The following is a 288,358-nucleotide window of genomic DNA, read 5'->3' as shown; positions in this document are numbered from 1 at the left end:
CAGCTGACGTTAGCATTACAGAACTGGTTCATTCTGCATCCAGGGTTTTGTCCAGTCCTCCGATTAGCACTTGACTACTTCACAATTTCTTCCTATGAGAGCCAGAACCTCCTGAAAAGGATACTGCTTCCCAAACATTGTTCCTTGTTTGTGTAGGACAAAATGTTTGCTTATGCTGATCACATGCACACTTACTACATCTCTTCTTAACAGCAGTAAAGAGGATAGACTTTCAGCAAATACAGTTTGTACTGATATGGATAAAGGAAAGATTGTTTGCTTCACTTCTTTCTTCTTTAAATAAAGAAGCAATTTCAAGATGAAACTGACCCAATCATTATCAGAACTTTTCAATTAGTAAATAAACAGAATTGTGTGTGTGTTTGTAGCAGTCACTTGCAATTACTTGGGGATAATCTAGACTTTAAAATGTATTAGTTAATGTAACTCTCATTGTGGGAGACAAGATTATTTAATCCTTTGAATCGCAATTTATTGCAGACTTCACACATTAATAAAAATGCCCAACAGTTCTGGTACAGGTTGATAAAAGATAAGGGATAAAGTGCTTGGGACCAAAAGTGCTTTAGATTTTGGAATGCCCGCATTTGCATATACATACACAACGAGATATATTAGAGATGGGACCCAAATGTGAACACAAATTAATTTATGTTTCATTTAAATGTTATACACATAACCTCAAGGTGAATACAATATTTTAAATAATTTTGTGAATAAAACCGAACCACCAGAATGCAAAGGTGACACTATTTCAGCCACGCAAACAGACAATTTTGAATTTTGTAATATTTCAGGGATAAGAAATCCTCCACTTGTATTTTACAACATAAAAGGTAAAGGTAAAGGTAAAGGTAAAGGTAAAGACGGCTTTACACATGGACCTCACTAGACGGTCAACACCGAAATCAGATTGACTACATCCTTTGCAGCCAAAGGTGGCGGACATCCATCCAGTCGGTGAAAACAAGACCTGGGGCTGACTGTAGCTCAGATCACGAACTTCTTATTGCCCAATTTAGAATAAAACTAAAGAGATCAGGGAAAATACACAAACCAGTTAGATATGATCTCACTAACATTCCTAGCGAATATACAGTGGAAGTGAAGAACAGATTTGAAGGACTAGATTTAGTAAACAGAGTCCCAGAAGAACTATGGACAGAAGTCCGAGACATTGTTCAGGAGGCGGCAACAAAGTACGTCCCAAAGAAAAAGAAAACCAAGAAGGCAAAATGGTTGTCTGCTGAGACACTGGAAGTAGCCCAAGAAAGGAGGAAAGCAAAAGGAAACAGGGATAAGGGGAGATATGCCCAGTTAAATGCACAATTCCAGAGGTTAGCCAGAAGAGACAAGGAACTATTTTTAAATAAGCAATGCATGGAAGTGGAAGAAGACAACAGAATAGGAAGGACAAGAGACCTCTTCCAGAAAATTAGAAACATTGGAGGTAAATTTCAGGCAAAAATTGGTATGATAAGAAACAAAGATGGCAGGGACCTAACAGAAGCTGAAGAGATCAAGAGAAGGTGGCGAGACTATACAGAAGATCTGTATAGGAAGGATAATAATATTGAGGATAGTTTTGATGGTGTGGTGAATGAATTAGAACCAGACATCCTGAGGAGTGAGGTTGAATGGGCCTTAAGAAGCATTGCTAACAACAAGGCAGCAGGAGACGACGGGATCCCAGCTGAACTGTTTAAAATCTTAAAAAATGATGCTGTCAAGGTGATGCATGCCATTTGCCAGCAAATATGGAAAACACAAGAATGGCCATCAGACTGGAAAAAATCAACTTATATCCCCATACCAAAAAAGGGAAATGCGAAAGACTGCTCAAACTTCCGTACAGTGGCCCTTATTTCTCATGCCAGTAAGGTAATGCTCAAGATCCTGCAAGGAAGACTCCAGCAATACATGGAGCGAGAGTTGCCAGATGTTCAAGCTGGGTTTAGAAAAGGTAGAGGAACGAGAGACCAAATTGCCAATATCCGCTGGATAATGGAGAAAGGCAGGGAGTTTCAGAAAAACATCTACTTCTGCTTCATTGACTATTCTAAAGCCTTTGACTGTGTGGATCATAATAAATTGTGGCAAGTTCTTAGTGGGATGGGCATCCCAAGCCACCTTGTCTCTCTCCTGAGGAATCTGTACAAGGACCAAGTAGCAACAGTCAGAACTGACCATGGAACAACAGACTGGTTCAAGATTGGGAAAGGCGTACGGCAAGGCTGCATCCTCTCACCCAACCTTTTTAACTTGTATGCAGAACACATCATGCGATGTGCGGGGCTGGATGAATGCAAAGCTGGGGTGAAAATTGCTGGAAGAAACATTAACAACCTCAGATATGCAGATGACACCACTCTGATGGCCGAAAGCGAGGAGGAGCTGAGGAGCCTTCTAATCAAGGTGAAAGAAGAAAGCGCAAAAGCCGGGTTGCAGCTAAACGTCAAAAAAACCAAGATCATGGCAACAAAAATGATTGACAACTGGAAAATAGAGGGAGAAACCGTGGAGGCCGTGACAGACTTTGTATTTCTAGGTGCAAAGATTACTGCAGATGCAGACTGTGGCCAGGAAATCAGAAGACGCTTACTTCTTGGGAGGAGAGCAATGTCCAATCTCGATAAAATAATAAAGAGTAGAGACATCAGACTGGCAACAAAGATCCGCCTAGTCAAAGCCATGGTATTCCCTGTAGTAACCTACGGATGTGAGAGCTGGACCTTAGGGAAGGCTGAGCGAAGGAAGATTGATGCTTTTGAGCTGTGGTGTTGGAGGAAAGTTCTGAGAGTGCCTTGGACTGCGAGAAGATCCAACCAGTCCATCCTCCAGGAAATAAAGCCCGACTGCTCACTGGAGGGAAAGATACTGGAGACAAAGTTGAAGTACTTTGGCCACATCATGAGGAGACAGGAAAACCTAGAGAAGACAGTTATGCTGGGGAAAGTGGAAGGCAAAAGGAAGAGGGGCCGACCAAGGGCAAGATGGATGGATGGCATCCTTGAAGTGACTGGACTGACCTTGAGGGAGCTGGGGGTGGTAACGGCCGACAGGGAGCTCTGGCGTGGGCTGGTCCATGAGGTCACGAAGAGTCGGAGACGACTGAACGAATGAACAACAACAAAGGTAAAGGTTTCCCTGACATTGAGTCTAGTTATGTCTGACTCTGAGGGGTGGTGCTCATTTCCATTTCTAAGCTAAAGAGCTGGCGTTGTCCGTAGATGTCTCCAAGGTCATGTGGCTGGCATGACTGTATGGAGTGCTGTTACCTTCCCACAGAAGCGGTATCTATTGATCTACTCACATTTGCATGTTTTTGAACTGCTAGGTTGGCAGAAGCTGGAGCTAACAGCGGGACCTCACCCCGCTCCCCAGATTCTAACTGCCAACCATTCGGTCAGCAAGTTCAACAGTTTAATGGTTTAACCCACTGAGCCACCAGGAGGGCCTATATTTTACAACATTTTACAACATATTCCTCAGAAAAGTTTCAGCCTATGGCCATGTTGTACTAAACTGTTTAAAATGATTTATTGTATGCCTCCCCAATATCCTTAGATACAAAGTGAGATTTAAATATTTTAATGAACGAATTATCAGACGAAAATGAACTAGGAAAAAAATGTCCTATATATGTATGTTACATCAAAAATTTGATGGCAGCTATTCAAATGTTCTCGTTCATGGAAACAAATTTGTTTTTTAGCTGGAATGTTTGGAAATTGTAGAATACACTTGATTTTGCACTCACAAATATTCCCAAGGACATGGGGATTTTTACACCCTGCAAATTGTGAGGAAGGAACTGGCAAAACCATCTCTGAGTATTCATGATTCAAAAAAACCCTATGAAATTTATGCAGCTGTAATAATTTTTTTTTTGGTCATGTCAGGAGCGACTTGAGAAACTGCAAGTCACTTCTGGTGTGATGTTGACAGGTGACTTCAAGGCACACACATACAATGTGTTGGCATCTCATTGGGGCCATAAAATATCCAGGATTAAGGCACTGATAATAAATATAGAGAATAAGTGTTGCTATTGGCTGCTATATTTGTTGTGGCAAATTTTCCCAAACAGATCACATTTTTGTTGGTAGAGATCATTCTGTGGCAATTCTCCAAACTAACGTTCTATGCCAACCCAGACAATATTTTTCCCTTTAAAATCGAGGATACATCAGAACAACAAATATCCTCAAGACTCTGTGTTTCTATAATTGTAATTTGCACAGTGTTCCCTAACCATTCCTCCTCTTCACTGTTTGGGACATGGGAGGAAACAGACCTTCCTCGGAGTGTTATTAAGATTTTCAGAACTCTCCTTTTAAAAAAGAGCTTGGTGCAAATGTGTTGAGTTGAGCTGCCCACTAATTCGCCAAATTATCTACATTTTCTTGAGAGCTGAATGATGATTGGCCCATTTGCCTATGAGGCTTATAGTTTTTTTTACAGGGATCAAAATCAGTTTGGATCTGAATATGACACAAAGAGAATATAAGTATTTCTGTGTGACAGCTTTCATTCCTTTCCAGTAGTCTGAAAGAGCTCATTGACAGTGAAGGGATTTTTTTAAAAAAAAAATCAGCGTGGAGAACGGTTAAATATCTTTGAAGTCTATCTTACCATCTTCAGCATGACTGTCATGTGAAAGTGGAAGTAGACCACTTAAAAAGATTTAATTTTATTTTGAGAAAGCTAAGGTTCTATCTGCTGAATTTATACAGAAATTTAAGAAATCTGATAAATTTTTATACAAATAAACTGAGCAGAATTTTCAACCAGTTGCATCAATTAAATTTTGAGATATCATGGTTCTTATTTATGATTTGACCATGTTGTGTCTTGCTGTTATGCTGCTGATGAAGGTCTATTTTTAAAACCCCTGCTTCCACTGGCCTAAGCTTTTCACAATGCAAATACTGGTCTATCATATGAAAGGCTGACTGGTGGCATTCACATTAATGAAATGATATATTTATCCACTTTGGGGTTAAATCTACATTATAAGAAGATCTCCAAGGCATCAGACTCACTGCCACTGGTCAGATGGCACTTTGTTTCCAGATTTCTTACCCTGCCCCTGCCCCTTTAGCTATGCAATTGACTCTTTGGACACATAACCTCCATTCATGGGAACAGCCAACCTATGAATCTATGGTAATAAGAACAAACTATAAGGCCACATTTGCCAAAGGGGCTACACTGGCCCAAGAACCTCAACATTGAATAGTTGCCATATGTAAAGCTGCCTTGAGTCCCCTTTGGGGTAGAGAAAGGCAGGATACAAATAGAGTAAATAAATAAATATTCAAATAAATGTCTTGGACCATGATCCATTTGCCATGTTTTGGGGCTACTCACTTGGGCATTTATTGAACAACAGATACAGTAGGTCTACTGTAGTTGAAGCCAATGGAAGTTAATTGTTTTTTTCAATGGAGGTCTCAAGTTTGGCCATGGGGCACTGCATACAAACCATGGACCACACTTTCCCAAATGCTGTAATGCAAGGATGACCATCAACTTCATGAATGTTTATGGATTTCCAGAGGCAACCATCTGCCAATAGGAGGAAACTCTTTACTAGATACAGAAAATCAGGTTTAGTCTGATCCAGGAAAGATATTCTTATGTCTGTATAGGAATACTGGAAATTATATGTAGGTAATAAAGAGAATGGCTTGCTGCATTTCTTGTCAAGTTCAGAGCTACATTAAGTCATTCCTGCTACTTGTTTGTACAACCCCTGATAAGCTTGAACTACTCAGAAAACCCAAGAGGAGTCAGGAGCCCTGTAGCCTTTCACTTCATTTAGTAACAGAGAATGTTTATGAGTCAATGCAGAAGAAAAACAACATGCTTTCTCATGCCTTCGGAGACCTCCTGTCATACATTCCAATCATATGCTGTTTTTATTGCATTCACTATATCAGACACGGTCAGCAAATATTATGAATGTGCATATTATTCTAAAGTTTTAGCACAGTAGCAGTAAGGGTACCTGTATATATTATATTGTTCTTGGATTTTTATTGCATGCTTAGATTACAATCACATTTGTTCTCCTTCTTCCAAATCCCACATGCATTACTGTATTTTGATGGCTTTGTTTTTTCAGCTGCTCTTTTCTTTTCTTTTTTCCCTGGGTGTAGAAAAACACTCTAGTAGGTACCCTAATGTACCACATCACCATGATCAAGAAGATTGCTCACTTTCTGACCATCACCCTGTTGTCAGGTGCCATAGAAACCACTCTGCCTCTCTGCTTCTCTGGCATTTAGAACAAGTTTTAATGCTGCCTTGCACAACATTGCCTGATTCTAGCAAAGATGCCATGCAAAAATCAACCCAGACGTAAATGTAGGAGAAAGTGAAATTGACAGATCTATCTACCCTTACTACTGCAATCCTTGTGGATCCCAAAGGAAAAGTGCTGTGAGAATGTGGAAGTCATTGGACCCATGTAAGGTCCTAGCAGGAACCAGGCACATTCTACATAATGTTCCCTTCCCAAAATCAAAAACAAACATGATAAATACATACCACAGCACTACTTGACCATATAATTTTAAAATCAATCAAATGCCTACCTAAATAATGTCTTAACCTGGAGCTGGAAAGGGAGGGGGGGTAATTTGACCTTCCATGGAAGAGATTTCTTCAGTCTGGTAGCAGCTACTAAGAAGGCTTCTCTCCTATGTCCTCACCAAATAAGTGTTTGATGGCAGTGGAACTGAGAGAAAGCCCTCCCTTGGGGATCCTGAAACTCAGGCTGATTCATATGGGGAGATGCTGTATTTTCAATAATCTGCATCCAATTGTGTAAGGCCAGTATTTTGAATTCTGCCCAGAAGTGGAACCAGAAAAACATTTTGAGTAGTGGGGTTATGTGCTCCCTGTAATTTGACACATGGCTATCCAGGGCTCTCAGGAGAATTTTAGACAGCTAGATGTGACTGAAGGGTCATCCCCTCAGCAGGAGGATGTGGCAGTTCACTGCATCTTCCTACCAAGAGGAGGATTTGGCACACAGCTACCAAGGACTCTCAGGAGTCCTCATACTGAAAGGACACCAAGACACGCAGCTTCTGAGAGCTCCGGAGACCTTTGAGCATCCACACGTCTCTGCCTCGACCCTCCTCTCAGCATGGGGACATAGCAAACTGCCACGTTCTCATGCTGATATGACAGGGAGACAGAAGAGGGCCAGAAGAAAGAGACCAAGGGGCTGCATTTGACCCGCAGACCTGGGTTTGCCCATACCTGGTCTATACAGTCCTCTTCATTGGTTTATGCTAGACGTTTCTTCTTCCCAATTAATCGAGAAGGTACTGTTGGATATCTTTTATGTATTTGCATACTAAAGATGACTAGTTGAGCTGAATCCTATTGGTTGTTTAAGTTAGAGTAGCCTTGAGAGGAATTACATATGTGTTGGCTTAATATTCAACAACAGATACAGTAGTGTAGTTGATCTAGCCAACATGGTGTACTGATTTCAGGATTGGACTACAACTTTGGAGACCAGAGTTTGATACCCACTAAACTATGGAAACCAGGTCGGTGACCCTAGACAGTTCAGACTCACAGCCCCAGAGAAAAGCAAACACAAATCCACTCTAAATAAGTCTTGCCAAGAAACCTTGTGAAAGATTCATCTCAGTGTTGCTATAAGTCAGAAATGCCTTGAAGTCATGCAACAACAGTAGACTGTAGTTGGTACTATTAAGAGTATTATGAGAATGCCTTCATTACCTTCATTAAACTCATTTAAGTACATTTAGAGATTCTAGGATTTTAAGCTCAGATATGGGAATCTCTTTCCCATAAAATACTGATGTGTGTGCCAGGAGAAACACAGGAGAAATGGATACTTTAAGACTCGTTTTTTAAATATATATATTTTCAAACATAAATGGAGAAATATAATTTCAGATGAAATTGCTAATTACTCACTTTGGTATAGGTTTGAGTTGTGGAGCACTTCAGATAAGCCTGTTGAATGTAATGATGCCAGCTGCATCCTAAAGCTAATAGCTTTGTTTTCCCATTAGAACTTAATACACTATTCTCTGTCTGTTCAGCCTCAAAAAAATTGTGAAAGGAGAGAGATATTATTTCAAAATGGAGGCAGGCATGTGTGTTATGAACAAAAAGTAGTTTCACAAGATGGAGTTCATCTTGAAGCAGTCACAAGAAGAAACTGCTTGTATTGCCTATGCCAAATTACTAGATGCTATCTTGACGTCGCCACTTTTAGAGGTTGGGATTAGTCAAATAGAGGATCCAAGATCAGAATTTTTTGTGCAAGTTTTTTTTCTTTTGCATCTCCCCCAAGATGAAAAGGGATACAATAAATACATGGTGAATACCTTCATTGAATAAAAGGTTCTAGTTAATACCTGTGCAGCTCATGCAATACTAGTTCCTGGTATTGTATTCCAACTTCTGTTTACCAGTCAGCAATAGTAGTAGTTGTTGTTGTTAGTGGTGTATGTCTTAAAGGTGTTCTGCCTTATGGTGACCCTAAAGCAAACCTATAATAGGGTTTTCTGAGGCCGAAGTGGTGACTTGCCCAGGGTCACCCAGTGGATTTTCATGGTAAATTGGGATGCAACCCTGCTCTCCAGAGTCATAGTCCAACACTCAAACCACAGTGTTGGTTATATAGTTCAACCCAATGGACTAGCCAGACTAAGATTAATGCAAAGTAAAATCCTTTGGTGCTGATTCAACCAGCAGTTCCAGTTTATATTAAGGGTACATATCACCAGAAATATATTTTCATTAGCTAGCTTTCTGCCTGGTTTCAGTTCTTTTCCAACCTGCTTTAGCTCTGTATGGAGTTATAACAGCTATAATAATTTTCACCTTGTATCTGAAGAGACATTTAAGCACCAATTTTCTCTCTCAGTACTGAGAAAGACATGTAAACAATGTTATACAACAGTAATGAAACACTGAAGTCACAGTGAAGAGTTTGAAAAGAAGAATGACTATTCCTTGATGGAAAAATTGTGCCGTCATACCAAACTAGATGCAAATATTTTATTTTTATTTATTTGATGCACTTATTAACCGCCATTCTCAGCCCATAAGGGCGACTCATGGCGGTGTACAGTACACATAAAAGACAATTACAAAAGCCATTTCAACAACATATAAACAATACAACAAATTACAGACTACACTAAAAATCCGCTTCGTCTCTTAGTGGAATCATAGCCAATCTCATATTCCTTGTTCCATTCCAGTTCTCATTACCGTATTGTTTTGTTGTTTAGCACTTAATTAAATGCCCTCTCGAACAGCCATGTCTTAAGGCTTCTCCGAAAGGCCTCACTCAGGCAAACCAAAATGAAAAGCACATTTGAGGGGCTCAGATTATGAGAGGTCTCTGTATACCAAGAGAAATGTCAGCAAAATCCAAACCTGTTAAAATTTCTGATATATTATATGAGTAAAATTTATTAATTTTAAAATAACATTGTGAGGTGTCTAAAACTTGGTGTAGTTTAGGGCCTCAGCATATCTTAACCCAAACCTATTTGAGTTAATGCATCTACTTGGAAGTTGACTCTTCAGGCATTCGATACTGGTGATATATGGTAGCTCTCCTCTGAATGATTTTGAGAGTGATTAGTGCATTAAGTGAGCACACAAGTCAGTTCATGATGGGTGGTTCCACATTGACTACTTGTGATCAGCATGAGATATAGAGCTGCCATTGAATCACAAACTGAGGTCTAAGTTCAAGGTTTCTGGGGCTAGATTTCCAGCTGGACCTCCACTACCTAAAACTGTGACTATGACCAAATACTATGAAATTATCTGATCTTGGGGCCCAGCATACCATATCATTGTCCCGAATGATCCAGAAATTCCTAGAATGGTATCCTGTCTAGGGATTTCCTAGGTCCTCCAGGGGTGACTTTGTGTTGATTTCTGAGGAAGCATAGAATAGAATTGCCTGGAGGACCTTGCAAATTCTCAGAGAGAACATTTCCACTTGGACATGGGTAAATGAAACTGTGGATATGGGTTCCGCAGTTATGGAGGTCTTACTGTAGTTATTTACAGAAAAGTATGCCTGAGGGCTGAGAAGGGCGGTATACAAATATAGTAAATAAATAAATAAATAAATACTCTGGTACTTCATAGTCACCGATCCTTCTGGAGCATCCAATTAGTGCTGAAAGTTTTCTCCATTTTTGGTAACACAGGCATGCTATAACATTGTTTTCAATATTGTAGTCATTTGTAATGAATTTTTGGGTGTTACATTTGAAAAAAAACCCAATAATGCAACACATTACTTTTAGAAAATCATTTTCTTAAAACGAATTCAGCTATTATTTGCTTAAGTGTGGACACTGATATTCCAGTGTGATCCATTGTAGTGCTTTTGAATGGATTTTTATGTTTCTCGTCAATGAATTAAAATCTGTTAGAAGTCTTTAAGCCCTTTCTGACTTACTCAGTCACATATTACTGAATGAAACATCAAAGTAAGCTGTAAAAATGTATGGATTGGAACTAATCTGATGCCATTTTTGGATTTAGAATGCCAAGTTCATCTAAAACAATTTTAAAAAAAGTTTTTTGACACTCATTTTTGCAGGCTTGTGATTTATTTTCCAAAGGATCTCCTTTTAAGGTGCCTTTGCCTTTTATTCTTCTCTGGTTGGAGAGGGAAGGGAAAAAGTGCAGCAGAACTATGATGTTGTACATCTATTCCTTTGCCACCTTGTCTCAGGAAGAGCATCCAATATAAGAGATCTGGTAAAACATGACTTTTCTTCTCCTTCGCTACTGCCCTGTAAAAAATTGTTAAGAATTAGAAAGTTCCACATCAAGTTTTAATATGCAATATAATTTTCCACTTTATACAGAAAGAATATGAAAACATTTCCTCTGTTTTGCTTTCCTTTGCTTTCAACTTACTCACAGGATGGAAGTATGACTAGCATTTTGTGTTATAACTATGGAGGCTTTTGTCACCCAAAGCGGACACTCTTATACTGAGCACTTACTCTTTATTTTAATGTTTCTTCCCACTAGATCAGCTGATGAAGAAAAATGTATGCACTTTGTAATGACCCTAAAAGTGAATAGCAATTAGTTAGGGTTTTTAATCTATTGAATGTTTCAGTTGTCACAGGTTTTAAAATTTTTTAATCAGATACGTTTGATGATTATGTTTATTTTTATGCTGTGTAATGTTGTTCGCCGCTTTGAGTCCTGATCTGGGAGAAAAGTGAGGTAGAAATAAATAAATAGTAATCTATCCATCTATCTATCTATCTATCTATCTATCTATCTATCTATCATAAAAGTGAATAATGTGTGTATGTGGCGGAGGTGTTCACTTACACAGACAGCCTCCCGCCACCACAAACAGGGCATAGTTCCAAGTGCTGAGAAGCCTCGAAAGGCACTCCCTCAACTAACATAGTAGGTTGTAGTGAGCACCATGAACATGTAGCCCAAACCCTGCCAATGTCCTCCCCAAACACCATAATACCCACCACCCAAGGAATGCTTTCATTTGGGGACATTTTCATCCTAGATTTGACATGTTTCCGCCACCACAGGCAGGCATCCCAAGGCTCCCTGTGTGGAATTGACATGACTCTGACCCCTGCCTCTCTTTAACCCTTTCCTTCCCTGTCCTATGGCACACAGAAAACATAGAGGAATTGATCATGGCAGGGTTTGGGGATGAATCTGTGAGTTGGACTTCACCTTTATTCAAAGAACACTGAGCCCTGCCAATGACAGATCTGGACCAAACTTGGCACACAGACCTACCAGGGGCAACTGTGCATACTGGCAGGGTTTAGGAGTGATTGTTCTGGGAGTCTGGGAGTTGTAGTTCACCATTTTCCAAAGAACACTGAATCTAGACAATGATGGATCTGGACCAAACCTGGCACAAACTGTGCACACTGGCTGGGTTTGGGGGGTGATTGACCTGGGAATATGGGAGTGGTAGTTCACCCTTATCCAGAGAGTACTGAACCCAGCTGATATCAGAACTGGACCAAACTTGGCACACAGAACCAACATGTCCAACTTTGAAAAATGGCAGGGTTTAGGAAGGACTGACCCGCCATTCTGGGAATTGTAGATCGCCCACATCCTTAAGCATTTTCCAATGGAAACATTCATAAAAAAACAAAAGCAGAGACTAGCTTTTTTCTAATAAATAGTGTTATACATTACCCAACTGATATTTCCAAACTTGAAAAACAAACAATGCCTTTCTCAAATAACACGGGCACCACCGGGTCCCCAAGCTAGTATAATAATAAAAAGTGGTGGAGGAGGAAACTTAATAAGGAAATGCCATTTCACTAGTAGCCTTGTGCCACATTAAACATGTTGTTTTCCTTTTACTGCAGTGATATCTGATAATGTCTGAATTAAATATCTGGCCATCTGTTTCCTCTGACAACCCTTATTTCATGCTCCTAGAAGCATCACACATCCACTATTTTTGGACTGAATGCACATTGCCCATACATATTTACCTTTTCCTCCCAAGAGATGAAAAGAGTCAATAATCTTCATCGCTTTGGCTCAAAGCAACTGCAAGGAAGAATTCTCCAGACACATTTTTCCTGTCCTCCATTGACTGGAAATACTATATTTAAAAGCTGTCAGATTTCACTTCTCTTTAAATCTTTAGTCATTTTCATCACTTTTTTCATGCCTTTTCTTATTCATAACAGAAGCTGCTGAAGCGTCTCATGGTTCTGTCTAGAAAAATTGAATTATTACTTTTCACTTGAAGGAGATAATGTTGCTCTTGGTACAAAAATAGACAGCTATTTAAAAAGAATTTTTAGGGAGGAAAAATCCTCAGTGACTCTTTTTAAAGAGGCTTACGTTCAGGCAATTAATTTTAGACAAATTGAAAAATCTGAAGTATAGACAAAAAGGGGCTTATTTTTGTTGAACATTTTTATTTCCTCTAGAAATCACACATGCATACACACAGTTTTGGAAATATTCCAAGAAATGGGTTTCAAAATTGGGGAAAGTATGCCCTACTGTGCAGACAGGACATAATCTTTCCAAGATGAAGTTGGTGAATATAAGCAAAGACTTGCTGGTTCTGACCAAAGCTCTGCCTAAACTCACAAGTGGCCAATTTATAGGAGGTCTAGAAGCAAGATATGAGGATGCTCCAGCTGTTGTTCCTCATAGATATATACTTTATTTATTTATTTCATGTCAAAAGCATTGCATAAATAAATATAAAACTGATAAAATAGAGGGAGCACAAGCAGCTAAATAATTTTAGACCAAAAATGGGCTGCCGCATTGTCTGTAGCTTTAAACAATTCTTCCTCAATGCATGAGGCAGGGCACTGTGGGCAAGCATACAGATGCAGAGTTGTTTGTTCTGCTCCACAGTCGCACAAGGTGGAGGATTCTTTTAGGTAGTGCCATTTTGCCAGGTTGTCTTTTAATATCAATTAAAATGTTTCCTAAGCTGTAAATTTATGTATACTAGAAGCCATTTCCCAATGCCACATATTACAGAAGAAATATAGGCTATAATAAAAGGAATGGATGAATAAAGAGGTAGATAGATAACTAGATAAATATTGGAAATGCCATCATTTTTCAATTGACTTTAACCATTTGCAGGTGCTCAGACTTCTTGCTCATGAAGACAAGTGACAAGCAATCTCCGCAACCATTCTTGATTGGAGGACTTTTTCTGTAGAAATTTAACAACATTTAGGGCTCTTTCACAGTATACATTTATAGCACCATGATTTCTCTTTTACTACAATGGCTGCATCCTCTGGCATCCTTAAATTTGTAGTTTAGTATGGCACTACATCTTTATGGCTATGAATTCTAAATAAACCTCTTTAATCTGCAGTCACAAGATTCCACAGGATGGAACCACAGGCATTAAAATGGAATCATGGCATAATAATGGTGTATTATGGAAGGCTCCTTAGATGCATTTTCACCCTCTTCCAGGATGAGTCCAATGTAGATGCCTCTCCCCATTCTTACAGTTATCTATGGACTGGGCACCAGAGAGAAAGGGGAGAGAAGCCCACAACTCTACAGAACAAATAAGGAGTGATCAAGAACTATATGCAGATTCAACAGATATATATGCATATGAAAATGGAACTGGACAGGGGGAGTGTGTCCCTGTTAGTTCTGCTGGACCTCTCAGCGGCCTTCGATACCGTCGATCACGGTATCCTTCTGGGACGCCTCATAGACATGGGTCTCGGGGGTACTGCCTTGCAGTGGCTCCAGTCATTTCTTGAGGGACGGTCCCAGAAGGTGTTACTGGGTGACACCTGTTCGGCCACACAACCATTGTCGTGTGGAGTCCCACAGGGTTTGATTCTGTCCCCAATGTTATTTAACATCTACATGAAGCCGCTGGGGGAGATCATTCGGAGTTTCGGACTGAGATGTTATCTCTACGCAGATGATGTCCAGATCTGTCACTCCTTTTCACCTGTCACCAAGGAGGCTGTCCAGACCTTGAATCGGTGTCTGGCTGCTGTGTTGGACTGGATGAGAACTAACAAATTTAAATTGAATCCAGACAAGACAGAGGTCCTACTGGTCAGTCGTAAGGCCGAACAGGGTATAGGGTTACAGCCTGTGCTGGATGGGGTTACACTTCCCCTGAAGATGCAGGTTCGCAGCTTGGGAGTGATCCTTGACTCATCGCTGAGCCTGGAACCCCAGGTCTCAGCGGTGGCCGGGAGAGCTTTTGCGCAATTAAAACTTGTGCACCAGTTGCGCCCGTACCTCGGGAAGTCTGATCTGGCCACCGTGGTCCATGCTCTTGTTACATCCCGAATAGACTACTGCAACGTGCTCTACGTGGGGTTGCCCTTGAAGACTGTTCGGAAACTTCAACTAGTCCAGCGAGCGGCAGCCAGATTGCTCACCGGAGCGACATACAGGGAGCATACCACCCCCCTGCTGTGCCAGCTCCACTGGCTGCCAATTCAGTTCCGAGCACAATTCAAGGTGCTGGTTTTGACCTACAAAACCCTGTACGGTTACGGTCCAGTGTATCTGTCCGAATGTATCTCCCTCTACATCCCACCCCAGAGTCTGAGATCATCTGGGGAGGCCCTGCTCTCGACCCCACCACAGTCACAAGTGAGGCTGGTGGGGTCAAGGAGCAGGGCTTTCTCAGTGGTGGCCCCTCACTTTGGAATTCACTCCCGGGGGAAATCAGGGCATCACCATCCCTCCTCGCCTTCAGGAGAAGGGTGAAGATGTGGTTATGGGACCAGGCCTTTGGGCACTCTGGCAATTAAATCAGACAATCAGGCGAGTATGTCCAACAGGATTGATGAAGTGGAACATAAAACTAGATCTATGAGTTAGCGAACGCTGACCATGTAAGAGGAGAAATTGGGTTGGCATTGGTTTTTATTGATTTTATTGATTTTATGGTTATAATGCATGAATTGTTGTTAACTGTGAATTGATGTAATTTTGTGTATGATTGTTTTATGATGCAGGCATCGAATTGTGCCTTTGCCTTGTAAGCCGCCCTGAGTCCCCTTCGGGGTGAGAAGGGCGGGGTAAAAGAACCCCAAATAAATAAATAAATAAATAAATAAAATACCCTGAGGACAAGCACTGTTGTGCTTCTTGCTGTTCTGCATCATCACTAATACTGGAGGGAACTTTAAATTGATTTTGTAGCTTCAAACTCATAGACTGATTCCTAGTCCTTCTACTTCTCTGGGTTACTTTCCTCCAAGTGTCTGCCTCCTGTGTTTGTAATGTGACCTCTTCCTCAGATAATCCCCCTGTGTGTTTCTCTGCTTTGCTGTATTCAAGAAAACCTGTTCCTCCCTGATATATTGGAATGTGGATACATGGGCTTCAAGCTATTGGACCTTCTCTTCCAAGATGGCCACCAGCTTGCACTTGCTGCAGTCAGCCCCCTATATCCATGGATACTGCACCCATAGATTTAACTATCTACAGCTTGAACATATTTTTTAAAAAATCCAAAAAACAAACCTTGTATTTTACAATTGTATAACATCGCACACAATAATAATAATAATAATAATAATAATAATAATAATACTTTATTTATACCCCGCTATCATCTCCCCAAGGGACTCGGTGCGGCTTACATGAGGCCGGGCCCACTATACATCAGCAAAAAAAGTAACAACAGCAGTAATACAAAACAATAAAATAAAGCTCATAAACAAAAAATAGGTAGTAAACATCGACAATAACACAATAACATTTAAAAACCAATGGCTGGGCCAAATGTAATAGTTAAAATTTTAAAAATAATGCTGGACAAGACCAAGTGAAATATAACTAGGATAGAATTACAGAAAAGAATGGGGTGTACAGACAGTTCTAGATCACTAATAAGGTGCAATTAGGGACCTATTGCTGGGAGTTTCCTCTTTGAGCATCCACTGATTTTGGTTTCCACAGGAGGCCCTGGAACCAATCCCCAGTGAATTCCAATTTGCCTGCAGTGTAAACTGTGAAACAAAAGTGTTTATCTAGAAAGATATTGAATGCCAAAAACCTTTTAAGGAAACATCGATTTAGCTGTTATTAAGCTTCAGAATAGCTGAATCCCCTATTATTTTGGTTTATGGTCTTTTGCTGTTTTGATTACTTTTCCAGCAAATATCTCCCCTGCTCTTGCTGTGTACAATCCAACATTTTAAGACAGATTCTCAAGATAGTATCTTTGTGGCCATTTCACTGAAATGAGTAGAAAAAAAATTAAAGATAAGGAAACACACAGGTCTTGTAACACTTTAAAGACTTGTACATTTTGTACAATGTGTAAGCTTTTTTTTTTTTTTGGATACGAAATCTGATGCTACATTTACTGCAACAGACAATGAAGGCTAGCCCTCTGTAAGCTAAAAAATAGCCTCCCCCAGTAATTGGACTTAGGTTTTGCCTATACACACACTCTCTCTCTCTCTCTCTCACACACACACACACCCATTACAAACCAGAAAACACAGATATTAGAATTAAAAATAAAATAAAATAGTAAATCTATTGAAACAAAAGAAAATATACAGAGATAAATAATTCATGCATTTCCTAAATTTTTGATGATGTGATGATATTTTTTTTTGTTGTGTTCTAATTGAAAACCCTTTTGCTGGCTCTTTTAAACACAACCATGCTAGAAAGCTTAATGGCTCAAGGGATTACTAATGGATCACATAGCCATTCTGTTCTAGGTCACTGGTTCAAGATATAGATTGATCTTTTTGTGACTAAAATACTATTAAAGGGCAATTTTTCTTTCTTTATCCATTGATACCTACACTATCTTGTATCAGAACTATTAGAGAGATGGGTCAAAACTAAGAAAATGAAGTTCAACAGTGACAAATGCAAGATACTCCACTTTGGCAGGAAAAACGAAATGCAAAGATACAAAATGGGGGACGCCTCGCTCGAGAGCAGTACGTGTGAAAAAGATGCGGAGTCCTCGTGGACAACAAGTTAAACATGAGCCAACAATGTGATGTGGCGGCAAAAAAAGCCAATGGGATTTTGGACTGCATCAATAAGAGCATAGTGTCTAGATCTAGGGAAGTAATGCTACCCCTTTATTCCGCTTTGGTTAGACCACACCTGGAATATTGTGTCCAATTCTGGGCACCACAATTCAAGAGAGATATTGACAAGCTGGAATGTGTCCAGAGGAGGACGACTAAAATGATCAAGGGTTTGGAGAACAAGACCTATGAGGAGCGGCTTAAGGAGCTGGGCATGTTTAGCCTGAAGAAGAGAAGGCTGAGAGGAGATATGATAGCCATGTATAAATATGTGATAGGAAGCCACAGGGAGGAGGGAGCAAGCTTGTTTTCTGCTTCCCTGGAGACTAGGACGCGAAACAATGGCTTCAAACTACAAGAAAGGAGATTCCCTATGAACATGAGGAAGAACTTCCTGACTGTGAGAGCCGTTCAGCAGTGGAACTCTCTGCCCCGGAGTGTGGTGGAGGCTCCTTCTTTGAAAGCTTTTAAACAGAGGCTGGATGGCCATCTGTCGGGGTGATTTGAATGCAATATTCCTGCTTCTTGGCAGGGGGTTGGACTGGATGGCCCATGAGGTCTCTTCCAACTCTTTGATTCTATGATTCTATTCTATCTGAGACTGATAAGGATAAAAGCCTATTGTAGTGAACCAAGTCTCGACTGCCAGGAAGATGGGAAGACTTACTAAGACTTATGATCGCAATTTTAAATATTGTGGAAATACAAAAAACTGCTGTGTAGCATAACACCAAAGGCTCATTATTCTTGATAGATGTTCCTTCCATGTTTCATCTCAATGTATTGTCCTTATCCCAAAGAGAATGGTATTGAGAGAGCCACTCAGGATTCAGTTCACTTCTACACTATGTGGAAGGCTATAAAGAGGAAGATTTTATTAAAGTTCATTAATGAACTCCTTTTACCTCCCCTTCACAGCTAAATAGAATTGCACTAATTTGCCATAAATCTGTCTCCTTCTATTAAAGAACCACATAGTTAAATGGTCCAGTCAAACCAAATTTCCAAATTTCTGATGCAGATTATGCATTCCATCTAGAGTTTACCTATAATTATTTTTCTGATCGTATTTTCAGACATTTTAATTATATGATACTTTGCATTCTAATATTTTGCAACTGACAGAAAGAGAAAACTTGAAGTGTTTCCCTTTTTTCACCAACTCCATCTTCTAAACCAGAAAGACTCCTTGTCCAGTGACCATCACTAGAAGTTAGCATTGTCCACCATCAATACTAACTTCTAATGATGCCAACAATGCCAACAATGGCCATCATTAGAAGTTAGCATTGTCCGCAGGGAACCCTGGTGGCACAACAGGTTAAACCCTTGTGCCGGCAGGACTGAAGACTGACAGATCACAGGTTCAAATCCGGGGAGAGTGCGGATGAGCTCCTTCTGTCAGCTCTGGCTCCCCATGTGGGGACATGAGAGAAGCCTCCCACAGGGATGGTAAAACATCAAAAACATCCAGGAGTCCCCTGGACAATGTTCTTAAGGACAGCCAATTCTCTCACACCAGAAGCGACTTCAGTTTCTCAAGTCACTCCTGACATGAAAAAAAAAGCATTGTCCATCCTCCACTTGGGACAGAGAAGGACTCAAAGCCAACCCCAGAACTCCACCAGGACGGTCTCATCTTTGGCAGGTGTTGGCGTCCATGAGAACACAGTGGCAAACCCACTTAGATTTCCATCTGGTGATTTAAAAAACCTATCCAAGATGCTGAACCTTCCCACAAAAGAGATCCAGCATCATTTAAAGTTCCTTTAGTAACCCAGAAGAACTACATAATTTAACTGGAACGGAAGCCACTTGTTGCCACTGACTGTGCAGTGCCACCATCAGAGCTGTCCACCTTCTGCCAGACATGTTTGCCTATAGCATTCTATCATAGAATCATCAAACATAGAATCATAAAGTTGGAAGAGACCACATGGGCCATCTAGTCCAACCCCCTGCCATGAAGGAAAAGCACAAAGGACACCTGACAGATGGTCATTCAGCCTCTGTTTATCATAGGGAGGCTAACAGCTGTTCAATACAGTCCAGAGCTAAAGCACCATGCCTGGACATCTTTTTTTAATTGTCCAGGGACACAGTATAACGATTCCTCCCCACTTCTGTGTCCCCTAAAGCTTTTCTAGGCCATCCAAAAAGGCTATGCTATTCTATTTTAAGAAAAGGTTGCCTGCCAGGCAAAGATGGGAACTGACTTTGATCTCCTCTCCCACTTACCTTGCTTTGGTCAGCCCTTTGAAGAGTAGTTTTATCCTTGCCTTGATCTGAGAGCTGCTGTTTATAAGCAACCTCTTCCCTTTCTAAAACAACCATAGGGGCCTGGTGCTGTTGCTACAAATGTCCCCTCACCATTAGAAACCAAAAAGCTGTAGTAAGATTAAAAGAATCATACATAAAAAAGCAAAGTTCACTCCAGCTCTGCTCCCAAAATACATCAAAAGATTCATGTTTTTTTCTCTGTATTTTTAGCTCATATTGACTTCAAAGTGGAGATTTTTTTTCTACTAAGGGGTGCTCCTGGGCAAAACCAACAAAATTTCAGACTGTAAGCAAGTTGAAGATGACATCGTTATGAAGGTGCCCTGAGAAAACAGCCAATGCAGCAAATTGATGCCTGCTCAAAAGCTTATTCTGAAACCGCCCTTGGAGGCATACCCTAATTGACAGATTTTCGAAGCAGAATTCAAACGTTATCTAAAGTGTGTGTAGCCTTCCCTTCCCATCAGCACCCACATTTCAGAGTTCTTTATCTTGGCAACCATGCATTTAGCATAAGAGGCAATAGCAAAAAGAACCTTGTGCATATATAGCTGTAGGCATGGTAGTTTCCATGGAAGCTAGAACCTTAATATAGCAGGGTTCCACCTCTCATGGAAACTTTCCCATATATAGGCTTATGCATAAAGGTTTCTTCACTTCAAAGAATCAGCTGAACAAAGCACTCAGTTGGAGGAGTAGAATATGTGACTGCCAAGGATTAAAAAATAGGTCTGGTTCTTTGTTCCTATGTCCAAATCAGTATTCTTAATGCAGCCTAATTAGATCATATCATGAGAAGACATGACTCACTAGAAAGGACAATAATTCTTGGTAAGACAAAAGGTTTTAGGAAAAGACCACTCATTCAAGGAAGGCTCTGACCCTGCAAAGCCTGAGGACTGTGGGACTTAGAGATCCGCCATTCATAGTGTCACCATAAGGCCATCTGTCAGGGGTACTTAGATTCTGCTTTTCCTGCATAGCAGGGGATGGACTAGAGGGCCCAAATCTATGATTCGATAATTCTATGGAGTCAACTTGATGGCAGTTAACAATAACAAAAAATAGATCTACATGCATCCAATTGGTTATGTAATTATGGGTGCAATTCAATATCTGAGATCACCGTGCAGCCCTTGTGTTCCTGAAATCTATGACTGGGTCTGAAGGCATCAGGTGGAAGAGATACCTACATTGTATCTCCTTGCTATTCACTGTGAATGGCTAAAGTGTGATTCAGTGGTCTTGTGCAATAAGCATTCAGTTCCTGGGGCTTCCTTTCCTTTGCTGATCAGAGCAATTAGAGATTTCTTCTTGACTCTCTGCCTGTGGTTCGTTTTTGCATATTCCAATATTTCCCCATGTCTGATTGAGGACAAAAGTTTCTTCTTTGAGTAAGCTTTGAATTCTTTTCCCAGGGGTGTTGGGTGTTTAGTGTGGGTGGGCATTCTGCCCAGGGAGGTATGTGAGTACTGTGTTGTGTAGTAGACCCTCTTTTAGCTACTTTGTGAAAAGCAGGGAGAGGATTAAAATTCTGTTGATCCTTGCCTAGGAATATGAAGGAGCACAACCATTCCTAGCTATACCGCAGAGGCCTATGGATTACAGCCTTGTACTGTTATTGTGTATGAGGTGTGCATAAGAGAGATTCTGAGTCTGTGGTTCTCATCAACTTGAGTACTGACAGTCTCCAAGTTAGGTTCTGTAGGTTTGTTCTTAAGCTGAATTTGTATGCAAGTCAGAACAGGTACACTTTTTAGGTGTTACTCCAGCCATATGTATCTATTTATTTAGCTATCTCTGTCTGTCTGTCTGTCTGTCTATCTGTCTATCTATCTATCTATCTATCTATCTATCTATCTATCTACCTATCTATCTTTGCATAGCATAGGGAAGGATAACACTATTGTTTTGCTGTCTGTGCCCTCTTCAGAGGATTTAATCTCACATTCCATCCCAGTTATAATTGGATTTTGAAAAGTTTGACTTGTTGCAGACACAAGGATTGGTGCTAAAGCTTCATTGGAGACACCTTTCCCCCATGTTAACTCTTTCAGGAGTGATTTTTCCCTCCTTAGGAGTAGATTTCTGTCACTTTCTGTTGTCTCATCCCTGTTCTTAACTGAGTTGTTAGTTAAGAATGTGTGAATGTGTGTAATTTTGGACTTCTTGTATGTGGCTTATTTATGTGCAGCTAGCATAGGTGTGCCATCACCAATACCAAGTCTGATTGTGGACCCTGGTGTTGTTTCCATAATTGCTTTAGTCATGCTAGTAATTTTGCTTTCTTCCCATCTTCTAAATTTTGTGCGTAAAATATGGTGCCCATTTCACTCAACTTGACATATATGTAGTTAATTAAGTAAATTCTGAGAGTGACTTGGACCGCTGTAGAAACTGTATTAACTTGCCATGTTTTAAACCTCTACCAAGTAAACCATTTACTATTTTACCATCACATGTAGTAGGAAACGATGTTTCGGTGTAGGAAGCCCTATTTATGTTGGTTTTCTTCTCTGCAGAATAATTTCCCACAAAATGCAGGATATACAAATACGTGGAGAAAATTATGCAAAATTCTAACTGGTCCATTTGTTTTGCTGCCAAGGTTTCCCAGCTGTTGGGAAACCCAATTTTAGAGTATGGAATAAACAATGAAGAATGTTCTTTTTTAAACTAATGCCATAAGGAAGGCTGAGTGAAGGAAAATATACACTCTTGAACTGTGGTGTTGGAGGAAAATTCTGAGAGTGGCTTGGACTGCGAGAAGATCAAACCAGTCCATACTCCAGGAAATAATGCCCGACTGCTCACTGGGAGGAAGAATATTAGAGGCAAAGATGAAGTACTTTGTTCACATAATAAGAAGACAGGAAAGCTTGGAGAAGACATTGATGCTGGGGAAAAAGGAAGGAAAAAGGAAGAGAGGACAATCAAGGGCAAGATGGATGCATGTTCTCCTTGAAGTGACTGGCTTGACCTTGAAGGAGCTGGGGGTGGCCATGGCTGACAGGTAGCTCTGGCATGGGCTGGTCCATGAGGTCATGAAGAGTCGGAAGCCACTGAAAGGATAAAGAACAACAACACCTAATACCAAGTCACCACTTACTCTTTCTCTTTTTTCCTCCACACACACAAAAAAAGGCTCAACATGGTCAGGTTTTCATTATAAAGAGATGGCTTCTCTAGGTCATTTTAAATTTCTGTTATCCCACTCTGCCACATTCTCCAAGTTTTACAAAAAAGTGCTTTTGCATCCTGCATTTCAAATGTGTTTTGAAAGTTGGCATCAGCTATCCTATTAATAATGGAATTAGAACATTTGCTCTTTTTTTCTAATCGTTTTCCTAATAATACCTGATGTTGAATTTGCTTTAATTTATTGCTGCAAACCATGAGTGTGCTTCCAGTGACCTTTTTGCTATTATCCCTTGAGGATGTGCCAGCCTGTAAGTATAGCAATGTGTAGGAGAAGAACTTCCCTCTGTAGCATAACCTTTCTGCATCTTACCCATGTTATACCTCAGAGATTTCCCTGCGGTGGTCTTGCTGTCAAATTTAATTAACCAGGTGATCCTTTCTGTCTTTCACTTTCTTCTAGCGCTTCAGCCTATTAATGTATCATCTGCCAGCTTCTAAAGAAGGGTTTTAATGTGGTTCTTATTGTGTTTTCTTTAAATAATATTATTTAAAGGAATCAGGTAATTACCACTAAGGTTCTGGAAGGAATAAAAAGATGCTAACAATAACAATATTACATTATTGAATTAACTTGAAGTTTGAAGGCTATATTTAACATTCAAGATATTGGGATCCTGGAGAAATGCCAACTTTTAAGAATGAATTGGCTACTGTGCCCTGTTATTTAACAAGCCAACATTGTCAATCGACTTGGTTTAATCAATTCAGCCTCCCACTGGAGCTCTCCTCAGCTATTTCTTTCTTGTGTGTACAGAGCAATATCACTTCATCCAATAATCACACCACATTCTTTGGAACAGAAAAAGGCCACAACTTTATTGGTTACAGCTGCAATATAGTTGGCTCTCTATATAGAGTCCAGACTCAGGCACAATCAAATCACCACTGACAAATGGCTATCCAGTCTATTTGTATGAGTCTACTTGGAGGGCTTGTTATAGATTGTGCCAACATCTTTCTCCAGGTGGGTTTGAATAAGAATTTGGTAGTAATACGCTTAAGAGATCTGAATCAGCTTTAAGTTCTATGTTGAAGGGTCATTGAGACAAACTGCCTGCATCTCATTCACATGCACAGATTTTTTAAAAGAGGGGGTGCTCTACTTAATAGTCAATCACTCCCTTCATGATATCTGCATATGGTTTTGGTTTCTATTTACTTTGTTCATAGGGTCATTGAATTGATGACTCTATCACAGTGTTTCTCAACCTGGGGCTTGGGACCCATGGGAGGTTGTAAAGGGGTGTCAGAGAGATTGCCAAAGACCATCAGAAAACACAGTATTTTCTGTTGGTCATGGGGGTTCTGTGTGGGAAGTCTGGCCCAATTCTATCATTGGTGGAGTTCAGAATGCTCTTTGATTGTAGGTGAACTATAAATCCCAGCATTACAGGAGAAAAAGTGGCACAGATTGCCCTTACTGTGAAGAGTCCCTTCCCACCCTATGTGGAGCTATTTCTAAATTTTGAGTCACTGACGGTATATTTTTCATTGTCCGAAGCTTTGTCATGCCATTACTGGGAAGGTTGATCTGGCCTCCCTCATTAGGTGCAAAGGATGATTGGCAGATCAGAAACTCTGGTGGGTTTCTAATCTAATCCCGATTAGATTACTGCAACGCACTCTACGTGGGGTTGCCTTCGAAGACTGCTCGGAAACTCCAACTAGTCCAGCGAGAGGCAGCCAGATTGCTCACCGGGGCGTCATACAGGGAGCATACCACCCCCCTGTTATGTCAGCTCCACTGGCTGCCAATCCAGTTCCGAGCACAATTCAAAGTGCTGGTTTTGACCTATAAAACCCTATACGGTTCCGGCCCAGTGTATCTGTCCGAACGGATTTCCCTCTACGTCCCACCCCGGAGCCTAAGATCTTCTGGGGAGGCCCTGCTCTCGACCCCGCCTCTATCACAGGTGAGATTGGCGGGGACGAGGAGCAGGGCCTTCTCAGCGGTGGCCCCCCGCCTATGGAACTCTCTCCCCGGGGAAATCAGATCTGCAACTACGCTCCTTTCCTTCAGGAAAAAACTAAAAACATGGATCTGGGACCAGGCATTTGGACAAGCGGGTAAATAAAGAAGAACTCCACTGATGGCTAGGAAATGACTAACGGATTGGTTATATGGAACTCTGGAATCGAAACGCTGATTATAAGAATGACTTTTATATGATGTTTATATGATGTTTATATGATGTTTATACAATGTCTTAGGTACCAGTGCGGATGTTTTATTATGATAATCGTTTTAATTGCATTTGTATATCGTTCTTTTATATTTTTGTATACTCTGTATTATTATGTATAGGCATCGAATTCTGCCTTTTTTGTAAGCCGCCCTGAGTCCCCCCTCGGGGGTTGAGAAGGGCGGGGTAAAAGCACCAGTAATAATAATAATAAAGTGCGAGGGAGGAACCAGATCAGGCATGAAGGCTTCCCTCCTCACAAATGCAGAAAAGGCAGCATCAATGTTTTGTTATCTTAAGGTACTACTGTATCAGCTGACTTAAAAAAGGAACAGATGAAAACTTCCAATCTGATAGTGTCATGTACTGAAATTCATCTTTGATCAGTGCTTTCTTGGTATTTTGTTACATTATGCCTAACATCAAAACCATTGCAGAAACACAGCCATAAATTTTTCATCATTTGGAGAGAACCGAGACACAAGAAAACAATTTATTCCTGAGCTCTAAAATGAATGTAAACAGAGGAAGTGGAGAGGATACGGCAGTGTGTCTTTTTCCATTTTCTGTCTGCCTGCCTGGCTCAATTTTCTCTGCTGTCTTCAGCATTTCAGTAACCCCTGCTATTAAAGGGCATTCTTGAACAGAAAAATAAGATGGCATTCAAGGATTATTTAATGTTTACTCTGCTTGAAAGGATTCAAAAAGGGCAATCAAATATAACCTCCTGCTTGTCTTTTTCTCCATTTCTCTCAAATCCAATACTCTGCCTAGTGCAAACTAAAGTTAAATCTAAAATAACAACTTTTTGAATGAATAGACTAGACAGATGACACAACTGAAACATTATCAATGAATAATGTGTTATAGGCAATCACAACAATGATTTTTCTAAGTGCTAATATTTTTACTGAGGACATTAATGCATTATCCTAAAAGTTCTTAACTGAATCACATAAGAAGTGCCAGGAGCATTATTTTACCCTGGTACCAATGTTTGTGAAGGAGAAGTTAACAGATGTTGCTAACATGTTTTTATTTTCTAGTGGCAGCTAAAATATGGTTAAAGCATTTTAATTAATCCATGGCTAAACATATGTCATCTAGACATATGTCATCTAGTAGTCACCATGCTCGCCCACAGAAAAACATTTATTTAAAAACCATTCATTCCAAACAGTCTATTGTTTGAGCTGTGGTGTTGGAGGAAAGTGCTGAGAGTGCCTTGGACTGCGAGAAGATCCAACCAGTCCATCCTCCAGGAAATAAAGCCCGACTGCTCACTGGAGGGAAAGATACTAGAGACAAAGTTGAAGTACTTTGGCCACATCATGAGGAGACAGGAAAGCCTAGAGAAGACAATTATGCTGGGGAAAGTGGAAGGCAAAAGGAAGAGGGGCTGACCAAGGGCAAGATGGATGGATGGCATCCTTGAAGTGACTGGACTGACCTTGAAGGAGCTGGGGGTGGTAACGGCCGACAGGGAGCTCTGGCGTGGGCTGGTCCATGAGGTCACGAAGAGTCGGAGATGACTGAACGAGTGAACAACATGGCTAAAGGAACTTGTTTTGGCCCTCGAGATAGAAAGCTTACCTCTTGGGATAATCAAGGGGAGGGTTCTCCTCTGAAATGTCATACATTTCCAAACATGCTACTAAAAGGCCTGTCCTTCTACAGCAGTGATTCCCAACCTTTTTTTTTTAACAAGGACCCCTTTGACCAGGGATCACTCTCCAACATTAGTACCAAAAGGGTTACAAATCAGTTTTTGGTCAACTTTAGATTTGGTTTGGTTATTTGGGGTGCTGATTCAGGAAATTGCATTTGGATAGACCATATCAGCTCTAGTTTTTGATACAGAACATATGTCATCTAGTAGTCACCATGCTCGCCCACAGAAAAACATTTATTTAAAAACCATTCATTCCAAACAGTCTATTGGAATAAGAAAAAAGTATTTGCCTGCTGATGAATGGACAGCAAGGAGAGTACAGTACCAATCTCTCCACCATAGGAACAGAGTTCTTGCACTTAGGAGCAGCTGTGGATTCTGGCTCATCTTGACTTACATGTTCCCCTGTCTTTATTGTGGTATATATAATGTAGATAGCATGGCTGCTACTTCTCTGCTTGGCATATTTCTTCATCAATTTGTGTTTAAGTGTGTATGTTTGGGTTTGGGTGAAAAGTCATGAGTCTTGACATGAAGAAATGACACAAGAAACCACTGAATGAAGAAAGGAAAATGTATATCCTCCCTGCATCATCATCAATACAACTATCTGCCACCTACTTCTTTTTCTGTTTCTAAACTTCCTCTTCCATGGCTCCTAGTCCTTGTCTTGCACTGTCTGATTGGCTGATGCTTACCCCCAAATTTGCTCCCTTTCTTGCTGCCTACCTGCTTCCGCCGCTATTCACTTTCTAAATCTTGCCCCCATTCTTATATCCCTTTATTCTATAGCCCTCCCACCATCACCTTAGCATTCTGACACATGCCAGAAAAGATCTGGACACAACTTCATTTTAACTTTGATTTTAAATTATGGAGATAATTAGGAATGATGTTTGGGGTTAATTAGTTGAAGAGGAATGGTTTGCATTCTGCTGCTGGAATTGTATAGTTATTGGGAAACTAATTGAAATTTGCCTACGGCTTGATTTTGAATTAGTGTTTTGTTTTGATTCAAAAGCTCTCTCTTTTTAGGTTTCTTGTGTACACATATGTGTGTATATGGGATATGGGGGGAGGGGAGAGTGGTTCATAGGGGAAAAACAATAACATATTTTCAATTGTATGAAACCACTGCTAGTCAAGAGTAGCTGAATAAGAATGGGTTTTGTATAAAATGTGGCAGAGAGCAAATTAATTGGAGAAATTATTTTAGTGGGTGGAATTTGGAAGAGGAATTGATTGGCTGGCTTTTTAAATGGATTCTAGTAATTATTTCTAAACTCTCTTAGGCATATGCAAATCCAGTGTCCAAATCTAGCCTATGCAAATTATATGCAGATCTGTATCCTATCACATAGGACACACGTCTTCTAAGCACCTAACCATGCTCTTTTATGAAGTACTAATTTGCTACATCCACATTTCATCTTCTGCACCAACTCAGAACAGGTAAGTGAGAGAATCATTTTAATAGTGTAAGATTGTTGTATTCCTGTTTTGCTGTAAAAGTGTCCTGCAACCTCCTGCCCATGGCTTGGCAAGTTGCATGTTTTATAGACCTACAGTTCCACAACAAGTATATTTTTAGACAGCTATTTAGAATCCCATGTCAGGCAACATTAAATTAATGTTTCCGTATTTCTATTATGACACATTTTTGCTTTTCAAGATGACTGCTAAGCATGTTCATGAGCTTCATTTGACAAGGAAATACATCTCAACATTATTATTTCTTTGGCACAGATATTTCCCCCCAGTTCTGTAGGAGATAATTAATACTACTAACATTAATCTTGTTCAAAGACAAATTGGCTCTTCCTACACTACAGATGCCACCCTCTGTAACTTGTGACAAGGCCAAAGAAATGTGTCTGCAAGTGGGCACATAGACAACGTCCACATCAACATAACTCCTTCCACCAAGATTTAGCACTTCTGATTTCTCCAGAGAAGTATTTCCCCTGGAAGCACAAGAATAGCATCCACAAGATTGACTTGGCTATGTGGCCCCACAAAGGACATACTGCAGTTTTGATATGTTGTGGTAAAGAAGGCTATAGTAAAATTAGGAATACCTGGGGCAGGGGGAAACAAAAAAATCCCACCACTGCCACCAGTGTAAAATAATTAGCTGCTGACCATAGGTTAAATAGATCAATGACCGATGTTATTGGTAGGTATGACTGCCACCACCTCAGTTTGATTGGTCTGAGGACCCAAAAGGTGTGAGTGTGTAGTAGGTAAGGTGTTTTTGCCCTGGGTTTTTCTATTGCTTCTTAACTGGCTGACTGGACTTTAAAAGTGCTTGACAAACTGAAGCTGACACCAGTTAAAAGTGAACTAGAAAAGGTTTATTGAACTTTAAACAAATATCTACCCATAGAATGAGTGGTACAGAAACTTGATTCAGTTGTTAAACAGTTAGTTCTACTGACCATAAAGCTTTTAAAACTGTGAGTTTCCTTAAACACACTGTTCTAATCTTAGAAACAGTATCTCTTAGAGAACAGACTCCGATCTGTCTCACACACAGGGCAATAAGATATCTTAAACTTCTCCTAAGTTTAATAAGACAAAACTCTCTCTTTTACTGGTCCTCTCAACACAGTAAAACCCTAGCCTTTGTCTCAACCTTATTCCCTAACCTTAAGGCTCACTTTTAAAACTCTTCTTCCCTGTCAGAACTCTGTTTTAGCTTCCTCTCCTAAAATCCCATCCCTCTGTGTCTGATGTCAAGACACTTCTCTCTCTGTCACAAGCTGACAGCTTCTTTCCCTCTCTCAACTGACTCCTCCCCTAATTGCTCTACCCAATCAGGAGTCAGCTTGACTCCTCCTCCTGCTGCTGCCTGTCTTTCCAGATGAAAGCTACTGATATTCAGGCTTCGGCCTGGTCGCCTAAAAGGTAGATTTCACTACAAAGGCTTTCTGTGAGAACCAACTTTGTGGTTTCCAGCACTTTTTCTAGCAGGTCAAATGTTTGTAGCAGGTCAAATGTTTGTGGTGTTGGGCATTTCTATGAACTACTCTGTGGTGAGCTCTTTATGGATCATTGCACTTTCTTTGCCTGGTTTCCATCCCTACTTCTTATAACACAAGGATGGTCAAACTTTTTTGCCTTGGGGCTGCGTTGTGGGCCCAGCCGGGAGAGCCAGGTCAGGGGGGCATGCTGGGTGGGGGGCTCCTGCAATACATACTGTGGGACAAAAAGTTTCTTCAGCAGTAAAATGTAGTTGATTGGTTAGAATAATCTTTTATTAGGCTATGAGCCACTGAGAGCCTGAATGCAATGGCTAAATCTCCACCTTTTAGAGGTGGGAGGGGCGTTGAGATGAGAAGGAAGAATCCATTCATAATGACAAACTGGGGTCAGATTTTTTTTGTATTTGATTTGATTTACATCCCATTCTCCCCTGGAATGGGTGTTGTACTTCTCCTTTTTAAATTGTGGTTTTTTTTGCATTTTTATGTTTTAGTTTATTTTAAAACATTTGAATAGTATTTCAGATCATTTTGTTGCAGGCCCCCTTGTGTATGACTGGTAGGAGAAAGACCTCAATGACAAGATGCCCTTATATGTAAGAATTCAGTCCTTCAGATCGCCTGGATCCAGCACAAAAAATGTTTTAATACCAACATGTGGTTGAAAAAAAGGAAGAGTACAACCATGTGTTTTACAGATTTGGATGCCAATATTTCACTTCATAAATATTGCCTGTGTTATAGAAGTGGCTTTGGAAATGGAGCAGTTAGATTCATGATTTCCTAGCTTGGCAAGTGTAACCTCAACAGAACCAGAAGCTTAGGAGAATGAATGAAAGTCATTTCTTTCTGGGTCAGTTATAAATGTATTATTCATTCTCTCTGTGTGGTATTCTTTCTGTCAGGGAAAAAACGACTCTGGAGTTGGAATGAGATGACAAGAAAATCATAGAGAGACTCAGATGCACTCCAGAGAGCACACAGAGATGTTTTATGCAGAAGATATTTAAATCACAGCTGCATCTGACTGGAGCACAAGGAGGGACTGCTCCTCTTTTGCATTATGTAGGCAGATATGATATTCTTCAGAGCAAGGGAACAGTTTCTAGCTTTCTGCTGTTGGATTGTGACTTTGTGAGTATTTCTGGCTTTCAAAAGACAGTATGAGTCGTAAAGGCCCACATAACATATTTTGTGAAAACTCCAACATTTATTTCTGCTGATGTCTGAATCAAATGATAGTGAAGGGATTCTCAGTTTTACTTAATATACTGTTATGCACCATGCAAAGCATTTCCCATCCATCTCTTTGTGCTTAATTAGGTATGGTAAACCTCAGTCGGAGTGAGGGGGAATAAACTGGGCTGTGCATCAGGAAATCCAGTTGGCAGACTTTCATGTTTTAAAGGAGCTTTTCTGATTTCATGCTGTGTCTGAAAATGCAGGCTGCTGAAAGGAGGAAATCTGGGCTCTGATAAAACTATTGTTGAGCATGAGAAGTCAGTAATCTCCTTTATTTGATTATCAGTCTGTACAGTGCCTAACTTAACAATGTGGCAGATTTTATTGAGCAGTGGTATGAATAGGTACCAGCCATGACAATGGCAAAAAGGTTCAGAAAAGGGATAAAGAATGGTAAACGACAATGACAAAAATAGCTGCCAGCAGTGGTGTGTCTGTGATATTTCTAAAAAGAGGATGAGTTCCACAACTGAATAAAATAAAACAGCAGGTTGAGAAATTAAACACTGTACCCTTGCAAGAGAATTTAGAAGTTTCTTACACTTTATATTAAGTTAATTTATCCCACCATATTGCTAATTAGATTTCTTTCAGTCATGCTTGCAATGTCTCACGTATTTAATCTTCAGTAGTTAGTACCTGATTCTATTTTCACTGCCTTTCGCTTAGTTATATTGTACAGGCAGTACCTGAGTTGCAGGTACTTGACTTACAAACGTCTCATACTTACAAATGGGAGTGAGACAACAGGAAGTGAGAGAAATCTACCCCTTGGAAGGGAAATTCACCCCTAAAAGAATTATAATGGGGAAAAGGTGTTTTTACTTAAGCTTTCTTACCAACCCTTCTTTCCACAAGAAGCCAATTTTTTTCAATAACCACTAAACCGCCGAGCTACTGAACTTGCAGACCAAAAGGTTGCTGGTTCCAATCCAGAGAGCGGGGTGAGTTTCCGCTGTCAGGCTCAGCTTCTGTCAACCTAGAAGTCGGAAAACAGTAGATCAATAGGTACTGCTCTGGCGGGAAGGTAACGGTGCTGCATGTAGTCATGCTGGCCACATGACCTAGGAGGTGTCTATGGACAACACTGGCTCTTCGGCTTAGAAATGGAGATGAGCATCATCCCCCAGAGTCGGACATGACTATTATTATTATTATTATTATTATTATTAAACTTTATTTGTACCCCGCTAGCATCTCCCGAAGGACTCAATGCGGCTTACAAAGGCCAAGGCCTCAATACACAACATAACAATACACCTAAAGCAAATTAAAACAATTAAAGCCGTATTAAAACAACACAACCACAAGCAATAAACAATACATCAAACAGGATAAAGCTAGGCCGGGCCAGAGTAAAGGGTACAGGATTAAAAAGTGCTGATGTGACAGGTAGTATATAAGGCTTATAGGGCAAGTGCAGTGTGCAGCAATCTTAATTCTAATAAAGTGCTTCTGGGACTTGGTATTGGAGATTTCCTAATCGGGAAAGGCACAGCCAGGTCTTCAAGTTCTTTCTGAAGACTGCCAATGTAGGGGCCTGTTTAAGATCTTTGGGGAGAGTGTTCCAGAGACGGGGGGCCACCACGGAAAAGGCCCTGTATCGTGTCCCCACCAACCGTGCTTGCGACGCAGGCGGGATCACGAGCAGGGCCTCTCCAGATGAGCGTAGTGAACGTGTGACTAGACTTAACATTAGGAGAAAGCTTTACCTTTTATGTTATCCAAAGCATGCATGCATATGGATATGGATATGGCTGGTGTTTCACCAAAATTTACCTGTTCTTACAAACAAATTCAATTTAAGAATAAACCTACAGAACCTATCTTGTTCATAACTTGGAGACTGCTTTTACTGGCCAGAACATTTAAAATGACAGCCAAGATCCAAAGAAGCCTCTGTGTACTCTAAACAACTTTCTGTAGGAAATGAAACTTCTGCTATGATTTTCTTTTCCAGCTGCAGATTCACAAACCACATCTCCTGACTTTCAGGAATTATGTTTAGGGAGGAAAACTTCAGAAGACTGGATGGGCACATTCCTTTGCTTATTAAAATGTTTAAAACATCTCTTCATCCTTACCACAGGATGTAATGATGGCTGCCAACTTGGAGGGTTTTGAAAGGGAATTGGACAAATTCAATGCCAATTACAAGTCATGGTCAATTTTGCCATGTTTGCCTCTGTACATCTATTTCTGGAAAACACAACCACAATGATGCTATTACAATTTTGTCCACTTTTGAGCTTCTGTAGATAGCTGCTTGGCCACAGTGTGAGCATTACCCTGACCTTTGATCTGAATCATCATAGCTCTTTTGATGTTCTTAGCTATTGCAGGGCAGCAAATCAATTTAGTAGAAAACAATAAAACCATGCAGTTCATTATAGGTAGAAGCAGATTTTATTGCTACTTTCTACCCATAATCCACAAACATCACAACAATCTGAGGATAATCACTCATGCCATACTTAGTTTGAGAGTTTTAAGAGATTTGTTAGCTATGACATGTAATTGTAGGTTTTCAGAATATAGTGGCGGCAGAATTGTATCAGGCTGGGAATTTGGAAGACCTGCAGTATTCCATGACATTAATCTGTCCTGACATTAGTTTAAGTAGTTTGGCAATGGAACATTCATCTGACAGCTTGTGGAATAGATCTGGGCCCTAAAAGAATGCTCTCCTCACTGGTGGCCATTTTAGGACACCAGTCATGAGAACATAATAAGACCTATTTTCAAGCCAATCAAAAGTCCCTCTAGTCTTGAATTCATGTTCCTACAGTGGCCAACAATAACAAGAACACCACAAGCAAGGTGGGAGGGTCATTTCACCTTCCAGTCCATGCTTTTCAGCAATCAGTTTTGTAAAGCACACTTCGTCTGATGCTGGTAGTGATACAGAGCCATCATCAATGCAGGCTATTTGATCGATTTGTCTTCCATAAATTTGTTCAGGCTCTTCTTACAAGTTTCCAAATTTGTTGCTCACATTTACACCTTGTAATAATGAATTCCATGGTTTCACTATGTCTTGTTTAGCTTTTACAGGCTAAACAGTTCCCATCAGTTGTTGAAAGCTGAAATCCACATCAGGACACTAAAATATACCCACCCAGTATAGAGTATGTAAATACTTAGGTGATCCCTTGTACTCCAAAGATGATGGTCCTCCAAATGTAGTGTTTTGGTGGTGGGTCCATAGGTGGCTGTGGAGCCCTATTCATGATCCACATGTTCTCCCGCAGCGAGGACATCAGTTTCCAGGTGGAAGGTGGTCCCGGTCAGGGTTTGCTTGATGCTCCTTCCTCTTGGCATGCTTCACCCTTTCACCGTCCATTCATGCCTCTTCAAATTCTGTAGCACTGCTGGTCATAGCTGGCCTCCAGCTAGAGTGCTCAAGGACCAGAGCTTCCCAGTTCTCGATGTTTATGCCACAGTTTACAAGGTTGGCTTTAAGCCCATCTTTAAATCTCTTTTCTTGTCCACTCACATTATGTTTCCCACTCTTAAGTTGGAAGTATAGTAACTGCTTTGGGAGACAGTGATCTGGCATTAGGAAATGTGGCCAGTCCAGCGGAGTTGATGGTGCAGAAGCATTGCTTCAATGCTGGTGGTCTTTGCTTCTTCCAACTTGCTGACATTTGTCCGCCTATCTTCCCAAGAGATTTGCAGGATTTTTCGGAGGCAACGCTGATGGTATGTAAATACACATATTTATATAGTATATTTCAATGAATCTGTGAGTTCAGGAGTATCCTGGAAGTAAAGCTCACGTGGCTACCAATTTATTGTGGTGGCCAAATTCTCTTGAGAAAACCGGTACTTCTGGCCCAGAGGTCCCACAAATGTGGACTTTGTACCTTGCTGGATCTGGGCCCATTCAAAAATGTGTGCAAAGGTCTGAAGTCAACAATTCATACCTGAAACTGTGGTATAGCCTTAGAGTAAGCAATTGTTTTTGCCCAGCATCTGCACACAGTGTGGACATTTTCCACAGTCTAACATTGTTTCCACTGGGTGATTGTGAATACTGATGTCGTCATTAAAGAACTGTGTGTTTACACAGACTCAGCAGGTGTAGATGGCTCCAGCACCTGCCACACCAATGTTCTCTCAGCCTCCTTTTTAAGAACAGCTCATGAAAGTGAGCAATTTTCCAGACACACAGAGAAAATCACCACCTCCGGATTGTATGTCTTAAAAGAAGGCAAATTCCTACATCGCTCCAGTCTTTTTCATAAGTGGAGGTTAATAGTGCCAACAGCTGTAGTTGAGCATGGCCTCTAATAGGTGTGACACACACACATCTATTCAGGTTCCTATTGTAACACAGCTTCCTTTGCTTTTGGACTTTGGCTTAGCTGCAGAAAACCTTCTGTGTATATGGGTGAATGTGGGTATGTGAACTGCTTATAACCAGAGTTTTCCCGATTATGCTTTCAACTGCTTTGGAAGGAAACTTTGTTGATGTGGTTACTAGCAATCTTGCATTGCAATTCGTGGCAGAACTCTTGTGTTTGCTTGTGGCATGGCTGACTAGACAGTCGGTAGCTACATCAGGCCCTATGTTGCTGCCCTATGTTTTGGCTAGGTTGCTGAGAATGAATTGCAATCAATGGGTAATTGAAGTCCAGAGAAAATGCAAGTTACAGCTACATGTCCTGATGGCAACTAAGATAAATTCTGCTTGGAAAGTATATGCCAAGAATGAAGGGAAGTGGGGGGCAGTTTTTTAAGCCCTTTGAGTGAAAGCAGGACATTTCCTGATTTTAACAGCAAGTTGGCAAAAACCAGCTGTAAATTAATGTTACTTTGAAACAGAGAAGTTATTTTAAAGATGTATGCAGTTCATACTTGTCCCTTCATTCCTGCTTAAATCTTCCACATGCTCTTTCTTCACAAGAAAGCTGGAAGGATATTGAGAAGCTTGATTGCCATCCAAGCTTATCTGCTTTGAAGTGGGTTATATGAGTCTACACTGCCATATAATCCAGTTCAAAGCAGATAATCTGGATTTTATATGACTGTGTAGATCCAGCCTCAGTCAAAAAGAGGGAAAACAAAAGGATTTTATTGCATTGCTAACCCCAAGCAGAATAGATCTAGTGAATGACTCGCTGAATTGTAAATGAACACTTATGGAAATACATTAGGAGCCCAAGGTTGAAGTCTTGTGCTAGCAGGACTACAGACCAACAGGGCAGAGGTTTGAACCCAGGGAGAGTGTGGATGAACTTCCTCTGTCAACTCCGGCTCCCCATGCAGGGACATAGGAGAAGTCTCCCAGAAGGATGGTAAAACAAAACATCTGGGAAACATCCTTGCAGATGGCCAATTCTCTCACACCAGAAGCGGTGTTTCTCAAGTCGCTCCTGACATGAAAAAAGCAAATATATTGATTCTACAATATAAATTAAATTGGGATTAATAATTACATTTAAGACAGGTGCTTGGAATGAGTTATGGTAGTGACTTTCACAGAGCAAACTAGTTTGAAATCTGCCAGTCAGAATTTCTCGCTATGGCAGATGGAGCTACCAAACATTCTGCGAGGATGGGAAGCCCCCCTGCCCCCCACCCCCCACATGCAATGCAATGTTACTTCACAAAAAAGTTTTGCTTGATTTCAGAAGATGGGTATGAATCAATATCTGACCTTGTACAATAACAAGGAATGTGACTAATAAGAGCAGAAATACAGAAGTTAGTTCCCAGTATACTTAGTCAAAGGTGAATTTAAACAGCTTGATTGCAAATGTGTTTTTTTAGTAGACAAATAAGCCAAATTTATTTTATAGACAAATAAGCCAAATTAATGAATGTAGATATGATTAATATGTCAGTAGTTCAAAATGCTAGTTGATCAAGTTTTATGTAACACATTATTCAGTCCTTGGAAGTATCTGTTTCCTGCATTAAGGCCCCTTCCACGCAGCTGTATAAAATCCAAATTGAACTGGATTATATGGCAATGTGGACTCAGATAATCCACTTCAATGCAGATATTGTAGATTATCTGCCTTGATATTTTGAGCTATATGGCAGTGTGGAAGGGCCCTTAGTATGATTGTAAGACTAGATTTGGAAGTCATCTACATGGGCATTAAAACCTGAACTCACCCTAAGTTGGCTTCTAGCTGTTTCCATAACATTTCTCAACTTCTGGTGAGTATCAGGAGTTAAAATCCATCTTTGCCCCGCTTTATGTTGTCAGGGGACACTCTATAGTTTGCTTGAACTTCTGGAGTATCCCACAGATTCAGGGAAGCATGGACAGCAGGATTAGGTTTAATTTGAACTGGTCAAGTGTTCACACAAGGCAATGTCACCATCACCTTTTCTCTGAATTCATTTTCAAATCCCATGAAGTTATGCTGCCTCGCCCTGTATTCCCTAATATCTTGATCAATCCAAACTGAGATATGAAGCCGTTTGTTTGGTTCAAAACACATATGAGTATAGTGAAGCTGGTGGGCTATATAAAGCCCAGATCCCATTTTTCTAGTCTCCAGACTTCTACACACACAGACGACTATAGTCCCCTAAAAATAGCACCAATTGCACCTGAAGAAATTTCCAACCATTTGGTCTCTTTTTTGAATCACAACTAATTTTGGGCCCTGATTCTTCAAAACTGGACACAATCACAAAATGTTTCAACTCACCCCCATAGGGATCGGGGTGGCTCCCAACCCTAGAATATGCCTTTTTTTCTTTTAAAAACAACCTTTGGTATAAGGAAGAAGCGTATAAAAGATCAATTCTGCATTTGACAACTGTTATCTGAAAGGCATACCTTGTCACTGTTTTCTCTCTCTCTCGTGTAAGTAAATTGCAGCCAGTTGTGCAAAGCTTTGATTAACTTGCACAGTATGATGTAAATAAAGCTTTTTCCACAAGCAGATCAGATTTGGAACTGTTCTATAAACCATCATTAAAAAAACCTCCAACTCTGATGTGATGAATAAGCCAATAAATTAAGATGCATTTTTAAAATTAACAAGACAAGCATCCATCTTAGAAACAGAAGAGAGATGAAGAACAGCTAAATCTCTCTCTGTCTCTGTTCATGTGTCAGTCATTTCAGTAATAATGCTGTGGAAAAAGCTGATGTCCATTTTATCAGTATTCTCCCTCTCTTTTTTTTGTCTCCATATCTTCTGCTCCATCAGGTATCCAGAAATCCTCCCAAATTCATCAGTTAATTCATTGTAGTATATGTTGTAAAGAGAAATGTATGTAACTGTCTGGAGTTTCCATATCCTTGATATACAATAATTTGCTATGATCAGCTCTTCTCTATCTTATTATATTGTATTAATGTGTTCATTGCACCTCAACAACTACCATAAATAGAAATGGTAACAAGGGAAAGACCACTCTTACTCACTCTGTAATTTAAATTCATTCACTTGGCAACTCAGCACAATTTTCATTAAAGACTCCTCTTCCATATCTACATTTCAGATCTCTATTAAAACCCTGTCCTGGGTGCACTCTTGAGATTCACTGGCCTATATGTGTATAAATGAAATGTTGAAATGTCACTGGTGTAGCAACAGCAGAATGCTGAATGGCAACACAGGCCCACTACATAAAGATATGCCACAGTTTGTTTGTCTGCTAGGTTGGCATCTCCACATTATCCATGCAGGCATTTCCAGAGACTTGGGTTCATCAGCATTTTCAGAAAGCTTGATATGAAAAGCAACCCTAGATATTCATTACACCAGGGGTTGAAATCATATGACCTTCTGAATGTTGTCAGACAGCAACTCTCAGTGTCTGAAATAGTCCACTGCTGAAAAATACTAGAACCTGAAATTCAACAACATCAGGAAGACTGCATAAAACCCAGCATCAAACTAACTGCTTAAGTATGTTTTTGTTTATGTCACATGCACAGCACTTAAATGCTAGGATAATTTTCTATATAGAAAACTCTGTAGGTGCCAATAATTCTGATTTGCTTGTATTTATTTCTCGCCTGCCAAACAGAAACTTCATCAGGAAGAACAACATCATAGCGAGCAAAATGCAGAAAACATACTTGTGCCTGATGCTCCTAGACGTAATGCATGATTTAAATAGTCTTTGCCTGCACTGTTTAACATGTTTTCATATACATTTTTTCTTCAAAATTAGAAGTGGACATTTGGCCACTTTAAAAAATTCACTGTCTATGTGGCCAACAGGGACAGATCATTGACTGCCCAGACGCGCCAAAGTTGCTCGTTCTGACGTAATGGAGAGATTTCCTCTTCTTGCTAAATGATCTGGAAGTTCATTTATTTGTGTGAGAGTAGATTACATAAAGATGATTGGTGACATACACAGACTATGCTTCTGGCCTTAGAAACAAGGAGAATGCCATTCATAGAGGCTACAAAATCAACTTGTTGTGTGCTTTTTCAGATTTTTTTTTTCTTGGTGAGATATATTCAGAGTGTTTTCTTCCTTTGAGCCTAAGAGAGTATGACTTGTCCAAAGTTATCCAGTGGGCTTCTATGGAAGAGCAGGCATTTGAATTATGATCACCCAGGGTCCTTCAACACAGCCATATAACCCAGAATATCAAGACAGAAAATCCCACAGTAATGTGGGATTTTATTCAGATGTGTGGAAGGGGACCTAGAGTATTATTGCTCCAACACTCAAACCACTACATCACATTGACACACAAGGAAGTTAGTATGAAAAGAAAGGTAGACTCTACAGCACATGCACATACCTATTTTTCCTCGAGTCTAATGTGCTATTGAGTCTAATGTGCAACTCAATTTTCAAAACCTTGAAACCAAGAAAAATATTTGCTGTTGAATGAAATGTGCAACAGCAAAACATGCATTCTGTATAATTTGATCACAAAGGATGCACATTACAGTAGCTGCCTCCTTAGATCTCCTTGTTTTAAAAACAAAAGTATTAGAACACCAAAGCTTCCAGAAATGGAAAATAAAACCTTGGGGCGCATCCATGCTGTAGAATGAATCCCCTTTAATTGCTTTGGTTCAATGCTATGGCATCTTTAGGGGCAGTAGTTTTACAGGGTCTTGAGTCTTCTCTGCCAAATAATGTGAATGCCTCATCAAACTACAAATCTCAGGATCCTATAGCATGGAGCCATGATGTCCCTCAAATAGGAGCTCCAGGTGCAGCTCCTGAAACAGCTTCCCCTTTTGCTTTGGCTCAGCATTAAGTGCCATTGTTTCAGTATATAAGAGTGGGTTGGTTCCCTTATTGTAGGTAGAAAGCTATAGTAAGCCAACTACAGTTTCTGTCCCATGAAGAAGGAGTAGGGTTGCCAGAAAACTGGAAACCTCTCATATCACTTTAATTGTTGTGTAGAAGAGCTGTGGTTGTTACTTGGTAGTGTGACAAGAAGTATTTGCTGAAATTCTCGCTTTTATGTATCCTATAGAGGAAGCATCTCCAATTTTCACTCTGGTAGTTATAGGCAGGAAACTTTCTTTGGACCTAGGAAAGGTGATGGGGGAGGATACACAAACACACACACACACACACACAGATACATTCACACAGATATACTGATACAAAATATATAATCACTGTGTTATGAATAGTCCCAGTCTTGCTTTGTTTTGCTTGGGTCTTTTCAGAGCAGCTAATCTAGTAGATCAATAGCAGCAACATTATAAATAAGCAGGAAATTTTCCTCTTGAGGCATTAATGGCAGGACACATCTTTCTCATTTCCTGCAGCTTTTATAACAATCATAGGGCTTTGCTATGAAGCTTTTTGTGTACCTAAGGCTACATGTCCAATATGTGAAATATGACAATTGCAGTAGGATTATGACAATGTGTGTCACATCTGTTGAATGTCCAACAAGATTAAGGCAGATCACAAGAATCGCCTCTTTAATTATGTGATGATTTCTTAATATTTGCACCTCAAATATCATAATTCCAACCATTTAACCCAAATGTCACAGCTTTTACAGGCTGTGTGACATTCGGAGTACAGTTGACCCCTCAGATCAATGGATTTAACCACCCATGGATTCAACCATCCATGGATTTAAAATGTTTCTTTCAAAATACCCAAAGGCAAACAATGATTTTGTCCTTTTTTTTTAAACTGGGGGCTCCCTTTTACTACACCATTGTATATGACAGAACTTGAGCATCCACAGATTTTGGTATTCACAGTCAGGTGGAAGTCTTGGACCTAAACCCTAGCAGATACTAAAGCCCTACTATAATACATTTTGTTAAAGTTCAAAATCATTGCTACAGCATAAGTGATACAACAAACTCCATAAACTATCTTGCTCATTTAATTTCTAAAAAGCATTAAAAATAATGCTCCGTAGGAAGTTTATGGGTGTTATTCCAAACACATTATAATATGGCTGGTTTTGCTGTTCTGCTGCCCCCTTGTGTCTATTGCATTCAATCATCTGTAACCCTTCAGCCACTTTACTGTGGTGTAAATTTCATGGACCACAATGATACATACTTCAGAGTATATATGTATATACTGTTATGACCTCATTATACGGATGCCCCCCCCCCCACCGGTGTTGGTGCCGGAGAAAGTGTCACCAAAATGGTGCTGAAGTGTTCTGGCTCCATTGGAGACACAGGAGACATTTTGTGTTAGGAGGGAAGCATCCTGCGATCCTTCCACTCTAGTTGGGGGAAGTCCAGCAACGTTGTGTGATGGTTAGCATGTCCATCTGTTGCTGGACCATCCTTTTAGCATCCTAGGATGCTAATAAAGGTAAGTGTGATGGGTCCTTAGCCACTCTGTCATATACGACTTCATCACACACACCCTGTCTTCTGGATGGAGCCCCACATCAACCCTGTTATACTGATAAACGTGGACGTCTACAGACGTCACAAAAAATTCCTGGAACAATTCCATCAGCGTTGCCTCCGAAAAATCTATTTGAAAGACAGGTGAACAAATGTCAGCATGCTGGAAGAAGTAAAGACCACAAGCATTGAAGTGATGTTCCTATGCCATTAACTCCGCTGGACTGGCCATGTTGTCCAAATGCCTGATAACCATCTCCCAAAGCAGTAACTCAAGAACGGAATGTTGATGGACAGGAAAGGAGATTTAAAGATGGGTTTAAAGCTAACCTTAAAAACTGTGGCATAGACCGAGAACTGGGAAGCCTTGGTCCTTGAGTCACCTGTGACCAGCAGTGCTGTGGAATTCAAAGAGGCATGAATGTAGGGTGAAAGGGAGTAATGTGCCAAGAGGAAGGCATGTCAAGCCAACCTGGATCAGGACCGCCTTCCACCTGGAAACCAATGCCCTAACTGTGGAAGAACATGCAGGTCAAGAATAGGGCCCCACAGTCACCTATATATCCATTACCAAGACATTACACTTGGAAGACAATCATTCTTGTACAATGAGGGATCGCCTAAGGAAGGAGTCACTGTGTTATATATGACTTCAGCACACTCACCCTGTCTTCTGGATGGAGCCTCACACCAGCCATCACACAGCATCATGTAACTTCAGGTGGAGACCCCACCCCCAACCAGGGCGAAAGTATCACCGGAAGCTTCCCCCACAACACAGAAGTTTTCCCATGTTGTGCTGGCTCCAATTGAGCCAGCATGGATCCTCTGCAGAAGATGACTCTTTCCCTGTATGGTAGGGAAATTGTCGCTGAGTGGGGGCTGTGTGTGGGGCAACAGATTTGCCCCATTGCCCCTCTCTTTTCTCTCCAAAGCCAGACAAAGTGAGATGCTTCATCTGGCTTTTCTGGTGAGATCCATAGTTTGATACTAAAGATGGATCATAAAACTTGCTTTTTTGAAGAAGGAGAAAACAGGCATTCGAGCTTATTTGTGGTGGTTACACACTCCTTACATTGCTCTAGAGCTTGGAAGCAATGGTCTACAAGCAATCGAGTTATACTACTACCCCCTTGTCCATAGATTCTATATCCAAGATTTCCCCCTCTATTAAGTGACTGTTTTTAGATACTTTCAAAGTCATTTTGGGCTTTATAGATGCGTTAGAGATGGAGATTTATAAAGTGTTATGCTGTTCTCTCATCCGTCCTCACATTTCTTTTGCCTCAAAAGAGTTACAGAAAGTCATGGAAGAGTAATCAGCAGAGCAACAAGCAGTATAAGGTGTTGATTTCTCAATGTTATATTTCACAAACACTAAAATGCATAAATGAAAGATTTGTAAAAAGTAATTTTTCAAGGTCAGGGCTCTACCACAGAAGGCTTTACAAAACTAAGAACAAGACTAAGAAATTAAGGACAACAAGAAAACACTAATAGCCTTGACCCCAAAAACCCTCCCAAAGCAGAGAATGGGGAGGGGGGTATTTTCCAGTAATGTCGACTCTTCTAAAGACAGTATGCCTCCAACTAGATTTAAATTGCTTTTAGTAGATGATTTTAAATGCTTGTAAATGAAATTTTCCCCAGCATAAACATCACCTACATTTTAGAGACATTTTTAAAAAAATGATGACATCCTCATCATTATGCTATGTTGTGCCATAATGTGTTGCAAAATTATACCCTTTTGCCTTAATTTGTATTCTGGGAGTCTTACAAATATCTCTAACTGTATCAATTTTGGCATTAAACATAATGAGCTTGGTCTAGACTTGTATTTAAATCATACAAAGGTATGATTTAAAGGAGCAGACAAACTGAAGTTGATGTGACTTTCGTTAGTTGAGAGTAAGTCTGGATTTAATTTACTGTTTCTCATAATTTGGTTTGCACATTTATGATGTACCTACTCATAAATATGGCATGTGAAACGAAATCATTCAAAGCAGATTAACATATCTGAAGCAAATTACATTACTATATTGATACTGGGCAGCAGCAGATTGCAGCCAACCTTGAATTGTTTCTAGGCATGACATTTCATTATTAAATTTTTGCCTTGGATTTTTATATAGTTCAAACAATAATGCTCTAGACAATTCATTATTGAATCCTTTTTTCATACTTTGGAGCACTTTTGTGTTAGACATTGGCAGATTGCGAAAGGAACAAATAAAATGTTGATGATGACATTTTCAAGGATTTCTTTTACTTCATTATAGCTACGAGTGTTTTTTTTTTTAAAAAAATATTTCATGTTATCTACTATTTTATAAAAAATAGCTTTCAGGTATAAACTTTCAAACAATTTTCCTAATTTGTTCTAGAATTATCTTGCTACACAACTTTGCCTGCCTGCCCGCCCGCCCGCCCGCCTATCTATCTATCTATCTATCTATCTATCTATCTATCTATCTATCCATCCATCCATCCATCCATTTAATTTATATTCCATTTTTCTCTTTTAACAGAATGCAAGGTAGAATTGGATTTTTTAAAAACCAAACATAATTTAGAAAATGTTTGTTCAAACAGCAATTTACTTTCTACCCTTGTTGATTTCACTTTCTCCAAAAATGGGGTTAGTATGGCTGACACATTATGAATAGCTAAGCACTCAACGCTGATGGCCTATATATGGTCAGGTCACCAAAGGTGTTCTAATTTTAGATCTATTCCTAATGAGTTAGATATATATATTAAGTGATATATAGTCTGCAATATAGAAATTCTTGGTCTGTCATTTGAGCTGATATATAAATTCCACATTCAGCCCATTTCTGCTATAAAAGAGATTATCTCACAATTCTAGTTGGTAAGAGATCAAACTTCAGACCATTCTGGTTAAAGAAACTACAAGGGCGCCTAATAATAATAATTTATTTATATTCTGCCCTATCACACTGAGGAGACTCGGGTTGGATTCCAGAATATACAAACGGAAAGGCAAACATTCAATGCCTAGAAACAACGGAACACAGATAAAGGTAAAGGCTTCCCTTTCTGTCTCTCTGGCTCTGGGGGTGCTGCTCATCTCCATATCTAAGCCAAAGAGCCTGTCCCAGGTTCCTTCCAAATACAGAGACACCTCTTAGGTCCTTAGACACCTCTTAGGTCATGTGACTGGCATAACTGCATGGATATTGTATGTCAGCTTGGGATTGTGTCTACTGATCAGGGTACTCTGGATGATGAGAGTGACAATGAGGTTCATGTATCAAATGATCAGGATGCTGTGGATGCAGGGAATGACAATGTGATTCATGTTCAAAGTGGATCTTCTGATGGGAATGTTCCTGAAGGGAATGGGGATCATGGTTTGTTCCCTGGGCCTGTATTGCTACAAGAGGATTCTCAAGGCCTTCAACCTGGGAAAGGCTCGGTGCCTGGTCTGGTGCAGAAGTTAATGAGCCCTTGAACAGAAGAAGCAAAGACAAACAAATCAGGCTCTCGGGTGCTCAGCCAGATTGCAGCAGAGGCTGAGAAAAAAATCCTTTCTTGGCTGCTTAGGAAATACAGTAGAGATAGTAGGAATAAAAGTGTCAAGTACAGAATCTATTGCCAGACGAAGCATCATTGGATTTAGGTCAAGTTCTCTTCCCAAGTTCCTGGACGTTTTGCCTTGGATTGATTCATGTTTAAGTGTCTTGATTGATTTATGCTCGAGTGCCTCAGTGTTTATTGCCTTGGAAATTCCAGTATATATTTTCATTGATTCTTTTGGACTATTCTGGATTATCTGTTCCTATCTACCTTCCTACCTAATTAGATTTACCTTTTACTTTTTACTGCTACTGCTTTTATTTTCTTCAATAAACTGCTTGGTGTTTGAAGCCAGAGGGAATCCTATCCTGGGGTGCAACAACAGAGCACTGTTTACCTTCCCAACGAGGTGGTATCTATTGATCTACTCACAATTGCATGTTTTCAAACTGCTAGGTTGGCAAAAGAAGGGGCAAACTATGGGAGCTCACCCCATCCCGTGGATTTGAACCACCACCCTTCCGGTCAGCAAGTTCAGCAGCTCAGCAGTTTAACCTGTTGCATGGCCCATGGCCCACCTTCTGCTTTTTCTTTAATGGTCAGAATCTAAGGTGATCAGGACAGAAAAGAGGTTGTTTTGAGTACGATGGTTTCATGAAGATAGCCCAGGTTCCTTCCAAATACAGAGACCTTGACTTTATAACAGTTTTTCCTATCTTTCATTTTGGAGATTACCAACTTTAACCATACAGTAAGGCTAGAAATCCTAATTCCATTTTCCACTTGGCTTTCTGCATGTGCAGCCTTTGAGTCTATCATCATGAAAGGAAGATGATAAATATTGATTTATCTGTTGTTTGTGGAACACACAGATGTCACCTGTTAGTAGAGCAGCTGTTCTGTTCTGACAAGGGCTGATCTCAGGTTGTCATTCATGATCTAGCCTGAAGGGAAATGTTTTGTTCCAAGTGATGATAAACTTTATTCTGTTACCGTGGTTTCAGGATTTAGCTGTGACTTTGACTTTTCTTTAGGGAAAAGAATTAACAGTGCTCAAGAGAAGCAAATTAAATTTAGTTAACTTATTGGTATTATACACAGTGGGATCTTCCAGAACAGGGAGCAGTATTGTGGTAAAGGCATATGATGTTCTACAACCAAGCAAATCACGTCTCTTAAAGCCAAGCAAATGAAGTGCTTCATTTCTATGGACAGCTGGTGCTTAAACACATTTGTAATGTGACGACGACCATATATTTTGTAAACATAAAAATGTGAATGAGCCATCACAAATTAAAAAGAAATAGGGCTTGTGCCAAGTCTCTTCACAAACAATGCTTTGCGGCTCACTAATGTTCTGGGTAATCAATCTAGTAGGGAATCAAGTCATGATGTCAGTATATGTCTACACCTATAATATATACCTATAATATATACCTATAATGACTGCCCAAGTCATCTCAGATTCTGAACAATCTAAGGTTGTTGTTTTTTAAATAATTTTTTAAATCTAAACTATAATTTGCAAGCTGAGAATTCAATACATAGCATTTAAGGTACAGGTTCAAAAGGCTCCAGTTCTGAAATCCTCAAATTATGTTCACATATGGTTGCAAATCAGCTGGTTAATCACTAGCAGCAAAAAATCACTACCGATCAAAAGGTGGCAATTCCGAAGCCTACGTCAGGGTTGAGCTCCCAACTGTTAATAGCCCAGCTTACTGTTCACCTAAGCAGTTTGCAAACAGCTTTGCTGTGAGTAGAGAAATTATGATATCATAAAAATGCTGGAGATCAAAGAGAAAGGAGGAAATACTTCGATCAAAAGGGCTTGGCATCATAGTGAATGAACCGACAGCTCCCCCTGTGGCCGGAATCGAGCAACCTCCAGGATCCGAAGTTGGAAAAAACTGTTGAATGACCTCCATCTGTCTGTATGTCTTGTATATCTTAAAACATAGCATTGAATGTTTGCTATGTATGTGTGCATTGTAATCTACCCTGAGTCCCCTTTGGGGTGAGAAGGGCGGAATATAAATACTGTAAATACATACATATTGATTGCAATTCACCCAAAATTTGGTCTGTTTTTTCAGCCTGAGTTACTTTTTGCAGACCAGCAGAGCTGAGGAGGTTTTGTTTTAATATGTACTCCATGTCTTGTGAAGACCACAGCAGATTTTTTTTTAAAAAAACAGCTGTTCCACAAAGTTTAATATAAAATGCAAATATGCCCCCTTCCAGCAGGCCTTGTATCCCAGAATCTCATTTGAGGTTTTCTGCTTTAAACTGGATTATATGAATCTGCACTGCCAGATAATCTGGGATAAACAGAAAACCTAGGATCAGATCTTGGGATAAAGGGCCTGTCCAGAAGGGCCCTAAGATGCTATATATGTTACAGATGTAAACCATTCCAACCATCTCTCTTGATTACTCATCACACTAGAGAAAAAATCCACTTAAAATCTTGCAGAATTCTGGGGTTTGTAGTTTAGGGAGGAGCTTTAACAGACTCACTAAACTACAAACCCCAGAATTCTGCAGGAGGCAGAAACCCGATTTTAAGTGGATTTCCCCCTTCTATCCTTGTTTAGATAGCGGGTTCTTTAATGTTCTTGTATATAGGTCAAACTTAAGCTTTGGTGTGTCTTCCAGAGTTTAGTAGTTGTGGTAGCCTTCATAAGTACTACATGCCTTTGTGTGGTGGATCTCTGGCCCCATCTACACTGCCATATGCAGTTTCTGAATGCAGTTTAACTGCATTGAACTGGATTATATGAGTCTACACTGCCATATAATGGCGTTCAATGCAGTTAAACAGCATTCTGAAACTGCATTATATGGAAGTGTAGATGGGGCCTCACTTTAATTGCAGGACTTGACCCCCTCTCCCAAATCCCCATTTAAAGATATATATGGGTGATTCTTTCCACACCCCTCCAATGTGATTCAAAAACACTGCAAAACAAGTGATTCCCTCCACCCTCAAATGCCCACTAAAAACAAGAGGGGATCCTGAAAATAAGCTGAAATGTCTCTTCTGGATATCTCAAGTAAGGGCTGCTGGTGTGACCCAATGGGAGGACATGGGAATAAGCACTGGATTCTTTGACCTTTTTTCAAGATTTATATATCCTACTGGGAAAAAATAATTTCCTATTTTCTATCTTGTAGCTGATTTTAAAATGATCTGAAGATAGATTAGCTCACATTTACAGTTTCCATTATTGTTAACAGATTCACAGCATGCAGTGCCAATATACTCATTTTAAAAAGTAATTTAACACGTAGACATAGTGTAATTACACTAGAGAGCTTTGAGTTATATGGCTATGTGGAGTATATTCCACTCAGAACCCATTAAAATGTGTAGAGAAGACTGAAGTGCAATCTGCCAGAGTTTACAAATGTTTTATGACACCATATACAGATTTCCTTTCTGCCTCAGTGAGCAGCAAAGCAAGAATAAAACCTTGCTATGTCTTATATGCGACGATATGAGAGGAGCTTTCTTCAAGAGGTGGAACTGGCAGATGGGATCGCCCTAGATGCGGAGCGCTGTGCGCATGTCTGTGTATGTGGTTACTCCAGTTAAAATTGATGGTCGGGATTTTGTCAAATCTTTGGATTGTTGCACACTGTAAACCAGGGAAGGTTAACATGAGCAGAAATTAAGCTCTTTCTGCATGACCAACATTCAACTTACTTCTATATTTGTTTTTAATGTATGCATAAAACTGAAAAACCTGATTTGAATTGATAGGTGGACACAAAGGGGAGCATTGCTCCGATAGCCTTCCCAGTTACTGACAGATAGATGTCTATCAGTCCTACTTACTCATTCAATGACATAGATTCTATTGCTTATACAATAGAGTCTCGTTTATTTGTTTATTTATTTATTTACCTTCTCAACCCGAAAGCGACTCAGGGTGTTTCACAGTTGGCAACATTTGATGCCACAAGTAAAGCAATCATGAAATACTGTTAAAAAGCATAAAATATAAAAATATAAAAAACAATACAAAGTCATAAAAACATTGTCATGAGCGTCTCGTTAAAATTGTTATTCAACTGCATCGCCAGGTCGTTCCATGATTTCGCATAATTATGCTGGATTAGCAAAGGCCTGCTCAAAACCAGATTTTAATCTTTCTTTGAAAAGTTAGAAGGGAGGGGGCCAATCTTATATCCCTGGGAAGGGCGTTCCATAGGCAAGGGGCCACCACTGAGAAGGCCCTGTCTCTCATCCCCGCCAAACGCATGTGTGTGGAAGGTGGGACCAAGAGCAGGACCTCCCCAGAAGATCTTAGTGTCCTAGATGATTCATAAGGAGAGATGCGTTCAAATAGGTAAGCTGGTCCGAAACTGTTTAGGGCTTTATAGGCTAAATCCAGCACTTTGAATTGTGCCCGGAAGCAAAGTGGCAGCCAATGGAGCTGGCACAACAGAGGAGTTGTGTGCTCCCTGAGCACTGCTCCTGTTAACAACCTGACTGCCTGCCGCACATTGGACCATTTGAAGCTTACAAACAGTCTTCAAAGGCAACCCCATGTACAGTACATTGCAGTAGTCTATACAGGATGTAACATAACACCAACAGGTTGGCAGAATATTGGATAAGTGAAAATATTGGATAGTAAGGAGGGATTAAGGAAAGCCTATTAAATGTCAAATAACATTATGATTTTACAAAATAAGCACCAAAACATGTTTTACAACAAATCGACAGAAAAAGCAGTTCAATGCATGGTAATGTTATGTTGTAATTACTGTTTTTACAAATTTAGCACCAGAACATCACAATGTATTGAAACAGCTGTGGATCCGGGCATATGGCAGACAGCATTGGATAATACAGAACGTTGGATGAGTGAAGGTTGGATAAGCGAGACTCTACTGTATATGCAAAGAATGAGGCAGCTCAATACATGCCACATGGGATTATACATTTGCAGTGAGGTAAGAATTGAAGTAGGATAATGGAAACGTGCTTTTAAATGCATAGGTTGAGTCTACTGAATTTTATGAAGGAGAGGGAACGGAGATTCATTATGAAATCCTTCATTACAAATCTCCGTGACATGCCACAGCTCTCTTTTCAAACTAGTAATGGGATTGAATGAGGCTGTAAATCAAAACCCTCTGTTTACCAGGCAGCATAATAGATGAGACATCATATCAACATGGAGCTAAAAGCTGGAGACTTGCATTTTATATTGAAATATATTATCATAAAAATTCTGTAGAAACAAAAACATACTGGTTCGTTTCAGAGCAGTAATATTAACAGCGGCTGAATACCTTTCAAAAACAAGGAGGCCAACACAATAAATTGAATCAATAAGTTGCATAAAGGAACTTAAGAAGCTATTCATGTGGTGAATGTTTCACTAGCCTCCTAGATGTGGAAGATGGATGAAAAACTGTTGTTATTTTTATACCAATATTCTGGGATTTTTTTGTGCTGGCTGTAGAGGGAGGGACTCTTTTGACTGACCACATGATTGCTGTGGTAGATGTGAAGGTTGGAAAGTTGTTTATGCATTACACTAATGTAGATTATTATAGGAAGTGCTCAATATTTGTTTCAGAGGCAGAATGAAGCTGGCCTTTTCTTTTACAGGTTTTCTCTCAACAATGGATGTATGGAAGTTAACCCAGTTTATGCTCAGACACCAGACTAAATCAACTCAGGTATGGAAATTATGATGCCCTGTTTCAGAGCTTCATGTTGAGGGTCCCACCACTGTAGTGGCCGTTCTTGAATTTAAGTGACTAAGTTCAACAGGAACAATCCTTACACTAAATTTTATGATTACAACTTAAGTGAACAGATTTTAAAACTAGTATATGAAAACTCCATGTAATTAATTGTCACTGTTCCATAAAGGAGAACCCCTTTTTGTTCCATGGGAATGAAAGAATCTGTATAAGGGAGGACCACATTGTTGCCATTAGTTAATGACGTGAGAGCAATGAGTGCAGCAATACTGGTGACATAACACGAGAAATACCAAAATTAGATAAAGCAGCTAAAGACAGGTATAAAAGCTATTTTATTAACCACTTCTGAAATGCTATCAAATTTGAGCAATATTTTACAAATCTTAAGATTTTTATTAGCAGCCAAACCATACTTCAAAAAAAAAAAGACAAGAAAAAAAGAAAAGAAAAATGCCTAACCTCAGCGAAAAATAAACCTTGAACAAAAATAATATCTTATATATCCAATGGAACCAAAGGAAAACATCCAAAGTCCAGCAGACAATAAAAAATCCCACAAAACTCACATAAATATACAGATTTTAAACATAATTACATTTCAGAAATAGGGTGAAACAAGGGCTTGTTTACCACCCTTGGTTTGGATAACATCTTTATTATTTTATTGTTTTTCTGGTTTCAGCAGTACTGCTGGTGAAGTAAAGTACAAATCAGAAAGCTCAGCAGAATTCTGGCTCTATGATTGATAAGGAATCGAAAGTCACATTTTCTCATTTTCCACCTGCACTTCAACTCCATTTCACAGAAAGTCCAACTAGTAAGGCTACCTGGCTTTAAGTTAATGAAATTTAAATGGCTTAAGTTATTCTTAAATAAATGGATAAGACCATTTTATTGTTGTCATTTAGTTGGGAAAAAAACTTGAAACATTAAATATTCCCAGTGTAAAAATATCTGTGCTATTAAAAAACACACACAAATTACTTTTGGCTAGAAAAATGAGACAACAATGAAGGATGGCTGACAGTGCTGTTGTTTAAAACAATGTGCTGTGTACACATTGGTGACTTCCAAAATTTTCTTAAAAGTTCCTTAGATCTGGAAAGGGCAGCACATACAAATGCATGATGAAGAAGAAATATTGGAAATATTCCCATACTCTTCTTTTTGCAAAGCAATTGAGAATGAATAGTTTCTCTTGGCCGGTAGGAAGAGACCTTGGCAGGGACGGGATACAGGGCCTCCTTCTATTGGGACACCGGCAAAGCAACATTCATTGGGACCTGAGGAGGCTGAGAGGCAGGAGACACTGTGCTGATGGGCTGCTGAGGGACAGAAGCCGAGTCCATTTTGCTGATATGTATGAAACGCAGGCGAAGCTTCAAAGCAGGCCTCAGATTGCAGATAATTTTCTCAACCTTTCATTGAAACCAAGAGAAAAATGGAAAAAAATAACATATCTCAAACATCTCTCTCCCCCCCCCCCCCCCCCATTTTTAAATTTTATTTTCTTCCACATTTGTATTGCAGGCATTATGTGTTTTGGTCACTGTAAAATGTTATACAGTATTACAATCTTCTCTGTTGGTTTCCCGTTTTCTGTAGGAGACAATAGTATTTTGAACATGTATAACATCTTCCAAGACAACAATGCTAAGTTGAACCCTCTAGCGCAGGCATGGGCAAACTTCGGCTGTCCAGGTGTTTGGGGCTTCAACTCCCACAACCGGAAGGCCGAAGTTTGCCTATGCCAGTTTTAGTGAAATGTGGTTTGTAGATATTTCTAATGTAGAAGTACCCCTGCTGAAAGCTTACTTGAAGCCCTCAATCCATAGCTGTGTGTCTTTCTTGTTTTAAATATAGTTCATCCCAAAAATCTTTGAAGGTTCAGGGATGAACATGTACAACATAATAAAAGTAAAGATACAGCACTCGAATTCTATAAAAAAAAAATTCAAGACCAACACTTAGGTAACAGAAATTGCTGTGAAGCTCCTATTCTTTGCTGCTAAGACTCATAACCTATGCAATACTAGGAATTTGCCCCCCAGTTTGAATTGGGAGACAAACTCCCAAGAATTCCAAAATTAGTATTTTTTAAAAAATTAAACAATTTTTGAATTAATATAACTCTAGTTTTATATAAATTCCCCTGGTGGTGCAGCAGGTTAAAGCACTGAATTGCTGAACTTGCTGACTGAAAGGTTGGTGGTTTGAATCCGGGGAGCAGGGTGAGCTCCCACTGTTAGGCCCAGCTTCTGCCAACTTAGTGGTTTGAAAACATGCAAATGTGAGTAGATCAATAGGTACTGCTTCAGCAGGAAGGTAATGGCGCTTCATGCAGCCATGGCGGCAACATGACCTTGGGGGTGTCTACGGACAACGCCAACTGTTTGATTTAGAAATTGAGATGAGCACCACCCCCCAGAGTCGGGCACAACTAGACATAATGTCAAAGGGAAACCTTTACCTTTTAGTTTTATAGTGTTATTTTTTAGTCATGCTTTGTATGATGTGTGCCTTGTGTTTTAAGGATTTGTGGTTGCACAGTAAAGATTTATAAAGACCAGGCCTACTAATAATGTTTGATAAGACGTTGCAGTTTTGCTTTTCTGCGTTTAAACTAAGCACAGAAAAACAAAGAGAAACAATATAATGCTGCCTCTAGGGGAAAAAAATGCTGAAGACAGCTTACAGCTGTTTCCAAACCAATACCTACTGACGTTTTGTCAGTGTTCAGATGACCAGCAATATCCTGCCAGATTTCCTCAGGTTTCTATATTCTAAAACAGCTTAACTGGTTGTGTATAAAAGCAACTGTAGGCAGTGGCCTGACCTATATGATAATTACTGCAAATCTTAGTTCAAATAATCAGTTCCCAGAATTTGTAGATCAAAGTAAATCCATATAATTACATTTAAAGGGTGAAAATTCACACCAGCTTCAAAATCAACTAGTCCATTAAGTTATGTGGTGTGTTATACTTTTGTCTAACCTTGAACTTTTGTTTTAAAACTTTTTTAAAAAAACAGGACTTAAAAAAACCTTTTAGTCAATCTCACACTATTTATAGAAAACCTTATTTGTTTTTCCACTTTCTGAAGTGGAAAAACAAATATCTATGTTGTATACAATTTATCTGAAGTGCAAAATTATTACTCACTTGATCTTTCACACTGTCTCCAGTAAACATATACTTCACGTGATACAGAAAATCGCATATAGGATCCATGTAGTTGAGATGTGTATTGCACTGGTCCACTTCCAAAAGCATTTCATAAAAGGCTACTCCAATCTATTGCGACCGAATTGACACAAACACAACACACATGAAAAATTGTGCCATTTTTCTAGTGGCTGCAACCATATTTATTGTCTCCACATTAATTTCCCAATGAAGTGAAAAACTACAAAGAGAACAGGTACTATAAAACATCTGGACTTACACATCCTATTGTATTTCAGACATACTGTCTTGGAAGAGCCAGGAGACATTACTGTCTTTTCTTGGATCTTTCTGAGCTGCGCTCTCCCATTTTTGAAGGGACGGGAGTCCCCCCCCCCCCTTTTAAGGCCATATTGGGTCTAGAAGAGGCCTTTAAATTAGTGGTTCTCAACCCGTGGGTCCCCAAGTGTTTTGGTATACAATTCCCAAATATCCCAGCCAGTTTACCAGCTGTTAGGATTTCTGGGAGCTGAAGGTCAAAACATCTGGGGACCCATAGATTGAAAACCACTGCTTTAAACGAACAATGACACCCTCCAAATGGTTACAGAAGTCACTGCTGTTTTTAGATTGCCCTTTTTATGCACAGTCAGCATTTGCAGTGAAGACATATTGGAAGTCCTTTGAAGTCAAGCCATATGTAGCCTGCACTTTACTTACCCCACCTCTTATATTCCAAGGACAGTTTATAAACTGGGTTTTCAGAATAATATATACATATTAATTTTGTTACGGGGAGTGTTGTGTATTGTTCTGAATGAACAGTATTGTAAAATGTTTGCGTACAAAGAAGAAATCACATTGTCATCCTAATATTCACATATCATATTGACTCAGTAAGAAATACAGAGAGGCTTGAGGAAGAGAATTAATAAGCTACATAACTGACTTTGGATATATTTCTTATGCTAGAATATATCTAATGTATTGGCATCCCATGCTTTGTTGAAGACCCAAAGGGATATATTCCATTCCATCATGGAGACCCACGATAGCTGGTCATATATATCACTCACTCACAAAATCAACTCAGAAAAGAGAACTTCAGACTTCAAAAATCCCGTGTGATGATAATAACCTCTCCTTCTATGAGGAGAACTTTTAGGAATTAAGGACTTTTCACTTTTCAAAGAGAACAGAACTATAGCAGAGAATAAGTTAAATGAGCATTATCATTTTCTTGTTTTTTGCCTGGCTAAGAGCCTGAGCTAAAAATGCACAGATGTTCTCTCCTGCTTTCAAAGCCACAACTAGGTGTTAAACTAAATTTAGCTCCTTATGGCATACGCATAATTAATTTTATGACACCCAAAGGGCTCTGAATAGTTTATTTTTAAACACTTTTCTTGTATTTGAGAAGACAAGCTGTGAATACTGGAAATTAATGTGCTTTGCTTTCTGTGTTGATATGACATATTTATATGGGGTGGTGCCAAATTGAGGCCCTGGGAGAAAAAGACAGTCTCTTTCCAGAAATAAATTAGGTTCCGCTATTAAAAAGCAGCAACAGGTGATAACAAAGAAAAATCCCATGAAAGTATTATGAGGTAATTGATGTGATATATGGACTATTGGCCTTATCTTCTTGACAGGGATACAATGGAAATTCACAGTGATACTCGTTTTTCTGAAAATAGTCTTGTATTTAAAGGTCTGGGAAAAGAAAAAAAAATGAAAATAAACAGAAGAAGGAAAAATACAAAATTCTTTTGGCAGGGCTCTTTTCTTCAGAAAATAAGTATTTATCTTCAAAAAGGAAGGATTTAAAGGGTTGTGGCCTTACACCGTTGCTTACAGACCCCACAGGGACCACCCCTGGAATAACTTACCTCAAGCATGCACCTTGTCCTCTCCTGCTGGAAGCGTTGTAAGAATGGACCAACAAGGTGATACACATAGAGTAACTGGAATTCAGTCTTCACAATTGGGATCAAAACCTCAGTAAGAAACCTGTAGTATTTCAGAAAGTGTAGTAAGCACATTCAATACAAATAAACAAAAGCTAATAAAATGTGTCTTGTTTCACCATCTAAGTGAAGCTAAATTGTGGCAATGTTACTGATGACAAATTCAAGCAGTTATTTAACCCAGAGTATAAGTTGTGGTTAGAGTATATTTATATTTCACACACAAATAGCATATATTCTTTAGCTATAAGCAATAGATGAAGAACCGCAAAGTACACATATGACACCTACTTTGGAATGAGAGAAAGCTGCCCAATGCTTGAATGGTGCCAGACAGCATGAGCCAACGCCAATGTGTAGCTACAGCACATTTCTGAGTAGGATTGATGGCAAGCTGTGAAGTCGAACAGCTGGAATGGGTAGCCAACCCATTCGGTCTCAGAAGTCAAGCTAGGGCTGTTGACGACACTCACAATCCGTTCATGGAGGACTATCCAGTAGGGCTCCTTGAAAGGAAAAAAAAATCACCCCCCCCCCCCCCCAAGGTTTAGGATGATTGCAGGTGGGACATCCAGCTACATCATTGCAAATGATTTGTTCAAGTGTAATGACAGAACAATTTAATATTTACTAGTGAACGCAATCATGTTCATCGTTTATCTTAATGTTTTAACATTAGTGATTTCTTTTTTAAAATTAGCATTTAATGTGTTAGTAGTAATGCTAGTTTCCGAGCGTTAAAAGATATGGAAAACAGCAACCACTGGAAGGAACTAGACACATTGTAACAAGTGCTGTGCTGTATTATTAAAGAAAAGAAAATGACGCACACATTATTATTGATCCCTAGAGTCATGTATCAAAGGTGTTGTAGGTCTAAAAGAAGCCTGTATGTCTCTTAAAAATAATGATGGTGTGGAGTGAGGTTGAACCGATTCTGTTTAGTGCCACTGGAGTGTAAAACTCTGATGGTGCATTACTGCTGAGCCTCCACTGTTGCTTCTCAAAGAATCTCAGCTGAAGGTTCCTATGTTGGTGGCGGTGGTGGGGATCTTTATTTCTCCTGACCCTAAAACTCCAAATGGATGCTACCTGAGAATCTTCCTCCCTTACCATGGCAGCTAACTGGTCCAGGGGTACATTTTGGCATGGGGTGTGGGAGTGTACTGAGCAAAGGAGATGTTGGATACCTACCCCTGCAAGGACAAAAACCATTGGTTATCTCAGTGTGTGTGGAACCCACAGGATTATGGCTGGTATTGCTCAAAATGCAGAAAGGTGGTTTTTCATTTATCTAGAAAGTTCTTTATTCTTAACATCCCAAACACTTCATTTGGGTACATTAACCTAAAAAAAATGTAGTATAAACACTAAGAACTGGGGAGCCCTTGCACTGGCGAATTGTAACTGGAGGTCAGTTACCAATTGTGCTATGGATTTTGAAGAGGCACAAATACAGGGCAAAACAATGCTGAGAAGAATGCGCTTCAACAAAATCTTGTTGTGATTGCCTTTCATCTGGAAATTTACATCCTCATATAGATCCAGAGTAAGTCTTCACATTCACAGTCATTTATGGATCCACCACCAAGACTGGAACATAATCATACTGGCCATAAAGTGATCATCTATGACATTGGTTCTCAACATGTGGGTCTCCAGATATTTTGGTCTTCAACTCCCAGAAATCCTAACAGCTGGTAAACTGACTGAGATTTCTGGGAGTTGTAGGCCAAAACATCTGGGGACCCACAGGTTCAGAACCACTGTTCTATGATAATGATCATTCAGTTAAAAATAAGTAAATTAATAAATTTATTAAGAATGAATTCTGTTTGAATTTTTATTTTTTTGGTATTCATTGTAGGCTCACCTTTTCTTATTTTAAAACATTTAAAAAGAATTCAAAACTTACAGGCAACGCAGTGATAATCAATCCAATTGCATTCATCCATGCTGTGATATTGTCCCTGGGCACTAAAGGTTGGCTAGTATGGGATTGAAGAGACAAAGAAACAGAACACTTGTATCAGGCAGATGAAAACACATTAGTGAAATATGGGAATCTTGATGAGAAATATGGCAAATGTGTCTGTTTGGACTATTAAAAAACATTTCCCCAAACTTTAAATGTTGAGGTTTTCTCCAAGGAAGCATTCCACCTACCTCTTCAGCACGACATTCAGCAAGGCATTGCCAACTTCTTTTCCTGAAACAGCCAAGGCCATGAGTTCAACACAGGTAACATGGAGTGCATGAGCAGCAGGGTTAGGAAACTCATTGAATCTCCAGTCACAGTTTGGGAACGGACTTGGTGATTTCCCAGCCATCGGTGAACACAATTAAGGCAACAAACTGTCATTTAAACCAAGAAGCAGCCATCAAGACAAGGGCAAAGAAAATTCAGTCCATCAGCCACATTTGGATCCCGGAGCAGATTTCATTTCCCTTAATTTGTTTTTTCAAACTTATAAAAACCTTTTTTTATGGAGATTTTTTTTCAAAACACTATTGAATTTTTAAAAACTCCTTCACTTAAAAACTCCTGCATCCTGGAGGTGGTGATACAAGGACTCCAGTGTCCAGGATGGATTTGAGTTCCCCGATCTCTGGAAGCTGCTCACCTCCACACTACAAGATGTGAATCTCAGGACTGTCCTAAGACATGTATGTCTGTTCCAGATCTTTCCTGATACATTCATTTTCTCATCATCTCTCAAAGTCAAATATATTGCCATTTTTCCTTCCTGAATGCCTTCTCTGGGGAAATGTCCTCTGTCAGAGGATAGAGCGTTGTGCGAGAAGCTATTTTTCTGCAGATACAAATGCAGAATGTTTTTGAATTGTTTTTGCCTCTGCAGAAACAACTCAACCCGGAGAACCCCTTACCACAGACACCTGCAGAACTCCTTGCCATAGGAAGAGTCACTCTCAGGTTGAACCCTATACTGTGGTGCCAGTTCCTTCATGGAAATGGGGCACCGGGACAATCCCCCAGTAAGAGCTGCTGACTCAGTACAAACTTTTTTGACTTTCAATCAATTAATCACCATTAATTTTACTATTGTATACAAACAAGGAAAAGTGGCCACTGACTGTGCCACAAAAACTGTCCAGGACACAAATGCAATCAGGTCTGAATATATCAGGGGAGGCAGAGTCCAAGGATAATAGGGTGGCTGAAAGCATAAAGGCACCAGATCCTGTCTGATCTTGGAAGGTAAGAAAGGTTAGCCTTGATTCGTACTTGGAGAACACCAATGAATAAGAGGTGCTGTAGACTTTATTTCAAAGGAAGGATCTGGCAAAACCACCTCTGAATATTCCTTAAATGTAAAACCCTATGAAATTCATGGGGCCACAATAAGTCAACAGGCAAATCCAAAGACAGTGGATTTATAAGTTGCTTACCTGTAACTGTAGTTTCCTGAGTAGTCACCTGTGAATTCGTACATTTGATATTTATGCGCCTGCGCAGTAAAGCCTTCGGAACCTTCTAGAAAGAAAAATAACAATTTAGACCCCAGCTAGGCCCGCCCACCCTCTCCCCGAGTATAAGTAGTCCGTGGGCGGGACTAGCCAGCAGTTCTCTTCCGCCGCAAAGCAGCCAGAAGGCGTGGCATGTACTCGAGGGGAGGATGGGCGGGCATGTACGAATTCACAGGTGACTACTCAGGAAACTACAGTTACAGGTAAGCAACTTATAATTTCCTGTCGTAGTCACTGTGAATCGTACATTTGATAGATTAGCGAGCTACTAACCAAGGACGGTGGGCATCATGCCACAGCCGAAAACAATACCGCTCTGCCAAATTGAGCATCACGCCTGGATACAACATCCAATTTATAGTGTGTCACAAAGGACAGCGGTGAAGACCATATTGCTGCTCGGCAGATGGCATCCAGAGGGACTCCCTTCCAAAACGCCGCAGACGTCGCCACAGCCCTCGTTGAATGACCTCTAAGAGGACGGGGCAGATCCTTGCCCGCCAGCCGATAACAGAGTTCAATTGCAGACACAATCCAGGACAAAAGTCTCTGAGATGAGACGGGCATACCCAAGACATCCGAACGATATTTAACAAACAACCTGGGAGTCTTCCTAAATGGGGCCGTCCTGTCTACATAAAAGGCTAAGGCCCTGCGAATGTCCAACAAATGTAAGTTTTTCTCCAGAGAGGTGGTAGGGTTCTGGAAAAATGAGGGAAGTATCAGGTCTTGAGAAATGTGGAACTTCGTAGACACTTTGGGCAGGAAAGCTATATCGGTCCGCAAGACTGCCTTGTCTTTGTGAAATTTAAGGTACGGCGGGTCCGCCCTCAAGGCACAAAGTTCGCTAGCTCTCCTGGCCGAAGTTATGGCGATTAAAAAGGCCGTTTTCCATGATAAGCAAAACAAGCTGGCTGTTGCTAAAGGCTCAAAGGGGGCCTTCATTAGCGACCCGAGCACCAGCTCCAAGCTCCAAGAAGGGGCAACTGGAGCTACTGGGGGCCTCGTATTCATGAGCCCTCTTAAAAACGTCTTCACAAGGGGATCTAGAAAGCAAGAGGGGAGGCCAAACTTTCTACGAAACCATGAAATAGCGGCCAGGTAACATTTTAATGACGGGTAGGATAACCCTACATCCAATAATGACACTAGAAAATCTAACACTAAAGAGATGGGGGCAGTGTCAGGATTTGACCCCCGTCCTCTTGCATAGGAGGAGAATCTCGACCATTTGTACAAGTAAGACCGCCTTGTAGATGGTCTGTGGGCCGCTTCGATAATCCGAAGCACTGGATGAGACAAATCAGAAAACGGGACTAAGGACCGGGGAGGATCCGCCAGGCAGTCAGTCTCAGTCTGTGTACCTCTGGGTACAACACCTGGCCTCCCTGCGATGTTAGGAGGTCCGTCCTGTCCGACAGGCGGGTGAACACTCCCCTCGCCAACAGGCGTAGGGGCGAAAACCACGGCTGCCTCGGCCACCAAGGGGTCACTAGTATGCAATGTGCGTTCTCTGCCTGGATCTTCGCCACTACCCTCAACAAGAGCGGGAAGGGAGGGAACGCATAGGTCCTGAAGCCCGTCCAAGTCTGGACGAAGGCGTCTCCTAGACACCTCCCTGAGACGACGCATGTTCCCGTGCGCAGAAGAGGGGGCACTTCGAATTGGACCTTGTCGCGAAAAGGTCCAGCTCTGGGGTTCCCCATGCTCGGAAGAGCCTGTGCACCTCCTCTTGGTTCAGGGACCATTCGTGATGTGTCAGCGGGTTCCGACTCAGAGAGTCTGCTAGCAAGTTGAACTCTCCTGGCACATGGGTCACGAGAAGGTGAATCCCTCTGTCTATGCACCATTCCCAGATTTGTAACGAAAGGGCCAGAAGGGTGTGAGAGTGTGTGCCTCCCTGTTTGTTCAGGTAGTACATCACCGTGGTGTTGTCGGTGAGGACGTGTACTACCTGACCTGTGACCACCCTTTCGAAGGCCCTCAGGGCTCTGTCGACGGCGAGGAGCTCTAGCGCGTTTATGTGAAGAGCGCTTTCTTCTTCTCCCCACCTGCCATGAGCGACGAGGCCTTGAGAGTGGGCGCCCCAGCCCGTCAAAGAGGAGTCTGTGGTGACCGTCCTTGTGGCGCGAGGGGCGTAGAAGGGCAGCCCCGCACAAGCCCAGTCCGCGTCCATCCAGCACCGGAGCGAGGAGCGGACCCATGACGGTGGGGAAAGTCGCATGGCCGGGTTGTCCACCAACGGGTTGAACTGGGAGAGGAACCAGGACTGGAGTGGCCGCATACGCAACCTGGAATAGCGGATGACTGACGTGGTTGAGGCCATGTGTCCCAATAGCACCTGGAAATGCTTGGCCGACATGTCGGGTGCCGAGATGGTCAGGCTGATCAGGTTGCGCAGGTTGGCGAAGCGGTCCCCGGGCAGGAAGGCTCTCTCGGCGACGGAGTCTAGCAGGGCCCCGATGAATTGAATGCGTTGTGACGGCACCAGCACTGACTTCTCCTGGTTGAGGACGAGGCCCAGCGACTGGAGAAGAGACAAAACCATGGACACGTGTTTTTGAAGCACGTAACGGGATCTGCCCACTATTAACCAGTCGTCAATATACGGGTAAACTGTCACGCCCCTAGTCCTCAGATGGGCAGCCACCACCGCCATGCATTTTGTAAAAACCCTTGGAGCAGCGGAAAGGCCAAAGGGAAGAACGTTAAAACAATAAGTTTGGCCCTCCACTCTAAAGGAGAGAAATCTGCGATGGTGCTGGGCAATGGAGATGTGGAAATACGCATCCCTAAGGTCCACAGTCGCAAACCAGACCCCCCTGGACAAGAGAGGGGTTATGGAAGCAAGAGTCACCATCCGAAATCTCTTTTGCTTAACATGTTTATTTAATGCTCTCAAGTCAAGGATTGGGCGCATTCCACCTCCACGTTTGATAATCAGAAAATATCTTGAAAAGAAACAGAACGGAACAGCAGAGGGGTCCACCAACGAGATGGCCCCTTTCTTTAGTAACATCCCAATCTCTTCCATAAGTTGAGGGGAGGAAGCGGTGTCTCTTAACTGACCCACCCTAGGGATGTCTTCAAACTCAATAACATAACCATCAGACACGATAGACAACACCCAGGCATCTGTCGTAATGCTTGCCCATTCAGAATGGAAGGGAGCAAGTCTATCTCTGAAAAAGGGGGATGGTCCAACGGGGACCTCAGAACCCAACTCGGTGGAACAGTGTGGAGGGGACATCTCAGACCCTGATTCTTCCTGGGGTGGTAAAGGACATGGTACACCAGACCCCCGACTCACTATGGAAGCGTCAAAGGCGCTTCTTGGAGGCGCCCGAGGGCTTAGACTTGCCCTGAAATGATTGCGCCCTACCCTTTTGAAAATAAGGGGTTCGACGAGCACCCTGGAACCTGGAATTCCCCGAAAACCTATTCCTTACAGGCCCCGAAAAGGAGCTATTAAAGGGTTTGCGATAAGGGGTCGAGGACTGCTGCCACTTGGCCCTTGGCTGATTGTACGGCTGCCATGTATAACCGAATTTGTAGGCGGATTGCCTAACGTCCTGCTTTTGTTTTAGGTTGTCGTCTGTATTGGGGTTGAAGAGGCCCTCCTCATGAAAGGGGAGGTCCTCAGCTAGGGCTTTCCCCTCCTCGGAGAGGTTAGAGGCTCTTAACCAGGCATGCCGCCTTATAGACGTGGCCGTGGCGAACAAATTGCCCGCTGTCTCGGCCATATGCTTGGCGAAGTCCTTCTGTAGTTTCGACAGCGCCAGGGCCTCGCCCTGCAGTGCCTTGGGGAGGCGCTGTTGCTCTACCGGCATGGAATCAATGTGTTCCAACATCCGGTTCCATAAGAATGATTGGTATCCGCTCATATACGTTGCTTAATGAGCCATACGCGTAAATAAACTAGCTGCAAAATAGGCCTTTTTCCCAAATGTGTCCAGTTTCCTTCCCTCTCTATCTGGGGGGGTGGTCACCGAGTTCTTTGGCCGTTTGGACTTGGTGACTTCTGCCACCACCGTGTTAGCCTTAAGGGGCGCTAAAGCCCACTTGGCTGCAGTCATATCAATTTTATACAAAGCATCTAACCGTCTAGGGACAGCAGGTACAGCAGACGGGGCCATGTCCACAACCTTCGCTAGCTTCAAGAGGTAAGGCAACATGGGGAGGGCAGAGGACGAGGCCACATTCTGTTCCTCCGACGGGAACATCGGGTCCTCGACATGTTCAGGGGGCTTAGGGGCAGGAATGTCTAAAGCCCTTATCATTCTCTCCACCAGAGCCGCAAATTTATGGAAATCGGCAGGTAACACAACAGAGGTATCCTCACCCCCCAAGTTTTGAGCCACTTCAGGTGGCTCTGAACCAGAATCGCTGTCCCTTTGTTCAATGTCATCCTGGCCCGAAGTCACTGGTAAGTCCACTGGAACCGCCCCCAAGGGTGTCATAGCGGTAACGTCCAGTTCAGCTGGGCGAGCGGTGGCTGGAGTAGCTGGGGCCCTTACAGCCGGAGAGCCACACAAGTTCAAACCAGCCCCGTTTGCAGCAAGCACCATTGTCCCAGGGCCAAGCGGTTGGGAGCCCCCTGCCGGCATTCCGCCCTCAGCCGGGCCAGCGCCCCCCCGAGGGGTCAAGGCAGGGCCCGCTGAAGTGGCCTGAGAAGATCGGACCCCCGCAGGTGAAGAGCCTTCTCTCAAGCCATTTCCCCCTTGCCCCGGTATCGGAAGGGGCAGGGGAGGAGGAGCCGTTGCCACTGAGAGGGGAACCGGGGCCGGCACAAAGACGAGTTGGCCCGAAGGGGCCATTTGCCAAAAGCCCTGCGGGGCTGCCGACCTCGAGTCAAAGCGTCTCCGGGATCGGTGGGAACGCCTTCTGCGTCTGGGGGAGGGTGAAGAGGAGGAGGACGACGAGGTCGAAGAGGAGGAGGAAGAGGAGGAGGAAGACCTGGACCGCCTGCTGCTCCTTGTGGAAGCTCGATGCCGCCGGCGTCGGGAGCCTCTGCTCCTCCTCGAGGGAGATCTGGAGCACCTGGGGCGCTTGCTGGGGCGGCGGGATCCTCGGCCGTCCCGTTGCTGAATCCGGGCGGCATCCGACCCTGATGGTCCGGCTGGTAACACCATCTGAGCTGGGAAACCAGCTGGCCCCTCCCCAGAGGCTTGTAAAAGTTCGGCAGCCGCCGGCCTCGGGGGAGAAATCCCCGTATTCGTCTCGGCATCGGGGGGAGGAGGGCCATTGAAGATGCCTCCAAACGCGCCGCTGCCAGAAGGCACCGCCTCCAGGGGCGGAGTTGTGGGCGGAGCTACGGAGGGCGGCCTCTCCTCTCTCTGGCTCGCCTCCCCGCCTCCCCCGATCCCGGAGGGAGACAACACAGGCATCACAGGAGTCAACAGAGTCTCTGGGAGGAGGCTCTCCGGCCTCGAGAGGGACGCCCAAACAGGAGTAGAATCCATCAGCTCCACACTCAAGGTAGGTTCTGCCACCAGCCGGCCCGGCTGCTCGTGTTGCTCCGCCATTACAGGGGGAGGAGCTGAGGCGACAGAGGACGAAACGGCGCTTCCCGCCCTTTTAGATGCCGCTTTTTTGCTCAGTACTGGGCGGCGGCCATCTTGTGCGGCCTTGTCTTTAGGCTTTTTAGCCTTCTTTTTGGCCAAATCTCCGGCCCGATCCAAAAAGGGCAAGGTCGCCACCGCCACGGGTGCCTGCTGCGCCGATGGAGCGGGCGGGAGCAGAGCCCTCTCATAAAGAGCAGCTTTAAGACGCAGCTCTCGGCTCTTCCTGGTCTGCGGCGTGAAGGCCATGCAGACCGTACAGGACTGGGTGAGGTGACCCTCCCCCAGGCACGTTAGACACAATGCATGCCCATCCGTATTAGGATATAAGTTGGGGCAGTTGGAGCACCGCTTGAATGAAGTGGTCGCCATTAGATCCTAGCGGAATAGCTAGATAGAGCTCCAAGGCAATCGAAGTCAACAGTCCGGGTCAATCAACGGCAAACAGGGTCCACAATCACAATCCAATACCTTAGTCAAAAAACAGTCCGTATTCAAAAGTCCAGTAAAGTCACACAGAGAAGCTCGCACAGAGAAAGAAGGTTCTCAGGCTACCAACAGGAGCGCGGAAAAGAGAACTGCTGGCTAGTCCCGCCCACGGACTACTTATACTCGGGGAGAGGGTGGGCGGGCCTAGCTGGGGTCTAAATTGTTATTTTTCTTTCTAGAAGGTTCCGAAGGCTTTACTGCGCAGGCGCATAAATATCAAATGTACGATTCACAGTGACTACGACAGGAAACCTACTTTGAATCTCAGCAGTATAAAAGAAGCACTTCCATATAATCCACATCAAATAGAGCAGTATAATATAAATTCTGAGTATGCTTCTTCAATTAAAGAATTATTTTCCTCCTTCTTAGTAAGCTTTAAGAATGCAGTTAGTTAACTTGTAAATAACTATTATATATAGGATGAGCTGTTAGTTGCATACTTCTAAACATTCCCAAGTTGTAATTATAGACTTTCTATTGTTTTGCAGTAGAAATTTTGCTCCTGAAGAGAGTACAGGAGATATTACAATATTACATCAGTTACTACAGGTTGGCATCTCTTACCAGAATTCCAAAATCCAAAAAATTCTAAAGAAAGATAGCTTTCTAATGGCTCAATGTATACAAACTTTGTTTCACACACCAAATTATTGTATAAAATTATTGTCAGATTATGTGTACAAAGTGTTTCTGAATCCTAAATGAGTCTTGTGTTTAGACTTGGTCCCATTTCCAAGATGGGACCATGTCTTATGCTCGTATAGGAAAATACAGGTATATCAAAAGCAATCAATCAATCTGAAATCCAAACACCTCTAATCCCAAGCAACAAATGGTTGAGAAAGGTTTCCCCTGACATTAAGTCTAGCCATGTCCAACTCTGGGGGGTGGTACTCATTTCCATTTCTAAGCCAAAGAGCTGGCATTGTCTGCAGACAAGGCCATGTGGCCGGCATGACTGCATGGAGTGCCGTTACCTTCCCACCAAGGCGGTACCTACTGACCTACTAACACTTGCATGTTTTCAAACTGCTGGGTTGGCAGAAGCTGAGACTAACAGTGGGAGCTCACCCTCCTCCCCAGATTCGAACTGCCAACCTTTCGGTCAGCAAATTCAGCAGTTCAGCGGTTTATCCCGCTGTGCCACCAGGGGGCCAAATGGTTATCCTGAGGTATTTTTGATACATACACCTTCAGATCTTTTTTAAAAAAAGGATATTATCAACCAGCCTTGCAATCAGTTTGCAGTAATAAATATCATCAGGTATCCATGGGTTGTCTTCTCGTGCATTCATAGCACATTTCAGGTATGTTTCACTCAAACACCACCCCTGCGGACGGTTATCCTTCAGGGAGCCAATGATGGCATGAACAAGCTTCCTTTTGAGACTGGGGCGTTCCCGGAGATGTCCCTCATAGTAGTGAAGAGTGTTGTACAGATAGGTTACTGGACGATCTGCCAAGAGATAAATGGATATATATGGACCCATGCTGATGGCGTTAGTATTCATCATAAACAGTCCACAACCACATAGCTTATCTCTCTTTATGCCAGTTCAGATGCAGGAGTCATGCAATCTTCAGCTATTTTATTTGTTAAGTTCTCTTTTCCTTCCTCAGTCTTTTTAATCATGTTTTGCCAGCATTAAAACTCTTTTGGGTCTCTTCCTTCCTTGTTTCATATTGCTTCTAAAACATTAACACTCACTTCTCAACTATTTCTTTCCAACTTTCTATTAATATAGTCTCTATTTTTCCCGTCTCAACTTAATCCTCAATCTTTATGTTTCCAAAAACAAAAAAGCACTTCTTCCCTTCTTCCTCCCATTCTGTATCTCTTGGCTACAGAAAGCTAAAAGCATGTAAGGCCACAGGAAAGAATATTATGTGTTTGTGGATTCCTCTCCTACATTGCCCAGAGATATTAGGTTTTTAAGCCAGGCAGTGGAGATACTGTGCCAAGATCCCAAATTTATGTGCTGTACATATTTTGTAAATTTAACGTTTCTCATATTTTGAAAATCAGCCAGCATTTTCTTTCAATTAGTCTAATTGAGTAGCTATGGGAGGAACAAAGACATTCAAGAATTCAATATGAAACCTGCCCTTTGCATATGTTCTGTAATGACTGCAATGATAAAGAATAGAAACTTAGTATTTTTTAATGGAAAGAGCTTTTCCGGAAACTGAGATCATTCCAGCATTATAATAAAAATCAGAAGCAGGGGTGCGAATGTGCTCGAATGCCTATTATGTCACCAGTTAAAATTTCAGGACAGTTAAATACATTAGTCCTTGAATGTGTGACAAATTAAGGAAAAGCCTCATCTAGACTCATTCCAAAATTTTGTGTGCATACTTTGTTTATGGGATAAGAAAACACGCTACAGTGCTAAGCCAAAACAGCTGAAGTAGCAGATCTGGCCAAAACATTTCTGATTTAACTTCTTATTTTCTTCCTAATGAACATTAGAGTGGTACCGTATATACTCGGGTACAAGCCTAGTTTTTCAGCCCTGTTTTAAGGATAGACCATGCCCTTTGGCTTATACTTGAGTCAAAGTTATTGATTATTTTACTCTGTTATTATTATTTTATTTTACTCTATTTATTATTATTATTATTACATTTATTATTTTACTGTATTATTACTGCTATTATTACATTTCCATTATTTTACTCTTTATTATTATTGGAAGGATATGCACGCACATTTACATTGAAGGTTAAAATAATGGTTTAATCAGAGTTGGACAGTCTTATTTTAAATTAGTTTTATTAGTTAATTAGTTAAAAACATTTAACCTACTAATGCCTCAATTAATGTAATTGTATTGGTATCTATTTTTATTTTGAAATTGACCAGTAGCTTCTGAATCTTCCACCCTCGGCTTATACTCGAGTCAATACGTTTTCCGAGTTTTTTGTGGTAAAATTAGGTGCCTTGGCTTATATTCGCATTGGCGTATATTAGAGTATATATAGGTATTTGGAACCGAAACATTCATCTCAATCCCCTTTTCAAATAATAATATTCTGTTTTTTTGCAATTAACATCCAAAGTTTTCACGTAGTCTCCTTCTTGAGGACAATTCTACAAAAATATTTCCATTAAAAGCGAGAGCCTAATGTATGTCTACCTATAGACAATTCTGTCTAGTTCAATATTCCTTGGAAACTGTATACAGAATTGCAACCAAAGACCTTAGGACAATAATATGCAGAACCAGCTGAGAAATAACAGCTATCCTCTGGCTTCTGTTGGCAGTGCTTCTGAACAGTTCTGTGAATAATTTCAAGGCAGTTTCAAGGCAGAATTTGAGCAAGATTCTGATTTAAACAGATTGATGCATTAACTGATTATATATGATAAGACATACTTTTCTGTTATTGATCTAAACAACTACAAATGCACCACAAGAAGGTCTACCCTGATAATCTTAGAATCTGACTGCCTTTGTTTATTTTTCATGTATCTTCTGCTTTGCAGCTGGTGAAATCCTCAGAAATAAACCCAGCAAAGAATTCATTTTGCGATTATACTATTTAGAATAAATACTGTCGCCACAGCACGATTTGTACTGATCTCAAATTCAAGCTGTTTGATCATATAATTGGGTTTCAGTCTCCACCAATGGAAGGTTGGTGCTTCTTTCTTAATCCTTTTTCTTCAGCGCTGAAGGAGGCCTATGTGCATGTTATTAGCATCCTGCCAAGCATGATAAGTACACAGGTTTATCTTAACTGCTGAGACACTAATCTTTCTGTCTCTCTTTAAATACTGCAATGACAGGCACCTCATAATGGGCACATGCTATTTAGTGAATAGGACATTTGAGCAAAGGGGGGGGATGTTAAATTCTGTCAAATAAGTGATCTTGCAGCAAATGGGAAAAAAGGTGATTGAGGAAGTTACCATGAAATTTGTATAAACCTCCTAGATGATCCAGTAGAGTCTCTAGTGATTTGGACACTGGAAGGAGTTCCAGGAATCTGTGAATCACGATGTCGAACACTGGCAGGAAACGGAGGCACACATTCCCAAAGTAGATTGGCAAATACTGGGATTGGGTTTGAACAGGAGGATTGACTTGCTCTGCTAAACCTTCAAAATATAGCTTTTCGGGATACTTCTGGAAATAGAAGTTTTTAAAACAGTAAATAATTCAGCTTACTTTAGTAAAGTTTCAAAGCCCAGGTTTTGTTCTCAGTCGAAATGCGCTGAATGTAAATACCGAAACAATGCAGTAGTACATATGATTGCACTTTATGCTATTTCAACGCACTGCCAGCGGCTGAGCTGCATTTCCATTCTCAATATAAACACTATAATATTGTGCTAAAAAACTTATAAATATCTGGCGGATGGGAATCTGAGCTTTTCTAACTGGGAAAAGTAATATTTTCTGACCTGCTGAAATCTATGCAACTAAACAAAGGAGTGAATCTAAACCAAGCATTCACCTCCACCAGTTTTACCACACTTGTACAAGCTTCCAAGTATGGACTTGTTCCAGGTGTTAAAAGGATAACCTCAAAAACCTGTCACTTCTACCCCATATTCCTAAGTACAGACAATGTTGTACTAGGGCAGGCATGGGCAAACTTTCTAACTTGGGGGCCGCATGCTGGAAGGGAAGGAGGAAGGAAACAGAGAAGGAAGGAAGAAAGGGAGGAAGAGAAGGATGGATGGAAAAAAGGGAAGGATAAAGGAAAGAGAGAAGGAAGGAAAGACAAAAGGGATGGAAGGAAGGAGAAAGAGGAAGAGAGGGATGGAAGAGGAGAGACTAGAAGGAGAAAGAACAAGGGAAAGGAGGGAGGGAAGGAGAAAAGAAAAAGAGAAGGAAGGAAGGAAGGACAAAGCAGGGGGAAGGGGGGAAGGAGGGAAGGGAAGGAAGGAAAGAGAGAAAGAAGGAATGACAAAAGGGTGGAAGGGAATGGAGGGAGGGAGAAAGAGGGAGGGAAGGAAGGGAGGGAGGGAGGAAAGAGAAGGAATGGAGGGAGGGAGGGAGAGAGGGAAGGAAGGGCGAAAGGGTGAAAGGGAAGGAGAAAGAGGGAGCGAAGGAGGAAGGAAAGAGAGAAGGAAGGATAGGATGGCGAGAGAGAAGGGTCTGAGAAAAGAGCCCAAGGGGCTGCATCCAGCCCCTGAGCTTAGGTTTACCCCTTTCCTGTACTAAGGGAACACAAAACTCCACCAATGTAGCTATGCCAGTGGATGGAAGTTGTGGCTATTCCTCCTTTTCTAGATATGAAAGAAAAGCTAAAGACACCTTTTGCATCTGCCACTGACAGGATACAGGAGTACAACTGGGACAGCTCCTGGGTGCATCCCCACAGGGGAAAGAAGCTGTGCTCAAAATTATCTGGCTGACAGTCCACACTTGGAGCAAAGGCATTATGCAAAAAAGGTACAGGATACTGCCTTCTGAAATGTTTAAAAAAGCATTTTCTTTGGTGGCACCTGGTATTATGCCATATATAACTGCATTTCAGTTCCCGTGTGCTTGCCTACAAACAAGACCTGTCAGTTTCAAACCATACTAACTGTCTACTTTTAATATTGAAATAACACTATTCTTTCTCAACAATTTTACATGAATCTGTTTAATATTAATTTTCTTGGATAAGTCACGCTACCAAGCAACAAAATACCTTGTGGTAGCTCATGTGTTTTGTATGCCAGTCATTCTGCAGCCAATGCTCTGGAGAGTTCTCTTTCACAAAATCGCTGACTCTGTTTCTGAAATCGTTTGGTTTTAGTAAAAGCAACTGGATGATGAAGTAGCACACCTGGGCTTCGTTGCCTTCATGGCTACGCATTGCCTGAAATGAATATAAATAAAGGCAATCAAAGAGTACTGAACAAATATTCAGGATAACGTCTTTTGATACATTAGCAGAACAATTTTGGCTGGTTTGAATTTGGGACCCATTTAAGAAAAGAAAATGAAATTTTCTGAAATTTTCCCCAAACCAACCAAATTTTGTTTTTTAAATTGGTAAACCAGGATCTGGTAGGCACAATCTCTTCCTAAGTGCCTGTGAGACGTTAAAATTCCATCCTATATAGTTTTTTTCGCTGTTTTTAGTGGTAGTAAAAGGGATGCATGGAGATTTAGATCTGGATTCTGACACAAGTTCAATGAGATGGTCTAAAAATCAGTCAAAGTTGAATTGGGCTACATTGTGAAATAATAGAGAAGTGTATGAATTCCATCACACAACACTAGCACTTGCAGAAGAAGCGGAAAAACTGTATTTTATTATTGGAATTATTTTAATGGAGCAATATTTTATGCGTTCTTACCAAACACAATATGAGACGATCCAATGTCACGATGTTGTATTTCCACACCATGTCATTGAGAATCTCAATACACTTGTTAAGCTGTTGGCCTCCAGCTGACGTGGAAAATTCATAGACCAAGAAATCTGCAAATGTCCTAATGTGAGCAACTAGGGCTCTGGCCCCAATTCTTTCCAGCACTCTAAGAATAAAGAGAGAGAAATGCAATAGCAGCAGGTACAAAAATAACATAATACCATAGAGGACAAAATGTAGATGATCTACTTTTGTTCCTAAGCTTAAAGAAGTGAGAGTTCCACTAATTACAGAACGTTGACGTGTAAAATGCAGAAAAACAGAACAGATAAAACTCAAAATCAACACAACAGTTATTTAAGACTCTACCATTTTAAATGGATTTTAATTCTGAGTTGCTAAGCCTGTAGTAGTGAATATTGTACTGCTTTGCTGTGAGATCATGGATAATGTAGTCTGGTTTTCAGTATCGTGTAGCACTCTACTTGATATGGTCTGCAACTACTAAAAGTTGTTGCTGCTGCTGCTGTGTACCTTCATATAATTTCTAACTTATGGTGACCTAGGGCAAATCTATCACAGGATTTTTTGGAGCTGAGAGTGTGCTTCCAGGATAAGCAGGGAACTGAACTCTCCTCTCCAGACTCATAATCCAGTGGTGTAATCATGACATCACATTGGGTCTCATATTGATACATCTCTAGAAAATCCCGGTATCTGGCAAATCATATCAAAAAGCAACTCTGGCATAAATTGGTATGTTTATGGGGGACATTTTGTGCTGTGGCAGAAATAAGTCATCATGATCAGCTGAAAATACTGGCAGTTTCAGGAGAATTGACAAACGGTTAAGGGAGTTGTAGTTCACCCAACTAGTATACATATCCCCCATGACCAACGTAAAATACTGGTGGCTTTTTTTTGGAGGGGGGGGGGTGGTGGTGGCTCAGAATGATGAGAGTTGTAGTTCACCCTGTGAATCCTACCAAAAATGCATCTGTACCAAACTTGGCACATACACCCATCGTGAGCAACTTTAGCTGCTGGTGGGGTTTGGGGGAATAATAAAGGATGATGGGAGTTGTAATTAATCACATACCATCTAACACCACTTAAATTTTAGGACTTACCTATAACCAATTTGGTTAATGTGATCAGTCTCTAGAAGCATCTTCCAAAGGAGGCAAAGGAAAAGGGGAGGAGAGCCCTGCATGGAGAAGTGGGTGATGATGTCATTTTCGATAGTCATCGATTTCCACTTTCGGTATTCCTCTTCTACATTCTTCTTCAGGTTAAAGCGGCTCTCTTGAGGCACATTATTCTGTTTAAAGAATGCCTGAAATACAGTAATATCAGTAGCAGTGTCAGGGAGAAGACATCTAATGTTTCTTACTGAAATAAATAAGCAGTTGGAGACTGTTCTGATTTCATAATTCAACCACTGCAAAGAAGGATATTAAAACCCAATGAGGATTACTTGTATCATGTGAAGATGGAACAGAATATAAGCGGTTAGATGTCACTAACAACATTGATTTTTTTTTTTTACAATCAGTTTTTAAATAACCAGCCACTTATTGCAGGTCTCAGCTATTCCAGTATGGATTGGAGAAGATCAAACATTTTCTGTTTTCAAAATATAGGAAAACATCTATAGTCTCAGATGCTTCAACATCCCAAAATAGGTTTATACGCAGCAGGCAAACATCCAACAAGATCCCCTATGTGCCATTTCAACCCTTTCAAAGGTCCATTTGCTTTTGGGATGTTTTTCCATCTCTTGAGCTCATTTTTCCTTAATACCCAATCTGAAGAGTTTGCTTATTTTTTATGAAATGTAAAAGATGCCTAAAATAATAAATATCCTATCTTTTTCAAAGAAATTGTTCTTTTTTCCTCTCCCTAAACTAATGGTTCCCAACCTTTTTTTTTTTTTTAATCAGGGACCACTTGAACAGGGACCTCTTTGACCAGGGACCACTCTCCAAAATTAGTACTAAAAGGGTTACAAATCAGTTTTTTGGAAAACTTTAAATTCAGTCTGGTTATTTGGGGTGCTGATTCAGAAAATTGCATTGAATAGACAAAACATATGCCACCCAGTAGTTGTCATCTGCTCACCCACAGAAAACCATATTTAATAATCTAGAGCTGATGTGATAGTAGTAATCTTTCATGGGTAGTCAGCCTCTCCCCTCCTGACATCCCTGTTTCCTAAGAACTATAAGAGGGTTTCGCAAGACCAGTCACTCTTGTCGTGTGGTTTCGAGGCAACAGTGCAGTAATGGTGAGGCTGCAGACCATATTTTCATTCTTGCGGACCTCTGGTGGTCCACGGACCACAGGTTGGGAACCACTGCCCTAGACAATCGACTTTTACAAAGACCTTTAATGCTTGCAGGATTCCTTTCCTTTGCTAAAATCTAGGCAGTTATCTTCTGGTAAAGATTAAAAATACCATCATGTGGTGGGTCCACATTTAAAAGTGAAAGACCTGATCACCACTTGGATTAACTTGTGGATTTGAATATCATCCTGTTACCGATTTCCTGTCTTCAAGTTGGGAGTATCAAAATGTATGTAAAAAGCGCATTCTGCAAGAGAATACTCTGAAATATGCCAATTTAGATTGGAATGTTCATTTATTTTTTTCTAAGTCTAAGATTCACACTGAACTGAGAAAAAAAAACAGATTGACAAACCTTAAACTGACACAGACCACCACAACAGACAGGAAACATAGTGAACGGTCTGTTCCCATAAGGCACAATTCTTTAACACATGAATTTTCTGAAAAATATTACCTGCAGAGGAGCTGGAAAACAGCTCAAGGTGTGTGAAGCCCAATTATGGGGAGTGAAGTTCATGATAGTCTGTAGTATATCCTTGCACCAAGTCCCTTGTATGGAATCTGATCCTGTAAAAAAATCTAAATAGATATATACATGCAGGTTATTATGTATTTTAAGAACTTTTTTTTTGCATCTACTGATAGAATCTATTACATTCCTGTTGTTATTAACAATTTACTTTTCCACTGATTTCCACATTTCTCTAGATGTAATTCCTGTAATTCTCCAGAGAGTTTCTGTAGGAAGATGAATTGCACCTACAGAATCCATGTAAAATATAACTATTGAAATTCTATAGGATATTCTAGTTAGAGCTACAAACTTTCAACAGTGTATTATTTACATACTTCATGCTACAGCAATTAACTGACACAAGAAGTTATTGTGGACTACTATCAGAAAATATGTTTCTAGCATATTTTTCCTCATATTTTATAGCTCATTTTGTATCTTACATTCTGATTTGGAGAGTTTAAATGGAAAAAAAAGATTCAATCTAAACATTAGGAAGAACTTTCTAACTGTATGATCTGTTCAGCAGTGGAACTCACTGCCTCAGAGTGTGATGGGGGCTCCTTCTTTGGAGGTTTTAAAACAGATGCTGAATGGCCATCTGTTGGGGCTGCTTTGATTCTGTATTCATGCATGGCAGGGGGTTGGACTGGATGGCCCTAGTGGTGTCTTCCAACTATGATTCTAAGATTATTAAATATATATATATTTGTGAAGAGTCAGTTCAAACATTTCCTGACAGAATAACAAGGAAAATAAGTCAGCTTAATAAACTACGGTTTGCAGTTGGCCTATTTTCCATGAACCACAGTCAAGAATAGTAATCACTTGTCCAAATTCAGATACAAAAAGTTGCAATTAGTCAAAAGCAGAGGTGAACACTTCAGATTTTTTTTGTGTTTGACACTATGGGATAGCTGCAGCTCATTCTTGTGAATTAGACTGTGATGTAATATTGCCTTACAATTATGATTCTATGGACTGCTTCTAGTTCAGTGGTTCTCAACCTGTGGGTCCCCAGGTGTTTTGGCCTACAACTCCCAGAAATCCCAGCCAGTTTAGTTGAAGGCCAAAACATCCGGTGACGCACAGGTTGAGAACCACTGTTCTAGATAAAATATAATTAAAAGATGGAGTTTGCTTTTATCCAGTTTCAAATATCTAAAGTGGGGGGCTGGCTCTGAATGTAAGCTTTGTGGATACAAGATCATACTGTTGATATAAAACCATATATCTAGCTATCAATAGATAACATATGGAGAAGCTAAAGTATTAATCTTATTTAACAATGAAGGGAAAGCATGCATCATTTGGAAAATTTGAGACCTGTAAGTATTTATTAATACACACTACTCTATAAAAACCAAGAACTTGTGTTATCCTTTCATATACTCCTACCCATTCCTGCTTAGCATTTGCAAAACATGCAACACTGATTGTAACAACACTGACAGTTACCTGTGACATGCGTTGCTCTTGCCAGTGTCAAAATGAGGGCTCTGTTGAGTTCCTCTGATTCTGCGGAAAGGACTGTTTTGGGCTCATTAAGGAAGCGTGTGAATTGTGGCTGAACTTCAGAGCTGCCCAAGGCAGTAATTAACCGAAGAGCTGTGCTTTCAACACTTTAAAGAGAATGCATTAGTTTTGTTTTAGTGAGAAACAACATTTCTTATGATACCTTCAGGAAATTGAAGTCGCAAACATCTTGCCTTAAGTTTCATTACTGAAAACGTTTCAAGATGAAAAGGCACATTTATGCATGATTCCAGTTTTTTGTTATGGTTTACATGAATTCACTCTTAAATATCATAATCAAATACATTTCCATTTATTCACATTAGAAGCTCAAACTAACGGAAATGGATGTCCAAATCAGGACCCGCTTATATTAAACAGGATAGAGCAGGGGTCCTCAAACTACGGCCCGCAGGCCACTTTCGGCCCGCCAAGGGCACTTACCTGGCCCACGGAGGAGGAGCGCCCCCCTCACAGTGCCCCTCCCTTGGCTGGCTCACGCTATCCGTCAGGCCCGATGGGCAGCGTGAGCCAGCCAAGGGCAGCTGCTCCGCACGGCCTATTCGTGCGTAAAGCACCTCGCGAGGTGCTTTATGCGAAAGTAGGCCGCGTGGTGCTGCTCCTCCCTTGGCAGGCTAATGCTACTCATCGGGCCCGATGGGCAGCGTGAGCCAGCCAAGGGCAGCTGCTCCACGCGGCCTACTCGCGTGTAAAACACCTCAACCTGACCAAGGGGCGTGGCTTCCCAAATGGCCTCATACATGCTGTCTGCCTCCTTGATATGCTACGCCTGTGCTGTCAGGCACATTACAATCAGTGTTGCATTATATTTGAGTAAATACGATATTTGTGAGAAACAAAACTTACCACAGATGAAGCTGGTTCTGATTGGTCTGTGGCACAGCAGCTAAGGAATGAAGATTACTGAGTAACTGGACTCTGTAATGAGGCTGGATGTGGTGCATGCGGTAGCTGAACATCTCCAGCAAGGTGTGCAAGATTCCCCAAGCATGAGACTTAAAAACCGTGGGCAGGAGTTGACCTTGGGGGGGGGGGGGGGGAGAACAGTGCTGTCAAGCTATTTTTCTTACAAACATTAATGTGCCTTTATAAACCTGGCAAAATACAGGCATGTTTTCTTTTCTAAAAAATGATATTGTTCACAGGAGTAAAATCTTTACAGAGGAGGACCTGGACTTCCAATGAATATATTAATATTCAGTAAAACATACAGCAGAACTCTGCTACAGCTATTTTAGACAGCAGCTTAAGAGAAAACATTCTTCTCTAAAACATAGCTGTAAGCAATAGCAAAATGCTTAAGGACAAATCTTGGTCTTAATGTCTCAGTAAGTTGGAAACAATGGCAGAAACAATATTCTTTCCAATTGATTTTGGGCTTAGTTTTTCAGTGATACCATTGTCATATATGAATAATAAATTAAATCATTGGGTAGGTTGCAAGTGGACAATGGTTATGAACGCACACACACACAACAAGTTGTAATAAAATATAAAATAAAATATAAAATAATAAATATCCAAAGCTGGTACAAGTGTTGAAATATACATTTTTATTATGCACTTCCTCAAGGGTACAAACGCACCAAAATGTTTTGTTGTTTTTGATTTGGTATCATTCACAGGAAATCCTTTGAGGTTTTATTTTATTTTATTAACTTGATTTATACCCCCCCCCCCCTTTCTCCCTTTGGGGCCTCTTAAGTGGCTAAAGGTGAATTGTTTTGATATATTTATTTAGATTTTGGGTTCAACTATAACTCCCAACTGAAACTTAATGTCTCTCAGCACATCAAAAAACAAGGTCTCTTACTGATAAAACCTTTGATGCCCAAGGATTCAATTTCCATGTAAACCAGCAAGCGGCTATACGTTTCCACAAGAGCTGGAGCCAAGGCCAAGCTGGATTTTGCATGGGCCAGTTTGATCACTCTGGTAGCGATACTGTGGATAAGGCTGGGGAAGAAAGAGGAAAGAGAAATGTGGTATTTTCAAAATCGTACACATGAAATTAGTCCTCTAACAAACTTTTACATTGACACACATAGAGAGACACTTCGGTCACTTGCAGTTATTGGTCCAGACAGTACCTCATCTTGGCATGAACTGTAAGTGAATCCAAGAGGTTCATTGGCAATGGTGTGATGGATCCTGAAGCCATGCAATTAGTTCCTGGAAGAGGAGTCCTCATGTTGCCATTTCCATAAATGGTTTCTACCAGGACACCCATGGGTAATGTGAAGCACTCAGAATTAGTGGAATAAGCATTGCACAACAGGGCAATCTTGTAGTCATTCATCTGAAGGCTTTTGTTCCTTAAGCTCTGTTGAAGGAATCTATAACCAAAGAAAGTTAAATAGAAGAAATTATCTCAGACACAACTGATGTTCAAGAAGTTTACATCTGATAATGAAATCATGTTGGGATCATATCTGATTGTTTAAAATAGAAAGCTACCTTTTTTCAGAGGAAATCATTGCCTCTGCTGCATACTCCAAAGATTAAGAAAAAAACTGGGCTTTTTTCATGTGCTCTTAGCCTAATGAGGTTGCTTATAATCTTTTTACTCCCTGTTTTCCTTTGAGCACAGCCATTTTCCTGCTTTTATACAACACATTAAAATAATAAGAATTTAATATAGTTCTTCTGGGTGGTTTAATTTTTTTCACAAAAACTTACAAAGTACACTGTACAGCAAACAACTAGGAATTGCTAGTCTAGCATAAATCCCAAGAGTATAATTTATTTATTTATTTATTTATTTCCTGCATTTATTAACCGCCGCTCTCAGCCCTAGGGCGACTCGTGGCGGTGTACAGCACATAAAAGACACTTTACAATGAGCCAAGACAACAAAACTAACATATTACTAGTACACAACATCTAATTATACTAAAATAATCCGCTCCGTCTTATCATGGAATTGTAATCAATCTCATAGTCGTAATCCATTCCGGTTGTCATTTCCAGTAACATAGCACTCAGTTGAATGCCATCTCGAAAAGCCATGTCTTCAGGCCCTTACGAAAGGCCATAAGGGAGGGCGCCTGTCTGATGTCAGCAGGGAGGGAGTTCCACAGCCGGGGGGCCACCACCGAGAAGGCCCTCTCTCTCGTCCCCGCCAGACGTGCCTGTGAGGCAGGCGGGATCGAGAGAAGGGCCTCCCCAGATGATCTCAAGGTCCTCGTGGGCTCATAGGCCGAGATGCGGTCCGCAAGGTAATAACATAAAGAGGGTATTAGAAATGGGAATTACTCATGGTGAAGCTTGAGAGAATGAGGAATCGGAATTTGGAGCTTAGAATTGTCACTGTGAGCCTTCCTGTTCAGATGTATCCAAATGCAGGTCATTGCAAAGGCATGGGTTGACTGGGGTTTGTTGATATCTGGCACAGGAATACACTAAGAAGAGAAGAAACATGAAATTAAGAGCTAATGATAACAGGAGCTGATGAAAACAGCTCACCTTCAGGTCTGTAGAGACAAACTGTAGCTGAAAAGCAGTAGATATTGTCAAACTGAAACCATTTTCAGTACACTAGAGTTTGGGATAGGCGTGATGGATCATGCCCATCCCATGAATAATTAGGTTGTGTTGCTCAGAGGTTTTAGGAAGGAAATTATCATTAAATGACCAAGGCCCCTTCTACACTGCCATATAAAATCCAGATTATCTGCTTTGAACTGGATTAATGTAGATTCAGATAATCCAGTTCAAAGAAAATAATGTGAATTATCTGCTTTGATAATCTAGATTATATGATAATGTAGAAGGAGCCCAAGACAATAAACTGAAGTCCTTCAACTAGCATCACTGTCTAGAGTTGTTCCTGGGGATGGTGAATAAAACTGTCAAGTCAATAAACTGAAATCCTATAGAGCACCACTGCCTAGAATTGTTTTTGGAGAAAAACCAGAACTACCAGAGCGTTCAAGTTCAGTCCTGAACAAGTGATCCATAAGGTAGCGTAGCCAATGGTTTTTGAAGCCACTAGGTGGCATCAAAAGCCAAATGTCTAGCAGAGCCAACAGGAACATACTCGTTCTAACCAGCAGTTTGTCCACAAGTGTAACCGAGGCTGGTCATCCTAAAACTTAATACTAAAGATAGACAAAAACAGATAATATATTAAGTCCCTCCTACTGTGTTAGTTTTCGTTTTCTGACTTGGGATGAATGGTGCGATTGTTGCTGTCTACATGGTTGTGAACTACCAATCAAATCGCTCTCAAAGATACATAACAACAATTTGATTGGTAGCTCCATCTGCACTGGAGTTAAGAATCTTTCTTTTATATTCTCATTTGTTTACTGACCTGCTAATTGTATTATGCAGCAAGACTTCTCTCAAATCCAGATCCTTCAACTTTTAATTTTTCTCTCAAACTTAATTTTGATTTTTTTATTAGTATAGTTGTTCTGAATGGGTGCTCTGCAGATTTCCATAATTTTTTACATTTAAAGGGACTGTCTCTTGTAAATACTGATGTGTAAGCATGCTATTTAAAACAGTCCTATGGTACATGCTTTCTCTTCCTTTGTTTCCTGCAGATTTTTGACCGATTTTTTTGTGTCATATTTAATTCTTCAGCATGTTTCATACTTTTAAAGAGTTTTTTTCCTGCACTTAAGACTGAGCCTCCATTAGAAATGATTTCTCATACTGTTTTTTTTTTTTTTGCATCTTTCATACTTTTACAGTACATTCATTGTAGTCAATCACATTGTAATCAATCTAGGCATGGATTCTGAATTCCTACTACTTTTCTAGACAGAACCTGACGAAATGAGCATTATTCAGTTTTCCTTTTAGATGAAATCTATGTTGCAACTAATAGTAAATATGTTTCATGCAAAAGACTCACTTCTTTCTCAGGGTAGAGGAGATCAAAAAGCTTCATAACAGGGAGGAAATCAGCTAATGCATTTTTCTGGATGCTTCCAGAGATGAATTGTAGTAACACCCACATTAGATGGTCTCTGCCTTTAATTAGTCCTCTTCCTGCCAACTGTAAAAAAATACATTTAATTCCTGTGTATTAATAAACATTCCCACACACTGAATGTAAAATGGATATACAGTATTGAAGACTGAAAGGCATGGTTAGTATTTCGGTAAGGTAAAGGTTTCCCTTTGACATTAAGTCTAGTCGTGTCCGACTCTGGGACTGCTGCTCATCTTAATTTCTAAGCTGAAGAGCTGGCATTGTCTGTAGATGCCTCCAAGGTCTTGTGGTCAGCATGACTGCATGGAGCGCCATTACCTTCCTGCCAAGATGGTACATATTGATCTACTCACATCTGTATGTTTTCGAACTGCTAGGTTGGCAGAAGTTGGCAGAAGCTCACCCCGCTCCCTGGATTCAAACCGCCGACCTTTCAGTCAGCAAGTTCAGCAGCTCAGCAGTTTAACCCACTGCACCACCAGGGGCCCCTTTTGGTATTTCGTATTTAACAAAAATACACTAAATCAGGAGTGGAAACATGCAGCCAATAGTTTGCATGTAACCCTGAACTATTTTCTTGTGACCTTTTAAATCCCTCTGGACAATTTTCCCCATTGTCTTCTATGCCAAAATCCACCCCCAACAATCCTGAGTAATCAACAAACTACTGCATGAAGACATCACAATAGAGCAGGTAGGTTTATATGTCATCAACATCCCACAAACATTGAAGAAAACATTAAGCTGTAAATAGATGAGAATAAAACAAGATCAAAACCAGAAAAGACGAAAATAAAATTACATCGAAATCTACATGCCTATTGGGGGAATGGTGACAAAATTTGCCCCACCAAAGCATCAGAAGTTTGGAGTTTATCTGGATTTTTTAAAAAGTTGTATTTAATCAATGCCTTCAATAATTATAAGAAAACAGAGGCCACTATCAAATTGCAGATGTTAAAGCATGGGTAGCTCTCTGAAAAGTGTCATAATACAAAAATGGTATCTAAATCGTCCACTTTAACCAAGCTATAAAACCTGCATGCTCATTATAATCACAGCAATACATCAAATTGTCACTAGCGCATCTTTCAACTGTTAGTAACCTCCTTCCTGTACATGTCCAACATTAATTGTTTTGGATTTCCCATTAAAATAACCAACACGTATTTGCCATGATCGACAAATTACACTATATAGCAGTAGGAAGGCAAATATATTAACGCACTCGCCTGCCATAGAGATACCTAGTGCTAGATTTGGGAATACAGAAAGGATGGAGACTGAAGGTTGGAGAAACTGCCAATGGTGGGGAATCTACCTTTTGATGAAGAGATAGGACCATGTGGGGGAAACTCGCAAACTGAAAAAGTACGAAGAAGATAAGCTGACTCGAAAGATGCTGCCACAGCAACTGGCTGGTTCCTCCATCATCAAATTTCTCCTCTGTCTCCGAACGCTCCATGGCATAGACCACAAGATCCACCAGCTGGTCCTCCAGCACTGGACACCGTTGTTTATGCTGCAAAGTAAAAATGAGATGCGGCATTCCAAAGACTGGCATCCATCATTTTGACTCTCCTCATTTCAGCACAGTTACATCAACGTATGTTGGGAGAAGCATGAAATGAGTTCTGAACACAAAGGTTTACAAGATAAGCCAAGGTATTAAAACTGTTTGATGTTACAGGTCACATTATTAGTATTTTTAATGAAAACATCATCGCTTTAGTGTTAGGAGTCTTATTCCACTTTCCCCATTATCTAGTTGTTTTCTGCAGCTCGTGGAGTTAACAGATACCTGAAAAGCCTACCTATGCTGTCAATTAGGATGCTCCTTACAAAGATCTCCAGATGGGTGCTTCCCCTGACTGTCCCTGTTGCAGTTGTGAAGAGACAATTACACTCCCAATGAGGGGAGTGTAATTGAATTGGAAACCAAAGAGATGCGTTCTCTGGGCCCATGTTGATGAACTCATTAAATATGGCTTACATTTCCTAAGAATGTAAGCAATTAAACTAGCAAATCTATTGACTTTGTTTTTCCTGTCCAATTGATAGGCTTCTTTCATGTGGTTTAATAGCTTCAACCGAGCATATCTGATAGTGAGAAAGTGGATTTGGAATTCCATCTGGGGTTTAAAAGTTGTGATTTTTTTTTTGCTAGTTGAAAGCGAGCCATTCTCAAACTTAATAATTTAAACTAATGATAACTAACATTGGGTTGCTGTGAGTTTTCCAGGCTGAATGGCCATGTTCCAGAGGCATTCTCTCCTGAAGTTTCGCCCAAATCTATTGCAGCCATTCTCAGAGATTGAGGGGTCTGTTGGAAACTAGGCAAGAACAAGCCATGAGAGTAAAGTCTCAGGGGAAAAGTGTTCTTATCATATATCAAGGGAACCACTGACCGCATAGGGAAGCTGATGAAGAAACACAACCTACAAACGATCTAAAACCTCCTAAGAAAATTCAACAAAGGACAAGAGGGATCTTCTCAGCAAAGATCAAGAGGGATCCTCTCACCTCTGCAGGATTCTACTGTATACCATGCAGCTGTGGACAAGTCTACATAGGGACCACTAAACACAGCATTGCCCAAACATGAATCAAGGAACATGAAAGGCACTGCAGATTAATTCAACCAGAGAAGTCAGCCATAGCAGAGCACTTGATAAACCAGCCTAGGCACAGTATATTGTTTGAGAACACAGAAATACTGGACCACTCTAACAACCACCATGTCAGACTAGAAGCCAGTGAAATCCACAAGCATGTGGACAAATTCAACAGAAAAGAGGAAACCATGAAAATGAACAAAATCTGATTACCAGTATTAAAACACCTCTAAAATCAAGACAGTAAATAAAGAGCAACACTCAAAAAGCAGAGGAATTCCAAACATGAATCAATCAGGGCCAGCTAACACCTCCAATCAAACGATTCCTCCAGGCAGCAACCAGCTAGGATTTGAAGCTGCAAGGCCATTAAATACTAATCAAGGTGGCCATTTGCAACATTCACACTTGCCTCAAGCAGACAAGAGTTCTTTCTCTCACCCTGGACATTCCAGTTATAATAAACCTCACTTGCTTAGTTTCCAACAGACCCCTCAACCTCTGAGGATGCCTACCATAGATGCAGGGGAAACGTCAGAAGAGAATGCTTCTGGAGCATGGCCATGAAGTCCGGAAAATGCACAGCAGCCCAGCAATTCTGGCCATGAAAGCCTTTGACAACTGATAGCTAACATTAACTTGAGCCCGGGGCTTGAATAAATTAAAAGCACAAGTGGCTAAATCAAAAGCAGAAGGTAAAGCTGTTCAAGAGAAGGAGGGAAACGGTGCCTGTGTGAGTCTCATTACTATTTCTTCTTGTTTGAAAATTAACTCTTAGTATAACATGGAAGTGTAGCCATTATGTGGAGATAACGAGCCTCGTTGCAATATTACAACAGTTTCTAAACAGTGTTGCTTCTCCTTGATTTTATCTTCATCTACTGAAACAGTTGAAATGTGCATAGATCTTCTACACCAAGCATGGGCAAACCAGTCCTCCATCTATTTTGGACTACAACTCCCACAATTCTTGGGAGTCAAAGTCCAAAACACCTGGAGGGCCAAAGTTTGCCCATGCCTGTTCTACACTCAAGATTTTGGAATTTTCTGCATTTGTATCTGTATGGCATGAAGCAAAATTTTGCGAACAAAAAGCTACATTGATTCATGTACTGCACACCCTAGCACTACTATGGAAACTACCATACCATTTCTGGGCATCTGCTTTATAATGTATATTTCAAAGTTTCATATGGTGCACCTGTAACATAACACAGCCTTAATACAAAGAAAAGGTATTATTTTAAAAAGACAATACAGAAAAGGTACGGAGCAGCTCAGAATCTAATCATGAATATGCCTTGTCCCTTTCTAGAGGCAAAAAAGTGGGTATATGTGGTATGTGTACTAATTTTTTTAAAGAAAAAAAATTCATCAACCCCAAGGATTTGCAAAATGTATTTTATTGTCTCTTGTTGTGGCTTCTTCAATTAACATGGAGCTCAAATGCCCCTTTCAAATTTGAAAAAAAGAAAACAGGAAAAAATGGCTGAGAGGACCTTCTAGAGATTCTAACCTCATCCAATGTGCATTGGTTTTTGCCATGAAAAAGGGATTATGCTTTCAAATTAAGAATTTGATGCAAGAATGGCAAAACTTTGGACAAACTCAGGAACAGCACTCTCTCTTTCACATGCTCTTTGTCAGCTCAAAACTGCCAAAAGCTACAAATCTAGCTGTGCTTTCTTGAAGCATGCTTTAAAAAATGGAAGACTTCCAATCAATAGGAAAGCATTAGTTGCTTTTGACCCTGTCTTTCAAAAACACAATGCCATTATCACAGGTCAACCACGTTACAGATTTACAAGGGCAATATTAACACCACCAGTTGAGAATACTTTTTTTTTCCAAATGCAACTATTTATGAAGCAGAGCAGAATGCAACAGACAATACTACAAACTATTTCATGAATCAGCATGCAAAACTACTGTGTACAGGGCTTGAAATTCACTCTAGTTTGATAGGGAAAAGGGCAAATCTCAAAGGGCCCAGGAATGCAAGGCTATATCAGTTTGGAATCAAATTATTTCAGAGGATACAACTGTCATGTGAATTAAAAAGCCAGGATTTCATTCTATGTTTATTAATTTTTAATAGAAGAAAACAGAGAAGCTAGTTCTAGGCTTCTGTAACACTTTAATTTGACCAGGAAATGAAATCCAGGGATAGTTGTATATAGACTATATGCTTAACTGCTCCTGCACATTCTATAGTGGCCTCAACTTACTATCTCTTCTAAGGGAACAACAGGTATAAATAATAAGAGTGACAAGGAGGATAACTATCGGACACCAAGATAAACTAATCTAATTGGGAAGATGCAACAGGTGTCACAACCACAGGAATGTAATTTGCAAGGTATGAAGAGTGGTACATGCTGCTCAATTACTGGCAAAGCCACTTGCAGTGAGGGAAGATGAACCAATGAGAGAGTTTCACTCCATGGTTTGTTTAATGCAAAGGAGGGCGACTCTGAGAAGTCCTGGTGTCACACAGACATCCCAATCATATCTAACATAGCATACATCCAAATTCCTTTTCTTCTGGGTCATAAAACTGCTTCCTGCACAATCTAAGGGGCATGTGCTATTTCACCATCTTTTTACAACTCTTTTTGGTATAAGGGAGATCTTTTGAGATCCAAAGAGGCTGGTTTTGGTTTCTGATTTTGGAAAGGAGTCTCATGGGCCTTAAATAAAAATGTAATGAAACTGGCCCCAATCCCTTTAGGTTAGAGGATGAGGAGCAAACCCAACACTGAAAGCATTTTAATCCAATGCTCATAGGAGCATTTTTTTAAAATCAGGACTGAAGCATGAGAAAAAAGGGTGAGAGTCTCCTGCTTGGTGAGAGCATTCAACAATGTAATGCACTGAGGGGCTACTGGTGATACAGCATTAATTGACCCACCATGAACTGTGAGGGCTGAAAGAAGGTACATCGGCAGTGTCTTCTGAAAATATCTATGCTGGGTATGTAGTTGAATATTACATATATTATGATTAGCTAGAAGCTACCTCCCCCCCCCTCCAAGGCTGTGTCTCATACAACCATCATCATAGGCTATCACTCATGGCCGAGTATGATTGTCTTCCATGTGTAGAGTCTCGGAGGTTAGTCTGCAAATGACTGTAGAGATCTATTCTGGACACAGCAAAATTAAACAACAATATGTATCAAAGAAAAAAGATCAAGCAATTTTGATAACTAAATTCAACACAGAAGTTGCTTAGAAACACACTCCAATTCAGCCCAGTGTATTATCAGTGGCGAAGACTAGGGGAAAATATCCCATTTGATATACATAAAGATGACTCTTATCATTCATTTGTCAGGGATGCTGCAGTGAAGGTGATAATCATAAGGCTTTCTATATGTCCTTGGACTGCAATTCTTCAAAGTCATAGTTAACACAGCCAATGTTGAAGAGTGCTGTGACTTGCAGTCCAACAACATCTGATGGGTCTCGGGATTCCTATTTTGCCTTTTGCAATGCCCAACTTGTACTGACTAGGGTTTCTCTGTACTTTTCTGCATCTATGTCTACTGTTTGCCTCTCTGGATGAACTGCGAAGGAGCTTTCAAGGGTGTTAATATGGTGCTATAAATATCCCAGTATATTCATTAGTCTGGAAGGAACCAGTGCTCACATGTATAACAGCACATAGTTATACCACCACTTTATTGGAGTGCCTTTCTTATGTAGCAGCCATTAGGCAATTGAACAATCATTTAATGCTTCTTGTGGACCTTAAAGAGCACCTTCTCTTTCTTTCTTTCTTTCTTTCTTTCTTTCTTTCTTTCTTTCTTTCTTTTAATACAAGTGAAAATTACATTTCACTGGCAGGGTTTTGTTTTTCTCAGTTGCTTCTCAAGAAGAGGCTGGATTGCTGACAAATTCAACAATAAAACATAATTTCACCCCAGAAATGTTTCTGAATTAAAATGTTCTGCTCAGTTAAACTGTGTGGGGGAAACAGTCTTCATAAAAGTAATAAGTATAGGATAGAATATAGTGTTCTTGTTCTGTCACCTCTTTTTTCCCCTCTTTCAATGATAGACTGAGAAAAACATACACGGGAATGCTTCTCTCTCAGTGCCATTTCTTGCTACAAAGAGACCCCAGTTGCTGGTTTGCCTACACAATGAATAGAACTGTCAAAGAAGGAGAGAACTGCATCATTAAGTACATGGTTGGCCTCAAACATTTCTCTCGTGTGGATATTTCCAGATAAAGCCATCTCCGTGAGTTTACAGCACAAAACAAGTGACGTGGTTGACATTACTCCAAGTAAAATGCAGTAAATAGTGAACAGTTATCCTGTGCAAGTATTTGAGTTAGCCTATACAGTGAATTATTTTGTGTTGATAGCACTGTGAGGTACTAACTAGTTTGAACTTCTGGTGTACAAATGTGCAGAAACATTACTCTGTATTGTGAGGGGGGGGGGGGGCAAGTGGTGCCTGAGCCTGCTTCACCTGTATTCACAAATAAATTTATATTATTTTTGAAATTCAAATTTTTTTTTCTAGGCTCTGGATGCTTCTAGTCATCTATTATATTCTTTCTCTACCAATGTTTTTTGGAAGCATGCATGGAAGGTGGGTAGAGGAGACCATTTCATTTTGAAATGCCATTAGATGCCTGGCACAGCCTCATTAATACTGCTGGGAGGGTGACTTTGGGATAACAACATACTGGGAGGAGGGAAGTGGGCAGGTTTTCCTGGCCCCTAAACATTCTGGTGCCCTGATACATAAGGACATGCCCACTCTTAGGTACATCTACTGGACTACTGTGATCTTCCATGGTGGACTACCTCTATGTTCCAGCAGTGGCAGCAGTACAGCAGAAATGTAAGAAATGGCCGTCTTTGCAGTTCTGAAATTCCTTTGCTTAAAGACTCATTTACTATAGAAGTTACTATTTTTGGCATACAGTTAAATCATGATTTTTACTCAAGTCTTAGGGATTAAGTGGCTATGGTTTAATTTTGATCTACTAGGTTGTAGAATCCTACTAGGCGTGGGCTGGTCCATGAGGTCACGAAGAGTCGGAGACGACTGAACGAATGAACAACAACAGGTTGTAGATTTACATCTATTATTTTATCCGGGTTGGGAACTGTGTTGCAGGCCAACAACATCTTCTAGGTGTTGTTGGCCTGCAACTCTCAGCACTCTAACTAGTATTTTATTTATTTATTTATTTATCGTGTCATCTGCAACCAGAACATTGTATTACATTTCTAACAGAACAAAACAAACAAACGATCCAGAAGCTCTAACTAGTAAACCCAATGGGAGTTGAAGCCTAAAAACATCTGGAGGGGTACACAACTCCCACTACTATTTTATCGTATTTACACTGCCTGTACCATAATATAGGTTCTCTAAACATGGGGCAGTACATACACATAATAATAAATGTATCTATAAATACTGACTGCCCTGGAACCTGATAAGATTTTTTTTGTCATGTCAGGAGCAACTTGTCATAATAAATAAATAAATAAATAATAAATAAATAAATAATAATAAATAATAAATAAATAATAATAAATGTATCTATAAATACTGACTGCCCTGGAACCTGATAAGAATTTTTTTGTCATGTCAGGAGAAACTGCAAGTTGCTTCTGGTGTGAAAGAATTGGCCGTCTGCAAGGATGTTGCCCAGGAGACACCCAGATGTTTATCATCCTTGTGGGAGGCTTCTGTAATGTCCTCACATGAGGAGCTGGAGCTGATAGAGGGAGCTCATCCGCGCTTTCCCCAGATTCGAACCTGCAACCTGTTAGTCTTCCTGCCCACACAGGGGTTTAACCTACTGCGCCATCTTATCCCCTGATAAGATGGCAAGACAGGTCAGACAGCATTGAGCTTCCAGATCATTTCTCCAGTGACCAACCAATGTAGCTTTTTGATGTGCTCACATAATTCAGTGAAAGAAATTTTACATGAACTTTTAAAACTTTTGTATTCTAAATATGCTTTAACATAAAGTAACCTGGGGCTGCTGCTGGTGTTGCTGCAACAACACCGGAAGCACTCCAAGTGGCCAGATACTGGTCAAAGGACATTTAACCAGCTACCAAACTCACAAGTTGTGTATTTTTCTGTTTGTTTGCTTTGTTATGTTAGAAATGTAATATAATGGACTGACTGCTCTGACACGACAAATAAACCTGGGGCTGGAAACATTTTCTAGAGAGGAATTATGCCCCCCCCCCCCCAGATACAAAAAGAGATCAAAGAGAATAGGGGGAGAAAAGGGGGAGTTAAATAGGAGACATTGCTTCATTGCTCTCCAGTGCAAGTAAGTTCTTATTTCATCTACTCAGCTATATTCATGTCCTATTTTTAGCAATAGCAATGTAAGCAGATCACCTGGATACGGCACATGTGTACGGAGTTGTACACACTCAGGCCCCGGAGCAAATAGGCCCAAGTCAAATGCACATTGTCGCATGGGGTGAGATGGACAAACATGGCATTAACGCTAATTTCAATTTAATCATTCATGAGTTACATATGCGGTGCCATATGAATTCCATTTTTATGGAGTTGTAACTGCCAGATATTGCAGTGCACAAACAACTTTTGCAAGATATTAAACCCAAACAGACCTACATCCTTTGAGAACTGAGCATTTGATATAATTTGCACCACCCACCCTAAATTCCCACCAAGCAATATCACACACAATCCCTTCATGCTTTTTCACTGACACATGAACAAAAAATTCACAAACTGTTGCTATTATGGCAGCACACCTATGATTCATAGTTTGCCAGCATTTCCATTAAAAACCATGAATTCCAAAGTTTTGTAACTTGGCCATGAAGTTTTGCTGGGAGTTGAAAAGGTAACCTCAGACAGAACTCAGTTGGAAGTCAGACTCTCTCTTGAGACTTTTGCAAGATAGGTAGCAATATTTTAGTAAAGGAATTGAACAGTATTTCTTTAAAATTAAAAAGCTTTGTAGATATTTCTGTTTTGCTCACAACTATATTTACGGATACCTCATGAATATGAAGAAAGTATATTGGAGTACTCTGGTCAGCCAATGGGTTCAAAGCTGCCAACTTCCTGCTCACTGGTTGGCAGCAACCTCTCCCCCCCCCCCCCCAAGGTCAGAGTGGCCCAGATGTGGTTTCCACTCCAGTTGAGTAACTTAATATATAGGCCGGGAGCAAAGTGAGCTCTTATCAGTTTGCTCCAACTTTTTCCCATCTACCCTCCCCATGTTTTGTGTGGTATTTGTATAATTCTTCTATTGATCACAACTTTAAGGGGAGGTTGGCATTGGTTGTGGATCATGGTTTGGGTGACAAGTATAGTCCAGGCATTGGTTTTCTAGGGGGTCCCATCCAGGGAATCAGAGGTGTGGTCTGGAAATTCTTGCCCAGTGGGAGGCAGATGTTCTCCACACTGCCTGGGCTGCCCCTGGTGTGGGGCAGCCCAGTGGGAACTTCTAATTGATCAACAGGCATGTTGGTCAACCTTTGCCCACAGCTGTAATTTAAAAAAAGTGGTGCCATTATTTCCCAAGTTATGGTGCATGTCTGGTTCTTCAGTTTGGTATGCAGAGTGTGTGTTTCAACCTGAACGTTCAACTTACTGAATTGTCCTTTTCATTTTATTTTCTCAAAAGTCATTTCTATTTTTTTTTTTAAAAAAAGCTCTCAACTGGGCATTAAATAGTGTTTACAGATAGAATGCACAGAGATATAGCACAGTATAGAGTACTACAGACAAAGATGTAACAAATGCATAAAAACTCCCATTCCCCTGAAGGGCCTACAACAGCTGTGCATGTGCTGAAAAAAATATGGAAGAACAATGTTTTGACAACCCCACATTGAACCCAAATATTTGGTGGGAACCTGGTAGTGCTCACGCGGGTAACCTCAAGGCTGGACATCAGCAATGCACTTTATAGTAGGCAACATCTGTACCAAGTTCGGAAACTCGAATTAGTTCAAAACACGGCAGCCAGACTAGCGAAAGAAACATCTAGGAGTAAGCATATTACATCCATGTTAAAGTCACTCCATTAGCTGCCAATTAGTTTCCGGACAAAGAACAAAGCGTTCGCTTTGACCTTTAAAATCATACATGGTTTGAGTCCAGGTTACTTATAGGATCGCTTTCTCTCACATAATCAGACCCTCAGGAGATGGAGGTCTTCTGCGGGGTGGTTACTCCAACCAGTCAGAATCTGATTGGCAACTACTCGGAGGACCTTTTCACTGGCCACCCCAAGGAACAACCTACTGGAACAGCTGTCAGCACTGAAAATACAACTGAAGACATAGGTCTTCCAGCACACTGACCCTGTCAGTTTGAACTCTGAATTTTAAATGCACATCTTGAGTTTACTACATTTTAATCTCTGTTTTGTTTATTTTAATATATGTATTTCACATTTTAATGTGTGTATTTTATATGATGTTTTATGATGTTTTTACCTGTGTTGTGCCTTGCTTTGAACCACAGAGAGAGGCAGGTAAGAAATATAACAACAACAACAAGTCACATATTTTGCCATCTTTTTGGTCTTTTCTAGACTTTTGTTAAAAAGACTGCTATTTAATAGTCAGGGAAGTGAAGAAACACAATGCCACAGCAGTATGTTAGCATGTCTTCCAACTCTGAGACTGAATCCATGCTTTCTATTATATGTGCAATACCAAGCGAAGCTCTGTCCATTTAGCAATAAATATTGAATGATTTGCACAGGATATATTGGTTCAAGGCTTCAGGACTTACACTTATGAATACCCAGATGTGCAAAGAGGGATGTCTGCTTATCACTGTTTTTTTGCAAAGCAAACATCAATGCACTTACAGCCATAAAATGCAAATAAGCTCTAATCCAATACGATACTTTCTCCATTCTAATTGGTTGGATCATTTTATTATTTTATACTTAAGAAAATATATCTTCCACAATAAAAGATTTTGTGGCCACTCTAATGTAACATGGAGCTACAGCCTTAATTGACTTCTTTACTCAGTACAAGGCAGAGGATGCGATATAGACACATGGCATCTGCCTTGTTTCATTGAAGGGAAGAGGAAAATGCCAGTGAGTAACTCTGATGTATTTACAAGGGGTCTACATCAGGTTACTGAATTAGGGTATTCACAGAGCCATGATTTGCTGAAAAATTGTGTATGTGAGAGGTATGTGCCCATTGGTACCTTCTTCTGGAAATCAGCCCCTTGTGTTCAAACAGCTCTGACAGTCATGAATGGCTCTGCATTGTGGTCAGAATGTTTAAAATGTATATTACAAAAGTGGGATGCTATTTTGTTATATCACTGCAAAGAGAGCCGGTGTGAGGCTCTTATTGACGATGGGAGTGGAGATTTCTTCTAGAATGAACTCCTTCAGCATCAAGCAAACATTATGGTCAAGTACAATCTCTGAAATAAAGAGTTTTTATAAAATGAAAACACTGACACAACCTTCACTATAGTATTGCAAACACCAACGCTATTGTACTTCGAATAAATATCACTTTAATTCAAAAGAGAGCAAGGAGGCCAATATTTAAATATACAAGTAGACAAAAGTGAATAGAAAGTGGGTTTGTTTCAATTTAATTTTGTATTTCTTTCTTTTCACCTATTTTTTATTTGGCCCATTTGCAGATACTGAAAAGGGAAGCTTATTATGGAAACTGAGGCTGACCTTTCCTAGTCAAGCTGACTTTTCATTTATGAATTCAAGCATGCTAAAATTTGACAGAAGGGATTTTCTTTCTGATTTTAATAGAAACTATTTCTTAAAGGCAAGGGCATTTTATAATCTGGACAAAAATATAGCATGTTTGGTACGTGGCTTAAGCCAACTACTGAACTGGCTATTAATGTCCTATTTAAACTACATTGCATTCTCAAAAACTCAGATTTCGATAGAACTTGGACCCTATATTAGCAAGTGACTGTCCCACCAATTTCAAGCCCTGGCCAGACACGTATTCTCGAACTGGAATCAGTGGCTACAAAGCAGCCAGCGTATCGTTAGTCACAATACAACAGTAAGGTTGTGAACATACCTGAGCAATGTTCAAGGTCTAGAGCATTGGAGGATGGGCAGGACAAGACAGGACAGAACAAAAATAAAGGAAGAAAAAAAGAAAAGACAAAACAGTGACTATGAGGCCAGCCTCAAGTTACCCCAAGTCAGACCAGGCCCTCCCACATGGTAAGGCAAAAAGAAAAAGTCACTGAACATTAAACCATTCATTACCACTGACGGTAATGAAAACATGCCAAGGCATCCAACAGACAAGTTCTAGAGACCATCTAAGCAGTACATCTACCACCAGTGTCACAACCAAAAAAAAAAAAAAAAGGTGAAAAAAAAGTGTTTCTACTACAAGTAAAAAATTGTCTGCTGCAAGTTAGAATCTGTCGAGGGTATATTTGAGGCTGGCCTTATAGGGGAAAAAAGCAATGCCAAAAATATTATTTTTTTTAATCTCTACTAATTTAGAAACCTTAAGCAATCTGTAAATAACAGAATAATCATGCCCAATTCACCTAAAGCGGTAATATTGAAGGAAGGAGGGAACAATCATGATCTGCACCTCAACTGTTTTGCTTAGTTAGCTATAGCAAAGAAAAAGAGAAAAGAAAAGTGCAGGTTCTATGCAAAGCACAAAGCATTATAGCACCATACAGTACCTGCTTGTTTAGACCTAGCATATTGCAGACCATATCTCTGGAATAGGGTTGCTCCAACACATACCGCAACAAAGCAGTCTGGGGCTCAAACAGATCCTTGAAAACAAAACAAAACAAAACAGGAAACAAATACCAACCTATTGACACAGAACAGAGTCACTCTCAAAGTAAAGCGTTCACCTTGACAAACACTGAAACTTGATTTCTTTCCCTTCTCGCACTTTTCAGATGGCAAGAGGTGGACTAGCGGTTTGACTCAAGAGTAAACTTTAACTTAGGCTAACATTCTCATTTTATTTTAAAACTTGTTTCACAACACTGAATTTTTACCTATTGATAAAATACTTGGCAACATTTTGACTCTGAAGGCATTGAATTTTTCACATAACAGTCTACTGTTGGAACTCTACCACCATGCTGCACAAGTTTATAGTCCTCATCAAGGACTTAAGATAGCCAGATGAGTTAGCTGGCAGGGAAAGCCTTTCTTCCATTGCCTTCTTGGTCTGTCCCCATCACTCTACTCTCTTCTCTTCTCCACTGCTTGCTAGACTGATGCTTCTGAGGGTCATGCCTCTTTCTATACAAAGCATCTGAGCACAAGGCCTTGAGTCCTCCGTTTTCTTCTTTTGTGAGCATGGAGAGAGACAAGATGTCTGAAGAGTTAGATAGTTAGATCCTGATTTACTTTCCTATAACTTAAAGCTTGACTCTGCTCCTGTACTGCTGAAGCTCATTTGCGCTACTGCTATGCTCAAGAAGCTTCAGATGTGCTAAACCGCTGTTATTGCTGGTGTTGCTTTTCTTTAGAAATGCTTTTTCTTTTTTGAAATTACACAACACCTATTACCTCACATATCCTTAACTTTGTCACTACTATACAATGCAAGATCCATATCTTGCATTGTATTCATCATGGTCTGGGATGCATGACATGAGTAAACCCAATAACTCTAGAAACCCTGGTTGCAAGTGTAGATTGCTCTATTGCTCCCAAGGAATACCAAGAGCATTTAAGTGGTGCAAACTGCTTTGCTCCATGATTTGCTTGGTATGCAGGTGGTCAGATGATACCAGACAGCCTTCATCATGGTCTGCTTTGTTGTTTACCTTCATGTCACTTCCAACTTATGGCGATCCTAAGGGAACCATATCATGGGGTTTTCTGGAGCTGAAAGCAACTCGGCCAAGGTTTTTTCCCCCCGTCCCCAATCGTGTCAGAAGAGATTTGAGAAACTGCAAGTCACTTCTGGTGTGAGAGAATTTGCCATCTGCAGAGAAATTGCCCAGGGGATGCCTGGATATGATACTATCCTGTGGGAGGTTTCTCACATGTCCCCGAATGGAAAGCTGGAGCTGACAGGCTCTCACCCTATCTTGCGGATTCGAACCACCAACCTTCAGATCAGTAGTTCAGCTGGCACAAGGGTTTAATACATTGCACCACTACGGCTCTGTGACCAAGGTCACCCAGGCAGATGGCTTCCATGTCCAAATGGGGAATGTGCTATGTTTTTAACTGATTATTTAAATGTATTTATATGTTACTGTTTTATTATTTTAATGCATATTGTATTTTGTATTTTATATGTTTTATGTCTCAATGCGGCACTGAATTATTGCCAAATTGGAATCTGCTCCGAGTCCTCTTTGGGGTTGAGATAAAGCGGGGTAAAATACAGTAAATAAATAATAATTGAACCCTGGTCTCCAGAGTCATAGTCCAACGTTCAAGCCACTACACCACATTGGTTTATCTCTCAATAAAGCAGATGGCCAAAACATGAATACATTAATTAGTTTTATTGATGCAGAAAAATATCTGAGTGGAGGGACTACATCCCATCTTCATTAACGAGATTGCACCACCCAAGCCCACACTAACACCAGTAAACTTATTTAAGCTTATTGAAACCATGAAATGCAAAATTATAGTTATTTCTCATAGCCTATAACATGAAGTGGGGGTGGTTGAGCAACTTGACAAGCATGCTGCTCCTAACGGTCAAGCCAGGGTTCCCTGGGTTTTCATGTCATGTGACCATTTTCTCACTTTTCACCATAAAAAGTTATACTTGTGATGCTTCATTGGAATGAAGTAAAAGTAAATGGCTGCATCTAATGTGGTTGTATCCTTGCCTTGGCCATGGAGACAGTGCACAAAGGATCTATACATTTTCAGACTGACAAACACAGCGAACGTGGAGACGTTGAAGTCAGCACAGCCAACTTGCCCAATACACCTTTCCCTTTGGGTTTGAGGAATAAATATTGCATCCCTTTATAACAACCCATAGCTATCAATGTTTGAAAGTGATGCAACTTACTATTTTCTGAAAAAAGCCCAGAAACATTAAAAACAAGAGGCCCATTCAAAATTCAGAAAGTAGAAGTAATTGCTTATAAAAGAGAAATCATCCTGAGAAGCTATTTTCTTTTAAAGGATTGTCTACTCTAAGTACATCTGTCTTCAGAAGATTCCCCTTTCTGTCAAGCTTTGTTGATAGGTTTACTAGCTACAAAAACAATGTTAAGGATTCTCACACTGCACAAGGAAGTTCTGGAAGCAGCTGATGGAGATGGAGAACAGCTTACAGTCTAGGAAGTGCTCATATTTACCAGCCAACTGTCACATGCACATCTACCTTATCATATGGCAAAAGGCCTTTCAGTGGGAAGCGAAGAGTTGTGGGATCCAGCTTCCATGAGTTGCAAATCGCACCAGAGTTATTTACTACAGGAAGAAGACTACACCGACCTACAGGTGTTAGAACCAAAGAGAGAAGAAGTAATTCACAAAGTGCATTACTCCCCAAATCTGTAAGGATTAAAAGGCCATATATATTAAATCATCTTTTCATAAACATACATAACTTCGCACGGGAATTAGTAAACAAGTAGTGTTCCGCAGCCATTCCTGATGGGCTTGACTTCCAAATCTCGTAGGCCTAAATTCAATTTAGTTCTAACTGAACCAATGTAAATTGAGTAAGTAAAATTCATGGAAGTTCTACTGATTCCAACTGAGACTTACAACTGGGTTTAGGTTCTTATAAGCAAGATGTCATGAGTTAAATATGCACCAAATTTCAGTTTTTAAGCCAATTTTATAGCTACCTACACGATACATATTTATTCCTTGAAATACCCTTACCAGGGTACACTATATTTTATTGTTGTGTGCCTTTAGTCATTTCTGACCTATGATTACACTAAGGTAAACTTATCACTGGGATTTCTTGGAGAGATTTCTTCAGAGGGAAGTTGCTTTTGACTTCCTTTGAGGCTGAACAGTGTGACTTGCTCAACATCACAGACTGGGTTTCCATGGGTGAGTGGAGATTTGAGGCCTGGCTTCCAGAGTCCAATTCCAATATCCAAACCCCTACATCATGCTGGCTCCCAAATATATTACATGAACATATGCCTTATTGGAATACTTACCACAAATGGAATTTATTCTTGCTGTAGGTCTGAAGGAATCCACAAAATCTGATACTAGGTTGCCCAACAACTTTAAATAAAATAAAAATAAAATATCCAGTTGAATAAAATTCACTCATCAAGTAAATTCAAATGTAAACAGTTGTGAATTAAAAATGTTGTTTTTGATTTTCCAACAAGTGCAATGGAAATAGTCTAGCAGCTGGAAACTGGCCTTGATGGGAAAGTTAATACAATTACTTAAGGTCATGTTCTCACGGTAAGACAATTCTCATTCCTTTCAAAAATTAACAAAGATATAGCTATAGTTACAGCTGTAAAAGGCAGCTCAGATGGGAAACAGAACCTTCTCTGGGTAATAAAAAGAGCTGGTATGCCTCTTAAAGGAACAATACATTCCCTGTATCTATGGGGGATACATTCCTGGACTTTGTGCAAATGCACAAAACTGAGGATAATAGGGAATCTGAATTCTGGCCCAAGAATATCACAGAGTGGCATTGGTGGATCTAGAACATGCCTTGAAAGGATATTTTTGTTGGACGTAGATAAAAGAAACCACAGATACCAGTCCTGCAAATACAGGAGTTACTATGTACTTAAATTATAAAGCTGCTTTGACTAGTGTGAGTTTCATAAAACTGTTTATGTGTGGGTGTCATGTTAAAAGTAACAAAAACAGGCTCCAATTAACATTAAAGTGAATGCTTGCAAGTTCCAAGTTTATAAAAAGCATACTGACACATTACAACAGTTGTTCTCAGATATTTTGGCCTTCAACTCCCAGAAATCCTAACAACTGGTAAACTGACTGGGATTTCTGGGAGTTGTAGGGCAAAACAGCTGAGGACCCACAGGTTGAGAACCACTGCATTACAAGGTTACAAGGTTAAAAGCATATTACAGACTACTGATTTCTTGTATTCTTCTGCTCTTGAGGACTCTACTTTGCAGTCCATTAAAAAAAAACAGTACTACCTTTTATTGTTTTATATTCAAATCTTACCCAATGCGGAAGTTTTCCTTCAGGATACAACTTTCGTATCTCTGTAACTGCAAAATATGCAGGCAATAAACATGCATTCCTTTCTAAAATATAGGCAACAACCTACGCAAGAAACAAAACAAAAACAAAAGAAGTGTTGAAAAATACAAACTGACAGGTCAGACAGAATTTCTAGCATATAAAGATCATATTTGGAGACCCAACCAGCCTCCTATATCTTTTTCTAGGATATCCCTCATGTTTTCAATTGTTTATTCTTGTCAAACATGGAATAGTTCCTGGTCATGGTTGGTCTTGAGCAAACATACTGGTAACATGACTCTTCTGTGAGGTGCAGAGTGTGGGAGATGCCAATCTTGGTCCCCACCCTCCCCCTTTTGTGCTTTCCTTGATATCTTTATTTTGTTATTTGTTGACTCAATTTGGCTTTAAGGCGTGTGAACTAAGCACCTGAGTTTGTAATTAGAAGAAAGATGGAAAGGATGCAAGTGATATCTTGTACTGCAAACACAGGTGAAATTAGGTAATTTGTCTACAATGCTTCAGTTAACTGGAGTTTCAATTTAAAAATTCTGTTGATAAAAGAGTCTTGTCCTCTAGAATGCTAAAATGGCACAGCAGAAACAACGACAGCTTTTTAGACTGAAGAAAGAATGTTCTGATCAGGTGCATTATGAACTGACAAGAGAGTCAAATTAAATATTTTCATCCGCTGCAATGGATTTTTCTTTAAAAGGGCAGGGTATTTTGGGTAATGCATTAATGAGCCTTTAGGAAGATTTTATATAGGATAAGTGCTATAAAAGCATAAAATACTGCACTTTGCATGTTACAAACAGTTACTTTCATTAGCACCAGGAAACAAAGTCAGGGTTAGCCACATGGGCATTTTGTATTGTGCCAGATAAACTTAACTTTTTCAGCTGTCTTTGGAGATAAATCTAAAATATAAACTTCAAAAGCTCCTCTCAGACATAATTACACTAAGAACATGCAGATTTGTCTAACGTAATCTATTTTTCTATCACAGACTGTACCATTTTACAAGCTTACCTCTCTTGCTGCTAGAAGCTGCTGCACAACAGCAGAGCTGACCGTGTTAGGGATAGTTAGGATTTTCTCTAGTATACCTTTCAAAAGGTCTCGCACACCCTACAAATATTCAGAGAAAATCACAGAGAAAAGTTTTTTTAAATTGTACATTTGAAGATTAAAACATACATATCGATATTTTCACTAAGTCTGTATTCTGAATTGTATTTTAACGCTTTAAATGCCACATATGAGATTGACGCTATAGCATTTTTGTTGTGAATTCACAGCAGCTAGTTTTAACTACAGATGGGCTACATTTTAAAAATTGTGTTATCTTATTTTTATGTGTGTTGATCGTGGTTGTCTTTATAATTTTTCTGTGATACTGTTTTATACTCATGTACCATTTATATTATGCTGCATCTTGGAGTGCCTTCTAAGACACCCCGAGTCCCTTTTTGGAGATGGTGGATAATAATAATAATAATAATAATCACCCAATGACTTAGCAGCTCTCCCTGCTTCCTCTAAATTATTATTAGAAGTATTATTTGTTTCCCAGGCCCTGCTTGGGAGGACTATGTGCAGGTATCTATGCAATGATCTCCTCTGGATTGGGTTCAGAGCTTTGTACACAAGAATCCCATCAGTTGTATATTCCATTCAGCACCTGGTTCGACAAATGGGAATGTGTATGCAGTACAGCACACCAAAAACTGGAGTGCAGCTTCCACCTTTTTTAAGATGGTGATGAAAAGGTCTACTCCATGTCCACCATTTTTGATATCATGTAACTATTATAGGAATAGAGACATGAAAGCAAATAAACTTTCAGAAGTATATTTGAGTCATCTACTAATTATAATACTGGGAACCAGAAACTGCAGAATAAAACATGCATTCAATTCATGGAATTCACAGGTAACCTTAAACAAATTAATTTCTCTATATATCCATCATGCTATTACCATATGTCATTAATGAAATCCTACATCATACAACTCTGAAATAAAACCAAGATACAGAACCATTTCTTAAGCTACTGGGTAAATCAGACATTTACTTTTTATGAAGCAATGAAAACTATACAGAGCTTGCCGCAAAATCTGCTCACAGGCAGGAGAAAGCACAAAAATATTGCAAGATTGAGATTTTTAAGAGCATTACCTTGTAATCTACACCGCCAATTATTTTCTGGACCAGTTTAAATGTTAAAGACCATAGCTGTGTCCTTTCCCATTCAAGGTTGTCAGAATTCAGTAGGGACTCGCAGACCATCCTAAAGAAATTAGAGGCAAAACTGAGTGATGTATTTTCTAAGGACAACTTTGAAGTAGCTGATCCATTATAAGCAGCTGTCTACTACAGTACTCCAGTGTCTGGAAAAAGAGACATACCTGGGGGGCAGAAGCCCAGTCTCCACTGCCATGGCTAGACAGTCATACAGAAAGGAAATCCTTTTAGGGCTATGCTGGCTATGTATGAACCTTACAATCCACTGGATGCATTGTTCATGAGACTCCTGTAAAAGAAAGGATTATCAGGAATTGTGCACTTTCTTTGTCATTAATTGCTAAAGATAATTGACAAAATGATAAAAGTGATAAAATCTCCAACTCAACTACCTTCCATATTCTCCCATTTTTGTAATACGAGGTTAAGTATTCTTTTGATGCAACTATTGAAAGTAATAAAGTTCAGTACAGTCAACTACTATGAATCTGACCAAGAAACCAAGATGGCAGAAAACAGAACAGGTTCGTAGCCATTGCTATGCAGTCGTTAACATCTGTTGCCATTGGATATTGTGAAAACTAGTGCAGTGCTTAATAAAACTGACTTGCATTTCTGCCTTCTGTGGTCTGGGCTTGTATCCTAACGGTAGTCATTGCTGAAACCCTATATGCAAGAAGAAGTTAAGAACAGCAGCTTACATTGGGGAAAAAGAAGAGACGACTTTAAGTTCTTAAAGTCTTGCTTTTATTTATTACTAGGGAACTTTCTTTATTACTAGGGAGCCTGTGCTTTTATTTATTAGTAGGGAACTTTCTCAGATCCCTCGTAATAAGGTGTTCTATATCTGCCAGATACTTTTATAGATACCTACAAGAGATCTACACTAGATACTGTCAGATTATAAAGTGCTCGGGGCTCTGATTTTTGGGTGCTTTGGAAAACATTCTCAGCTATACTTACTTGGGAAAGATTGCTCCAGAACTGTCGAAAGGCTCCCAAACAACTGATTAATTTGGTTCTCTCATCTTCAGGCGTGTCCATAAACATGCTATTACAAATAAAGCCACTGTTATTTGTAAAACATACTATGACCAGCAAATACAACTGAATGTTTACAACTGTACAAGAAAACAGCAGTACTACACTTACCCAGGAGAAGAGCAAACCACAGACCACCTATTACAATGCAGTCTGAGCCCTGCCACATGCACAATGGAGGACCTTCTTAAAGCAACATCAGAGGCACTCCAAGTGGTCAGCCACTGGTCAAAGGACATTTAATATAATACCAAGTTTTAAACTTTGTGCTTTCAAAATACATTACAACTGTACCCTTGGTTTGCTACTAATACAATAAATAAATAAATAAATAAATAAACTTACCCAGGAAAAGCCTCTTCTATGACCTCTGTTTTCTACACAGAGAAAAACAGATAAACAAAAATTATATGATTTGTACTGATAAGAGCACACTAGCTGTCCTATGTTCAATCACCCCAATTGGAAAACAAAGTTGTCCAGGAAATCAAAACATAATTCTAAAGATGAAAATGACTTACAAGATTAATGAAAGACTCAAAAATAAAGTTTAACAAAGAGATATGTGTTTATATGCCTTCAAATCACCTGCTGACCTATGGTAACACCATTAATTTCACAGGATTTTTATAGGAAAGAAACTCAGATATGGTTTTGCCAATTCCTTCCTCTGAAATATAAACACACTCCTTTCCAGCCAAAAGCAGGACCCAAAGTGGATGAAAATAAAAAATCATACACATGTAAAATGCTATAAAAATGCCAAGTGTCTATAAAGATGGTAATGGAAGTAAGGATCGTCCTGTGCATCTTGAAACATTACTAATGAAATGCACAACAACATGCATTAATACCCATTAGTAGTACAAGGAGTCTGACTCCCACTCTTAGGCTATATCTACACTGTAGAATGAATGCACTTTAATCATCATGGCTCAGTGCTATGGAAACCTGGGATCTACACTAGCAGTCTTTGGCAGAGAAGGCAAAAGACCTTGTAAAACTACAACTCTCATGTTTCCATAGCTTTCAGCCATAGCAGTTAAACTGATGTCAAACTGTATTCATTCTACCATGTAGATAAACCCTTAGTGGTTGATAGCTGAAGTTTGTAGCTTTCCAATCTGATCTATTCAGAAGTGTATTCACTAGTAAATTCAGTCTGCTGTCATGGAGAAGTGAATGTAAGTGTGAATTAGATGGTCAAAAAGAAGTTTCTCTTCAGATCGTATAAATCTTTTACCTTTTACTTCAAAAGATCCTTCCACAAAGAATCTGGAGCCTCAATTTGAAGTTGGCTTTGCATTCCATGTTGCTTGGGAAAGTTAAATCAGTATTTGCTCTTTTGACATAATACCTTTTGGTTCCTTGTTTGTTACGGATTTCTCTAGTCACTTCTGTGGACAGGAGAGCCCAGCAAGGGCAATCAGGAAGTACATAAACGCAAAGGTGGTCTTAGCCATACACCTTGTCTCTCTCACACAGAAGATCATCACATCAACAAAAGAAATAAGACAACAAAGGGGCTGCTTATGACATTACATTTTAAATCTCCTGTCTTAAAAATACAAAGTGGCTGGATGAGTCTAGCATTTTGGATTCCAGCTCTGTGCAAAATGTTGACATGGGTGGAGTAAATTCATCACTGACTGTAAACACAAAGTCATATTATAATTCTGAATGATCTGGAGTTAAATAAAATATATATGACGAAATACAGGTTTTTCCTGTATTTTCAGGTGATTTTATAGTTGTCCGGAATTAAATGTTGACTCATAATTTGGAACAAGTTTCTAAATTGCACTGTTCTGCATTGTACTTTTTTCCCTTTTCCAAGATGCTTTCTTGTTTCCCTGAAGAGATTCTTCCCTTCTCTTTATATTTAAAGTGTCATGATGTATTGTTATTGCCGTTATTGCTTGCTTAACTTATTGATTTGCTATGTTTTCTACTGTTGTGTTGTTTTACTGTATTGTGTTTTGAGGCTTCGGCCTGCGTAAGCCGCATCGAGTCCTCCGGGAGATGCTAGCGGGGTATAAATAAAGTTAATAATAATAATAATTAATAATAATTACAAGCACAAGTTCAAGAACAGTTGAGTTCAATGAAACGTATTCCATAGTAAAAGAGCTAGTAATAAATAGCAGGTCAGATATGATCCCTAGCTTCTACAAACTCCTTTTCTACAAACTCCTTTTCTTCCAAAGCATTTTTTTGTGATCTCACATCCAATATATTTGCTTCCTCACATCTAGAATCATAGAATCAAAGAGTTGGAAGAGACCTCATAGGCCATCCAGTCCATCCCCCTGCCAAGAAGCAGTAATACTGCATTTAAATCACCCCTAACAGATGGCCATCCAGCCTCTGTTTAAAAGCTTCCAAAGAAGGAGCCTCCACCACACTCTGGGGCAGAGAGTTCCACTGCTGAATGGCTCTCACAGCCAGGAAGTTCTTCCTAATGTTCAGGTGAACATTAGGAAGAACTTCCTGACTGTGAGAGCCGTTCAGCAGTGGAATCTCCTTTCTTGTAATTTGAAGCCATTGTTCCATGTCCTAGTCTCCAGGGAAGCAGAAAACAAACTTGCTCCCTGCTTCGTATGAGACGAACACAAAACCAAACTTTGAAGCATCTTAAACCACTTTATTGAAGCACAGGGTTTCACAGAATTGAATCCAAATTATCTAATATATGAAGTTTTGCATTCTGTTAACAGGAATATGTGTGTGTGTGTACACACACGAAAAGATTCTTAGGGCACTTTCAGACAGTCCATATTACAAGAGGGATCCCCTCACTTCTGCAGGAGTCTACCGTATACCATGCTGCTGTGGACAAGTCTACATACGGACCACCAAACGCAGCAATGCCCAAACACGAGTCAAGGAACATGAAAGGCACTGCAGACTACTTCAACCAGAGAAGTCAGCCATAGCAACCTGGACACAGCATATTATTCGAGAACACAGAAATGCTGGACCACTCTCACAACCACCATGTCAGACTACACAGAGAAGCCATTGTAATCCACAAGCATGTGGCCAATTTCAACAGAAATGAGGAAAACATGAAAATGAACAAAATCTGACTACCAGTATTAAAAAAATTCTAAAATTACAACACCAAAACAACAGAGGGAAAACAATCAGGGACATCTATTCATCTCTCAACAAAAGATTGCCCCAGGCACTGCTAGGCCATCAAATGCTAATCAATTTGGTCAGTTGAAACATTCACACCTAGCACCAACAGACAAGAGTCCTTTGTCCCACCTGGTCATTCCAGATATATAAACCCATTTTCCTAGTTCCAACAAACCTCCCTACCTCTGAGGATGCTTGCCATAGATGCAGGCGAAACGTCAGGAGAGAATGCCTCTAGAACATGGCCATATAGCCCGAAAAAACCTACAACAACACAGTCCATATTATCTCAGGATCTGATCCTAGGTTTTCTGCTTTAAACTGGATTACGTGAGTCCACATTGCCAGATAACCTGGGATGTAGGGCCTGTCTGGAAGAGCCCTCAGGCATTGCAAGGGTGGCCTCCCCCAGGGCCAGGAGGATGAGGAACAACAGGTTAGGGGCGAGAGAGGCCTGTGGCCCATAGGCAGCCCTTGTGGCAAGCCACACGTGAACTGCCTAAGCATCCTGGGCTTATCCAGAAATCGGAAAGACTCCAAAAATCTGACACTCTCTCTCTCCGCATGGGTGGCTGAGAGAGTGACACCTTGGCTGTCTAATCGAATGGGTTTCTTTCAGATGCCACTGGACGACACCGCCCATCTCTTTGGGGCGAAGGGGAGCTGCAGACCAAACCCCACCAGGAAGGCATCAAATCGTCCTCCCTCCCTCGCACTCCTCCCTCCCCGGAGCAGGAGAAGGCGGCGCTCACCACCACTTCCTCGAAGATGCTCTGCAGCTGGGTCTCCATCGGGACCGCCATGCTGAGCGGAAAACGACCCCCGCCTCTCGCTGGCAGGAGCCTCACCGCAGCCACCGGCCCCCACCCCGGAAGGGATCCCCTTCCACATCCGGGTCTCCTTAGAGAGAGGAGGCGGTGTCTCCTCGGCGCTTTGCAAAGCGAAGCCCTTCTAGGAAGCAGAACGGAGGGAGTTCGGTAGCGACCCCTGCAGGAGGAACGAGTTAGTGCAAGCCTATGGGTTACATTGAATCAATGAATTAATGAATGAATGGGGCTTGGCCATAGCTCAAGGCAATGGGAGCAGGCTCATAATAAATTGTGGCAAGTTCTTGGTGGTATGGGGATACCAAGACACCTTGTCCGCCTCCTGAGAAATCTGTATAATAATAATAATAATAATAATACTTTATTTGTACCCCGCTACCATCTCCCCAAGGGACTCGGTGCAGCTTACATGAGACCGAGCCCACAATACAACAATAAAAACAATAGCAACAGTAATACAAAACAATAATAAACTCATAAGCAGAAAATAAGCAATAAACATTAACAATAACACAATGACATTTAAAAACCTATGGCTGGGCCAAATGTAATAATTAAAAATTTAAAAATAATGCTGGGCATGACCAGGTGACATATAACTAGGATAGAAATTTTGGAGAGGGATGAAACATGCAGACAATCCTAGATCACTAATAAAGTGCGTTTAGGGACATATTGCTGGGAGTTTCCTTATTCTGGGAAGGCACACTGAAACAACCACGTTTTCAGGCTCCTCCTAAAGACTGCCAGAGTTGGGGCATGCCTGATGTCCTTGGAGAGTGAGTTCCAGAGTCAAGGGGCCACCACTGAGAAGGCCCTCTCCCTCGTCCCCACCAATCGCGCTTGTGATGGAGGTGGGAGCACGAGCAGGGCCTCTCCAGATGATTGAAGAGATCGTGTGGGTTTGTACACAGAGATGCGGTCACGCAGGTAGGCGGGTCCCAAACTGTTTAGGGCTTTGTAGGTAAGCACCTACACCTTGAATTGGGACCAGAAAATGAACGGCAGCCAATGGAGCTCCTTAAACAGAAGAGTTGACCACTCCCTGTAAGGAGCACCAGTTAACAACCTGGCCGCCGCTTGTTGGACCAATTGAAATTTCCGGGCCATTTTCAAGGGTAGCCCCACGTAGAGTGCATTGTAGTAGTCCAATCTGGAGGTGACTAAGACATGGACCACCCTGGCCAGATCCGCCTTCACGAGGTATGGTCACAGTTGGGGCACGTATAACTTATTGTCGAAGGGTTTCATGGCTAGAATTACTGGGTTGTTGCAGGTTTTTCGGGCTATATAGACACTAGCTGTGCCCTGCCACGCGTTGCTGTGGCCTATAGTAAAACTTATCAAAGTTGAGGTAGATATCTGGACTATTATGAAAGAGAGGTACCTACCTATTCCTTCCCCCTTTTCCTCCCCCTTTCCTTTCTTCCTTCTCTACCTCTTTCTTTCTTTCACTACTTGGTTTCATCCTTCTCTCTGTCCTTCATTCCCTCCCCCTCCTTCCTTTGCCTTTCTTCCCTCCCTGTTTGCTTCCTTCTTTCACTTTTTATTTCCTTTTATTTTACCACCATCATAACAATAACAATAATGCAATGCATTGCCTCTGGGACTTGACACCTCTCCCATTCCTCCAGGGTCTCATAGGAACAATAGCATAATAATAATAATAATAATAATAATAATAATAATAATAATAGAAATAACAACCTTTACCCGCCACGTGTTGCTGTGGCCAATCTTCCCTCTTTCTCTCCTTCTTTCCCTCCTTCCTTCCTTCCTTCCCTCCCATCTTTCCTTCTCCTCTTCTTTCTCTATCTCTTTCCTTCCTTCCCCCTTTTTCTTTCTTTTCTGCTGTCTCTCTTTTCTTTCCTTCCATCTTTCCTTTTCTTTCCTTTTCTTCTTCCTTCTTTCTCTAACTTTCCTTCCTTCCCCCTTTTTCTTTACCTCCCTTTCTCTTTCTTCCTTCTTTCCTTCCTTCCTGTCTTTCCTAGATTTTGACAGGGCGGGAAGGGGCGGGGTGGGGTTTGGAGGTGGTGTGAAGTAAAAGGAGGTAAGATTGGGGTGGGGGAGTGATGGAGCGTGGGGTTGTGTGTGTGTGTGCAGCGGCGGGGGGAGTGATGGAGCATGGGGTTGCGTGTGTGTGTGTGGCGGTGGGGGGGAGTGATGGAGCGTGGGGTTGTGTGTGTGTGCGGCGGCGGGGGGAGTGGGGTTGTGTGTGTGTGTGTGGCGGCGGGGGTAGTGATGGAGCGTGGGGTTGCGTGTGTGTGTGCGGCGGCGGGGGGAGTGGGGTTGTGTGTGTGTGTGTGCGGCAGCGGGGGAAGTGATGGAGTGTGGGGTTGCGTGTGTGTGTGTGGCGGTGGGGGGAGTGGGGTTGCGTGTGTGCGTGTGCGGCGGCGGGGGGAGTGATGGAGTGTGGGGTTGTGTGTGTATGTGCGGCAGGGGTGTGTGTGTGTGCGGGAAGCGGCGCAGCGGGGCTTGGAGTGGGCATGGTTTCCACAGAGGGAACGTTGGCCGGAAGGGCATGTGCGCGCGCCAGGGAACTTGCGGCTGGGCGCCAATGCGCATGCTCAGTTGTTTTGCCGTTTTGTGAGTGTGTTGTTGTGTTGTTTTTCATTTAGAGTAGATACGTTTATACCTTGTGGGTTGTGTTATGGGCATGGGAATTTTGGTTAAGTTTCGTTGGGGTTTTTTTGAGTTTTTTTTTTGCCGTTTTGAGTGTGTTGTTGTGTTGTTTTTCATTTTGAGTAATATGTTTGGGTTGTGTTATGAGCATGGGCATTTTGGTTAAGTTTCATTGGTTTTTTTAGAGTTTTATCCATTCCTCGTTGGATGCCCCTAACAAATTTATATATATAGATGTTCTAGAACAGGGGTCGTCAAACTTTTTAAACAGAGGGCCAGGTCACAATTCCTCATACTGTTGAAGAGCCGGATTATAATTTGGAAAAAAAAATGAATGAATTCCTATGCACACTGCACATATCTTATTTGTAGTACAAAAAACACTTAAAACAATACAACAATTAAAACGAAGAACATTTTTAACAAATATAAACTTAGTATTTCAATGGGAAGTGTGGACCTGCTTTTGGCTGATGAGATAGGATTGTTGTTATTGTGTGCTTTCAAGTCGTTTAAGATTTAGGTTGACCCTGAGTGAGGCCGGGGTAAATGACCTTGGAGGGCTGTATCCGGGCCCCGGTCCTTAGTTTGAGACCCCTGTTCTAGAAGCACTCTCTCCTGACGTTTCACCTGCATCTATGGCAAGCATCCTCAGAGGTTGTGAGGTCTTGTGAAATCTACGGCAAGCATCCTCACAACCTCTGAGGATGCTTGCCATAGATGCAGGTGAAACGTCAGGAGAAAATGCTTCTAGAACATGGCCATATAATCTGAAAAACCTATAACAACCCAATCTGTATAACAATCAAGTAGTAATGAGCCCGAGCGCAGCGGGGAGCCCCACCTTCACATTGGTGTGAGCTGCAGCGGAGAGTTCCGCAGTTCCTGGACCAAGCTTTTGGGACCAACAGATGAAATGTGCCCCAGCGGCTAGCTCAAACCCAGGAATGCTTGCAGTATTCATCTTGCTTTCCCCTTCCCTTTACTTTGTATCCTTTCCCTAATAAAAGTACTTGAAACTTGCAACTTTTTATCTTTCCGCATGCTACTTTTGTATCCTTTCTTGACTCAAACAAATAACATTGCAATAGACGTTTTTTTTGGGCTCCGGAGGACCGTGAGCCCGCGGGGGGCGCCTCCGGGCGCTCCCCGGACCCCGAATCTGCGTTCGCCTAGACCACGGATACGGAAACCGCCATTTCAGACCTCCTTATCCACAAAAATACTTAAAATGGCGGATCGCCGCCGTTCCAATTTTATATTTTTCTACAACTAATTCTAAGACTAACTGCCATTTCCCTTTTCTCGTTTTGGGCTCCTTCACCCGGGGAAAAATTAGTTTTGTTTTAAGTATTTTATCTTGCAGAGAAACAGCTGATTGTCAATTTGGCTGGGTTTTCCGCTCCTCCGCAGCAGTGCTCGCTCCCAATTCAATCCAGCAGCTTGGGACCCACGGCGGTCGCCCGTAGGAGCCCCGGAGAGGGGGCCAGGCATGGGTCCCGGGCTCCGACCAGGGAGATACAGTTTCCCAAAGGACATTGCCCCACCAATCACAGTTTGGAAATCCTCTTCGGACTCTTTTGCCCTCACTTATTGACTTTCTGCCTTATTGTCTTGGACTGTTTCCCTGCCATGCTTTTGGACACAAACCTTAGACCGGGCTTGCCTGGAGGGACAAGCAGCCTCAGCCTACGTGCGCCTTCACCAAGAAGACTATGATTCCTACAAAAATAAAATACATTTATTATTATTTTTAATAAACTTTGCTGGGATGGGGATGGGAATTTATTTGTGAGATGTATGAAGTATATAAGATGTATATAGTGGAATATCATATGAAATGTATCCTGATTCCCCTTCCCGCCTTTCCCTCTGAACTTCGCCCCAAATCCAATCATAAGACCAGGAAACTCATTGTTTCCCTTGTCTGCCACCCCGCCGATGGGAACAAAGGCTCAATAACAGCTGGCGGATGCCCCCTGGGCACTCCATTTCCACTGAGCTGTCAAACTTCATCCCGCCTCCTGGCTGCTGATTGGACCATCGTCGGAGGCGCTAGGAAGACGCCGATTGGCCCCCCAGAGGCGGCCGAGCTCGCTGATTGGACAGGAGGCGGGACGTACAGCCAAGCCTCCTCCCAGCTGTTCCGCGGCCGGCCAATCAGGGTGAAGCCGGCCGGCAGAGGGCGGGCGGGATTTTCAAAAATATTTTCTTTGTCTGTATGCTATAAAAATGCCTGGAACTTCTGTGAATGTATGCTTGTATGTGAATGATCACTGCAATCACATCCTTTTCAGCTGAATCGCAGAAATAAACGCTTCGGTCACTGAACCTCTTCAGCCTCTGGTGAGATTAATTTTTAGTATTTTTTGCTCTTTGGATTGGCTTTCGCTGGCTGCTCACCGAGGACAAAGACCCCTTTAGCGGTCTTCAGGGACCTCTCCCTTTGGGAGGCCCGCTAAAAAGAGCTCGATATCATTAACAGTCAGAACAGATCACGGAACAACCGACTGGTTCAAGATTAGGAAAGGAGTACAGCAAGACTGTATACTCTCACCCAACCTATTCAACTTGTATGCAAAACACATCATGCAATGTGCGGGGGTTGACCAATCCAAGGCTGGAGTTAAAATTGATAGAAGAAATTTTAACAAACTTAGATATTCAAATGATACCACTTTAATGGCCGAAAACGAGGAGGAGCCGAGGAGCCTTCTAATCAATGTGAAAGAAGAAAGTGCAAAAGCTGGGTTGCAGCTAAACATCCCAAAAACCCCAAGATTATGGCAACCAGACTGATTGATAACTGGCAAATAGAGGTAGAAAACATGGAGGCAGTGACAGACTTTGTATTTCTAGGTGCAAAGATTACTGCAGACGCAGACTGCAGCCAGGAAATAATAAGACGTTTACTTATTGGGAGGAGAGCAATGACCAATCTAGATAAAATAGCGGAGACATCACATTGGCAACAAAAATCCACATAGTTAAAGCAATGGTATTCCCTGTAGTAACCTATGGATGCAAGAACTGGATCATAAGAAAGGCTGAGCGAAGGAAGATAGATGCTTTTGAACTGTGGTGCTAAAGAAAAATTCTGAGAGAGCCATGGACTGCAAGAAGATCCATCCAGTCCATACTTCAGGAAATAAAGCCCAACTGCTCATTGGAGGGAAGGATAGTAGAGGGAAAGATGAAGTACTTTGGCCACATCATGAGAAGAAAGGAAAACTTAGAGAAGACAATGATGCTGGGGAAAATGGTGGGAAAAAGGAAGAGGGGCTGACAAAGGGCAAAATGCATGAATGTCATCCTTTTTTTTTTTCCAAATAATTTTTATTAAACATTTTATAAATCAACACAGGGAAAGAGGGGGAACAATAACAAGAGGATAGGAAAGAAGGAAGGGTAGCACAAAAACACAACAGAAAAAAAAACACCTAAACTAATCTAAAATGACTTCCACTCCAACCTCAGGATCTTCTCACTCTACTTCTCCAACCTACTTATCTATTCTTATCCTCTAATACTTTTATCTTTAAGTTTCTTTTCGTAGTCATAGAAAAGGGTCCAGTCTGTTCTCTTTAGCGATTTTCCAGTATTTCTTCTCATCAAAAAAGTTAATTCATCCATGTCTCTTATTTCTTTAACTTTCTCCAACCATTCTTCGATGGTCGGTGTTTGATCATTCTTCCAGTATTTGGCAAAAACAATCCTTGCCGCTGTAGTGTAGTATGTAAATAATTTGTCTTCATTCTCATCCAGTTTAAAATCCAAATCTGTAAATCCCAATAAGTAATATTCAGGTTTCTTTTTGAACCTCTTCTTCAACATCTTTTGTGTTTCCTCATGGATAGAAGCCCAGAACTTAGTTGTATCCTTACAGGTCCACCACATATGGTAGAATGTACCTGTTTGTTCCCCACATTTCCAACATTTATCTGAGACATTTTGATACATATGGCTGAGTTTATTCGGTGTCAAATACCATCTATAAAACATTTTATACCAATTTTCTTTCAGGTCCATGGCATACATATATTTCAACTTTTTGTTCCATATTTGCTCCCATTCTCTAAACTGAATGGGTCGTCTTAAGTTTTCGGCCCACTTAATCATACATGTTTTCACCTGTTCAGTTTCCGTTTGCCATTGGACTAATTTATTATAGAGTATTGTCACTGTTTTCTTTTGTATTTTTAATACTTTATCCCATGTGTTTTCTTCCCAGTCAAAACCAATTTTTTGATCTTGTTTGAAATATTCTTTAATTTGTAAGTAATGTAACCAAGTTATATTGCCATAAGAGTTCTTGAGTTGTTCAAAAGATTTAATCTCCATTTTCCCTTTTACCAGGATGTCCTTATATCTTGGCCAAACCCTCCATCCTAACAATCTTCTTTGATGTGCCTCCATTGCTGAGACCCATAGTGGTGTGTTTTTATAAAAGAGGGCTTTGTACCTCAGCCATGTCCTCAGTAGGGAGGCTCGCACAAAATGATTACCGAAGTTTTTTTCTTTTAGTTCTCTGTTATACCAAACATATGCGTGCCATCCTACTCTCAGGTCATGACCTTCTAAATTTAAACATTTTTCTTTGTCTAACATCATCCAGTCTCTTATCCATGACAGAGCACATGCCTCATGATAAGTCTTCAAATCAGGAAATCCCAACCCTCCTCTAGATTTTTTATCTATCAGGTTTATATAGTTTATTCTTGGCCTTTTTCCTTTCCAGACAAATTTCAATAAGTCCTTCTTCCATTTTTTGAATAGGGTTTGATTTCTTATTATCGGAATATTTTGAAATAGAAATATAAGTTTTGGTAAAACATTCATCTTTATTAAAGATATCCGGCCAAGAAGTGATAGGTTTAAAGAATTCCATTTTTGTACATCTTTTTGAATTTTCTTCCAAACTATTTCGTAATTATTCTTCAGAAGTTGACCATTTCTCGCTGTAATCCAGACTCCGAGGTATCTAATTTTCTTAACACTCTCTATCCCCACTTGTTGTATCTTTACTTGTTTCTCCTTTTCCACATTCTTAAATAAGAGTTTTGTTTTCTTCATATTCATTTTAAAACCTGCCACTTTTCCAAATTGTTCTATTTTGGTTATCCAATTTTGTAAATTTTTCTCCGGGTCCTCAATTGTTCCTAATAAATCGTCCGCAAACGCTCGTATCTTATATTCAAATTTTCCAATTTTCGCTCCTTTTATCTTTTCATCTTCTCTGATTTTCTTCATTAGGATCTCCACTGCCATTATGAAAATCAATGGGGATAGTGGGCACCCTTGCCTGGTACCCTTTGCTATTTCAAATTCTTGTGTCATTTGGCCATTTATTTTCACTTTGGCTTTTTGGAATTCGTAGATCGCATTAATTGCATTCTTAAATTTTTCCCCCATGTCCAATTCTTGTATTAGTATTTTGAAGAAATCCCAATTCAAATTATCAAAAGCTTTCTCTGCATCTATTGATAGAATGGCGAATTCTTTTTGATGGTTCATCTCATAATATTCCAAAAGATCTAGGACGTTGCGTATGTTTTCTTTCATGTGTCTATTTGGCAGAAAACCTGTTTGCTCTTCTCCAATCCATTTGTTTAAAAATAATTTTAATCTTGTGGCCATGATGTTTGCAAATATTTTATAATCCGTGTTTAAAAGAGAAATTGGCCTATAATTTTTAATATCCGTTTCCGGGGAGCCTTCTTTGTGTATCACTGTGATCTCCGCTTCCTTCCAAGAATCTGGTACCTTCTGATATTTCATCGCTTCATTTGTAATAACTTTAAGTGTTGGTAGTAGCTGTTGTTTAAAGGATTTATAAAATCCCGCCGTAAACCCATCAGGTCCAGGGGCCTTATCTGCATCCATTTTATTAATTGCTTTTTCAATTTCTTCCTCAGATATCTCTTTATTCAGTGCTTCTCTATCTTCATCCATTATTTTATCTAGCTTCATTTGGCCTATGTACTCCATAATGTCTTCTTTCATTATATTGTCCTTTGTATATAATTGAGTATAAAATCTCCTGAACTCCTCTATGATTTCTTTATCCGTCCTCAAATCCTTATCTGCAGTTGTTATTTTAGATATATAATTTATTTGTCTTTTTTCCGGATTTGATTTGCTAACCATTTACCGGGTTTATTCGCATTTTCAAAAGTCTGTTGTTTTAAAAATTTCATTTGTCTTGACTGGAGTTCTAACTCCATATGGTTTTTCTCTTGTTTTAGTGCCAACAGCTGTCTCTCTATTTTCTTCGATGGTTTTCGTTTTAATTCCATTTCCTTGGCTGCTATTTCTGCTGCCAGTTCAGTTATTCTTTTATTCCTTTCTCTATTCTTCCTTGATCCTTGTTGTATAAAATGTCCTCTCAAAACAGCTTTAAATGCATCCCACACCACTCGTGGCTCCATTTCATCCAATTTGTTTATTTGCAAAAAGTCTTGGATTATTTTATTGTAGTATTCTTTATCTTCTTCTGTTTTTATCAGGTTCTCATTTAGTCTCCATTTTCTGAAACAATTTTTGTGGTTAATAACAATTTCTAGAGGGCAGTGGTCTGACAGATCTCGTGGTAGTATATTGATCTCCTTAACTTTTGCGGAGAGATTCCTAGTTATCCAAGCCATGTCTATCCTCGACCAAGATTGATGTCTATTCGAGAAGAAGGTATAGTCTTTTTTTTCTTTATTTCTGTTTCTCCATATATCTTCTAAATCAAATTCTTTCTGAAGGTCTGTAAATTTTTGTGGAAGTTTGCCTTCCTTAGACTTTCTAGTCTTCAAACTTTTGTCCATTTGGGAATCCATTACCCCATTAAAATCTCCTACCAGAATCAATTCATCAAATTCCACTTCTTTCAATTTAACATTTAAAAATTCAACAAATTTTGTCTTTGGACCGTTAGGCGCGTAGATGTTACAAATCAAAATTTTAGAATCTCCAATTATCATCTTTACTGCAACACATCTTCCTTCTAAATCTCTAAAAGCCAGTTCTGATTCTATTGTTTCCTTTACATATGTAACTACTCCTCTCTTCTTTTTCTTGTATGACGAATGATATTCTTTTCCTAATTTTTTGTTCGGGAGGTGTGCTGTATGTTTATCACAGATGTGTGTCTCCTGGAGGGCTATTACGTCATAACTAGATTTCTTCAAACTATTCCAGACTTTCTTACGTTTTTGGGGGGAGTTCAATCCATTAATATTGTTAGAAAAACATTTTATTTGTCGCTCCATCTTGTTATTCGTTCTGATCTAATCCCAGTCCTATGTCGCCTAAAGCCGTTTCCGCTGTTCCAGTTGTTGGTTGTTCCATACTCTGTCCTTCTTTTCCTTCTTTTTTTGTGGTGTCATTCTCTGTGGTTTTGGATCTTTCGAGAAGTAACTATAATCCTTTGGTGATTTATATCTTGCTTTTTTAGCTTTAATTCCTTTTCTGGGGGTGGATAATCTTCTTTCTTCAGCTCCTTCTGTTTCTTCTTCTTCTTCTTCTTCTTCTTCTTCTTCTTCTTCTTCTTCTTCCCCCCCTTCTCCCATCTCTTCTTCTCCCTCCTTTTGACTCATAAGTTTATCATAAAATACCTTTGCCTTATGTTCAGATGTCAACCAGAGTCTTTCTTCATTGTAAGTCACCATTATTCCTTCTCTTCTTTCCCACCTGAATCTTATCTCCCTCTTTTTCAACTCCTCTGTTAGGAAAAAATATTTTCTTCTTCTTGCTAAAGTAATCTGCGGAAATTCCTTCAAGACCACAACTTTCTTTCCTTTATAAAGGATTGGGTTTCTATTACTATTATACAAAATGTCATCCCGTACCTTCTTTCTTGTAAACTTCACAATCACATCCCTATCCGTCTTATTTCTCCTGGAATAGAATGATGAAATCCTGTAAATTTGATCCACCTCTTGTTCCAATTCATCTACCTCACACTCCAAGCAACTTGCCAGCATTTTAATTACCATTTGTCTTATATCTTCTTTCTCCTCCTCCGCTATATTTCTGAATCTTAATTGGAAGTCCATTTGCATTTGCAGCAGTCTCTCTTGTTCTAGTTCCATTTTCTCTCTTTGTTTATCCAGTCCTTTTATCTTCTGCGCCATTTCTGATTGAGTTCCCTCAATTTTCTCTTTAGAAACTTTTAATTCCTTCACTTCCCCCTGTAATTGTGATATATCTTTTTTGATCTGGCCAAATTCTTCTTTTATTTCGGTTTTCATTGCCTTAAATTCCTCTGTCATCTTTGTAATAATTCCCTCTTGTTTCTTATAGTATTCCTCATGCTTAGTCTTGACCTCCTCCTTCAATTCCACCTTCAATGCATCTTGTTTTTCTGATATCTTTTTTATTTCTTTTAGAAGATAGTCCATTTTTGGGTTTATGTCCAAAGATCCCCTCCGGGACTCTGGTTTTCCTTGAGTTGTCATCTCGGATCCCTTCTCCCTAAAAAAAAGGAGAGAATCTACTTTCTTCTTCTGCTTCTCCCCTCTACTTTATCCTTTGTACTCGTCTACTTCTCGTCCTCGATTAATCAGGATTCGTCTGCTTCTCGTCCTAGTCTTTGATGCCCTTCGCCCTTCGTCTACTTCTCTTCCTCGTCACCGCCGTCGTCGTCTACTTCTCGTCCTCGTTTCGTCTGCTTCTCGTCCTTGTTCTGTCTCCTCCTGTCCTCTACTCCTCTTCTCTTCCAAATTTATCAAAATTTTGTTTCAGAATAAACCTTTTATTACAGATTTATTCTCAATTTTATTTCTGGCCACTCTGTATCGGACTTTCTCTATGGTTTCCAAAATGGCGTCTTCCCTCCTTCCGCCCCGTCACTTGCGTCACTTCCGCCCTTCCTTCCTTTCTTTGTTTCTGTATCGGACTTTCTCTATGGTTTCCAAAATGGCGTCTTCCCTCCTTCCGCCCCGTCACTTCCGTCACTTCCGCCCTTCCTTCCTTTCTTTGTTTCTTCCGGTTTCTCGTTCGTCCCTGCAATCAACTTTCCGGTTCGTCACTTCCTTCTCCTCCACTCAGCCTGCTTGTTTATGAAGAAGGTTGGAGCTAGACACAACAATTATGGCGTCAAGGTCGGGCACACTATCGCTTTTTCCCTTTTCTTCCCCGGGGGGGGGGGGGTGGTGGTGGGGGGAAATATCCCATCTTCTTATACTTTAAATTTAATTTAGATTTAATTTGGGTTAAATAGAGCGGCCACGTTCACTATTTGCTAATTTAGAAAATCATTCAAATTGTCCCAATTGCCAAAATATCGTATTTAATCTTAAATAGATCTTAATTCAGTCACTCTACTCCTTTAATTCCTTAATTTATCTATCGGAAAGCCAATTAATGCAATCGCTTCTTTGTTAATTTGTTAATTTCTACGACTTCTTCTTTGATTCTTTATCTTTCCATATTCTCCCCAGCTATTTCTAGCTTGGCTTTTTCTTCTTTAAAATTTGGGAACAAGTTCCCGTTACCTGAAGATGGGGTCTTTCTTGTGTCTCTCCCCAGACTGGGGCTTCTTAATTCTTCTTTCTTCTTCAATTTGTGAATGGATTGGCGGCGGTTAAACAAGCCTTGCGGCTCGATCCTTGTGGGGTGGCTCGCTTTCCCCTGTGCTGCTCGAACCCTCTCGACCTCACCTCCTTGAGGGGGGAGAGATCTCTGGGGTCTCAAGCCCACTCTGGGATTCGCGACACCTTTGCAAACTCAATCCGGCAAAGGGGGGAGCATTCAGCTCAACCCAGCCACCACAACACAGGTCCTCGTCGGGAGCTCCCTCTCGACGAGGCTATCCCGTCGCCATGTCCACCGGAATGAATGTTATCCTTGAAGTGACTGACTTGACTTTGAAGGAGCTGGGGGTGGTGACGGCCAACAGGGAGCTCTGGTTTGGGCTGGTCCATGAGGTCACAAAAAGTCGGAAGTGCCCAAACGAATAAACAACAACAACAATGGGAGCTGGACTTTGATGGCGAGGCACCCCCACTCTTTGGCAGGGGAGTCTCAATAGAAGTCAAACTCTCGGGATGCTATTACATTGAGCCATGGCTGCTCAAGTGATATTGAACTGCATTAATTCCACAGTGTAGTACAGGCCTGGGCAAACTTGGGCCCTCCAGGTGTTTTGGACTTCAACTCCCACAATTCCTAACAGCCTCAGGCTCCTTCCTTTTTAGAGTTGAATGGAGACCAATGGTCAAGCCAGGCGCTCTGTCCAGCCATTTTTCATAACATCAACAAATATGCCCAGGAGTTATAACAGGCATGGTCAAATTTCAGTCCTCCAGGTGTTTTGGCCTTCAACTCCAATAATTCCTAACAGTCTTAGGTCCCTCCCTTTACCCCCTCAGGGGAAAAGGAAAGAGCCTGATGCTGTTAGGAATTATGGGAGTTGAAGTCCAAAACATCTGGAGGGACAAAGTTTTCCCATGCCTGAGTTATGGCAATTCACCTTTTCAATAGGTCAGAGGGTCTCTGAATGTATCCAGGCAGGCTTTAAGAATTTGACAAAGGAAATGGCTTATATTTTAAATTGCACAGCTTAATTTTTTAAAAATAATTGAGATGTGTAGGCTTTAATATGATTAATAGCTTGGTTCTCTTTTAGTGTTGACTTTTTAAATTGGTGTCTTTTAAATATGTTAATGGCTTTGAATCTCAGGTGGGATATAAATAAAGATCATGATGATACTGTCACTTTTTCCTGGAGGATTTTAAGAGTCCACATGGCCTCTTGAGTGTCCCAAGGCAGAACTTTGCCTTGAAACAATTATCCAACCTTGATTTAGTACTACAGTCTGCACAACAAATGTGATGCATCAATTTGGCCATAGCTTATTATGACTTCTGGGCTACTATACATTTGACAGTTCTCCTGTTTTGATAATCCTGGGCCAAAATACGCCAAATGCACCAGATTCCATCATATCAGGGAAGCGAAGCAGGTTTACTTATTTATGATTTTATTTTCTGCATTTATATACTGCTTTTCCTCACCACTGTGGGACCCAAAGTAATGGCAAGATTCTATGTCAATCTATATACAAAATCAGATCATAATAACTAGAATGATAACATAACTATAAATTGAACTATTAAAATCATATTAAACATAGAACATAAACAGATATTTAAAACAATTAAAACATAGAATTAAAAACATCTTAATAAAACATTAAAATCACATAATACAGAATTGTAATCCAAAGCCATTCCTATTGTCAACTGCACTTACTCCTATTCATTCTTGCACTGCTGAACTTTTCTGTCTGAAGGCTTGGCCCTGTTTTTACGTTTTTTTCACTAGGGAGGGACTTCCAGAGCCATGAGGCCCCCACTGAGAAGGCCCTATCTCTTGTTCCCATCAAGCATGCCTATGAAGGAGGCGGGACTGAGAGAAGGGCTTCCCCAGAAGATCTTAATTTCTGAGATGGTTCATGGAGATATGTTCGACAGGTAAGCTGGGCCAGAACCATCTAGGGCTTTATAGGCCAAAGAAAGCACTTTGAATTGTGCTTAGTAGCAGACTGGCAGCCAGTGGAGCTGATGCAACAAGAGAGGTATCCTATCTCTCTATGCTGCTCCAGTGAGGAATCTGGCTGCCACCGACTGGACCACTTGGAGCTTCCGATCCGAAAAGTCATAGAATCATAGAATCAGAGTTGGAAGAGACCTCATGAGCCATCCAGTGCAACCCCCTGCCAAGAAGCAGGAAAATCGCATTCAAAGCACCCCTGACAGATGGCCATCCAGCCTCTGTTTAAAAGCCTCCAAAGAAGAGCCTCCATCACACTATTCCAGGACAGAGTTCCACTGCTGAATGGCTCTCACAATCAGGAAGTTCTTTCTAACATTCAGGTGGAATTTTCCTGTAGTTTGAAGCCAATGTTCTCTGTCCTAGTGTCCCGTGCATCAGAAAACAAGCCTGCTCCCTCCTCCCTATAGCTTTCTCTCACATATTTATACATGGCAATCATATCTCTTCTCAGCCTTCTCTTCTGCAGGCTAAACATGCCCAGCTCTTTAAGCTTGTTCTCCAGACCTTTGATCATTTTAGTTGTCCTCCTCTGGACACATTCCAGCTTGTCAGCATCTCCTTCAATTGTGGTGCCCAGATGTAGACACAATGTGATTCCAGATGTGGTCTGACCAAGGCAGAATAGAGGGGTAGCATGACTTCCCTGGAGCTAGACACTAGACTCCTATTGATGCAGGCCAAAATCCCATTGGCTTTTTTAGCTGCCGCATGACATTGTTGGCACAACACGTACGACTGAACCACCTCTGAACACTCCTTGCCTGACTGAACTCTATGAAATTAATGGGGTCAACAAGAGGTTGACGTGCAACTTGTAGGCACACTTACACATGCACACAGTATACATGTATACGTATGTATATTCTCAAGCCCTTGGTGGCTGCAGTATATGGCAGGCTGCAGATAGTTCTGTGACGCACAAGCATTCAATTACATACATTATCAGATATGTTGTCTGTTGTCCAGTTATTTTTATGACTTAGTCCTTACTTGATAGAAATCAGTAACCTACAAATTACTACAAAGAAAGACTTTGGATTGTAACCTTGGATAAGTCACAGCAGCAGCTCTTGTGAAATGAAGTAAAACTCAGTGGAAGCCAGTGTTAATACACATTTCTCTATTGTTAACGCTACTCAGATGAACAAGCTGCTCAGGTGAGCAGTGAAACTATCTATCCATGGACACATTACTCCTCCTCCTCCTCCTCCTCCTCCTCCTCCTCCTCCTCCTCCTCCTCACTATATTTATACCCTGCCCTTCTCACCCCGAAGGGGACTCAAAGCAGCATCGCATTAGCAATGTTAAGTGAGAAACTGTTGAGACAAATGAAAAGGTACGTATCAATCATTCAGTAATGTAAAAAGTGGCTTTGCATCACTGGTTTTACCACTGATACAGGATAGTATATTGGCCCCCAGTGGCGCAGTGGGTTAAACCGCTGAGCTGCTAAACTTGTTGACCAAAGGTTGCAGGTTCGAATCCGGGGAGTGGGGTGAGCTCCTGCTGTCAGCCCCACTTCTGCCAATCTAGCAGTCTGAAAACATGAAAATGTGAGTAGATCAATAGGTATCGCTCTGGCGGGAAGGTAACGGCGCTCCATGCAGTCATGCTGCCCACATGATCTTGGAGGTGTTTACAGACAACGCTGGCTCTTTGGCTTCGAAATGGAGATGAGCACCAACCCCAGAGTTGGACACGACTGGACATTATCAGGGGAAAACCTTTACCTTTACCTTACAGGATAGTACACAGCAGAATTCAGCAAAAGATTATTCAAAAGTAAAATTCTGCATGGTTAATTGAAGCCTACCAGTAATCACACTGCTCTTTGCATCATTCTTCTAATTAGGCCACTGCAATCTATAGTGGGGTCTTGGTATCTGCTGGGATTGGATTCCAGTACCCTTGTGTACATCAAAATCCATGGATGCTCACGTCCCCTTGTATACAAGGGCACGGTAAAATGGTGCTATGAAATGGAAGGAGGGTAAAGCAGAGTATGCCTACATATCAGTATAGGACTTGGTGTGTGGCAAAATCAAGGTTTAGCTTCTGGATTTTTTTTGGATATTATGATGTGGGTTTCACAGTTATGGGGGTATTACATTTACAGAGAGAGGGCTTTCTGGGTGGTGGCTCCCAAACACACTCATCCTCTTATAAGAAACTGCCATCTTCCAGTTTGCTCCTCCAATTTCTTTAAGTCAAATTAATTTCTGTTCTGTTTCCTATGTTGATTCTGTTATTAATAGGTTATGTTGTTCTTTTACATTAAAGCGGTTTTACATGTATTGTCGAAGGCTTTCACAGCCGGAATCACTGTGGTGTTGTGTGGATTCTGGGCTGTATGGCTGTGTTCTAGCAGCATTTTCTCCTAACATTTTGCCTGCATCTGTGGCTGGCATCTTCAGAGGATATGATGCTGGTAAAGGAAGTGGAGTATATACCTGTGGAATGTCAAGAGTGGAAGAAAGAACCAATGTCTATTAACTAAGTGTGAAGGGTGCACCTAGCAAGCTTGATTTGCAAGTGTTTGGGTGGAATCCATCCATAAGCATGTGAGTAACTAAGAAGATTGCATAGTCAGTAATGAGGGCATCTGCCTGGAAGCAGCCAGTCCTTTGTTCCCTTTGAAGTGTTTATTTTCTAGAGGCCTCCAGGCAGCAAGCAATCAATGGCTAGTGAATACCACCCAGACAAAGGACAAAACCCCAGAGTTTTACATGCTTTGGATGGTTTTCAGATAGACTTCATGTTGCCTCTAGTAAAATATGCTCACCTCTCTTGTATTGGAAGAATTATATTAAACATAATTTAACATTTATACAGAAAGGGAAATGGGAGATGTTTGTTTTAAAATATAATCCTGAACATATAACTCATTTCTAGTTGCGCTTACTTGAATTGCACAACATACTTTTAGCATTATTCACAAGTGGTGTATGTTTTGCCACCAAAGAACATTCCAATTTTCTGATTTTTCCCCCCTTGAATTTCCCTTGAAAAAAACTTTCACAGAATGGTTTTAGAAAGCATGCTCAAAAAGGCTTCCCACCCTTTGAACTTGTTGACTGAAATGTTTTATCATTTCCTCATGTGCAGTCATCAAGGACTATGCTCTCCTATATAAACGAGGATTAAGAATGATAGTCACTCAGTTTGTGCTGTGCTAAAAAGTAGTCGAAAGGGCAAAAACCAAGAAGAATGAGAAAGTAAAGGGTAGCCAGATAAACTGGATTGTTTTCTATTCGTGAGACAAGCGTGAGGGGAAACAGCCAGATGGAGCATATGAGCTTGCAAGCAGAAGAGGGGGTTAAGAGGAATGCCCTTAAGAAATATAAGATACTTTGTGCTGTAAGTATTGTTCTTTGTTTCTGTTTAACTTCGAATGCTAACGTTTCATTTATCTGCTCCAGCCTTGTTTATGTTCCATTTGACATTTGATCATCTGGAAATTTCCTGGCAGGTTTTGAAGGTAGGAGAGCATGCAAAAGCAGCAGCTTTCACTGTGCAACGGCTATTGTTAATGTTCTCAGTTTACAGTCTGCTGAATAACGGATACTGGAACTTTCAAAGCTGAAGAAAGCTGCAGATCCCTTGTTTTTCAGTGTAGGCAGTTCCGCATGTATTCGTTTTTGGCTATTCGAAGCATATGCCTGCTATGGTTGTTTTTAATGAAATGCATATTCTATGTTTCGGCTAAAAGCAGTACTCAAGGCTGTAATTTAATTCATTCAGATCCTGCTGTGTTCTGATAATGGATAACAATCTTCGAAATGCTTGCAGACTGACAGGAACAGCATGTAGGAATCAACAGCTAAAGCAGTGATTCCCAAATCCCCCCCCCCCCCCAGATGTTTTGGACTTCAGATATCAGAGTTCCAGACTACTGGCTGAGCTGACTGGGGCTGCTGGGAACTGAAATTCAAAGCACCTGGAGGACCAGGTTTGGGAACTGCTGGATATAGGTTGGTATGTTTTCCCTTGACATTAAGTCTAGTTGAGTCCAACTCTGAGGGGTGGTGCTCATCTCCATTTTTAAGCCAAAGAGCCAGCGTTGTCCGTAGACATCTCCTAGGTCATATGGCCAGCATGACTGCATGGAGCGCCATTGCCTTTCCACTGAAACAGTACCTATTGAGGGGTCCATAGTGGCGCAGCGGGTTAAACCACTAACCCGCAGATCTTGTTGACCATAAGGTTTGCGATTCAAATTGCAGGAGGGGGTGAGCTCCCATTGTTAGCTCCAGCTTCTGCCAACCTAGCAGTTCAAAAACACATAAATGTGAGTATTACTGGAGTAGAGAATTTTAAAAAGTGCCATATCAATGTAATATTGCAAATATTAATTGTTTGATTTCCTTCCCCATGCTATGTTATGTTATTTCCTACACAGCAAACCATAGTTTATTAAATCCTAAATGGCAACCAAGAGTTTACATTTGCCCCCACCCCCGCCCATCCACATTTGCAAACCATTTTTATGCCTATTTGCTATCTTAATCAAGAAGACAGGTGCAAATCATGCTAGTCCAGACTGGATTTTTTTTAAAAAAATGAAACAGAACATATGAGGATAAAAGGGAGCACGTATGTTTCATGTAATGCCAAAGCATTATTGGTATGTCCTGACCCACAGTCAATTGCACTGTTTATTGTTAAAAATTGTATGAATAGGGAAAAAGGATCTTCCCTGAAAACATCCTTCGGCTGTCAGTAGTGAGGAGGGAAGGTGATGACAATAAGCTTTGGGAAGGAGCACACAATTCACAACAATGTTCAGAAATTGAAAGGATATATATTAAAGACAAAAAGACATAATCAAGTAGACACAGCCCTAGGATTAGGCCCTAAAAAGCAGCTGGTTCAAATGAGAGATGGAATTACACTCAGACACTGGTGGACAGAACTGTATGCACTGTATGGCACATGGCTTCGGTTTAATGGCAGATTTTGACAATTCAGTCCCCTCTCATGACCCTTCCAATAGTACCACAATTTGTTTAGAACTGTCCTAAAACACACACATCTATGATGATTTTTTAAATAAAAGTAATACATTTCTAGCAGTTTTTTTTTAATTTCTGTCAGGAGGAAGTGTATTGTGAAGCCCATGAGTCTTGCCTGCTCACAATCAAGACACACTGAAATACTTTGGGTTACAACAAAGACAGATCATCACTAAAATATTGTTGGGAATATCCATTTGCTCTTCAGCTCATGTGGGAATTACAGTTAAACTCTTAGGGTACAGGAGACTCTAAAAACAGTGATAGCTGATATTATAAATTCTGTTAGTCAAAAAGCTGAGAGGCTTTGATCATGTGAATCCTGATTCCACTTCAGCACCTTCTACACTGCCAAATAATTCAGATTATCAAAGCCGATAATTTACATTATCGGAGTCTACACTGTCATATATTCCAGTTTTTTTGTTAAAAATGTAATACAAATGTCTGGTTGCTGATGACACGATAAATAAATAAATCCAGTTCAAAGCAGATAATCTGGATTTTATATGGCAGCGTGTTGTTGTTGTTTATTCATTCAGTTGCTTCCGAATATTTGTGACCTCATGGACCAGCCCACGCCAGAGTTCCCTGTCAGCCGTGGCCATCCCCAGTTCCTTCAAAATCAAGCCAGTCACTTTAAGGATACCATTCATCCGTCTTGCCTTTGGTCAATCCCTCTTCCTTTTTCCTTCCATTTTCCCCAGCACCATTGTCTTCTCCAAGTTTTCTATATCACTATCTGCACAACTGCCTCTATATTCCATAAGCAAGCCTGAAGCAAATGGTTTTTAACTGCTAATCTACTCAGCTTCTATAAATGTACAATTGAGAGATAGTCTAAAGCGATAGATTGTAAGAGTGATCCTGAAAGTTACTTTATAACTCATTAAAAGTGCCGATTAGACAAGGCTTCTAACAAATAATATCTGATCTAAAGTGTACATTTGAACAGATGTTTCTATCCTAAAATAGCATTCCAGGGTATTTTCTCTCAGGGACCTTCCACACAGCCATGTATAACCCAGAAGATCAAGGGAGAAAATTCCACACTATTTGCTTTTAACTGGGGGCCCTTCTACACAGCTAAAGAAAAGTCCACATTTTCTTCTTTGAACTGGAATATAAGGCAGTGTGAATCCGAATAACCCAGTTAAAGCAGATATTGTGGGATTTTCTGCCTTGATATTCTGGGTACTATGGCTGTGTGGAAGGGCCCTGGGTTATCTGAGTCCACACTGCCATATATTTCAGTTCTAAGAAGAAAATGTGGGATTTTATTTAGCTGTGTGGAAGGGCATGGTTAGTTTTGACAACGTGGATTACTCATTTAAAGGAAGAAGGCAGGAAGAGAATCAGTATGACACTAACTGATAATATTAGCCAATCGCTTGAAAATTTGCCCTTGGCATAAAAGAAGTAAAATTGTGCTGAATTGGATCACTGGACCCACTGTAGCTTACCATTATTAGCATTTAATGATTAAATTAACTTTTAAATATATTTAAAATGTTAGTGGAATTTAGGTAACTGAATCTTTAATGAATTGTTTTAAAGCTCTGATCCAGTTTTAAATATCGCCCCTCTTTGCTTTCTAGAATAGGTATGTTTTAAAGTTCTGCGCTTGAAAATGAACCTTCTAACCAAATCCTGTTGTTCAAGTTCATTATAGATAAAAAAGTAGTTTATTGCACTACACCCTATTTATCTGAGTTATGTGAAGAAACACATGTACGCTCTTCCAAGAGTTTTCTATTCTCACCAATAGTTTGAAAAAATTGTGTGTTGGGAAGATGCCCAATTAAAGCCCATGTTAGGTGTAGTTATTTCCAAACTTCTTGCGGCTATTACAGATGAGGGATGATGTGAGCCCAAGGCCCAATCTTGCCCATTCAAAGAGTGCAGGGTGGCAAAACTTGCAGCAGTTCACAAGGCAGGTTGAAACAAGGTGCACAGGAGCATGCACCTGGTTTTTCATCTCAAATCATATTCCAAGAAGCATCACTGAGTTTCAGGATAATTAATATGTGTCCTCCCCAAATGGCTTGTTTTGATTTCCTTGATATGTGTATTTGAACCAAGCCTGTTCAAGTGTTTACATTGGCACACCAAAACGAATACAGAAATTATACCTAATTTACGGAAAGTAGATTTTACTTCACGGAATCCTCCCTTCTAGCACAAAAGTAAACTCGATACGTAGAATACAAATATTTATTTAGTCCATTTTGTTAGAACAGCCGGACCTGCATTTGACCTATAAAGGAAGAGATGATAATCCTCATATGTAGTCATGCTCTAATTGTGTTCAATCTACATGAAAAAAGAGAGGGCACTGCCTTGCCAACTTCTTTGTGGATGTTTTCCACCCAATGCCACCTCTCTGGTAAAAAAAAAATAGGGTCCCCAAATATTCATATATACAGGAAGCTCTCTGATTCAGACTTTTAATTTGTTGAAATAATGGCAGAAGGGAGAACAAAAATCTTGATAAAATACAAACTACACTACAATTTTATCTCATTTTAATTAAGCCCAACCACCATCATAGTCTTCTAAAAACAGTAGTGGCCTAACACAAAATATGAAGGAGCTGATTGTCTTTGGCTTTCTTATCATTCAGCTATAACTGATTTATGCAAATGTTCAAGGTCATAATAAAACTTGGTGCTTACCTGATTTGAGTCCAACTGATTAAGTAGAAATTTTAGTATCTACTTATTACATCCCAATGGATTTCTAGCCTGCTTTTCTTCTCTTATACAACCCTATTCATGTGTTCCAGACCCCCATTGATTTAGTGCCATCCAGAGGAAAGCAATAATAATAATAATAATAATAATAATAATAATAATAATAATAGTAGTAGTAGTAGTAGTAATCTGGCACAAGTCAGTAACGGTGGTCCCAGTAGTGACTACCACACTGGGTATAGTGCTTAAAGACCTTGACCTGCACTTGAAAACAATTGATGCTGAAAAATTTTTCATCTGTCAGCTGCAAAAGGCCACCCTACTCGGATCTGCATGCATTATTTGCTGATACATTACACAGTTCTAGACACTTGGGAAGTGTCTGACATGTGATCCAAAACAAAAGCCAGCATAGTGACCTTGTTTGCTGTGTACTAATCTTGCTGTGTATCAAACAACAACAACAACTTTATTTCTTACCAACCTCTCCTCACAGCTTGAGGCGAGTTGCTGCTCCCTCCTCTATTGCCCCTGGATGCATCTCCGTCAATGAGAGGAATGCCCAATGGGCTTGTGTGTGTGTGTGTGTTAGTAATGCTGCCCCAAGTATCTGCCACATGAGGCAATTGCCTCTGTCTGGCCTTGCACTGAATAGATTAGTTTGCCTGCTCAGGAAAGGTAATTTCTATTCTCCCTCATGCAATTCTGAATTCTTAAATGTACGTAATGCCTGAGCAAAGTCTTTCTCTTCTTTCTTTCCTTCTTTCTTTCTTTCTTTCAGTTTTGAAATCTTATTTTATGTGATCACATACTGTTGCAATCAACATAAGCTGCCTTGATTTAGAAGAGAAGTTCTTAGCAGGTTCTGCAGTAGTTAGGTAGATAGGTAGAATAATCTGCAACAAAGTTCTCCTAATATTATTAAAATGTTGTTCAGTAGATATACATGATTGAGAATTTGCCTTTTAAAGAATCAATCTGTAGGCACGAGTGTAATGAAGAAGACATATTAATAGTGTGGTTCTGAAGACATTATCCTTAAAAACAGATTTTATACAAGGTTGTCTGTTTTATTATTTTATTTTGTATATTCTTAGTACTATACAGATTAGTATAATGAAGAAGACAAATTTATAGTGTGGTTCTGAAGACATTATCTTTAAAAATAGATTGTATACAAGGTTGTTTGTTTTATTATTTTATATATTCTTAGTACTATACAGAATAGTCATAATTATTTAGGAGCCAGCACAGGGTATTTTTTTTCTGTGTGAGGGTGACTAGAGAAACTGCAAGCCACTTCTGGTGTGAGACAATTGGCCGTCTCCAAAGATGTTGCCCAGGGGATGCCTAATGCTTTATCATCCTTGTGGGAGGTTTCTCTCATGTCCTCACATGGAGAGCTGGAGCTGACAGAGGGAGCTCATCCATGCTCTCCCCGGATTTGAACCTCCGACTTGTCGGTCTTCAGTCCTGCTGGCACAAGGGTTTAACCCATTGCACCACTGAGGGCTCCTTTTAGAGTATTGGTTTGAATAGGACTTTAGGAAATTGAGATTTGAATCCCCATTCAGCCATAGAAAGCCACTCTCTCAGAGGAAGGAAATGTAAACTCCCTCCGAACAAGACCTGCCAAGAAAATTCTGTGATAGTTTTTCCATATGGTTGCCATAAATCATAAATCATAAATACGAAAAATGATTTTATTTGCACCCCGCCTCCATCTCCCCGAGGGAACTCAGGGCGATTAACATGGGGCCAAGCCCAAACAATTACAATAAAACAAAATAAAATACATACAAGACACACAACAACATCAAGTAAAAATGCTTATACAATAACAGTAAAACAGTAAGATAGTAACAATAACATAATAAACAGAGTATTAAAAAACAATATAAGAATTTAGACGAAGGCGAGCTAAAACAAGTGCAAGGAGTATTTTTTTTTAAAACCCATGGGTGAGGTAGATAAATAAAATACTGTATTTAGAGAGACACTCGGGTGGGATAAACAATGAGGTTATTCTCAAGTATTTATTTATTTATCGTGTCAGTATCAACCATTCTCAACTGAGGGATGGGATAAAGTGCATCAGAAAACCAATTGACACTGAGACAGGACCTGACATGGGAATTAAATGACTTGAAGGCACAATAATGACAACAATATCTATAAAAGTAAGCTTTTTGTGTTCAGTTGTGCATTCCTGAGGGAGGAGTTGGATCCATGTCCAAATCACCTCTACTCCTACTCCCAGTACTAGTTGCATTGATATCTTGGGAGAGGAAAGATATCCCTGGTGCCCTCTTTCCACACGTCCCCAGAAAGGAAAGGAAAAAACCCCAAGGCAGGTGCCTGGGGAAAATGCATCAGGTAAGGCTGGATTGTTAGAACAGATAATGGTAAACACAGAGATGGACCCCATTATTAGCAAAAAAACAAAACAACCCCCCCCCCCACAAAAGAACCAAAAAAACAACCCACAATAATAGGAAACTTGCAAAACAAGTGTTTTAGAAATTATATAAATCTGTAGGGACCACAATACTCCTTATTTGTCTTTTGCTTATGTTCTCCAGCAGTAGAGAAATCTATGAAATATATGTCCTTTGTGATTCTTAAGATTTATGATAAGGCTTATGTAGTATTGTTGGGCTTGCCACATTGCAGACCCCACAAAACCTAGCAGCCTAATTGGAGTGTTATGCAAATTACATATATTCAACATTAATCTGGGGAATATTTTCTACCATTTTATCTCTGTTTATTCTTGGCAGGCACTACAAAATATCCAGAGAAGGATTTTTTGCTTACAGATTTTACTCTGTCATTTATTTCAAGCCAAGTTAGGAGGATCTTTCTCATAGTTGATGATGGTGTCATGTATACTGCTTTGTAGGTTATATTTAGCCCCTATGTTTATAGCCTCTGTGTTTATAGTTTCTGCTGGCATGTTATCGGATTGCACAAACCTATTAACAGAGGATAACATCTCATATCACTGAATGCATTAACTTCAGTCCACAAAAGCACATTCTGATGGTCTTTATGAAGCCACAAGATTTTAATCTGAAACAGACTTAAATAGGATCCCCTGGAAGTGGTATCCAAATACGTGGCACTATGTCCTATCTACTTTTGTTTCTTCTGAAACTGATTGCTTTGTGAAGGCTATTGAGGAGAAGTGTGGGATACACTGTCCTTGTTTCTGGCACTCCAGAAATATGCTTTACAACAGCAATTTGCTTGAAAGACGTTAAGGGCATAAGATTCTCCTTGGGCTCTTCCAGATTGGTGTAATGGAAAGTACATTCTAGTGAGAGAGTTTTATGGATTTTGCTGGGGGTTTTTTTTGTCATATTTTGTTTCCACGCATACACACACACACAAACTCATAAAGTACAGCAACAAACTCATAAAGTACACAAACTCATAAAATACAGCAACAAATTTCGCAACCTCTCAACACTTTTGTCTTGTCTGGGGGATTCCCTTGTCTATTTGCCCCAACAAAAGGCAAAATGGTTGACAGGGCACATCTAGACGGCAATTTACTGCGGGCAAAAATAGGTTAAAGTAGTCCATTTTTGCCTGCATTGCTGTCCCCATGGGTGCCCAAAAGAAGTGGACACCCGGCACTAGAAAATTATGCACCAGGAAATCTTCCCCCACCACCACCTCCTGACACTCCATTTTCTCATGCCAGGTAGATTGTAGGGAGAGGTCTCCGCTGCTAGCAGGCATCTCCAGTAAGTTTAGGAACCCAGGTGGGAGGCTGGAGGGGAAGAGATGGGCACCAGCCCACTCCTTGGGGCTCTTCAAAGCCCAAAGAAGCAGATGGATGTGGAACCTCAGAGTGGGTTTCTGTGACTGAGTGGGAATCAAACCCCAATTTCCTAAAGTCCTGTTCAAACCAATACCACACAGGCCCAGCACCTCATTAGACTTGGATCTTTCATAAAGATTCAGATCTAATGAGGTGTTTAATTAATGCGGAGTAAACCAGGGAAAGCCCGGATGTGCCCTCACGCATTTAACAGGCCTGTTTTTTTACACCTCTGGTGAAATAATGTCTTATTCTTATTCTGAAGAAAAATCCCAGAGCTAGACATCTGTTATTCCTTTTTTGCCATTATACTGCTTCCTAATGTAATATTCTTAGAATTACAGCTTTAAAATGCAGCTTGTTACTCAACTCACTGAACCAATTCATGATAAAGTGCATGCAGTACTGAACGGTTTTGCTTTTCTGGAAAAAAATGAGTGTAGTCCAATAAGCAAATAAAAGAAGCAGCTTTCTTCCAACTTGCAAGGAAAGAGTGTCTGCAGGTTCCTTTCTGCAACTTTTGTACTTTACATTAGCAAACCACCTGCTATACACTCCCATTTCCCCCCTTCAGACCAAACTGCCAACTATTAATCTTTTTATCTTCTTCCTTTTTATCTCTCCCTCACACACCTGCAGAGCTCCTAGGCCTACAAAATACAGTTTTTCACAAAATCCTGCAAAGAACAGTAAGAAATGTTAACCATTTTTAGACAGGTGTGTGACCTCTCATTCCCAGGAATTTTGCCAGTCAAATTCACAGCGATACCAATTTGTCGCCTACAGGCCCATAGCCAGGATTTTGTTTTTTTTTGGGGGGGGGGGCGCAAAAAATTTTCAGGGGGGGGTTGGGGGGTGAGTTTGGGGGGGGGGGGCTGAGTCTGTGTGAAAGAGGGTCTAGCCTAGCAAACCTTTTGTATCATTACCCCAATACCCCCATGCATATGGGATACATTGAGCATGGTGATCAGATCATGATATGAATAAACATAACAGTTTAAACAATGCACCAGTAAGGCCTTTTCGCTAACCACCATGAGAATTTTGGGGGGGGGGGGCTGAAACCCCTCAAGCCCCCCCCCCCCCCCCCCCCCGCTACATGCTTGGTCGCCTAGCCATGCCAAGTTTCTTCAGGTCTGAGTGGAACCTGAAGAAGCTTGGCATGGCTAGGTGACAAATTTCCAGATCTTTTGCCATTGTGTTGCCCTCCTTTAGATATGTTCCAGCTTTGTGTATTACTATTGTATACCAAGAAATGACTATACTAGTTTGTATAGTCTCAAACTGTGCTTTCCCTGCATTTGTGGCTCGTGGTGTGCAAGCTCCGGCCTGGGGAGCCCTGCTGCTGTGGTCTACAGGACCTCCCAGAAGTATGGAGCCTGGGGAGCCCCACTGCTGCCTCCGCCACCACCTTGCATGACAGAATGGGGTAGGACTGGATGGTCCCTGGCAGGCATATAGCCGGGGGGGGGGGGGGTTGGGGGGCTTCAGCCCCCCCCCCGAAATTCTCATGGTGGTCCTTACTGATACATTATTTAAACTGTTATGTTTATTCATATCATGATCTGATCACCATGCTCAATATATCCCATATGCATGGGGGTATTGGGGTAATGATACAAAAGGTTTGCTAGGGTAGACCCTCTTTCACTCAGACTCAGCCCCCCCCCCCCCCGCGAAACATAATCCTGGCTATGGGCCTGGTCCCTGGGGTTGCGCTTGTTGTTAGAATGATTTAGGAGAGATTTTCTCTCAAGTGGTGGAAGACATCTGTTTATCATAATCCAAAATTATCTACACCACAAATTTTGCATTTTTCTTGCAATTTTTTGGTTAGTATTTCCACATTAAACACAGGTTTAATTTTTTAAAGTGTCTCAGCAGGTGCATAGCTAGCTGTAGGAAAACTGCCTTGGAGGGGAAATAGGTTAGTCCTTATTTGTTCTTCTTGTGGGTTGTCTTCAAGTCATTTCTGACAACCTTAAAGCGAGGTGTTCTGCTTCTGTTTCTCCTTGATGCCTAGTTTGATCTTCAGCCTGTAGATTAGGACTCAACAGACTCAACAGAACAAACAGTATTTATTTATTTATTTATTTCAAGTATTTCTACCCCACCCTTCTCAACCCCCAAAGGGGGACTCAGGGCGGCTTACAAAAGGCAGTACAAAGAGAGGGGTATGCCTGGGATCTCTATCACTATTGTCTCCTAGTGACACATTGTCACTTCTGTAAGCCCAGTTGCACATTTCCTTATTCCAATGCCCAACATGTCTGAACCAGACAATTTTTGCCTGTTTAGATTATTTGTAAATGAGTTAAAACTTTCTGAATATTTTTGGAGACATAGCTGTATTTACTCTATAGAATTAATGCAGTTTGGGAAATGTAGTTTAGTATTTCTTGGGACACCAGATTATGGAGTGCTGTCCCAAAAGTTTCATATATACCCCATTTGTGACTTAGTATCCTGAATGGTATATGTGGCAGTAATTAGAGATATGACAAAAGGTAAAGGTAAAGGTTTCCCCTTGACATTAAGTCTAGTCATATCTGACTCTGTGGGTTGGTGATCATCTACATTTCTAAGCTGAAGAGTCGGTGTTGTTCATAGACGCCTCCAAAGTCATGTGGCCTGCATGACTGCATGGAGCACTTTTACCTTCCCACAGAAGCAGTACCTATTGATCTACTCACATTTGCATGTTTTCAAACTGTTGGCAGAAGCTGGGGCTAACAGTGGGAGCTCACCCCACTTCCTAGATTCAAACCACCAACCTTTTGGTCAGCAAGTTTAGCAGCCCAGTGGTTTAACCCGCTGCGCCACCAGGGGCTCCAGAGATATGATACCAATAAAATATATCCATGGTGGTAGATAGTATGTTTTGTAAACCAAAACACTATGTATCAGAACACAGACAATGTATCATTGGAATCAATGAAATAAGGAAATGTAACTTTGCTATCAACTTCTAAAGTATTTAGCTTAAAAACATGCTCTAGCTCAGTGGTTCTCAACCTGTGGGTCCCCAGGTGTTTTGGCCTACAATTCCCAGAAATCCCAGCCATTTTACCAGCTGTTAGGATTTCTGGGAGTTGAAGGCCAAAAACATCTGGGGACCCCAAGTTGAGAACCACTGCTAGCTGGTAGCTTATGTAGGCATTTCCCCTTCTAATTGTACAGGTGGATAGTTTTAGGAATAGTTCAGGCACATCATATGTATTTATATATTTTTCTAAGCAAAAACCCACTCTGAATTAGAAAGAGCAAGTCTAGTTTAAAAAGTCTGGAAGGAAGATACTGAAAGCCACCTGTGCAGTAAATACTGAATACCATGGATGTAGTGTGCAGTGGTCCTCAATCCTTTCTTCAGCATGAACTCCTTTTTAAATACCTTTTGATCCTGAAGATGACAGAATGGGGTAGGACTGGCGATGAATTTGTGATTCTTTTTGAGGAACTGATTTTTGCTGTAACTTGTATGAATTGTATTTTAATGTATTTTATATTGATTATTTATAATGTTTTTCTTATTGTATTGAATTTTATGTTGTTAGCCAGCCTGAGTCCCTCCTCGGAGGTCGAGAAGACCGGGTTATAAAAACTCTAAATAAATAAATAAATACTTAACTTAAGCTCCAAGGCACTAGACTGCATCAAATAATTATTTTAATTATCTTATGAAGGTCTTTCAAATTGGGAGAGAAGGGGATAAAATCTGTTAATGCACATACTTCTATTATGATATATCTTGATTATAGTGATTCCATATGAATTCAAAATAATAGTATAGTAAGCAGCACCTTAAAAGGGTGATGTCCTTCTTGCAGCATTGCAGGCGAAGAAGGGGGCCCGCCTTATACAAACCCAATTCAAATGCACATGCTAATTTTGGAGACTTAATTTAGTCAAAAAAAGTGCATTAAACTCGAGTAAATAGGGTACATTTCCCACCCAGCTACTCTCATAGCTGATTTCCACCTCTGATTGTTTTTATTCAAGGCAATAAGTTAAAAATGCCAAAAACAACATAGAAAATTAACATTTTGTTCCATTTCCCTTTTTTTTATTTGTTTCCATTTGTTCATTCAGATTTAACAGCAAAAATCATAACATTTCTTCAATTTTTTTTTGCAGAATCATTGTGATGATCCTGTGTGTTCACTGCCCCCCCCCCCAGGGTCTCCGGACCCCAGGTTGAGAACCACTGGTGTAGACCATTCCTTGGCAACATATTTTGAACATGCAATTTCTTTTTCTTTTTCTGTTGTGCAACAGGTTCTTTTGGCTTGTCTTGTGATTGTGGCTCTAGGACTAGGTTTGGGACTTGGACTAAAGAAACCGGTACAAGGTACATTTACAATGTCATATAGAATGGATCAAAACTGTTGAATAAATGGTATATCTCTAGCCTACTTTTCACTGAAATGGTAAATCTGGGTGTGGGCCATAATCCTCTAGGGACCCATCCAGACAGGGCCCAAAATACGAGAGCTCTCACACTTTTACTGTAGGCATGTAAACAATGCATTTTAGGAGGGGAATTGAGTATCTCTGCTGTTAACTGCCACTTTCCTTTTTTTTTGCACCTTGTATGCCTCTGATGAACATCTCTCAATAAAATAGGGGGGGGGGGGGACATGCAAAGAGGCTGGTTCTCTAGTTAATATACTCACCTTCCTGGACTCAAACTGATTCCAGGCATGGCAATCTGATCACTCACACAGCCAAACTGGTTCCTCCTAAATGGTTCTAAGATGGATTATAATGTCATGAATATGCATCCTTTTCCTGAAGTGAGGCAAATCTAGTTTAACAGGATTTCCTGCAATACTCACTGAAAGTACAGGGAGATCATTAGGAGAGCCAGGAGTCAGTTCCGGCTGAGTCTGAGGACCCTCTACACATGCATTAAAACCTGAGAGGAAGCGAGTTAAAAGGGAGAATGGCTAGATGACATTTAGCCAAAGTGCAGGAGGAATCGGGTTAAGGGCTGGAAAAATGTGTTTAAAGCAGTGATTCTCAACCTCTGTTGCCAGGTGTTTTGGCCTTCAACTCCCAGAAATCCTAACAGCTGGTAAAATACCTGGGGAACCACAGATTGAGAAAAGGGCACCCTTTAAACCCAATTCCTCCTGAGAAATATGCACCTTTCCAGACCTGTGTATCCCAGCAGGCATGGAAAACACATGCTTTCTCTCCCCCCTGCCTGTGTGGACTCCTTCAGAGCACTTGAGTTTCTGAAAAGCCTGATCAGATCATTCTGGATTAATGTGGACACCCTAGGAGGATTCCTCAGGGACAATGGAGTCAGGTGGAAACTCTTTGGAAAGTAACAGGTTTTAAAACCCTCTTTATACTCCAGATTAAAGACCTGTGTAGAAGCAGTGGCACTGTTTACATGAGCACTATGCATGTTGCTCCTGAATTTTTGCTCTGCAGCAGCCATATACTATTCATCTGCAGTGCATTTTATTGCTGATTTCAAACTTTCTGGTGAGATTTTTTAATGCACTGTATCAGGCTCAATGCTTCAATCTACTTTCTTCTGGATTTCTAGGTCTGTGTAGATGGAGCACAAAAGATCACAGGTCAAATTCTCTTTCAGCCATTGGGTGACCTTGGGCAAGTCACATATTCTCATTCTTAGATGGCAAACCCCTGTTGAAGAAAACTCGCAAAAAATCACCACAAATCAGAGTCAAATTGGAAGCTCAACATCAGCAAGCTTTTTTGTACAATTTATTACGAAGTCTCTTTATTGCAATATAGTTGGTTAAGAAAAGGATATGTACTTGTTCTGTAATTGAATTATGGCTGGTTTAAAATGTGTGATATATTATAATAGCAAGAATGAACACTAGGTTGCTCATAATTCAGAATGATCTGAAATGTTAAATCTGGGTAAAAAAAATATCTTGACCCTATTCAGAATGCTCATGTTGCTGGAGGCAAGGAGAGAAGGCAATAAAGTACATGAAAAAACTTTTATGCACATCCCATTTCCACCCAACAGTGATTGAAAATTTCAAGCAAAGTACTAGTAAAAAAACAGAAACCTAAAAAAATAAAAAAAATAGAATGTTCTGTTCATAACACTTTATGCCAAAGTAGATGAATGAAATGAAATAGTCCTTGAAATGTCAGTGTTCTTACATTACCAAATATTATGACCAAGAACACCTTGTTATTCTTGTATTCCTCTGGGTAAAAGGAAAACACCCCTTTTGAGTTCTGTCTTGACGTTTTGATGTGCTCAGAGATATGTCTTCAGATAGAAGTGACATTGTTCCTCCTAACAGCAAGGAACCCAGGCCCCATCTACACTACTATGTGATGCAGTTTGAAACCGCATTGAGTCTCCTTGTAGAGAGAAAAGGCAGGATAATGGGGCCATAGATGGGGGACACCAGCAGGACTAGAACTAAAATGGAAGCTATTGAGAAACAAGGCATGGGGTTTAATATGCTCACACAGCTTTCCTAAAGTTAAAAATTAACTGTCAGTTGAAAAACAAAAATACGTGTTGGAAAGGAGTGAAATTCCCTACCTTGACCATTGCAGTAACGTGGATCTCTAATTGTTGTGGGACTATAACTTCTTCCATTTTTAGAGCCAATGTTGAGGGTCCACAGGAGTTGTATCCCAGCAACATCTGGAGAACTTGAGTTTCCCCACTTTTGGTACACTAGCGCTATCCATTTGCTTAAAACAGGATGAAGTTCCACATATATACTTGAAACCTATATCAATGTACACCTTCCTAAGAGATCTGGAAATATTTATATAGTTAATTTTCTTTGTTTAATTTAAGTGAGCTGTAGATTCAGATGCTTTGAAAAATCAGATACAACGACTGCCGGCTGTAGCTGTGATGACAGATGTAAAGAACGTCAGGCCTGCTGCTGGGATTACGAGGAAGCCTGTGTCATACCAAGTGAGTATGGTTGTTGACTCAGACTGGATCTACACTGCCATATAATGCAGTTTCAGAATGCAGATTAACTGCATTACACTGGATTAATTAGCAGTGTAGACTCGTATAACTCAGTTCAATGCAATTAATCTACATTCTGAAACTGCATTATATGGCAGTGTAGATCCACAAGTAGATCCAGGTTCAGATGATTTCATTCTAGACTGACTCAAAGTTCTTGAAAGAGAAAGCAAGCCAAGCCATCTCAAAATGAATTAAACCATTTTATTCTGTTAAATGGTTACTTCAGTCCCCAGGTAAACCAAACAACAGCTCACTGATGTTGCATGGTAGACTCTATAAACAAACTGACTTGAACTAGTGACTTCCCTAAGATTTAGGATGAAACTACACAGGCTTATCAGCACAGTGTGCATATCAAGCTATCCATTCTTCCTGGTTATGTGGATGTTTTAGCTGCTATCACAATGGCCACCTGTGATGGCCAGGAGCTCACATACTCTATGGCTGGCTGGAAGAGACAACATGGAAGATGGAGTGATGGTCCAGCAAGACTGGGCCATGTGGGTGTGAATGTAGGATGTCCAATGCCCATGTGGCCACTTCTTAGCCATTTCTGCTCTAGATTGCCTGTGGATTAACTGACCAGTCTAAACTCACCCTGAGTTTAGTAATACCCAGAGCCTATAGAACTTCACCTTCTTCATAGTGAACAGTCCCAGGGCCCTTCCAGAAAGGCCCCAAATTGCGGGGCCTCTCGTGCTTTTTTCCAAATGCGTCCAAATGACCCCGCCGATAAAAGCAAATTAATTACTTAGATACCTGGTAAGATCTAGTGTCACACAGTCCCCAGGCCTAATCCACACAGCTCTCTCAGTTTTTTGGACTCCATGAGCACCCACTCCCCCCCCCCCAGAAAAAGCCCTTAAAAGAAGAAATAACTTACTTTTTTTTGTCGTGTCAGGAGCGACTTGAGAAACTGCAAGTTGCTTCTGGTGTGAGAGAATTGATCGTCTGCAAGGACGTTGCCCAGGGGATGCCTGGATGATTTGATGTTTTTATCATCCTTGTGGGAGGCTTCTCTCATGTCCCTGCATGAGGAGCTGGAGCTGATAGAGGGAGCTGATCCGCCTCTCCCTGGATTCGAACCTGCGACCTGTCGGTCTTCAGTCCTGCCGGCACAGGGGTTTAACCCACTGTGCCACTGGGGGTTCTAGTGATGACTTACCATGATTAAGGTACTCCTGGAGTCCTCCTGGTGTTTAGAAATGAAGTGCCTAGGCAGACGGGGGGGGGGGGGAGTGATTTTCCTCCTTGCCCCCCGCCTACTGGTGCATCATTTCTATGCACCAGGAGGATTCCAGGAGTATCTTAATGGCAGCCAGGCAAGTTATTTCTCCTTTTAAGGGCTTTTGGGGGAGGGTGGCTGGATACCCCAGTGGTAAACCCATTTTGGGGGGATCCAAATCCATGTGGATTTTAAAAACCTGCTTTGGAGCAGATTTGGCTGCTGTTGGGACGCACCCCTAAGGTTTCCATGTATTTACTGGTTCAGTTCAGATGATTATCTACATCACCGCTTGGGTCCTGATCCCAAATGCGATCCCCTTAGCCCAATGTTGGGAGGTTAGAAAAAATGGCAACAGTAAAAGTTTTCTGAACATCATCCATTTATACAAATTTGTTAACAACAACATGCAGTGTTTACAGTAGATTTCAGCTGTGTTCCAGTAAAAGGAAAATCAGCATGTTTAGCAAGCCTTGCAAATACTGTTTTATTATCAGTAAATGTTTGATTTTTGTACCTTTATATCCAGGGTAAGAATTTTTTGGGTGGAAAGGCATCATGAGTGGAAAAAAGTTTTAGAAGATATGAACAATCCTTTTGGTTATACAAGCAGCTGTTTCCCCTACCTTGATGTGCCTGAAAGCAATGCAGAATTCACTAGTTAATAGTTTCTCAATGTGTCCAAGATGAGAAATTATGTTTTCTAACTTCAGAACAAGCATAATATCCTGATTTGTTCAAAAGCTGCTTCTTTTCCACTTTGGATGCAAGGGGAAACTAGTTAATCAGTGACTTCTGATTAAATATCACACCTTCACTGAGCACTAAACATAGATTGCAGGCAGCTTGGAAATGCAGTATTAAAAGGTGCACAGTGTGAACGTGTGCAACAATGTGAATTGAAGTCTATAAACTGGGATGAACAAAATTGGGGAAGCTTCAAAATAGAGCTTGTAATACCCATTATGTGCATCCAAAAATAAAGCAAAACATTAGACATATGGCATACATTACTACCATCACTGAAGACTTTGTACCAGAAAAACTTAAGGCCACATGTGCATTCAGCATATTTGAAAAGTACACACTTCATTTTCACCAACACATGGGAAAATGTTTCTGTATGTGTTTGTGTTTTTCCACTGGGAATTCTCTTCCTAGGAAAATTCAAGATTCCCATCAGAAAAGTTTTCCAGATGTCTATCCTGTGTCATGCCCAAGTAATCACTTTATGCTTCTTTAAAGCTCAAAGCTGGTCTTGCTCTAAAGCACGCTGTGGTGAGACACGGATGCCCAGAACCCTCTGCTCCTGTTCTGAGGACTGCTTGCAGAAAAAAGATTGTTGCACAGACTACAAAAGCATTTGCAAAGGTATCCAAAAGGATTTCTTTTATATTCTCCTAAATGTGTTTCCAAAAAAAAAAAAAAAAAAAAAAAAGAGTAGTCGTTGAATTAAGTAAAATTTACTTTAAAGCTTTAGTGGGGAAATATTCTTCTTATTATTATTCTATAAGCCCCCCCCCCCCAATGGTTTATAGAAAAACCAAAAGAAATACCATTTAAAATCTGCAAATATAAAACATTAGAATAGAATTAAATATTAATGATATTAACAAGTAAACAGTTAAAATCCTTAAAAACTAATTCAAAATATATTCAAAACTTAATAGATCAGTGCAATACAAGTGAGACCTATAGGAAACTATGAATATAACTTTACCTTTTGAAAGATATACTCTTGTTGTGTCCCTATTAATCTGTTCAAAGTGGATATTGTGGATTACCTGCCTTGATATTCTAGGCTATATGGTTGTGTGGAAGGGCCCTAAATGCACTGGGAAGCCTCCTGTATCCCTAGAAATTCTCCACCCAATTTACATGTCTGCATTTAAAATATAAAATTTATATATCTGTTTTATTTTACAGGAGAAACACCTTGGCAAAATGTAGAATGTGCTTCTTTAAATGCTGCTCATTGCCCATCAGGGTAAGGATTTCAGTTAGTTTGTTTGGCATCTAAGTTATAAAAGAACATGTATTCTTTATAGTCTCCTCACACAAAGAGGCATTATAAACAACAGATGAGAAATGGCATTCTAAGCAGAAACAGCAGTGGAGAGGACCATATATGGGGAAGGCCAGCTTGCCCAAGTCAATAAAAAATTTCAGTGAATGTTGGTAGTTTACAGGATTCTTAACTGTACTGTTAGCTTCTTTTCTTCCAACATGGAATTGCCTGTATTGTGCTACCACGATAGCCTATTTTCAATAGCCAGCTCTATCACTTAGCAGAGTGAGGCAGCTACCTCAGAAAACAAATTTAGAGATGGTGAAAGGCCACCAGACTGTTGATTATTTATTTATGTTCTTTGTTAGGTTTTTATAACCAAGTATATGGAGAGCAGCTTGTGGGTTGTTCTAGTCTTTTTTTAACATCTGTGCCCAAAATAGCTTTAATTTGCCTTTTGACATGTGTGGGTAGAAACAAATGTCTTATCTGCTGCTGTAGTTATCGATGCTTCCTCTGCAAATCAGGTAAACCCTTCTTTCTATTTACGAAGCAATCCACCCACTTTCCCTGCATCTAAAATAGGATTGAAAAAGTGCATTTCATTAAGTTTCATACTCTCTCCTCTGTTTTGTATATCACCAAGCTCCTCAAGAGACTCCAAACTCTCCAACCCTAATTTTAGATGCCTTTCACCCAGAAATCATTAAAATTTTCAGTAGCAGTTTGGTCCACATTAATCCTTAACCCACTTATTGCCCCTTCATTTCACCTATGAACTTAAGCAATTTTTCTTAGGCCCCTTGCACACAGCTATACAAAATCCACATTGGCAGTGTGAACTCAAAGCAGGGCCGTCGTCAGAATTTTTTTTGGGGGGGGGGTTTGAAAATTTCAGGGGGTGGGTTTGAAACCTGCCTCTTAGCTCACGCTGAAGCAAAGAGCACAGCAGGGGGCAGAGCAGCCTTCAGTAGCCTGCAGCTCCGCCCCTGGCAACCACCTCCACCAAGTCTGGCCTCCTTAATGAGAGCATTCAACACCCCCCCCCCCTCCAACTTGGTTGCTTCGCTACATCGGCTATTGCTGCAGGTAATGACAGTGTGAATAAATTGTCAAGATTTGCTTGAGATAGTGCTTGCAGTGCTGGAGGGACTCTTAATTTTTAGCGTCTCATAGACTTAGCATGGGGATTTGGTTAACCAGTTAAAATTCATGAGTAAAGCAGGTTTTTAAAAAAATCTGAAATATTTTTGGGGGGGGGGTTGAACCCCTATCCCCCCCCCCCCCCCCGGCTACAGGCCTGACTCAAGGCCCTTCCATATAACCCAGACTATCAAGGCAGATAATCCACAATACCTGCTTTGAACTGGGTTATCTGAGTCCACGCTGGGCCCGTCCAGACAGTACCTTTATTTATCTACCATAATAAAGGAGGGGCTGCCCAGACAACTTTTGGACAGTCCCAAATTAATTCACCACAAACCAGGAAAACCATGGTTTGTGGTGAATTAATTAGACAGTAGATTTATTCTGCACCTTCTTGGAAGGCATAGAATAAACCCACTCCAAGCCTGTAATGGAAGCTGCAATATTCTGTGGTGCTTCTTGGGTGAGAAACATGTGGAGGGAAAAGTGGACAGAGAAGGAGTTGCAGCAGTAAAATAAAGAGCCTGGAAAGAGTTGAGCAGACGCATCCTCTCTCTGACCATTTTCCTATTCCAAATTACTTTTCACTGAAACTCCTTATCTTTCCACAGGTCTAAAATATGCATGTTTACAGATCATGAGCTTTGAAGTTTAAATGTAGGCATGTTATCTATGTGAGTGTTTTCAGTGTGTTTTTCAATGGATTATTGCCCCTTAACCAGAGGTTACAATCCAGTGGTCACACTTTACATAGTTAACTTGTAATTATAGCTTTAAAATAAGTTAATGAATTATGAAAAGATAAAAAAGTAGAAATATCTACACATCATAGTCTAACCTATGAACGGATCGTTTTTCTTTCTGGATTACAACACTTTGATTTCTCATTTGCTACATGACACACATTTAAATCACCTGAATATGCAACTTCTTTGGATATGCTTGTATAAACTAATGGCTGATTGATTATTTGTACTATTTAAAACCTTTATTAGTTTAACCAACAGGCATACAATTCTCTGTGAAAATTTTGAAAACCATTCTTTAAAAAGGTTAAGGTAGTTAAAAAATGTTTAAAAATTAACTCCATCCCTGATTATATAGGGGTCTTTAGAGGAATTCATAATTAAGGATTATATGAGTTTTATATTGGATAGAGGTAAGTCTGAGTTTTCAAGGAGTGATTTTTTTTCAAATAGAGAACCAACCTTTATTGCTCTTTTTGCATTGTATTTATTGTTCTCAGTGATCTCAGGGCCATTGGAGCATATAATCTGATAGCCTACACATTCTTTCTCTATATTACCTCAACACAGCATACAGATAATCTAATAGTAAACAGTGTCACTTTCTTCTCCCTCAGCCTCTGCATACTTTTAAAGCCATCTTTATCATCTGGAAAAACCTTTTTTTTCTGAATGTTTGCACAAAGAATTTTGTGCCTTTTGGTTGCCCCACCCATTAAGATGGTACCACAATAAGGACTTGGTAATTTATCTTATGGTCAACATGACTGTGTCTGTGTATATACTACTATTGAATCACAAACCTGAAAGGGACCACAGCATTAATCCAGCTCCCTGCCATGTAGGAATCTAGAACTAAAACACCCCAAGAAAAAATGGCGATCCAACTCTTGGTTAAAAAAAAAACACCAGAGAAGGAGGGCCAATTACCCTTTGAGGCTACTTATTCCTATGGCTAAACAGCTGCTATAGTAAAAAAAAAAGTTCTCCCAGTATTTAGGCAGAATCCCTTTTCTTGAAATTTGAATCCTTTGGTTCATGTCTGAGGCAGCAGTAAATAAGTTTGCTCCAGCATCAGATGAAAGACACCAGTCCTTCTGCCTCTTAAGTCTTTTCTTCTCCAAATTAAGTATATTTAGCCCCCTTAGTTATTCTATATAGGGCTTGAGTTCTGGCTGTGAAAATCTTGGCTATCATCCTGTGGACACATTCTAGTTTGTCAATGTTCTTCTTGAACCATGGTGCTCAAAACTAGATGTATTACTGTAGCTAGATGTATTACTTGGCACTGCTACCTTCCTCAGTCTGGATGATATGTTCTTGCTGATGCAACCTATAGTTGCATTGCCATTTTAGCTACCATACCAAACTGTTGACTCATGTTTATCTTGTAATATTCTAAGACTCCTAGATCCTCTTTGATGTCATCTGCAAATTTAAGAAGTATGTTTTCTGTTCCGTCATCCAAGTAATTTCTAAAGATGTATAATATCATTAGGGCCAGGACAGAACCCTAGTCTTTTCTCTTCAGGATGAAGAACAACAATGAGCAAGTTTGGATTCAATCTATCTACCAATTACAAATCTACCTAACACTACCTAGCCCACATTACACCTGCTTGCCTCTAACAATATCATGGGGGAGCATACTGAAATCAAGATATACTACATCTACTACATTTTCCTGAACTACAAACTTGTAACTCTATCCACAATTTTTTGAGAAAGCCATCTAACTAGCATCTAGCCTTATTCCTGATTGAACTGCCCTTAGTCTTATAACTTTTAAGCATACTTAGTACCGCAATAGGTTATTTTTTGTAACATTGTAATGAGTAACAATAGCCGCAATTTGGCTTTTATAAAACACTGTAACAAGTCACGGGAATGAATTGTTTTTAAAAGTTAATCTTCTAAACTTTAGGTTTTGATTATCCTATAATAGCTTGTGTTTCTTTCCAATTTACATGTGGAGTTTTCAGCAATATCTTACACCACCTGACTCATACCATATTTATTTGTGTGTTTTCTTTCAGATTTGATCGGTCGCCACTCATTCTTTTTTCCATGGATGGCTTTAGGGCGGAATACTTGGAAACATGGAGTGCTTTACTGCCAAACATTGAAAAACTCAGTAAGTAATTGTATCCCTTAGTTTAAGGGATGTGTATGAGAATTGCACACCCTAAACTACAATGGCCGGAATAATAATACCCAATTGGAGTTGTATAATAATTAAGCATATTCTGTTGCAGAAAAATGTGGAACATATACAAAGTACATGAGAGCTGCTTACCCAACCAAAACTTTCACAAATCATTACACGATAGTTACAGTAAGTAGTTGTTTTTCTGTCTACCATGGCTAACTTTGCTGTTTGTATTCCTTCCTTCCTTCCTCCCTTCCTCCCTTGTATAATTAAATAAACATATCAAGAAGAAATAATGAACAGAAAAGAATGGCCGTGTCACTCTTACTGAAATTTTATTCCAAAACCTACTTGGTAAGAAGTATAAGTAGAAATGAGTTTTTTCCATGGGTATATCAGGAGGTTCCTATGGTTGCAGTCCTCTTACTGAAAGAATGCTGTTTGCTCATTAATAGGAAGGAGAAAATCTCTCCTTCTAAGGTCTTTGGTGAAGCTCTGATCACAGGGCCCTTCCACACAGGCATATAATCCAGAATATCAAGACAGATGATCCACAATATCTGCTTTGAACTGGATTATATGAGTCCACACAGTCATATCCAGTTCAACGTGGATTTTATACAGCTGTGTGGAAGGGCTTTCAGAATGGAAGACCAGGTCCCTATGAAGCACAATGAAAGTTTCTCTGGTTACCTCTTCCCCTCAAGTTGGAACCCTGACCTCCGAAGGTTTGAAAATGCAGGGATATAGTGGTGAGAAGGGAAGGAAAAATGTGAATATATTGGACTCATATCTTAGAACAACATTCATTTTAGATCAGCACTTTTCACTTCAATTAGTCAAAAGGGTTGAAAAGGTTTAAAGTCCAATGAAAAGTGACTCCATGTTTGCTTGTATTCTGCTAGCAGTAGAGAGAGTGTCTGGGACAGAAGCACTCCATTTGTTAGGTTCTAGGTCTTTAGAACTGCAGTCTGAGTTAGGGAAATTCTCCCAAAATATCACACATTCCCTCCAGGGATGGGTAGTATGTTTCCTTATTACAAAGTATTTGTCTGAAATGCCTGTGATAGTTAAACAGAGGACTGAGATAAAGGTAAAGATAAAGGTAACAGTTTCCCCTGACATTAAGTCTAGTTGTGTCTGACTCTAGGGGGTGGTGCTCATCTCTATTTCTAAGCCGAAGAACCGTCATTGTCCATAGACAATGGTCATGTGGCCAGCATGAGCGCATGGAGCACCATTATCTTTCTGCCAAGGCAGTACCTATCGATCTACTCACATTTGCATGTTTTTGAACTGCTAGATTGGCAGAAGATGAGCTCACCCTACTTCCCGGATTCAAACCACCAACATTTTGGTCACCAAGTTCAGCAGCACAGTAGTTTAACCTGCTGCGCCATTAGGGGACTCTAGAGGACTAAAGGGAACCTATAAAGTAACTATGTATTGTACATTTTCAGTTTCCATAAACTGCGATTCAAAATCCAGAATATCATTCCAAAATCCATAATTTTCTGCATGCATGGCTGAGATAGTTACATGTTTGTTTTGTGATAGTTCCATGTATACATACTTTGTATCATATATATGGTCTGTTTAAAATTACCTTTAAGGTAATGCAAATAAGGTTTATATGCAGCAGAAAAGATATCTCGTGATGTAAATGCAAGCATTTTAAAATATGGGGAGCAACCCTGAAATACAGAACATTTCTGGTCCCAAACATTTCAGACAAGGAATACTCAGCTTGTTTAGGAAAGGAGGTCATAACTTCATTTCATGTCTATGGCCCCTTTCACACAGCTGTATAAAAACCACATTGAACTGGATTTTATGGAAGTGTGGACTTATACAATCCAGTTCAAAGCAGATACTGTGGATTATCTGTTTTGATATTCTGGGAGCCTTTCTAGACAGGCCCTATATCCCAGGATCTGATTCCAGGTTTTCTGTTTATCCCAGATTATCTGGCAGTGCAGACTCACATAATCCAGTTTGAGGCAGAAAACCTGAGATCAGATCCTGGGATATAGGGCCTGTCTGGAAGGGCCTGGGTTATATGTCTGTGTGGTAGGTCCCTGTGACATGAATCATTGTGTCTACAGTTCTATTTATAAACCTATAAATTGGCTTATTGGGAATATGTTCCATTGAACGGAGATAAACTCATAAATACATATTCTTAAGATCACACAGTTGAATTCTCACTGTCAACTGATAATGAAGATGAAATAAGTAGTGAAAGGCAGTCATGTATCAGGTACGGTGATGTAGTGTTAAATTCTGAGGTATAGTTAGTTACTCACCACGGCTGCAGCCTGAACCCAAGTAGGATCCAGAAATGCAGGTAGAAGTGGCTTAAGGAGAACCCCAACTCACAGGCAGCCCTGATAATCGATATCAACAAACAATTCCTGCAATTTTTAAGTTTTTGTAAAGCTAGCAGTTTTTAATTGGCCATAATAGCTTACAACAATATATTATGTGGATAGCAACATATTGGCTACAGATGGGTTGGGAATGGAAGATATGAGATAATCATGATATTATATTAGCAGATATGACAATGGGGCAGAAATCTAGTTTTGACTTCTTATAGCAGTACACATAACAGGTCCTAGAATACTAATGCCCTTTAAGGTTAGCATATGTGATTCACCTTACTTAAATGTCTGTCTCACTGTACAGGGTTTATATCCAGAATCCCACGGCATAATTGACAACAATATGTATGATGTAAACTTAAACCAGAACTTCTCACTTTCTGGGACTGCGAAATCAAATCCTGCCTGGTGGAGTGGACAACCAGTGAGTAGTCTTTAAATGTGAATAAGACCTATGTGGAATAGTCTAGAATGGGTCAGAGTAAAGCACATTCGGCTATTGAGTATTGTTGATAAGGGTGCGGAAATTGGAAATATAAGGCTAAACTGCACCATCAATCAGCTTTTAAAAATGGTTTAATACCCTCCAACATTTCACAGATGAAAACGGGGACTCATTTAGCCAAACAACATCAGAGTTTAATCAAGATGACAAAAGGCATTGATGAGACAAACCAGGAAATGCTGCTGCAGTTTGCTTTTATCTGAATCTACCGAATCTCTTTCCCTACATTGGGTCAATTGAATGCAAAGTACTTTTGGACTCTGAACTCACTTCGGACTTTGAACCCAATTTGCAGACCAGGAGGAGGGAAATAAGGCATATAAGGCTTCTCTCCTAGATGCCAGGGTTAAAATACTGTGTTTCATTAATTCTAAGGCCCCTTCCACACAGAGCAATAAAATCCCACATTTTCTGCTTTGAACTGGAATATATGGCAGTGTGGGCTCAGATAACCCAGTTCAAAGCCATATTGTGGGATTTTTTGCCTTGATATTCTGGGTTATATGGCTGTGTGGAAGGGCTCTAAGGCCACCTTCCACACGGATGAATAAAATCCCACATTATCTGCTTTGGACTGGAATATATAGCAGTCTGGACTCAGATAACCCAGTTCAAAGCATATATTGTGAAATTTTCTGCCTTGATATTCTGGGATATAGGGCTGTGTGGAAGGGCCCTTAAACATGCTTTCCAACCCATATAAAAATATTTCTAAAAACAGGGTGTTTTATAGAAGCAAGAGTGCTATATATCTATCTGTTGGTGGTGCTGAAATCAGTGTGCAAACTGCATTTTACAATCAATGGCATCTTAGAGTTGAAAAAGATATGGGTAACTGAATTAATCTCCCTGTACAGTTATAGCCTAGTGTATTTGTTAATCTTTTACCTTCAATGCCATATTTACCATTTTCTCCCACAGAGAATGTGTGGTTTGCACTGGGTTTTTAGTTACTTCAGTATTGAGAAGTATGTTTCTTTCTTAATATTGAAATAACACCAAATCCAAAACAAAAAATAGGACAGAAGCATAAATTAAGCAAATTAACAGCTTCACCAAATCATGGGACGATTAAAGGCAAGTCTGTAGCTTGGCTCTGCCAATCCATTTAATATAAAAAGGCTTTGACCAGTTTCCAACCATTTGAGATGAACTTGACAAGCATTCAATAACAACAGTTCTGGAGCTAATGTTTCACCAATACAAAGCCCTTGCTTTATTTGTTATTCATCTGAATCAATTATGCCAAGCAGTGTTCCATGAAAACCTCCAGTTTTAGAGGGTTTCTATATAGGCTTGCCCTGTTGAAATGAGTGTCTTCAAATAGTGAATCTCTATGGTTCTTGCAGATCTGGCATACAGCAATGTACCAAGGATTGAAAGCTGCCACCTACTTTTGGCCTGGTTCTGATGTAAAAATCAATGAAACATTCCCTAATATATATATGGTATATAATGGGTAAGTCAAATGTGAAGTCTTTCTTGGAAAAAGAACTTGTACCTGTGCTGTAATTGGATACAGATAAATGTACCTGAGTATAATTACTGCTGTATCATTTAAAATTCAAAATATTTCTGAAATGATACATGCAATCCACCTTCACACATACATCTGCATAACCTTAGTGCTGATCCTCTCAAAAATTAACTCAGTTTTCTATATACCTTAACAGGCTGGGCTATAGTTTTGTTTTGTTTTGGTTTTTTTAAACCCTGAATGCATTCCTATGCACACTGCATGTATCTTATTTGTAGTGGGAAAGTATGAAAGAACAACACAATATTTAAAATAAGAATTTAACCAACATAAACTTACTAGTATGTGAAGTGTGGGTCTGCTTTAGTCAAGTTAATTAGGATTGTTGCTGTTGTGTGCCTTCAAGTCATTTCAGACTTAGGGCAATCATAATTCTAAGATTTAGGGGGCAGATAAATGACCTTGGAGGGCCGCATCCAGACCACAGACCTTAGTTTGGGGACCTCTATCATAATGGATTCAGTAGGGAGACAAATAGCTGAAGTTTCACTTTCTCCTGACTCACTACTTATAAGGTGTTACTTGACAAACAGAATCTCATTGGTCCTAAAACCAAGTTCAGTTTTGCCCAATTATCTTGTCCAGATTACATACACAAACTTAAGATAATCCAGGGGCAGAGGGGGGCAACGACGATTCCCAAAGCTAGTAGTTTAAGGTTACAGAGTGAAATCCTATCATTAATCACAGCTAGAATAGAACAATTGAATTGGTTGGGTTAATCTATGTATTGACTCATCATTCAACTGTTGATTCAATGGATCTGTTTCAATTAATAACAGGATCCCAACCAATGTACTCCTATAGCACTCTTTCTGCATTTACAGGCCTTTCTGTGGGAAGGTAAAAGGTTGATGCAAGAAGGGAAAAACATGGGTGGGTTAGAACTAAAACATGGCCAGAAAACAAAACCACAGCTAATAAGGGAATTTTATTGAAATGAATTACTTCCACCGGATGCTATCATACAGTCACTTCGGAGGACCCAGAATATTCCCAGAGTGGTATCTTCTTGAGGAATTTGCTAGCCTCACCTTCTCCCCAATGTGACTCTATGGTAACTTCTGGTGAATGCATACCACAGAATCAACTAGGGGACCTAGAACATTCCATATTTTGTTGTATGTGGGTAGGAAATCATTCTATACTATTACACAGCTTAATATTAAATAATATCATATCACAAAATGATTTTCTTGATAATATTTTAATTGGAAAGGAAATATTTTCTTCAATTTTTGCAAGAATAAATGAGTAACACAAAAATATATTAAATATATTTTTATATATGAAATGGAACATGCTTGTGCAGAGGTAAATCCCACCATATTCAATGGACATCATGGTTAGGTATGTTTGTAAATACAATACTAATTTGCATACCCTGTAAATAGAATTCTGATTTACCTACATTGACCAAAATGGCATAGGTGTAAAAACAAAGCATTTAACCATTAACTTACTTTTTGCAGTGAAATTTCTGGGCACCAAATATACATAAAGGAATCAAAATAATCTTGCCCAGAATAGAAACAGCTTTGATCCAGTAATCTACCTTTTGTCAATGCCATTGCTCTATTGCATTGTGTTTTTTTAAAGCCTAATTTTTAATTTTCTTTCATATAGATCAGTTGCATTTGAAGCAAGAGTTTCAGAATTGCTGAGATGGCTTGATCGGCCCAAGTCTGAGAGGTAATTGCCAAGGAAACTTTGAAATCTGGCTCCAAGTTCTGCTTCTGTTCTCATGAGATGTCAATCAATTCGAATCAAAGACTGCATTTCCCTGTTTTCTTCCGGTTTTGTCTTTCAGCCTGACCTTTGATATTCACCTGATTTTCTTTAGGAATATAATCGCTCCTAGCCAAAGCAAATGCAGTGTAGTAGTTGGAGGGTTGAACCATTGCTCTGGGGACAAGGGTTTGAATCCCCACTCAGCACGGAAACTCACCAAGTGATTTTGACCAAGCCACAGTCTCTCAGCCTCAGAGAATGAAAGTCAAAACCCATACTGAACAAATCTTGCAAGAAAACCTTTTCATAAGTCAAAAATGACTTGGTCTCACAAAACACCAAATTGTCACAAATGTCTCTTTACTTTTTCCCATCTTGATTATTTTGATTTTTTTGTTCCTTTTTTATTTATGAATAATTTCAGGGTAGAAGTTACACTTTATAGGAAATATAAGGGAGCTGCTGAGCCTGTGCTAGAAAAGGGCAGGATATCATTGCATATGAAATGATATGTCCCCTGCCTCACAATGTATGTTTCTTCTCTGGCTCATACTAGACAGGATAGGTCCGTATCAGCTTCAATTAACTATAAAGCAAATGTGGTGGGTATGGATATAAAATATTTTCTTCCATTGGGCTTCAGGACAAGTTATGTCCTCATTTTCCAGGGCTATATCTACCCTGTAGAATTAATGTAATTTGACACAAATAACTCAATGTTATGGAATCTTTGTAGTGTGGTGAGGTAACAGGACTCTTTGGTAGGGAAAACTGAAGGTCTTGTAAAATGACACCTCCCATGAATCTATAGCATTGAGCCATGGCAGTTAAAGTCATGTAAAACTGCACTGATTCCACATTGTAAGTTTCTAGGACATGGGACTTCAGTACTCAGTAGACATGTAGAATATTACGATTAACTATGTTTATTAACAAAGAGAAGAATAGCAAATCTCATGTAATAATATAACTGCCAAAAGCAGATCTAGAACAACGCCAAACTGTCCTGCACACCCCAGTTGTCAGGATTAACAGTTCAGGTTAAGCCTCTCAGTCATTTAAAAATGTCCCAGTTTCCCTCTCCTCCTCCCACTTCCCAACACTGCCATATAAAATCCAGATTATCTTCTTTCAGAGAACTGAATTTTACGGCAGTGTAGAAGGGACCCAAGTTCCTATTGCAGCCCAACCGCCTGTGTGACTCCTTTTCACCCAAAAACTACACAGTTCAACAATAAGTAATAAGTTTATTAAGAAAAGGATATGCTATAGAAAAGGCAGTTTCAAACATAGACTATAATCCAAAAATCATTCCAAAATCAGCAGACTAAGCAATCATTAAGGTACAATAAAAAACCAAACCGTAAAAGCATTTTCAAAGTTATCTCAATAAGCTTGATATTCTTGAATGTAACAAAGAGCAGTGACCCACTCTAAATTTGAATCTAAAATCCCAAAAGTTAAAAACAAGAAACTGTAATCCAAGGGTTTCAACATTTAAACCAAAACGATATCCAAACACTTGAAAACTTGTACAAAATTATAATTCAAATGCTTGAAAACTTGAACCCAGTAAGTAAGATGGGAGATATGTTTGATGTCCTTTCCAATGTGCTTCTATCACCTGAAAAGACAGATGTTCCATGGGCCCTTTCACTGAACTACTTTAACTGCTATGGCTGCTTGCTATTAAATCCTGGATTTTGTAGATTTGATGAGGTATTAGAGGAATGCTCTGTTTGAAGATTCTAAATGCCTCTCCATAAACTACAAATCCCAAGATTATAGGCCATTGCTATGGCAGTTAATGTGGAATCATAGTGCTGCAATTCCATAGTCTAAAAGCGCCCAAAGTGAACAAAACAGATGGACACATGAACGGCTTTCCATCGTATTCTGTTTTGTTCTTAATACGTCTCAAAGTAATCTATCTCAGAATAGAAAAAAAATGATTTATTAATCTACCCCAAAATCTTTTCTCAATACAATAGCTCTATTGTATGTGTCTTGGATGAAGCCATTTTGGGAGAGGTGTAGTCTAGAAATACTTCTCGAATTTTCAAACGCTGTTGGTTACAAGATGCTTTTTATCACAGTTCATGCATTAACCCTCTCTAAATTCTAAATGATTCTGAAGTCATATAGAGTAAATGCAAGAACATAATGAGAAACTTATTCCATTACATTCATCAGACATGGATTTTCCGATTTTCTGAAAAGCAAAGGGTCTCCTGTGTTAAAATTGCACTAAGAATCCTCAGCTCTCCTGCTGGTGGCTACACTTCTTGAGAAAACAATACATCTTAATTGCCACTTTTTTGCAGAATGGTTAGTGGGGATCCCTTTTCATTTGCTCACAATGCGCTTTCCCTTTGAATCATAGGCCCGATTTCTATACATTGTATATTGAGGAACCTGACAAAGCTGGACACTCGTATGGACCAGTTAGTGGAGGAGTAAGTCTTGCTTTTTGTTTTCTTTTAATTCTACTTATTTCTTATTTATTTGCATGATGTTATAATTGTATTACATATTTTATTGTAAAGATGAATTAATCTTTGCTGGCTATGTTGTCTTGTAAAAGAGAAGAGGAGCAACTGTAATTTTTCTAGAGATAGAATACTGAAATTCAGGGGGTAAAAAAAGTGCAATATTCCAGAAGTGCTGTATAATGATGCAGACGAGTAGTAGTAAGAATTTAAATTGATTTATCAGACGGGGAAATTTAGAAAAATAATCCCAACGCTACTCAACCAAACAATAACGATGACACCACCATTACTACAGACTAGCTCACCAAAAATATAGAGGGAGTATGGTTGCTGATCCACTATATATTTAAAAGATAGGAACTGGGAACCACTGGAACTGAGAGACTTAAAATGATTATTCAAAAGGTTTCCGCTGCCACCATATTAATAATAAACAGGCTGAGTTTATGTTGAGACTTTGTTCTATGAACACTCACAGTGCCACTAAAGTTCCTTAGAGGCTGTTGAAAGCCGACTTAAATAATGCTTTGACCACAAAGGTATTCACACAGAGGCTGGTTTAAGTTGATAAAAATAACAAGAACATTTATTGAACAGGCTTAAAATATTCAGGTACAAGTGCTTAATGGTTTCAGTAAAATACTGGCATAAAAAGCTTGTGGTTGCGTTTGAGTAAAGATCTTAAAAACTTCTGGGTTACAAGTCTTAAAAGTTACAACAGAGTAATATCAACAATAGCTATGATTTAGAAAGAGCAGTTGTACAATCTGAGCAGTGTTATGGGACGAAAAGTAGGCGATGAAAATTATCCTTCCTTAATAGACAAGCCCTGTCTTTTATATGAATTTCTTTTCATCCTTTTACCGGAATATGAATATGGCAGAATTTGTAAACTGAACTGACCACTTTGAGCTCAGAATTAGAGCACTAGGTATTGATTATGGGGGATCTGTCCACTGAATTTTCCATTAGAACCATTGAAGTTGTCATTTCAGAAAGTTGTTTATCTCACAGTCAGATAAAACTGTGAATTGTATATTTTCTTCTTTTGTGTAGACCATTAAGGCCTTGCAGTTGGCAGACCAGACCCTGGGAATGTTAATGGAAGGTCTAAAACAGAGAAACCTACACAACTGTGTCAACCTCATAGTTCTGGCTGATCATGGTATAAATATTTTATTATGTTGTATTTTGGATGCTTTGCTGTTGATCTTACAAATTAAACATGTACTCATTTTAATATTCTTTCTCCTTTATTTAGGCATGGATAAGACATTCTGCAACCAGATGGAATTTATGACAGATTATTTTGATAAAATTGATTTTTATATGTATGAAGGGCCAGCACCTCGTATCCGAGCAAGAAATATTCCAAAAGACTTCTTTACCTGTAAGTCCGGATCATAGATTCTTGGATTCCTAGAGATGGAGAGAATTTTATAGGTCTCGAGAAGCTTAAGATATCTGATATGGGAGATGGGAACTGAAAACACAATTATGTCCATTGGATGCAATTCATTGAAACCCGTAATCAATATGATTTTTCATGAACAATGGAAACTCATATTAATTAATCAAGTGACATATCAATTTTTAGATATGATTGCTTGTTCATAATCTAGGTGATACAATGTAATACAATGGACTGGTTGCTCTGACACGACAAATAAAATAAATCTAGGTGATACAGGCTGAATCCAAATTTTGACCCCTACAACTATGCTGACAGGAAAGAAATTCCATGTCTCTTCCTCTCAATAGAGTTGTAACAACAACAACAACACTTTATTTGTATTCTGCCCTGTTTCCCCAAGAGGGCTCAGGGCAGATTCCAGCATATATACAGACACAGGCAAACATTCAATGTGTTTGAAACACACAATGAAACACAAATACACAGACAAGGCAAAGGCTTCCCTTTTGGTCTCTGGCTCAACTCTGGCTCTCGGGGAGGTGCTCATCGCCATTTCCAAGCCAAGGAGCCTGCATTGTCCATAGACATGTCCTGGTCACATAGCCAGCATGAGTTCATGGGATGCCCTCTTAACTTCCTGCCAAAACGGTACCTATTGATTTACTCACATTTTCATGTTTTCAAACTGCTAGATTGGCAGGAGCTGGGGTTGAAAGTGGGAGCTCACTTCCTCTCGTGGATTCGAACTGACAACCTTCTAGTTAGCAAGCTCAGCAGCTCAATGGTTTAGCATTGTGAGGTATAATGTAGGGAGAGGGAAGATCCTCCTTAACCAGGCTAATGCATTTTTCATCAGCAGAACTCTGTCATTGATGGAGGGCAGGGCCTGGATCCAACCCATATGGTATGGTATTTTACCATTCATGTTGAACATAAGCCCAGTAAGAACCAAATTAGATGTGATGTCAGAAATATGTGAATTTTTCTTGTCAGAAGCACAACAAGAGACTTTAGATGAAGCCCATGGTACAGAGAGATAATATTTTACTTCAGCATTGCTTATTGAATCCAAATCACTCTTCCCTTATCCTTCAAAGTTACAATTAGCTGTGAGACAGAAATAAAATTGGAAACAAAAAATGGTTTTTGAGTTTTCCACTTCCTCTGCTGCTAAGAGCACCCTAATAACCTCTATTTCTCTGGACTACAATCTGGATCCAGACTGAGTCTCTGCAGTTGATTTTATTAAATGATTTTTTTAAAAAAATAACAGAAGTACATTAATATGCCATCATCATTACTTTAAATATTTAAATATCTTATTTAAATTGAATTGGGGTTTTCTTTTGTAAGTGTTTTATGTTTAAATATTGTTGTTATTAATGTTGATATATTTGATTTGTATTTTATGTGTTATTGCACTCATGTGTGCTGTTTTGTAAGCTGCCCCCAAGTCCATTTGGGAGGTGGTGGTGGGATAAAAATGAAAGTTATTATAATATTATTATTACTTTAATTTCTCTTTAAATAGAGGAGTCTGCAAAAGACTTTGAACATCATAGACCTGATGGAGTGCACCTGGAATTGATAGAGTTCTATTATACGTATATATACATACCTAAAATATGTGCCTGGTGATGTTATCTTGAGTATAACCTATTTTTATTTTCTTCCAAACAGTTGATTCAGAAGGAATTGTTAAAAACCTTACAGTGAGTAAGCTTTTTAAACATCTCTTCCCCTTAGCAGCAAGCATTTTATTTCTGAGTTATTGCTCCTAAAGTCTGTCATTTCTCTGGTAGATATGGTATGTACTACTCGTATAACATGTGCAAATACCTAGATTATACCTTTTAATGTCCAAGTGTTTGAAGATTCTAGCACCATGCTCTCAAGGTTAAGGAAATGGTTGCTGTCTATTATACACGAAAGACCCATGCCTCTGGATTTTATTTCAAGTAGATAATGCTTTCTTGAACTTCCAGTTTTAGACAGAAAGACCTAAGCTACAATTATATATGTTGTTGTTCATTCGTTCAGTCGTCCCCGACTCTTCGTGACCTCATAGACCAGCCCACGCCAGAGCTCCCTGTCAGCTGTCACCACCCCCAGCTCCTTCAAGGTCAGTCCAGTCACTTCAAGGATGCCATCCATCCATCTTGCCCTTGGTCGGCCCCTCATCCTTTTTCCTTCTACTTTCCCCAGCATAATTATCTTCTCTGGGCTTTCCTGTCTCCTCATGATGTGGCCAAAGTACTTCAACTTTGTCTCTAGTATCCTTCCCTCCAGTGAGCAGTCAGGCTTTATTTCCTGGAGGTTGGACTGGTTGGATCTTCTCGCAGTCCAAGGCACTCTCAGAACTTTCCTCCAACACCACAGTTCAAAAGCATCGATCTTCCTTCGCTCAGCCTTCCCTAAGGTCCAGCTCTCACATCCATAGGTTACTACAGGGAATACCATGGCTTTGACTATGCGGATCTTTGTTGCCAGTGTGATGTCTCTACTTTTTACTATTTTATCGAGATTGGACATTGCTCTCCCCCCAAGAAGTAAGCGTCTTCTGATTTCATGGCCACAGTCTGCATCTGCAGTAATCTTTGCACCTAGAAATACAAAGTCTGTCACGGCCTCCACATTTTCTCCCTCTATTTTCCAGTTATATATACATGTTGTGTATATCAGTATGTAGATTAAAATTAGAGAGATCCAGTTTGTATAAATAAACATGCTGAATATGAAATGAAAAGGGTATCTGAAAGAACTTATCATTAGAAATCTTCCTAAAACCCAAACAAGTAGACTCAATAAATAATGCAGGTAGCTACATTGTCTACTGTGTACATTTTGATAAATGTATGCAGTCTTCCATTCTGCAGATCTCACATATGCACTTTACTATTTTCAGTGCCGAAAACCAGATCAGCACTTCAAAGCCTACTTGACTCGAGACTTACCAAAGCGATTACATTATGTCAACAACATCCGTATTGACAAAGTTCATCTTATGGTGGATCGGCAATGGTTGGCTGTGAGGTATGACATTTATAGGTTAATGTATGAGTTATGGGATTAATAGGTGGACATGCAGCCAAGGTTGGTTTTACAGTATAGTTGGGATGTGATTGCTCAGATTTGGGGGTTACAATTTAGGGACAATAGTATATGCATACATTTATTAATTTCACTCTATAACCTACTCTAGTGCCAATGCTCTAGGAAGCTTAATATTCATATTTAATATTTTACATTAAAATGGGAGCAGGGGAATATCCCTAAGCTCTGGATTTTAGTCTGAATTTTAAAGTATCAATCCAAGAAGTTCAGCTCTATCCCCTAAATAGTTTCAGAAGGTTTGATCTAAACCACAGAGCAGATTCATTGCCCTGTTGATTTGGGAGCTATCAAATGTCATTCAGTGGCTTACTTGTATAAGGTTCTCTTAGAGGTCTCTGGGTGATGCCATTTTTTCTCTTATTTTTTAAAAAAATGTTTTATCTTTTTTTAATGAGACAGTCTATAAATGCCCAAATCAAGAGGCACCACATTTTCACAAAGGCACCAATGTGCAGGTGTTACAACATAGTTCCTTTTTGACTTCAAAGTTGGGATCATTACACATCCATGAAGTGAAACGCATGAGGAGTATGCATTCGAAGCAGGTTACCATTTTAAAATCCATTGAACAATATGTAACCTACATACAAAAAGATACTTAAAAGAAATTAAAGGACAAGGAATTTTGTGGATACATGTGAACACACAGAATTCTGGGTCACAACCCAAATATTTGATGTACAACTTTACTGAAGCAAAATCCAATAGCTGAGTGGGTCATGCTATTTTTTATCTTGATTTTCTCTCTCTCCCTTTTTTTTTGCTTCAGTTGATGGTTTTTTTAATGCAGCCAACCATTTAAAATAATAAGGTTTTAGCATCTAAAGGTTTTTTACATACTCCTGTTGCCTTCATTTTTCTTACTATGCTGCTGCTTGTAGTTCTTGAGCAGGGATTAGAAATATGAGGCAATCTAGATGTTGGGTTGCAGTTCCCAACTGTTGTGTTGGCAGAAACTTCTGGAAGTTGCATCCAAGAAGTGTGTAATGATTCCCAAAAATGAGTGGACTCATTTATATGTCATCTTTTCTTCTCACTCCAAACAGACAGATGTGCATATTGCTTTGCTTGGAAGTAGAGTTGACTATTATTCTATAACTTCGGTTGAAAGCCAGATTCGGTATAATTTAAGTGTGAACCCAGATGAACTTTCCCCTTAGATCACATAGGATTGCAAAATCTCAGAGCTTGGTCTTGAGTCTCAAATGTAAGCCTTCTCCAGTTTTCAGGGTGGAGGGAAGGAATGTCTGGATAAGACAGAATAGGACAAAAGCATCATTTTTTTATACAAGATATATATTTTTGCCATTTGTCAGATTTGACTTTTTTATTTGACTGATGTATTCTGTGCAGAGGCATAGAATCATAGAATCAAAGAGTTGGAAGAGACCTCATGGGCCATCCAGTCCAACCCCCTGCCAAGAAGCAGGAATATTGCATTCAAATCACCCCTGACAGATGGCCATCCAGCCTCTGTTGAAAAGCTTCCAAAGAAGGAGCCTCCACCACACTCCAGGGCAGAGAGTTCCACTGCTGAACAGCTCTCACAGTCAGGAAGTTCTTCCTCATGTTCAGATGGAATCTCCTTTCTTGTGGTTTGAAGCCATTGTTCCGTGTCCCAGTCTCCAAGGAAGCAGAAAACAAGCTTGCTCCCTCCTCCCTGTGGCTTCCTCTCACATATTTATACATGGCTATCATATCTCCTCTCATCCTTCTCTTCTTCAGGCTAAACATGCCCAGCTCCTTAAGCCGCTCCTCATAGGGCTTGTTCTCCAGACCTTTGATCATTTTAGTCGCCCTCCTCTGGACACATTCCAGCTTGTCAATATCTCTCTTGAATTGTGGTGCCCAGAATTGGACACAATATTCCAGGTGTGGCCTAACCAAAGCGGAATAGAGGGGTAGCATTACTTCCCTAGATCTAGACAGTATGCTCCTATTGATGCAGGCCAAAATCCCATTGGCTTTTTTGCTGCCACATCACATTGTTGGCTCATGTTTAACTTGTTGCCCACAAGGACTCCAAGATATTTTTCACACGTACTGCTCTCGAGTCAGGCATCCCCCATTCTGTATCTTTGCATTTGATGCTTAACAATAATTTTAATGACACGATAAAGGCCTGCCTTCTGTAATTTCCCATGGGTCATCTGTAGGTTTCAGGTTTTATCCCTGAACTCTCAGGATCTGGAATAGTCCCACTTTGTAAGCCCTAATTTAGCCACAGCACCCTAGTACCCTCATTCAGAATAATATTTTTCTTGCCAAAATGTGTGCATGTGAACCCCGATTTTTCAATGGTTGCATGATGTATCATTGAAGAAGTGTGTGCATTTGCCTGCAATAGAGGTAAGTGGGGATCAGGACCAGATTCTTTCCAGATGACAATTTCTCTTCCTCCAGTCTTTGCCTCTCTTCTTCCAGACTTCCCTTCCCTGATAAGGGCTGCTTTTCTTTTCTTCCTTGATCTTTCCTAACATATCACCACTGTAGATGTAGGGCTGGCTGGGCAAAGTTGTGGTTTTCTACTACTACTGCTTTTGCCAGAGAAGGTTTCTGGATCAAGTATGTCCTAGTTGGAGAGGGAAGCTCAGTGAAACATTTTGTTTTCTGTCTCCACAACAAGTGATTCAACAAACCTTCATTCAAATGAACCAGTGTAGACTATCGGAATGACACCACTGGTTACTACAAATGCTTCTTCACAATGTAGCTGTGACGTGGTGGTGGGAGAGGGTTTAGTAGTTAAGGGAAAAAAATTAGGAGTATGGAGGAGAATGACAACATCCATTTATTTATTTATTTATTTATTTAAATATTTAAAAGTCACCATAAGCATCTACAGGTGGCCTAAACATCAAATTTGTAAATACTGTACAAATTATTTTAAGTCCTAGAAGCAGGATACTTAAAGATTGTTCCAAAAGAATAAACCCAAGTATTTCTCTTTCAAAGTCAACAAATGCTAAAGAGAAAAAAAAGCATCTTTACTCCTACTGGAAGAGAAATATGTCAGTGGATACTAACACGTAAGGAAGAACATTACTTTTTCTTTTGACATAAAGACATTTAAACACACAATTCTTTGTAAATGGCCCAACATATGACAAGGATGCCTTCCACACCACCTAGAGGGCAGTGGGGGGATTTTTTATTTTTTGTGGGGTTGTCAGACAGGGAGTACAACCTTCCAAGATTTCCTGGGGAGCCTGTATCATTGTGTCTAAAAGTTACTTGCATTTGATCTAGAATTTGATTTTTTTTCTTTTTTGGCTATGGTTCTTGTTTATAAAGCTGAGATGCTAAATATGTTAGCTGGAGGAACCTGAGAGCCATAGTTCAACATTTTAATTTTTCTAGAGTTGGCCAAATATTATTATTCATTTGTTTATTATTTTTATTTATTAGATCTCTATCATATCTTTCTGGCTAATAAGTTCAGGCACCAAGTGAAGCAAGCATAGTTAAAAACATAAGGCATTTTATTAATATAATATAATACAATTGTGGAAGTGATTTAAAAACATCAGTGAAGGGGGAAACCTACTCTGCACCCATCCAACTGGAAAGCTTCCTTTATAGCAGATCAGCGAAACTGCCAAAGACCTGTCCAAATGAAAAGGTCTTGACCTGTTGGTGAAAGGACCTCAGCCTCGCCTCTCTTCGTAAGAAATTCCACAACGCAGGAGCACTGTTTGGTTTCCAATATAGTTGCACAAATATTAAATATTTTCCCTAACTAACTTTTTTCAGCTTGGCAGGCATCCCCATTTCGTCTATGTGTTCCAAATATTGCAGGAGTGAGTAAGCAAAAATTTCCAGGCAAAAGCAGTCATTATTAGTCAAAATAGCAGGAAATGTCGCTCTAAGGCAAGGCATTAAAAAGACTAGTTGGAAAAGCTATTAATTTTAAAATATGTAAATGAACTCTTCTTGTAATCTAAGACATGTTTGTTGAACATGGTCCAAGAACACCTAGAGCAATTTTATGCTTTATGTACTGATCGTTTTTCTGGAAATTATACCATTCTTCCGGTGGTATTTCTTATAAGAGTGAATAGCATGGGCCTGAGTACCTTAGTTGATTTTATGGCTCCAAGTGCTTCTCCATGATAGAGATGAAAAATTCTCACATATCTCTATTATTATTATTATTATTATTATTATTATTATTGACTTTAGTTGTACCCTACCTTATTCCCCAAGAGGACTCAATATGGCTAACAGCCACAGACTTTGATCAAGTTAAAACAAAGCAAATAGAAAAAAAACAACCAATTAAACAATACTGTGTGTTAGGCTCCTGATGTTTTACTCACATCTATGGCAGGCATCCTATGGTGAAAGCCTCTGAGGATGCCTGCCATAGATGTGGGTAAAACATCAGGAGAGAATGCTTCTGGAACATGGCCATACAGCCCAGAAAACTCACAACAACCCACTGCCTGAAGAGCTGAACACTGATTGCAAAAGTAGTCCCTCTTTTTATTCTTCCCTAATTTTGAGAAATTAACATCTCTTATTGAGAATTATTTATAAATTCACTAATGTAGGGTTTTTTTTATAGGTCTAAAAAATATACATTTTGTGATGGTGGAAACCATGGCTATGACAATGAATTCAAAAGTATGGAGGTAAGTGAGAAGCTCTAGAATGACATTTGAAGATAAATAGATAGAGAGGGTGGATAAAGACCTTTTGAAAACATAAACGCTTAAAAGATTTTGGTGTTCCACATATATCTAATATGAACACCAATAAACTGTACAATAAAACAGCTATTTTTCAAAATGAAAAATAATTTACACTTAGATGGAAAATGTTTATTTTTGTAAACTTCCACAGTATTTGTATTTGAAAAGTTTTCTTCTACTTTTTCCAATTGCAAATTCTTTTATTATGAGAGCCCCCTTTTGTGAGACCTGGTTCAGTTGCACCATATGGTCCATGGTAAATTGTCAATGGAAAATTCTGTGGTGCTCCTTCCCTTGATGCCTTAAGCATGTGCTTAATGGGTGATTCAGCCCTGGATGGATGGATGATAGACTGAGTGCATCTCCCTTCTATGTGTTTCAGGGCTTTGAACAGCTGTCTAGATTCGGTTTCTTCCAAGCCTAGGTGAAAATCATATAGTCTTGCAAATGTTGTTGGACTGAATGTTCCAACAGACTTAGCAAGCATACTCAGTTGTGACAAATGCTGGGAGCTGTAGTCTAATAACATCTAAATGTTTCCTATCTGTGCATTATGATGTAACTGCAGTTGAGATATATGGTATTTCCTTGATAAAACATTTATCTACACTAGGTTTGCCCCTCCTTGCTCATTTTGGCCCAGGGGAGCATTTTTCAAACCAGAAAATCCTTCCACTTTAGAAAAAAATAGGGTCTAAATTTGATCAAAACTGAGCAGAATTGATCCCCTTAGCAGTTCCTAAAAGGTTTAAGGGGCCTTTTAAAGATTTCTTTGAACAGTGGGGATGTGTGGATTGATCCACGAACCTCCCAGGTCTAGCAGGGAACGTGTGAACCCTGGACCTGGAGAAGCCACCCACCTCAGTATTTCGTCAGTTCTACTAGATGATTCCCAATATTCCCCTCTGAAGCTCTTGCCAAAAAAGCTAGCCTCAGCATCTCATGTACAGTGATGGCATAACTTTATTGGTTTGCAGTATTATATTTGTCAATGCATGATGACTACATGTAGAATTGTGGAATGTGTTCTGGCTTCCTTTGGAGCAGAATAATGAACTGAATGTTGATCTGATATCATTTACACATCCAGAAAAATCTAAACTGAGCTTTTATCAATTATGACCCCCCCCCCCCCAATAACAAATCCACTGACTCAAATATGTAACAATCAATATATACTTCCTATACATGGCTTGAGTTAAGATTTCTTCCAGCTGACTTTGTTTAAAAACAATGGCAATCCTCCTGAAACTATTTTATGATGACTCTGTAGGCCGTCTTTGTAGCCCATGGGCCAGGATTTAAAGATGAAACTGAAGTGCAGCCTTTTGAAAATATTGAGGTTTACAATTTAATGTGTGGTGAGTACAAAGAAGAACCTGTCTATTTTGCACTGTTTGATAATCTATTCCAATGTTTCTCAAGCTCTGCTCCTCCAGACGTTTTGGACTTCAGCTCCCTGGCTCCTTCCACACAACTGAATAAAATTGCATACAGTATTATCTGCTTTGAACTGGACTATATGGCAGTATGGACTCAGATAACACAGTTCAAAGCAGGTGTGGGATTTTCTGCCTTGATATTCTGGATTATATGACTGTGTGGAAGGGCCCCCGGTAATCCCAGCTGGCTTGCCATCTGTTAGTAATTGTGGGAGCTGAAGTCCAAAGCATCTGGAGGACACAGTTTGAGAAACACTGATCTATTCTATTATTATAAAGCAGAGATGCTGAAAGTGCTACTCATATTTCCCCAGCCTCCTCAAATCCCTTAGATTTCCCTAAATTTGTATAACCTCCCCAACCCCCAACAGTGTATTCCCATTGCAGTATCTGGTTTACTTGTAATTCACCCACCAAATCTCAAATTCCTCAAATCAGTCAGATGAGTGAAACCCAAGAGACAGAAGCCAGTTGTTAAATTCCAATAATTCCTGGGTGCTTTACACATCTGAATTTCAGTCCCAAATGTCCAGTGAAGTCTACTGCAGGTCCACAGCAGTTCATACAAGTGGTATATGTTTAGAAGATACCTATACTCCCTACTATTGTCCATCTTTGATATAAAGGATCCATGTATTCTTTTCTAGCAAAAAATAAGACTGAGAAATTATATTTCTTCAGTGGAAAATTCTTCCAGCAACAAGACTCAAAGCAGCTTACAATGTATTTAACAACTATTAAGATTAAAAAGTATAACAAAACTTCAATAAAAGTATACATAAACAGTTATTTATGAAACCATTAAACCATGTATAAAAAGAATAATAATAATTTTTAAAAATCCTTTATTTATCTCCCGCCCCATCTCCCAAAGGGACTCGGGACAGCTCACAACATAAATAATACAATAAGATACAATACAATAAAATACATAGAGTGGAATAAACAATTAATAACACATCTGACCAATATAAAACTACAAGATACAACACAACAAGCAAATAAAATTCACAATAAAATTTTAAAACATTAAATTAAAAACACAATCATTCCTATGAGTGAAAGGGGGCCTGCTATCCTAATCAAGGTATATCCATATCACAGCGATTTACTAATCAAAAGCCTGTTAAATTGCCATGTTTTCAACTCCCTCCTAAATGTCATAAATTGCCATGTTTTCAACTCCCTCCTAAATGTCATCTAATCTCCCTGAGGAGGGTGTGCCAGAGTTGGGGGGGGGGGCAATCTCTCTTACGATAGAGGCGGGATCGAGAGGAGGGCCTCCCCAGCTTATAGGAAGGTCCGAACAGGTTCATAAGGCGGGGGGTGGGGTGGTTGGGTAAATATGCAGGACCTGAGCCGTGCAGAGCTTTGTAGGTGATGACCTGCACTTGGGCCTGGAAGCAAAGGGGCAACCAGTAAAGCTGCTTCAGGAGAGGGGTTGTATGATCTCTATAACCCACGCCGGTCACCAGCCTATAAAACATATAAAATACTATATACAAACCCTAAAACATTATAATCATAATTAAAATGTGCAATTAGGTAAGAAATAAAATGTCTTCTTGTTGTTATTGAAAGCCCATGTCAACCAGCTTTTGAAAGCCTGATATAATGCATGACATGGCATAACTTGGCCTGATATCTGCTTCTAGTTTAGCCTTTAACTGATTTTCTTTCCTTCACAGATTTGCTTAAAATTAAACCAGCCCCAAACAATGGAACACACGGAAGCCTGAATCATCTTCTGAAGGTTCCTTTCTATAGTCCATCGCATGAAGGGGAAGTTTCACCTCCATCTTCATGCCCCTTTAGCTCCTCTGTACCTTCCCAAACCTTAGGATGCAGTTGCAATTCTGTAAGTCCAGCAGCTTCAGATTTTTCTTTTTAAAAAATCCAATTTATTAAGGAGCCCCCGGTGACACAATGGATTAAACCCCTATGCCGGCAGGACTGAAGACCAACAGGTCGGAGGTTTAAATCCGGGGAGAGTGCGGATGAGTTCTCTCCCTCTGTCAGTTCCAGCTCCCCAGGTGGGGCCATGAGAGAAGCCTCCCACAAGGATGGTAAAACATCAGAACATCCGGGCACGTCCTGGGCAACGTCCTGGGCAAGTCGCTCCTGACATGAAAAAAAAATTCCAATTTATTTCCATTTGAACTATTTGTGCCTGACCATTCTCATGTATTTCTTTTAAAAATATATTTTTATTGTTTTATCATAGTTATTACATTTGTTATACATTTGTTTATAGCAGTTACATATTATTCAACACACTCTTTAACATATAATCTTATTATTCTGCTTGAGCATTTTTTTATTTTTTCCCACCACTGTGCTCCCCTCCCCACATCTCAAGCCACAACTTTTACATATCATCTGTCCAAAATCTCAATTTTTCTTGTGACGGTAACTTTCCTTCTTTATTTTTTAAACTATTTACAACAAATTTTCCCCATACATCATCAAAATTGCTTTGTTTTCATATACCTTTTTTAACTTTTAATATACATGTCAGCTTATCATTTATTGCCAGTTTCCATGCTTCCTTGTACCACTCCTCTATTTGTATATTTATTTCTTTTTTCCAGTTCCTTGTTATGAGCAGTATTCCCATGTATTTCAATTTGTTTATTTGTAGATAATAAATGTAGAAGCAGTGAATCAAAGACTAAACCTCGACAATCAAGCAAGTGAGTACAGGAAATGAAAAGACTGGGAATAATCCTTTTTAATGTATATCTTTAATTTTGGTTAACAGGGAAAGATGAAGATATCTAAATACAGTTACCCCTCCACTCTCACTAAGGTTAGAGGTACCACAAAGTGAAAAACTACAAATAAAAATGCTTTTTTAAAAACTTGAGAAAACATCTCAAGTCTGTTGTAACAGGCTGCGTTTTTATTTAATTTTAGTTGTGAAATCATAATTTTTTGTATATATGTCAGGTTGTTTAAATTTTGTTAGTATGGATGTATTGTTGTATTTGGGCATTGTTGTTGTATTCAGGCAGTATCTAGGGCCTTTTATATTTGAATCCGCCCTGAGTCCCTCCGGGGAGATAGAGCGGAATATAAACAAATAAATAAATAAATAATAATAATAATCATCATCATCATCATCATCATCATCTCTAAGAATTCCCAATTTCCAACATGACTCTATGGTCAACTTACACTGGAAGCTGATCATAGAATTGCATTGGAGAATCAAGAGATTCCAAGAGATATTGTAGCCCAACTCAAACTATTACGTAACATTTCACTCCAAGTTATATGTTTTCCCCATTTACATCTGCATTTATCACTGATACTGAAGTAGAATCATAAAATCATTGAATCATTGAGTTGGAAGAGACCTTGTGGGCCATCCAGTTGAGAAGCAGGAAAATCACATTCAAAGCACCCCCGACAAATGGCCATCCAGCCTCTGTTTAAACGCCTCCAAAGAAGGAGCAACTTCTTTCCTAAGCCAAAGAGCCATTTGGCAGGTTGCTGGATTAAATAGAAAAAAAAGATAAATGCAGGAGGAAAAATGGAAACATCTGCCCCTATTATCATAATCCTGATTAACTTCCCAAGAAGTTGATGCTTCAACTTTGTTATTTTTTTCTAAACCCACACAACATCAAATGATGCATAGTTTGGCTCTAAATTTTGATTCATAAGCAGATTTGGGTTGAGCTTGACAAGAAAAAATATTAAACCTCAGGTTTATTAGGTAGACTTGTTTAGTCATCACAGTATAAGATTGTGTCCTGCTCTTTCAAAGCATAGATAAAAAGCAAAAATCCTGAATAAGTATGTATGTTTCATTTTAAAAAGGGGGGAAAATCTATTATTCCATGACTGCTTCTCTCCCAACAGGATCATATGAATGTAAATTATAATAATTATGGTTTTACTTGTATTCTAGAAACAGAATCTGAATCTTATAATTTGCCTTATGGTAGACCTCGTGTTCTACAGAAGGAGAGCACTTATTGCCTACTTCACCAGAATCAATATGTGAATGGCTACAGTCAAAATATCCTGATGCCACTGTGGAGTTCATATACAGTCAGCAAATCAGTAAGTTTCCAGTTCTAATTACCCTTTTGTACACAACGTTTTTGTTTAAAAGTCAAGCTGGTTTGCTATCCTCACTATTTTGACCTTCAGTATCTAGGACATTTTTCATATTGCCACTGAATTTAGGAAGGGCGAGTTCTGGCAAGTCTTAAGAGGCAGCAGGATGTTTATAAAAGTGATCTGTATATCTGATTGCATTACTCCTGAACCACATATTTTAGTCTTTCCATTGCTCGCAAACATGCTCTTTTACTTAATACACCCTGACTCTCACTCACACACCATTCACACTTACACCCTTTTTGCTTTGTGGATACAGACATCAAGTAACAAAGGTTTATCAAGCCCATAGTGCTCTGTTCAGGCTGGCGAGTCAAGAGTTGGGCAGGTCACTGCTTATGGCATTTATGCAGTTTTCTGTGTGGTGGAAGCAGTGACACAACATTATGATTAAACTGAGCTACAATATATACATTTAAAAGAAGACATGTGACAATTAACTGAATTAATGTGATGAACTTGATACAGATGTAATAGAAAAACCTACATCTATGTATAAATGTATTTACATCTATGGAGCTGCAGTGATGCAGTGGGTTAAACCCTTGTGCTGGCTGAATTGCTGACCTGAAGACTTGAAGGTTGGTGGTTTGAATCCACAAGATGGGGTGAGCTCCCATCTGTCAGCCCCAGCTTTTCATGCAGGGACATGAGTAGAAACCTCCCACAGCATGGTAACACATCCGAGTGTCCCCTGAGCAATGTCCTTGCAGACGGCCAATTCTCTCACATAAGTAGCAACTTGCAGCATATTCTCAATTTGCTTCTGACATGATAAAAAAAATAGCCACTATAAAAATAATTCAATGCATTAGCATGACAAAACATATCCAGAAAAATAGTCATGTATATTATGGCTTGTCCTGAAAACCTATTTTGATGTGAATTTGATTCTAATGAGATCCAAGGTGGTGCAATGGGTGGGCTGTGCAAAAGTCACACACACCCCTTTAAAAAAAAGTGGGGGGGGGGGGGGAGACTGCAACTATTACGCAATTAAATGTGGTATTTAATCTCAAGACTCATTGCAATCAGAGCAAAGCTTATTTCTGAGTAATGCAATGACCAGATCTTTGTAAAAATTGGGTTAGAACTTCCTAAAGCCCCAGTTAGCATGGTCATTAACTAGGCAATATGAGGAATTCTGGGGGTTGTAGTCCAGAAACAGGTGTTTCCAACTGTGCCCATAATTATGTCACTATTACATATTTTGATAAGATGCTTTTAATCTCAAAAAAGGAAGATATTTGTAGTGCAGGCAGTCTATAGCCATTCTTTCAATTTTTCCTGCCTCAATTCCTACTGCTGACGATACAAACATCCACTTGAAATCTAGGCAGCTATCTGCCTTTTTGCCAAATCTGTTAGAATAAAGAAATCAAGGGAGGCTCCAGCTGCTGACCCATTTCTTTTTCTTGTGCTTATGCACTGGTTTGGGATTTAGGCAATACTATTTTTCTCTGTTAACATTAGCTCCATTCTTTGTACACAAATCTTTGACACTGTTTATTCTGCTGACATTTCTGTGCTGCCTTCATCTTTCAAAGAACAAAAATCTGTGGGTGTTTACAAATAAAGGCTAATGATGGGTGAATCTTTCAAAGGTCACTTTTTTGCTTCTCTGAAGTGTTTTTAAACTGTTGAGAGAAATCTAGTTTGTTGGGAAATTATCAAAAGTTCCCCCAGGTAGACAGTGAAACAACTATAGGAAGAATTGTACGTGATCATTTGCAACACCAATATTTTTATTTATCATATCAGAAGCGAACTAAGTTGTAATGTATTTTGTACAGTATAGTACAGTTGTAATGTATTTTATAAACACAGTCCTTTGACCAGCAGCTGGCCACTTGGAGTGAGTGCCTCTGGCAGGATTCAGACTGCAATGTAATAGGTGGTCTGTGGTTTGCTCTTCTCCACACTTGCATGTCATGGACTCCACTTTGTGGCTCCATTTCTTAAGGTTGGCTCTGCATCTCATGGTGCCTAAATAAAAGTAAAGGATTTAAGATCTCAGGGAACGGAAGTGGCTTTTTCAGATGGCAAACCATTTTAAATCCCCAGTGACACTCATCAAGAAGAGATTAAAGGAGGATAAGAAAGTAGTGACAAAGTGTAGATTTAATACATGTAACTTGTTGTCATAACAGATGTTTGCTGAAGACCATAGGTTTACATCATTTTAAAAAGGAAGAAATTAGACAATCCCATCTAGGTGTTACTATATCAGGTTGACAAGCCCTGGCATATAGTCTCCATGTTCAGAGGGAGTATATCAGTGAATACTATTTGCTGGAAATGCGAGATAAAAGTGTGAGAGAAGGATTCATGTCTCATGAACTTCTTGTGTGATTCCTACATGCCTGTGGCTGGATACTGCAGAGAACAGAGAGGCCTTTGGTTTTCTTCATTAAGGTTCTTCTTGTGTTGTCTTGTTCTAACTCCAAACATACAGAGAATGAAATGGGATCCTATTGAGGGCACAGTATCCTCAAGAAACCTGCTATAGCCAACTGATAGGCCCACCCCTATAATCTATAAAGTGATTTACCAACCAAAACAACTACAAAGAAAAATGGAAACACGGGAACCAGATGCCACAATCAATCTAGATGCCATTACTGTCCCTATATTTACCTGCTCAGTCAAGGGTTAGGGTTAGTTACAAGACTCCAGGGAGTCAGTCTTTAACAAGCCAAATGCTGTGGCACTTTCTACATACGCTACACTACAGTTCCCACTATTCTCATTCAGGGACAGTGTAAAGGGACTTGTAGTCCAGCTTCACTTGATGTTTATTGTAAATTAATCTAGTGATAGTAAATATTTATACAGAACCTACAGAAAGAGAGGAAATGTTATATGACATTCCTCTTTTGTCTTTAAAATCTCTTACTGTTTTTTATTGTTCAGATTATGTTTACATATGACACAGTTGGCCAAAGGACGTGTGTTGGTTTCTGTGGCTTCTCATCTCTGGTAGCATTTCATTAGGGTTGTTTTCATTTGAATCCCAAAGACAGAGATTTCATTGCCAAGGGAGCTTTTCTGACGTCAGTGAGCATGTAGACAGGAGAGCAGTTCCACAGCATAAAGCAGCCATTGTCTCATTCTAGGAAAACTACAGTGGGGAATGCAGACACTCATGGAAAGGCTGAGCTGATGCAGAAAAAGTCAGGCAGCATCATTTCAGCCAACTGTGATTGTAAGAAAGGCTCTGCTGGATACAGGCTCATAACTCTACCCCAGCACAAGAATGAAACAACATTGTGCTGCCTTTCAATACCAATTGTTGGAGAGGTGCAAGTGCATTCACATCTTGCTCATTACCTTCCTGTTGGAATCTGGTCATTCATTGTGGAAACAGAATGCCGGACTAGAAGAATGTTTGATCTGATCCAGCATAGTTGTTACGATGACAGAAAGAATGCTGTTTGGCTCCTTGTAAAGAGAAAAAGCAAGGTATAAACATTATTATTAATAATAATTACAATTATAATCTGCACACTGGGTGCCATGCCAAAAGATCTCAGCCAGCATTTAATAATAAAATAATAATAGCCAACATAAATATCTCACTTCGCAAACCCCCCTTACAGCTGCAGGTATAAAACAACAATAATAAATCTCAGCTAGGTAAAGTACTTGGTGAAATCTGTGGGTCCTCACTATATTTATTAATGGAATCTAAATATGGTTGAAGGTTTGTTGGAAAAAACATGTCTTTAATTGTGTATGGAAGGCTTGAAGAGTGGGGGCTAGTCTGATGGGCATTGCAGAGACCGGGGGGGCGGGGGGGCACCACTGAGAAGGCTCTCTCTCTCTACCCCACCAACTGCACTTGAGACGGAGGTGGCACTGAGAGGATAGCCTCCCTGGTTGATATTAATGCCCATTCTGGTTCGTAGAAAGAGATGCGGTCATGAAGAGTGATAGCCTTCAGATACAGTTACAGTCTTTTCTGTTATGGAAGGCTATTTGCTAATGATTTGTGTCTCCTGTTGTATTTTATTTGTTTAAGAAATGAAATTCAATGATTGAATAGGAAATGATAGTGAGGCCAAACCTGATAAGGCAGGTGGTCTGACCAAGCCCATAATAGATTAAAACTAGACCACCTAACAGCACTTTTTACAATGGAAGAAATATCACAAGGTGGTTTTCCCCTTTTATTTGTCCATAGCTTCTTGTTTTTATGTAGCATGGTTGGGCATCGTTCTTCTATTGCCCACTCTTGAAAAAAATCTATAAAGCTGTTTTTACCCTCAAATTCATTCAGTTTGGAGGCCTCTCACCACAGTGTGTCCACCAGACTGTTTTGGGCATAGGAGCTAAATTTTCTGAACATGAAGTTATGGGAAGGTCAATTCATGTGTCACTTGCTTTTGGAAAAGGGGCCTTCCTTGGGTCCAAAATAGCCCAGAGGAGCTGAAATGTTGCTGAATGGATCCCCACACTCTCCTGTAAGTGATGGGTGGGAGTGATTCTCACTTCTACTTCATAAGAACAAGAATCTGTTGATGAAGACAGGGAACAACTACCTCATACTTTATGATGTATTTCCCCTGATTTGCTCCACATTTGGTGGTGGTGGTGGGGGTCTTGATGGGCCCAAAGGAACTCAGGAATGGTCCTGGGGGCCTCCATGTGCCCCAAAGATGATTCTCATCCATATTATCAAAATATCTATTTTTCTACTTACTGTATACTGTTTTTAATCAATCTTCTTGACCTTATGTGGAAACCTTTGGGATATCAGAGGGCCAGTGTGATCTGGTGGTTTGGCTGGATGCAGCTATGGTAGCTGAAATGGAATCATGGTGTCGGAGAGTGCCAGTCTTTTGTTGATGGACCTGTCCACACTTAAGTAGATGGCAGACATACACTCTGCTGCCAGAGTTACATGCAGACCCTTAACAGCTTCCCATTGAGAGTCTAGATTCCTCTCTATGGAATCATATGAAACAGCAGAGGATGACTTTCTGGATTACATTTTCCTATGCATGAGAAAACTGAGTGACCTGTACAGGGTTGCCTAAACAGGTTCAGAGCATGTTTGACTTACTATCTTATAAAAATATGGCACTGAGCACATAGCATGGGTCAAAAGATAAATAAGTTCTCTAATTTTATTTTGTAGGACTAGAAATAACTTGAATTAGTCTTCAAGCACTGTAAGATGAGTCAGAGACATAGCAGGAGAGACACTAGCCAGATTTCCTGAGGCTTTCAACTATGCTTTAGAAGGAAAACTTTTTACCTCTGTCTGTGAGGGGAAATTATGAGGAAAAACATTCATCTCCTGGAGAGGAAGGAATTGGTTGCAATAAGCCATTGATTCCTCCCCCACAGAGATCCACATATGCTCCTGCCCTCTCCCACCCAATCCTCCCTCCCTCCCTCTCTCTCTCACTCATTCTCTCCTCCTCCCTCTCTCTCTGCCCCCTTCACGGATGTATAAAATCAACATTGAACTCAATTATAAGGCATTGTGGACACAGATAACTCAGTAAAAAGCAGATATTGTGGATTATCTGCCTTGTTGTTCTGGGTTATAAGTCTGTGTGAAAGCCCCCCCCCCCTTTCTCTCTCTCATACACATTCATACCCATACACACTCTCACACAAAGAGATTTACAGAAATATAACATAACCTTAGAGAAATGTGACAATTTCCTGCTTCTGGTTGAAAAGAATGTAAACTTCTGTACTGTTAACATCTGGAATGTATGGCGTTAAGTGGCTAACTACAACTAGGGCCCCATATGCAATCTCTTTTTTATAATAAAAATCCTCTCTGAGGGCAGAAACCAAGTGTAGAGAAAGGTTTATCTCACAGTTCCTCCACCCACCATTTATTTTCTCTAAATTGCCCCCAATGATGTTGTGATGTTTTTTTGTTATTTATATTCTTCCTTTGCTCTAATACGATAAAGGTGCCATATGTAGTTTCTTCCTCCACATTTTATTCTCCCAATAATTCTATGGGATAGGTTAATTGAGTGAGGATGATTGACCCAAGTCATCCGGTGCATTTTATGTTTCAGTGGTGCCTAGAACCTGGATCTCCACTTGACTTACCACTTTTCCAGTTGTACGATTGTCCTAGCCCTTCCCTTGTCTTGCTACACTGCTAAATTGCCCTTTTCAAAAAAAGAAAAATAATAATAGTGGTGCATATGTACAGTATGTAGTTAACACTATTTTAATTATTTATTTAAAACCTCATATGAGATGGCATGACTTACTAGAAAAACAATAATGCTTATTAAAACAGAAGGTAGATCTGACCAGGGCTCTTGCTGACCAAGGATCTTGGTAGTCTCTCATTCATTGGTCAAAGTCATCTGGATGTCATATAACAGCAACAAATACCATCTAGAGTTATCAGAATATCATAAATATGACCATTTCTGCCTGTAGAAACATGACCCGAAAGGAAAGGGGATGTTGAGAGGGAAGGGAAGAGAAGCAAACTTAGGTACTGAATTCTCAGTTGTGAAGTTCAACAGGTAGTGAATACAGCAGGTCAGCATAGCTGCATTTAGTGCAGTGCTGCTGTTTTCTATCTCTCTGATGGGCCTAACAAAGACAATCAGTAGCAGAATGAAATAGGGCAAGTTGAGCTCACTATTATGTTGCTTTTTTATTGGTTTCTTACTTTCCATATACTTCTAATACTGCTACTTTTTCTGAATTTGCTACATTTTATTTGGAATAAGAATCAAACTGAAAGTTAAGGAAACTTCGTACTCCATCACTCCACAATAGGATAGGTGAACCATATGCTGATACAACTTTCAGGCCACACACTAAGTTCTGTTTATGTGTAAGCTCATGGTTGCTGTAAGACTGAAAAAATTACATTGATTCTTGGAAGTGCCTGTGATGATCCCACAATACGGATGAACCCATTGTTTCCATGGACATTCTGCTGTTCACAAGTAGAGCTCTAGACTGGGCTTGTGACATATGTGCTTGCTTACACTCGAGTTTCCATTGATTCATAACAGGGGTCCTCAAACTATGGCCCGTGGGCCACATGTGGCCCGCCAAGGGCATTTATCCACCCCCCGCGGCCTGGCCTGGCCTGCCATAAAGCCCCTCGCCACTTCCGTCAGTGGCGTTTCTCTCTCCCTCCGGAGCGCCTTCGGGCGGGGTCGCGCTGGGCCAGGCTTCTCCCTCCTTCCTTCCCCTTCCCCATTTCCCTCCCTTTCCCCTTCCTTCCTTCCTTCCCTCCCTTCCCCTTCCTTCTCTCTTCCCCTCCCTCCCTCCCTCCCTTTCCTTCTTCCTTCCTTCCCTCCCGTGTGGGAGAGAGAAGCCTCCCAAGTGGGGCCTCTGGGCCAGGGAAGCCGGCATTGCCTGGCCATGCCCACCCGGCGCCACCTCTTCTGGGATCTTCTGTTGCCCTCTGCTCTCCGCGGCCACGAGGCGCCGAGGAGAGCAAGGCGGCCACGAGATAAGCTGCGCCGGGAGAACAAGCGATGGGTGTGCGCTTAGCTGGAGCAGCAGCGGCTCCTGGAGCCCCCGCGGCGCCGCTCTGAAAAGGTTTGGCGCAATTCTATCATTGATTGAGTTCAGAATGCTCTGTGATTGTAGGTGAACTACAAATCCCAGCAACTACAACTCCCAAATGTCAAGATTCTATTTTCCCCATACTCCACCAGTGTTCACATTTGGGCATATGGAATATTTGTGCCAAGTTTGGTCCAGATCCATCATTGTTTGAGTCCACAGTGATCTCTGGATGTAGGTGAACTACAACTCTAAAACCAAAAGACACTGCCCACCAAACCCTTCCTTTTCCGTTGGTCATGGGATAACTGTGTGCCAAGTTTTGTTCAATTCCATTGTTGATGGGGTTCAGAATGTTCTTTGATTATAGGTAAACTATAAATCCCAGCAACTACAACTCCCAAATGACAAAATCATTTTTTTTTGAGTGAAGGACATACATTGGGTTGTTAGGTGTCCAGTGGTTTTTGAGTTCTGTTAATCCCACAAACGAACATTACATTTTTATTTATATAGATTTATTTCCTATATTTATACATTGCCCTTCTCCCCCTGAAAGGGGACTCATGCTTACATATGCCAAAACCACTTTCAAAACGACAGAAAATATATTTTTTTCCTCATTTTCATTGGAACTATTTTATCTTCAGAAATACTGAAGCTATCTTTTTCTATGTATTCCTATATTGCTTTCAGCAGCTCATGGTTGGGTGTGTGTGCATGTGTGTGCCTTCAGGTCTCCTTTTATTTATGGCGGCCCCATGAATTTAATAGGGATTTCTTTGAGAGGAAATACTCAAAAATAGTTTTGTCAGTTTCTTCCTCTGAAATATAGCACCTGCTATTCACTTTTGGCTTTCCATCCAAATACTAACCAGAACTGGCCCTGCTTAGCATTCAAGATCAGACATTTAATCTTTCATTGACTTTGCCAGGTGTTATTCTTCTGTAAAGTAGTATCTGTTACCCCTGTGACCCAACTTGTACAGGCAGTCCCCAAGTTACAAAAACAAATTATGTAGTTTTGTTTTCACTGTAGGCTGAACAGTAAACACATTCATGGATTCCCTGCTGTTATATTAAGACTGTTACCCATGCTGTGACATGCTTGAAATCAAAATTTCATTTATTTGTAATTAGAAATAAATATTTCACAATGTATAATTACATATTGTTTTTGTGATTAATCATTATGCTTTATGTTCAGATTGTAACAATAAAAATACATCATGCATATCAGATATTTACATTACAATTCATAACAGTAGCAAAATAAGACATGTGCAGTGTGCATAGAATTTAGTAACTGTTTTTTTTAAAAAAACTATAGTCCGGCCCTCCAATGGTCTGAGGGACAGTAATCTGGCCCCCTGTTTAAAAAGTTTGAGGACCCCTGACTCATAACTTACAGCTCAATCTGGGTGCTGGCTTCACTGCATGTGCCATTGATTCTGAAGTGAGTGTATTCTGTGTTGTGCAAGCACAACCTTTCACTTGTTTGGCACATTCTCATATGAGGCATACACAGCTTTTCAAAAATGAAACTGCTCACTTGATTGAGTTATTTATCAAATCTGGACCTTCATTCATGAAACTGGGACTTCTGAGATTGTAGTAAAAATTGTACAAAGATGAGAAAGGCATTGATACCTTAATCGAACTTTGGAATGTAACAATTTCATCTCAGGTTCAATGAGTTTGTGGGATCTTTCCTTTTTATGGCTTATTTATATGTACATATGTTTTATTTACTTATATCACTTTTTAAAATACTGACATCAACAGCAAGCCTGGAAGTGGCTAAGAGATAGCCTCATAAACCAAAGCAACTGTTTCCAAATGTTGTAGCTAAAGCCCCACAAAACACAGATAAATTATACCTCCTGACACATTGATTATGGCTTTCCTTTTAGAGCAACTTCTTGTTGCCAAAGGTAGTCAATGACTGTAGTTTTCCTCTTAAGCCCAACTGTGTGGGTTGAACTAAAAATTATAAGAGATGCAGAGTTGTTGAAGGCCTGGTTTAGGTTGCCAGTTTATGCTGCACAACATTAGCTGTTGGTTGTTCAGGGAGGGCAAGGCAGAGCCAAACCCTTGTGTTAATGACATAAAGTTAAAGCAAACAAGCCAGAAGGCTGCAAGGGAGGAAGAGAAGCAGAACAGAATCTTTTCTGTATGTCTGACAGCATTGCCTAGCTGAGAGCCCAGTTCCTGTGCATGGGATACACATGTCTATTCAAATTTCAAAAATAAATGTCACTGGGTTCATGGAGGTGTCATCCCTTGCTAATGAAGGGGAGTGGTGAGTGTCTTGGCCTTGAACTTAAGAGAATCTTTTTTTACGTCTGCAGTGAGGTATTAAACTTATTACCTTGCCACTGGAGTTGCATCACAGCGTTGCTGTGCTGGAGTTATACCTCCTGCAGCTCTTGGGAAGATATAACTGTGTGCATTTGTGCATGCATATGTATATATATGCTTGTGCCTTTTGGTCACCTGTAAATCTATGGCATTCTTATGCATTTAATACAGTTTTCATAAACAAAGAATGTTCAGAAGTGTTTTGCCAGCACATTTGTCTGAAAAATATCCTATGACACCTGGTACTTGTTGGCAGCCTTCCATCCAAGTACTAACCAAAGCTGACTCTGCTTAGCTTCCTAAGTCAGACAGAATCTTGTGCATTTAAAATACATGTCAGTCTACCTTATTGAAAAATTGTTCGTTTCTATAATGCCATGGGTATGATATTCACAATGTATGCAAAAGATCCCTGGTTTGAAATAGAGTAGAAAGAAACATCACCATTTCAGATAGTTTGAGTGTTGGACTATGACTTTGGAAGACCAGAGTTCAAATGCCTACTCAGTCATAGAGGGTCATTGGGTGGTTTTGTACAAGTCACACATTATCATCCTCAAAGGAAAGAAATAGTAAATTCCTTTTGAATTTTTTTTTGTAAAAGAAAACAGTAGGATAGGCTTGCCATAAGTTAGGGGCAGATTGACAGCATATAATAAGAACTTGGTATTGATAAATAAATATGTTGTTAGCTGAAATACATTTTTAATCACCTAGAAATACCTTTATTGCCAAATGAGGAAAGAAAAATAATTCATTGCTGTTTATAGCCCTTGGATGATTTTCTTTCATGTCTTATCTTTTCAGTGAGCGGATGTTGGTGGGGTTTGTGTAAGTGGTGCTGGTACAATATAGTGCAAACAGTTTTAATGCACCAGGATGATGGGTTTAATCAATGCCTCAAGGAAGCATAACATCATGATGAATGAAAAAAGGGGGAAATTTCAAAAAGGCTTGTGTTTATGATGATTGGTACAAAACTGGCAATGGATATCAGCATATCTAAAGATAGTAAACATTGTGGAAATGTAGACACAGTCTGAAAGGGCACCTTGACACAGCTGTTTTCGCAGTTAATGCACTACTGTTTGTGCTAATGTGGCCTTCTGGGTATGCTGATCCATACATTCAGAGGTGATGTGTGTGACGGCTCTTCCACACAGCCCTATATCCCAGAAGATCAAGGCAAAAAATCCCACAATATCTGCTTTGAACTGGGTTATCTAAGTCTGCACTCAGATAAGGTGGGATTGTCTGCCTCAATATTCTGGGATATAGGGCTGTATGGAAGGGCCCTGTGAGACTTGAAAGCACTGCATAGAACATTATTTGAATACATTATTTGAATACTGCAAATAAGGCAGGGACCATTTCTCCTTCCTGAGCTTGCCTAGTGGGTCAAAGCAGTGCATTTCCCTGTGTTTCAAGTGACATGATTTCCAGTTACAATTTTGGTTAAGTGTTTTTCTCTCTGTATGTTTTGGGGAGATTTGGAATAGGTGTTGGGGGACATGTTATGGGAGCACTCTGTTGCCTTTTAAATTGGGTTTGGGAGATTATCCTCTAAATGATTGCTCCAGAATCAACTCACACTCTTGGAAAAACAATTGGGATGATCTGAGTGAGTCCCAAGGGCCATACAAATGGGTACCAAGGGCTGCATGTAGCCTGTAGAGATATACAAAGTGATGAACGTTATCACCAAGGGGTTCAGGGCTTTAGACATAGAGAGCTGTTTTAATATTAAAATTGTATATCAGAGTGCATTCATTGTCCCACTGTTGTATGAGACATCAGCTGCTGTTGTCTGTCCCCATTTCCAAGAGTAATGGGCTTGTCTCTTTAATTTTAGGAATAGTAGAAGACTTGTATTTCCTCATCATTCATCTACCTCCTCAGTCCTCATCAGAAAATAATGGGAATGTATGCATTACAAAACCAAGTAATCTCTGAGGTCCTGGCATGAATCATCCATTTTAACTTGTTAGTTAAACTTTGGCATATTTTGGTTTTGAGAAAACCACAAGGATCAAGTGTTGTTTGATCTCTTGGGGCAGCTGCTTTGATCATACAACTGTGTATCAGGACGAGATTCCTTCCTTTCTCCCTTCTTCAGCTACACATTTTACAAAAACTGAAGATTCAAGGAATAAACAAGCTGTGATGTGTCTTGCATCCATTCTATTTTTAACACTGTCATGATTCATTATCAAAATAGGAAAAGAAAGAATCAATGAAAGCTCAGCTAGGAAGTTGCAAAACTTCAGGTTAGCCACAGCTGTGGGCGTAATGCTACTCTGTCTCTTCCCCTTTTTCTCCTCCAGCCGGCCAATGCACCTTCTCTCCCTCCCACTGCTCCAGACTGTCTGCGGCCTGATGTTCGAATCCCTGCAGCTCAGAGCCAAAACTGCTCCAACTACCAGCCAGACCTGAACAACATCACCCACGGCTTCCTCTACCCTCCCAGTTTGTAGCACTCTTTATATAGAAAGGGCATAGCATTTTAATCATCTGGATGTGGCCAAGCATTTAAACATATACCCAGCACTAGAACAGCCCACTTGGGATAAGTGTGTTAGCGTTCAAGGGAAGGAAGAAGCAAGGCATTTTTTTAAAAAATAAAAAAGTTTTATGGCAGTTGCCACATTTTATAGTACCGGACCATGGAGTCCTTAAGGACATAGAATCATAGAATCATAGAGTTGGAGGAGACCATATGGCCCATCTAGTCCAATCCCTGCCATGCAGGAAAAGCACAATCAAAGCACCCCTGGCAGATGGCCATCCAGCTTTTTTTTTTAAAAAGCCTCCAAAGAAGGAGCTTCCATCACACTCAGAGGCAGTGAGTTCAGCTATTGAATAACTCCTGTGATCAGGAAGTTATTCCTAAAGTTCAAGTGGAATTTCCTTTCCTGTAATTTGCTCCAAGTACTAATCTCCAAGGCAGCAGAAAACAAATCTGCTACCTCTTCCTTATTTCAAAATACTTTTATTTGATAGTTTTAGAGCTATAGTGAATAAAGATATATGAAAGTAGCCCTCCCAATGAGTCCAACACCTGTCTTGTGGAATATTTATTTCACAGATGGGAAAATTTTATTCAAAGGTAACACCAAAGGTAACATCAAAAAGTCCTGTAGGTTGGAGTTGTACTCCATAAAACTTATGCAGAGAGATATTATAGTCCCTTGAAACCAAGAGAAAGTACATGTAACTTAAGCTTTTGCTAACACAGCCTACTTCTTCAGATGCGTACTGATATTCCAGACTAGCACGGGCATGTCTTTGAATGCTATCCACAAAATAAATAAATAAATAAATAAATAAATAAATAAATCCAAGCTTTGAATTAGTTCTTAGGATGATTCAGCATTACCTATTGAATCCATTTGACCAATGTTGCATTAGGAAAGTTAGAAAATAGACCTGATTATTCTCTTTATTCCTTTTGTAAGATGGCAAATGTGTATAGCTATATTTACTTCAACAGGAACCCCCGGTAGTGCAATGGGTTAAACCCTTGTGCCAGCAGGGCTGGTGACTGACAGGTCAGCAGTTTGAATTCAGGGAGAGCAGGTTGAACTGTAAGCTCCAGCTCCCCATGCAGGGACATTAGAGAAGTCTCCCACAAGGATGGTAAAATATCAAACATCCGGACATCCCCTGGGCAATGTCCTTGCAGACGGCCAATTCTCTCACACCAGAAGTGACTTGCAGTTTCTCAAGTCACTCCTGACACTATTTTTTTAATTTCAATATATGCTAATTCTGCCCTGTTGTATTCAGGGGCCATCCTGACCATTTTGTTAAACAAGGGCCCTGGATATCTACATAAATGCTTTAGCATGATGGCACAATTGGATCATATTGTAAGATTGAGATTGTTGCTTTGCCACAGAGCCAGAACCAATTGGTATAAAGCTCTCATCTCCTATCTTGATGATGCCAGGAAGCTTCCTGTGATCTCATTTCAGTGAACTGGAAGAGCAAGAATTGGTCCCAGAAAAAAAGGCATGATGTGGCATCATATGTCTCATGTTAATGTTGTACATATTTTATGGATCTGAAACATGGGGTTCCTTCCCAGATGTGCATGAAACTGAGAGATCAGGCCAAAGTGTAGCTTATAGCTAGCTTTTGGAGTTGAAACACAACTCCTTTTTGCAATATTTTGTTACAGCTCCATCTGTTATCTCTTTATTGATTTCATGACATGCTACGTTGCTAAAATCATAGGAAGGATTTCTAAGAAATAATATTTAAGTGATACTTCATTGTTTGTACTCTTTTGAATTAAAGTGTGTCAGTTTTAAAATAATACATAATTTTGACTACACACCACCCTGAGTATATATATTTTATCTCCCACAGACTTCAATTCATCTAATTTGGAACAATATGATGCTTTACTTACCAGCAATATTGTCCCCATGTATAAAGAATTTCAAAGTAAGTTCTGATCATATCGACCTACTCTTCATTCTGAATTGTGGTGATTGGTGGCTATGGGTTTACCCTGACCTTTAAAATAGTATTCAGAGTTCTGAAGCTACTTTGGTCCTTTAAAGTTCAGAGTAAAACAGAGTGAACTCAACTTACATCAAAGCCGGTGGATAGCAGCCACCAAGGTGTTGCATTCACATCTGTTGTCTTGTGTGGCTAAGAGATAAACAAACTATTGTATACTGTTAGAATGCAGGACTAGATAACACGTGTCTTTGTAGATGTTTTTGGACTGCAAATCCCATCAACTTTAACACATAGTTCCAATGGCAAGAACGGGTGGTTATCCATCTCAGTTCTAATGGCACCTTTGGCTGGCCTGTCTTTGCAAGGAGAGAGACACAACCTGCCTGTTCCCCAGGTGGTGCAGTGTTTATTTCATCAGGTTGGTCTTGGATGTCAAGGAAGTATTTACTTCATCTAAAATGCTTTTTTGAATTGGAAAAACAACAGGCAATTCCTATGTCACACAGGGTATTGGGGGCTCTCTTTTTAAAAGTTTAATATGTGAGTAGGCCTTTCTGAGATTTTCCTGTTGCTAAATACTTCCTTGGATGTTCTGTCTGGAGTAAAGAATCTTATGTCTAATGTAAAGCAATCTCAATTTGATTTCTAAAATGATCACCTTGCCTTACTTGCAATTCTCCTTCTTTAGGGGGAAATTTCCCTTGCAAATAGTGCCCATCTTCTAGATCAGTGGTTCTCAACCTGGGGTCCCCAGATGTTTTTGGTCCATAACTCCCAGAAATCCCAGGCAATTTACCAGCTGTTAGGATTTCTGGGAGTTGAAGGCCACAAACATCTGGGGAACCTGGGTTGAGGACCACTGTTCTAGATAACCAATGAGGGGAAGGTAGAAAGGAGGAACCCCCCCCCCCCCCAAATCCTGACAATAGAACATGAAGCCTTCTGACTTCTCAAGCTGGGAACTTCACTTGTAGGAAAGAGGAGGAATAGGAGTGGCTGCTTGGAAACTCATTGTTTGGCAACGAGTCTTTGGAATTGGTAGTGCATTTTGATTCAAAACCCATGTAGGAAAAAGTGTGTGATCTCCCACATCCCATCTTCTTAACTATTAGTAATCCCTTGTTGTTTGATCTTTAGTAGCATCTCTCCTTTTATATATAAAAGAAAATTTTGCTCAGCAGGAAACTGACTGATCCTGTCTGGCTGAAGGAGTTTTGTAATTCTGCACTCAGCAGGCTCCTTGCCAGTTCTTTCCCCATGAATGGCCAATGAGGAGAGGAGCTCCTTTCCCCACATGAAGTGACTGGAGAGTTGAGGCTCAGGCTATATTTTCCTAGTCATGATTTGGCTGCTGTAGCTATGTGCTGAACAGTTACAATCTGTACTGAGGAAATCAGAGGTTTTCAAAGTGTTCTTCAAGGTACTCAAGAATTAAAGAAGAAGTAAAAAAGGACTTGTTTTTTGTGAAGAGATGCTGAGAAATATTCTCATCACTTGACAATGTACCAAACACAAGCAGGAATTGGTCACTGCAACTGATTGTAAGGGAAACTCACCCTAACTGTGTCTTGTTGTGGCAACAGTCCACCCACTTGCGATGAAACATTTAACTTTGCTATTGGTTGTTGGTTTGATCATTGTTTTATATTTTATTATAATGTTGTTGTTTTTATTTTGTTTGGTTTTATATTTTTATTTTACATTTTAATGTGTTACGTTTAAACTGTATTGTTGGGTCTAGCCCTGAGTCCCTTTGGGGAGATGGAGGAGGGGTATAAAAATAAAGTTGTTGTTGTTGTTGTTGTTGTTGTTGTTGCTGTTGTTATTACTCTCTGCTCTTAACCACAGGATTATGGGACTATTTCCATAATACTTTACTTCCAAAATATGTTGCGGAGAGGAATGGACTGAATGTGATCAGTGGGCCTATTTTTGATTATAATGCTGATGGACATTTTGATTCATTGGATATTATTGCACAGTAAGTAAGATGTTAGGAAATATATGTATCTTTAAATTTAAGTCTTTTAACTTCCTCCAGTGAGCCTTGAGAGATTTCCAAATGATTATCCACCAACTTTTTAGCGAGCAATACTACCAAACTAAATAAAAGTTTCTATAATATAAGAGAGAGATGGGATCATTTGACCATTCTAGAATGAATTCCTGACATCAGATATGGACAAGGAGGAGTCTACCATTAGAAGGTTTTCTTCCCTCAAATAAACAATATTCTCTTTAAAATAATGTTGATAAGGTTTAAGGGTTGTTAAACAACAACAATCACCAGTAATGGCATTATGGATGACCAATCCAAGACACTCAATCCATTAAATATTCTACGGATGTATTGAAACAACATGGGATGTAATGAGGTATTCTATCTCCTCATGCTACGCAGTAAGAATCCATGTTGTAAATCAAAATGTATGTGGTCTCTCACAGATAATCTGTTGTACATTTTGAATGATGAAGAATAAAACATAAACCAAAAAGTGACTTAATTACAGAGGATAGTACTAAACACTGATCCAATGAAGGAAGCAAGAAACTTTGTAAGTTTGAACAGTTTGCCTAGGAAAATTGTAAGCTTGAAGGTTTGTGGCATTGATATTCCTGGATTTGCTGTCTTTTCTGGACAAACTTGATGCCACATTTTTGAAGGATTGGTTTGGTGGGAGGAAAAGAATTTCTGCCACAATGTAGGAGGTTGGATGAGATGACAGACCAGAGCTTCCTTCCAGTCACAGGACTTTAATATTCTTTTAGCCACATAGTGCTGTTTACAAGCATTTGCAAACATGTCAAAATATGTGCAAACTTGGTAATGGCAAGGTAACCCTGTCCATTGACTGAATCGAAAGTTCAAAGAGGAATGACCCCATATATTATGGGATAGAAAACTCTTGGAATGCATCTTCATGACATTTTTTCAAGCCAATGAGTGCTATCTCATTTTCCATTTGTTCATCCATTCATCCATTTTGAGTTAGCACAAAGAACAACATGGAAAGATCAACAAGAAAAGAGCAACAAGTAAATGTTCTTACTTCTGTCCTGCTCACAGTAGAATCCTGATTGGAACCTTTGAATCCAAGCTATTAATTTGAACTATTTACATGAGATTAAAGACAATAACTTCATTGATCTAAGAGGTGTTAATTTAATTTTTGTAAAAATTCTTAACCATGCTCTTTTATAGAAACATGACCAGCCTGCAGATCCCCATCCCAACCCATTATTTTGTTGTGCTGACGAGTTGTGAGAATCAGACTAACACGCCGCTGAACTGTCCGGGCTCACTGAAGGTCTTGTCTTTTGTTCTTCCTCATCGGCCTGACAATTCTGAAAGCTGTGCTGTAAGTACGACAACTTTTCTATCAGGGAATCCTCCTCCTTCTTCTATAATTTCTACAAGTCTGGCTACCAAAAAAGGCCACATAAAAATATTATTAGATTACACAAGATTTACACCAATAAGTTGTTCCTTTTGCGTTCATTTGAAATGCTGTAATGGTGATTTGAAAATGGATTTTAATTTTAAATACAATAATTTGTAAGGGAGAGCCGGTGTGATGTTCAAATACATGCTTGGCCATGGAAACCTACTGAGGTGACCTTGGACAAGTCATACACTTTCAGCCTCAGTAAAAGGCAAAGGCAACTCCCCTTTTTGCCAGGAAAACCTTATGATACATTTGCCTTGAGGTGCTAATGGTCAGAGAAACCATTTGAAGGCAGTCAAGCACCACAACAAACTCATACAAACTGTAATTTACAATTTAATCCTATATTTTCCTATTCAGAAATATGTTTTGTTATATTATTGCTTCTGGGTGTACATATGTACAGCTGTTAGTTTGCAATGTTAGATAGAAATCTATGGATTTCTAGTTGACAGTCTGATTGTGTATGTGTTTCTTATGTGAAGCAAATGTTCATAACAAAAAAAAGACATTTTATTGCTGGATAGCCTTACTAATTAAGGTCTTTCCAGACAGGCCCTTTATCCCAGGAACTGATCCCAAGTTTTCTGTTTATCCCAGATTATCTGGCAGTGCGGACTCATATAATCCAGTTTAAAGCAGAAAACCTGGGATCAGATCCTGGTATATAGGGCCTGTTTGGAAAGACCCTTAGTTTCCATGAAACATTTAGGTGTTTCCTAATTAGATCTCAGTCTATGCTGTTCATTCAAAATTTTGACCTAGATCCTGCCTTGTTTGAGTATAGTTGTTCATCTACTTTAATGAACTATGCTTGGCAGAAGATTTATTTTTCCTGATAATATGATTGAATGTGGAATCCCCATCCTGTGCAGTTGTCTCACCATTGCAAGAAACAAATTCCTGTATTACAGGATGAAAAACATCTTAATTGTATTATGCTGGCAAATATGTCCTATAATTTAGGACCCTTCTACACTGCATATAATCCAGATTATCAAAGATGATAGTCTGGATTTTATATGGCAGTGTAGAAGGGGCCTTAGCTTTAACTTTAAAAGAGCAATTCAGAGTGCTGAATCCTGTCCAGAACTTTGTAGAGCTCCTTTAATGTTCAGGCTAAGGGCACATCTACACTGATCACTTAGCATGGATTGAAGGCATCTCAAAGATGTGGTGCTTTAATGGCATACAGTGAAAGCACATGCAGGAACATGTATTACAGGCCTTAAACCAAGATAATCAAAAGTCATGGGATACTTCAAAAGAAACCCCATAATGCAAATCAATGCACATAGGTGTAAACCATGTCACATGGTGAAACAAAGTAAGGGATAGGCACTGCAGAAATCCACACATGCACATTGTGTGTTTGTGCATGTGTGTGGAGTCCCCCCCCCCCCCCCCCCCGAATCTTCTAGGGTCATTAAGCTGCGGATACTACAGATCCTGGAACTGGGCCAAAGCCAAACTCTCCAATGCACTACCCAGGCCTCGATCCGGTTAATGCATTTTACATGTGACTAGGTGCACATTTGATTCACTGCCTCCTCTGCCACTTTTATCCTACATTACTTGGTTAACATAGATGTCTCCTATAACTCATAGCATATTCCTTGCACCTTTCACATGGAAGTCATTGTTCATTCCTGTGAAGTAATAAGCAAAGTCTGGGAATGAAAGCAATAACCAATGGTGGTTGGTCTAGTGCTCCGATGTTGCATTACAGAACTACAGCAATTTCCTGAGAAAAGTAATGAAGGGCAGCCATAAGCTCAAATCCTTTACCCAACTCTCAAACTTACTTGATTGAATTCCATGCTAATTTGCTTTATCAGGAAAATCTGCCGGAGCATCAGTGGGTTGAAGAGAGAATGCAAACCCATACAGCCCGGGTCCGTGATGTAGAGCTTCTGACAGGTTTGGATTTTTACCAAGAGAGAAATCAACCTCTCCCTGAAATTCTGCAACTGAAGACATTTCTACCAACATTTGAAACTCTAATTTACTGAATGTGTGTCCATGTGCACATGTAGTTTACTTGAAAGCAACATTTTGGGTCCTTCTTGATAGGTATCTGCTGATGCTATCAATCAAAAGACACTGTCAAATCATTGCATCTTTTTCTCTTTAATTTATTTTTGTGGCAAGAGAAAAAAAACAGAAGCTATGGGAGGTTTTACAAGTAGAAGATAATGATGTCTGTGGAATAAATGTGGAAGACAATTGCACAATAAAAGTGTCACCTGGAGACACCCAGAACAAAAAAGCTCCCTCTTTGCTAGCTCAGTAAACCTATTGGACTCATACATCTATTTCTGATCATTAGCTGGTTAAGACAAATAAACAAAGACAGAAGGAAAATTCTTCTCTCAAAGGAAAAAGTCCTTTCCAAATTCCTACATTCTTCAAGTTTCATCCAGTTTGTCCTTTCCTCATTCCTGCCTCTCTCCCTCTCCCTTCCCACCCCTGCCTCCTCTGTTTCATAATACCAGGACTTCTGACCACATACAACTACTATCATATATAATCTGACACAAAGATCATAAGACTGCTGTACATTTTAAAAGCTCATAAAATAATAAAGATAGCTGGAATTACAAAGAATAACAAATGCTGTACATGTTTCCATCTTTGCATCATCACGTCATCATCATTCTGCAATTCATGTTGGAGACTGAAGCTGTTCCTTCTTTCTGGGGTTTGTAAAGACAGCCGAGTGTGCCCAGGCAAAGCTGTGCATCTGATCAATGGTCATAGGAAAGGAGATGTACCCATGAGCCACTTTCTAGCTGCTCTAACATACCCAGGAAGGAAGTGGAAAAGAGGGGGCAGCTTTCACAGGTATGGCACAAATATGATGGCTTAGATGTGTATTCTGTCAGGGTGCTTGTTGGATCACACCCAAGCGCCTGTGCTCTGCTGAATCTAAAGAAAATCTGAGTTTCCAGAAAAGAAACAACCAGCCACATCAAACAATTGGAATATTGTAATTGCTTTTTTAACATGCCTGAAATCAAAATGCATTTTCTTATACAATAGCAGAAGGTTAAAGGTAAAAGTTTCCCCTTGACATTGAGTCTAGTCATATCCAGCTTTGGGGGTGGTGCTTATTTCCATTTTTAAGCCGAAGAGCCGGACGCCTCCTAGGTCATGTGGCCGGCATGACTGCATGGAGCACCATTATCTTCCCACTTGAGCGGTATCTATTGGTCTACTCACATTTGTATGTTTTCAAACTGCTAGTTTGGTAGAAGTCTGGGCTAACAGTGGGAGCTCAGCCACCTTCTCGGATTCAAACTGTGCCACCGGGGGCTCCAGCAGCAGGTTACATAGTATATAATCTTTCATATATCACTTCTTTGAATGTTGTATAGATTAACTTTGACAACCTGACCATTGCCAAAACATGAACCCCAAATAGTTATCATCACATTCAAGTGTTTCTTGTCCCTTTAAAAGCTACTTTATTCATTACTTATATTTATGTCTTGCTTTTTTGATGAGTTCTTCAAAAATATTCCAGGTCTAAAAATGAACAAACATATAATAAAGTCACTTCTAAATCATCTAAATCATCCACCAAAGTTTGCCAGTGAATCTTAAAAGTGTTATTGGTGGATGGTCAAGTGACGTTCAGAAGATGTCATGTGTTTCAGGAAGACAAGAGGAGGACAACTCCCATGCCCAGTAATGGAGCCCAGTTAATGAAATATGTTAATAGGAACTCTTACTTAGAAAGACTGCTATTTGCTTACTTTGGATAGATGATAGATGGCTGACTGACTAGTTGACAGACAGACATCAGGAATGACCAAACTCCACATTTTCTGGACTGTGGCATTATTGCCCAAACAACTATTTCTTCAGACACAGGTACATTTAGCACTCTCTATGTGCTTTTTGCAAACCATGGGCTTTCCTAAGTTTATATTCATTGACCATCATGGCAAAACACCCTCCCTACTAAATTCCACAAGCCTGTCTAGTCACTCTGAATGACTCTCAACATGTCTGGGTTTCAGATGAGCTAGATGGAAACTTTGTGGATGGCCCTCTTTCTGTGACTGCTCAAGCAATCCTCTTTCTATCTCAATCCTTAGCATATATCTGGGATCTGGAAAATAACATGGGAAGTACATAAGTAAGTTGAGAGAAATGGAGGAACTTCCTACAGGGATAACATGCATTGAGCACAAAAGATTCTCCTTTCTCAAAAGATGGTGTGGAAATTGGCATATCTAAAACTGGTTGGGAGCCTTATTGGATGGGGAAGGCTAGGAGGATTGCAGTCTCTTCAGTTTCTATTAGCTCGGCCAATATAGTTACACAGTGCAGTATATATTCAGCTATTGAATGCTGTTGATTGCTAAGGAGAATTTAAGATATAAATGGCCCTGGTGAATTCCATATCAGCAATACACTCTTTAAGTTTCATCCATTGAAATTACTTGGAAGTTGACAGACAACAAATAAGAAGAGGTAAGTCTGTGTTTTAAAGAATTTGTTTGTGGTTTTTTAAATACATTATAACTCTGTTCTCAGTTTGCTTCTGACATGATAAATAATAAATAAAACACAGTAGATGAAAATGGGACATAAAGAAGGCAGGGGAAATGAGAGGTTGTCTCAACAAGTGCACTGATTAGACTACTTCAGATGAAAGACTTTATTACACAGAGATGGCAAACTCATAGAAGTAGGTGGTGGTATTTATCACACAATGCTGTGCACAACCCACTACCTGTTCAATGTCTCTTTGCAACTAACCTGCCCTCTACTATTGATGGAAAAAAACCTGGCCTCATTGGTACTGCAATTTATTTGATACAAGATCCTGATCTGCATGCCAGCACAGAAGTATCATCGGGGCATGATTGTCCTGCTCTCTCCCATTCCTTTTCACAATTACTACAGGTAATTTATTACAAGTTCCTTTTAATTTATTTATTTACAGTATTTATATTCCACCTTTCTCACCCCAAAGGTGACTCGGAGCGGATCACAGAACACACATAAACATTCAATGCCGATTATACAATGACAAGACAGATAACTTGATAGAGGTGTGTGTGTGTGTGTGTGTATAGAGAGAGAGGATTTCCCATCTTCGGCATCTTGAAGGCTGTGCTCAGTTTCAGCCACGGGAGGGTGCTGTCTCTCCATCTTCCCTACCGAAGAGCTTTTCTTCATAAACTTCCTCTTTGATCAAATTGCTGGCATTTTTCTGGAATTTCTTTATGGGTGCCTTTAAATACCTCCCCACCGAAGCAACACCTATTTATCTACTCACAATTGCTGTTTTCTATTTGCTAGCTAGGCAGAAGCTGGGCTGAAGGTCAGGAGCTCACCCTGACCCGGGTTTTGAACTATCAATCATTCAATTGGCAAGATTTATTACTGCAGCGGGCAGTTAACCTGCTGTGCTAAAGTTTCCAAAGCTTGCAAATTGGGAGAGAATGGAATTCCCAACCCAAACAGGAAGTCCAGCTGGGACCACAAAGCAATGGATTTGTTGCTGCTGCACAACCACCAAAGTAGTATACTGGAAGTGATCATCCTGATAAGTTGACTGGATCATTGCATGAACGTTATGGGATGGCAGTTTCATGTGATAAAGTACAAAAGTAGGAGCGGAGTCTGAAACTATTCAAAAATAAGGAGAACAAGAAATCTCCAGTACCTCTGGTAACTTTTTAGAGATGTGGAGTCTCCCTATTCTGGGTGCAAGGGATGAGGCTTTTGGAGAGGGCGTGACCTGAACTGTGGTGGCAAATGCAGGCTGCATGACCCCCAGGGCCATATTTGAGATGATGAAGGGGGGTTGCAAATATGGCCCGGGGGGGGGGGGGGGTCATGTAGCCCACAAGTGCTCTCAAGGAGGGCATTTATACACATAGGAATAAGGAACCATACAACTGATGAATGACAATACGTTTCTGAGGAATCCTATGCATGTTTATTCAGAAAACGCAGCCACAATACTCATAAATGGACTGTTAATACTCAGTTTGGTTATCGGTATTTTTTTTTAATTCTGCATTTTCAAAAACACTGTATCTATGTCTTCAGGGAGGCCGCTATAGTTCGAATAAACAGGAACTACATTGCTATGTTTACAATGTATTAATAGTGAGTGCTGTAATTGTCTGACAGCTGCTGAATTATACTTTTTTTTCCAAAAAAAAGTGTAGTTAAATATACTTTCTCTAAGCATGCTATTTTATGTCTTCCTCTTCCTCTGCTGTGATAGTTATGTCTATAAAAGTATTTTGAGACCAGTGTTAAATTCTGTTTAAATGTTAGTATATTTGCATATTTTTAATTGTATACTAATGCTTTTATGTCAAGCCGTTTTGAGTCCCCTTTGGGGGGATAAAGTAGGGAATAAATAAATGCATACATACATAATAGCAATAACAAAGAACTGCAATTTTGATTAAATGTAGTAGATATATTGTTTCATTTGCTGCATAAAACATTTTTTAAAAATCAGAAATCTAAGTTTGTCTTGTGACTGGTCTCAAAACATTCAGGAAGGATGTACATGGAGCAGTGAAAGAGGAGACAACAGCCTAACCAGCAAACCCTGGAAATGAATAGGGTGACCAAATATCATAGCCAAATCATCTGGGGCCAAAGCCAGATCATCTGGGGCAAATTTATGAAGCTATTCTTGTGATGGGGCTGTGGTCTGCTGATGGTAGGAAGTGGTTATTGACCACATTCCTCTTTGCTTTTTAAACTCTCTGAGCTGTGCAGAACTCTGCAAACTGCAAAAAAAAAAGAAAATTGCCTGGTGGTTTGAAATCCAGGCCCCCAAACTTTGATTGATAGAAGGATTTTTATGTGATCAGATTCCATAATGGGGACTAAATTTGTTTTTGGTTCTGTTGTTCCCAAGAGGGATTATGTTGGTCTCTTCTCTGTTGTTCTTCTACTTGCAGGCAAATATTATTTGTAATTATTCCAGTAGGCTTTCAACAACTTTGGTATGTTCCTTTAAGGTCCTCATCAGACAGGTGGGGAGAAAGAGGAGGAAAGCAGGGAAAAACAGAATGAACCCCCTTTTCATTCCCTATCAACTTTCTGGGATGGCCTCCCCACCCACGTTGTTTCCTGTCTTTTCCCCACTTCCTTTCTCCATTTCCTTTCCACATTCGCAAATTAGAGATTGAGAAACACTTGAATCCTCAAAAGGCTGCCAAAACCAAGTCCCATGGGGTTTTCTGGGAGTTGCCTTTCATCATATGATGGACTCCATGGGACTCCATTTCAGCAGCATAGAGAAATGGGGAGAAGACATGGAGAAGACTGCATCTGATGTGGTCCTAAGTCAAATGCAATATGGAGATACTTTTGTAGGATTTTCCTGTTCAAAGGAGGTTGGTCATGATTTACTCTATGGCCAAGAGAGGATTATTTTCCCAATGTCACAACCAGGCTATTTTAAGGAAAGAGCCTTTTATTTCTTACATTAAGCAGGTGTGTTTTAAATTTGTTTTTAATTCATTAATGTTTTGATTATAGTTCATTTAATTGAATATTATGTTAATCATGTGTATGATACGTAATGTGTGCATGGATGTGCTTTCTCAGTGTCTTTTAAACTGGAATTGTCTTAATCTTGTAAACCATCATGAGGCCCAGTTTTGGAAAAACTCCAGGCATTGTAGTTAGCAATTGAGGTGAAGTACAGCTGAATGTTACTGAATGGAAGCATTATGCATTTGCATTTTTCAGGAAGCTGGGGTGAAGGGAGGGTTGTCATATTACCTGATCAGTCAGCTTTTATCTGGAATCTAGGCATGCCACCAGGTGTCCACTTGTACTGTTAGGTTACATGGATTCCATGCTTTCTTTTTCCTTTTTTTAATTTTATAAAAAAGCACGTTTTTAGCTCATATAGGGGCTGAGATATGGACCAAAATGTGCAGCTACTGTTCTGTCAAACAACAATGAGGTGACGTTCTAAATGTGTTTGGCCTGACACTCCCCACTGCCCCAACTGGTTTCAGAAAATATTGTTGTATAAATACCACAGTGAAGTGCGAGGGGAATCTGAGGATCTATGTACATAAGGTGAAGCTTGAAAACTGGTGGCAGTAAAAAGCAAGCATAGGCCACAAGCAGCAGGTCTCCTGCATAACGTCTGGAGAACTCACTTGCTGTGGAGTTGCCAAAGAGATGGGCGAAGGAGGGGAGGGGTATTGTTTTTAAATATACCTAACTGGGGTGCATGAAGGAAGTTTCACTTTTGAGAGTTGGAAAAGGGCAGAGATTACCAATTAAGGCAACCTGGAAGCAGAACAATGCCACAGCAAGATGGCCTAAGTTGGGCCACTGCAGCTGGGGCTGACCATGCTTTATTGTCCTCACCCCCTAGTATGCTCTACTAACTTGCTGTAAATACACACTCTCTTTCTTTCCCTGTGTAAGTATATAGCTACATACAAACACACATACATGAATATGGTCTCTTTATGTTGCGTCAGGAGAGCACCACTTTGGCTGAGGCCAAGCAGCTTGGGTGACTATTGAAACTGATACTAGAGCCTATTGAGCTATTGGTGTGCCTTTGTGTGTACAAAACAATTACCTAGGTTTATTTATCTGTAACTGTTTTGCATTCATGTCCGCTACTTGGTCAATATTCTGACACGATTGCCACAATTGTTTGAATAAGCCAAACTGTCTGGCTTATTCCCATTGACTTTTAATTTCCATATTTTCAGTGCCATTTCATTCTGAAATGGAACATAGCCAATAACATGCTGTTTGTATCAAACTGGCACAAAGAAGTCTCAATCCGCCCAATTAGCTTTGTAGGCTGTATTCAGGCAAACCAGTTTCACAGCCCTAGCTGCATTGTAGCTCTGCAAACAAAATAAAAACAAAATAAAAATGGAAAACTAGTGACCTAATGCAAAAGAAAGTGCATGTCTGGGAGAAAGCTATAGTTAGCTTCCTTTAAAAACAAAATCCTTGCAAATGTCAAAATGTCCAAGATCTTTGAGATACTGGACACTTCAGGAGCTCTTTTCAACTTTTGAACTGTGTTTTAAAATTGATGTTCCATTTGACTGGCTATAGCTAAAATTAAATTGGCTAGTTTCAGAAAAGAGCACTTCTGGCCAAGGTGAAAGCCACAGATGTTGGTACAAAGGCCAAGCAATACATATGCAAATTCTCCTTATGAAACTTTTAAGAATGAATATGAAGCTTAGGAACTTGCTATCATGGTAATATCCCCCAGGAATTATTAGTGACCTTCAATCATATTTAATGTTTTAGAAATGGAAGAGCATTTAATAATGACTCTAAATGTATCTAACAGCTAAAAAGTTGCATTGATCCTAATGTTAGCTCTAATATATTTATTATTTATTTTAGATATTTGTACCCCGCCCTTCTCAACCCCCCCCCCCCCGAGGGGGGGGACTCAGGGCAATTTTTGTATATCAATAAGGATGGACTGCTTATTTACCTATTAATCACAGTTAGCTTTACTTTTAAGTAAAGATAGCTAAGATTGATGTACATTTGTTGAAATCTGTATGCCTCACTCTATGATGCACTGATAAGACACCTTAATAATTTTGCACCTCTACCAAATTTTTAAAAAGTAGAAAACATAGTTGTTCTTGCAGAAAAAAGGTCTTTCTCTCTCCACACACACACACTCACGTGCACACACATGCTTATAGTAAAATTACATCAAATTGACTGCATGAATATATGGTAGAGAAGAGATTGCAATGGATAGCTTGTGCCTTCTGTATGTTTTAGATTTCATTGCTCATCATTCTATACCACTGATCTTGCTAGAATTAGTGATTAGCAGTTTTTATGTCAGTGGAGTATTGATTGAATTTTGTGTTATATCTTAAATGTAAAGGAGCTCCCCAAGTCACCGAACTCTACGTTTAGCTGTTTCAGCACCACAGAGAGCTCCTTTGAAGTGTAGTCTAAAACCAAGAAAAGATTCACCAACTTACTGATAATGGCAGGTATCACTGCAAAACATTACAGATACATGGGATCTAAATATAATAGCATGCTCACATGACTGACAGGGACGAGAGACAGGGCCTTCTTGGTGGTGGCCCCCTGTCTGTGAAATACAATCCCCAGAGAAATTAGGTCGGCTCCACCTCTCCTTTCCTTTAGGAAAAAGCTTAAATCATGATTCTGGGACCAAGCATTCGGGTAGCAGGCTTCATAGTAATCGCAATGACTCATGAGAACTGATAATGGACAGGCTTTGGACTGGGTCTCTTGACACTGAATTGGACTTGGATGTAGCTATATTGTTATGAATAATGTTTTAAATGGATATTTTATAACTTAATGTTTTAATTAATGTTTAATTTGTGTTATATTGTTTTGCTTGTATGTGTTGGCATCTAATTGTTGCTGGTTGTTAGCTGCCCTGAGGCCTCCACCGGGGGATGAGAAGGACAGTGTACAAATGTTTGAAATAAATAATAAATAAATACTATGGAAATGTATATTATTGGCTGTGTCCATTGGTGGGTGTCTACATGCCCAACAGAATCCAGAATAGGAGTGGGAGAAGAGATCTCAACTTTTGCTGTCTTCCAATCAACCCCAAAAATTGCTCTGCTACTAGTATTGTACCCCAAACACCATCCAGGATTGATTTACAGTGAGCTCCATAGTCTGTAAGGGGTAAAATGAATTGAATTTTTATGATATTTACAAGCATCATGTTGGATTTAGGCCTATTCTCCTCATCCCATCAGTGGATTGTGTTGTTCACCAATTCTCAGAGAATAGGTTTGCTGTTGAAGGTTGTAGGCTGGTGTTGAACAAACACCTTTCCCCCCTTTCTTATTGAGGTAGAGACAAGTAAACTGGTGGGGCTGGATCTTTTAAAAGCCAATTTGAGCCAGGGTGAGTGCCACAAATGTAATGCTTGTTTGGCTTTAGACGAGTATGGAAATAACATCTGGAATTACTAGGATGTCACAGCATGTTTTGCTCTTCAAAACATTGGAAGTGTTGTGAAATAGACGGCTATGTTAATGTTTCCATGGTATTGTTGGGACATCCTGTACATCTAGTCAGCACTGACTTGTTGGGCTGGGAAGGATATGACCAGCATGTAGACTATTCCTGAAGAGCAATAATGTTGGAAAGGGTAAGTCTGAGAGAACAGCTTCCTTTCTGCTGTTTATTTTTTTTTACTTCCAACTGGTTTGCTGGCCCATGAAGGACAACAGTGGAGGAGGCACACAGGCAGGTGTTCTAAGTTAGTAGTTCAGTGCAAGATACTGTGCTAACCTACCAAGAGAATGTTTATTTACATTATGAAGTGAAACAATGTAAGTAGGTAGGTAACACATGTACTGTATATGCATCCCCCAATGTGCATGGCCAACTAAAGCATCACATAATCAAAAGGCCTTATGAAAATTACATTACAGTTAGGTTACAGGTGATAGTGGAAGACAACACAAAAAGGAAAGAACTGGTTATTGCCAAAGCAGTTATTCTTTTTTAGTCTTCTTGAAATCTATATAAATAAAAATGTAATGTTCGTTTGTGGGATTAACAGAACTCAAAAACCATTGGACGAATTGACACCAAATTTGGACACCAGACACCTAACGACCCAATATATGTCCTTCACTTAAAAAAATTGATTTTGTCATTTGGGAGTTGTAGTTGCTGGGATTTATAGTTCACCTACAATCAAAGAGCATTCTGAACACCACCAAACGATGGAATTGAACCAAACTTGGCACACAGTTCTCCCATGACCAACAGAAAATACTGGAAGGATTTGGTGGGCAGTGACCTTTGGTTTTGGAGTTGTAGTTCACCTACATCCAGAGATCACTGTGGACTCAAACAATGATGGATCTGGACCAAACTCTACACGAATACTCAATATGCCCAAATGTGAACACTGGTGGAGTTTGGGGAAAATAGAATCTTGACATTTGGGAGTTGTAGTTGCTGGGGTTTATAGTTCACCTACAATCACAGAGCATTCTGAACCCCACCAACAATAGAATTGGGCCAAACCTCCCACACAGAACCCCCATGTGGGCCACAGCAATGCGTGGCAGGGGATGGCTAGTTATTTATAAAAGAGCGAAAATTAAGCGCTGTATACAGATTAAAACAAGACAGTTCCTTCCTTCAAGTTTACAATCTAAAAGACATTGCACAAAAGATGGAAAATGCAAGGAGAAAAGTAACAACTTGTAGAAATATGAGAACTGGAAGGTGGAAGGGAACTGACCCTACTTTCAGCACTTTCTCTTGTTTGCACTGCAATCATTGAATAAGTAAATGGTACTGCAAGAAACACTGCTGTGTTACATGGGTTTTTTTTTGTTGTGTCAGGAGTGACTCCTGGTGTGAGAGAATTGCCCGTCTGCAAGGACGTTGCCCAGGGGACACCTGGATGATTTGATGTTTTTATCATCCTTGTGGGAGGCTTCTCTCATGTCCCCACATGAGGAGCTGGAGCTGATAGAGGGAGCTCATCCTCCTCTCCCCAGATTCGAACCTGCGACCTGTCGGTCTTCAGTCCTGCCGGCACAGGGGTTTAACCCACTGCGCCACCGGGGGCTCCTGTTACATGGTTACATGGCTTGACACATACATAATCCTCACTCAGTTCTATGAAACTTATTCCCAGGGTAGTATATAGACTTACAGCCAAAATCTGTTAAAGAAGTTACAGATCAGAAAGTAAAGAGCAAATTAAGTCATGTTAGATGTGTACAGCAAAGGAAAGGAATAAATGAAAATCTATGTCATTTTCTGTATTTAAGGCAACACTTTTGGAGTTGGGATATTTTTTAAAAGTTCCTACTTTTTAAAAAGTTCTTTAAAAGTTCTTTGTGCCTACTAGTAGGGATCTGTGTACTATCCATATTAAAGAGGGAATAGCTTGATCTGACACAGGCAACCAGTTTTCTTGGCAGTATAACAGAGTTCAAAACTCTGGGTTATGATTGTAGCTAAAATGCAAGAATATTGCATCTCTCTTTCCAACAGAATGCAAAGAAAGGCAATAATGTGTATTCATTTGCAGAAACGTTTACTAAGCTACTGTGATAAGCAATACTTACCATAACTGATACATTTGGAAGACAATGTCCTTCAGTGTTTAAAATTTTCAATATCCTGTTCCAATTTGTCCTGGAGAGCTTGACAGGAGTTCTGGAAAAACTGTGTAAACAGAAAGCCAAGCAGGATTTCTCTCCCCCTCTCACTCTACCCACTGCCCTACAAAGAAAAACACCACAGAGGAAACCATCACCTCACTCTCTCTTATAAACAGCCCTTCTCACTTGGCTGAAGCTGAATTATCTCACTTGAATCAAGCAGCTCCTTTTGCTCCTTTGGCAAAATCAATGACGACGACAACAACTAAAATGGTAATACCAATGGCAATGCTAATCAAAAAGTCTATCCCACAATTCAAACTTTTTTTTATTTGAAAGAGATTTTTGCAGTATTGTGGAGGAACTGGTAATTTGGCACTGAAGTTGAACTATCCCAAGTTGGCTTAAGGAGAATGAAATTACTACTAATAGTAACAACAAGCATATCCTCTCATTCAAATTAATGGATGGCCTTTTTTTGCTCTGTCAGAAGAATAATAGACTCTTAGAGTTGAAAGAGTCCAAGAGGGCCATCCAGTCCAACACACAATCAAAGTACTCCTGACAAGATGGCTATTCAGTTTTTGCTTAAACCTCCCCCCACCCACCCAAGAAGGAGACTCCAACATGCTCAGAGGCAGCACATTCCACTGATGAAAAGCTCTTACCACCAGAAAGTTCTTTCTAATGATTAGGTGGAATCTCTTTTCCTGACATTTCAATCCATGATGATATTATTGTAAGTCAAATAATTGCCATTTTTCTTGTATTGGTAGAATCTGAAATATTATTATTATTATTAACTTTATTTATAACCCATATTTCTCCCTGTGGGTACTCAAGGCAGCTAACAATCCCACACCAGACAAGTTTAAAAAGTGCAATACAAAAGATTTTTTTTACAAAATAATTAAATAGTAACAATGTGGAAAAAGCAAAATTTAAATACAATAAATACACTTAAAGTGCCCTTTAAAACTCATATCTTCCCAACCTCTCCAATGCCTGCCCCTTATCCTTCCCCAAATGCCTGTTGGCAGAAGATCTTGACCTGATTGTGGAAGGCCAGCAAGGATGGGGCCATCCTGGTCTCTCTCTTGGGAGGGAGTAATACTTTCTTTTTCCAATCAAGAGATATCCTTTTTGCCCTATAGGACAAAACAAGGAAAATAAGGATAATGGTTATAAAGTTGTCGTCGTAGTCATCATCATCATCACCATCATCGGTGATCACTTGTGTAGTATGGCCTTCCAAGTGTAGGGTCTTGGTGGTGGGTCCGTAGGTGACTGTGGAGATGTATTCATGATCTACATGTTCTTCCACAGTGAGGACATCTTTTTCCAGATAAAAGATGGTCCCAGTCAGGGTTGGCTTGATGCGCCTTCTTCTCGACTTTTTTCTCCCTTTCACCTTCCATTTATGCCTCTTTGAATTCCACAGCACTGTTGGCCATAGCTAACCTCCAGTGAGAGTGTTCAAGGGCCAGGACTTCACAGTTCTCCGTGTCTATGTCACAGTTTTAAAGATTGGCTTTTAAAATTTCTTTTCCTGTCCATCAATATTCTGTTTTATTTTATTTATTTATTTATTTATTTATTTATTATTCAAACTTATATGCTGCCACTCCCCTGGGGCTCGGAGTGGCTTACAAGAACAGGCTAAAATCTAACACAATTTAAAAACAATTTAAAACAATTTAAAAACAGCAATATCAAAGGCCTGTCAAAACAGGTATGTCTTACATGCCCTGCGGAAAGCTGATAAGTCCCGCAAGGCACGGACTTCAGGTGGCAGAGTATTCCAGAGTGATGGTGCCACTGCTATGAAGGCTCTGCGTCTGGTTACTGTTAGACGCAAGGTCTTGACATTGGGAATTTCCAACAAATCTTGGTCCTCAGAACGGAGGGATCTCTGGGGTTGGTAGGGGGAGAGGCGGTCCCTCAGGTACATTGGCCCCAGACTATGCAAGGCCTTAAAGGTGAGTACCATTACTTTGAAAGTGATCCGGTGCTCAATTGGTAACCAATGCAGCTGCAGTAAGATTGGTGTTATGTGGCATCTCATCGGAATTTCAGCAAGAAGCCGAGCAGCTGCATTTTGTACCAACTTAAGCTTCCGGATCACCGACAGAGGAAGGCCAATGTATTGCAGGCCTGAACAATCTGTTGCCCTCTGGATGTTTTGGACTTCAGCTCTCAGAATTCCTAACCACTGGACAAGCTGGTCAGGGCCTCTGGTACTTGGATGGCTAAACATTTGGAGGGCTACAAGTTGTGTAGGCCAGGTTTATTGGAAAGTTGAGATTCTCAGTAAAGCTGCAAAGATGCAGATACACATTTCCAAATTGTTCATATTAAGACATTAGCAGATAACTTCCTACTGTGCATGTTACAGCATGTGCCTTAGATACCCTGTGGTAAAAAAAAAAATTTGAGTGCTCTAGCTGGAGGTCAGCTGTGACCAGCAGTGCTGCAGAATTCGAAGCAGCACAAATAGAGGGCGAAAGGGAGAAACGTGCATCAAGCCAACCCTGACTGGGACTGCCTTCAACCTGGAAACCAATGTCCTGACTGCAGAACATGTGGATCATGAATAGGTCGCCACGGGGCACCTACCTATCCACTGCTAAGACACTATACTTGGAGGACCATCATCATTGGACTATTGGGGATAGCCTAAGAGAAGGAGGAGGAGGAGGAGGAGGAAGCATCTGTACTGTGGAATGAATGCAACTTGACACCACTTTCCCTGGATATTGCAGTTTAACAAGGTCTTTAGCCTTCTCTGCAAAGACTGCTGCTGGTGCCTCAGTCACCTCCAAATCCTAGGACTCCATCCACAGCCTTGAGCCAGGGCAGGGAAAGTGGTGTCAAGCTGCACCAATTCCCCAGGGTTGGTGCATGCGCCCTTCCTGAGTGGAACTTGAAAAGCTTTTGTCCGGCCACGGCAGGATTGATCCGCGTGGCCCTCCCTGCTCCTGAGAGGCTGTCCCTCCCCTCCTTTGGCGGGCCGCGCGCCAGAGAAGGTGGGCAAATGTAAACCAGGAAGCAACAATCCCCAGAGATTTGGGGCTGGAGTGGGTGGGGAGCGCGAGACGGGAAAGCAAAGAATCCGGCGCGCGTGGGGCCGCCCCCGCCTGGAGAAAGCCCGAAGCCCCGGGGGAGAGAGAGGGAGGGAGGGAGGGAGAGAGAGGGAGGCGTGTCCCTGGCCCCTTCTTAACTGCTCCGGCGGCAGGCGGGAGGGCGAGTGGACCATGGCGAGCCACGGCGTGACCCACAACAACTGCCGGGAGAAAAGCCCCGCGGAGGCCAAAGAGCCGCCCAGCTCCGCCGCCTCGCCGATGCTGTCCGGGATGGAGGTGGCCGAGGACCCGGAGAAAGCGGCGCCCAGGGGCCAAGCCAAGGACCCCTCCTACAAAGTGCTCTCCCTGGTAAGCAGGCAGGCCCTCCCCTCCGGAGCCTCTGGAAGCCGGGGAAAGGGCTGGGCTCGGAGGTAGCGTGCCCTTGGGTCGAAGTCATGCAGACGGGCACCACTTGGCCATGGCTCAGTGCGATGGGACCCTGGGATTTGGGGTTTGGGAAGGCACCCGCACTCTTGGACCCACAAAGCGAAAGACCTTCACTCTCACCATTGCAGAGCATCCTGGATGAAAGTGTGCACAAAACAAAGAAAGGGTGCAGGGATGTTCTGGGCATTCAATGGAAGAGTGTCCCTGGGTGCACCCATTCTGTATCAGGAAGGCAGTTTGCCACCCATTGATTTGCCCTGGCTCAATTCTATGGAATCTCAGGCATAGCAGCTTTGCAAGGTCTTCAGCCTCCCTTGTCAAAGAGTACTGTTGCCTCCCCAAACTACAATTCTCAGGTTTCATAGTATTGAACCATGACAATATTAGTAGTGTCAAATTGCCTTTAGATGCACCTCCTCTCTTCCAGGAAGCAAGGTGGCACGTTAAAATAGTAGCCATTTAATAATTGTTTTTATTGATTTATTTTGAACAGAGAGGGTAAGTTGACTGACCTGTCTCAGGTTTTCAGGCAAGCCCCAGAACTGGCTCAAACGAGCACTAGAATTGCCATTCAGGGCTGGCACTTTAGAGCTATACTGGCTTTCCTACGTGCATCAACTCCAAAGAATTTATGCAGGTTGATACCACTGTAACTGTCATAGCTCAATGCTGTTGAACTCTGAGAGTTGTAGTTTGAAGATACACTTGTGGTTTTGAGCTAATTCCACAAGCTCCAGATCTTCTCAAGATCTTAACATCCCATTCATGCAGATGAGACATCAAACAGCAGAGGTTGAGATGATGGGACTCTCAGATTAGGCCTGTATCCAACATCTCTATTTTAAGAAAGCCTGGACTAGGTTGCAGACAGTTTAGACAAAATTGGTATAATTAAAGGGTACTACCATACCTGTTTTTAACCTCCCATTTTCACTCCAGAAGAGCAAATATAAAAGAGATTGCTGAAGTCTATCACAAGTCTGTTTTGGAAGTTAACAAAATACAGTCAGGTTTCCACATCTGCTTGAGTTAGGGGCACAGGATCCCCGTGAAAGTGAAAAATTGCAAACAAAGAAATTGCCATTCTTTTGTCTGAGAGAACAGCTTTCTAGGAAATTTTAAGCCTTCCAGTATTATTCTGTGGTCAACTTCCACTGGACATTGGCCATGGAATTTCACTGGAAGATCTAGAGATTTCTGGAGAGAACATTTTTTTTATCAATTCCACAAATGTTAAAACTGCAAATATGAAGAGATGCCTGCAAACTCTTCCTGACACAAATCAAACTTTAGAAGGATAATGCTTCCATCATGGCTTTTACAGATCAGATTTGGAGATGAAGTATTATAGGTATGCCTTTGGTGCAGATTCTTGGTTATTATGTGTGATCAAATCCAATGAGTTTATATGCATTCCAGATAAAAAAATTACTGAAACCTAAAATAGTGGTTTGGAAGCTATCTAAAAGTATCTTAACAGACTTAATCCCAAACTTTATTGCATTCTTTTGATTCTGCGAAATAACACACCAAGTTTGGTGACACTGTGTTCAAACTAATGAATATTTATAATATAATAGAGTCTTCAACTCCTATCTGATTCTGGTAGCATGTAAAGGTCTGCCAGTTTACTTAACCTGGAAGTCCTAGTAGGTTGTGACTATACGCTGGAGCACTGGCAGAAAGAGCTTCTTTAGTGTACCCTCTGGGGAGTCATTGAACATTTGGATCAGGTGATGGAGCTGCACAGGAGTGCCATTTGGCTGTCATTGTGGAACCTGGGAAGAAGCATTATGCAAGGAAGTGCTGGAGATACCTCCTTGTGCAATATTCAGAAAGTTAACATAACTTATCAAGAGGATTCTGACCAAATTAAAATGGACAGGCCTGGGACTACAATTTGAATTTGCGTGATTTTAACTGTTGTTTTATAACTGATATTTGAAATTGTTTGGGTTTTAATTGTATTTGTTTATTTTTTGATTTATATGTGTTGGCATTGAATCGCTGCCTGTTGTAAGGCCTCCCTGCGTCCCCTTCAGGGTAAGAAGGGTCGGGTACAAATGTGGGAATAAATAAATAAATAATCTATGGATATTCTGAGCTAAGCATAAAAACAGAGAATAGGAATCAATGTTTGGTTCACAAAGTGAAATCCTATATGATCCATTATAACATAGTAGATCTATAAGTGGAACTATGCTACATCCAATCATTCTCTGATTCCTGGACCTCATGTCAAGTCTTTGCAGTTGTCCTTGGGGATTCCATGCCCATTGAAAGCAGGGGAAAACTTGGAGAAACATCCGGCTGTGTTCCTGAAGCTAGATACAAAATGATGACATCTGCTGAGGTTTTCTGGGGTTTTTTTTTTAATCTCAAAGGATGATATAATCATATCATTTGGTTACAGGACATAGACAGTTATTTCTCTTGACTTACACTGCTATCACCAGGCATAAATGGCTGGGATGGGAACACAGCAATTTTGTGGTAGGCCTTATGGAGGGCTTTGGTCAGTGTAGAGGGATGAAGGGAACACCAGTATCCACATTGACCAAAAGATACAGAGATCGTGCTATGCCTATTTATAATATTGACAGGTTATGAGCAAAATGGCACCAATCGTCTCCCCAAAAGATCTGTACTAAAACTGGTGCTTTTTTGTCTTTTCATGAATAATCTGGAATTGCCTCAGACAGGTGACACTTCTTGGGCCTTGATGGTTGACTGGATCATGTGTAGCTCAATCATGGCTCTTGAGTGCTAACCAATACTGTGCAATATGACTAGCCCAGTGAAAGGTATCGTTTTGCTAGATCTGTGATTCCATACTTAGAAAAGTTATTTTTAAAGAGTAAAACTTCCAGAATTTCCCAGTCAGCACACATTTCTGATTCATTTAATTGCTTCCTGTCCCTCATGGATCTAAAGACAATTATTTTTTTCTGGGATCTTTTTCAAATTTTGAAAAATATTGGTGCTTTCTAGCTCATGGCTCTTTCCCACCTAAGCTAGAAAGTCTCAATATCTTCCTTTTCTCTGGGTGTTGGGTTATATTATTAATATATGGAGGTTCAACCTCATTTCTCCACTCACAGTTGGAAAGCAGTGCCACTCACTTTCCTTTTTGTGCACAGTGAGCAAAAAAAAGTTATGAGATCTGGACTATGACCTCTGTAAAATCAATCATTCAGTATCTTGACGTGGGAGAACTGCTGTTCCACAGTATAGAGTAGAAACTGAAACTGCAGGGACATGTGAAAAAAAAATAAAAACGGAAAGAAGACAAAGCTGTTTTTACTTGGTTTTTTTTTAAATTTTTATCTGTATGCTGCATTTCTCCCAGAGTGCGATCCAAGGACAGTTTCCAGAAAAAGTCAATTAAAAATTGAACAATTTAGTTTCAAATATACAGGTATAGCAGTTATGAATTTGTAACTCATAACTGTTTTCAATTCTGTGGAATCACATAGATATCCCCCCGCCCCCCCAGCCCACTTTAATAGACAACAGCCTATCTGGGAAAAGGAGAAAAGTTCAGCAGCTGATCAGAGTGCAAGGAGCATGATATTTCCAGTTGTCTCCCAACAATAAAGTTGTGACAATCAAAAACAGGGTCCCTGACACAATTCCCCATAGCAGCATTGCTCACTAGATGGAGAGATTTAGAAATATGATCCTTCTTGGACACTAAATGCCCTTCCACACAGCCCTATATCCCAGAATATTAGAGCAGAAAATCCCACAATGTCTGCTTTGAACTGGGTTATCTGAATCCACACTCAGATAATGTGGGATTTTCTGCCTTGATATTCTGGGATTAAGGGTTGTGTGGAAGGGCCCTGATTGGCTGGTGGGAAGTCCTCCTTCACCCAGTGTGGCTGTTGGCTTTTAAAGTGGGTTTGGGAGCCTTGGCTTGGAGATGTTACTGAGCTATGCATACGTAATTAAACAGTTGATGTAGGGAATCAGATAAATGTTGGGGAATAGACAAAAGGACTGTAGTGAAGCTTAATATGTTTTTGGTTTGGAGTAATTCATTGTATGCAATGCCTTAATATGGTAGATACCGAGTTCTGGAAGTTACAGAAGAGATCTGAGGTTCAAAAGGTTTTTTCACAGTTGCTTCTAATGGAACAGTGTATTCTTATAAACAGATGACATCAAAAGCGATGATCTGATTACTTCTAAATGGAAACATTACGTGCTGTTTAGTCATCTGTGAATTGTAGCCAGAAGCAAGAGCTAAAGGTTCTGTCCAAGGATTTCTTCAGGAACAGTTGTTATTTATGCACGTCACCATGTGATACTAATGTGAATATAGGATTTTAGACAAGCAGAACCTCCGAGTGTTGGCTGCATGAACAAAGAATTTGCTATCTCCACCTTCACCCAATGCATCACTACCCAGTCTGTGTGCTTCCACATACAAAATAATGTTGTTTTTGCATGTGTATCATTTGGAGAAGGATTAGTTTCAATTTGACAGTATAATCTAATAAAAAAGTATAATCTAATAAAGAGTGAAAGAGTCTAGCAAACTAGAGCAAAGGATCACTAGTTATCTCTGTTGGAGAGAGACAACTTAGAGTTTATGCTATGTCACATTGAAATGACTCTCAAACTTCTCAACCTGAATTTATAAACTCATTTCTATGTGCGGTAAATGGGTGTTTCTCTGAAAATCATGAAGGGGAAGTGCAATTATCAATTTCAGTAGAAAATAATGCCCCAGAGACATATCTGTATCTAAGGCACATGCTGTAACATGCACAGTAGGAAGTTATCCGCTAATGTTTTAATATGAACAATTTGGAAATGTGCATCTGCATCTTTGCAGCTCTACTGAGAATCTCACCTTTCCAATAAACCTGGCCTACACAACTTGTAGCCCTCCAAATGTTTAGCCATCCAAGTACCAGAAGCCCTGGCCAGCTTGTCAAATGGTTAGGAATTCTGAGAGCTGAAGTCCAAAACTTCCAGAGGGCAACAGATTGTTCAGGCCTGCAATAAACTCATAGGCCATTCTGGACCATACAGTGACATTATCAGATATTTCTTACTGCAACTTTATGCACACATGTGTAGGACAAATCCCAATTGAATACACTAAGATTTGATTCTGAATAGATATGCATAAAATTTGTTTTCTAGCAGGATGGAGACTCCTGCAGTAATCTAAATGTTGTTAGTCTTCAAGTTCTAATAGCCTTGGACAGGACAGACAATAGTAAGGAATTATTATGATTCTTATGATTATTATGTTTTTTAATATCCTGCCTTCTCTCAGCATACAGGGACTCAAAGCAGCTCACAATAAAAATATTAGAACACAACCTAAAATATACAATATACAAATATTAAAGCAGTATTAAATATCAGTATTAAAAACAATTCAAGTTAAAACCATAAAAGCATATAAAACCACAGCACCTCCTGACTCAAACACTTTCTGAGTTGTTGTAGGTTTTTCAGGTTGTATGGCCATGTTCTAGAAAGATTCTCTCCTAATGTTTCACCTGCATCTGTGGCAAGCATCTTCAGAGGATGCTTGTCACAGATGCAGGTGAAAAAAACCTACAACAACCCCATGATTTCAAAAAACCTACAACAGCCCAGTGATTCCAGCCATGAAAGCCTTTAACAATACATCAAAAAATTTCACCTTAAAACGCCTGTCTGAATAAAAAGGTTTTAGCCTGCTGCTGGAAGGACAACAGGGAAGGGGCTATTCTGGGTTCCCTGGGCAGAAGGGTGTTCCAGAGTCAAGGGGCAGACACCGAGAAAGCCCGCTCTCTCATTCCCACCAACCAATCTTGAGATGGAGGTGGGTTTGAGAGAAGGGCCTGTCCTGAAGATCTCAGTGCCCAGGCAGGAATGAGGAATGCCATCCAATAGCTGCAAAGGCTGTAAGATTTCCCACTCCTTTTCTATAGCAACATGATCCTCTTTGCAGTAAAATCCTTGATTGTGGATTTCTGAGAATTCTAGTACCAAAACATTTTTAATGGATTTTTGGGTGCTAGAGTTTTAAAAAACCACACACAATAAAAATGTATACCGCAAATTAGATATATTTTAAAATCAATTCAGTTGTTACCAGTTTTAAATAAGTGTAATTTTGTTTAGTGCTTTTGAATAGATTTTTATGTTTCATATCAGTGAATTAAAGTATTTGGAAAACCTATTCAAATAAATATTTTTGACATTCTAGTATGAATAAACAAATACCTCACTACCTCTGAGGATGCTTGCCATAGATGCAGGCGAAATGTCAGGAGAGAATGCCTCTAGAACATGGCCATATAGCCCAATAAAACCTACAACCCAGTGATTCCAGCCATGAAAGCCTTCGACCATACAATAAACAAATAGTGGAAAAAGTAAGAATTAAATGGTTTGTAGAGCTCCAGCAGTGGATGATTTGTGTTGTGGAATAAATCTGGGGGTCATGGGCTGCATGTTGGGATTTTGGTTGTTAAAGCCCCTCCCTCAATGGCAGTATGGTGAAAATCCCATTCCTTTTTAGGAGCTATCCAAGGTGCTGAACCCACCCTGCGAACAGGTTGCACATCTAGGATGGCTCTTTTGAAGTTCAGGCAAAAACTCAGAATGGATTCACTGTTCGTTTACATGAGAGCAATCACCCTCAGTATTGTCTCCCAGTTCTCCAGACCCAGCAACAAATACCCGAGTCTGCTTTTAGGAAAGTAGGAAAATATTGGGATGTTGTGGTCCAGATTTGGGATTACTTTAATCCATTTCAATTGCCCTTCATTGTGTTTTTTTGGCCTTTTTTGAGTAATTTTTTAATATCAGATGTATCCCACAGATTCTAAAATGTGTGCTCTGAGCACATTTCTGTTTAAATTTGCTGCTTCGGTTTGAAAAGAACATACCCTCATCTAGCTCTGTTAAAACAGTAAACAGGTATAATCTTCATTTGTTGTTGAACATCTCGAAATGCTCCTGAGCAGTTTCCCCAAACCTGGCTTCTTTGAAATTCCTAGATTTCATTTTTAAGAAGTAACAGCCATTATGGGTAGTGGTCGGATTTCTGAGAGGTAGACTTCAGTAGCATCTCTGTATCCATGTTTGGTAATACCTTTTGAGAGCTTCTGATTAATGAATGTTTTTCTGGATCATGCTTAGCTCCTTTAACTGGATATCCAGATAACCAGAAATATTTCATGCAGGAATGTGGTAAGAATGCAAGGAATGCCTTTTACAGTATATTTCCTCTTATAGTAGCATTTCTTTGTATAATCTAATGAATAGTTTTCTGAAATGTTCTTAAAAGCATTGAATGTATATACAATTGACAGTGTAGAGAATATAATTTTTAAAAGTAACACCAAAAGACAACTGGAAATAAGCAGGACTGCTGCCTGCCAACTTTAAAATATTTTGTCCTCACAGACCTTAAATGACACAGGCTGGAACGCCCAGTTGTAGTTACAAATGCATTTTTTATCGTGTCAGGAGTGACTTGAGAAACTGCAAGTCGCTTCTGGTGTGAGAGAATTGGCCATCTACAAGGACGCTGCTCAGGGGTCACCCAGATGTTTTTGATGTGCTACCATTGTAGTAGGAGGCTTCTCTCATGTCCCCACATGAGAAGCTGGAGCTGATAGAGGGAGCTCATCCATGTTTTCCCTGGATTTGAACCTGTGACCTGTCGGCACAGGGGTTTAACCAACTGCGCCACTGGAGGCTCCTTAGAAACTGCAATTCGCTTCTGCATAATTTAGCGTTACATATCTGTGACTGATTCATACTCACAATCCTTCTGTTCAATAGTGTAGGGAATATGTCAGTATTGTAAATGTCCCCCAATCCTGATTAACTAGGCAGCAGCTGTTGTGAGCAATGGAGGTCTGTCCATCTGTTGACCAAAGTGCAGCAGACTGACACTTCCATATGTTGCATGAATGATCTCTGGTATGAGGAGGATTTGTGCCAGGGATGCCGCTTCAGACAATTGTAGCAGAGCTTTTCAAACCCTATACCAAAGTAATTTGACACATTTTGATAGTTTTGAGCTGTACTGTACTCCTAGTCAACAATGTGCTGCCACCTATAACTCATTTTTTTCAGTTTTGCGGGATTTGGTATATTGGAAATAAACTCTTTTTGTCCTGAACCTGAATTAAGGCAAAAATAGTCTTGGGCTAGTTAAAAAAGAAATGATGCTTTGAATCTTATGTATAACTTAAAGTAACAAGAGCTCAACATCTAAACAGGAGATGAAGGACCTTTTCACATGGGGCATTTTTGCTCAGTTTTGCTGTTTTTATTTGTGGCAAGGTTGGGGCCTGCCATGCACCATCACACTACGCACGGCAGGCTCTGCTCACATTCCTCCCAAAGTAGAGGGGAAGTTCCAAAAGGCACTTTCTCCACCACTCCAGGGAGGAAAGTGTAGTTTGGGTAGCTCCAACAGAACTACCCGCATTTTCTTCCCCTTTATGATGGCAGAAAGGGTGGCAGGGCAATACGCATTGCCACCCATTTTGCCTATGGGGACAGGGTACCAATGCACTCTGTCCCATCCCCACCATGGGCACGCAGGGCTCCACAAACAGTTCTGCACAGCCCCATGTGCCTTCCCTTTTGTGGCTCAACAGCACGGCCTGATAGGGCCATGTGAAGAGGTCCTAGGACAGTAAAATTTCACTCATCTAAATAGTCTATTATATCCTATCTGATTTTTTTGTTGATCCACTCCTTTGGGCTTCATGCAAATAAACCATTTGCCAAAATATATGATTTTGACAAATAGTCTAACACAAGTTATATCTCAGAGTAATCTGATAGACATGGCAGAATGATATAGATCTAGAACTCTGAGGTCAAGATGGGTTGATTAAGCCATTCTGTTTGCTTCTGAAATTAAGAAAGAGAAGAAGAATGAAAACAAAGAACAAGAGGTGAACAGAAAAATGGAGTAATGGTTGTTTTCAAGTAGATAGTACTATGGTGGACTGAGGGAATGTGAAAGATAAAATTTTAAAGAAGCATAGAGGATAGAAAACTGCTGCAGCACTAAGAGCTGTTAGCTTTTGTGGGACAATGCCTCAGGTGAGTTGGCAGTAGGGTCAACAAAGTTGTCACTTCTTCCCAACACTAGCAGGGCTGTTTCCTCTCTGGGAAACTGCCACTAATCCACCTCCACATGACACTCCTGAGCTGGAAATTGCTATTCTTGGCTGCCACTGCGGCTGCCCACCCAAATCCCAGATGTAGAAAGCACAGATGTCAAGAGCCAAAGCCAGCATGCCAGTGCCGGAAGCCAGCTCTGGGAGACAGCAGCATTCTGAATTCCTGGCTCTTGCTCTTCAGGGTCAAGCTCTGTGCTCAGGTAACTGCTGTGGTATCTCTTAGTTTGCCTGTTCTTCCTCATTGATAACTTTTGCTGGCTTGACAACACACATATGTGGTTTGGTCACATGTGTGCCAGTTTTCATCTTTGAAATTTTGGAGGTTGTGCTGAGTCTAAGTACCCCAAAGTCACCAGACCATGTCTGATTTTGAAAGCTAAGTAAGGTAGGCCCTGGGTATTACTTGGATTGGAGATCACAATGAATACCAGGTGCTGTAGGCTGTGTTTCAAAGGAAGGACCTGGCAAAACCACCTATGAGTTTATCTTGCCTATTAAACCTTATGAAATGTATGAGTTTGCCATAAGTCCGTCGATGACATAAATTGAGTCAGTGGGCTGGTTTACAAGTTTCAGGACAGGCTATGTGGCATACATTGCTGTCTTTTAACTGGGGAAAAAACCAGTGAACTTAAGAGAAAGAGCTGGAAGGAGAATATCTGCTGGTGTCCAAAGAAGCCACTTACTTTGTCTAATAATAGGGCTGATTCTGGGAGGTATCGATGCCTCACCCATATGCTTCATAAGATCTCCTTTAAATGCTTGTATGTGGAACAGTAAATGTGGTCACGAGCGGAGAAAAGGTAACCAAATTTGAGATGAGTTTGTTCTTTGATCAGTGTTCATTTGCAATAGCTTTCTAGCAGCAATTGCCAAATGTCCTTTTCGCATGGAAAAGTGTTTTCCCAGTTATCTCACCACCTGCTCTCTGTGACATATAATCATTATAACACACTGTTTACAGGCTACAGCTTTCCATCTTCCTCCTACAGCTTTCCATCTTCCTCCCACAGGGACTCATGCCTAGAAAATAAAAGTGTGTTCCAATACAAACATGGACAAAAATACATTTCACAGTAAAACAGGACAAGATCTTCTTTCCTTCTAAACCTCACAAACCAACCAATGTATCTTCCAGTACTATGTAGTATTGTGATTCTGTACTGAAATCCGGATCAAGAATGTTTGAATGCTACAATATATACTATAGGATGGTCAAATAGTCTCTTATGAAGAATGAAAAGTAGATTCCTTTTTTTTTTTTTGGCCTTGCTCTTCAAATATTTTTTCAATGTTTACCTAGTCTGCTTCTGTGTCCTGGTTTGAGGAAACAGGTAAAGTTATAGTTGAATGCTTTAACATAGATTCAAACTACAAGTCACACAGAGTTCTGTGATTCCCAAAACATATGAGCCTCAAAAGCTTTGTTCTCCCCCACTTTTGTTGTTATTCAGCTCAAATTGCTTCCTCTGATTTGTCAGCACACAGAGAAAGGAGGATGTAATTTTGAGCTTAAAAGGATTCATGATAAAATAATTAGTCTGTTCCTGCCCACTCTTCTCCATTCAGATTTGGGGGGAAACTCATGGAAGATAATAAATAAATAAATAAATAAATAAATAAATAAATAATAAAGAGAGAACATGACATTGGAATTACTTGGAATAAAGAATCACAGATTCCAGTAGACTAATTTAAAACTATTTTCCAGGCATTGCTCTTATCTAGAGGTAATGCTGTGTAATACAAAATATCTGCTCTGGTTTTGTCTTTCCAAAGGTAGCTCAAATTCATGCTTCCTTATAAGGCGTTCTTGAGATAGAGCTCTGGCATCTGAGCAGATGCGTCCGTGTAATGTGAATCACATCTTTAGTGAAATTTTGCATGTACTTCATTTGGCGGATTGATAACATACTATGCTAAAGTCAAGTCTAAATCTATAAGAAATCAAATGAGTAATAATAGAACCAAATTGAATTTTGCTAATTAATTTCAGCAAAGAGCACAAATACCTTAATATTTGGAATACACATTGGGAGGGTGTTGTTGTTGTTTATTCATTCAGTTGTTTCTGACTCATTGTCACCCCAGCTCTTTCAAGGTCAAGCCTGTCACTTCGAGCATAACATCCATCCATCTTGCCCTTGTGAGGGTACAGAATAGAAAGCAGAAGTGTTTCCAAATGTCAAGTCCTTTTTCATTGCATATCAAGATCTAGGGGAATGGTAGCAAAGTTGTGACAAAGATGGGATTTTATTTTCATGTCAGGAGTGACTTGCGAAACTGCAAGTTGCTTCTGGTGTGAGAGAATTGGCCGTCTGCAAGGATGTTGCCCAGGGGATGCCAGGATGTTTTGATGTTTTACCATCCTTGTGGGAGGCTTCTCTCATGTCCCCGCATGGGGAGCTAGAGCTGGCAGAGGGAGCACATCCGCCCTCTCCCCGGATTCAAACCTGCGACCTGTCAAGTCTTCAGTCCTGCCGGCACAAGGGTTTAACCCACTGCGCCACAGGGGGTGCAGATGGGATGGCAAATTGATTAAAATTCCCAATAGAATTGCAATGCCATAGCAGGGATTCAGCAGTGGAACTCTCTTCCCTGGAGTGTGGTGGAGGCTCCTTCTTTGGAGGCTTTTAAACAGAAGCTGGATGGCCATCTGTCAGGAGTGTTTTGAATGTGATTTTCCTGCTTCTTGGCGGGGGATTAGACTGGATGGCCCATGAAGTCTCTTCTATAATTCTATTATTGTTTACTAATTAATGACCATTCTGTTCAGAAAATGAATGTTTTTGAACATTCTTAAAAAAAAAAAAAAAACACCCCCGCCCCCAATTTATCCTCACTTTGATTCATTCTGCAGAGAACCACAGAGTTCTTACTTTTTTTTCTCAATCAATCTGTTTCAAACTCTAGGTGTTGTGCATTGATTTTGAATCCTCTCCCAATCACCTTTGACCAACTTGTTGTAAACATCAGAATATTTTTGTAATGTTCTGAGGTTTGTGGTGCTGTGAACTTGGCTGTATGTGGTTTGCACAAGAACCCAAAATGACATGAATCAGTGCAGCTCTTCAGTGACATGGTCATTTCTGTAAGACTTCCTGACCACAGGAAAAGATTCAGACTTTCTACTAACCATGATGATATTGTGGGACTACTCATTAAGATGAGCTATATCCACTTGTGATGTGAAACTGTTGACATATGGCAATTAGAGGGGCAGCATGGTGTTGTCTATTTTTAAGCAGATCGTTTGGGGTTTTTATTCTCTAATTAAAGTTGAAGGTTTTTAAGAATTAGCCAGGGGACACTGTGTGGTATTTCAATAGTTTTCAATAGTTTATTTCATATTAAAAGCACTGCATAAATTAGTATAAAACTGATAAAAATAGAAGGAACACAAGCAGCTAAATATCTTTTGACCAAAAATGGGAAACAGCGACCACCTCAAACAATTCTTCCTCTGTACATGAGTCAGGACATTGCGGACAAGCATACAGATGCGGAGTTGTCTGTTTTTGCTCCACTGTCATACAAAGTGGAGGATTCTTTTAGGTAGTTATTTTGCCAGGTTGTCTTTTGATCTGCCCATTCCACTTCTGAGTCTGTTCAGGGACACCCAAGTTGCCAATTCTTGGTTTGCCCCTGGAGGCAGACCCTCATGGAGGTGGGGCCATCCAATTGGGGTTTCCTGCCCAGAGGGATACTCTTGCTGTTGCTGGGGGAACATTAAGAGGAGGAGTGGTTTTAATTCATCTGTTTTAATAATTGTATGCTTAATTCTATTTTAATATTTATAGGTTTCAAATAATATCATTTTTTAAATTGTGAGCCACTTTGGGCCTCAATCCAGAGAGAAATGTGGGGCACAAAAATATAACTACAACAATAGCAACTGCAATCAAGCAAATTGTAGATTTCTATTTTGCAGGCTAATCAGTGTCTTGATTCATTAGGCACTAATGAAATCCACTCTTGTATGATTGTGTTGGACCAACCAAAGCGAATTCCTGTCATATGAAAATAATTAAAATAGTATTTCTGTTTGTGTGAATACAGTAAACAAATGTAATAGTGCTATTACCCTTTTTATTTTCTTCTCGGTTCTAGGTGTTGTGTGTCATTGTGCTAACAGTAATCCTAGGATGTATATTCGGACTAAAACCTAGCTGTACAAGAGATGGTAAGTAATGAAACCTGTGGATCAAAGTGTCTGAGTTTCTTTTTGATGAAAAAGATGCATCTTGAATGCATTGACTCTGTGTTTAAATGTTACGAAACAATTCAGCTTTAGTAATAACTTGAGTCATTGTTTGAATGTGATCCAATATGAAACTTATTTTTAAAAAGAAAATACGTTTTCATACACCAGTCATATGATCAGACAGTTAACTGCTTCTTTTTCCATCTGTTTGTATTGATTGGTTACCCTAATGTTTAACAAAAATGGCAAATGGACTTATAATATTGGTGAAACCTGCTGATTATTTTTATTAGCTATCCCATTTGATTAAAGAAATTTTAATTAATCAATATTCTTAGGATTTGGGGATGTCATTGGTGAAAATATCATTTGCACAAAACTGCATACATTCTTTTTGCTCAATAAACATGTGATTGGCCAGAAAATGTAAATGTTGTGCAAAATACACTGGTTCTTGTGCAAATATATTAGATTTTTTTTCATGCAGACTTCTTTGTTTTTTGCACATGTCCTCCAATACATGCCGGTCCCAATCAGTGTCCAAAGCCTAACATGAAGTAAATTTTAAATATTTCAGTCAAAACATGCAAAGGACGTTGCTACGAGAGAACATTTGGAAGCTGCCGGTGTGACAGTGAATGCGCTAAACTTGGAAACTGCTGTTTAGATTTCCAAGAAGCGTGTATAGAACCTGGTAAGCACCTCCCCCTCCCCCCCTCCTCCCCCCCATCTTTCAAAATGTTTCAGTCCTTGAGGCAGATGAGCTCTGGAAGAGAGAAATCGGCCACATTCTTATTGTACTGGTCCCTTTTGTACTCTCTTATGACCACAGAATTAGTGTTTGATTTTACTATGCCATTTTATATTGTCTATTTTATTTTATTTGTCATTATATATATATTGTTATGATGTATTTCTTTGCTATTTTGTGTCTAATTATGTTGTATTATTTTGGGCTTGGCCTCATGTCAGCTGCCCCGAGTCCTCTTTGGGGAGATGGTGGTGGGTTATTAATAAAGATTATATTATTATTATTATTATTATTATTATTATTATTGTTATTATTAAAAACTCTTGGATTTCCCCTACCACCAACAAAATAAGAGATCAGCAAGACAGCATGATTTTGCCCTCACCTGTGTGAATAAGACAATATTGAATGGGATCATTGAGACAGAAGGTAAACTATTTCTTCTTGTGGCATTGCACAGTTCTCTTTTAAATATGGCACAGTCATCAGACCCATTCTCAGCACTAGCCATGTTTGTGTAGATGCTGAACCCCACAATGGCTCTGACATCTGAACTATTGGCAGGTCCCTCTCCATTTCATATTTGTTATCCTTTTCCAGTACACCCTTATCCATTCATACAATATCCTTGTACTGTCCTTTGGTTCACACGGTGTCCTAGCAATGTGACATTGTGGAAGACTAAAATAATGGTACTGCATGCTTCTCTAAGTACAGTACAACAGATTTCTAAATAATATCTGATTTAATTACTTTGAGGAAATGGAAAAGCAAAATGTTACTTTTTAAAAATTGTAAACCTAGTAGTAACTATTAGAAGGTTGGTCTCTCTTGGAACTATAACTGCAACCAATAATATTTTAACATATCTGCTGTGATACTCTTACTCATAGCTAATCTCCATATGCCAAAACTATTTAGTAGCTGCTAGGAGGAGAGCATGAACAAGCATGGAGACCCATTAAAGGTAGCTTTCTTAGAGGCTTCTCAAAAGCAAAGTTGGTCTGTATACACTAAATGACAAAGCTTTTTCCATCGCAAACTTGCAACATTTTAGAGAAAGCAAGTGAAGAAAATATGGCTTCTTTGATATGTGGCCATACAATCATCTGACATATCACTCTAATCAGAATGCTTTTGTGGTCAATTAAGCTGGCTTTATGTAAAAATGCTGCCCCTCCCCCATTTACAGCTCATATATGGACCTGTACTAAATTTCGGTGTGGAGAGAAGAACCGTCCAGAGTACCGCTGTTCCTGTTCAGAGGATTGTGTGAAAAATAATAATTGCTGTGCCAATTATTACTCAGTTTGTGAAGGTAAACCACAATGTTTGCTTTAACCTAAAGTCACTGAAAGTTGTAAAATGACAATAATAAAGATGTCTGTTTACTTTATTCCATCTAGCAATTGCATCATGTACATTGATTTATTATGGCTGGAATCTTGCTGGGGAACAACAAATGTGTAACCTCTATAGTTACAGAGCTGTGCAGTGAATTCTAGCATGGACACCCACCTCCGATCTTCACTGATGTTCCCACCTCTCTCTCTTATGCATGATCTCCACTGAAAGAGGCAGTAGCTGGGTTCTTCTCTCAGCTCTGTTTTGTGCCAGAGACCCCTTGCATGAGATAGGTGGGTGGAAACGTCAGGCTGCTGCTTCTCAGTCAACAGGAGAATGAATCTGCATCAACCACAGCCACTGTTTTCCACTAAGTGGAAGGGGGGAGGGCTTTCATGATCCCTACATGTCCCGTAAACCAGATAGATATCACACAGTTATAAATGCATCCATCCTGGTTGCCCATTTGTAATTCCAGAACATGATTTTGGTCAGCATTTTCAAGGATTCGAGGGCAGTATAAATAGTATTCTATAAAAAGCAAATACATTGTAATTGGAATAATGAACTTAAAAGAAATAGATATAAAAGGTCTTCAACCAGCAAAAGAAAATAATTAAATTATGCTGTTCATTAGTTCATTTCTATGTTGTAGGATGCATTTGTACGGAAGTTACTGTTTCAGGTTCATGTATAATTTTATGTACACACACACAATATTTGAGAAGGCATTGCAAGACCCTGGTCCTGTTTTTCACTCCGTTTTTGTTTTTATTTCCCCAAACAGTCACAGAGCTAGAATGATGCCCTATCCATTTCTTCTCTTTGAAAGAATAGTGTCATATAATGATTTTTTTTGTACCCTAATAAGGGAAGACGAGCTGGCTTAAAGATGCATGTGAGGACTTAAACGAACCCCAGTGCCCAGAAGGGTAAGGCAATTTGATCATCATTTTACATTATTCTAAAAAATAGGACAAGCTGCTTATGTTTCTTCAGTAGAAATGTAAATAAAACTTCCAAGGAACAGGTTGTTGGACACAGTTCATAAGCAATTATGCTTGTGTGTAATAGAATATGTAAGACTGCTTATGTTTCTTCAACAGAAATGTAAATATTTGCATAGAATAGTAACTTTTGATATCCATAGAGGACTTTCAAGGAACAGATTGATTAACAGTTCATAAGCAATTATACTTGTGCTAGGAAACAGTCTGCAGAAGGGAGAATTTAACTGTCATAGGTCAAGGTAAAGATTTTCCCCTAACATTACATCCAGTCATGTGCGACTCTGGGAGTTGGTGCTCATCTCAATTTCTAAGCTGAAGAGGTGGCATTGTTCGTAGACACCTCCAAGGTCATGTGACCGGCATGACTGCATGGAGAGCTGTTACCTTCCCACTAGAACGGTACCTATTGATCTACTCACATTTGCATGTTTTCAAACCGTTAGGTTGACAGAAGCTGGGGCTAACAGTGGGAGCTCATCCCGCTCCCCAGATTTGAACCGGTGACCTTTCAGTCAGCAAGTTCAGGAGCTCAACGACTTAACCAACTGTACCACTGGGGGCTCACTGCTATATCAACAGATAATATGTGTTCTTGTTTATCATATCCTTAATTAATGAGAGATAAGTTTACTTCTCTTGGGATGAATGTTAGTAAGTCTATGGAGGTTTACTTCACTGGATATGAACTGCTGCAAATCAAGACATTACTGGGGTACTCCTGTGACCACTTTGTAAATACAGAGAATATAAGATTGGCAAACCAAAGAATTTTCAAGAGGGACTCCAATTAGAAGCTTGAATGTCTGTGATCTAAAACAGGCCTGTATCAGCCTGGCTGTTGGGATCTGTGCCTTATGATCTGTGTGCATGTCGGCTGGATACATTTAACACATCTTCATTTATCCAATAGATAAACTTAAGTGGACTTGAGCCTAATTAATGATTCCTGCTGGATTTTTGATATTGCAATTCCGCATAATTTATTTGTAAGAATCATATGGCCAACCCAATGTTGTAGGATTTCAACTTCAAGTATTCCGCTTCTCCTTTGACTTTCCTATCAGGGGTTGCTGGGAATTCTAATCCAACAGCAACTACAGACTTGCCTGATTTCCTCTCCTAATTTTAAAATTAATTCTCTTTCCTCAAGATGGCGTCAAATACATTGGAAAAATTAAGAAGAAAGTAATGGGTTGTTGTAGGTTTTTCCGGGCTATATGGCCATGTTCTGGAGGCAATTTTTCTCCTGACGTTTCGCCTGCATCTATGGCAAGTATCCTCAGAGGTAGTGAGGTCTGTTGGAAGTAGGAAAAATGGGTTTATATATCTGTGGAATGACCAGGGTGAGACAAAGGACTTTTGTCTTCTGGGGGTAGCTGTGAATGTTTCAGCTGATCACCTTGATTAGCATTCAATGGCTTGGAAGTGCCCGGGGGGAATCCTTTGTTGAGAGTGATTTTTTGTGCCTGTTTATTTCCCCTCTGTTGTTTTGCTGTTGTAATTTTTGAGTTTTTTAACACTGGTAGCCAGATTTTGTTCATTTTCATGGTTTCTCCCTATCTGTTGAAATTGTCCACATGCTTGTGGATTTCAATGGCTTCTCTGTGTAGTCTGACATGGTGTTTGTGAGAGTGGTCCAGCACTTCTGTGTTCTCAAATAATATGCTGTGTCCAGGTTGGTTCATCAGGTGCTCTGCTAGAAAGTAATGCTTTGTTTTCTTTCTTAATTTACAAGATTTCTAAATTCCTTTGGTCCAAAGAAAAAGCACCCCCTTGAAAACTTGAAAGACACATTAAAGCAATAAGTCATATTGAACAATTATAATCTAAATATGGTGATTTATCTCCTTTTTACATATCCCGTGGCAAGTATTCATGCTGTGGTGGCAAGTATTCATGCCGTGGCAGCAGCTAATTTAGGCCTGTACAGTTAGCCTTTCTTTTGTATCTTACAGAGCATTTAACTGAATTTGTTGATACATTTTTTGATAAGATACAGTTTTGCTTTACTCTTTTGCTCATGCTGGTTTATTAATACATTTATATACAATGCTGGGAATGCTAGGTTGTGTACAGTTATATTCTTAATAAATGTGAGAAATCATTCTTTGTGGATATGATCAGCATACACACGAGGGAGACAGTTTGCACATGCAGCATGCTATTAACTCTAGTAGATACTTTTATGTGGAAACAGTTGGTGAAAAAAAAAGAAAAGAAAAAAGAAATTGGATAGTTATTCCAACCAGCTGTAATTTGTCAACAAGTACTGATCTGAATCTCTTATATTCCCTGAAGATCTACATTAAAATATAATTCCTAGAAAACCGCATGTTTATAGGAAAGTATCCAAACATTTTAAGCCAAATGACCCATCAGGAGCTTTCTCTGAGAGGCCTAAGGATACTGCCAGCCCCTTCTTTAATTGTACAGGAGAAATGGGGGGCTGGGAGGGGAGGGTGGGAGTGACATCCTGTTCCTTCGGCCTCTTAAAACTCAAAGAACCAGGATGGAGGTCCAGATCTTTTTAGGTGTCTTTTAAATTCAGAATAAATTGGGAAATCCCGGTTTACTCTGGACTAATCCGGATTAACCTGAGGTGTCACGGATATTGGGCCTGTGTGAAAGGGCCCTAGATCCAGCCTAAGGCAGCAGCTTTAGCATTAAAACATTCCTTTGGTTTTGTTGGCCCTTAAATAATATACTAGTGTAGAATGAAAGAGGAGTTGGTATCCAAATTGCGAAAAAAGAAAAGTGAAAACCTTTTAGTCATCAGAAGATAAAGGCTAATGATTTTTGTTTTATTGATTTTTGTGGTTTTATATTATATACTAATGTTTTTAATTGAATGTATGATATTGTGTACATTGAATTGTTGCCTGTAAACTGCCATGAGTCACTTGTGGGCTGAGAAAGCCAGTATACAAATACAGTAAATAAATAAATAAATTTATCTTGGGAAAAATATGCATACCATTGCTATGGAAATATCTCTGTTCCTATATCACAATGTCTGGTGGCTGATTTGTCTTAAACCTATCCACAAGGATGTTGACCTACTGGTCTTTGTTTATACCACATTGCCTTAACTGAGATACCATGTCTAGAACAGGTGGTGTAAAACAGGAGTGGCTAATGGTGGTTCTCCAAATGTTTTTGGACTTCACATCCCATAATCTTTTATTGGTTAAGAAGGCATAGCATATAATCATAAGCCATTTTGTAAGCCACAGTTGTCCACTTTTGAGATAAAGGACCTTTTCACATGGCCCTTTGGGGCCGTGCTGTTTGCCGGCAGTTGCTGGCAAAAGGGAAGGCACGCAGGGTGGCTCATGGCACCCTCCATCCCCCATCATATGACAAAAAGGGCGGCAATGCGTGTTGCCCCACTGCCCTTTCCCCCATTATATGGGGAAATGGAGAGGAAAGTCTGAGTAGCTCCATTGGAGCTACCAGAAAAACACTTTCCTCTCCACTGTGGAGGAGGAAGCGTCTTGTGATGCTTCCCATCCTCTTTTGGGAGGAATGTGGGCAGGACCAAGCCAGCATCGTCTGATGACGCTTGGCATGCCTGTCAACAAATGGAAAAACGAGGCAAAAAAAAAGCCTTGTGTGAAGAGGCTGAAAACCAAGATTTGTATAAAATACATCCCTTTTATAGAAAATATTCAGACCCTGTTTTCAGTATAAACATGTGAGATAAATGGAAATGAAAGAGAAATAGAAAATGAATTACATGGGGTATCAAATGAAACCAGATCCTCATCAGGACTCTTACTTGGAGCATATCCATCAATTTTGTTGCAAGCCTCTTCATGGAACTTGGTTCATTTTTCTCTTTGTGACACACCTGTATAGTTCTTATCAGCTATAATTCCCGTAGAAGTTTGCTTTTGCCTGAGCCTACAGGAAGAAAGATTATGTTCCCCCTTCGTCCCATCTCCCAGCTGAATTATCTGAGTGCAAACTGCTTTTTAACTCAGTACAAACTTTTAGTTTATAGTTGACATAAACTAAGGACAAATGGGTACCATGAAGGAGTAGAGAAAGGAACGTTTTAAAAGAAGCTAGAAAAGTGGAATAGTAAAGGATTAATTAGGATTGTCCCTGCCAAATTAGAATGGTTGGAGAGTATGCATTTCTTTCCAGCACAGTGTTACTGAGGAGATGCGCCATGTCCTTGAGAAATGGCAGAATATGTATGTAATAGGCAAACAAATAAATCGTAGTTATTTCTGAATGATTGCCTAGAAAAGAAGCTAATAATCATCCATTGCATGCCTTTAACCGTCTCATTTCCGATTCCTCAGCTTCTCAAAACCTCCAGTGTTGCTGTTTTCTTTGGATGGATTCAGAGCTGAGTATTTGCACACATGGGGTGGACTTCTTCCTGTTATTAACAAATTACGTGAGTAGCTACTTTGTCTCAGCAACAGCTCTGTTGATGCCTTAAGAAATAATTGAAGGAGACATTTTTCTCCCTATGTACACTGTCTGCTGCCCTAAACTCTTTGACACTGCCTATAAACACTTGTGGACCCAAATAAAGACAGTGGTTTTAGAATGAGGGATGATTCAAGGGAGGAGTGAAGGCAAGCGAGTCAGGCTTGGACTTTCTCAAAGTGTTGACATGATTAGGGAGCTGTTCCTGTGGTGGGGAGTAATAATTTTGAAACGACCACATTCCCAAACATGGAAAAACTGATGAGACAAAACATTTTATTTATTAGAAGTTGATATTGGGGAAAGTTAGAACAACACAATGCTTAAAAAGTAGAACAGCAAAAAGGAAGCTCATTCACTTTGTGTGTGTGTATGTATGTGTAAATCTGCATGGTTGAGTTCTACCTCTAGAATTCTGGAAATAGGGAGACAGTTTGGAAGAGGATGTTATGTTTATCTGCTGCTAATATATGACTGTACTCACCCAATAATAATAATAGTAATAATAATAATAATACTTTATTTGTACCCCACTACCATCTCCCCAAGGGACTCGGTGCAGCTTACATGAGGCCAAGCCCACAGCACAAATCAATAAACAAAAACAATAACAAATAATCAATACAAAACAGTTAAAAAAACCTTAAAAACAAAAATACACAACAAACAATAAACAATAACAATAACATACAGCATTTAAAAACCTATGGCCAGGCCAAATGTAATAATTAAAATTAAAATTTAAAATGCTGGGCATAAACAAGGTAGCGTAAACTAGAATAGGGTTTTCAAAGAAAGATAAGGGTGCCCTATACCTAGGTGACTAGTACCCATAGTTTCATTTATCCAGTTCTCACAAAATATGGCTTCTCTAAGCATTTTCTAGGTCCTTTATAATGATTATGTGATGCAGTGAGCCCTTGGTATGCACTGCAGATACCAAAATTAGTGGATACTTGCATTCTAATATAAACAATGGTTTAGTAAAATAGTGTCCCCAATATAAAATGGCAAAAGCAAGGTTTGACTTTAGGAATTTTGGGTGGTTTCCCCTTGACATTAAGTCTACTCATGTCTGATTCTAGGGGGTGGTGCTCATCTCCATTTCTAAGCCAAAGAGCTGGCATTGTTTGTAGATGCCTCCAATGTATGACTACATGGAGCACCATTACCTTCTCACTGAGGCAATACCTATTGATCTACTCACATTTGCATGTTTTTGAACTGCTCAGTTGGCAGAAGCTGAGGCTAACAGCAGGAGCTCACCCTGCTCCCCGGATTTGAACCTGTGACATTTCGGTCAGCAAGTTCAGCAGCTCAGTGGTTTAACCTGCTATGCCACCGGGTTACAGTACTTTAAATCTTGTGCAGTTTCGGGATTAGCTTGCCACCATTTTGAGACCATGGTACTGGATGCTTTAATATACATGCAATGTTTAGTGAATTGAATAACAAAAGTAAATGTAATTTCATAACTGATTACAAAGTGTGGCCCTGTGAATTTCCCTAAATAGATAAGTTGTACTTCTTTCATTTCTTATCAAATGTTGCCCTATTTGGCTTAATCTTGAAAGCCTGCTGTATGAAAAAGGGAGGTGAAGTTAAGGAGGAAGGTCATGAGACCTAAAGATGTGCTTATTAATGTGTTTCTCAAGGATCTCTGGAAAAAGGACTCAGGCACCATCATATGGAATCCTGGAATTTGCAGATCAGTGAGAGGCATTTAGAATTCTTAGCCAGAGAACTCTGTTTTCTCTGTCCAAACTGCAAACCTCAGGATTTGTCATAAAAGTGGAATGACAGTGCTATAACTGTGCAGTGTAAAATCGTCCTGGGTTATTATTACTCTATATGATAAGGAATCACATGTTGGTGCAAGAAAGAGATAAAAAGGTGTTCTCTGTAGCATAATTAGTGTGGCTAGTCTGAGTTTTGAGACTAGATTTTGTTTTCCACAAAAAACAAAAGATCATAGAAATAAATGGATGTATTTTAAGCTTTTTCTTCAGATTTTTCAATACTTGGTTTATCATGCTAGTAATGTGTGGTTCTCATAAACCGAATACCAGAAGAGTCAGAGTTCCTTTTCAATAGCTGCATTCCCAAAGTGACAAAAAAGAACAATAATTTCCTGTTTAATTCTTTCTTTCTTCATGTGCCTGAGGGTAATTTGACACAGGCACTTAAAACACATCTGGCTGTGAGATAAGGGGTGGAGGACCACATGTTTCTTCCCAGATGGTTTAGTGACGTAGCTTCTTGGTTGAGTCTCAACAGACCTGCCTGCAAAAGGATACAGGGTTGCCATAAATCAGAAATGACTTGAAGACATATAACAACTGTTGCTACTAAGAGGTTGCAATGTACTTTATCTAAGTTGTTGTAAGGATCAATGTTGTTTGTGCTATACCTTTAACTTACTGTAAGGTTCAAGGCTGTTTGTCCTACAGCTGTTTCAGTTAATTGTAGAGTTAATTGAGAGTATTATTTTCATGTGTATAAAGATAGCTACTGTGTGTTTAGTTTTTGCCATTGTGCCTTAATGCCATTGTGCGTGTTTGCCTCTGTGCCGTTCTGTCGGGGACTATGCTGCAGATGTCCTGTGAAGACACAGCCTTGAGAAGAGGACAAGGATTCCTGCTTATCTCAGCTGAGTGGTGATATCTCTCAGAAGATATTGTTTTATGTTACATTTGTGGAAACAGTAATCCTGCTACTTTATTTTGTATGCTGCCAATACAACAATATTTTCTTTTCTACTTGAAGTCAACGTCTCATGTATTTTTTCTTTTATGAGCCAATTCATCACACACTGTTAACTGGGCTAGAGTCAATCCGCATGCTTCTCATGCTAGCGCATGACATAGGTTATGGGCCCAGCATAGCGGCATAAGGACTCCAAAGCCCATAACTCTGAGACTTTGGGAGAGTTTTTTGTGTGTGTTTTTTGAGCTTAAATAGAAAAGTAAGCAGCTATGGCTCATCATATGGCAAGCTTACCATTTGAGCGTTTAAATGCTGACAATTACATGGCTTGGAATGTGAAAATGAAGAGTTTTCTCATAAGAGAAAATTTGTGGACTGTGGTTGAAATCCCACCCACAGAAGCTTCGAGTGAAGAGGTAAAAAAGCAAGACCGAATTGCCAGGGCGAGCATTTTTCTCGCTGTTGAGGACGGGCAATTAATTTACTTAAGGGACACTATATCTGCAGCAGACTGTTGGCAGAAGTTAAAGGAAGTTTATCAAACTGAAACTTCTGGCATAAAAATTATTTTGACCCGGCAGCTTTATAATTTGAAGCTAAAAAGGGGTGACAACATAACTGAGCATTTGCAAAAGCTCAGGCATTTGTTGATGGAGTTGGAAAATAGACAAATGGTGTTTACCGAAACCCATAAAGCTTTCATTTTGTTATCTTCTTTGGACTCTCGTTGGGACAATTTTGTGTTCAGTATGCAGAGTGTGCCTGAAGCACAGTTAACCTTGGATTTGGTTTCTGCAAGGCTTCTTGAGGAAGAAAGAAGAAAGCAGTTTCTTAAAGAAACAAACACCATTTCAGAAAATGCAGCTTGTGAAGGGGTTGGATGCAGAAAGAACCCTGCTGTGTGTAACGTAAGGAAGTGCTACAGTTGTGGAGATGTGAACCATCTTGTCAAGGCCTGTCCCAAGAAGAAGAAGAAGAAAGAAGAAATGAAGAGGAACCCTGGGTGGCATGACAGAAATGCAAGGGGAAGAAATGCTGATGTAATGACTGTGTTATCAAAGGCTAAGTATGATGAGGCCACATGGTTACTTGACTCTGGGTGTGCAGAGCATTGTGTTAATAACTTAAAATTGTTAAAGGACACTAAAAAGCCAGATATTAATCATGTTACTTTAGCAGATGGATCATTAGCTGAGTGCAAGCTTGTAGGCTCAGCATTTGTTCCTAGTTTAGGAAGATATTTAGATAATGTTATGTTGGTTGAAAAACTTGATTTTTGTTTATTAAGTGCATCAAGTTTGTGTCTGCAAGGATATGACATCAAACTTAATAGTTCTGGGTGTACTGTATGGAAAGAAAATAAGTTATGTGCCAAAGGTAAATTAGTTAACAAAGTATATGTGATGAGTAACAAAGATAGTTCACCAAATGTTTCCTGTGTAAATAACAAACCTATACATAATGATTGTATTCATTACTTGCATAGAGTTTTTGGTCACGTGAACTTTAATTATCTACAAAAACTATCAAAAGTGACTGATTTAGAGGTAAAGCCATGTCAAAAGTATTTAGACTGTGCTGTGTGCTCTAAAGCAAAAGTAAAGGCACATCCAATACCTAAGAAAAGTTTAAACACAACTACCAGACCATTTGAATTAGTTCACGCTGATTTAGCAGGACCATTTCCTCTTTCACTTGGAAATGCAAAATTTATATTTGTGTTAGTGGATGATTTTTCACGATTCACTTATTGTATTATTTTGAAATCAAAGTTTCAAGCTTTCAGTAAATTCAAAGAGTGGGTAGCCATGGTTGAGAGAAGATTTCCTTTTAAGGTATCATGTTTAAGGACTGATCGTGGTGGAGAATTTATGGGGACACAATTTCAAGACTGGTTAAGAAAGAGAGGAATTAGACACCATAAAACAAACCCATATTCACCTGCTGAGAATGGTGTGGCAGAAAGAAAAATAGGCATTTTGAAAACTATGAAAGACTGCATGTTAGTAGATGCGAAAATGTCTAATAGGTATTGGGCAGAAGCAATTTCCACTGCTACATATATCTTAAATAGAAGTTGGAGTTCATGTGTAAATAATACTCCATATTATTTGTTGCATAAGAAAAGGCCAGTTCTAAAACATCTTAGAATATTTGGAAGCTATGCTAACGTGCTAGTACCTAGACAAACTAGAACAAAAGGTCAGAAAAAATGGCAGAGACTTCGTTTTCTCGGTTACCAGGATGATACCAAGGGGTATCGTTTTATTAAAGACAATAATAAAATTGTGATTTCAAGAAGTGCAAACTTTGAAAAGAATACAGGTTGGGAACATGTTCATCAGAATAGTGAAGTGTTTTTTCATTTAAAGGAACATACGCCATCAAAGATAGATTTAAAATCTGAGTCTGATGAACACATTGAGGAACAAAGTGAGGATGTTATAAAAGAAGAGCCTGAATTAAGTTTACAGGAAGCTGATGCTGAGGAGCAAATTGTAATACCAAGAAGGTCACAAAGATCTAACAAAGGTGTACCTCCAGATAGGTTCGTGATTCAGGGGGTAATGACTAGTCAGCCTGAAATGGAACCTGAAACCTTTCAGGATTTAAATAATTGTAGTCCAGAAGAACAAAGAAATTGGAAAAAGGCAATGGACGATGAATTTGATTCTTTGCTAAATTTAGAAGTGTTTGATATTGTTGATGTTCCAATAGATAAGCCAGTGATTGGATGCAGATGGGTTTTTAGGAAGAAACTATTACCCGATGGAAGTTGTAAATATAAAGCTAGGCTAGTAGCTCAAGGATTTGCGCAAAAGCAATTCGTAAATTATGATAACACCTTTGCCCCTACAGCAAAAGCTGAATCAATGAGAATTATAATTGCTTTAGCTGAGCAAGAAGGATTTAAGTTAAAACATTTTGACTTTGAAACAGCGTATTTAAATGCCACAATTAATGAGATATATATGAGGCAAGCGCCTGGATACGAAATTCAAGCAGGAAAGGTTTGTCGGCTTCGGAAAGCATTGTATGGTTTGAAACAATCGGCCCGGAGGTGGAACCAGTGTATACATGAAGTATTGATGAAATTAGGATTTAAACAAAGTGTGGCCAATGCATGTGTTTATACACTAGGTGAAGGCAAAGATAAGATAATTGTGTTAATTTATGTAGATGATCTATGTATAGCCGCACAAACTGACTCTAAAATACAAACTGTATATACGTATTTGTCAAAACATTTTAGGCTAAAAGATTTGGGATGTTTGAAACATTATTTAGGCATCGAAGTAGTAAACAATGAAGGGGTGATATTTCTAAATCAAACAAGGAAAATTTTAGACCTTGTAACCAAAGCAGGTTTACAAGATGCTAATGCTGTTAAAACTCCTTTAACAGGAGATTTCTTAAGAATGGAAGACACAAGAGAACTAAAAAACACAAAGTTATATCATTCTTTTGTTGGAAGTCTTTTGCACATTGCAAATTGGTCTCGGCCAGATATTGCATATGCAGTGAGTTTACTTAGTAGGAAAGTATCAAAACCAACTATAAGTGACTGGCTAGCATTAAAAAGGTTGATTAGGTATTTAAAAGGAACTGCTAATTATTGTTTGTGTTTTTCTAAAGAGGCTGACAAAGAACTGGTAATGTACGCCGACAGTTCTTTTGCTGATGAAAAAGATAGAAAATCTATAAGTGGATACATAGTGCTACATGGAAAATCTCCTATCTGCTGGAGGTCCAGAAAGCAAACAACTGTTGCAGTTTCTACGGCTGAAGCAGAATATGCGGCGTTGTCTCAAGCTGCAAATGAGTTACTTTGGATTAAACAGTTATTTGATGATTTAGGTGTAGAATGTAAATTGCCTATTACTGTGTATGACGATTCTCAAACGTGTATAGCTATGTCAGAAAGCGAAAGTTTAAAAAATACAACAAAATACATAGCTGTGAAGTATCAAAATATAAGAACCTTAATCAAGGAAGGATTTATCAAAATGGTTTATTGTAGGTCTGAAGATAACTTGGCAGATATTTTTACAAAACCTTTAATGGCAGCTAAGCATGGTGAAGCAACCAGAAAGTTAGGCCTAGTAGAATTAAAACAAAATTTGTAAATAATGTAACTTAGATAAAGTGAAGGGGCATGTTGCTACTAAGAGGTTGCAATGTACTTTATCTAAGTTGTTGTAAGGATCAATGTTGTTTGTGCTATACCTTTAACTTACTGTAAGGTTCAAGGCTGTTTGTCCTACAGCTGTTTCAGTTAATTGTAGAGTTAATTGAGAGTATTATTTTCATGTGTATAAAGATAGCTACTGTGTGTTTAGTTTTTGCCATTGTGCCTTAATGCCATTGTGCGTGTTTGCCTCTGTGCCGTTCTGTCGGGGACTATGCTGCAGATGTCCTGTGAAGACACAGCCTTGAGAAGAGGACAAGGATTCCTGCTTATCTCAGCTGAGTGGTGATATCTCTCAGAAGATATTGTTTTATGTTACATTTGTGGAAACAGTAATCCTGCTACTTTATTTTGTATGCTGCCAATACAACAATATTTTCTTTTCTACTTGAAGTCAACGTCTCATGTATTTTTTCTTTTATGAGCCAATTCATCACACACTGTTAACTGGGCTAGAGTCAATCCGCATGCTTCTCATGCTAGCGCATGACAACAACAACAGCTATAGGATTTTGTGAATCTACACTTCTAATTTTATTTTTGTCCACCACCAGGGAAATGTGGAACATACACTCGCAGCATGAGACCAGTGTATCCCTCAAAAACATTTCCCAATCATTACAGCATTGTCACGGTAAGTATATCTTTTGAATACTGTCCCTGTTCTCAAATAATATCGGTTTTATTAAATTTCATTTTGATTTCCTTTCACTGGCATACAAAATGATTTTTATTTATATGGTTATTTAATGATCTCTTTAGGAGTAGGATGTGCTGAATGTTTATCTCTACACTGTAATATTTTAGGTGATTTTATACTTAATAGTGTTTTAATATGATAATTTGTTTAATGTGCATTATATTGTTAATCATCTAGCGATTAGTTCTATTTTGTTTTAATCTTTGTAAGCTTTCTTGTGTCTCATATTGGAAGAAGAGAAGAATATACGTAAAATGACATAAGTAAAGAAATAATGTTAATGTTGAGGAAGCAACTGTAGTTAATCGGAACTCGCAATTATGTAAATAAAACATTCAAATGCCTCTAGAACATGGCCCTATAGCCCGAAAAAACCTACAAGAACCTAGATTCAAAAGATGATTTGGATTGTGGTTCCATTGCAGATTTTGAGAATTGTTGCACAAAATTCGAACAATTACTGCACTAAAATTTACTGGGAAATAAAGTGGCCCTTGCTATCTGGGGGTGGGATTGATTCCAGGACTCCCAGTAGATTCCAGAAATAATGAATGCTCGGATTTCCTTATGGAACTTTAGCTGAGGGCAGCACCCAAGGTGGCAGTGAGCTCATTTATTCACCCCACAGAAGCTGATGCCCTGCGATTGGCAGTGGTGGTGAACAGCTTCTTCAGGGATATGGAGATTGCCATTTTCCATCAAGAGGGCTAGTCATATTTCCAAGCTCCAGTCCACCTCCCTGCCTCATCTCTTCTGCTTCTCTCTATATCTTCTCTTGCTATCAGCAAATATATTTTTTGAATTTCAGATTTATATAAGGGAGACAAAACCTGTACTATGCAAGTGACTCCTGACCTTATTGTTTCAATCCCTACTTGTCAGGGCAGCAATTATTGTGATCAGTGGGAGTTTGTTTCCCTGCCCCTCTGGAAATACTGTATTTCATCGCATAATAGTCTCTACTGCATAATAGTCACACTCCCCTTTCCCCACATATTCATTGCACCCATAGCTCACTCTCCTGAGTAAATGAACTACAAGTGTGACTTCCCTTTTGGCAAGGGAGCAGCTACATGGGTGGGTCAACCATCACCCACTCATGCAGTTGTCTCCCTTGAGTGCACACTGTGGGTGCCACTGTGACTGGGGTATGACTGTGTGAGTGCTTCGTTTGAGAGTCCACTCACTCACATGACTGCACCCTCATATTGACTATTATGCAGTGAAAAAAGCCACTCAAATGGGGATTTCTTCACTGTGCAATAGTCTCCATTGTACAATAGTTGGGCCCTCCCAAATGGCAGGCGGGAAATATGACTATTAGGCAATGAAATACAGTAGATGGGTCATGATCCCATCCCTATTGCAATTTTCCTTCATGCTGGTAGTTACTTGCATGAGGTGGGCATGGATTGTCATTCCGTTGTTTCCTGGGCAATGAGGGAGCAGACCCCCCCCCCCAATAACTGTGGTGCAACAGGAATGGGGGACTTTCACAGTCCCTCCTGAATTAGGGACTATGTAGGGGTCATGAAGATATAACAAGTACACTTGCATAACTCTAGATTATTTCTTCGTAATTAGAGGAGAGAATTTTCACAAATGTTGATATGTATGAAATGAGTCTACTTTTATTTTTTCAGGGCCTTTACCCAGAATCTCATGGTCTGGTGGATAACAAAATGTATGACCCAAAGAGAAATGCTTATTTCACACTCAGAAACAAGGAGAAGTTTATGCCTCAGTGGTACCAAGGACAACCAGTAAGTCATAACTTTATGTATCCTTCCATGACATATAGTAATGCATGCTGAAAAAAGTGAAACTCTAAACATTAGTTTTACCTAATACAACGGGAACAAAGATAGGTTAGATTGGAATTGGCAAAGTGTTGCTCCTGAAACTATTTAAAGTCCCTGGGACAGCATTATTATTTTTAAATAAAAATATTTGTGAGTTTTTCCTCCCTAAACAACTCAAAACCACTCCAAAAATCAGTGGTTTTGCTTCTACAGCCTTACCAAATATTTTGAAAACCTGCCAGAAACATCAAAATCAGTTGTAAACCTGGCAAAATTGAAATAAATAGTAAGCAACACCTGCAGTGTTGATTTTGGTGTTTTTTTTTAGTCAAGTTTGTGTGTGTGTGTTCGTGTGCGTGCGCATGTGTGTGGGTGTGGGGGGGAGGGAGGGTGAGCCTTTTTTGTGTCAAGACTGTGGGATTATTATTTTTTGCATAAACCCAGTCAGACTCACAACTGGTATTTCTCTCTTTGTACAGATTTGGCTGACAGCCATGTATCAAGGACTCAAATCTGCTACCTTCTTCTGGCCTGCTTCAGATGTTGATGTTAATGGGACTTTTCCAAACATCTACAAATTATACAATGGGTAAGTCTTTGGTAACTAGTGAACAGTTGGATATTGCATATTTATGCTTCTCTAGTGAATACTTTTGATAAATGCTTGTTTTGCACTTCTGTGGTGATTGCAATGGCACACACTCAACTTTTAGTACCAAATGGAGTATACTAACTGCATGAATGGGATCTGGCAAGTCAGAATGCACGCAAACTTTATTGATTCAGTGACTTTGCATGAGCATGATTACCACATTTAGCTATAGGAGTCTTTTATTTGTCTAAGTACTGACAATGTGGTGTCACTGTTCAAAACTTCTCTGTGATATTGGTAACACTAACTCATAATTACTTGGCCAGAAAGCTCATGCTGTATATGAATACATCCCATGTTTGTGTGTATGTGTGTGTGTGTGTACACCCCCCCCCCCCAAATATTGTTTTGGTCTGTCACAAGGACCCACTCTATTTTAATATGAGGGCCTCCAGATAACCTTTATCATTAATAATCCTTAACTGTTGTTTATGGTAGTTAAACCAGCATTAAAATAACATGAAACAGCTACACAAAATTTTCTGAGCTTTTAATTGTGTTTTCTGATATAGATCAATACCATTTGAAGAAAGAGTGGTAACTTTTCTTAGTTGGTTACAGTTACCAGAAGAGCAAAAGTAAGTATGAGATTTTAGAGTTATATGTACTTGTGATTAGAAACATGGGGCTATTTCTGGGATTTTTTTCTAAACCCCATGCTGTTGTCACCAATGCCACCACTATCCTAGCAATAGGAAAGCTTCTCCTTTCAACAAGATATATGCTCCTTATGCATCTTGTATGTAGGACAGCTTCTAGTAACCAAGATGTGAGGGAATAACATATCCTGTTTGAAAGGAATAGTGATACTTTTTTTTTTAGTAAGGCTATCAATTTCAATGGTAGAAGAGGAGGGTGGCTGCAAATATCAATAGCTGACAATCTTTGTAGCCTTCATGTTATGTCCTGGTTTAGAAATTCAAAACTTGATGCACTATTCAGTGTAGATTTAGATGTTATTCTGAGAATGGGAAAAAAATGATCTTCATTTTTGCTGGCAAACCCTTTCTACTCCAATTGTCCAGAATTAATTAGGGGGACAACTAGTGACTGAAGAGGGAATGGAGAATTGGTGAAAATTGCCTACCTTTGTTGTGTGGCCAGAAGCATCCTATGAACTCCTTTTAGGGGATCTCTGAATCAAAGCCTTTGAGGTCCAATAATGTAGCTGCACTAGAGCTTAACTGCATGCTACATTGAATACGTACTTTGCAGTTTATGTTTTTTTCAAGTATGTGCACATAATCAGACACAGACCAAAGCCTGAGGCTGAAGTGAGGTGGGTAACTGGGAAAGTGACAACCTTGTTTTCTGGTGGCTCGGCATACATAAATGACGTTTTATATCGAAGAGATTGTATAAAATTATCTTTGATATATGTGTATAATGTGTTTGTGAAATACAAATTAATTTTGTGTTTTGTCTTTAAAATATCACCATGATATTTTATTATGTTTATATTGGTAAATACAAGTATTCCAAGATCGGGGGGGGGGGGGGGGATCTGAAACCCAAAACACTTCTGGACCCCAGCATTTTGGATCATCTACACCTATAAGATAACTTTTATTGTACATCTTTGATTGCATAGGTTAATGCATGGTTGTTCCTGATAAGCAAGCATGAATATAAATATTTACTATTTATTTCAATATCTATGTGAAATATTAAAATTTTGGTGCTGTTTGATATAGACCACACTTTTACACTCTGTATTTAGAAGAACCAGATTCTTCAGGCCACGTCTATGGACCAGTCAGCTCTGAAGTAAGTAACTTAGTATTATTCCATTTCTTTTGTTTTCGAATTCAGTTGCATAATGGGCCAATGATAGCAAGGAATTTCCTGGCATTTTTTTTTAAAAGAAACAAATCCAAAATAGTACTAATGCCAGTGTTTTGGGATTATGTTTTTAGAAGTGGTTGTAAAAGAGTACGTACAAATGCAAATTGGCTGTTTTCAGTAACTTTTCTAGGCTTTCGCCTAGATAGCTCATCCTAAATAACTACCCACAGGGTTGTTAAAGAATCATGACTGGACATTTTGATTGAAAGACAATATAGATTGTTGTGAGAGCTGTTCAGAGAGCCAGTGGCAAAAATTATTTCATATGAGTACTGTGCTATTAAAACATTTAACAATGGGTGGTATCCAGTAGATGCCCCTCCAGTAAAGGAAGGAAGGAAGGGAGTAATTAGAGGTAACTCTGCAGCTTCTGCAGCCCCACATAGAATCATAGAGTTGGAAGAGACATCGTGGGCCATCCAGCCAACCCCCAAGAAGTAGGAAAATCGCATTCAAAGCACCCCCGACAGATGGCCATGCAGCCTCTGTTTAAAAGCCTCCAACGAAGGAGCCTCCACCACACTCTGAAGGAGAGAGTTCCACTGCTGAACAGCCCTCATAGTTAGGAAATTCTTCCTAATGTTCAGATGGATTCTCCTTTCCCGTAGTTCGAAGCCATTTCGCTTTCTATCCCTTAGATCCCTTAGAGCAGACTTTGGAGAAGCATTCTCTCAATATTTCACTGCTTGATGATTTCCGTCAGCATCAGGAAACCTACCAGTTGATGCTGCCCTTTTGCTTCAATATTAAATATCAACCTCTTTGCCTCTTTTCATTTTTGTTTTTCAGGTCATTCTTGCATTACAAAGAGTAGATAAAGTTGTTGGACTGCTGATGGATGGCCTGAAGGAAATGAACTTGCATAATTGCATTAATATTCTTCTTCTTGCAGATCATGGTAAATCTGTTTAATGTGTATTGAATCATGGAGTTACAGAATCATGGAGTTGGGCTGGACATCAAAGGCAATCGGGTCCAGCTCCTGGTCCAGTTTGTTCCTCTGTTAAAGAGCTCATACCATTCAGTAGATTAGATCCACATACACATTTTGTAATTTGAATTCTTTGGTTTCTGTAATAGTCTTTGGAGTAGCATAAAATTAGCACAGCCCATTTTATTTATAACATATCTTCAAATATTTAAAAATGCCCTAAAGTCAGTTGCTAGTCCCAATTACACAATACATATTGAATCTATTGGTGATTGGTAAGTTAACATCTGAGCCATGTTTTTTTTGTTTTGTGCTTTTTTCCTAATTTGGGCTAGTTACTGGATTTGGTTGGGAATAAGTGATATAAGCAGGCTATTTATTTATTTATTTAGTTAGTTAGTTATTTATCGTGTCAGTAGCAACCAGACATTGTATTACATTTTTAACAATTTTTTAACAAACAGACAAAACAGAGTCTCCAAGCTTGGTAGTTGATTAAATGTCCTTTGACCAGTAGCTGGTCACTTGGAGTGCCTCTGGTGTTGCCGCAAGAAGGTCCTGCATTGTGCATGTGATAAGAAGCATAAGCGGACTGGGGTGGAGTAAAGCATAGATTGGTACCATTTCTGCTAATGCTACCTCAGGGACTTGCATCTACATTTACTTGTATAGTTAATGCTAGCACCAAACACTTGTAAAATAACAAAATTTAAAGTGTTTCTTATTGCACATTTTGCAGCTGGAGCTATTCAACTACAGCCCTGATTGTTGGATTAGGCCAGTGTTTCTCAGACTCTGCTCTTCCATATGTTGGTAAGCTGGCTGGGATTTCTGGGAGCTGAAGTTCAAAACACCCGGAAGAGCAGGGATTGAGGAACACTGGATTAGACTAAGGATCTTTCGATGATACATATACAGAGTCCATCTTCCATGTGCCTGTGCATATGGATTGAATTTAGACTTAATCATTCATTGATATTGTGCAATATCTTAGATCATCAGTTCATTTGAAGCAAATCCAACTTACCTACTTGCATGAATTGTTTTTTGGACCATAAGTCCTTAAACTCTCCAACCAGTCATTATACCTGATGAGCTATGTGTTATCAGTGCATGAGGAAACTTCCTACTGTTTTCTTGAAAAGCAATATTTCTCTTTTCCTTGGAAGGGATGGAGGCAGCCAGCTGTAGCAAAGCAGCATACCTAAATACATACATGGATGATGTTCAAGATTTGTTTGTGGTCCCTGGCCCCGCAGCTCGCTTGAGACCCCAAAAAGTTCCAGATGAGTATTACACTTGTATGTAACCACTAGACTAATTTGATCTACTTCCTAGTATATCATTTGGTTTAAAACTATAAGGAATGAGATGGTGTTAGTACTTTAATTATTATGGAAATCAGTTGCAAAATACCCATGTGAAGTTTCTTCTTGCTTCTGTGCTGGAATTACTTGACTTCTGGCATCTTGTGACAGAATTTTAAAATGGAGATTGAACAAATAAATAAATGATTGCACTTATATGCATCTGAAATGATTTAAATCAGTGGTTCCCAAAGTTTGGCCCTCTGGCTATTTTGAACTTCAATTCCCAGAATCCCCATGAAACTTAGCCACTGGTTAGGAATCCTGGGTGCTGAATTCCAAAACATCCGTAGTGAGGGACTATCACTGTTTGGCAGAGAAGGCAAAAGACCTTGTAAATCTACAAACTCCACCATTCCATAGCATTGAGGCATGGCAGTTACAGTGGTGCATTAATTGCATTAATTCTTCACTGTAGGTGCACCCATAGCTTCTGATCTCTTTCTTAAAGTGTGTCAGAATGTAAGGGCAGATTGTACATATTCATTGAGACACACACAAGATACTCCACTGCATGTAGGTTGAGGGATTTTCAAGAGGAAAATAATGGGCATGGAGTACAGTGCCTAACCCATCCCTGTTTCTGATCCATTTCATGATTGGGTCATTTTAGTCAGAGTATTGTTAGGATATTAGGCCGAACAAGTAGGAATTGGAACAAAATGTTGCATTATGGAGTTATTCTGATAACAGCTGATTAGCTGGCTGAAAACCAGGTTTGTTCTCAATTAAGTCCCCATTGGACTCTCTTTAGAAGGGATTTCAACCTATAATTCTTTTTACTGGAAAGTTTTTAAAAACCTTTTGCAAATTTTTGGGAACACCAAACCTGCTGATAGCTCTTTTGTGTGCATGGGTGATGTCATTTAGGTTGCATTTGGTGAAACACCTGAGATTGCATTAGCATAATGACACAATTTCCCTTAATTGTGCTTGTTTGGATTTTATTTCCTCTTGCTGCTGCTTTATTTATATAATGTCATTAGTATACATAGTGCTTCACATTAATCGTTTACAATTGTTAATGTGACAGCTAGCCTTAGTCTTACAATCTAATCTTAGAGATTATGCATTACCTAAATTTTGAATTAATGTAGTTTTACTTAACTGAATATATGCCTATTAGCAGGGATTCATTTCTGTGAGAGAAAGAAGAATGGAATAGAAAGAAATTAATTAAAATAAATGAATAAATATTCCCCTTTTATTTTTTACCAGCCTACTATTACAGCTCAGCTTAATTAAACCAATTGTCTTTTAGAAAATACCTTCTGGGTTGAAGTCTTGTATAGTTTCTAGGGAAATGACAGTTAGTACTGGATTATATTTATTTATATATTTCTGGTTTAACAGTGTTCTGAAATCGCTTTAAACTTGTGTGTTTAACATATATGGGACAGTATTTTATCTGTCCCAGCTAGGTAGGTTTTATTTTGGCCTGTCACATCTTTGTTTGGTGTTTTATGATAAAAGTTAACTTGGATGATAAAAGACTTGTTACTTGATAAAGACTATGACATATTTTATATTTAAGTTTCCCTTACTTATTAGGAAATGCTTTATTTTTATTTTTCATTTTAATCTTTAGGTAACTAATTCTTTCATCTGACTCTTCTAGTTGATTATGAAGGCATTGTCAGAAAACTTAGCGTAAGTATTGTCATCACTGTTTGCCTTTTATTGCTTTTAACATTTTATTTCTAGCACTGAATTGTTTTTCATCAGATACAGAGGTGTAAATCCAGTTAATTCTAATTAGATTAGATTTATTGAACTAGTAATGTATGGGTACGTTATATTCTAATCAAGACTAATAATTGGGTATAGGTCAGCATTTCCTAGATGGTGTTAATATCTTACATATTCTCACCACTTGAGATACACACAAACAATACCCTTGACACAGAGAAACAGTTTTCCATTTGTAAAACCTCATGCTGCTGAAAACATGATTGACAGGCTGGTGGTCAGCTGCAAGAAACTCCCACAGATGCAGTTTCCCATGTGGAATCCCATAGCACTCTTCCAAAAAGAAGGAACTAAGATAATGTGAAAATGGAAATAGCTTTTATGGTGCTATGGGTGTGTGGCATGCTTCTGTGTATGTATAAGGGAGAGGGGGGATTTGGATTTGCTTTGGAAGATTGGTGGACCAGTCACAACGGATTTGTAGGGCACAAAGCAGGGGAGGGAAAAAGGAGCAGAAGCAATAGATAAGGGAAAAAGGCTAACATTGGGATTAAACACAGACTTTAATTTCAACATTTCAGTGTGTGGCTCCAGACCAGCCTTTCAAGGCATACATGAAGCAGATGCTTCCCAAGCGATTTCATTATGCCAAAAATGACCGTATTGAACCTGTACACTTTTACATGGATCAGCAGTGGCAACTTGCTCGGTAAGCCAGTGTTTCTTTATCTCTCATTACAAAAGCGTAGATGTTTGCAATCTTACTTGCACATTGACTGGATTTACACAGGAATGTTTCTGTCTAGGATTATTTTGAGGCAGGGCTCAGAAAGATGTGACTCTCTGCATGACCCTTCACATATTGTTGGATTCAAGGTCCTATCAGTTATAACCAACATAGCCAATATTGAGGAATACTGGAAGAGAGATTCCAAAAACATATAGAAGTCCATTATTTTCAACACAGCATTAAAGGACAGAAAAGCAAGTTTGGGTTGAGCATGAAAGGAGGTGGGAAGTCAGTGAAATGAAGCATCATAACTGTGGACAGGCCTGTAGCGAGGGTTTTTTTTTAGGGGTTCAACCCCCCCCCCAAATGTTTCAGATTTTTTTTTAAAAACCCTGGTTTACTCATGAATTTTAACTGGTTAACCAAATTCCCATGCTAAGTCTATGAGACGCAAAAAAAGTCCCTCCAGAACTGCAAGCACTATCTCATGCAAATATTGACAATTTATTCACACTGTCATTACTTGCAGCAATAGCCGATGTAGTGAAGCAACCAAGGGGGTGGGGTGTTGAATGCTCTCATTAAGAAGGTCAGACTTGGTGGAGGTGGTTGACAGGGGCGAAGCTGCAGGCTATTGAAGGCTGCTCTGCCCTCTGCTGTGCTCTTTGCTTCAGCGTGAGCTAGGAGGCAGGTTTCAACCCTCGCAAAAATTTCAACCCCCCCCCCCAAAAATTCAACCCCTCCCGAAAATTTTTTTTGGCTACGGCCCTGACTGCGGAGGAATGAGAATGGGAATGAATTTAGGAGAGGAGCTATGGCTAGTGGTGAGGGGCCTGTTATATAAAAGAGAAAGGCAAGATAGGACTGACTTAGACGATCCCTCGTTGTCCGAGTAGGATTGTCTTCTAAGATCAGTGGACTGGCGGTGGATACGTAGGTGACTGTGGAGCCCTATTCTTGATCTGCATGTTCTCCCACTGTGAGGGCATTGGTTTCCAGGTGGAAGGTGGATCTGGTCAGGGTTGGCTTGCCACACCTTCCTCTTGGCACATTTCTCTCTTTCTCCTTCCATTCATGCCTCTTCAAATTCTACAGCACTGCTTGTCACAGCTGACTTCCAGCTGGAGTGCTCAAGGTCCATGGCTCCCTATTTCTTAGTTATGCCAGAGTTTCAAGATAGGAACAGGGTGCCTTAGTCAAGGGTCTTCTAAAATGCAGTCCATCTGGCATAGTTATGTATTTGTGACTGTGTTTTTCAGGATGCCCTCTGAACTCAAGTATTGCACTGGTGGATTCCATGGATCAGACAATGTTTTTCCAAATATGCAGGTAAATATAACTGTTCCCACCATTTTTAGATCTCCATGTTTCTTGAGCCATCTCTGTCTTGAGCAATACTACTTCTTGTGTCTGCTTAGATTTGGCCTTTGTTGTTTACCAACTTTCCAAGCTGAAAATATATTTTGGTTACTTCGGATTACACCTACTTGTTGGCAATGCTGGGTGGGACCAATGGGATTGGTAGGATTTGTATGGCCATATTTTCCCATTCCTGGCCTATATGCTAAATAGATGTACAAAAGAGGAGATGTTGGGTTACTCTCAGTCTAATCCTTCCCACCCCACTCCTGGCTCCTCATGGGACAAACATTGCAGTATAAAGGAAAGAAAAGATTATTGTTCTGGCTTCTATTTATTGCTGTGGAGCACATGTTCACCGTTGCAAACCTTTTCTTTATAGCAGTGTTTGCTGAAATAACAGATTTAATTTGACAGAAACAAACATTTACTATAAGAGATGACAAACCTATTTGGCTGACATGAATGCAGCCCAAATTCTATTTAAGAAATGAAAGGCTGTGATACATAAACCATGGTTGCAATAACAGTTTTAAAGAAATACTCATGACCTTATATTTTCTGATTGTTCAATGAAAATAGAAGTAGCTCAGGCTGAATGTCTACAATAACCTAAATCCTATGCCTAGATCAACATATGCCTTTTTCCTCTCTGGATTTCCTGTATGCTACTTAATTAAGTAAACACAAAACTAAAAACGACTCTGTTATAAGGATGTGTGCCTACAAGTAGAGGCATAAATTAAATTGTTTATTACTTCTGAAGAAATAACAGATGTGCAAACAGATGTGGACCAAATATAACAGTACATCTTGTTAGATTGTGTTTATATATACAAATTTGAACACAGAGATATATTAACAAATGCTCTGTTAAAACAATTTTTTAAAGCAGTCAACCTAAGTTATAGGAATAGTTGACTTTCTTCCTGTGACATAGCCTCTAAAGTACACATGCTAATGCAACAGCACAAGTTCTCTTAAAGTGGAAGTGATTATGGGACATGTATAATCCTGTGTGATGACTCCTTTGATATACATCTATCATCCTGGTTGCCTTTTCAAATCTTCATGATATAAGCTATATGATGCCTTCTTAGGCTTGCGACCTTCTTCTTTAGAATACAAATGTTTTATCCTTTTCACAATTAAATATGCATTTTTCAGTAGCATATAGTGTTTTGCAGCTTTTTACAGCACAATGCTATACAGTTCTGCTTGGAAATAAGAAACAAATACAAATAGGATCACCATTTGAATCCTAATGTTGATTAAAGTGGTTTGGGGTAGGGGAATGTTAGGTAAGTCTTTTCTGGGGGATTGGAAAAAAAAAACAATTCCTGTTTTATAATAAGAAAAGTAAAACCCTTTCCCCTTGTTTATTTTTTATTGCTAGAATCCTACATGACATGTTAGGTTACATAACTTTATGAATACCGATCTATGTAGCAAAGATGCCAAGAAAGATCTTCACCGAATTGTTAAGATGTTTACTGGCAAGAGCAGCCAGTGTCATCGGGACTAATGTGCATTATTATTATTATTATTATTATTATTATTATTATTTTCTTTATTTATATCCCACCTTCCTCCCTGAGGGGACTCAAGGTGGCTAATAGTCACACACTTCGATCAATTTAAAACAAAGCCTACCCATTTTTTTTAAAAAAATATAGGTTAGGTGTGTTAGATTTGAAAATACAGGAAAATACAGTAAATACAAAATCCTACCCACAGCATCACCAGCCATTCTGGTCTCTCTTGGGAGGGACTTCCACAGTCTGGGAGCAGACATCAAAAAGGCCCTCTAGTGTGCAATTCATATTGGTGCACAATGCTTATGTGTGTGAAGTGCACATTATTGCACAATGCATATTGATGGATTATATGCATTGATGCATGACTCACACTGATGTGCATTGCTCACCAATGTGTATTTGGCACTAATGTGCATTGTATTGAATACAGATTTGCATCTTGCACATTTACCACTTTGCCAGCCTGCTGCATAACAACTTAGCAGAAACTTCGCAGTTCTAATTACTACAGGCATAACTCCACTTACAAAGACATAAAGCCCCAAGAGGATTCCACTTCATGTTTCTGGGAGCACAAATTGGGATTTACCCCATTGACTCTGTTGGGACTTCTTTCCAGTTGAATCAGTTCAGTACAAAGTGGATGCTCCAAGTTAAAATAGCATGTTGCTTTTGTTCTAGGCTCTGTTTATTGGATATGGACCTGGATTCAAGTCTCAAACTGAAGTTGAGCCCTTTGAAAACATTGAACTTTACAATCTAATGTGTGGTATGGTAAACTTTTCTTAAGCTCAAAAACCTTTACAATATTTTGCTTTAAATAGAATTGTATTAGTTGCATCTATATTTCTTATATTGGATAGATTCAGATTCAGGATTCTATTATCCCCTGTCCATATAAATGACAATGTTCAAAGAGTTTGAGTTTGGACTCTGTCATTGGCTAAACTCCCCTCACTCTTTCCATTTTTTCCTTTTCCAAGTTTTAGTCTGTCTTTTCATTCTTCAAAATGCCTTACACAAGTTGAGAAAAGCTCTTATTTGAAATTCTTGGGACCAGAAGTGTTTTGAATTTCAGATCCCTCTCCCCAGATTTTGGAATACTTATAGAATCAAAGAGTTGGAAGAGACCTCATGGGCTATCCAGTCCAACCCCCTGCCAAGAAGCAGGAATATTGCATTCAAATAACACCTGGCAGATGGCCATCCAGCCTCTGTTCAAAAGCTTCCAAAGAAGGAGCCTCCACCACGCTCCGGGGCAGAGTTCCACTGCTTGTATTTGCATATATGTACAAAATGATATATATCATTGAGATGGGATCGAAGTCTAGACATGCATTTCAGTTATGATTCCTTTATACTTTATACACATAGCCAGAAGGTAACTTGCTACACAGTAGCAAAGTTTGTGTACATTGAATTGTCAGAAAGCAAAGGCATTGCCATCTTAATCACCCCTATGGAAAATTTTGAAATATTTTAGATTTCAGAATTTCAGATAAGGGATGCTAGATCTTTATATTGCTTCCCTCCTTCTTTTTTTAAATACAGATTTTTTTTCTAACTATTGCTAACTGCCCCTCACATAATAAGATTTTGCTCCCCAGAGAAATAAGGGTCTTACTTGATACAGAAGTTGTTAGAAAGAAACTGTTATCTTACTCGAATAGTATTTCTGTGAATATGTTAAGTAAGGATGGAGGGAACGCACACTTCATCCTGGCCAGAAAGTCATGTTGCCCTTTTCACTGTTGGTGTAGTCAGCAGTTGGAGGGAAGCCTTTTCTCACTGAGAAGGCTCTTGGGAAGAGGCTTCTTTGAAATACACAGCTTGCAAGCAGTCGGTTAAAAGTTACTACTGAAAACAGCTGTTACTTATCTCTACCACAAGTATGTCTTACAAGTAACTATTTTAGCTGTGAATACTTATTTCAAAGGCCACGAGGACACAGCAAAGTTTCTTTTTGGAAATAACCTAGTAACTGAGAATGAGATAATTCCTGGCTATCAAATGATATGGGTCCCATGTTGGGGTAAATATATAAATAAAAGGATATTTTTGGAGTAATTTTTTAATTAACTTGGGAATAATTTTCCTTATTATGTGTTTCCTCATCTCAAAGTTTCCCCTCCAACAATGGAAACTAATGAGAAAGCAGTGATGATTGCAACAATGATGTACTGATGTACACCTGATCACTCACATTAGACAGTTGAAAGAGGATTGTCTTAGAAGATAGGGTGACCGCCTGCCTTTTCAAATAAAGGATAATATAGTTCCTGAGGGCATTTGTAAAGCTAGCTCCCAAAACAGCATAAACAGTGAAAACATGCCATGGCTATTATAGTGGAACTGCAGAGTGGAAAATTGTATCTGAATATCTTTTACATTGTATTATGAATTATTATAGATCTCCTTGACTTGACACCAGCACCTAATAATGGAACACATGGAAGCTTAAACCACCTCTTAAAGAAAGCCAGTTATATCCCAAAGCATCCTAAAGAAGAAAGTAGTCCTTCTTCATGTCCTTTCACAGGGCGTAAAACCTCTGCGGATGATCGTCACTGTTCATGTAATTCTTTGGTGCGTATTGAGATGAAGAATATTGTTTAATCACACCTCTCATGGGCTTCTGGGCTTTTCTGCTGGGTATACTGCATCATGTTGTGTGAGAAAGAAAGAGATCACTTGTCTTTCTGTGTGCTACTGCTTCTGTTCCCACCACTATTTCAAAATGATCAATTTTATTTTTGATTGGGGGAAGATCTCAGTCATTTGTAAAATAATCACAAGAACTCATGGAACTGAAGTCAGAATTCTATTTGATAATACCCCATACATTAAGATACTTCTCAACTTCTTCTTCTTCTTCTTCTTCTTCTTCTTCTTCTTCTTCTTCTTCTTCCTTGTTGTTGTTGTTGTTGTTGTTGTTGTTGTTGTTGTTGTTGTTATCATTGTGTGTCTTCAAGTCACTTCCAATTTATGGTGGCCATATGGCAAACCTATCATGGGATTTTCTTGGCAAGATTTGAGATTGAGAAAATGTGACTTGCCTAAGCTAAATGGGTTTCCATAGCTGAGCGGAGATTCAGACCCTGATCTCCTGGAGTCCTAGTCCAACACTCAAAACATTACACCTCACTAGTCAAACTCTGACATGGTTAATAAATAGGACTATTCCAGCAGTCATATTTTTAATGAAGTGAAAAGATTAAGATTTGTTACAAAACATTCAGATGATGCCAACAAATATGAAAACATGCAAATAAAGACAGTAGATGCTGATATCATTTTTATTACAGATTTCTGATGGGTAGTGTGTTTTCTTAGAATGATACTCAGAATGACTTGTCTTCACCTTCTATATTCCCTTCCATCTAGGGCTTGCCACCTATTCGACCACGGATAAATCTCACAGATTCAGAAAGTAAGGATTTTAAATTACTAGGGAAAATTATAACTTAATGTTGTCTAGATAATCTATTCCAAAGAGGTTGAATTCATGCTCATTTCCCCCACACTTCTAGTAAAGAAAATAGAAAAATTCAGTGTACCGTTTGGGAGACCCAGAGTACTCCAGAAGAAGCAAACTCATTGCCTTCTTCACAACCAACACTCTGTCACTGGATATAGCCAGAACATCAAGATGCCTTTGTGGAGTTCCTACACTATTAAAAAGCCTGTAAGTATTAGGCCTGTACACCAGGACACGGTTTTTGAAAGAAAAAATAGTAAAACAATACCAGCAGTCTCTTGGCTCTCACTTAACTGTATGATCAGTGTTTTCCAACCTTTGGGCCTCTAGGTGTTTTGGACTTCAACTCCCACAAATCTTAACAGTGGAGGCCCAAAGATTGGGAACCACTGATGTACATAGCCTGAAAAAATATTTACTTGCTTCTGTTCTCTGTGTAAAAGTTGTGTATGTGAAGAATGATTATTAAAAACAAACAGACCTGTGACTGAAGAGGTTGACTAGAGAGGTCTGATTGGTAATTCTAGTGAATTCTATTATTTTTGTTATTGCCAAGTGAACCTATCGTACTGTCAAATAGTTCTACAGTAACCTTGTGGGGAAAATCATTTTTAATTCGCTATTTATGTTACTTTTTCCTAATCTGGTGCCCTTCATATTTGTTGGAGCATCACTTCCATAATTTCATTGTGCGTTTTGCTATTTGGGATATGGTGAACTGTAGTCCAATAAATCATGACATTTCTTGGTTGGCCAAGGTTTTAATGAAGTTCCTAGGCAGCAACTAAGAGTTTTGTTTTGTTATCTAGGATGACCGGAATGCCTCTGCAGAAGCCATCCCAAGCTGTTTCCAAGTTGACAACCGTATTCCTTTGAATGGCAGCCAGACCTGTACATTTTACAAAAGACATCCAGAGCTTAAATATGGATTTCTTTTCCCACCAAGTAAATCAATTTCCTGTCTAGTAATTTCCAGAGTAATTTATTGGCAGGCACAATGCATGTGGTGTTTCTGCTGGTATGTAAAGAATATACACATTGTAACAGTGCATGGACAAACTTTGCTCATATATTGAGGGATGAAGGATTAAATGTTGAAGAGAATCAATATTACTATTGAAAATTTATAGAAAATAGAGGTCAGAATACTGAATTGGGAGATGTACGTGTAACATACAGCTATGGTTCCCAATGCTATTTCTCCAAACCCTAGTTTGTAAGTAGAACAGATCCTTTCAGCAACTGTGCTATTTCCACATTGTCAGAGAATGGAAGGGTTAATGAGAATTTGTCCAATTATTTAAATACCCGTTTGTGTACAATGCCTGCTGTAGCACATCTAACGATAGGAAAATAGTTAAGACACATCTCCATTGAACTCCCTACTCTCAACAATGCAGAAATGACTGCATTTTAAGTGTGCTGCTGCTTACAATGTGATTTTTGATGCATTTTGCTTGTTGTGCAGTCAAAACAAAACTGTATTCTCTACAAATGCTATTGTAATTCATCAACAAGAGTTCAGGCAGAAATAGAAAATGTCCAATGGATATTTTAGACAGTGCTATACCCAACTAATTCAAAATATTCAAATATTAAGATAAAGAATTGCTGCCATTCTGTTAGTGACATAAACAAATGTAAAGTGCTTGTGCATGCATAAACAAGTGTAAATTGCTTGGACCACAAGCAATGTTCATATTCAGTTGAAAGTGTAAATGGAATTGTGCCTGCAGATTTACACCAAAGTTTACTGAGTAGCGTGCATATCTGTATTGCTTGTGTGTATGGCTTCTGCACATTGCAGTGATGTATTAGATTGTCAACCATGGCACTTTAACCATTGATCCACACACATACATACTGCTTTAGTGATATTCAGTATACCGGCTGCGTAAAGCAAGTGTAAAACAACTCCACCAGTGGAATTTCCTGCCATTCTATATGGGATCTCTGCCACAGAGTGCTACCCTGCAAGTTGCTCTGAGATGGTATAGAAGAAGTGTCTGTAGGCCACACACCCCAAGTGGAAGTGACCCAGCTAGGATCAAAGGCAGTAAAACAAAGGCAGTTATTCACTATGATGAAACACATAAGCCAACCATTTCTATGGGCGTGCAGACTTTACGGTGTGATTATTTGAATGTATTTGATTCTGTGTTCAGTACAACTGATCTGTAAAAATTTCAGAATAGCCCAGTGATTTCATTCAAAGCTTATTTTGAATATATTCTCAGATGACTTTGTCATTCAAGTTTTCTGCATTTTTTCTAGATCTGATAAAAGATGAAAGAAACAGTAAATATGAAGGACTTTTTTCAAGCAATATTGTACCAATGTATCCAGCTTTTCAAGGTAAACATAAAACACAATTTTCCCTTGTTACAAAAAATGCAAATAAATACATTAAGGCAAATATCTAAAAGCTGTGATCACATTGGTGTTGAGTGAAGTTGAATGGAAACCATGATGATGTGCAGAGTATAAGAAACTAGCTACAAATAACTAGTTTCTTCCATTTCCACTATGTTTTGCCTCAATAAGAAGGATGTGATTACATCACATTACACCTGTGTGCAAAGACATCTTGTAGAACTTTATGAACTGAAAGAATGAAGATGGTAGTATATGTTTTTGTAGACTAGGGGCTCTTCTACACTATACTGAGAGGAAGTGGGTTAAAACAACTCGTTTCCTCTCAGATTGTAATCCTTACCCCCAACCCAGACCAAGGGCTTTCTTGGGAGGGGTGTCTAGATGGCATTCTGGATCAACCAAAAGTTGATCCAGCCCCCCATTTTGCACACGGAGGATGGGAGAGAGAGACCTGCACAGCCAGAAGTCCTCTCCGATACGTTTGGGGACCAAAATGGGGGCGGGGGAGGGTAGAGAGAAGGGGTGGGCACCATTCTGTTCCTCTGAGCTTTTCAGAACCTGAAGAAGCAGAATGGCTGTGGGGACTGGTGCCCGGGACTCTGAAAGCAGTCCCAGAAGCCAGTCCCCACAGGGCTCTCACCTATAAAGACCCAGATCTTAGCTTTAGGTCCAGATCTTTAGAAATGTATAATTATTGTGGAGTAAACCAGGAAAACTTGGTTTACTCTGCATTAATTCACTTTTACCTGAGACATCATTTGGATGCCTCAAGTAAAAAAGCGAGACAGGCCCCACATTTGGGGCCTGTCTGGAAGGGCCATAGGAGCACATCTAAATGGACACTTAACCCTGAAAGAGGAGGGGGTGAATCAGGTTTGTGGTGGCTGCATGATGCATGGAACTGAATCTGTGGATATAGAAGATTGGTAGTACTGAGGTATTTTAGTTCAGGGATTACCAACAAGTCTGGCTTATAGTCTTTGTTCTGTTAAAAGTATAGAATTTCCTTATTAAAATTTCCCTTCTAATTGCAGTGATTTGGAGCTATTTTAATACAATCCTACTACCAACATATGCTTCGGCCCGAAATGGTGTAAATGTGATCACTGGTCCTGTGTTTGATTACGATTACAATGGTGTGTATGATACATCTGAAGAACTAAGAAGGTATGCTTGTGTTCAGTTTAAACTTTTAAATTATATTATTGTATTAATTTAATTACATTGGTTGCCAAAGCAAATTCTTTATAAACTTAATTTCTATGGGGACATATAAGATAAGATATGATCTAGTTATTTATGACATTCGCTTCCCTTTGTTTTATTCTCAGAAGAATGCTTAACACAGACAGTAAGGGATGGGCAAGTCTATTTCTGTCTTAGAGCAAATCCTTCCTTTTCTGACTCACATCACTTCTCTGCAATTTCAGCCTTAAATCCATTGTGCTACATTTCTGCATGAACCCTTTATGAACCCCCCTCCCCTCAAAAACCCCACATGCATGGAAACATTCTGATTAAAATTCATAAATTTGAAAGCATCTTTTCTCAAACCATTCATTTTCAAACACATTTTAAAAGCTTTATGACCATAATGTACATGGAAACATTTGGGAAGCATGAAAACTGGTGGTTAAGGTGAACTGACGGTGTATTCTGAGAGTTGTGAATAAGGTCATCTTATATCAGAATTTGAAAATGTTGACTTTCTTAAGCATTGTTACATGAAAGTAATATCAAATATATTAGGATCAATAATCTACACTGTTGGGTAGTTAGTTGTCTCTGAACAAAGGAAAATAAAATGTAAGAGAAAAAATTAAGTAGCAGATAAAAAAAATCATCATAAAGAAATCCTCCATCCATCCATTCAATATGTTTACATATTTTTACAAGTGTCGCTTTTCCAGTTATTATCAATAGCAAAACTACTCACCCCACTATTTGGTCTTAAAGAAATTAGCATAGTTTTGCTATTGAAACTCTCTTTTAGGTGATCCACTTAAAACACCAAAAAATTCCCCTGAAATTGACCAGAAGTGAGCAGAATGTCTTTTCTAGTTCCACAAAAAAGCAGCTGTATTGCCATTTAATTTCAACGATGCCCACTTGTTTCCTGTCACTACTATCAAGGGCTGCCATCTAACAAGAAATTATCTCTGTAGCGGTTTAAGACCAGTGTCATAGCAAATTGTACTAGTAAAATTATAATGGTGTAATTTAATGATTTATAAATTTAATTACCTGCTTTATTGTGATATATTCATTTTTGAAGCTTATGCATACAAAACTAAAATACTATTTTTTTTCATTCTAGATTCTCAAATTATTCAGAAGTCCCACTTCCAACTCACTACTTTATTATATTGACAAGTTGTAAAAATGTTTCCCAGACTCCTTTGCAGTGTGAAGGATCTCTTGATGTTGTATCTTATATTGTTCCTCACAAAGAGGACAACAATGAAAGCTGTGCTGTGAGTAATCCTTCCTTTTTCATATGCATATGGTTTTTCCCAAAATAATTCATAATTATCTGAGTGTGCAAATTTCTAGACATCATGGATGTAAATGTAGATGCAGAATTCACAGCATCCTGTTAGTGATGTAAGGATTTATACAGTCATCCCTCCACATTTGCTGTGTTGACCTTTTATTATTCACAGCCTTGATTAAAAATGTTATTTCTTGGAATCTCTAAGTCTTTTAATGTAGCTCTATGGTTGACTTCTTCCAGAAGTGCTGGGGACCTAGAGATTTTAAAGGGGAAGAACTTAAGTCCTTCAATGGGATTTTGTCAGTTTCTCATTTCTGGTGGAAGTTGACCATAGAGTTGTGTAGAAATATCTAGACAGTTCTCTTTGGTAAAAAAAAATATAGAAATTTGTTTATTAGCATTTTTCATTTTCATGAGGGTCCTGTGCTCCTAAACTCAGTGAATGTGGAAGGCTGATTGTATTTCATACTAGCTAATCCAGGGGTCCACAAACTTTTTAAACAGGGGGCCAGGTCACAGTCCCCGAAACTGTTGGAAGGCCGAATTATAATTTGAAAAAAATATGAATGAATTCCTATGCACACTGCACATATTTTATTAGTAGTGCAAAAAACACTTAAATGCAATACAATAATTAAAATGTAGTACAATTTTAACAAATATAAACTTATTAGTATTTCAGTGGGAAGTGTGGGCCTGCTTTTGGCTGATGAGATAGGATTGTTGTTCTTGTTGTTGTGTGCTTTTAGGTCGTTTTAGACTTAGGGTGACCCTGAGCAAGGGCCGGGTAAATGACCTTGTAGGGCCATATCTGGCCACCGGGCCTTAGTTTGAGGACCCCTGAGCTAATCATTGGTTGGCCCATGAGCATGTGTATCAGAAGAAGTATGAACATTTTAGAGTAAGTCTGGGTATCATGCAACTTCCAGATGTTTCATAGCAACACTCAGCATTTCTTACAACTAGCCATGTGTCTGCTGCTGATGGAAGTTGCATCCTAATAACCCTAGTAAATCAAGAAATATTTTTAGTAGTAAATCACAGTGCAAGGTATTCTGGAAAAGTATGAGAGTCCAAGATCCATCAGTGGGAGTATAGGCAGGTGTCTCATTCCATGTCATGGTTACGCATGAAACTGGCTACAGTTTAATGAAAAACATGAAACTCCAAGATTTCTATTTGTAGAAGTGTAGTGGACACACTAATTTGAATTGCATCAGTGGCATAAAAAAGCAGGGATATAACCTTTGGCTGCTACCCAGACCTTTTTAGTATGTGTGATCCTCACAGCCCCTCCTCGCATTATAGTGGGATATTTTCGATCCTACCATATTGCTCAATAGATTGCACATGTGGTGAGGAATGCACCAATGACATGCCCACATTTCTGTTTTTGTTATCCATTGTACACAAAGAATGGCAGGTGTAACTGAGATCATCTTTGGTTTGTGGAAACTCTTCCAATGAATTACAAAAGTTCATTGCTCTTCATTCTTTGCTCTTGGCTTTCCTGCTCACACACTGGCTTTTCTTGCACAGAGCTCTTACAGATAGAAAAGGTATTCTTTTGTACATAGTCAACTGTCATGTTCAAAGAGTGATGGAGTGGAGGTACTTGCCCCAGTGCCCTGCGTCAAACATGGAGCTTTCATAGGCACCAAACTTAAAGTGGGTTATTGTTTTGTTCAACAAAAGTTACACTTCAAAATTTATTATTTCATTACGCAAGCAGTCTACAATGATGCAAGTTATTGGCATCATTGTAGACTGCTCTGTATATCATCTTCATTTAAAAAGTACTTTTCTAGCAGTCTTATACATTCTTTGTTCTCTTTTCTTACAGACCAATAAGCCAGAATCCTTGTGGGTTGAAGAAAGAATGAAAATGCATGCAGCCCGAGTGCGAGATGTAGAACTTCTTACAGGACTTAGTTTTTACCATGATAGAAAACAGCCAGTAGCTGATATTCTGCAGTTGAAAACATACTTGCCATCTTTTGACAAGGCCTGATGGTTTAATTTTTGTACTTTGCTGGGGTTTTTTTGTACAGAAAAGAGACTATATGAAGAGTTTCTGAGGACGCTTGAGTACAATGCAAGCAGGAGGAAATCTGTGCCACATTTATATCTCAGGGACAATTTATGAACCAAATATAATGAAGAAGAGCACTTTCTCTCTGCCTTACTAACCACATGAATGTGGTCAAAGTGTTTTATATTGTTGCTAGAACCAATCTGCCAACATAATACAAGCAAATTTACACAGGAAAGAAAAATCAGCTATACTTTTCAACTGCATCAGTGCACCACAATCTTCTTCATTTCTTGTCTGTTTCTTTTTTTGTTTTACACAATGAAACTTTTCACTTCCAGGTCATCCACTAAGTGTAATGTCTATTTCAACAATGACAAAATAATATAAATATTAAAGTACACCCATGTTCTGATATTGTTTTTCTGCACTGGATGTTTAATAAATCCAGCGTACTGTAATATATTGTGTATTTCTTTATTATATTTGATACATTATGCTATTTAATACATAAGTTTTACATCCCTTATCTGGAAATCCAAAATACTCCAAAATTGTCAATGTGGGGGGCTGTGATAGTGATATATTTGTTTCCTGATGGTTCAATGTACACAAATGTTGTCTCATGCACAAAATTATTAAAAAATATTGTGTATAAAATGCCTTTAGTCTATGTGTATAAAGTATATATGGAACATAGATGAATGACATGTTTAGACCTGGGTCCCATCTCCAAGATACTTCATTGTGGTCATACGTGCAAATACAGTTGTTCCAAAATACAGAATGCTTCTGGTCCCAAACACTAAGCATAAGGGATACTCAACCTGTATAATGTATGTGTTAACAATCTCAGAAGATTTCTGAGGTGCTCAAATGAGGAGTCTTCTATTTTGTTTTAGGATGCATTTCTAAATCTAGAGAGTACTTCTCCCCCTTCCCACACATATTTATGTGTAGCACACAACTTGTGCCTAGGTATGTCACCATCAGGATATCAGCTGCATCAACAAAGACAATGGTGGTTGAAGACTTCTGTTTTAGAAGAGTAGTGTGCTTTTCGGTTTTGTCCTAGATTTTAAAACTTCCAATGACACAAAAACCACTGGCCATCACTGCACACATATCAGAACTAGCACCTGTTAATAACAAAGGAGACTAACGGAATCCTAAAGTCAGCAGAAATACTTATTATTGTCCTTCAATTATCCTATCTCAAACTCTAACACACACACAGAGCATTTCAACTGATTTTCTCTGTACACCAGACACTGAACTATATAATAAACAGTTGGTAAATTAGATTTCTTTCCAGGTTTCTTGACTAGGAAAATCAGCCTTAAATGATTGAAATTTCACGCACTATTCCACTCACCATGTGAATGCTAGGGGCATGGTCAGTTGCCATAATTCCATTTTCTACTCTATATTAATGAGGGATGGTAATCTATTTGGGTGTTATGTTAATGTGATTCCCTGTTGTACTGTTTGCTTAAGAACTTCGGAACGGAAAATGGAATGTTGGTGGACAGGAAAAGAGATTTAAAGATGGGCTCAAAGCCAACCTTAAAAACTCTGGCATAGACACCGAGAACTGGGAAGCCCTGGCCCTTGACCGCTCCAGCTGGAGGTCAGCTGTCACCAGCAGTGCTGCAGAATTCGAGGAGGCATGAGTGGAGGGTGAAAGAGAGAAACGTGCCAGGAGGAAAGTGCGTCAAGCCAACCCCGACCAGGACCGTCTTCCACCTGGAAACCAATGCCTTCACTGTGGGAGAAGATGCGGGTCAAGAATAGGGCTCCACAGCCACCTACAAATCCACAAAAATAGTCATCAAGGAAGACCATCTTACTCGTCCAACGAGGGATCGCCTAAGTAAAGTAAAGTACTGTTTGCTTGCACATAGAGGTATCCTGTATCCCCTTATGCAAGTGTTTCTGCATTTGATCTCATTGTATAGATACACAGACATGGTTCTCCTTCTATTCCACACAGAAACATCCCTGGAATAGCTACTGAGAAGCCTGGGATGCTGTCAGCCACACCCACAGACCCCAGTTGCCATCACTACAAATTTTTTTATCGTGTTAGGATTGACTTGAGAAACTGCAAGTCACTTCTGGTGTGAGAGAATTGGCCGTCTGCAAGGACGTTGACCAGGGGATGCCTGGATGATTTGATGTTTTTATCATCTTTGTGGGAGGCTTCTCTCATGTCCCCGCATGAGGAGCTGGAGCTGATAGAGGGAGCTCATCCGCCTCTCCCCGGATTTGAACCTATCCTGCCGGTACAGGGGTTTAACCCACTGCGCCACCGGGGGCTCCATCACTACAATTAATCATGCTAGATAATAAAATTTGAAAAAAATCTGCTTGTGGTTTAAATGTGTTATCCATGTTTAATTATGGAGTACTTACTTTAAAGTAGTTGTTATACTCCAGAAACTTCGTTTATCTGGCTGCCACAAAATATGTTGCAGCTCAATGAGATATTCATTGAAAAAACTGTAGCAAAATGTGCTGCAGGATGTCCCACAAAAAAGTTTTTGCAGTTGTTTTTCCATGTTTTTATTATAGAACCAATTAGTAAATGACATTTATAACCCAGGAACAAAAATGTTACATAGTGTTATCACTGTCTGAGTAACCATAACAATGTTGCGGATCAGAACATAATATTTTCCTATACGTCAAAATAATTTGTTCTTGTTAACAACATAAATATATAGACATATTCTTGGGAGTGCTTCAGCTGGTGAAAGGAAGCTGTTTTTTAATGAGAGCTGTTTTCAGGCCTTTCCAAAAACCTACATGCTTGTCTAGATACTACACCTGAGCAGGTAGAAAACAGTGTCTCCCTTCTCCCGCCAGAAATAAATATGTCTGTTTGGTATCTTCTGCCGAGCTTATTCTCATTACAATGCACATTACATGTAGAATGCTGTATTATGTATCTCCATAGTACTATGCTTTGTGATGCTTACTCCTGAACATGAAAGATTTGCAAGTCTTAAAATGAATCTGTTACTGGATTCCAGCTGGTTAGAATTTCAATAATCTGTATAACATTCAAGCCTATTACTCCACGGCTTTCCCCCTCAAAATGCAACCTGTGGTTTGATATGTTTTACCTGTCTCCAGTTGCTAAATGTGAGAGCCCTATTGGGGTGAGAATGGTGGGGTATAAATGAAACAAATAAATGATATATCTGTATTAACTGAAACCTGGATATTGTGTTTGTATATTGGCTCTTGGAAAAGTTGCTTTTTTTTGAATTAGTGGATTCTTGGAGACATAATCCAAAAAGTAATTTCTCCAAGCTCTGATCTTGTATACAGAATGTATCACACTAAATAATCCTAAGTCACAGGTGCAGTCTGTGTATAGACAATAGACTCAGCTCATGGTTCGAGGTGGGGTACAACACACTATATAGATAAATACACTAAATACACTATATAGATAAAAACATAAGACCATTAGAACACATGTATTAAATCAAATATATGATTAAAACACATTAAAACCGTTACTTAAAATTATTAATATTTTTACTATATATTTCATATTACATGTAATATTACTAATAATATTACAGTATAATGTTATAGTATAATATAGTAATATACAATACTAATATTGTGCTATGGTAATAATATAATATATTGTATTTACATATTATTTACATATTTACATATTACACCCTGAGTAAATAAATCAATCATGGATTTTAAACTCATGTCCTGAGTTTTAATTTTTGATCTATGTATTTTAATATGTAGTTTACAGAAATACATTGTAATATGTGTATTATATAGAATGTTTACAATGACTATGTGTTTTTAACTATGTTGTTACCCACCTCATGCCATGAGGAGAAGCAGGTAAGAAATAAAATAATAATTATTATAATCCATACTAATATAATGTAAATTTAAATTCATAGGTTAAATTGATAACAGAAGGCTTGGCCAGGGGTTAAAACTGTTTTCTTCTTCCATGCAGTTACAACCCTGTGAAGGACATCACACAATAGAAACTTATGAGATGATATTTTATCAAATTTGCAATACATCTTTGGGCAAAAATCAGAATGGCACTGGCAGATTTGTACTGGTCTTCTATATTTCTTAGTGTGGAATTGGTGCTGATTGCAAGGCATTATTCCTTTGACCAGAAAATAAACTAAAACAAGAATGTTCTCCTAACTGATGACACTAGGGGTCAGTAAAACTGTTTTAGAGGATTTGTGGACCTAAGTATGAACGGGATTGTAAACATGGCACATATGGTAGCGATTATTAACCTTTTACTGCTGCTGAAAATGGCCATATATTTAAAGCTTAAACATCCTAAAGGTTCCAGATCCTGTCTGATCTTGAAGGCTAAGCAGGGCCAGTCCTGGTTTTTACTTATATGGGAAATTATAAATGAACACCAGGTGCTTCTGGATATATTTCAGAAGAAGGAACTGGCAAAACAACCTCTAACTATTTCTTGACTAAGAAAAAGTACAAAATTCATGTGATCACCATAAGTTGACAAGTGACTTGAAGACACGTTGACACACATGCACACACACACCAAAATCTCTAGGTTACACAGAAAGGAAAGTTCTAACTGTTTCAGGTAGCAGCAATTGCTCCATTGGTTTATGAGTATTCTCAGGTTCCACCACATGGGGTCAGTTGGACATAGTTATTCAAAATTTTCAGTGTTGAACTCCAGGATTGTTATTGTCTCTTGGAAGGACAGCAAGAAGAAATGTGCATAAACAGGCAGTCTTTGACCCAGGAACAGAACAGTGGCCAGTATGATATGAGCTGGAACATGGACTTTCTTTTCCATTGTATTATAAATACAAGTGGGACCTGCCAAAAAATGGTGCAGTGTGGTGTGATCCTGTTTGGCACTCTATACCTCCAGCTGTGCTCTCTTCCTGAATACTGTACATACCACACTCTTGTCCTCAAATTTTTCACACACATCTCTTCAAATAATCAATATTGTATATGTCAATATATATTGGCAGAATACACCAATTGAATCAATTGTTTCACGGTGAATCAATACATTGTAAGCCCCATCACTTCAATGGGATGGCCATTGTGCATCCTTAGACCTCATTACTTCTTCAGTAATGATCCCATAGAATTAGTAATTCTCCTTCATTCAAAGGATCTTTGAATGGCATTTTTGCAACTCTGTGTTAGCATTTGAGCTGATTTTCAATGTGGATTTTACACTGTTGACATCGATACCCTCATTGACTTATTTCCACTTTGATGTCTTCCAAATACTATGGACTGTTCTTCCCATCGCCCCAGTCAGCATGGGCAATACTGTGGATCCAGTAAAAAGTATCACAATAATGAAGAAATTGAAGTTACGAAAGTAAGAAATATGTTTCTGTATGCAACTGGTGGGAGGATTTTTTTGGTGTCTGCTCCTAGACTGCTCCCTGGGATTGCCCCCACCCCCCTTGCTTTCCTTTCACCACTGAGTAGACAGAAAGGTTTTTAAAGGAGTGTATGTGTCATTTTTATTGTTATCCTTATTTCTTTTAAGATATTGTAAATTGTTTTTATATGATAGCTAATTTTGTTCTTTATTTATTTTCTAAAAAATCATCATTTGCTGTAAATGCCCTTGAATCTCCTATTGGGAGAAAATAAAAATATAAATTGAATGATCAGAATTCATTAAGGCAACTATAAATCCATAACCTAGAGTTACACACTTGTGTTATGTAGTCACAATTCCTATATATTCACTTGGAATTGCAAGATTTGCTTTTGAGTCATGGAATTCACAGATCAATTTAGGACTAGCTATTATCTCACCAGGGCCCCCTGGTGGCGCAATGGGTTAAACCGCTGATCTGCTGACCGAAAGGCTGGCAGTTCAAATCTGGGGAGCACGGTGAAGCTTCTGCCAACTTTGCAGTTCGAAAACATGCAAATGTGAATTGATCAATTGATACTGCTTCTATGGGAAAGTAACAGTGCTCCAGGCAGTCATGCTGGCCACATGACCTTGGAGGTGTCTATGGACTCTTTGACCTAGAAATGGAGATGAACGCAATCCCACAGAGTCATACATGACTAGACTTAATGTCAAGGGAAACCTTTACCATAATAATAACAACAACAACAACAACAACAACAACAATACAGTTTATTTATAACCTGCAACCATCTCCCCAAAGGGGACTCAGTGCGGCTAACATGAGGCCAAGCCCAAAATAATACAATATAGTAAACACACAGTAACAAAATACATCATAACAAAATATAAAATAACAAAATCAACAATATAAAACAATATAAAACAGCATATTAAAACCAGACACGGAGGGCGGGCCAAATGTGTGAGGTAAAATGTTAAAAAAGTTAAAACCCTGGGTGAGATAGGGATAAAAGTGCATTTGTAGGAAAGGAGCCCAACAGGGAGGAAAAGTGGGAGAAGGAGAAAGCAACTGAGAGATTTTATAAGCAGCTCAAAAAAAGAGATAGCATAATTAATTGGGACTATCTGGACAAATGAAAGCTAAACGAGTTTATCCCAATGTTATCACCAGTCTTTCATTGACCTTGGTTCCTAGTCAACAGATGGCAAGAATGTGGGGTGGTTTCTTCCTGCATTGAGATCCCTCTAGACTTGTAGATCTAGCTTTTGGTCCTCTAGGTGTTTTCGATTTCAGCTCCCAGAATCACTAATGAATTCTGGGAGTGGTGACGGCCGACAGTGAGCTCTGGCATGGGCTGCTCCATGAGGTCACGAAGAGTCGGAAGCAACAACAATAACAGGCATTATCTTTCTCTCTGTATAGCAACAACAGACTTTTGTTGTTCATTCTTGAATACTCTCTGTCCTACACCCCTGGTCTAGGATGAGTTTTTGGGTAATATTAATTTATCCAGGATTTTTGAAAACACTATTTTGGATCAAATAAGTGTTCCATCACAATGCAGCAGCCTTCCTCTGTACCCACAGATGAGTACAAAGAAGCGGATATACTTGAGTAACAATTTTGGCAAAGAAGGTAGGGTATAATGAAAGATCATTAGTATCAGCATCTCATCAGTTGCTGGAAGAGATCAAAATTCATGCATCTGCTTGTATGCATAGCTCAACAACATCAAGCAGAAATATGAAGTCTTTTTCGTGTATATATGGCAGTAGGATCAGACTGTTTTTGAGCCAATTGATATTGCTATTCTATTTAACAAGTCTGTTGATGTGATTTTACATTTGCATAGGTGTACCATTCATTCCAAAAGCTTTGAAGACATTCAAAGCTCTGCAGTCCAGTTTTAAATGTGTTTACTCTGAAGTAAGGCTCACTTAACTGAACAGTGCTTACTCTCTAGTAATCTGGCTCCAGTTTGTAGTCTCAATGTGGTTGCAGAACAGGTTCTTTGAAGAAATCTTTGGCATTTCCTGGTTCAACTCAGGCTGAAAATTCTGTTTATATGTGGTATTTTGGTAACTTCCATTTATGGGCATATGTGGGAAATGCAGAGGTTGACAGGGAAAGAGAAATGGAAAAATGAAGTTGAAAAATATATTAACTGAACTCCTTCTGTTCTCAGGTTCCCCTTGTTCTTTGGGCCAAGGCTTACATTGCTTTTTCTTCCCAACTGTCTGGACAGGCTCCTTGGTCACTGAACTACTTCCATATGTTAAGAACATAAAACACAGACTAATCTACGTGAGCTGGAGCCCCACCCAGGTGTTTTTCTAATAAAGGCGAGGACTGTGTTCTAAAAGCATAACATGAGAGAGACATAGCTTTTAATTGTGTGTTCAGTGGGTAGAATACTTTCACTCTCCCATTTATTTTTTGCCTTTGACTATAGTAATTGCTATAGTCCTCTTACAGCATTGTGTGTTTGGTAAAAAAAGAACTTACAGTAATAGGAAGGAATGTCGATTACCTAACTGAGGTTTGCTATTTCTAGAGAAAGCATTCGAAAGACTATTTTTTTAATGACTTCTGGTTCGTCATGAGTCAAACAAATGGATTCTACACTAGAGACTTTTTAAAATTCCTAGATGGTTGCAGACTAGAGTATGAATCCTATTTACAGGAACTCCCAGAGTAGCACCATTGATCAATGGAACTTACATAAGAGTTAATTTACCATTCAACTGCTGATTTCTATGGGTCAATGCCTGCTATAATTTCCTGTAAACAGCTAATTCCTTACTATAATACCACCACCACTGTTTCCCATGTTATATCATTGTCAGATCTTGGAAAAGTTACTTTTTGGAACAGTCATTCACTCATGGGATGCTGGTTGTTGTAATATTATTTATTTATTTATTTACTTTGCTTGTATACCGCAGTTTCTCAGCCCGTAGGCGACTCAACGCGGTTCACAACAAGAGCAAAAAGTCAATCCAACAGGCATAAAAAATTTAAAAAACCATTAAACAACATAATATACAGGGTAATAACACATCAATACCAACACATTAACGTCTCGTAACTAGAATCATGATCCAATTCGTCGTCCAAATTCCGTATCCTATATTCATCATGTACAATTGCACCGTTTATCCGAACGCCTGTTCAAATATCAACATCTCCGAGTTCAATGCATTGTAACTGCACAGAAAACAACAAAGGGAAAGGGGCATGATTTGTTCTGGCACCATAAAGTCTGGTACAGTCATAGGGATAGATGACTCTAAGGTGTAGGGAAGAGAAGAAGGCACCCCTCCAGCCTTATTTCCCATCACTCTGTGTGAAATGCCAGACATATGAATAGAAAAGTACATAACTTCATGATTCATAGCAAATTAGCTGTCAAACAATCACATTAGATTTATGCCTGAGTAAAAATATCAAAATTTAAAAGCCTAGAGACGTTTCTGAATTAAATCATCATTTTCAAAAGCCTCCTGTCTCTGTTTTGCAATTTCCAACCCAGTAAGCTGGATACACTGGAGTTCAAGGGGATGGATGCAGTTTTCTCTCTCTAGGCCCTTTCATGCCTGGCTGGAGTAAGGGGACAAACAAAACCATAAATCACACAAGGGGCCTTTTAGATCTGGAAGGGCAAATGCTGCTCTTTCCCTCTTGTCTGTACAACAGTCTGGAATTGCACACCATGGCTGACCATGACCTGTTTAGATCAAAGCACACAGAGTTGTTGCTGTGCAAATGGTGGAGGTGAATATCTGGATACCTCTTTGTGCAATTTCAGAGAAAACACTTACTTTGGTCCTCAAAGAAGTGATATCTTTATTGGGCCACCTCCAAAGCATAAAATACACCACGAAAGCTTTTGAATCCTCACTGGCATCTTCATCAGGCCAAGATGTAAAAAACCCATGCAGGAGAAGAAAGGTTAGAGACCCATACCTACATTTTGTCTCACCTGTTACTCTGCTGTCAATGATGATGGTCTAGAGCAGTGGTTACCAACCTTTGGCCCTTCAGGTTTCTTGGCCTTCAACTCTCAGAAGTCTCAACCATCTTGGCAAACTGTTAGTGATTCTGGGAGCTGAAATCGAAAACACCTAGAGGACCAAAAGCTAGATCTACAAGTCTAGAGGGATCTCAATGCAGGAAGAAACCACCCCACATTCTTGCCATCTGTTGACTAGGAACCAAGGTCAATGAAAGACTGGTGATAACATTGGGATAAACTCGTGTAGCCTTCATTTGTCCAGATTTGATAAGGATAATTCCAATTAATTATGCTATCTCTTTTTTTTTTGAGCTGCTTATAAAATCTCCCAGTTGCTTTCTCCTTCTCCCACTTTTCCTCCTTGTCCTTGGCTTTCTTCACTTGCTGCAAACTGAGCTCAAAATACTTTGCCCTTTTCATTGGCTCAGACAAATGCAAACTGCTGCAGTTTCTGCTGTCTTGTGTGTTCTTTCTCTTTAATAACTTTTGCTGTCTTGACTCACTTGTTGCTTGTCCAGATGGTTTTTATCAGTGAAATGTTGGGCATGGCCGTTTCTTGTCTCTTCCTTTAGTAAGAGACACCATTATGTTGGGCAATGAGAAGTTGGTTATTCTCCCCTTCTTTTCATGGAGTTATGCGATTAAAATAGTATAACTTCATGTGTGTGGCCCTGAGCACTTGAAAGATAAGCAGGAAGGGAGTGGAGGCAGAATTCAGAAGTGAAAATAAATTATTGTTTTCTTTGAGTTTCTGGTGAAGCGCATATTTCCTCTGCAATTGAAACTGTTATGGCAGTGTCAAAAGATTAAATTGTTATAACTATTATATATCTCTGTGGTTAAAATCTGCTTTGATGAGTTATTCATTGAACTATGCTTAGTAATCTTTTGATTGTCTCAATATATGTGTTGTTTTATGAGAGAAAAACATATGGAAGGCATGAGTCAAGGAGCTCATGGGAGAAGACCATTTTCCAAGCAAGTTTGTTATGGAGCAGAGTTCCAGCAAGTAAGTTTCACATTTAACCATTTGCCATCTGAACAGATGATAGGCATATGTTCAATGACTAGATGAGAGCTCAGAAAAGTTACTTTTACACACAACATGTCCCAGAATCTCCAAGCCAGCACTGTCAAGAAACTACCCAAAGGCAATGTGGTGCTCCTGCTGACTTGGTTCATGAAAAATATTTACCCTTGCCACCCAGTTGTAGCAATATAGTTTGGGATTGTGGATCTGAACTGCTGGGTCAGTTCAATATTTGCTATTGATTACTTGGCAACAATTGAGATTATTGTCATGGTTGTTCCTGAAAAGGTCCATTTTTTTTTGTTTGGTTGCACACTCTAAGTCATTTCTGTTATGAGCGAACCAGCCATCTACAAAGATGTTGCCCTGGGGACACCCAGATGTGTTATGACACCGTGGGGAGACTTCTCTCATTGTCTCATATTGCACCACCTGCTATCTGTTGGGAAGTATCAGTCAATAATGAAAGGACCAAGGCAGTGACATCTCTGGCCCATCCTCTGTTTGAATACCAGCCAGCATGCCAATGTATTACATCCAGAAACAGATTTCTAAGATTTACAAAGATACTTGCAGGAACACCTCAGCAAATGAGAGTCCAAAAGTAACAGGCAAAAACTAGGAACCTCAATCAGTGGCTGTTACCAGATGAGAAACTACCCCCGGGCACACAGAAGACTGGGCGACTTGGAACAGGCTGCACTCTGGCACCACGAGATGCACAACTAACCTTAAGAAAAGGGGTTACAAAGTGGAGCCCACAACATGCAAGTGTAGAGAAGAACAAACCACAGACCACTTACCACAATGCAGTTTGAACCCTGCCACATACACAATGGAGGGCCTTCTCACAGTGACACCAGAGGCACTCCAAGAGGCCAGCTTCTTGCCAAAGAAAATCTAAGTATAATGCCAGGTTTTTAAACTTTGTTTGTGTTCTTTTAAATACATTTTAACTTTACACTTCTGACACAATAAATAAAATACTTTGCATCAATTTACATCGCCTTAAATAAAATTGATCCCCCAATTATTATCAGATTTACAATACATCATTTTATTGCATTCTGAGTTATAACAAAGATATAGGTATGCATTTGTCCCTCAAACCTTTTAATTATTTCAGTGTTTAGAACACACTGAAAAAGATGAGTCCAACTGAAATTCACATTCTTATGGGAGCCTAAAGGTCATAACTGAAGCAGGGAGGAGCTGAGGAGCCTTCTAAAAAAAGTGAAAGAAGAAAGTGAAAAGCTGGGTTGCAGTTAAACATCAAAGAAATCAAGATTATGGCACCCAGACTGATTGATAACTGGCAAACAGAGGGAGAAAATGTGGAAGCAGTGACAGACTTTGTATTTCTAGGCACTAAGATTACTGCAGACACAGACTGCAGCCAGGAAATCAGAAGACATTAACTTCTTGGGAGGAGAGCAATGACTGGTCTTGATAAAATAGTGAGGAGTAGAGACATCATTCTGGCAATGAAGATCCACGTAGTTAAAGCAATGATATTCCCCATAGTAACCTATGAATGTGAGAGCTGGACCATAAGGAAGGCTGAGTGAAGGAAGATAGATGTGCTTTTGAACTGTGGTGCTGGAGGAAAGTTCTGAGAGTGACTTGGACTGCGAGATCAAACCAGTCCATACTACAGGAAATAAAGCCCGACTGCTCATTGGAGGGAAGGATATTAAAGGCAAAGATGAAGTACTTTGGCCACATCATGAGAAGACAGGAAAGCTTGGAAAAGACATTTTTTTGCCGTGTCAGGAGCATCCTGTTGTGAGAGAATTGGCCGTCTGCAAGGACATTGCCCAGGGGATGCCTGGATGATTTTTGATGTTTTATCATCCTTGTGGGAGGCTTCTCTCATGTCCCCGGATGAGGAGCTGTAGCTGATAGAGGGAGCTCAACCGCCTCTCCCCGGATTTGAACCTGCGACCTGTCGGTCTTCAGTCCTGCCAGCACAGGGCTTTAACCCACTGCGCCACCGGGGGCTCCACAGAAGACAATGATGCTAGGGAAAATGGAAGGAAAAAAAGAAGAGGGGCCGACCAAGGACAAGATGTATGGATGTTATCCTTGAAGTGACTGGCTTGACCTTGAAGGAGCTTGGGGTGGCAATGGTTGACAGGGAGCTCTGGAGTGGGCTGGTCCATGAGATCACGAAGAGTCAGAAGCAATTGAGCAAATAAACAACAACAACAAAGGAAATCTATATGCAAAGCAATCCATGTAGAATTGAAGATTCATCAGTTTACAGACCACAACCATCGACTTCTAATGTCATTGCTTTCTTTTTTGTGTCACTGAGCCATAGTTTTCTGGCAAATGTCATCCCTGGAGTCCTAAAAATTGTGATTTCTCCTTCATTTGCTGTCATGAAGTTCCACTTCAGTGGGATCCAACCAATACCAATGGTCTGTGGCTTGTCCATTTTAAGGCTATCATAAATGTCTAGTTATGAGAAGTAGGATAGTAAGTTACCTTGCAATGAATACTTGGCTTTTTTTTCTCATGGAGATTAAATATGCCTTCAGAACCTAATATAAACCTTGCAGAAAAGCAGAGTATGTGCTCTTTACATATTGAGAGGCTGAAGGAAAAAAAATGGGTACATTGTTACCGAGAAAATTACAGGTATGCCCAAAACTTATTTGAAAGCAAGTGGCATAAGTACTAAACTCTGCTTTTGATTCTTAATTATACCCAACTTTCTTGGGTAGGTGTTTTCACAAGCTGAGGTTAATCCTCACATTTGAAGTGTACTGTAACACTCCATCAGTTCTTGAAGGAATTATTTTGCATTACCATCTTTATCTGCAGGTTTTAAAAACCTGTAATACTTCTAATTTTCAGTCATCTTACCACACAATTTAAGATGAAATGCTAGGATTTAAACCTATTTAGTTTGAAGAAAGTAAATATGAACCATCCTATTAATGTCTTCTCAAAGGATGACATGCACAGGACCTGCTCCCAGGTAAACATGGATAGGACTATACCCCTAAATTAGCCTAATTCCAAGATTCATTACTTCACCAGAGTTCAGAATAGTTTGCAGCCAGCTTGCATTTCCTGTTAATAGGTAATGTTTTCTCCTGTGTAAACAGAGCCAGCTGCACTCTGTGTAATTGTGTAAACTCTTTAAGCCAATTAATCCCTATTGTCCAAATCAAAAGCTCTGTATGTGTGCGCTAAAGCATAACCCCTTTAGAGCTTTCCTTCACATTACAGGATATTGTTCCCACCCATTGCAGCAACTGAGGAAACCCTTGTAGGGAAAAGGACTCCATAGATTACAAAGACACTTGACTTCAGTCAGTCTAAATACTAGAAGGCATCAGATCCTGTTTGGTCTTGGAGGCTTAGCAGGGTTATCCCAGGGTTAGAGGCAGTGTTCCTCCTAGATCCTTAGTACTATATAAACATATTTTGGGTGTCCCTTTGAATTCATGTCTTATACTTAGAAGTGATTAAATGTTCATGTTTACTTAGAACAGGCATAGGGTTGAAGAGAACATAGTCCAAGTCCTGCATGGAATTCAGTCTGAAGCAGTGGTTCTCAACCTGTGGGTCCCCAGGTGTTTTGGCCTACAACTCCCAGAAATCCCAGCTAGTTTTCAGGGAGCTGAAGGCCAAAACGTCTGGGGACCCACAGGATGAGAACCACTGGTCTAAAAGCTAGAGACATTCTTTCCATGTCTGACTTTTCTAGGCTCAAGCTTGGATGATAAACTGACTCTAAACTTTATTCATTGAAAACAATAAAGATATCATGTGTTTCATTGCCATAAAGAAGTTTCAGGATAATGTGCTTATTTCAGGAATAGGTTTTATATAATATTTTCTAAATCTTAGGTTTAAAGAACTCGAGTTCTAAATGTTTTAATTTTTACCATCATTGACAAGGTGGCATTGAAAGCAAACACCAGGCTACTAAGAGTATTATTGCAAGCTAGCATGGAAGATTACCATAATGTTTTGCTGCTCAGTCATTCCACTGTGCAACCCCAACTTTGCCCCCTAAGTGTTTAGAGAGATTTGGGAGTGGTGTAATGTCCTGAGTATTAGATTATGACTGGAGGAGAGTGCTCGAATCCCCACTTGTCTATGGAAGCCACTGCGTGATTTTGGGCAACCCACACACTCAGGAAACCTCATGAGAGGTTCACCTTAGGGTCATCGTAGTTGAATATGACTTGGGCACACAACGACAATAAATGAAGCAGCATTGGGATGTGCAAACAAACTTGTGCCAGTTAACATTTTGTTTCAATCAAGAGACTTACAAATTGGTTTATATAAAAAATAAAATACTTTTATTTTTCAACTAGAAAGGTGCAAACATGTAACTTTTGGTCACACTTCTCAACAGGTAATAAATTGTTCCCAGATGGAAATATTGGTCAGCAATGAAGGAGCCATTCGTTTTGACTTCAGGCCATTTTCACTAAGGCAGAGAGAAGTTGGTATCCCCAGCTGCCTCCTTGCCCTTAACTTGACAAACTGCTTTGGGAGAAGACTGGCACACCTCCAGAAAAACTTCAGTTCAGTTCGCTGTTCCTTCTACTGACTGATCAGAACTGCCATTACAAAATCTATTTTATGTGTTGAATGAATACATTTAAATCAGACAAGCCTTGCATTGTAAAAAAAGAAACAGAAAGAGAGAGAGAGAGGCTAACACTGATGTATCAAAGCATTAGCGGAAAAGGCAACAAAATTTTAAATTAACTTAGATAACTGTACAATATATATACACACACACACATTCAAACACACACGCACACACACACCATATTTACAATCTTACAATACTGTAATATTACAATAGTAATTTTTTTTAAAAAAAACATTGAGCTTGTGACAGACAGTTCCACTGCCACAAGCTGTCCAGTCTAATTCCAATTCTTTCTGAATGAACCATTCGAGTCAGAACTTCAAAGGAGAATTGCTGCCATTCTAACAAGACATAGTTCCTTAGCATCTTGCTGGGTGAGAATCCCAGTCCAGTGGTCGCTGTCACAAAATAACAGTGTCAGTGACCTTGCTAAGGAGTCCTTTTCGATTGCACTATTCAGTGGACCACACGCTACCACATTGTGACAAATGTTGTTCAAGAGTGCATGGGTCCCCTTAAGTAATCCCTATATATACCCTACCCCTCATATACTCTATTCTGAGGTTCAACTTAGGTGTTGTTCCTCACTGTCTGTCTTATTACTGTAATTTTTTTTTCTTCCTTCAAACCAACGTTTGGGGTCAGAAGACAACTTTGTCTGAAGTCACATGGAACAGTTTTTTTAAAACGGACAATTAAATATCTTGTGCTATTGAATCAGGTTTTACAAAATGAGATGCAATTAGTTCAAGTTGACAGTCAAGTTTAAAAGTCTCTAGGGGGCTTTTAGGCCATGTCTCCATACATCTTCCGGTAGTACACAGACTCAAAGATGTCATTGTCTCCAGGGCAGTTGTAGTGGCACGCACAGGTCTTGATAAACATCATCCTCTTCTTCATGACCTCACCGTCAGGGCACTTGAACTCCACAGGGAGGGTGGCTGTTCTGTGGGGGGTGCAGCAACGCCCATCAGTGCAGACGCCACAGAACTTGGCACGGTACGTCTTCACGCTGGTGCAGCCAGACAGCTCAAATTTGATAGGCTTGGAGATCTTGGGAGTACGGATGCACTTTTTGCCTTTCTGATGGGGAAAAATGAGAGAATTCATTTAGTTCCAGGCCAGATGTACAAGGCTCCCATTCATATTATCCACATCTAAACAGCCAGAATGCAGAATCTATTAGCTTAATTCCCCCTTCGAACAATTATATCTTGTCTCATTGACATCAGTGGGAGCTAACTTAGGGCCCTTCCCGACAGCCATATAACCCAGAATATCAAGGCAGAAAATCCCACAATATCTGCTTTGAATTGGGTTATTTGGAATATATCTGCCAAATATTCCAGTTCAAAGCAGAAAATGTGGGATTTTATTCAGCTGTATGGAAGGGGCCTTTTTGGAATCAGTGCCCCAAGTACAACTAAATCAGGGTGAATGGTTTGATTGCACCACTGGAAGAACTGAGCATATGTTCAATTAATCCACTTGCTTTTATGAGACCTATCATTGAATCTGTATGGATAGGACAACAACCTTCAGGTGCTTACATTTTGCTGACTGAAATCCATTACCTGGATTTAAGTTCCATTCTCTTTAATCTTTTTATCTATCTGCATCTATTTGTACCAGATTGCTTATTCTTGGTCCGAGTCCCTTGAATATTTCTATCATATTCATTTAAATAAAGCCCATATAATCACCCATAATCAAGTTTCTACCTGGTTTCTATTTGCCAAAGCTTACACACTTACATAAAAGTAAGCCCCAATGAATTCAATGTTTGATCTGCCCCCATTTCTGGAAGTAGATCACAATAAATTCAGCAGGACTTACCTTTAGGCACAGGACTACAGTATAAGGGGGGGGGGTCTCCTCTCAATTTGCAGTATTAAAGTCTGAAGTGTGGTTATGAATGTTGTCAAAATGGCATCAGTGACACACAATAGGACTGAGCAGGAGCTCAATTTAATTTTGTTGCAGGTCCTGATTATTGTATTTGCACTGGGTTAAAAATGAATCTCAGGGCAGCATGACAACTATGAAAGACCTTGTCTAGATTAGAGTAAATGCTTTTTGTAAAAAGAAGCCCAGGCAGACATTTACCTTGATGCTCTCCTCCAGGTCAGCTTCACAGGGTCTGACCATACAAAGCCTGCTCTGCTTCTCCAGTCTGCAGTAGGCATTGTCGTTGGTGACTCTGGTGGAGATGCCCATCCCGCAGGTCTTTGAGCAGGCGCTCCATTCGGTGGTCTGGACCAGACAGTTGGCACGCATCATGGAGAGGTCAGGACCATAGGTATCTTCCAGTCTGTAAGCTGAAAAGAAGAATCAAAAGGAAAGGATTATAGTTGGCTGTGAAGAGCTCAGTCAGATGACATATTCCATAGAAAGGATGCTATATACAAGTGGCTACCAGATCAATAATAATGGAACAACTATATAGGAGATCAACATAGAACAATAAGGAAACATAAGCTTACCAGCAAGAGCAGGTCCAACTGCAGTCTGGTCTTTGTCCTTGGGCTCATCACACACCCATTCCTCGCAGCATTTCCCTGGGAGCTTCACCCTTCGTGGGTAAGGGCAGTCAGGGCTGGGCAGGCGGACATCCATGCTGCAGAGGGGCACGCAGCCCACAGCCCCATCCAGGCAAGTGCACTGGTATTTGCAGCTGCTTTGGAAGGACTCCCCACTCCGGTACACCATGCCTCCAAAGACACAGGGGGCACCATCCTTTGCTGTAAACAAAAAAGGGGACCATGTTAATTAAAAATCCTTGGGCACGTGCTTTGGTGGGGAACCTACACATTGTTCTTTTTGAAAAGATCGACAGAAGCAATATCTGGCACTACCTCCTATAGGGACCTCATTACATTAGAGAGAATGAATTCACTTTAAATCCAGTTTCTGCCTCCTGCAGACTTCTGGGGTTTGCAGTTTAGTGAGGCTGTTAAAGGCTCTTTCCTAAACTACAAATCCCACAATTCTGCAGGAGGCAGCAACTGGATTTAAAGTGGATTCATTCTCTAGTGCAGGCATGGGCAAACTTGGGCCCTCCAGATGTTTTGGACTTCAACTCCCACAATTTGTTGAAGTCCAAAACACCTGGAGGGCCCAAGTTTGCCCAAACTTGCTTGAGTGTGATGAAGTAGTTAGGATCTTTTCTAGCAGTGTACTGTAAGTCCCATCCTCCCCAGATGGAGTGGAAATAGTGAGTTACAATGGTGATATATTAAAGATGGGACATCTACAACCCAAAGAGCCCACCAGGTTGAAAGGAAGGCAATGGATCATTACAGAAAACAACCCAACCCCTACAGCCTCACTAAACTACAAACCCCAGAATTCTGCAGGAGGCAGCAACCAGACTTTAAGTGGATTTTTTTCTCTCTAGTGTGATGAAGTTATTATAGTAACTTCATCACACTAGAGGAAAAAAAATCCACTTAAAATCCGGTTTCTACCTCTTTCTGGGATTTATAGTTTAGTGAGGCTGTTAAAGGCTCTCCTGTAAACTACAAATCCCAGAATTCTGCAGGAGGCAGCAACTGGATTTTAAGTGGATTTTTTCCTCTAGTGTGATGAGACTAGAGCTACTTAGACCCAAGCTCTGAACACAACGCTCAGCTTTCTGCCGCCCCCTGAAGGAAGACTGTGGCGCTTCTTCCTTCTTTCCTTGCTTCCCTTTCCCCGAGCTGATCCAGGCAGGGCTACTTACTACTACTACGACTGTTACTCACCGGTGCAGACTCCGATCTTGCGGTTGGCGGGGGCGCCGAAGTCGCAGAAGAGCCCCTTGTGGGGGTCGCAGGGGTCTTTCTCGGTGCAGAGCTCTCCCAGCTGCTTGGCGCAGACCCGGCAGCAGCCGCACCCGTCCAGCACCAGGCTGACCCCGGGAGGGCACTCGGGCGGCGAAGAGGGGCACTGGCATTGCCCGCTGCAGTCCTGAGCGGACGCCTCCTGATCGGGGAGAGAAGAGGAGGGTTAGGGGCCACGCCAGGGCAAGAAGGGAAAAAGGAGGAAGAAGGGGAAAGCCCCTCCTCGGGGACACAACCGAGCGCCACTTACCCGGCTGAGCAGGGCGACGAGGAGAGCCAAGGCGACGGGGAGGAGATGCATCTTCGCGGTCAAGGGTTGGGTCTGCAAGAGGGGAGAGGGTTTTCCAAGCGTCGTGGCGGGGCGAAGGTCTGTCTCGGCAAAGGATCCGACTTGTCTCGGGCTGGTGGTGCTCTGCTTGGAGGCGAAGAGCGGCTCTGGTTGAGTCTGAGTCTCCAGCCGGCAGCCCGGCGGCTTTTTATAGGCTGGAGGCGCCTCCCGCTCGCCAATGGGCTGAATGGAGTCCCACACAAACAGCCACATTCCTGAGATGCCTCTCCACCTTCCTGCCTCATCAACTCACACCGGATTGATCCTGACCCCTTGACACGCCGCATTCCTCCCGTCTGAAAAAGGAAAGGGAAAAAAAAAGAGAGAGGGGGGGGGGGAGAAGGGAGCTGGCGCACTTCAGCGCACAAAAAAGGCCCTGTGTGTTTTGCACCAGGAGGGAAAGGAGGAAAAAATAAAAAGAGGTGGTAGAAGGTAAAAGGGGGGGGGGGGGGGGGGGAGAGATGGGTTTTCTTCAACTTCCCAGCCTGGATTCTTCCCACCACCACAGACCTGATTTATAGGACTTAAAAATACATCCTTTTTGGAATACACACACACATACACACAGACATATTCCCCCTTCTCCACCTTTTCAAAGGATGCCACAAAAATGCAACCTCTCTGTGTGTGTCCGTCTTTCCTCCAAGTTACATAAATCACGTCCTAGCCGACACTTTTGGAGACCAACGGAGAGAAGAAGCTGGGGAATTATTTATTTCTTGAGAAGGATTTTATATCTTTTCGGGTTTGAAAAGAACACCAGAACTTCTGAGGATGCTTGCCATAGATGCAGGCGAAATGTCAGGAGAGAATGCTTCTAGAACATAGCCATATAGCCTGAAAAATCTACAACAGCCCAACATCAGAACTATCACCAGCCTCTCCATTGCAGTGTTCATTCATGGACTGCCATACATTGCAAGCACATATCAAAGAGAAGAGTGCAGTTCGCCACTCAAAAAAGGACTCTTGAACTGCTTTTTGGGATCGTTCTGGCTCTGGGGGTTGTTGCTCATCTCCATTTCTAAGCCTAAGAGCCAGTGTTGTCCATAGACACCTCCAAGGTCATGTGACTGGCATGACTGCATGGAGCGCTGTTACCTTCCCGCTGGAACGGTACCTATTGAACCAACCTGGACACAACATATTATTTAAGAACACAGAAATGCTGGACCACTCTAACAACCACCATGTCAGACTACACAGAGAAGCCATTGAAATCCACAAGCATGTGGACAATTTCAACAGAAAGGAAGAAACAACAAAAATGAACAAAATTTGGTTGCCAGTATTTTTAAAAAATCCCTCTAAAATCAGGACAGTAAACACTAAAAAACAGGAGAATTCTAGACAAGAATCAATCAGGATCCCCACAGGCAGGAATCAGCCAAGCTTTGAAGCTGCAAGGTCATTAAATGCTAATCAAGGTGGCCAGTTGCAACATTTACACTTGCCTCAAACAGACAAGAGTTCTTTCTCCCATCCTCGGCATTCCACAGATATATAAACCCCACTTGCTTAGTTTCCTCCAGACTGCACAACCTCTGAGGATGCCTGCCATAGGTGCAGGCGAAACATCAGGAGAGAATGTTTCTGGAACATACATACATACAGAACCCATACAGCCCAGAAAACTCACAGCAATCCAAAGGGCTAACAACTTTCATTCAACTATCCATTACACCAGGCATGGGCAAACCTTGGCCTGCCAGGTGTTTTGGACTCCAACTCCCACAATTCCTAACAGCCTGAGGCCCTTCCCTTTCCCCCTAAGCCACTTAAGTGGCTGAGGGGGGGGGGGGAAGGAAAAGTCCTGAGCCTGATATGAATTGTGGGAGTTGAAGTCCAAAACACCTGGCGGGCCCATGCCTGCATTACACTATGTAACATTATTTTTGTTCCTGTGTTGTACATTTTATTTCCTAATTGGTTCTATCATAACAACATGGAAAAAGTTTATTACACTGCAAAAAATTGTTTTTGAGGGACATCCTGCAGCACATTTTGCTATAGTTTTTTGATATCTGAGTCTCAGCCAATTCAACATTATTTCTGGCATACAGAAAAACAAAGTTTCTGGAGTATAACAACTACTTTCAAAGTAAGAACTGCACAATTAATAGGAAATAACACTTTCAAAACAGGAACAGGAAAGTTTTTAAATTTTGTGACATAGTGTTATCATTTGTGACACGAAGTCTCTTAGCAGCATGTATTCTGTGCAGCTTACTCCCAAGTAAATGTACCTAGGATGTTGTGTAGGTGACATTGGCTATTCCTGGGATGGCACAATAACAATTAACCTTAATATTTTTTCTATGCTTAATAATTTAGTACATTTCTGATTGGTGTCTGAGGAGGCTCACCTCTGTGGCATTCTTGGTGGTCCTATAGGGACCATATTTTAGCACAACAGGTTAAACATCCAGCTGCAGAAAATCTTGCTAATCAAATGGTCAACAGTTCAAGTCCAGGTTGGGATGAGCTCCCAACTATCTGCTCAGGTTCTGCTCACCTAGCAGTTCAAAAACAGTAATGTGATTAGATAAATAGGTATCACTTTGGTGGGGAGGTAACAAACGGAGCCCATGCAGACATGCTGGTGATTCAATTGAGAGAGTATCTGAAGACAGCAAAGCTCCTTGGCATGGAAGATGGAGCAATAGCACCACCCTGTGGCCTGAGTCCAGCACAGCCTCCAGATGCCAGAGATGGAAAAGATGGGAAGTCTTTACCTCTGTTTTGTATAATGACATTGAATGTTTGCTGTATATTTGTACTGTAAAGCACTCTGATATTTATTTATACTCTGCCCTATCTCAGGGATTATTATTATTATTATTATTATTATTATTCCCAATCAATTTGCGGTGTGGGCATCCCCCCATTCCCATCTGGGGGTTGGTTGACGTGTCCCTCTTTTGGGGCCCATACACTAAATCTAAATGGAAATGCTTGTAAACATCTCTTGTGCGGAATCCTCCCAGTTCAAGGGAAACTGTGATATAAATGATTGGCTCTTCCCCCACGTCATTCCCCACTTTTTTGGTCATTTTTTTTTCTGCAGTACTCCAGGTTCAAGGAAAGATTTCCTTCACCCTCCAGAGAAATGCAAGATCATCAATATAGGACGTGATTCATTTGAAACAAACCAACAAACCATAATTTCACTTCCGATGGATGATGCGCACAGTTATAAATGGATCCAAGCACATCAACAAACACTCTCTGCTGTCAACACTGGGATAATCTCACTGGCTCTGTTGCAATAATTCTGGAGTAAACCTCTTGGGGGTGTAGGGCAAGTGTTCTGTTTTATTTTAATAGACTTGGATTGGACCCTTGTGTTTTTTCAGACAAGGAGTCTAACTTACTCCCCCACTCATCTCCTACAACCAATATGTAATGCTTCCAGAGAAACAGGTAAGAATGTGCTAGTTGATTCACCCCAGGCCACGGTGATGATGACAAGCAGACAAGTGCAAGGTTTGTGTGTGTATGAAAGGGAGCATGTGGCAAGGATGGTTGCTAGGAACCAAGCCTGGGAATTCCCTAGCCCTCCCCCCTTACTATTTTTTCCCCATGTCTGAACAAGAAAATACAAAACAACATCTCAAACTAATTTTATATTGGAAACATGGGATGCTGAACTTGTAGGCTGCCACACTCCCCCTTTTTCTTCTTGATGTGCACTATTCTCCCAGGAAAAGTAGGCAGTTTAGGAAAGTTTCTTAATGTAGCAGCCAAAGTCACCGATATTATGCAGTACCTGTTTTGCAACAGATTCTGTGGACTACTGAATCTCAATGGGATAGTTTTCCCTAATAGGTACTTTCTATGAATAGAAAGAGCATTTCAACAGGAGGAGAGACGTCTTTGGAATACTTGGCACAATTGAGTGAGTCTACAGCATGGAAGATGTGGCTCCAATTTTTCCCACTGCGTATGTAGAAAAGTCAGTCGTAAGCAAAACATTCCACCTTTCAGGGCTCCTTAAACTTGGTCTCCTCCCTTTGCCTACGCAAATCAAAAAACAAAGACAAAAAGAGAGTGAGAATGTGTGAAGGCTGTTTGTTTGTTTGTAACCTATATCCTCAAAGTTTTCTACTTTTCTACTCAAACTTCTACTTTGAAGGCAGCACACAAGCTTCCTTTCCCTGTGTTTAAGTCACACCCACCCTGTGAGGTAGGCAGAGCTCAGAGGCAGTGACTGGTCTAAGATCATCCAGTAAATTTCATTGCTATAGTGAGGATTTGAACCTGGTTTCCCCATCCAAGTCCAGCACTCTTACCCAAAAGGATTTTAGTGTGGTTTATGGTACTTTTATTTCCTTGCAACAATCTTATGATGTGGGTAAGCTGACAAATGGCAAGTGGCTCAATGGCATCCAGGATAGGCTTTAAGGTTGAGAAGTGTGAATCTACACCTCTTCAGCTTAACTGGTTGTCAATAGGATGTACTAGGTCCTGGCAGGGGGAAGCTTGGGTCCCGGCCCTCAGCTATGAAGCATGCTGGTGGCCATGGCCAGCATGCTTCATAGCTGAGGGTTGGTGTCACAACTTAAGGTGCTGCCCAGCGATTGAGTCTCAAATGCATTCAAGGGTCTATGAATACCCTACAGCAAGTGATCCCATTCGAGAGTAAACTCCACTTCCCTGAAATCTGCAAAAGGATATCCTATGTGTTGTTGTCGAAGGCTTTCATGGCTGGAATCACGGGGTTGCTGTTAGTTTTCCGGGCTGTATGGCCATGTTCCAGAAGCATTCTCTCCTGAGATTTCACCCACATCTATGGCAGGCAACCTCAGAGGTTGTGAGGTAAATTGAAAACTGGAATGTCCAGAGTGGGAGAAAGGACTCTTGTCTGTTGAAGGCAAGTGTGAATGTTGCAATTAATCACCTTTATTAGCATGTCAAAGCCTTGTAGCTTCAAGGCCTGGCTGATTCCTGTCTGGGGGAAGCCTTTGTTGAGAGGTGTTAGCTGGCCCTGATTGTTTCATGTCTGAAATTCCCCTGTTTTCAGGGTGTTGTTCTTTATTCATCCTGTGTGTTGTTTGTTCACATGGATTCGATAGGATCTCCTCAAAGTACAATAGTCTTCTTGACCTATTACCCTGAAAAGTTGGTTGACACTCTGACCTTAGAAACACACACCTAGGAATATCTTTGATTTCAGCAGAATTCACTTCCTATCAGTTTGTATTTAAGGTTTTAGTCTCTATTGGCTTCCTTTCACTGAACTAAAAGAGTTTCCATAATATATTGCTATTACCATTTGTATGATGCCTGACCTCGAGCACAGGAATGTTTACGCTATATTATAGTGCAGCCTCTCAAAATGCAGAGGGGAACATTGGCTGTTGTGTGTCTGAGTCTACAAAGCCCAGTTGTGAAATGTTTTGTCTCCAATCAGTAATGGTTAATAGTATATTCTGAAGCTCAGGCAATCATCATGACAGGTCACCTAGTGAAACAAACAAGATGGGCCCCAAATTTGGAAATTATATTGATCTTTAGCAAAAACCAGTTCAAGCAATTTTCACCTCTGTCAAAATCAGGTCTTTTGTGCTGCTAATAGAGTTTACTTGTGTATTCAAAACAAAGCTACTTCCAAATACATTATATTGTTGAAAAAATTCATTCCTTATTGGGCTACTCAGACTGAAGGGATAGAAAAGCTTGCCTAGGCTTTGAACAGGGGACTTGTTGGATGATATCATTGTTCCTACTGATCAAAAAGTCCTGCCTTCCCCCTCAAAAAGCTGTGAATGTAAGCTTTTAGCCCTGTCAATCTACTACACTAACAGGGATTGCTTTTTGGTCTCTTTGTTTTTGCCTTTACTACCAAGCAAACAAACCCCCAAACAAACCCCAAAACTAACCCTGCACCCGAAAACAAACCCTTCCTAATACACTGGTAGAATTTTCAGAGATGATTTGTATGATCTATATTATTCCCATCTACCCCATACAAAATGAGTGTCTAGAGGAAATGTTTTCAATGAATTATGCCTGCAATTTCTCCCCTCCTTTTCCACCACAGCATAATACAGGATATAACCTCTTTCCAACACCACATTGGTTTTGAAAGTAAAAAAAAAAATCTCCTGTCCATTTTTATAGGAAAAAATCCTTTTCATTTCTAAAAATCCCATAAAAAGGAGTTATGGTAAGTAATACACATTTCCAGATTTATGAGGCATCCCAAAACCTATATTTACTTGGACGACTGCAACCAAAAGGCTGCATTTACCCACTTCTGAGTAAATAATAGACACACCAAACTATGTACAACATGCTTACAAAAATGGAAACTTAACCAGGTAAACAGAATGCTGCTCAAAAAATGTCCAAATATGGTAGATGATCATTGGAAAGTGAAGAATTCCTATTACGCAGATCATTGATTCATAAAATGACTGTGTTGGACAACCAAGAGGCCAAGTCATTTAAAATGGCACATGTATTAGTGAGCCAAAGAACTTACTGCAAAGGGAGATGAAAATAAAGGCTGCCAATGGATTAATCATTTCAAGGAATTATTCATTTGTGTTTAAAGCGATTCATTTATAGACTAGTCTGTTAAATCCAGACACATCTGTATATTCATATCCATATCATTATTATTCCTTTGTTGTTTATTCGTTCCATCATTTCCGACTCTTCGTGACCTCATGGACCAGCACACGCCAGAGCTCCCTGTCGGCTGTCACCTCCCCCAGCTCCTTAAGAGTCAAGCCAGTCACTTCAATGATGCCATCCATCCATCTTGCCCTTGGTCGGCCCCTCTTCCTTTTTTCTTCCATTTCCCCCAGCATAATTTTCATCTCTAAGCTTTCCTGTCTCCTCATGATGTGGCCAAAGTACTTCAACTTTGTCTCTAATAGCCTTCCCTCAAATGAGCAGTTGGGCTTTATTTCCCGAAGTATGGACTGGTTGGGTCTTCTGGTGGTCCAAGGCACTCTCAGAACTCTCCTCCAGCACCACAGTTCAAAAGCATCTATCTTCCTTCGCTCAGCCTTCCCTAAGGTCCAGCTCTCACATCCGTAGGTGACTATGGGGAATACCATTGCTTTAACTATGCAGATCTTGGTTGCCAGTGTGATGTCTCTACGCTTCACTATTTTATCGAGATTGGACATTGCTCTCCTCCCAAGAAGTAACTGTCTCCTGATTTCCTGGCTGCAGTCTACGTCTGCAGTAATCTTTGCACCTAGAAATACAAAATCTGTCACTGCCTCCACATTTTCTCCCTCTATTTTCCAGTTGTCAATCATTCTTGTTGCCATAATCTTGGTTTTTTTTATGTTTAACTGCAACCTACTTTTTGCGCTTTCTTCTTTCACCTTGTTTAGAAGGTTCCTCAGCTCCTCCTCACTTTCGGCCATCGAAATGGTTCCTGTTATTCCTACTACTGTTATATAGTACAGTATAAAGCCAACCTTAAAAACTGTGCCGTAGATGCCGAGAACTGGGAAGCCCTGGCCCTTGAGCACTCTAACTGGAGGTCAGCTGTGACCAGCAGTGCTGTGGAATTCGAAGAGGCATAAACAGAGGGCGAAAGGGAGAAATGTGCCAAAAGTAAGGTGTGTCAAGCCAACCCTGACTGTTCCTGCCTTCCACCTGGAAACCAATGCTCTCATTGTGGAAGAATGTGGATCAGGATTGGGGCTCCACAGTCACCTGTATCGACTGCTAAGACACTACACTTGGAAGGCCATCATACTCGGACTGCGAGGGATCACCTAAGTAAGTAAGTACTGTTATACGCAAATGCTAATTCTTTTTTTCACAAGAAATGTTTCAATTTCATGAACAAAAGTCATCACCAATTCTTATACCAAAACACCATCTTTGTATGGTACATAATTCTGTTCTCATTTACTGCAGTGCCAGAATAAAAAGAGTTTTAAAAGCAAGTAATATGCCTTTAACTATGTTTCCATTCTCATTTATACCAGTATCAGAATAAAAATAGCCTAAGAAGCAAATAGGCCTTTACATGTTACCTTCCTGCTTCCCCAAATTAGTAACAATACTGCTGAGCTCAAGTTAATCAAGATGGTGACGATCCCATGACCTTGTTGGTGGGATTGTAAGAGGTACAGCTCTTCAAGTGGATAGGAAGGAGGGGAGAAAACAAAGCTCATATAGTCCCCTTTTCTATAGACAGATTATAGTAGACATCCTATAGGTTGATCCCAATTAAGGTAGATCCTTTCATTCAACTGTTGCACATTGAGTCATCATCTAGGAAATAGTATTGATTCCATAAGCCAGCTCTCGTTGGGAATAGCAACTGAATCCAGGCCTGTATGTACTTTCCTGGGAGTAAGATGCAGTGAATTCAGTGAAGTCTGTTTCTCAGAAGGCATGGATTGGCTTACCATGTGCTTAGATTATTCTGTCAACTATAATGTGTAATCATTTCCTACAAAGGATAAAGTTTCTTCATTTCAAAAGAGACTTGTCCTAACAATGAGCAAAACTATTGCATCTGAGTCAACCCAGGAGAAACTGAGACCCCTTCTACACTGCCCTGTATCCCAGAATCTGATACCAGATTATCTGGATTAAACTGGATTATTTGAGACTCCACTGCCACATAGTCTGGGATAAGAAGATAATCCTGGACTAGATCCTGGGATATAGGGACAGTGTGGAAGGGGCCCAAACTGTCTACATATCCCTGCTATGCAGCATCTGGTCCCTGGTTGGCCAGTCTCTTTTAGGCCAGAGGAATGGAAAGACAACATTCTCATGAAAGCTGGGAGAAAGGGGAGTGATTTATGCTGACATTGCTGCAACCCAGGCAGAATTGGACCAAAATATTTCACATTATGTAATTGTGGCACTATAGTTCCAGATTAACTACCATGGTGGCATTCTGTGGAATCTTTGGGTTTCTTACTTGGTGTGGGCACCATAGCTTTTGGCTAAGGATGTTAAATATCTTTCTGTGAATTGCCAATTCCAGGATTCCATAGGAAGGTGCCAGAGTAATTAAAATGGAATCATAGTGCTATAATGATATAGTATGAAAAGATCCTATAGCAGTCAGAGATTTTCTCTGGAACCCAGTCAGTATAAGATACTTTCAGCAAATTTTATTGACCCTACCACACCACAAAAAGCAAAAAAGTGAATGACAAGCTTTCAAATATCCAGCAATCTAGTAGAGGTGTTGTTTCCACTAGATTCACAACAACTGGGGGAGTATATGTGAATATCGTGCAGATCAAGCTTTAAAAAACTTCCCTCATAACTTCAAGAAGCCTATCATCAGCATGGGCACCTAGAGAGTTTCTGGGGAAATGGATGTCTCCCAAAGTACCATATTTACTCAAGTCTAATGCACCATCGAATGCAACACCCCCCTCCCCCAATTTTCAAAACCTTGAAACCAAGGATTTGCTACCAAATGTAATGCACAGTGGCAAAAAGTGTACTCTTTGTTATTTGGCCAAAAAAGATGTGCATTACTGTTTTGGCTGCTTAATTTTTTTTTTCATTATAAACAGTATTCAAACATACAATCTTCTAGAACAGAAAGCAAATCTTGGGGTACCTCTATGCTGTAGAATGAATCCACTTCATTTGTCTTGGTTCAATGCTATGGAGTCAAGTTGTTTTGCAAGGTTTTAAGCTTTCTCTGCCAAAGAAGGCTGATGTCTCACCAAACTACAAATTCCAGGATGGCATAGCATTAAGCCAATGCAATTAAATGAGACATTACTGTCCGGCATGAATATAATGTGCGCTCCAATTTTGGCAAGGCCATTTAGCCAAACAAAAGTGATTTGAGTAAATACAGTAACTTCATCAGGCTCTGGGTGTAGACCAGAAGAAAGCAGCTTGTTCATGATCACCTAGAAAATCAGCTACATGTCTAAGATTCAGAGACTTGTAAACCAGTCAAGGGATTTATTCACACATGCATAGCCATCTTGTGAGTATTTAAATTCACCACCAAAAAACTGAATATGTAAGCTGATCTTATTACAGATTGGTGTCTGTGATGACATTTGAACTGTTTGTGACATTTGAATCTCTGTTGGCACTTTTGTACGCCCCTTGTCATAAAGAAGTTATGGATTAGTTTGGATATTATCACATCAGTCATGGATCACCATGCTTCAGACATTGCCAGACAGGCAAAGCATGACTAAGGATATTGCTCTTTCTTTGCCTGTGGGCACTCTTTGGACATCCATTTACTCCTCATAAAAAGCAACCATTTCATTCTGGATTTTTCAATGACCGTAGTGCAGAACATTTGGCCTCCAGCTGTTTTGGACTACACTTCTCTGAATCCTAGGTCAATAGCCATGTTGTGTGTGGGAGTACTTCTGTGAAGTGAATGAAAATATCTAATTCTGATCTGCTTTTTATGGATTGCATGATGTGAACAGAACTAAATTGGGCACTAGCTATGTATGGTTGGCTACATGACTCATTAAATATGTTTTGTGCAGATGTGGTAATGACAAAGTAAAAAAATAAATAAACATTTCCATTGCTATCAGTGTGCTTTGTTTCCTTGCCTCCTGATATAACATTATGCCTCCATTTGAAAGGGCGGGGGGGGGGGGGGGAGAAGGGGGAAGTACACAGGCTGTCATTGATATTCAGGATTGTCAAAATGGGCTCACTTCAACTTACATGCAGGTGTTTATACAGCAGCTCCTTTTCAGGCTGTATATTTTTCCTGGTAAAACGAGGAATTCACTGCACTGGCAACATAGTTGTGTTTATACAGCTATACGTGGAATGTGTGTTTCGGCATGAGCTTCAACTAGTGGTAAGTCTTGTTAAAAGAAGATGAAGAAAGTACAGGTGTGGATCTTTGGCATCCTTTCTTTTTGTGTTTATCCTTCTTCTTTTTCAATGCAGTGCCCCCTTTCTCCAAAGAAGTCACTTGATCAAGTATCAGACATACTGAAAAGCCTTGGCAGGACTGAAGGAAAGCGGCTAGACTCGGAGTGTTTGTGTACTTTCAGAAAGAATCTTGCACATTTTCGACCTTCAGTTGCGGCTATTTTCTTATAAGAGCCACTGGAGGTCTCAGCCAGCCCTCAAAGCGGAAATCAAAGGCTCCCAGAGAAACACACCCGAAGAATGTGAAAGTGATCCAAGAATGGTACGCAATGCTCCTCTCACAGGATTGTCCCGCCTCATAAAAAACCTAGGGCCGTATATGGACATCTCCACTCTGAGCTATTTATCATCCTGATGAGCTTCTCTAAGCTGCTCAGCAGGCCTTCCCAGCCCGTCTAGGGTTTAATGATGTACATTAATTCCCCTCCCTAAATGCTTGCCAGAATCCTCCTTCCCCCCAAAGTTTAATAAATATTATCTTGCACTCCTAAGGGATCCTGCTTAACCATACATTAAACTTGTATTTACTGAAAGTGCCCATTCCAGGCAAGGCTTGCTGTTTTGCCTTAGAGCTGGAAATGAAGTACAAATAAAGTAGCTTTACTTTATATCCGGAATTTGCTTCAATCATGTTTATTTAAAAGTTCATTCACTGGCTTATTCAATATATATTGAAACTATATAAGTTTCCACATTTAAACTCCAGCTTGGAGAAAAGGATTCCAAGATTTCCATCTTGCTTGTCGCTCTGAGGTGCTATTTATGGAAGGGAGTCATCTCTGTTTCTGGTGAGAAAGGTAAACAGATCTAAGAAAAGTTTCTTTTTTGGATTACAGTTCCTGGGATCTGCAGTATTTATGGCCAGCAGCAAAGCTGGTTGCAGGATTCTGGAATCGATAGTCCAAAAAAGAGAATTGGTTCTGAGGTCTAAAAGCGACAACAAATACTTCTGAATTATACTATCCTCTCCAAGTTTACAGCTTTTCTGTAAATTTGGTATGGAAACCTCTGTCCTACAGAGATTCTCCACCTGGTCCACCAGCTTTTCTCCAGATTCTGCTTACTTCATTTCCCCATTCTATCTTTCCAGGCAGAAAAGCCCTGGGGATTAGAGATTCTTGCTGGTCAATACCTGTTCAAGATCTTTTGCTGGAGTCTGGCTCTGCCCTCTGGTGCAATACAGGCAGTCCCCAAGTTATGAACAAGATAGGGGCTGTAGTTTGTTCTTAAGTTGAACTATTTCTCTCTCTCTCTCTCTCTCTCTCTCTCCCCCCTTCATATAACTTAGGGAAGAGTTAACCAACCTTGTGGTGTTTGTTTTGCTCCCTGTACCCCTGTTCAGAAGATTTCACCTCACTTTCTGTCCCTGTGATAATCAGATTTTGAAAAAAATGGCCAGTTGTGGAAAGAAGGCTTGGTGATAAAGCTTCATTGGTAACACATTTTCCCCATGATAACTCTTTCAGGGTTGAATTTCCCTTCCTAGAGGTATATTTCTCTCACTTCCTGTTGTCTCACCCCTGTTCTTAATTATGAGTCATTTGTAATTCAGATATTTGTAACTCATGGACTGCCTGCATATAATTGTATATAATGGAACTTGACCATCCACAGATGTTGGTATCCAAGGGGCTCCTGGAACCAACCTATGTGGGGTTGCCTTTGAAGACTGTTCGAAAGCTCCAAATGGTTGCTAACAGGAGCGGTGCCCAGGGAGCATACAACTCCTCTGTTGTGCCAGCTCCACTGGCTGCCAATTTGCTACCGAGCACAATTCAAAGTGCTGGCTTTAGCCTATAAAGCTCTAAACAGTTCTGGCCCTGCTTACCTGTCCAAACGTATCTCTAGGAATTTAAGATCTTCTGAGGAGGCACTGCTCTCGGTCCTGCCATCTTCACAGGTTCGATTAGTGGGGAAGAAGGATAGGGCCTTCTCAGTGGTGACCTCTCAGTTGTGGAATGCCCTCCCCAGGGACATTAGATCAGCCTCTTAACGTTTCGCAAAAAAGTTAAAACCTGGCTATATGAGCAGGCCTTCCCAAACACAGTATAGCTATGAAACTCTGATCTCGGAACGGTTGGACAACGTGACTGGATAATGACTGGTAATGAAATGCGGAGGACTTATATGGGCGGGATATAAGTGATGTAAATAAATAAATAAAATAATAATGATTTTTTTTTACCTGTGTTAAATGTTTTTAATGTTTAAATTATTTTTGTACTGTTGTGGGCATCGAATTGTGCTGTTTTGTAAACCGCCATGAATCTCTCTCGGGCTGAGAATGGCGGTATAGAAGCATAGTAAATAAATAAAATAAACCTCTCACAGATATTGAGGGCCCACTTTATTTAAACATTAAAAACATTTAACACAGGTAAAAAAGTCATTTTTCTAACAGTAGCATCTGTACAATTTTCGACTTTGGCTACAAAAAAGCATCTCAATAGTCTAACCACAAGGAAATTAAGACATGAATAAGGGAGACCAGAACTGCCTTCCTTAGAGAGGGGTAAAACTGGCACTAACTGATGCTGAATAAAGGCACTCTTGGCTGCTCCAGAAACTATATCTAGGAGAACCATATTCTTCTAAAAGTGGTGAGCCTAAGTCTGTCAATGGGAGTGCAACATTGTCCACAACAATTTGTCTTTTCTATTGACCAAAATAACTTCAATCTTTCCTTGCTGTTAGGACTCAATCTTACTTTTTTTCTCCACATCCACTTCTTCACTGCTTCAAGATATCAGGATTTCCGCAACCTGCTTATTTGTAGAAGGTGTGTGTGAGAGAGAACCAAGTATCATCAGCATGAAAAGGTCATCCCAAATTGTGGGTGATCTTCTACAGTCATGTAAACATTATAAAGCATAGGGGAGACTATTGATCATTGAGGAAAACCATAAGCTAATAATCATGATAGCATTCCACCGGGCCCATTTTATGGGAACA

At 39.9% G+C, this 288,358-nt stretch overlaps 4 protein-coding genes across 7 annotated transcripts; 2 read left to right on the top strand and 2 right to left on the bottom strand.

Moving 5' to 3' along the window:
* Positions 1 to 51,557: 51,557 nt before the first annotated feature.
* Positions 51,558 to 106,691, bottom strand: MED23 (mediator complex subunit 23). 4 transcript variants are annotated; one of them, XM_060753374.2, is made up of 31 exons: positions 106,556 to 106,637; positions 103,903 to 104,056; positions 103,005 to 103,036; positions 102,582 to 102,669; positions 101,783 to 101,907; positions 101,553 to 101,664; positions 100,404 to 100,502; positions 99,351 to 99,452; positions 98,345 to 98,414; positions 97,546 to 97,658; positions 94,901 to 94,996; positions 94,270 to 94,287; positions 82,905 to 83,105; positions 81,503 to 81,646; positions 79,894 to 80,039; positions 78,729 to 78,974; positions 78,452 to 78,594; positions 77,485 to 77,659; positions 76,561 to 76,724; positions 75,043 to 75,167; positions 73,369 to 73,574; positions 72,224 to 72,404; positions 71,569 to 71,739; positions 69,833 to 70,049; positions 67,136 to 67,372; positions 58,541 to 58,706; positions 58,290 to 58,362; positions 56,666 to 56,880; positions 56,297 to 56,417; positions 54,405 to 54,536; positions 51,558 to 52,658 (listed from the first exon to the last, which is right to left on the bottom strand). In XM_060753374.2, the coding sequence occupies exons 4-31, from the start codon at positions 102,666 to 102,668 to the stop codon at positions 52,488 to 52,490; spliced, it is 4,056 nt and encodes a 1,351-aa protein (XP_060609357.1). In that variant the 5' UTR covers position 102,669; positions 103,005 to 103,036; positions 103,903 to 104,056; positions 106,556 to 106,637; the 3' UTR covers positions 51,558 to 52,487. The 4 variants fall into 4 exon arrangements, with proteins under 4 accessions (XP_060609357.1, XP_060609359.1, XP_060609356.1 ...); XM_060753376.2 differs by lacking the exon at positions 103,903 to 104,056 and having other exon boundaries at positions 106,556 to 106,691; XM_060753373.2 differs by lacking the exons at positions 94,270 to 94,287; positions 103,903 to 104,056 and having other exon boundaries at positions 106,556 to 106,691.
* Positions 106,692 to 123,853: 17,162 nt separating this feature from the next.
* Positions 123,854 to 190,452, top strand: ENPP3 (ectonucleotide pyrophosphatase/phosphodiesterase 3). The gene is made up of 25 exons (XM_060753377.2): positions 123,854 to 124,154; positions 136,607 to 136,679; positions 139,143 to 139,265; positions 141,799 to 141,924; positions 142,480 to 142,540; positions 146,490 to 146,587; positions 146,709 to 146,788; positions 149,291 to 149,410; positions 150,841 to 150,950; positions 152,655 to 152,720; positions 155,143 to 155,215; positions 156,308 to 156,416; positions 156,513 to 156,641; positions 158,346 to 158,377; positions 159,571 to 159,698; positions 164,347 to 164,413; positions 165,747 to 165,834; positions 167,604 to 167,773; positions 168,557 to 168,608; positions 169,832 to 169,986; positions 182,247 to 182,388; positions 184,294 to 184,371; positions 186,241 to 186,373; positions 187,595 to 187,751; positions 189,677 to 190,452. The coding sequence occupies exons 1-25, from the start codon at positions 124,080 to 124,082 to the stop codon at positions 189,848 to 189,850; spliced, it is 2,619 nt and encodes an 872-aa protein (XP_060609360.2). The 5' UTR covers positions 123,854 to 124,079; the 3' UTR covers positions 189,851 to 190,452.
* A 13,740-nt stretch (positions 190,453 to 204,192) lies between these two features.
* On the top strand, positions 204,193 to 255,959 carry ENPP1 (ectonucleotide pyrophosphatase/phosphodiesterase 1). Its single transcript, XM_060753378.2, has 25 exons — positions 204,193 to 204,417; positions 217,770 to 217,842; positions 218,441 to 218,557; positions 219,807 to 219,932; positions 220,830 to 220,890; positions 225,279 to 225,376; positions 232,861 to 232,940; positions 234,650 to 234,769; positions 235,288 to 235,397; positions 235,973 to 236,038; positions 237,155 to 237,227; positions 238,095 to 238,203; positions 239,406 to 239,537; positions 241,222 to 241,253; positions 241,874 to 242,001; positions 243,282 to 243,351; positions 245,601 to 245,688; positions 247,330 to 247,505; positions 248,304 to 248,349; positions 248,450 to 248,604; positions 249,207 to 249,342; positions 250,672 to 250,752; positions 251,808 to 251,940; positions 253,091 to 253,247; positions 255,111 to 255,959. The coding sequence occupies exons 1-25, from the start codon at positions 204,241 to 204,243 to the stop codon at positions 255,276 to 255,278; spliced, it is 2,712 nt and encodes a 903-aa protein (XP_060609361.2). The 5' UTR covers positions 204,193 to 204,240; the 3' UTR covers positions 255,279 to 255,959.
* A 14,095-nt stretch (positions 255,960 to 270,054) lies between these two features.
* CCN2 (cellular communication network factor 2) lies at positions 270,055 to 274,756 on the bottom strand. The gene is made up of 5 exons (XM_060753380.2): positions 274,451 to 274,756; positions 274,123 to 274,342; positions 272,863 to 273,120; positions 272,486 to 272,697; positions 270,055 to 271,462 (listed from the first exon to the last, which is right to left on the bottom strand). Exons 1-5 carry the CDS (start codon positions 274,739 to 274,741, stop codon positions 271,166 to 271,168), a joined length of 1,278 nt encoding a protein of 425 aa, XP_060609363.2. The 5' UTR covers positions 274,742 to 274,756; the 3' UTR covers positions 270,055 to 271,165.
* Between the last annotated feature and the right edge of the window lie 13,602 nt (positions 274,757 to 288,358).

Source organism: Anolis sagrei, chromosome 1, assembly GCF_037176765.1.
Source record: "Anolis sagrei isolate rAnoSag1 chromosome 1, rAnoSag1.mat, whole genome shotgun sequence".
Lineage (NCBI taxonomy): Eukaryota > Metazoa > Chordata > Lepidosauria > Squamata > Dactyloidae > Anolis > Anolis sagrei.
This window is presented reverse-complemented; position numbering and strand designations above follow the sequence as displayed.

Bases quoted from the DNA above. Each gene is read 5' to 3' on its own strand.
- MED23 (XM_060753376.2), bottom strand. From the start codon at position 106,606: ATGGCGGTCCCGATGGAGACCCAGCTGCAGAGCATCTTCGAGGAAGTG. The intron at 101,908-102,581 runs GTAAGTATAGCT...TTTCTTTTACAG, and splicing joins TCTGGAGCAATCTTTCCCAA to GAGTCTCATGAACAATGCAT. The intron at 77,660-78,451 runs GTAAGAGACCTT...CCCCCCCCCAAG, and splicing joins GGGCATCAAAGGTTTTATCA to GTCAACTCCTGCCCACGGTT.
- ENPP3 (XM_060753377.2), top strand. From the start codon at position 124,080: ATGGAGCATATGAGCTTGCAAGCAGAAGAGGGGGTTAAGAGGAATGCC. The intron at 139,266-141,798 runs GTGAGTATGGTT...GCTTCTTTAAAG, and splicing joins GGAAGCCTGTGTCATACCAA to CTCAAAGCTGGTCTTGCTCT. The intron at 146,588-146,708 runs GTAAGTAATTGT...ATTCTGTTGCAG, and splicing joins GCCAAACATTGAAAAACTCA to AAAAATGTGGAACATATACA.
- ENPP1 (XM_060753378.2), top strand. From the start codon at position 204,241: ATGGCGAGCCACGGCGTGACCCACAACAACTGCCGGGAGAAAAGCCCC. The intron at 225,377-232,860 runs GTGAGTAGCTAC...GTCCACCACCAG, and splicing joins TCCTGTTATTAACAAATTAC to GGAAATGTGGAACATACACT. The intron at 241,254-241,873 runs GTAAGTATTGTC...TCAACATTTCAG, and splicing joins GCATTGTCAGAAAACTTAGC to TGTGTGGCTCCAGACCAGCC.
- CCN2 (XM_060753380.2), bottom strand. From the start codon at position 274,741: ATGTGGCTGTTTGTGTGGGACTCCATTCAGCCCATTGGCGAGCGGGAG. The intron at 274,343-274,450 runs GTAAGTGGCGCT...CTCCCCGATCAG, and splicing joins TCGTCGCCCTGCTCAGCCGG to GAGGCGTCCGCTCAGGACTG. The intron at 272,698-272,862 runs GTAAGCTTATGT...TCTTCTTTTCAG, and splicing joins AGTTGGACCTGCTCTTGCTG to CTTACAGACTGGAAGATACC.